This window comes from Bos indicus, chromosome 1 (genome assembly GCF_029378745.1).
Source record: "Bos indicus isolate NIAB-ARS_2022 breed Sahiwal x Tharparkar chromosome 1, NIAB-ARS_B.indTharparkar_mat_pri_1.0, whole genome shotgun sequence".
Taxonomy (NCBI): domain Eukaryota; kingdom Metazoa; phylum Chordata; class Mammalia; order Artiodactyla; family Bovidae; genus Bos; species Bos indicus.
Genome location: NC_091760.1, coordinates 71,826,870 through 72,063,459, shown reverse-complemented (window position 1 = coordinate 72,063,459; position 236,590 = coordinate 71,826,870). Strand labels below are relative to the sequence as shown.

At 39.4% G+C, this 236,590-nt stretch overlaps 7 protein-coding genes and 1 pseudogene across 24 annotated transcripts; 4 read left to right on the top strand and 4 right to left on the bottom strand.

Annotated features, from left to right (window-relative positions):
* Positions 1-577: 577 nt before the first annotated feature.
* Positions 578-25,889, top strand: PIGZ (phosphatidylinositol glycan anchor biosynthesis class Z). Of its 13 annotated transcripts, none has more exons than XM_070789299.1 (7): positions 578-1,147; positions 7,396-7,500; positions 12,470-12,626; positions 20,417-20,691; positions 20,768-20,851; positions 21,476-21,683; positions 24,015-25,889. In XM_070789299.1, the coding sequence occupies exons 6-7, from the start codon at positions 21,560-21,562 to the stop codon at positions 25,580-25,582; spliced, it is 1,692 nt and encodes a 563-aa protein (XP_070645400.1). In that variant the 5' UTR covers positions 578-1,147; positions 7,396-7,500; positions 12,470-12,626; positions 20,417-20,691; positions 20,768-20,851; positions 21,476-21,559; the 3' UTR covers positions 25,583-25,889. The 13 variants fall into 13 exon arrangements, with proteins under 13 accessions (XP_070645400.1, XP_070645394.1, XP_070645368.1 ...); XM_070789293.1 differs by having other exon boundaries at positions 12,345-12,626; XM_070789267.1 differs by having other exon boundaries at positions 12,342-12,626; positions 20,561-20,691.
* Positions 25,890-29,542: 3,653 nt separating this feature from the next.
* NCBP2AS2 (NCBP2 antisense 2 (head to head)) lies at positions 29,543-30,228 on the bottom strand. Its single transcript, XM_019957488.2, has one exon. The coding sequence runs from the start codon at positions 30,143-30,145 to the stop codon at positions 29,846-29,848; it is 300 nt and encodes a 99-aa protein (XP_019813047.2). The 5' UTR covers positions 30,146-30,228; the 3' UTR covers positions 29,543-29,845.
* A 67-nt stretch (positions 30,229-30,295) lies between these two features.
* NCBP2 (nuclear cap binding protein subunit 2) lies at positions 30,296-37,043 on the top strand. The gene is made up of 4 exons (XM_019957476.2): positions 30,296-30,453; positions 32,486-32,667; positions 34,875-35,013; positions 35,559-37,043. The coding sequence occupies exons 1-4, from the start codon at positions 30,376-30,378 to the stop codon at positions 35,628-35,630; spliced, it is 471 nt and encodes a 156-aa protein (XP_019813035.2). The 5' UTR covers positions 30,296-30,375; the 3' UTR covers positions 35,631-37,043.
* A 383-nt stretch (positions 37,044-37,426) lies between these two features.
* On the bottom strand, positions 37,427-85,111 carry SENP5 (SUMO specific peptidase 5). 2 transcript variants are annotated; one of them, XM_070789244.1, is made up of 10 exons: positions 84,891-85,111; positions 68,451-69,991; positions 61,453-61,558; positions 61,164-61,302; positions 60,862-60,909; positions 53,154-53,231; positions 46,090-46,227; positions 43,125-43,208; positions 41,686-41,736; positions 37,427-40,802 (listed from the first exon to the last, which is right to left on the bottom strand). In XM_070789244.1, the coding sequence occupies exons 2-10, from the start codon at positions 69,958-69,960 to the stop codon at positions 40,692-40,694; spliced, it is 2,265 nt and encodes a 754-aa protein (XP_070645345.1). In that variant the 5' UTR covers positions 69,961-69,991; positions 84,891-85,111; the 3' UTR covers positions 37,427-40,691. The 2 variants fall into 2 exon arrangements, with proteins under 2 accessions (XP_070645345.1, XP_070645352.1); XM_070789251.1 differs by lacking the exon at positions 43,125-43,208.
* A 9,459-nt stretch (positions 85,112-94,570) lies between these two features.
* On the bottom strand, positions 94,571-183,312 carry PAK2 (p21 (RAC1) activated kinase 2). Its single transcript, XM_070789330.1, has 15 exons — positions 183,027-183,312; positions 138,734-138,941; positions 124,305-124,405; positions 123,829-123,976; positions 122,267-122,298; positions 121,223-121,330; positions 118,444-118,576; positions 116,997-117,060; positions 115,272-115,320; positions 114,675-114,787; positions 113,107-113,224; positions 110,944-111,043; positions 108,505-108,701; positions 99,120-99,257; positions 94,571-98,665 (listed from the first exon to the last, which is right to left on the bottom strand). Exons 2-15 carry the CDS (start codon positions 138,918-138,920, stop codon positions 98,579-98,581), a joined length of 1,575 nt encoding a protein of 524 aa, XP_070645431.1. The 5' UTR covers positions 138,921-138,941; positions 183,027-183,312; the 3' UTR covers positions 94,571-98,578.
* On the top strand, positions 149,346-150,215 carry LOC139183125 (ferritin light chain pseudogene; annotated as a pseudogene).
* Positions 183,313-187,784: 4,472 nt separating the features above from the next.
* On the bottom strand, positions 187,785-212,242 carry PIGX (phosphatidylinositol glycan anchor biosynthesis class X). Its single transcript, XM_070775478.1, has 7 exons — positions 212,006-212,242; positions 211,756-211,948; positions 208,477-208,540; positions 202,151-202,292; positions 191,838-192,051; positions 189,869-189,969; positions 187,785-188,788 (listed from the first exon to the last, which is right to left on the bottom strand). Exons 1-7 carry the CDS (start codon positions 212,240-212,242, stop codon positions 188,645-188,647), a joined length of 1,095 nt encoding a protein of 364 aa, XP_070631579.1. The 3' UTR covers positions 187,785-188,644.
* On the top strand, positions 211,946-217,834 carry CEP19 (centrosomal protein 19). Of its 5 annotated transcripts, none has more exons than XM_019957424.2 (3): positions 211,946-212,256; positions 215,584-215,780; positions 216,486-217,834. In XM_019957424.2, exons 2-3 carry the CDS (start codon positions 215,651-215,653, stop codon positions 216,845-216,847), a joined length of 492 nt encoding a protein of 163 aa, XP_019812983.1. In that variant the 5' UTR covers positions 211,946-212,256; positions 215,584-215,650; the 3' UTR covers positions 216,848-217,834. The 5 variants fall into 5 exon arrangements, with proteins under 5 accessions (XP_019812983.1, XP_019812964.1, XP_019812973.1 ...); XM_019957405.2 differs by having other exon boundaries at positions 215,581-215,780; XM_019957414.2 differs by having other exon boundaries at positions 211,946-212,367.
* Positions 217,835-236,590: the final 18,756 nt, after the last annotated feature.

Sequence of the window (236,590 nt, the reverse complement as noted above, 5' to 3'; positions counted from 1 at the left end):
AAAGTAGGTAGGGTTTGTTGTTGTTGTTGTTGTTGTTGTTTTTAATGTGATGGCTGCTTCGAAGCATGAAAGGGAATACAGGTGAAAGGATTCTGCTCAAGACCTTCCAAAAAACCTTTGACTGGGCACAGAGGGTGGGCGTCTCTCCTCCAAGCCATAACAGCCTCTCAAGAGGCTTCATGCAACACTCTCCCGCTAGGGGGCAGTAGTTACCAGCGACCGCGCTCCGTCCACAGCCCCGGGCGTGGGCAGGGACGCAGAGGGACCCCGGAGGTGACAAGGTGCCCAGTGGCTCACTGAGCTCAGTCCTGGAGCCCATAAGTTGGGGTCGCTCACCCCGCGGAGGGACCGAGAGCGGCAGGCCCGGCGGGTCTCACCTTGGGGGAAGGGAGCCTGAGCTCCAGGGCACACAGTGACCTCCTCCGGCCCTGGCTGTCGGGCAGCCCTGGGCCAGTGACCTGTCCCCCACCTGCGGAATGTAGAGGGCGGAAGCGGCACCCGCCCCTGGCCTGTTTTCAGGGTGCAGGACGCCGCGGCAGTGGCTGCCAAGAAGCTGCGTCTGGGTGAAATTCACCCTGCGTCTCCTGCGCCGCTGCCCAACCCGGCTGGCGGAGCCTCGCCGCTGCGCCAGTCTTTCCCCGACCTGCTCTGCTGGTGGAGCGGGTCGTCTGAGCAGTAGCAAGCCCCACCCACAGAGAACTCAGAGATCGCCCTTTGGAATGACAAAGAAGCATGGCCTAAAACTGTTCTGCTTAATTGTCCCTGTTGCTAAATAGGCGGATCTCCAGGCGTCGCCAAGGAGGGGACTGCTAAGGGGATGAGCTGAAAAGCGGGGAGGGGGAGACCAGCCACTGCCCAAGTGCCGTGACCCAAGGGCCACCGGGGACCCTCCCCCAGCCCTGGGGCTACTCCGCCCTGGGTGTGCGGGTCTCCAGCCCCCTCCACCACACCTCCGCCCCGCCTGGCGCACTGCCTGGTTTGCCTAGTTCCCCGGACCAGACCAAGAGGCCGCTTCGCTGAGGACACACCGCCGGCTCCAGCCCTTTAGTCCGGGCGGCTCCCGACCCACCCCCTACCCGTGGGGCTCTCGCGGGCCGGGCCGGAGGCCGCCAGCTGGGCAGGTGCAGCCGGGAGCAGCGCGCGCTCGGTGAGTCGCCCGAGCGGCTCTGGAAGAGTTGATGGGGATCAAAGAAGAAGGAGGGAAGGTCAGGGAGGAAGGTGATTGTTTCCATTTCTATCTTTGCTAGCTGCCTCGAGACCAGCAGAAGCTAGGGGACTCGGGAGGCCGGCTAAGGAGCTACGGCCTCCACGGTTTTAGGGGCAAATTTCTTCAAACTGGGATCCACTGGCTCTGAGCACTGACCTGCCCCAGCCTCTAGGCCATGAGGTTTTCTCAGGAAGGGGAAGGGAGCCGGGGGATATCCTCCACTATGGAGCACTAGCTCTGAACCCAGATAGAGGCCTAGACTTAAATCCTTTCCTACTACTCTGCTGCTGGGGGGTTCTGTAACTTTACTGAGCCTCACTTTCCCCATCTATAAAATGGGGATATAATGCTACCTCCCAGGGTCCCTGTGAAGATGAAATCAAAAGGCAGTGTAAAATGCTACACAGATAGGTCTTCATTTGCCAGAGAAGAATAACTATTTCTGGTCTCATGGGGTGCACTTTGGGCCAGGCCTATCCTTTCCAAGGGTGAGGGGATGGCCTCCCTGACCAGGAGTCACATGGGAACACAGACAAGAGCCCTGCTGCAGGAGATCCTGCGGCACTCTGGTGAGTGGCTGTCAGGCCTCTGCGTGGGCCGCACAATAGACAAGGACAGTTTTCCTTAAGGAGGACATCCCTCACCAGACCTTCTTCCCAGACACCTTCCCCTAAGAAAACTGAGAACCCCTGTTGAATGAACACCTGAAAACTCCCTGCTACAGAGCCAAGTTCTCATTTTGCAGGTGGGAACTGCAAGGTCAGGGATGGTTACATGATGTTATAAGTTGGTAGAACTACCTTCCTCTCATCTACTCTCTCTTATGTGTGTTTAATCCTGCGTGCTGCCTTCTCTGTTAAACAAAGGCTAAATGTGGGGCCATGTGGGCAGCCAGAGAAGAAGGCACCAGGGTCAGACTGGCATGCTCCCAGGAAAGAGCGCTCTGCAGGGGTTACTGGGGCTCTCTGGGTCCAGGTGAGGATGAAATGCAGCACCAAACAGGAAAATGGACTCAGGAAAGCCACCCTCACTCTCTGAACCTGGGATGGACACTGGAGTTTGGAACAAGACCTTGCCCTATTTTGAGCCAGAGAAGACTCTTATTTGTCTGTTGAGCAGGGGCCCCCTTCTCCAACATTTCCTTCCACACAGTCTTTAAAACCTGCTCCTAATACGGGATCCGGATACGGATCCGGATCCGGAGAGGGCTGAACCTTCAGCTTGCTGCCCTTTCCTGTAAGCAACAATCTGGCAGTTTTGTCAGGAAGAAGTTTAAGTTGGAAGATAACATGCGATGGCTGCCATTCTGGGCCATGCTCCTTCACAGCTGCGTCCCCAGAGCAAGATTCTGCGCATACTGAAAGGTAGGGCACCGAGATCCAGCCCCAGGCCTCTGGTCTCAGCGAGAAAGACGAGTCTCTCTGCCCAACCGTCCTGTGCTCTAGCCTCCCTGTGGTGCTCTCTTCCCCAGCCACCTTCCCACTCACCCCTACCCACCCCGCGCCCGGCGCAGTGGTTTCTGCTTCTTTGTACCCCTGCCACTAAAATGGTCTCTCCCTGCACTCAGACATCCCCCCGCCTCCCCCCGCCCCCCCACCCCGTGCACACGCGCGCTGGCTACCCCTGACTATGGATATCAGGACCCGCTCCCTGCTCTGCAGTCGAATCTCTGCGGCCCTGGCCTTTATTCCAAACCCTCTTGTTCCCTGTCCTCGCAGAGACACGGGCGGGCTGTGGGATTTGCAGGATTTGGAACCCCGCTGGGCAGCTCAGGGTGCTTACTAGCATAAACAGGCTTGCATACTGATGGGGTTTAGGTGGGTAGTTGCCACGCCCCATGCTGTTGGCTCCGCCCCCTGGTGCTGTTGCCCTCCTCCAGCGTGGTCTCAGCCCCGGGAGCCAGCCGCTGGACGAGCAGCGATTGTCTCCTAAAGAACTCCCACACTTGTTAAGTTCAATGCCCTGCGATGTTGCCATCCGCTCCAGGGGAGATCTATCCTTGACCCTGTATCCTTGACCCTAGCCGTGCAGTGGTCCCATCCAGGTGGACTCAAGGGGCTGAGATGAATCCGAATGGATCCCAGATCGGGGGGACCTCAGACAGGACAGAGAAGCAATGAGACAGCACAGTGCAAGGCCTGCCCCAGGATGTTGCAGAAATGGGCTAGGGAGAGCTTCTCAGGGGGTCCAGACAGTTTGTTTAATCCATCTTCACGACAGCTCTGAGGTAGGGTTATACTCATTTTACAGATAAATAATACATTGGAGTTGAGAGACTAAGTGCTCTTTCACCATGACAGAGCAAGAATTTGAAACTAGGTCGGTTCAGTGCCAAAGCTTGTCTTAACTCCATATTTTAAGGGTATCCTGCAAAGGGAGCAATGTGAGCAAAGAATAGAGGAGGAGACTACAGAAAAAGGTCATGTTTCTGGAGCACCGAGCTCTGTACACAAAGAGGTGAGAGTGGAGGCTGGAGAGATTGCTGAGGACCTTGGAGAGCCTTGGAAGTCATAATCAGCAATGTGGGCTTGGTCCTGAGGGTGGTGAGGGGCTGACCCCCCACCCCCCTTCAGAGGTTTTATACAGGAGAGTCACGCACGCTCTCTGGGTGCAGTTAGGAGTGTGGGTTCAGGTGGGAGAGGAAAAGCAGAGAAATTAGTGTGGTCTACTTTAGACCATCTTGCTTCTCAATATTTTATTATGCACACATAGAAAATGATTTGTTTTTAAGATGGAAGATGACCCTTGGGTCTCTGGACTCAATACCTGGATAAACTAGTTTCCTCTCTGCTGCAGGGAACACGGGGGTGGGGCGGGGGGGGGGGGGGGGGCGGTAGGGCAAGTCATTGGGAAATGATATGTTCTTTTTGGCTGCCCTGTGTTTGAGGGAAGTGCAGAAGCCTAACAGGAAGTGGATTAGATTTCTGGAGTCAGACTGGGTCCAATTCCTACTTGCATCAGTCTACTCAGTTGGTTGCTTTGAGTAAAAAAACTTAATCTCTCTAAACCTATTCTTTCATCTGTAAGATAGGGATAAGAATAGAATTTTAGGGTTGTGATGAGAGTAAAATGAGATAACGTACTGTGCCCGGAGCATGAAATTTGCTCAGTCTGACTCTTTGTCAGTTTTACAGTATGAAAATCCATGCCAGAATTACATGGAATAGTCCATAGTCCATGTAATTCTCCAGGTCAGAATACTGGAGTGGGTAGCCGTTCCCTTCTCCAGAGGATCTTCCCAACTGAGAGATCAAACCCAGGTTTCCCACATTGCAGGTGGATTCTTTAACAGCTGAACCACCAGGGAAGCCCCAGAATACTGGAGTGGGTAGCCTATTCCTTCTCCAGTGGATCTTCCAAACCCAGGAATCGAACCAGGCTCTCCTGCATTGCAGATTCTTTACCAGCTGAGCTACCAGGGAAGCCCCTGCCTGGAGCATAAGTATCTTAAAATGGCAATTCTATTATTTTTTTAATTTATTATTAGTAAATCTGAATCTCAGGAAAAACAATTTCTGAAGTCATCAAAAGGAAATGGAAATCATGAAAATAAATGAGATGCCCCAAAGAGTGTGGATGATGAGGAGGAAGTACTTCGTGGACAGTAGTGGACAGAGGAAGAGGCGCCTAAGAAGAAATGGTCAGAGGAAAAGAAGGAAAGCCATCAATCAGAGCCTGGTGTCATAGAAGCCACACACATGACGTAGCTACACGGCCAATCCTCTGTCTCACTTCCTCCTTCTAATAGAACCTGATGTTGTTAGGGAAAGCCCTCTTCTCTGGATGTCTGTGTGCCTTAAAGGTGGCAGCCAAGTGCCCCAACTTCAAACCAGGAAATGGGTCCTCAATGGAAATCCCATTTCCCTTGCCACTGATTGGTTTAGGAAGGTGTATCTGATACCCTTCTGGCCAATGGGACTTAGTGAAAAGTCAGGTGGGGGACATCTAGAAATGATTCCTTTGATTTAAAGAGATGTACATGCAAATCAAAACCATAATAAATACCAGTTCACATCCACTAGGATGACTAGAATTTAAAAAGCCAGATAGCAACAAATGTTGGTCATGATTTGGGAAATTCAGAGTCCATACTGATGATGGGAAGCACTTGGAAAAGAACCTGGCTGTCTGTCAAATGACTAAACACAAAGTTAACATGTGACCCAGCAGTTCCACTCCTAGACATATGCCACGGGAAATGAAACTGTGTTTCCACACAGAACCTTCTAGGCAAGTGCTTATAGCAGCAGCATTCACGATATCTAGAAGTTCAACTCAAATAGTCATCAACAGATGAATGGATACACAAATGTGGCATAGCCATAGAATAGAATAGCACTTGGCTATTTGGGGAAGGAAATGGCAACCCACTCCAGTGTTCTTGCCTGGAGAGTCCCAGGGACGGGGGAGCCTAGTGGGCTGCCGTCTATGGGGTCGCACAGAGTTGGACACGACTGAAGCAACTTAGCAGCAGCAGCAGCATAAAAAAGGAAATCAGTACTGATACCTGCTACAACATGGATGAACCTTGGAAACATTCTAAGTGAGAGAAGCCAGCCACCAAAGACCACATACTATATGACTCCATTCATATGAAAGTCCAGAACAGGAAACCTATAGAGACAGAAAATAGATTAGTCGGGGCTTAGGGCTGGGGTGGTAAGCAGGGGAATGGGATATGAGGTTTCTTCTTGGAGGTAAATATTCTGAAGATGATGATAATGATTACACATATCTGTAAATATACTAAAATCACAGAACTATATACATTAAATGAATTGTATGCATGTTTTATGTCAATAAAACTATTTCAAAAGAAGCAACAACAAAAAAAGACATGCATAAAAAACACAGACTCTTCTCCACATTGTCTTGTTTAGCTGGGATGGCTGGAAGGGCACCAGCCGTCTTGCTGCCCGCGTGAGGGTGATGTCTACATAACAAGACAGGCAGAATCACAAAGATCACCGAGAAGCCCAAAGGAACCTTGGCAGCAGCAAACTCTGCTCGTCTTGTTATGTGACGTGATAAATTGTTTACACCGTTTTGAGTCAGAGTTTTTGTTGATGTTCTCCAACAATCATGTACTTTTTAATCCCCAAGGAGTTTCATATAGGAAAACAGTTGCTTATGAAAACTTCAGAGGTGCTGGATGGGCAGGCTCAAGCTGACCCTCCAGGAACGTCTCCTAGAAGCTGCAAAACTGACCCATTGTTGGAGCTACTACCTTTGTCCCCCTGTCAGGAGGGTGGGACACAGGAAGCCACTCCTGCAATGATTAAGTTCAAGGACACAGAGCAAACACAACATTGTAAATCAACTATACTCCAATAAATCATTTTTTTTAAAAGAAACACAACGTATTACTTGTGACCTCGGAATCAGCAATGGGGTTGTGACCTCATAACCCAAAGATCTTTGCTCCCTGTCAGCACCCTAACGAAGCTGGTAAGTGAAACTGGAGTGCTGATTGAGAAAACTTACCCGCCTCCTTGACCTTACCACCAGAAGAAAGCAGTGCAGCAGGAGGATGGCCTCCACTCGACTCCACCTTCTGGATGTCTCCTATCTAAGGCCCAACTCCTACTTCCATCTCAGATCTCTCCTCTGAAGTCATTTTTCCTTCTGCCGGATATATATTTGTGTATACTTCTACATGTGTGTATATATGTATGCTGCTGCTGCTGCTGCTAAGTCGCTTCAGTTGTGTCCGACTTTGTGCGACCCCATAGACGGCAGCCCACTAGTCTCCTCTGTCCCTGGGATTCTCCAGGCAAGAACACTGGAGTGGGTTGCCATTTCCTTCTCCAATGCATGAAAGTGAAAAGTGAAAGTGAAGTCGCTCAGTCGTGTCCGACTCTAGCGACCCCATGGACTGCAGCCTACCTGGCTCCTCCATCCATGGGATTTTCCAGGCAAGAGTACTGGAGTGGGGTGCCATTGCCTTCTCTGTGTATATATATATCTCCTTTCAAATGTCCTAGGATCTTCTTGTGAAGGTCTTTCAGTTTTGGTTTACCTGAAAATACCTTTGTTTTGTCCTCATTCTTGATTTTTTTTTTTCCTAGACAAAGAAGATAGACTGGTAGTTATTTTCTCTTCTTTTTTCTTTTATCTATTTGCTTTAGTTCTTGGGGGAAGGAAGGCAGCATACATCTGGACAATTTGACTGTTCTCTTTCCCCACAGTGTGGACCAGATTGCAAGGTGGAGCCTAGGGACCAGAGCTCTTCCAACACAGACACAGCAGATGAAAGCACAGTGATGGGACACGTGGTCAAGGGGGAAAAGCAGGTGAGTGTGGGATGGAGTTTCCCTGGTGTGGCAGAGCTGGTCATTGGCCAAGAAGCTCTGGGTGGTCTCGGGATAAGCACAAGGGGAAGGTGTACTTCTCAGAGCCACAGCCCAGGAGAATACGTCCCTGGCCCCAGGAAGGCACAAGCAGCGCCCACACAGCCCCTGCCTAACCGACCTGTAACTGTTTTCTTTCAGCGTATAAATATTCTCTTTCATGAAGGCCTGCTGCCTACAGCCACTTTTGATACCAAGTGGCCAGAGTTCAGTTTGGGGAATTCTCTGGTGATCCAGTGGCTAAGACTCTGTGCTCCCAATGCAGAGGGCCCAAGTTCAATCCCTGGTCATGGAACTAGATCCCACATACCATAACTAAAGATCCCACATGCCGCAACTAAGATCCAGTGCACCCAAATAAATAAATATTATAAAATAATAAAAATAAAATCTTAATCAAAAACACAAATGCTTCAACCATAAACCATTAGTTGAAGAAGAAATTACAATGGAATTAGAAAATATTTAGAATCAAAAGCTGATGAAAATATTATATAACAAAACATGTGGGATGCAGTTAATATAGTATTCAGAGAAAATGTATAACCATAAATATTTCTCATAAGAAAATAAGCTCAAAAATGAATGAGCTCAAAAGTCTCAAAATTAATGAGCTAAGTGTCCATATCAAAATAATACCCCAAAAAGTAAAAGGGAGATAAAACTAAATATAAGAAAAAATTAATTTTAAAAAGATGAACAAGCCAGAAGCTGATTTTTCAAAAGTATTCATAACATTGACAAAATTCTGGTGAAAATGATTAAGAGATAAAAAACGAAGGCACAGATAATCAATATTAGGCATAGCACAACCAGAAAAGGATACTTGTCATGCAATAAATATAAAAAATATATAAAGAATTCCTATACATGGTAAGAAGAAGACAGCCAATGGTTCAAAAGGAATTCCATAGAAGGAACACCCTTTCACAAACATTTGAAAAGGTGTTGAGGACTTCCCTCGTGGCCCGGTGATGAGGACTCTGCTTTCCCACTGCAGTGGGCACATGCTCAATCCCTGGTCAGGGAAATAAGATCCTGTGTAGCCAAAAAAGAAAAGGTTAGTAATCAGGGAAATACATGCTAATACCTACAAGATTCACAAAATCAAATATCAGACAATACAAAATATAAACGAGCATATGAAACAGGGGCTCTCCACTATCTGCTTTGGGAAACAGCCTTGTTTGATGAAGCTAAAAGTGTGCATACCCATATATATCTTTTGCCTAAAACATTATATTTTTTCTTAATCTTACTGAAAATATTATTTCTTTTCTGAATTCTTTCTTCCTTTAACTACAACATCTTCATTTTAATATAAAATTTATCCTCCTTATTTTCTCATAATAATGAAATTTGACTTTTTCTTTTAAAGTGGAGATTTAGCCCCTCATCTAGTTGATCTTAAACATTTTAGTATCATGATTGTATTAAAATATACTGAGGACCCCCAAAGAGCTTTTTATGTGAGGTGTAGCTATTGCTATTTACCATATTAGAAATTAAAACTGAGAAATATTTTTAAAGATAAAGTATGCATACCCTATGACTCAGAGATTCCAATTCTAGGTATGTACTTCAGAGAACTCTTGAATAAGAATCTTACAGGAGTGTTATTAAGAATAAAAAAGAAAAAGCTTGTAAACCCCTGGCAATAACCTAGCTGGTAAATAACAGTAGAAGGGTAAGTAAGCTTTAGTATATTCACCAGTAGAATACATATAACAATGAAAGGAACTGCAGCTTCAGAGAACAACCTGGTGAATACTGTTATCAAATGTTGAATAAAAAAAGCAAGTTATCAATGAGTTACATAAAGAATTACCCCATTAATCTAAAATTCAAACACAGTTATAAACACTGAATTATTTACAGTGTGATGGTCAGTTTTTTTGTGTCCACTTGGCTAGGCTAGAGTTCCCAGTTATTCAATCAAATACTAAGTGTTGCTGTGAAGGTATTTTGTAGATGCATAAAAGCCCATAATCAGTTGATTTTAAGTAAGGGGGAAAGTGAAGTGAAAGTGAAAGTGAAGTCGCTCAGCCGTGTCAGACTCTTTGCGACCCCATGAATTGTAGCCTATCAGACTCCTCCATCCATGGGATTTTTCAGGCAAGAGTGCTGGAGTGGATTGACATTTCCTTCTCCAGGGGATCTTCCCAACCCAGGAATCGAACCCCGGTCTCCCGCATTGCAGGCAAACGCTTTACCGTCTGAGTCACTAGGGAAGCCCAAGTAAGGGGGATTATTCCAATAATAATCTGTATAGACCTGATGCAATCATTTGAAAGGCTTTCAGAGCAGAACCAAGGTTTTCCTGAGTAAGAAGAAACTCTCCACAGTGGACTGCAGCTTCAACTTCTGCCCAGAAGTTGCAGCCTGCCTTTCCTAATGGCCTGCCCTACAGATTTCAGACTTGCCTAGCCAGCCCCACAAACGCATAAGCCAATTCATTGCAATCAATCTTAAAACTGGTCTCCTACTGATTCTCTTTCTCTGGTTGACCCTTGACTTTTGGATTTTGGTACTGAAGGTGGTTCTGGAGGAGTAGAATTTTTTTTTAATTTATTTATTTGGCTACATTGGGTCTTAGTTGTGGCAGAGGGGATCTTTTCAGTTTAGTTCAGTCATTCAGTCATGTCCAACTCTTTGTGACCCCCATGGACTGCAGCATACCAGGCTTCCTTGTCCATCACCAACTCCCAGAGTTGCTCAAACTCATGTCCAATGAGTCAGTGATGCCATCCAACCATCTCATCCTCTGTTGTCCCCTTCTCCTCCTGCCTTCAATCTTTCCCCAGCATCAGGGTCTTTTCAAATGAGTCAGTTCTTTACATCAGGTGGCCAAAGTATTGGAGCTTCACCTTCAGCATCAGACCTTCCAATGAATATTCAGGACTGATTTCCTTTAGGATTGACTGGTTTGATCTCCTTGCAGTCCAAGGGACTCACAAGAGTCTTCTCCGACACCACAGTTCAAAGCATCAATTCTTTGGTGCTCAGCCTTCTTTATGGTCCAACTCTCACATCCATACATGACTACTGGAAAAAAGCCATAGCTTTGACTATGCAGAGCTTTGTCAGTAAAGTAATGTCTCTGCTTTTTAATATGCTGTCTAAGTTTGTTGTAGCCTTTCTTTCAAACAGCAAGCATCTTTTAATTTCATGGCTGCAGTCACCATCCACAGTGATGTTGGGGCCCAAGACAATAAAGTCTGTCACTGTTTCCATTGTTTCCCCATCTATTTGCAATGAAGTGATGGGACTGGATACTGGGATGTGAACTCTGAATTGCAGCATGTGGGATTTAGTTTCCAACAGGAAATTTACCCTAGAGGAACAGAATCTTAAGGATGAATTCTCTGAACACATCCTGGATTTTCTGGAACTGGATCTGTAGTCTGATTAGAGTTCAAGGCACTAATGACTCTTTCACATGGTAAAGAGGGTACTGGTAGTCCATGGAGGGATGATACTAGAAACATGAAAAATATTGCTGTTGGATACTCCAGGCAAGGTTTTGAGTGATGTTCAAACATTTTAGTTAAACTAAATAGTATAATGAGAGTGCCTGGTAGTTCCTAACTGCTGGACAAAATGGGAAAAGAAAAGGATGAGCTCATGACTTCAAATTCCCAGCTCAAGATCCTCATAAAATGACCCCCAAACTTGCTGAAAAACAAACCCAGTATCTCACCCAGTGAGTGGCTGAGTTACAAGGCAAATTAAATTCCCAGTCTCAATGGTATCTACTGTTAAAAGGAGGGCATTGACTGGGAAGAGATGGGATACTGTTGGAATGAGAACAAATTGGAAGACCCTGACAGAGATGGGGATGTTGAGTCCCTGAATTCTGATGAGACTATTTGACCAGTACTAATGCATCTGAGGGGATTAACTCTGCATTGAAAACTGTAATGGCCTCCCTGAAGCAGCTGCTTTGCAAGACAGTGCTGTTCCTCCTCAGGACCCTCCCCCACCACTCCCTTTGCTTCTAGATCTATCATTAGACTCAGGCAAGTCCCAGCACGACCCTAAAGGTCGTGTACCAAATGTAACCCACAGGGAGGTGTGCTCTACACCAAAGGCTGCACGATTTTCCCAGTTGAGCAGACAGACAGCCAGTGAATATATAATTTAATGTCAGAGTGGAATCACTGTGCAAGACCTGCTCCCCAGCCCCAGGAGGGGCAGAGGACACACTTTTCACCAGCAAAGGAATGACATCCCTCCCACCCCTGCAGCCTCACCCCACCAAGCCAGGCAGAGATGAGAAGGGCCATGACTCATCTTTACCAGTACTTTTCCGAGTCCCTCTGATCAGACCAGTGTGTCATGTGCTCCACCCTGAACCAATCAATGTGGGCAGTGGGATGGCAAATGTTATTTGACTTAAACCTTTCAGGATCTATGCCTGGGTCTGGGGATGGAATTAAATCCCAAGCCACATAGCTGAAAATAGGTGATAGAGGGTGAGGAGTGCAAGTTCTGAATGTGAATTCTAAGTGCTATTATCCAGAAGGGGGAATAGATGGTGAGCATCAAACAGGATGAATTTCCTGTCGCTGCAGAAGGAAAACAGAACAGACTCGGGACCCAGGCTTGTTCTGTAACTACTCACAGCAGAGCAGGGCAGGCTGGTTTCTGTGCTCCCAGTCAGCGTAATGGATTTGGTATTTTAATCTAATCATGCGGTAAAAGTTCTTTACTTAGAGAAAAGCTCCAAACCCATGCAAAATGTATCTTGACAATTGGACTAAAGCAAATCCTGTTTATTTTAGTAGTCAGTAGAAGTGCTGGAGGAGACCGAGGAGAGCACGTGACCCATGAGCTGGACTCTGGCCACTGGAGGCCCCTAACCCCCTCCCCATCCTTGGAATGTGTGTTCTGCTTGCCTTCCTCACGCCAGAAACTGCCCAAGAACAGAACTCTGATAGTCCTGTGGTGCTGAGACCGTCTGGACAGTGTATATAACGGAGCCCAGTTCAGTCCTCTGTGTAAACTTTAGGATTCTGGCAGGCGGTGTGTGGAGGTCTGTTATCCTGCAGCCACTCAAGACAAGCCTGGTAAGTAGGTTCTCTTTGCTTCTTAAACCTGCCACCTACCAATCTGCAGTGGTCTACCTCTTTCTTCAGGGCTTCCCTGGTGGCTCAGCTGGTAAAGAATCCTCCTGCAATGTGAGAGACCAGGGTTCGATCCCTGGGTTGGGAAGATCCCGTGGAGAAGGGAATGGCAATGCACTCCAGTATTTTGGCCTGGAGAATTCCATGGACCGTATAGTCCATGGGGTTGCAAAGAGTGGGAAATGACTGAGCAACTTTCACTTCACTTCACTTTACCTCTTTCTTCAGGCTTTCCAGGCCCCTTCACCTTCAGAAGCTCCTAAGGAGACTGTGAACTAACACCTAGGTGTCTGGAGCAGCTTTATTATTTGTGCCTCAACTGAAAATAGTACTAGCAGTCTCCCATCGGTCGCTTACACACGTGGAGTCTGCATGCTAAGTACCCACCATGCGTGCGTGTGTGCATGCATGCTCAGCTGTGTCTGACTCTTTGCGGCCCTACGGACTGTAGCCTGCCAGGCTCCTCTGTCCATAGAATTTTCCAGGCAAGAATACTGGAGTGGGTTGCCATTTCCTACTCCAAGGAAATCTTCCCAACCCAGGGATTGAACTGGCATCTCTTGCATATCCTGCATTGGCAGGTGGATTCTGTACCACTGACCACCATGCATCAGCTCTCAAATCTCCCTCAACTCTATGAGCTTAATATTATCATCTGACTTTGTCAATGAGGAGTCTGAGGTTAGGGATATAGGCAGCTTGTCCAAGGCAACAAGCTACCTAAGGGCAGAGTTGGGATCTTAGCCAGGCCTGCAGGCTTGCAAAGTTTGTCCTCTGTGATGGACATTGTGCTTCTTCCCTACCCCTGTCTCCACCGCAAGTCCCTGCACTGTCCTGCAGTATCATACTGGCTGTTAATGAAAAATATATATATATATATATTGATTAAACCTTTACATCCCAGTACTAAGTTTGACCTCATCTTCTATCTGAAAGATATCTGACTTCCCTGGTGGCTCAGATGGTAAAGCATCTGCCTGAAATGTGGGAGACCCGTGTTCGATCCCTGGGTCAGGAAGATCCACTGGAGAAGGCAATGGCACCCCAGTCCAGTACTCTTGCCTGGAAAATCCCATGGACAGAGGAGCCTGGTAGGCTACAGTCCACGGGGTCACAAAGAGTCGGACATGACTGAGCGACTAAACTTTATTTTCTTTCTTTTCTATCTGAAAACTCTAAAAGTCAGGATATTCACTGGCTCTGGAAAAATAGTCTGTACCATTCAGTTGTAAAGTTCAAGCTGAGGCCCCAAAACTTATATTTTAAGCTCTGTGAGGTTTCAGTATCAGGAGGCTCCTGGTCGGCATCTGCCAGATTCCTGTTCTGTTGCTTCACTTTGTCTCGTCTCCTCTGTTGTGACTTGATATCACACCTGTGAACAATAGCTGTTTAAGTTCAAGCTTTAAAATATCGAAGCCAGGGAGCAGTTACCATATGTTTTTCTGGAGGAGTAACAAACAGACCTGTTTTTCGTCAGACCTGTTTTTCTGTTCACCCGTGATGGTACACTCTGCCTCTGGCAGAGGCGTGGGTTGGCCGTGGCCTGCTGCAGGGTTGGGGCGTTGAGTGCTGCAGCGCATGCAAGGGACCTTTTGAAGGAGGTCACCATCATCTTCATTACCCCCACCATGTTTGGTTTCAGGTCAAACAATAAGAGGGGAACAGAGCCCTGCCCATCAACAGGAAATTGGGTTAAAGATTTACTGAGCATGGCCCCGCCCATCAGAATAAAACCCAGTTTCCCCCAGTCAGTATCACCCATCAGGAAGCTTCCATAAGCCTCTTATCCTTATCTTTCAGGGGGCAGACAGAATGAAAACCACAATAACAGAAAACTAATCAAACTGATCACATGGACCACAGCCTTGTCTAGCTCAGTGAAACTATGAGCCATGCCGTGTAGGGCCACACAAGACAGACCAGTCCTGGTGGAGAGTTCTGCACAAATGCGGTCCACTGGAGAATGGAATGGCAAACCACTTCAGTATTCGTACCTTGAGAACCCCATGAACAGTATGAAAAGGCAAAAAGATAGGACGCTGAAAGATGAACTCCCCAGGTTGGTAGGTGTCAGTATGGTACTGGAGAAGATAATTTCTCCAAACTGGAGAAATAATTCCAGAAAGAATGAAGAGATGAAGCCAAAGAGAAAACAATGCCCAGTTATGGATGTGACTGGTGATGGAAGTAAAGACTGATGCTATAAAGAACAATATTGCATCAGATCAGATCAGATCAGATCAGTCGCTCAGTCATGTCTGACTCTTTGCCACCCCATGAATTGCAGCACGCCAGGCCTCCCTGTCCATCACCAACTCCCGGAATTCACTGAGACTCACGTCCATCGAGTCAGTGATGCCATCCAGCCATCTCATCCTCTGTCGTCCCCTTCTCCTCCTGCCCCCAATCCCTCCCAGCATCAGAGTCTTTTCCAATGAGTCAACTCTTCGAATGAGGTGGCCAAAGTACTGGAGGTTCAGCTTTAGCATCATTCCTTCCAAAGAAATCCCAGGGCTGATCTCCTTCAGAATGGACTGGTTGGATCTCTGTGCAGTCCAAGGGACTCTCAAGAGTCTTCTCCAACACCACAGTTCAAAAGCATCAATTCTTTGGCGCTCAGCCTTCTTCACAGTCCAACTCTCACATCCATACATGACCACAGGAAAAACCATAGCCTTAACTAGACGAACCTTTGTTGGCAAAGTAATGTCTCTGCTTTTCAATATGCTATCTAGGTTGGTCATAACTTTCCTTCCAGGGAATAAGCGTCTTTTAATTTCATGGCTGCAGTCACCATCTGTAGTGATTTTGGAGCCCAAAAAATAAAGTCTGACAGTGTTTCCACTGTTTCCCCATCTATTTCCCATGAAGTGATGGGACCAGATGCCATGATCTTCGTTTTCTGAATGTTGAGCTTTAAGCCAACTTTTTCACTCTCCACTTTCATTTTCATCAAGAGGCTTTTGAGTTCCTCTTCACTTTCTGCCATAAGGGTGGTGTCATCTGCATATCTGAGGTTATTGATATTTCTCCTGGCAATCTTGATTCCAGCTTGTGTTTCTTCCAGTCCAGCGTTTCTCATGATGTACTCTGCATATAAGTTAAATAAACAGGGTGACAATATACAGCCTTGACGAACTCCTTTTCCTATTTGGAACCAGTCTGTTGTTCCATGTCCAGTTCTAACTGTTGCTTCCTGACCTGCATACAAATTTCTCAAGAGGCAGATCAGGTGGTCTGGTATTCCCATCTCTTTCAGAATTTTCCACAGTTTATTGTGATCCACACAGTCAAAGGCTTTGGCATAGTCAATAAAGCATAAATAGATGTTTTTCTGGAACTCTCTTGCTTTTTCAATGAGCCAGAGGATGTTGGCAATTTGATCTCTGGTTCCTCTGCCTTTTCTAAAACCAGCTTGAACATCAGAAAGTTCACGGTTCACATATTGCTGAAGCCTGGCTTGGAGAATTTTGAGCATTACTTTACTAGCGTGTGAGATGAGTGCAATTGTGCGGTAGTTTGAGCATTCTTTGGTATTGCCTTTCTTTGGGATTAGAATGAAAACTGATGTTTTCCAGTCCTGTGGCCACTGCTGAGTTTTCCAAATTGGCTGGCATACTGAGTGCAGCACTTTCACAGCATCATCTTTCAGGATTTGGAATAGCTCAACTGGAATTCCATCACCTCCACTAGCTGTGTTCGTAGTGATGCTTTCTAAGGCCCACTTGACTTCACATTCCAGGATGTCTGGCTCTAGGTGAGTGATCACACCATCATGATTATCTGGGTCGTGAAGATCTTTTTTGTACAGTTCTTCTGTGTATTTTTGCCATCTCTTCTTAATATCTTCTGCTTCTGTTACCATTTCTGTCCTTTATTGAGCTTCTGTTACCATTTCTGTCCTTTATTGAGCTCATTTTTGCATGAAATGTTCCTTTGGTATCTCTGATTTTCTTGAAGAGATCCCTAGTCTTTCCCATTCTGTTGTTTTCCTCTATTTCTTTGCATTGATCGCTGAGGAAGGCTTTCTTATCTCTTCTTATCTCTTTCTTATCTTATCTTTCTTTCTTATCTCTTGCTATTCTTTGGAACTCTGCATTCAGATGTTTATATCTTTCCTTTTCTCCTTTGCTTTTCGCTTCTCTTCTTTTCACAGCTATTTGTAAGGCCTCCCCAAACAGCCATTTCGCTTTTTTGCATTTCTTTTCTATGGGAATGGTCTTGATCCCTGTCTCCTGTACAGTGTCACGAACCTCATTCCATAGTTCTTCAGGCATTCTTATCTATCAGATCTCGTCCCTTAAATCTATTTCTCACTTCCACTGTATAATCATAAGGGATTTGATTTAGGTATACCTGAATGGTCTAGTGGTTTTCCCTACTTTCTTCAATTGAAGTCTGAATTTGGCAATAAGGAGTTCATGGTCAGAGCCACAGTCAGCTCCTGGTCTTGTTTTTGCTGACTGTATAGAGCTTCTCCATCTTTGGCTGCAAAGAATATGAAAAGGCAAAATGATAGGATACTGAAAGAGAAACTCCCCAGGTCAGTAGGTGCCCAATATGCTACTGGAGATCAGTGGAGAAATAACTCCAGAAAGAATGAAGGGATGGAGCCAAAGCAAAAACAATAGCCAGCTGTGGATGTGACTGGTGATAGAAGCAAGGTCCAATGCTGTAAAGAGCAATATTGCATAGGAACCTGGAATGTCAGGTCCATGAATCAAGGCAAATTGGAAGTGGTCAAATAAGAAATGACAAGAGTGAATGTCAACATTCTAGGAATCAGCAAACTGAAATGGACTGGAATGGGTGAATTTAACTCAAATGACCATTATATCTACTACTGTGGGCAGGAATCCCTCAAAAGAAATAGAGTGGCCATCATGGTCAACAAAGGAGTCCGAAATGCAGTACTTGGATGCAATCTCAAAAATGACAGAATGATCTCTGTTCGTTTCCAAGGCAAACCATTCAATATCACAGTAATCCAAGTCTATGCCCCAACCAGTAACGCTGAAGAAGCTGAAGTTGAATGGTTCTATGAAAACCTACAAGACCTTTTAGAACTAACACCCAAAAAAGATGTCCTTTTCATTATAGGGGACTGGAATGCAAAAGTAGGAAGTCAAGAAACACCTGGAGAAACAGGCAAATTTGGCCTTGGAACACGGAATGAAGCAGGGCAAAGACTAATAGAGTTTTGACAAGAAAATGCACTGGTCATAACAAACACCCTCTTCCAACAACACAAGAGAAAAGTCTATACATGGACATCACCAGATGGTCAACACCGAAATCAGATGGATTATATTCTTTGCAGCCAAAGATGGAGAAGCTCTATACAGTCAGCAAAAACAAGACCAGGAGCTGACTGTGGCTCACACCATGAACTCCTTATTGCCAAATTCAGACTTAAATTGAAGAAAGTAGGGAAAACCACTAGAGCATTCAGGTATGACCTAAATCAAATCCCTTATGATTATACAGTGGAAGTGACAAATAGATTCAAGGAATTAGATCTGATAGACAGAGTGTCTGAAGAACTATGGACAGAGGTTCATGACATTGTACAGGAGGCAGTGATCAAGACCATCCCCAAGAAAAAGAAATGCAAAAGGGCAAAATGGTTGTCTGAGGAGGCCTTAAATAGCTGAGAAAAGAAGAGAAGCTAAAGGCAAAGGAGAAAAGGAAAGATACACCCATTTGAATGCAGAGTTCCAAAGAATAGCAAGGAGAGGTAAGGAAGCCTTCTTCAGAGATCAATGCAAAGAAATAGTTAAAAACAATAGAAAGGGAAAAACTAGCGGTCTCTTCAAGAAAATTAGAGATACCAAGGGAACATTTCATGCAAAGATGGGCACAATAAAGGACAGAAATGGTATGGACCTAACAGAAGCAGAAGATATTAAGAAGAGGTGGCAAGAATACACAGAAGAACAATACAAAAAAGATCTTCCTGACCCAGATAACCACCACGATGGTGTGATCACTCAACTAGAGCTAGACATCCTGGAATGCAAAGTGAAGTGGGCCTTAGGAAGCATCACTACAACAAAGCTAGTGGAGGTGACGGAATTCCAGTGGAGCTATTTCAAATCCTGAAAGATGATGCTGTGACAGTGCTGCACTCAATATGCCAGCAAATTTGGAAAACTCAGAAGTGGCCACAGGACTGGAAAAGGTCAGTTTTCATTCCAATTCCAAAGAAAGGCAATGCCAAAGAATGTTCAAACTACCGCACAATTGCACTCATCTCACATGCTAGCAAAGAAATGCTCAAAATTCTCTAAGCCAGGCTTCAATAGTACATGAACCAAGAACTTCCAGACATTCAAGCTGGATTTAGAAAAAGCAGAGGAACCAGAGATCAAATTGCCAATGTCCATTGAATCATTGAAAAAGCAAGAGAATTCCAGAAAAACATCTACTTCTTGTTTATTGACTACGTCAAACCCTTTGACTATGTGGATCACAACAAACTGTGGAAAATTCTTAAAGAGATGGTAAATTCTTAAACAGACCACCTTACCTGCCTCCTGAGAAATCTGTATCCAGGTCAAGAAGCAACAGTTAGAACTGGACATAGAACAACAGACTGGTTCCAAATTGGGAAAGGAGTATGCCAAGGTGGTATATTGTCACCCCGCTTATTTAAATGCAAAGTACATCATGCGAAATGCCGGGCTGGATGAAACAGCTGGAATCAAGATTGATGGGAGAAATATCAATAACCTCAGATATGCAGATGACACCACCCTTATGGCAGAAAGTGAAGAAGAACTAAGGAGCCTCTTGATGAAAGTGAAAGAGGAGAGTGAAAAAGCTGGCTTAAAACTCAACATTCAAAAAAGGAAGATCATGGCATCCAGTCCCATCACTTCATGGCAAATAGATGGGAAAACAATGGAAACAGTGAGAGACTTCATTTTTTTGGGCTCCAAAATCACTGCAGATGGTAACTGCAGCCATAAAATTAAAAGATGCTTGCTCCTTGGAAGAAAAGCTACGGCCAAACTAGATAGCATATTAAAAAGCAGAGACATTACTTTGCCGACAAAGGTCCATCTAGTTAAAGGTCTGGTTTTTCCAGTAGTCATGTATGGATGTGAGAGGTGAACCATAAAGAAAGCTGAGTGCCGAAGAATTGATGCTTTTTGAACTATGGTGTTGGAGAAGACTCTTTAGAGTCTTTGCACTGCAAGGAGATAAAACCAGTCAATCCTGCAGGAAATCAGTCCTGAATATTCATTGAAAGGACTGATGCTGAAGCTGAAACTCCAATACTTTGGCCACCTGATGCAAAGAACAGACTCCTTGGAAAAGACCCTGATGCTGGGAAAGATTGAAGGCAGGAGGAGAAAGGGATGACAGAAGATGAGATGGTTGGATGGCATCACCGATTCATTGGACGTAAGTGTGAGCAAGCTCTAGGAGTTGGTGATGGACAGGGAAGCCTGGCATGCTGCATTCCATGGGGGCCTCAGAGAGCGACTGAACTGAATGAACAAACACATTGTCAGACTTTTTTTTCTGTTCACCTGTGATGATACACTGGTGTTGATGAAAAGGTCCATCGTGCAGTCAACTCAGATTCCCACTGATCTTTGAGTCAAGGGAGTGAGAATCCCCATCAGAAAGAGTCCATTTGGGTTGGTTTAACAAGATACCACAGACTTATAAACAACATAACCTACACTTACGGCTTATTAACAACATAACCTTATTTCTCACAGTTCTGGAGGCTGGAAGTCTGAGATTACAGTTCTGGCATAATGAGGGCCTTCTTCCCGGTTCACAGTCAGCAACTTCTCACTATATCCTCACTATGTGGTGGAAGGAGTGAGAGAGCTCTTTTATAAATGCCTGGTGTCTCATAGGACCACTAATCTTCATGAGGGCTCCATCCTAATGACCTAAGCAGCTTCTGAAGGCCCCACTTCCTGACATCATTACATCAGAATTTCAACATATAAATTTGGGAAGCACTGTTTCCTTCACCTTCCAAAAGGTGGGTTCCAAGGTGTATGAAATTTGGAGGGAGTAAACTGGAGTCAATGAAGTCAAATGTAGTTCATTTTTTGCAGAGAAATGGGTGGAATCCATTGAAGTTCCTAAGTTTTCAGAACTCTAAGAACCAGGCTGCCATGCTTGCTTGTAAATAGGAGCTGGAGAGTAGAATGGGGCTGGAGACCCAGATTTGGAAGGTACTTTAATCCTACTTGCAAATATTGTATTTAGACACTTAACAAATATGGTTAGCAAGTAACCAGATTACTCAACAGAGGCCTCAGTTTCCCCATATGTAAAATGCAATAATAAGACTCACTATCTCACTATTGGAGAAGGCACTGGCACCCCACTCCAGCACTCTTGCCTGGAAAATCCCATGGACGGAGGAGCCTGGTAGGCTGAGTCCATGGGTCAGGAAGAGTTGGACACGGCTGAGCAACTTCTTTCACTTTTCACTTTAATGCATTGGAGAAGGAAATGGCCACCCACTCCAGTGTTCTTGCCTGGAGAATCCCAGGGACAGGGGAGCCTGGTGGGCTGCCGTCTGTGGGGTCGCGCAGAGTCGGACACGACTGAAGTGACTTAGCAGCAGCAGCAGCCTCTCAGACTGTGGAAAGGATTAAATGAGATATGCATGTAAAGTTCCTGGATTTAGCAGGCACTTAGTAAACAGCAGCTATTATTATTAAGATTTTTATTGTGTGTAGACCCATTTTGAGTTTGTTCAGACAACTGAACGTGTGATTTACATTACAATAACTAACAAATGTTATCCTTGGCAGATGTAGAGCTGTGGAACCAGAATAGCATCTGCAGCAGCTGAAGTCATTCTAGACTCTGGCCCAGTGTCCCTGCAGCAATTTGATATGGAGATGGAAGCCAGGGTGCTGTGGGGCAGCCTTGGCCTGCTCCGCCTGGTGTGGTGTCTCCTTCCACAGACAGGCTACGTGCACCCAGATGAGTTCTTCCAGTCTCCAGAGGTCATGGCAGGTAAAGCTTCCCATGTGTGGTTAAGATAAGTTTGTGCAGCAAAGTCTGGTCGAGGAGCTGGTTGGTTATTTAGAGCATGCGTGAATGTTCAATTGTATCTGACTTTGCAACCCCCACCAGGCTCCTCCGTCCATGGAATTTCCCAGGTAAGAGTGCTAGAGTGGGTGGCCATTTCCTTCTTGAGGGAATCTTCCCAACCCAGGCATCAAACCTGTGTCTCCTGCATTTGCAAGCGAATTCTTTACCAACTGTGCCACCTGGGAAGCCCCTGGATATTTAGTTCAGAGGGAGAAAAATGTCTGTGCAAATGAGCAGTAAATCCACAAGCCTCTCTGGCATAAGAATTTGAGAGTAGGAACTTCACATCTCCTTCCTGAGGGGCGACACTGACCTTCTAAATATTACCAATGAAATGCCAGCCTCTTTGATGTTTTCCTGCTTATACCAACAGTACAGGTTTTCAGAACAAAAGCTGTTTGCGGCTTCTCAGTGGAAGGATTTCAAAGTTGGGCTTCCCCAGTGGTTGGGGAAGCCTATACAGGGCTGTGACATAATAATGAAACTTTGTTTCTGTAGGTTCATGTGATGTCTGAGGGAGCTCAGACCTAGACTGCTCACTTGTTAGAACTTGGCTTCTAGGTGGAATAGGACACATCATTAAGACAGTTGCCAGAAATCTTGAGGCTTTTCAGATGCTGTGGTCACAAGCTTTCTTCCTCATGGCTCAAGATGTCTACTTGAGCTCTAGCCATCAGGTTAAACACCAGGTCTTTCCCACCACCAGAAAAGAGATAGGCATTCCTACTGTCTTTAAGGGCATATTTTGAAAGTCACATACTTTTTGCTCATTTTCATTTTATTGGTCAGAATATGTCATGTGACCACACCTAGCTACAAAGGGATGCTAAAAAATATAGTCTGTATATCTGACCACATGCCCAGCTAAAGAGACTAAGGATGAAGGAAGAAATGGATATTAAGGAGGTATCAGTCCTTTCTGCCACAGACCTCAACAGGTGGATTTGTTTTTAAAGTTGAAAAGTCCAGTCTTATTAGTTTTTTAACCATATTTATTTTTTCTTGCTGGGTCTTCACTGCTTCACGGGCATTTTTCTCTAGTTGTGGTGAGCGGGGATATTCTTAGTTATGGTGCGAGGGCTTCTCATTGAGGTGGCTTCTCTTGTTGCAAAACACAGACTCTTTGGTGTGAGGGCTTCAGTAGTTGTGACACATGGACTCAATAGTTGTGGCCCGCAGGCTTAGTTGCTCCACAGCATGTGGGATCTTCCTGGATTGGGGATTGAACCCATGTCTCCTGCACTGACAGGCAGATTCTTTACCACTGAGCCACCAAGGAAGCCCAGGTCCAGTCTTCTTTTCCACCCCATTTTAACCTGAGCCAGCAAAAAGCAGCCAGATGATCTGACCCGAGACTTTATTTTTTCTCTTTCACCTTCTGACATAGAACTGCCAAAAGGCTGGACGAATAGGAGGAGAAGCAAAGAGCCTTAAACAACCCGTAGTGTTATCAAGTGGGAGATGTTGTGAGACCTGGAGCTAAGATGCAGAAATTAAGGTTTTTCCCTCATCCCCACTCCAAGCTCTGTGACAGTGGGGTACAGAGTCACAGACTAGCCCCACACAGGAAGTAATTTTAATTACAGGTGTATTCGTTTTAAAAACTAGGAATCCTAGATAAAACTAGTAACCTTAGACCATAAGCACAGTTGCTCACTCCCTTCCGCACTCTCACACTGCCTGTCCTGGAGGACGATCATGATCACAGAGATGCGTTTTTGACTCTGGAGACCTTAGAGCGCCAAGAAGAGGAATGGAGCCTCCCCCTGCTCCTCCTCACACACGCTGTCCAGAGTGCAGTGTTACCTTGCTTCCTAGGCGCGGGGCTGCACAGCAGACCATCACAGGCCTAGCAGCTTAACCCTGGAGTTCCATCCCAGCAGCCCCTGCCGTATGACGGTCTTCCCACTGCTGACCTGGAAGCTCACAGTTCTGTAAGTCAGAAGTCCCACCCAGGCTCCCTGCTCAGGGTATCACACGGTGTGGGCTGGGCTAGTTCTTGTCTCTTCAGCACCAGCTGAAGATGACTCTGGTCTTAAGGGTTCCTGTGGCTTTTGTCACACCCATCCGGGTGCTCTCCCTGCCTTGGGGCCAGCGGTCCCCTACGACATCACCTACTCTCAGGAGTGGACTCTGTCAGCTTCACAGCCCCAGGGTTGTGTGGGGCACCGACAGTCCTGGGGGCCGTGCTGGGGTTTGGTCTACCATGTTCTTGAGCTGAGATCTGGCTTACCCCTCCTCCTCTTTCTGCAGGGGACGTCCTAGGCGTTGAGGCCGCCCGGCCCTGGGAGTTTCACCCCAGCAGCCCCTGCCGCACGGCGGTCTTCCCACTGCTGACCTCTGGCTCTGCCTTCTGGCTCCTCAGGCTCTGGGAAGAGTGGGGGCCATGGCCGGGCGCGGTGAGTGGCTACTTGCTGCTGGTGGGGCCCCGACTCCTCCTCACCGCCCTCTCCTTTGCCCTGGACCTGGCCGTGTACCACCTGGCTCCAGGCTGGGGGGCGGAGCGCTGGAATGCCCTGCTCCTGCTGTCCGGGTCCTACGTCACCCTGGTCTTCTACACAAGGACCTTCTCCAACGCCATCGAGGGACTGCTCTTCGCCTGGCTGCTGGTACTGGTGTCCCCCAGGGCGGCCAGGAGCTGCACACCTAGGAAGCCCGCTCCAGGCCCGCGGTGGCATGGCTGGCTTCTTGGGGGCCTTGTGGTGGCTGGCTTCTTCAACCGGCCCACCTTTCTGGCCTTTGCTCTGGTCCCCCTCTTCCTCTGGGGCACTTGCGGAGCCACAGATCCCAGCTTCAAGTCGCTGACCCAGCAAGCCCTGACTCTGCTCCCGGGGGCAAGCCTCACTGCAGTGGCGTTTGTGGCTGTGGACAGCTGGTACTTCTCTGGTCCATCTAGACCCAGCACCCTTGTCCTTACACCTGCCAACTTCTTGCGCTACAACCTGGATCCGGTGAACCTGGCAAGGCATGGCACACATGCGAGGCTCACTCACCTGGCTGTCAACGGCTTCCTGCTCTTTGGGATGCTGCACGCCCATAGCCTGCAGGCTGCATGGCAGCAGCTGCGGGCTGGCCTGCAGGCCTTTGCCCAGATGGGCTTCCCAAGGACACTGGAAGCCTGGAGCCCACGGCCCAGCCCCAGGTCTCTCCTCCTGCTCTTCTACTTTGTGCCCCTTGCCCTGTTATCTGCCTTTAGCCACCAGGAAGCTCGGTTCCTGATTCCCCTCCTGGTGCCCCTTGTCCTGCTCTGTAGTCTGCAGACCCAGCCAGCCCCCTGCAGGGGCACTCTGGCCCTCTTCAACGTCCTGGGTGCCCTCTTCTTCGGGTGTCTGCACCAGGGGGGCCTTGTGCCTGGCCTGGGGCACCTGGAGCGGGTGGTTCATGCCCCTGAGCCCCTGCGCGTACCCACCCACTTCACACTCGTCTTCACCCACACCTACATGCCCCCCCGGCACCTCCTGCACCTCCCAGGCTTGGGCTTGCCAGTGGACGTGGTGGACATGGGTGGGGCTGAGGACTGGGTCCTGTGCCAAGCCCTGAACAACTTCACCAGACACGCAGCCTGCCAAGCGGCTGGGGGACCGTGGCTCTGCCGTCTGTTTGTGGTGACCCCTGGTACCACCAGGCCAGCCGTGAGGAAGTGCCGCTTCCCACTCAAGAGTGAGACACTCATCTTTCCCCACCTGACCCTGGAAGACCCACCAGCCCTGTCCTCCCTGCTGAGCAGTGCTTGGAGAGACCATCTCAGCCTTCATATCCTGGAGCTGGGGGAGAAGCCTGACAATATGACACAGAAGCCACTGCCCAAGACTCAGCCCTAGCTGAGGGCCCCTTTCCACCTCTAAGTGTTGGCTGGACTGGGACAGAGCCTGATTCTTTTCCTTTCCTTTCCCTTCCAGAATCCCCACCACTGCCTCTCCTGTGCACAGCCTTTGACTGTTCCACCTCCTGGGTAAACTGACATCCACTTCCCCTCAAAAACCAAAGATCTGATCAGTCATGGTCCTGATGCCAAGGTCCCCAAAGAACCTAATGTAATCAGTGACGCCAAATGCCTATTCCTGCCCTATTCCTTCCAGTCACTGTGATGTTTTAAACAAATAAATCGCACCTGATTGTGAAAGGAGACAGCAATCTCCTAATGACATTCCTGAATGACTTCTCCGAAAGCTTCCAGGATGCCTTACCTCTTGCTGTCATGACAACCCTTTGGCCTCCTAGATACCTGGAAGGAGGCAGTGTATTGATATTCAAAAGAAGGTAGCTCAGATTCAGGAAGCCTAGTTCGAGTCCCCAGTCTTCTACACATTGGCTACATGCTCTAAGAAAGCCCCTTCCCCTAACCCAGCCTGTTTTCCAGCCTGCACAATGGTCTCTGAGGTGTCTGCAAGCTAACACTGTGTTGTTCCTGGGTCTACAGTACAAGTTCCTTCCCAAAACTCTGTAAGCATAGAAGTGGGTGTGGTGTATTTAATGGCACTTTGGTATCTGTCTCAATGCTTGGTTATTACCAAAACAAGTAGTTCTGCAATTTTTCTTTTATCCACTCTCCTACTCCTGTCCCTGAGAGAGGTGGAAAATTTCTGCATCTCACTAATATTTATTTGACTGTGCTGGGTTTTAGCTGTGGCATGCAGGATCTTTGTCACGTCATGTGGGAACTTCGTGGCAGTGCACGGACTCTAGTTGTGGCTCACGGGCTCCAGAGCATGGGCTTGGTAGTTGCGGTATGTGGGCTTAGTTGTTTTGAGGCATATGGGATCTTAGTTCCATGACCAAGGATTGAACCTGTGTCCCCTACACTGCAAAGCAGATTCTTAAACACTGCACCACTAGGGAAGTCCCTGCATCTCACTCGTCAGGGGTCAGACAGCCCAGATGTTTTCCCAGATGTTCAGCCCCAGGGGAATGGAGACACAAGGCTGGATTCTGGTGGCACTTGGGCACAAAACCTTAAATGTGGTCTGATCACTCTCCATGTTCAAAGCCTCTGTCTGAAGCCCCTTCACAGGCTCAAGAGCAAACCCCATGCCAAACCCATACCTGCTGTGTTGGTGGAAGCCATCACACCTGGGCATGCTGCTCCCTGCAACACAGGGCACCACTGCCCAGTCCACTGGGATTGTGAGGAGCTGTGGCGCTCAGCCTGTCCTCATTCTCCCTCTTCACAACCCTGCCATCTCTGGAGAACCAGAGGTACCCAGGCCTCTGTGAGCAGTGGGCTGGAGAGCACCTTCCACCAGCGAGAGCCCTGGGTCATCTTGAAGCTCCACTTCCCACAAGCTGCTGCTGGGGTCCCCATGCCACATTTGCCTCAGGACTCCAGCCCCGACAGAGAGGAATCAGTGGCATGCTGGTAAATGTTTAGCAACCCATTCTCTAGGGGCAAAATAGCCCTTATTTCTGGTGTTTGACAACTTGTGTGTTGTTTATACTCTCACCATGGCTGATTTCAAACTACTAAAATGATGTTACTGAACTTGGGAGATGCCAAGGATGCCTCTCCTGAGCCAGCCTAAGCTAACTGTAGCACACTACCCAATAGTTCCCTCTTTAAAATTATAGGACCTGTTCATGATAGTTTCATGTTCTTGTGGTTTGTTACTAACTTTGGTTTGTTTTTTTTTTTTCCTACCTGTAGTGCTTAGCATCATCTTGGGCACCTGTAAGCACTTACTTACTTTGCAGCCAGAGAGTTTTTTTTGCCTAACAGATAAAAACCAAGTGCTGCCTGGAGATAACTCAGATTCTAAGGTCCCAGATTCCTCTGGGATTCTTGGGACTTGTTTCTCTCCTTCGCCAGGTAGGTTCACAAACTCAGAATTCCCTAGAGGAGCTGTTGGTGTAGCAGTCCATGTAGATTGTAGTGGCCTGAGTGCTAACGATTTGTTTGTAAAGTGTTGGTATCTAGATTTGTGTGGCATTAAGGGGTGATTTGAAATTGCCCTGCAGGATAGTGGAGTGAGTTGCTTCCTGGCTTCACATTCTGTTTAGCAGCGCTTGAAAGGCATGTTGGGAGATTGTTGCCACTGGGGGTGGTAGGATGAATTTGGTCTGTTTCTTTAGCAGTAGGGTAAGTGGCGGGATGACAAGCCAGGTTACACTGGAGGCTTCCAAAGCCAGGAGGCATCCGAGTCACCTCTAGCTGGAGAAGAAAGGACCATTTTCTTGCTCTGCTCTCAGACTCCTTCTACAAATGGAGGGAATTTAGTTCCCACACACTACCACAAAATATAAAACATCTGCCTTCGTTCTTTTGCTTTCCTTCCTTAACAAATGGCCAGCTTGCTAAAAGCTTCACTGCTTCCTGCAGTTTCCCTTTTTGTTTCTGCCAGTCTAGAAAAAGACCCAACTGTGAGTGTGCTTGAAGGCTGCTTATGTTGAAGGTAAGCGGTTGGGTTGGGGACTGCTAACATTGTGCTGCTCTGATATCCAGATCCAGAGACAAACGAGTGGGACTGAGACCAATGAGGCAGCGATCAAGGCAGAATGAACAAGCTCCTTGGGCTCCTTACTGTTAAACTCAAAGGAGAATTCAGTGAGTTGCCTCTGGTCTGGGAGATGGAGGACAGGAGGGCAGGGTGCCAAACTAAAACTTTATCCTTAGGAGAGTGGGACACTGGCCTCAGAGAGGATTGACCAGAAGCACCTCTGATGGGAAGGCTAGAGGGTAGAATGTCAAGTCAGATCTTTGACCACCAGCAAAGTGGAGGACAAGCTGCTCTTGCTGCCGCATCTCCAGGGTAGGTCTCCAGGCTATCCAGCTCCCTCTGTGACTCCCACAGTCAGAATATAAATTGTTTCTCCTGCTTTGAGCTTTCTAGATTGCATGATTAACTCTGTAGCCTGATTAGAGACGATCAGTGCATACATGGATTGCCTAATTGTGGGTCTGTTAGCTGCAGCATAGTCTTTACAGTGTATCCCAGACCCTCTAAAATAGGGACAAGGAATTCAGGTGGCTTGTTCCATGGTAGACAGTTGTCTTGATACCCAGTGGTGATGGTGGTGGCGGCAGCAGAAAATGAAAGTTAAGAAATAGCGTTACACTTCCTCATGTGAAAGTGGTTGTAAGGAGTGAGATAACAGTGTATTAAGGAAGTGCCCGGAACAGAGGGAATATTCAGTATGTGTTAACTAGTATTATACTGTATAATAATATTCATTATTATTATACTGTAGGACTGTATAATTCCTACAGTCCCAGGAATCTTAATCCACCTTCCCAGATAAGCCCCAGGTTCATACTGAAGGCATGGGTGGATCCATCTCATCTGCCTTCACTAGTCAAGGTCATCTTATGACTCCCTCAGTCTGGAAGCAGCACCAAGCCTAGTTATGTTTGATGGTGAGTTGTTTTCCAGGTTCTTGGAGTCAGCTGTGTCTAGTTCAAGGTGAGTTGGTTAAGACTGGATAGGACCACCAACCGTCCAACTGGGCATGCTCCTGACCTTTTGACATCAGAGAGCAGAAAACTCCACCCTCAGATGGTGCTAAGAACCTCCATTTTTCAAGCTGCAGATGCATGTGGCATAGTTACACGTCTGCAGAACTACAATTACCACACCTTTCTCCAAGCATTTTCCCCCACACCTCCCGCCGCCTTGCTGATGCTTTATCCCATAAATACCCCAACCGCTTTGCCTTGAAGACCAGATCTGAGACTAGTTCTCCACCCCTGGCTGCCTTGCCAGTAAATCCTCTTCGCTGGAAACCTTTGCATCTCCGCATTTGGCTTGCTGCGCACGGGGCAAAAGAACCTTGTCCTGTAACAATAACCATTACTCAGCTCACACATTTAATCAGAGGACTTTTGGCAGTTGCAGGATTGTCTTTCCATCCAGGATCTCCCCTGGAAGTAGCGACCTGCTACATCAATGCAGCGGCAGCAGCATCGATCATTAGTTTTAGTCCCATTTGCTGAGGTTAAACCTCTCTCCGGTTGTACTCAGGTCCATGGCTCTCTGCCCGCGGTGAATCAGGGCCGAGCCTATCTTTTTCTGTCAGGCTTCGGGGAGTTTCTTCCTTGGCTGTGTCCTGTCCGATCACGGCTTCCCTGGGGGTGTCCCTGGCCCAGCCTGGGTTTAGGGGTTTGGTCCCGGGCCTTTCTGGCTACCTGGTGGTGGCCGCGGGCGTTCCCGGAGGCCCCGGCGTAGCTCCTGAGTGAAGGTGTCTCTGAAACGAGCAGCGCGGCGGCCCAGGGAGCCAGCGGGCCCAGCCGCGATGGCTCGCAGGCGCCGGGCCGCGTCCTGGCCGCGTAGCTGGGCCTGCAGCAGCGCAAAGGCGGTGAGCTGTGCCGCACGCCGGATGGGCCGAGACTCTGAGAGACGCTCCACCAGCTGCGAGCTGTGCAGGAGGGTGGCCAGCAGCCGCCGCAGAACCATCCTCGGAGTGACCCGGAACCCAAAGCACGCCGCTCTCGCTTCTGATCGGCGACACCTGACTACGGGCCGTGTCTGCGCCGGCGCCGCCCGGTGACGACACTGCCGCCCTGGGATTGGAGCACGGGATTTCGACTTTCCGCAGCCGTATCTGCGCGTTTCCGGTTCCGCCACTGCTGGGGCTACCTCGTTACACTGTTGAGTGGCGGTGTCCTCTGCCACCTCTCTGCACTATGTCGGGTGGCCTCCTGAAGGCGCTGCGCAGCGACTCCTACGTCGAGCTGAGCCAGTACCGGGACCAGCACTTCCGGGTGAGGGAAGCCGGGTCGCGAGAAAGGGGAGCCTCGGGCTAGAACGCTGAGCCTCGGTTTGCTCTTGTCTCATTGTGTTGTCGCTCATTCTCTGGTATCCCGAAATGCGAAGGGAAGCCTCGGTGCCTGTTGGGGAATGGATGCTGAAAGGGCGTTTGGGTATCATCAAATCCCCTTCTCTCGTAGGAAGGGAATTTGAGGCCGGCTTTCGCATTCCCTAGCAGCTGCTCTCTGTTTCCTAGCCATTGCAGATGGGCGGCAGTAGTAGTGGTGGCTTGGGTTTTCACGAACGGTGTCGCGGGAAAGTGACTTTGTGATTTGGCTGCAATTATCAAAAAAGGGTGTCTTTTTGATACGTGCAGTATGGGGAAGCGCCATCCTGATCCAGATACCGGGACTTTTGTTTTTAAATTACATCTACCAAACTGCGTTTGGCATTTCCCTTTTTCATAGGCTAGTACAACGGCCCTACAAAAGATTTGTACCTTGTGGCAGACAAAGTTGAGCCCTGCCTCCACCTTTAGGGAGCCCTTGATGTGAGGAGGGGAACCTAACATGTTAAGGGTCTGGATGTCAAAATCGGAGAACTGCTGGGTTTCCAAAGAGGGAAATTTTCTTTTGGCCCATGTCATAGCAGATTGTATGAAATGGCCGAGGCTGCAGATATTCAAGGTGGGTTCTTCAATATCAGCAAAGACAGGGATGGAGTGAAGGTGACACTCGTTAACCATTGGTTATTTAGTAAATTTGTATTGAGTGCTGTTGTGGAAGCATCTGCTAAACCGTAGAGAGGGAAGACAGTTTTCCACATCCTAAGAGTTCGTAATCCTCTAGAGATTATGGGGTTGTAAAGGGAGGAACTGTAAATGCAGGGATTTACAATCAGATCAGATCTTAATCCAGCACAAGAAAGGGAGGGGCTGTTGAAGATTCAGAAGATTGAGAAAGGAGGGATCAGGTATAGAAGAGGGTAGGTGTGGAGAAAGTCTAAAATGCGTTTGTAGGGTAGGAAAACAAATTTGAGGCAAAATTGAGAAAGATCTTAGGTTTATTCAACATTTAGTTTTTTAAATGTTTACTATATACCAGACATGATTATGGGCTTCTCTGGTAGCTCAGCTGGTAAAGAATCTCTCTGCAACACAGGAGACCAGGGTTTAATCCCTGGGTTGGGAAGATATGCTGGAGGAGGGTATGGCAGCCCACTCCAGTATTCTCCTCTGGAAAATCCCATGGACAGAGGAGCCTGGTTAGCTGCAGTCCATGGAGTTGAAAAGAGTTGGACATGATTGAATGAATAAAAACATGCACAGACATTATTTTACACGTCTATTGCTCATTACTTCAGAAAGTTCCACATCGTAGCCATGTTGAATTTCAAGCATCCTGCAAGATTACAACAGTGAAAGGATTAAACTTTTACTGTCTATCTGCAGCTTTATTTAGACTACTGTAAGATACTGTCTTATAGAATTTCTGCAGTATTTCCTGAATGGTATCTACATTATGTCATACCTTAAATAAGTTCTAACACTAGTTGTCTTAAACTGTAAGCTATTTGTTGGGACATGACTTAAACATGTAAGAAAAAAAGGAAAATGCTTCTTGACCATAATTTTAACAAGTCAGTAACAAGTCTGCAGTAATAAACTTTAGTGTCTCATTCCAAAGTCCTGAAAAACCTATTTTTATTGTAGAATGACTCTTGTCTTGTGAACTTTTTAAGGAAATAGTGGATTAGGGATAAGACTGGGCTTGGGTACCAACTGGAACTACTGATTAGTTGTGTGATCTTTGACAAGTTACTTAACTATCTTCCCTCAGGTAGATTGATGATGATAAATTAAATGAGACCATACATAGAAACCTGACTTGCAGTCCCTTGATTCTCCCTAGAGGTAGACATATTACCTGTTGCTTCTGTATGGTATCCATGTTAAATTCACTAAAAAATATAACTTGGAGCATACCCTTCATATTGTTTTGTGCCTTTTTTTTCCCTCCACTTTGCTCCCCATCTCGGAAATTCTAGGGTGACAATGAAGAACAGGAAAAATTACTGAAGAAAAGCTGTACATTGTATGTTGGAAATCTTTCCTTTTATACAACAGAAGAACAAATCTATGAGCTCTTCAGCAAAAGTGGTGACATAAAGAAAATCATCATGGGCCTGGATAAAATGAAGAAGACAGCATGTGGGTTCTGCTTTGTGGAGTATCCTTCCTGTGTGTCTCGTGTAGCTGTTGCCCGAAGGTGGGGCCGAGAGCGGCTGATAGCCTGTTTTGAAAGATGAGTGAGGACACTTGTTGATTAGCATCCCTGCACTTAGGTGTTCCTCATCTTCCTTCATCTTCTCCTGCTTTCTGTCCAATATGTCTATACTGTTTACACTGGGACAGCTAGTAACATATACATTCTGTTCCGAAATCCATTCTTTTTTCATAGTTGGTTAAGTGAATCTTTGAAAATGTATATGCGTATGGTATTTCAGAAAGTCCAAAGAGTGTACTGAAAAATAAAAGCCCCATTATCATTCTAAGTTCAGAGACGTTAGTTATCAATCTCATTGGTGTCTTTCCAGAAGTAATTCCATGTATGTGTGGTAGCATATTGTGTGCACTTTTTTTCACGTATTTTAGAGATTGTTCCATGTTAGCACGTGTAGGTTACCTCTTTTTGTAACAGCTACATAGTATCATGTAGATGCATATAGCTTGACGCGGTACGTCGTAACCGAACTTACTTGTGACCATTCTCTCCCTGGAAGCGCTCCATAAATTTGACCACCTGGATTTACCCTTTCATATTTTGTTTTTTAAGTGCTATTTTCTTTTTTTGGTCATTTTGAGAAATTTTCCAGACCTAGTCCACCATGTCATTTGAATTTTCTGTACCTTGAATTGTTTCTTTCCGTTGTATTTATCCTGTAAAATTTCCTTAAATTTCTGATGATCCCTTGGTGTCTTGGGGAAAAGGCTGACTGTGGATCTAGGCAGAGCTTCTTAAGTTGCTGCCTTGCCTTTGGGACGTGTGGGTTTCTTAAATGCTAGAATGAAGAAAGATTTTAGCTTGCTGATGTTAAAGACAATGCCATAGTTCCTTCAGTTAGTTAGTTCACAACCCTATCTTTTTTATTTGCCTGGAATTAAATGTGTTCTTGCTAATAGGTCTTCTTCCCACATAGAGACCTTTAATTAAACCCTATTTGCAGCCTTACTACTTAATCAACTTGGAATTAAGAAGTTCCTGGGTTTACTGTCTCCTTTAAGCCCTTCAGGAGTATTTCCTACTGTGACTTTGTTTCACCCATTATTAATCTTTAGCTTTTGCATCTCTAATCTGCTGATGGCCTCTTCTCCTCCTTGGGTATATGTTTCTTTCCTGTTGTCTAATGGAGGCCCTGAGAAGGAAAGAAGACAAAATGTACTCCCTATCAGGTTGAATCAGAAGCCCCACGTTTGAACCTATTCCCCACTTCTGACTCTGGTGTCTGATTTCGGGCTCTGCAAGCTTCTTTTACTCCTTCAGACACAGGGGACGAGCGCCCAGGTTTTGCTTTCACCTCTGGTGCCAGGAGTGTAAAATAATTCACAGGGGACAAAAAAGACAAAGGAACTATTAGATACTAATCAGTGTTTAAGAATTGGAGTGTTTTTGCATTTGCCTTGAAAGTCAAAGATCAATAATCAAGATGACAAATACCCAAAAGAAAGGATACCTTTCATTGTCGGTATCCCCCCGCCCGACCCTGTTTGCCCTTTAGCATTCATTTCATTCAACAAAGAATTACTCAATCCCCATGTGTGCTAGGCATTGTGTAGACACTGGAATTTCAGCAAGTGTTTCCCTACCCGTGTAATTAAAGACAAGGGGAAAGGTCCAGATAAGTATTTCCTAGACCCAGTTATAATCATATACTTACATGTATTTTTTAATAGCATCCCAAAGATAGATTTAGTAGATCTGGTTTAGAACTACCGACCTGAGTGGTACTTTTTGAGTGTTCCCTTCTAATGAAATGTGATGGCAGGTCTTATGCAGTGACCTCTTTTTAAGGTTGTTCTTGAATGTACAGCCTCATATTCAGGGAACCGAATGATGCTGTCATTTCCTTGGATAACAGTTTGTGGTTTAAACCTGCACAGAACATATCTGTATTTTGCAAACCAAAATATGGAGACAGTGGAATTGCGTATTTAACAGGATTATCCAAAAAACCATCAGTGTAGCTGAGGATAAGATACCATTTTTGACTGCTTCTGGACCAACCTCAACAGGCCTATACAAGCCAAATTATGTCTTTGATCTCCATCTGGTTGGATTAGTTTTTGTACTCTTTAACTCAGCTTCATTTAGATATTTCTTCCTCTATTTACAAAAATGTCTGGAGAAATGCTAATTCCTTAATAATCATAATTAAGATACTATTCAAGAGCAGATGCAGAAAACGCCATGCGGTATATAAATGGAACTCGTCTGGATGACCGGATCATTCGTACAGACTGGGATGCAGGCTTCAAGGAGGGCAGGCAGTATGGCCGTGGGCGTTCTGGGGGCCAGGTACGCAGGAAGGTTTTCTGTGCTCAGCCTCGGCCTGGGATGCCAGTCCTAAATGATAAGTGTTTTGTCAATTTGTATTTGCTCTTTTCAAAATAACTGTGCCTCTAACCTTGGCTTGAAGTGAATCCACCCATTGGGGTTGATAAATTATTAATATTTTTAAATACCATTAAATAGTATGTCTTCACAAGCAACCATTACTGGACTTCTGCAAGGGGCTGAATATTCTACAGGAATGTTGAGCAAAGCAGAATGTACTAAAACAACTTTTCCATTTTTATTTCAATATAGTTTAAATATTCTTTGGAATGTGCTATCTTTGAATGCTGAGTGTAAGCCTGATGTTTGGTTTTTAAAAAAAAAGCAGTATTAAAATAATTTTGCAGGGCAGTTGAACTTTATCATCAATTGCTCAAAATCATGTTACACTTATAATGTTTACATTATGACATCTGAAAAGGCTTAGTTATTTGTCTGACATATTTTGGAAGGCATGTTTGTTACACTCATCTTCTCTGTACTGTAACATGTTCTTTTCAATTAAGGTACGAGATGAATACCGTCAGGACTATGATGCTGGAAGAGGTGGCTATGGAAAACTGGCCCAAAACCAGTGAGTGGTTGAGAGCCCCATCGTGAAAGTCTGCTCCTTTGGCCTGTTGAATTTGACAGGTGTTACCCAAGGTCTGCAAACCTGCCTTTAGTTTTTTTTTTTTAAACCAAGCTTTAATCAATGTCTCTACTGAGCTGGAAGCCTTGTCATGGTTTTCCTCTTAAAAATTATTAAAGAACAGAATCCAAAAGAATGCCTTTAATTCTGTAGAATTAAGTCTTAGAATCTTGGTTTTGTGTCAGATTACCAAAATGATTTCTATTACTAGGTCAAAAATTGTTTCCTTAGCAACAGACTTGATGTATAATGTTGACCTGTCAGCCAAAAACACACTTCTTTTAGAAGACAGGAAAAAATTTTTAAGTGTTTACCATGTTTGCATCTAAGTAGGTTCATGGTCTACCTTGGGACCTGGAATTACTATTTTTAAAATTTTAAGTTTTCACAAGATAAAGTTTAATAAGTGGACTTTTGCTATGTTATGTAGCTTTGCTCTAAATTAGGGGAACAGATGCTTGATAACTGAATTTTTTTTCTGTGTTGATTTTTAATCTGTAAAGGCACAACTTAATGGAAATTCCTAAAGAGTTGGTATAAAAGCAAGCTTTGGACAGTCCCAGGGAACACCACCTGCTTTACATGCTTTGTATATCAGGAAATAAGGGACAGGTATTGAAGAGTATTTATTTACTAAACACATTTTTCAAAATGTGAGGTGTGAGTGCCTTCAGATCTGTTTTTTTTCATTTTCAGACTGATCTTGGGAATGGAGTGTTTTGTGGTGGTTGAGAGAATGGCTTAACAAAATCAGAAATGCTTCCCTCAGGAAATGTTTTGGCCAGTTCTAATATTGAAGTCTGTCTTGTTTTTCTCTAATTGTGCTGTTTCAGAGGCTGGACAGTCAGCTGATGGTCTCTACAACTTCCAGAAGGGAGTCTAGAGGATTTATTTTGCATTTGTAAGGCAAGAGATGATTTCTCTAATGTTACAAGAATTCTTGCTCATTTTAAACTGCTAGTCTAGTACAATTCTCCCTGACCTAAGTGAGATTTTTTTTCATCTAGCAACAAAGTATCTCCTAATTTCCAGGAGTTTGTGAAGTTGGGGCTGGAGTATCTCAATGTGAACAGCTTTCATGTTACAGCAATGTGAACAGCTTTCATGTTACAGCAAGTGTGTTTTCTCAAATTTAAGTTGGCTATTTGGATACCTCTAAATTAGTTGTAAGTACTTAGGAAAACATGTGCAAGTAATTTAATGAGGACATACACTTTTTTACAGTAGTTTGAATGAATGTATTTTGTATTATTTTGCAGTAAAACATGATTCAGATTTCTATAGGCCTTAAAACCACAGACAGTATTTCATATTTGAATTGTCTTCTGTAACAGATTTCAATAAAATTGGACCAACTTACTGTGTTTTTCCTCACCAAGAGACACTGAAACACTCTTACCCTGGAATATTAATACATTTTGGGGAAGAATCTGAATAGTGTGCAGAATTTGCCTGTCCATTTAGATTTGAGAGTTACTAATATGGTAGTGTCTCGCTACATGCAGCTAATTAAAACTGTTCCTCAGTCACATTACCATTTCAGATGCTCAATACCTACCTGTGGTAATGGCTGTCTTGTGGTGGATGCAAATACAGAATATTCCCATTACTGTAGAAAGTGCTGCTACTGGACAGTGAGCCGCTTAGAGCCTATGCAGATAAGCCTTGTCATGACTGGAATGCCACTGGGAAAAATTACTACTCACCAAACAGTACATGTTATCCAACACAAGAGAACACACATTTATAAAGGCATTTAGTTTATTTTTCAAAAAATATGTTTGCTAGAAGGTTTGAGTAATTTTACATGATCACAATCTTTAAATAAATTTTTTCTGACCAAAAGGTACCATTTAAGTGGACAGCTTGTCTAGATCTGCTTTTGTTAACACCCAAATACAATTAGCATGTCTGATGGTATTCCCTAGGTCTTCTTAAATTATCTACAGGCCAGGAGGCAGAGCCTAGCACATAACAAAGTATGTGCTTTATAACTGCTTATTAGTTCAGTTTCATAACAATTAAGCAGAGCAGGTAGTCAGTATATCTAATTCACACTATTAACACACTGGTTCTTGCCTGAAGGGTCTGATCCATGCAGAGCTCGCAGTTATTCCTTCTAACCCAGGAAGTAGTAAACCACAACTGCAGAGAAAGGGGGCAGCTCTACTTAGGCTACTGCTGGCGATGTCTCAGGTCTGTTCCTTTGTTCCAACTCTGAATTCAAGGTGACCAGTGTTAATTATATTCAATGATATGTAGAAAATAAAATGCAAAGCCCCAAAAAAGATTTGGGGACTGCTGGCAGCAAGCAGCTGCTGCTTCTCCCTTTCTTAAGAGAAGATTGGTTCTCTATGATTGAGAGAACTAAAAGTGAAAGTGAAGACGCTCAGTCGTGTCCGACTCTGCGACCCCATGGACAGTAGCCGACCAGGCTTCTCCGGCCATGGGATTTTCCGGGCAAGAGTACTGGAGTGGGCTGACGTTTCCTTCTCCAGGGGATCTTCCTAACCCAGGGATCAAACCCGGGTCTCCTGCATTGCAGACAGACGCTTTACCGTCTGAGCCATTTAGTTTGAGAGAACTAAAAGTTGAACTAAATCTACATTCATTGCTATAGATTTTACAAAAGGATAAAAGCAACTACAGACTGGTAAGTTTGCTGATGGAGAGGACTGAGCAGCTTGTTGAAGGCACATCATAAGCAGCTTTTAGTTTGTGTAAGGCCTGCCCTCAACCCCCAAAGCATAAGGTCTGCCCACCTTGTGGGCACCTAGACAATTCAGTGCCAAGCTAATGAGAGTAAAACAAAACAATGCCTGTCTCTTCTACCAACAGCCCAGACTATATTTCAGAAACTTCTGTTGCAAGGAAACCATTACTGCAAACATCAGGGAAAAAGGCCATCCTAATGGAGGACTTGGGCTAAATAGAAGTTTATACCTAATCACAAGACGGGTAGGAAAGGCAGGAGGGAAGCAACTGTGTGTACTGAAACAAGCTTCTTATGAATAACAGAAACATTTAACCAGACTTAAAATATCTGACATTTAAGCTAAAGCATGCTGGACAGTGTAGCTCAAGGTGCTCTATTAAGCTGGACATGAAACAGACCCGTGACTTGGGACACTTCACTGTAGGTTCTCTCTGCCTCACTGCTAAGAGAATGACCATTTCTAGACTGAAAGAAATGACAACTCAAGCTTGGGGCATGAAGATTTTTTGCCAGAACACAACTCTCTTGCATGCCTGGTTCTGTCAATGAAATATGAACTATGGCGCTCTAAAGTGTAAGACATTTTTAACAGCCTACTTACTAATTACCAAAAAAAAAAAAAGGCAAACGTCTGGGATACAGATTGGAAAAATCTCGTTTGCATAATTATGCCTGAAAACCTCAAGAAAACACCCAACCCATTTTGTCACCTTTCCAATGTGGATGCAGCCCTACCTGTAGCAGCACAACGTGCCTCTAATCTCAGTCTTCCTAATGATGTGAAGCACAAGGAGAAATACTGACCTGGTTTTATACTAAGGAGTTTTGAGTCTGAGGGAGTAGGAAAGTGCTGGCCTGTTGATAATGTAAACACTGGTGTTGGTGCTTGGAATGTCTGGGGTAGGGACCCTGCACGTAAACATGTTCTGACTCCACCTCAACTGCTGGCAGTCAGCCCTACCCGCACACCTAACGAGGCATTAACCCAAGTACCTTTGCCATTTGCTTGTTCCTCCTTTCCTTTCCAGTTATCACAAAACTCTGTTAAAGATGCAAGATCCACTGCTTTAATCCTAATGCAGCAAAGGCTAAGGACAGGGCCACTTCTGCTTTCCCCCAGAAGAGGAGGTTCATGGAAGCAAAAAAAAAAAAGGACTCCTGTGCTGGAGTCTCAGGGATGGTCAAGCAGAGGCAGATAAGCCCTGCATGTTGCTGAGATCATTAGAGAAATGAGGGGAAACACTCATAACTTTTGCTGTAACCCCCTCAGTATCAAGTCTCCCTTATTACCTTTTCTGTTCTCTCTTCCCCACCCACGTCCAAAAGACCTAAAATTAGTCTTTGGTTTTGAATGTTTAGATTTTAAATACCCTTGAAATAGGTATTTGGCAGATCTTAATTTCTTCCAAGTGGGAAACAATACAGGGGAAGTGACAACTTGTAAATTACTCTTGGGCTGGATTCTCATTTGTTTGACCACTAGTTTGACAGATACTGATTTTTTAATGGGTCAAAACCAGAAGAATCCAAGGAGTTCAATGTTCCAGCAAAAGCTTTTTATAAGATTAAAGCATTTATTATAAATCTTAAAGCCAAGGCTGAAATCTCATTTGTGAAGATAATTGGACCCTCAAGGTCACTTTCGTTGTCTCATATCTTAACTCTTCACAAGGCAGGCACTGTGCTTACAAGTGTGCCACCATAAACAGAACATACCAGTCAGTTTATGGCCACTTCCTTTTCATCCTTTAAAAGGAATGGGACTCACTGAAGAGAGAAGTCAGTGAAAGGTGCTGCTGGTAAAAATAGAGGACTGACTGTCAAAACCCCTCCTAGCTACCCTTTATGCCCCAGGGAACATCTACTACTCTCAGAGTTATGTTCTATCAAAAACATCCTGCATTTTTAGGTTCTGGAATTAAAATTTAAACCTGTATTCAGTTCACGTCTAACTAAGTTTCAAAAGCTGCACCAAATCTACTAGGCTTTTTTTTTTTTTTTAATACTCTGCACTGCATGCTCTGTCTATATGCATGCGTTTGGATAATAAATATTAAATATGGGGGGGGACACACACAGAATCCATAAAATTAAAAATGAAACCAAACTGAACATTAAAAAAATAGTACATGGTCACTAGAGAAATGAGTTAAGGGCAGAAAATAAACTTGAGGTAACAATAGTGGCCCAACACCACTGATCGGAAATACCTGTAAAAATTCAAATAAGTGGAGATTCAAGTAACAAACCACCTGCTCCAACTTGGTCAGACTTCCCAGAGTCCCTGCTGATTCAGTCCATGAGCCGGCACTCACACAGCTCCTTGTAAATCCTCTTCCGCACTCGGGGCATGTCTTCTTGGGAAAACTGGAAAGGCTGCTCTAAGGCGAGGCACTTGCAGTACTGGAAAGGTCCCAAAAACACTTAAGTGGCATGTGGAGTTAAGTACTAGCCCAACACATCATTTTACCAGATGCAGACTTAACAGAATAGGGTCTAAGGCAAATGTTAAAGTTGGTTTAGACTTGTAAAACATACTGTTTTAAAACATTTACCTCCAAAAAAAAAAGTTACCTCCAAATTACAGTCAGATTTTCAGGTAAGTATATGGCTTGGAATACTCCCTCCCTCCCCACTCAATACTGTGAAAAGCAAAACTGCCAAAGGGGCTCTATTCTCAAGGTGAGAATGCTGAGAATGCAGTCAAACCTAATATGGCCTTTAAGTGAGAACCTGAGTTCTCAGACATTCATGAGTCATATGAGTGAGCCCATCTTCCAAGATCTTTGGAAATCTGTAAATCATGGATTATAAACTATGATTTCCTTCATAAATATAATAACTTTTTCAATAGCTCTTTGAAACCTAAGGGAACCTGCAGCATGAGAAAGCACAGTGTCTGAATGTGGCCCTTATTTAAAATCTAGTTCGTTTTTACTCTGTGGTAAAAGACTACTTGCCAGTGGTTAAAAAAATATAGTTAATTCTACAAATGCCAAGAGTGTATGACAGGACCAATTCAGGTCAGTCTCCAATGTGGCTTGCCAATAACCTCTGATAATACACGGGTGATACCATTTATCCTCAGCCTTAGAAGGTGGTTCTTCCTAATGATAATATATGAAAATGCAAGAACTACTGCTTTTCAGTGACATAGGTTTGGGAGGAGTGTTCTGTTACCTGTATGTAGTACCATGCACACATCAGAGGGATCCCCCTTCTCTTCTCTAAACCCAACAAGTTTATAAATTGTAAATACAAAAAAAAAAAAAAAAAAATTCTTTACCTGGAGCACAAATACTCCACAGTCACTATCGTTTTTCTGTTGTGGAATACACTAAGGGGAAAAACAAAACAATTATTAAAACAAAATCAAGTGTTCTCTGTCAGATAAGAAAAGCTGCAGGAAACTTGTGTCCAAGACAGCTGGTATATACCTCTGCTTTACAAAGTGTTTTGAGTTTATGGAGGCACCTGGTCGCATGAAAAGAGCTATCAGTAACTTAAACATGAGAAACATGTTTGCCTAAACATGAGAAATGGGAAGTCAAAAATCCTATTTTAAAACTTCCATGGATAATCATTTTTGCTATCAGTTCACTGACTATGGAATCAAAATGGAATCATGACTCAAGAGAACGCAGACCTGGACCCTGAATACTTAGTACTAAACGCTGTTTGGCAGTCTTCACTCTTCATCTCGTATTTCACAACTCTGTCCTATTCTTTTAAAGACCCCTAAAGGTAAACAGAATGTTTTCCAAAGAACTGGTTACTATATTCTGCCTGGAAGTGTTGAAAGATCCTGATTAAATTTAGGGGAACACCTGGATATACTGTTGGGTAAGTTCAGAATATTCACAAGAGCAATTCTGCTTTCAACTAATAAACTAGGGTATTTAAAACACAAAACGTAAGTTTAAAAGTTAGCATTTAGTTCAAGGATAAATGCATAAACCTTGTCCCTTTGGTTTGAGTTAAAGGTTTATTTCAAGACTCTGCTTCTTTCACATTGTGTCATTGATCCAAATAGACCTGAGTTCAAGGACCTAATGGTCAATGGTTTTGATGAACTTTGGGGAAGGTCAGAGATGCTTCTTACTCCTAAGTGACTTGCCTACCTCAGATTATAAGGATCAAATGAGATCATACATATAAAAACACCGGGAAAACAAAGCAGTGCCCCATAAAATGCAAGACCCTGGTATCTGTGACAGAGTTAAGAGGGTAGGCCTGCTTACTCTGCCCCATACACAGCTTTACTGTCTACGGCTAAACATAGTGCTGCTTCTAGACTGTTCAGAACTGAAGCTCTCAAGCCACTTGTCTTCCCCAAATGCCTGGAAAGCAGCCCAGTGCACTTGCTCCCTTGGTGAATCCAAAATAGTCATGTCAGTATTTCTCTGGGTCTATATGAATCATCTGGAAATAAGAGCCATGAGGCAAGAAGCAGATGTCTTTTTTTTCAACAGAGCAACTATATCATCAGAAGCTGCCCCAGGGATGAAATGACTGAATTTACTTGCTCCAGCAAGCAGCGGGAAACTGGGCAGCCAGATGATGAATACTGAACTGAGGTTTATTCTGAGCTGCCTCCCTGCAGCCTCCAGACTCTCCTTTGGTTATCTTCATGATCAGTCTTCATATGCATTTAAAAACACCCACCCCTTAGATAATTTCAGCCCCTTGACATGCCTGGGTTTTCATTTTTTATCACTTACTTACCTTTGTAACAGCAGTCTGCCAACCCTGAAGAAATTCAGGTCTATTTTTTTCTCTGGCTTCAGTCAGCAAATACTTTCTTATATTCTGGTTAAAAAGAAACCACAACACAGATGCTGTGTTCCATCAGTTGGTGAAAAATGGAACCTGCCCACAGCAGATAGAAGCAAAAGAGGAGGCTGTGGCCCCACCACTGGGCAGAGATTGCATTAGAGTTTAGAGCTGGAACTTGACTTCAGACCTTTTTCACTTTATAGACTGAAGGACTCAGACCTTTTATACTATATGCACTTAAGACTGTGGACACTGGTATATGTTTTAATTAGACCTTTTTAATAAGATGGTCAGCCTTTTCCAGGAATAAGTCAGCTTGGTGAATTTGAAACTTAAATACTGGCAAAACAAAAAGAATGTCTTAATTACTGCCAATGCTTAACAGAGAGAAGGAATCCATGGCAGAAATCATTAATAACTGAAACTAAATTTAAACATTCTAGCCTTAGATATATTCCATATTTATGAGGGCTGCAGGTAAAAGTATCACTCAGTTTCTAGAAAGTTATATTATTTAAACTCATCCTGGATACTAAATACAGTCAAGTCCAATGCTGAAATCTCTCCCAAGACAAAGCCTATTGGAGTTTATACTTTTCCCCTACCCCCTCCACCTCTTTGTGCATATCTTTCTCTGCCTATCTTCTTGTAAGAGTGGAGTCAGAGGTTACATGAATTAAATTAACCCTCTGAAGGTGGAGGAGAAATGTGTATGTACATGTGTATGTACACAAGTGTATGTCTGTATTCGTATTTTTTCCCCATATATTGTATCATTCTGCAACTTGCCTTTTCAAACTCAGTAGGTCTTGTAAATCTTTCCCTGTTAAGACGCAAAGATCTGTTGGGTTGGCCAAAAAGTTAGGTATTTCTGTAAGATGGTATGGAAAAATCCAAGTGAACTTTTTGGCCAACCCATTACTATATTCTGTAACTGCTATGGTCTGTTTAATATTGTGAATATATAACAGTGTATCTATTTAGCTATTCTGTAGGTAGAGCTAAGTTTAGTTCATTTTGATTTTTCACTATTATCAATAATGCTGCAATGAACACCCTGGTGTGTGCCCCATTCTTGGTGCATACACAAGCACTTTTATGGAGTATATACCAAGAAACAGAACTAGTTTGTAATAGGATATGCATCTTTTTTACTTGAAAGGCACTTAGAAGCAACTAGAACTGCAGTTATTCCCCAAACGGCTGTATTAATTTATACACTCCACCAGAAAATATGAGAATGCCTATTTCCTTACACCCATTTTAGTACCATCAAACTTTTCCTAACACAATAGGCAAAAAAATGGAACCCTGAGGCAATTTTAATTTGTTGTTGTACATTCACTAGGTCGTGACTGACTCTTTGCAACCCCACTGACTGCAATACATTTCCCATTTTCTGGTGAGCATCTCTCCATGGGTTTAACAGCTACTGGCATTTTCCCTAAAAATTACTTATTTTATCCTTTGTCCATTTCTTAGATCTTTTTTTACTCATTTGTAGTTCTTTTAATATTCTAGAAAGTGACTTATATATGTCAGTAACATTTTCTCCAAGTTAATCCCTTTTAACTGTGACATGTAAGTTTCAAATTATGATATAGTCTTGCTTTTTTGGTTCTGGATAAGAAGGCTTTTCATATTCTGAGAACATAACATCTATATTTTAGTCTAACTTCCATAGTTTTATGTTTTATATTTAGATCATTATTCCATCTGGAATTTGTTTTTCTTATATATGAATAGTATGAAACAGAATTTGTATTTTACTTTTCCAAATAGCTAACTTTCCCAAGGCGTACATCAAATAGCTTGTCCTTCCTCAACTTTATCATATACTAAGTTCCCACATATACATGAGTTATTCCTAGATTCTCCATGTTGTTCCACCAATCTACTTGTCTACTCCTAACCAATATAATTAAAGTTTTAATTATTAAAACTTTGTGATATGGTTTGACAACTAGTAGACCAAGTATTCCTTCTTTCAGTTTTTTTCTACTTCAAAACTACTTTAGCTGTCATGACATGAATTCTGCAATATAAATTCTAGGATGAGTTTATCAGGTTTCATTCAAAATCCTTCTGAGAAACTGATTAGGACAAAAATTGGTTTTTATTAGTTCAGGGAGAATTAATCTCCTAATATTGAGTGTGCCTATCTTTCCATCTATTGAGATTTCCTTTATATACGTTAGAGTTTTCATCTCAAAGAATGTCCCCTTTTTTGTTAGGGTATATTCCTGGGTAATTCACCTCTTTTTTCTTTTAAAAATGAAATCTGTTTACATTTTCTAACTAGCTCTTGCTAGTGCAGGAAAATCAGGAAACACACTGATTTTTCTTGCTTTGTATCCTGCCATCTTGTTGAACTCTTATTAGTTGAACTCTAATATTTTGCCAGCTGATTCTCTTGGCTATGATTCATTCTACAGAAGTTATTTTGAAGATACAAACCAATTTTAGCTCTAGGAGAAACCAAGAAAATGATTTCCGTTTTGTTTTTTCTTTTTGGCTGCACCTCACAGCATGCAGGATCTTAGTTCCCTAAGGGATCAAACCTGTGCCCCTTGCAGTGGAAGCATGCAGTCTTAACTGCCGGACCACAGGGAAGTCCCAGAAAATGATTTCTATCCATATTCAAAATGTAGTTTAAAGGGAATGACTGAAAAAAAATCTGATGAAATCCAAATAGGGCAGGTATCTCAGAGAGGGATCCAGATCCTGGACTGCTACCTCTTCCCATCTGGAGGTTCCTCTTATAGTCCATTTCTCTGCCAACATGTTGACATGACATGACAGGAACTGATCACCTGTGGTACTGAATTCTGCTGTTCTATCCTAGAGCTGAGATACCATTTGGTCAATGACAAAATGAATAGGAAAAAAGGAGTGGGGGAGTATATTAACTTACCTCTACACAAAACTTAAAATGAATGCCTTGGGAATCATAAAATGAAATAATTCGATTAGAGAGTGTCACAGTAATGAGAGACCAGTGGACTTCCAGGTGAATAGGGATCAACAGAAGACTCTTTTTAAATAAATCCACCTGATCAAGAAAAAATAAAAGAAATGTAGCCATCACCATGGGCTTTCCAAACCAACAAGAAACAGCAGTTTCCATTTACTAACCCTTCACCTGCCCAAGGTCATAAATCTAGGAAGTGAAGCCAGAATTTGAAGCCAGATCTTAATCTAAAGCCCATGTTTATAACTAGTAAGCTAAAATACACAACAATAAGGAAACTGAAGGTACAGAAAGCACTGTTTTCCACTTAACCTGCTAATCTGTGCTTATTAACTACCTAACATGATTTAACTTATTTTTAAGCTTAAATAATTTTCTTTTATACATATTTGACCTAGAATCAATTCCTATCTAGGAAGGAATTGTGGTATTAGAAAACAGCATAACCTTCTTTTAGCCTTCTTTTAGAGATTCAGTATAGTAAGTCTGGTCAAGTTCAAATTGTAGCTCTGTGGTTAGAAGACTTTGGTAATTTGCATCGATTCTTTGTTCCTTAATTTCCTCAATTATAAACTACAGATAACAATAGTATCCACTTTATGAATTTGTTGAGAGTGACAATACATGTAAAGTGCACTAAGTATGCTTAACCATTATATGTAGCCAATAAATCTTAGCTGTTATCATTATCACTACCTTGGATCTCTCAGTTGTCGAAATTGAGAAAAATATCCTTGATAATTATTTATATGTCCTTTATATCCCAATTCACGCTTCATATCCTAATACATGTGCTTTAAAATCTAGAAGCATTCACTATACCACTTAAAATCCTAGTTGTGGACTGGATGATAAAGAAGTAGGTATTCATTAGACATTTTATAGAAGGATGAATGGATTTTTTTTCAGGTGTTTTTAAAAGTGTTTTAGTGATTCCTTGCTGCTGCTAAGTCACTTCAGTCGTGTCTGACTCTGTGCGACCCCATAGACGGCAGCCCACCAGGCTCCCCCGTCCCCGAGATTCTCCAGGCAAGAACACTGGAGTGGGTTGCCATTTCCTTCTCCAATGCATGAAAGTGAAAAGTGAAAGTGAAGTCACTCAGTCGTGTCCGACCCTTTGCGACCCCATGGACTGCATGCAGCCTACCACGCTCCTCCGTTGGTGGGGTTTTCCAGGCAAGAGTACTGGAGTGATTCCTTGAATTAAAACAATTATAAGACTATTTTAAACTAGATTCTTAGCAACTATTTCTCAAGCCTTCTTTGCTTTCTGATATTCAGATAATGTCCTGCTCTAGAAGAATCTTCCACTAGTTTACATGACCTTGGAACAAAGCACTTCTGCAAAGTTTCTGTATCCATAAATCTGGGAAGTAAGGTGGACAGGAAATATTAAACAGGACAGACAACTGGTCCTTTCTGGCTCAAAAATTCTGAGTATCTAAAACAAGGAATCATATTTAAAATACAGTATTAAATGAGACCAAATTTACATTTTTCTTAAAAAGAAACTTAATTATAAAGCAATTTTAAAATAAAAATTACAAAGTACAGATAAAAAGATACACTTCAGTTTACATCTTTCCAGATCTTTTTCTTCTTTAATGTATTAATTTTCACACACACACACACACAACCTTATTACATATAATTAAGAATGATATGTGTGGATATATTATTGATATCAATTATTTGCTGTCCTCCCTATAAGAGGGAGGCTCAAACGGTAAAGAATCTGCCTACAGTGCAGGAGATCCAGATTCGATCCCTGGTTCAGGAAGATACCCTAGAGAAGGGAATGGCAACCCACTCCAGTATTCTTGCCAGAGAATCCCGTGGACAGAGGAGCCTGGAAGGCTACAGTCCATGGGGTTGCAGAGTCAGACACAGACATGGTTGAGCAACTAACACTTTCAGTTCCCTGTAAGAGGATTATACAGAAGAACTACCTACTGCCATGTGGCTTCGCTGCCCCTCCCAGGGGGAGAAAGGTAGTCACATGCTTTGCTTTAACCTATGCATGGTAAAGAGAAGTGAATTTATGTCATGACCAAGCTGAAGCTTCAAGAACCATCATGTGGCTCTAAGATGGACATGTCTCAAGATTAGGTGCTGCTCCTTTAGTCTGAATCCCATTAATGGGATAAAGATGAAAAAACATAGCACCATCTCTTAGATACAGGGAAAGCATTTGATAAAACTTAACATCTATGATTAAAAGCTGTCAGCAAACCACAAATAGGAGGTCTCTTCCTTAACTTGATGCTGCTGCTAAATCACTTCAGTCATGTCCGACTCTGTGAGACCCCATAGACGGCAGCCCACCAGGCTCCCCCGTCTCTGGGATTCTCCAGGCAAGAACACTGGAGTGGGCTGCCATTTCCTTCTCCAATGCATGAAAGCGAAAAGTGAAAGTGAAGTCGCTCAGTCATATCCGACTCTTAGCAACCCCATGGAATGCAGCCAACCAGGCTCCCCTGTCCATGGGATTTTCCAGGCAGGAGTACTGGAGTGGGGTGCCATTGCCTTCTCCGCCTTAACTTGATAAAGAGTATCTATAAAAAACCTACAAATGACATCATAAATAGCAGTGAAAAACTGAATTCTTTCTTTCCAAGGCAAAGGTGTCTTCCCTCATTACTTTTATTCAACAATGTACTGGAAGTCCTAGCCAGTGCAATCAAGCAAGAAAAAGATGGCATACAGTTTGGAAAGGAAGAAATAAAACAGTCACTACCTGTTGACATAATCATTTATGAAAATCTCATGAATCTACAAAAATCTAGAATCAGTAAGTGAGTTTGACAAGTCACAGGATACAAGGTCAATACAGAGAAATCAACTGTATTTCTCTATACTAACTGCAAATAATTGAAAAATAACATTTTTAAAATTCTGTTTATAGCAGTTTCAGAAATATGAAATACCTATGATACATTTAGGTGCAAGATCTGTACACTAAGATTTAAAAAATATTGCTGAAAAAAATTAAAGATCCAAATAAATGGAAAATATACCATGTTTATAGACTGAAAGACAATACTGTTAAGGCCTCCATTGTCTCCAAATGAACGTACAGATTAAACACAATCCCAATCATAACCCAGCAAGTTTTTTAAAAGTAGAGATTGACAAACTGATTCTGAAATTTTGATGAGAATGTGAAAGGACCTAGAATTGCCAAAGCTATCTGAAAAAGAAGGCTAAACATGGCCATTTACACTGATTTTAAGACAAACTGTAAAGACAGTGATCAAGACAGTGTGGTATTGGCTAAGAACAAAGAGGTCAGTGCAAAAGAACATAAAGTCCAGAAATAGGCCCACACATATACGGTCAATCAACTTTCTACAAAGATGCCAAAGCAATTAAAATGGGAAAGACAAGTCTTTTCAGGAAACGCCACTGAAACAACTGGATATGCATCAGTTCAGTTCAGCCACGTCCGCAGCACGCCAGGCCTCCCTGTCCATCACCAACTCCCACAGTCCACCCAAACCCATGTCCATTGAGTCGGTGATGCCATCCAACCATATGGAGGGGGAAGAAAAATCTTGATCCCTACCTTATGATTACACAAAAACTGAGATGCACCAGAGATGTAAATGTAAAACCTAAAACTATAAAGCTGTTAGAAGAAAATATATGAGGCAGATATTTCTTAGACCAGATATAGAAAGCAAGACTATAAAAGAAAAGAGTATGGTAAATTAGATTTCATAAAAATAAAAGTCTCTATTCATCAAAATGCATATTAAAGAAATAAGGAGAAAAGTTAGAGACTGAGACAAAACAATAAAAAGTATAGATTTGACAGAAGACATATCCAGAACTCAAGGACTTGTTTACAATACTTTTCATTCATATCATTCACTCGTTTTTCTATTGAGTTGGTGAGGTTGTTTTCTAACTGATGTGTAGAAGCACTTATATATTTAAAAAATAGTTCTTTGATATTTGATATAAATATACAGTTGATATCAAATATTTGACATAAATATCAAATGTTTTTCCCAGTTTACTGTTTATCTTTTTATACAGTTGAATTAATTCATTTTTCTTTTATATCATCAGAGTTTTAAGTTGTACACACAGAATGGACTCTGGTGCTTTGAGATAAATTTTTTAAAATTCTGCTGTGAATTTTCTTTGTACTTTCATTGTTTCACTATTTGTTGCATTCCAAATTCTTGGTTGCTCCATAATTTTTCTTAAAGTAATCAAACTCAGTAAGTACTTAATTCTTCTATTTTTCCTTTTTTCTTGAATAATAATGGCATTTATGACTATTATTTTTTTTCTCAAAACAGATTTCATTTTATTCCATAGTGGCTGCTAAGATTGTGTTCCCTTTTCTGTCCTTTACTGTATAATCTATTTTCTTTTAGACCCAAGGGTTATATCAAGTAATGTGTATATGTGTGAAAATTTTAAAGATTTTTTTTAGACCTTTTATTATTTATTTTTAATTTGATTGAACTGTGGTTAAGGAATAGTATATGTAATAATTTTGGCCAAGTACATAATCAATTTTTACAAATGTTTCTTGGATATAAGAATAATTTTTTGAGGGTATAAAGATCTAGTATAAATCTATTAAACCAAAAACACTGGTTGTATTTTTTATATATGATCTTATTTTTTATCTGCTAGATTTGTCCAACCATGAAAGAGGTCTCTCAATATCACTGTTTACCAACGTCTCCTTGCTTTTGTAATCATGTTATATCTCCTGTGTACTAAAATTTTATCACAGTGTACTTTTTACCCTAAATTCTACCTCATTTGCTGTTAATACTGCTGTTCCTTCTTTTTGCTTGCCACTGCCACTTCTTTCTTTTTTGGTTTGCATTTGCTTAGTACCTGTCACTTTACTTTCAAGTTTTTTCATATTATTTTATGTTTGTTTCTTATACATACATATAGTTGGATTTTCTGATTTAATCCAATCTGAGAGTCCAAGGGATGGAACAATTTAATTTATTCTATTTAATGAAATGACACTGAATTATACTTGGCTTTATTCCTTCAATTTCATGTCATTTATTATTCAGAAAATTTTCCATGCTATTTACAAAACATACCTTGTTTTACTGTACTGTGCAGATATTGCATATTTTATAAATTAAAGATTTATGGCAACCCTGCATAGATAAAGCCTATTGGCACCATTTTTCCAACATTTGTTTACTTCATGTCTCTTTGCCACATTCTGGTAATTCTTGCAATATTTCAAATTTTTTCATTGTTATTATATTCATTATAGTTATTCATGATCAGTGATCTTTGATATTACTGCTCTAACTCACTCAGGCTCAGGGGATGGTTAGCATTTTTTTTTTTTTTTTTTTAGCAAAAAGGTACTTTTAATTAAGGTATGCACATTATTTTTTTTATGCATAATACTGTTGCAAACATAAGGGACTATTGTGTAAACAACTTTTATATGCACTGGGAAAACAAAAAAATCTGGTGACTCCCTTTTTTGCAATATTCACTTTATTGCCGTGGCTGGAACCAAACCAACAATACCTTCAAGATATACCTGTCTAACCTTTCTCTACTCCATACTACACATGATCATCTTTCCTCAGCTACGTAACTTCTCCTGGTTAAGTAGCATCCTATTATATGGATGTATATACATATCTTTATTTATATATATTTTATATTTACTTTTATTTATTTATTTGGCTGCACCAGGTCTTAATTGTGGCACTTGCGATCTCTGTTGGAGCATGTGGGATGGATCTAGTTCCCTGACAGGGATCAAACCCAGGACCCTGCATTGGGAGCCCAGAGTCTTAGCCACTGGATCACCAAGGAAATCTCGGACATATATTTTTCAGTTGACCAATCCCCTACTAATTAGCTGTCCTCAATTTTGCTAATATAAACACCACCACAGCCCATCTAGTGGCACAAGTTACATGCTCGGAAGTCATCTTTCACAATTCCTCTTCTTCATCCCTCATAACCTACTCATCACCAAGTCCTGTTAATTTATTACTATTTTTTTTATTTTATTTTTAAACTTTACAATATTGTATTGGTTTTGCCAAATATCGAAATGAATCCACCACAGGTATACATGTGTTCCCCATGCTGAACCCTCCTCCCTCCCCATACCATCCCTCTGGGTCGTCCCAGTGCACCAGCCCTCCTGTTAATTTACTTCCTAGGTCACACTCGTATTTGTGTACAACTCCCATCTCTTCTACTACTGTAATTTAAAGTACACTTAATATGCAGTGGTCTCCTACTCACATCAACTTTGCTCCCACATTCATCCATCTTCAGTGCCACTTAGAGCAAAATACAAATTGGACCTCATCACCTAAAACCCTTCAATAGATTCTTACACATTTAGGATAAAATTTAAAATGTAGGCCACAAGGCCCTGCATCTCTGAATCAGATTCACTTCATGACACTCTCTTCTTTAGTCTCTGCGTTCCGGCTATTCTTTCTTCTCCCATGCTTCTACCAGCATAATAGCACTACTGATGATGCCTTGTACAAAAAACTACCTAGCAATGTTCAATCAGCTGTTTGTACTTTGCAAAAATAGTTTACACCCATAATTACTGAAGACTTAATATCAAAAATAGAACATAAATAGGCTTTTAAAATAATGTTTCTGACACAGTCAATGAATAAAGAGAGATATTAAGGTTGGAAAGAACCTTAGGGATTGCTTTATCATTTTGTTTTTATAAATAAGCAATCTGAAGCCCAAATTAACCTTATCTAAGTTGGACAGCCAGCTAATAACAGTGTCAGAACCTTTAACTTCCAATCCAGTGCTCTATGTTCTAGCAGATTCCAATCAACTGGATAGATTCAGAAATTTTACTAGTGTCTTGTCCTTCAAACAAAAAGATTTAAAAGATATAATAAAAAGCAACTTTAAGTTAATGGGCCTGTTTCTACTATATATCATACTGGCAGTAAAGACAGCTTCATCTGCACTTCAAATTTAGAATAAAAAAGAAATAAAGCAAATACCTTTTTAGTCCATCTTTTTACTCCATTATATCCTTTGGTAACCAGCTGTCTATGAAAAAAGCTGTTGAAGAAGTGAACCTAGAAAGACATCAAATACAAGCACTCAAGATTATATAGGCTGTGTCAGGACTTAAAAGGGAAATTTAAAAATTCCTGAATGTAAGACAGACCGAAAAATGAGGAAAACTTTTTTCTTAAAAATAATGACAAAAACATACATTACAGCAGTTTACAGAAGACTATTTCAAATTTTCATTAGAATGACCTTACAGATGTGGTCTCTTATCAGAACTGGACTGGGGCAATAAACAGATGACCTGAATCCAATCAAGTAAAGAAACAATCTGATAAATCTTGTCAAATCAGGTGATAAAGTTGAAAGAATAAGGTAACAGTTACCTTGAACTCAAGGGATGGGAAGTACAAAACTAATCCCATTTGAGGAATGTGGATTTGGAGACTTCTATAGTCATCTCTTCAAGAAAATCAGAGATACCAAAGGAACATTTCATGCAAAGATGGGCTCGATAAAGGATAGAAATGGTATGGACCTAACAGAAGCAGAAGATATTAAGAAGAGATGGCAAGAATACACAGAAGAACTGTACAAAAAAGATCTTCACGACCCAGATAATCACAATGGTGTGATCACTCACCTAGAGCCAGACATCCTGGAATGTGAAGTCAAGTGGGCCTTAGAAAGCATCACTATGAACAAAGCCAGTGGAGGTGATGGAATTCCAGTTGAGCTATTTCAAATCTTGAAAGATGATGCTGTGAAAGTGCTGCACTCAATATGCCAGCAAATTTGGAAAACTCAGCATTGGTCACAGGACTGGAAAACATCAGTTTTCATTCCAATCCCAAAGAAAGGCAATGCCAAAGAATGCTCAAACTACTGCACAATTGCACTCATCTCACACGCTAGTAAAGTAATGCTCAAAATTCTCCAAGCCAGGCTTCAGCAATACATGAACCGTGACCTTCCAAGTTCAAACCAGTTCAAGCTGGTTTTAGAAAAGGCAGAAGAACCAGAGATCAAATTGCCAACATCTGCTGGATCATAGAAAAAGGAAGAGAGTTCCAGAAAAACATCTATTTCTGCTTTATTGATAATGCCAAAGCCTTTGACTGTATGGATCACAATAAACTGTGGAAAATTCTGAAAGAGATGGGAATACCAGACCACCTGACCGGCCTCTTCAGAAACCTATATGCAGGTCAGGAAGCAACAGTTGGAACTGGACATGGAACAACAGACTGGTTCCAAATAGGAAAAGGAGTACATCAAGGCTGTATATTGTCACCCTGTTTATTTAACTTCTATGCAGAGTACATCATGAGAAAGGCTGGGCTGAAAGAAGCACAAGCTGGAATCAAGATTGCCAGGAGAAATATCAACAACCTCAGATATGCAGATGACACCACCCTTATGGCAGAAAGTGAAGAGGAACTAAAGAGCCTCTTGATGAAGGTGAGAGAGGAGAGTGAAAAAGTTGGCTTAAAACTCAACATTCAGAAAACGAAGATCATGGCATCTGGTCCCATCACTTCATGGGAAATAGATGGGGAAACAGTGGAAACAGTGGCAGACTTTATTTTTTTGGGCTCCAAAATCACTGCAGATGGTGACTGCAGCCATGAAATTAAAAGACGCTTACTCCTTGGAAGGAAAGTTATGAACCTAGATAGCATACTGCAAAGCAGAGACATTACTTTGCCAACAAAGGTCCATCTAGTCAAGGCTATGGTTTTTCCAATGGTCATGTATGGATGTGAGAGTTGGACTGTGAAGAAAGCTGAGTGCTAAAGAATTGATGCTTTGAACTGTGGTGTTGGAGAAGACTCTTGAGAGTCCCTTGGACTGCACAGAGATCCAACCAGTCCATTCTAAAGGAGATCAGTCCTGGGTGTTCTTTGGAAGGACTGATGCTAAAGCTGAAACTCCAATACTTTGGCCACCTCGTGCGAAGAGTTGACTCCTTGGAAAAGACCCTGATGCTGGGAGGGATTGGGGGCAGGAGGAGAAGGGGATGACAGAGGATGAGATGGCTGGATGGCATCACCAACTCGATGGACATGAGTTTGGATGAACTCCGGGAGTTGGTGATGGACAGGGAGGCCTGGCGTGCTGCAATTCATGGGGTCACAAAGAGTCAGACACGACTGAGCGACTGAACTGATAGTCATGAAAGTGTCTTAGTCGTGTCGGACTCTTTGGGACCCCATGGACTTTCCATGGAATTCTCTAGGCCAGAAGTCTGGAGTGGGTAGCCTGCCCTTCTCCAGGGGATCTTCCCGACCCAGGAATTGAAGCAGGGTCTCCTGCATTGCAGGTGGATTCTTTACCAACTGAGCTATCAGGGAAGCCCAGTAGTAACTATAAAAAGGTCACTGCTAACACTGAAAAAACTAGTCATATGGCGCATCATGTTCTGCATCCTTGGCCTTTTCAAAATTCTGGCTTATAAATGACTGTCAGCTCACCAGAGAGAGTAAACATACTATGGTCTTCTAGCGTTTACTCAGTAACTTTGACTCACTTGAGATAAAACTGCTCGTTAGTGCTGAGGTTCTCAGGATGTGGCCATCAGACCAGCAGTGTAAGTATCACCTGGGAACTTGTTAAAATACAAATTCTCAGGCCCCACTCAAGGCTTAATAAAGCAGAAACTATGAGAGTGGGCTCAGCAATCTGGTATCTGAGGATTCTGATGCACATCTGTCTTGAGAACCCTGGAGCCTTCAGTTCAGTTCAGTCGCTCAGTCGTGTCCGACTCTTTGCGACCCCATGAATCACAGCACGCCAGGCCTCCCTGTCCATCACCAACTCGTGGAGTTCACTCAGACTCACGTCCATCAAGTCAGTGATGCCATCCAGCCATCTCATCCTCTGTCGTCCCCTTCTCCTCTTGCCCCCAATCCCTCCCAGCATCAGAATCTTTTCCAATGAGTCAACTCTTCCCATGAGGTGGCCAAAGTACTGGAGGTTCAGCTTTAGTATCATTTCTTCCAAAGAAATCCCAGGGCTGATCTCCTTCAGAATGGACTGGTTGGATCTCTGTGCAGTCCAAGGGACTCTCAAGAGTCTTCTCCAACATCACAGTTCAAAAGCATCAATTCTTCGGCACTCAGCTTTCTTCACAGTCCAACTCTCACATCCATACATGACCATTGGAAAAACCATAGCCTTGACTAGATGGACCTTTGTTGGCAAAGTAATGTCTCTGCTTTGCAGTATGCTATCTAGGTTGGTCATAACTTTTCTTCCAAGGAGTAAGCGTCTTTTAATTTCATGGCTGCAATCACCATCTGCAGTGATTTTGGAGCCCAAAAAAATAAAGTCTGACACTGTTTCCACTGTTTCCCCATCTATTTCCCATGAAGTGATGGGACCAGATGCCATGATCTTCGTTTTCTGAATGTTGAGTTTTAAGCCAACTTTTTCACTCTCCTCTTTCACCTTCATCAAGAGGCTTTTGAGTTCCTCTTCACTTTCTGCCATAAGGGTGGTGTCATCTGCATATCTGTGGTTATTGATATTTCTCCCGGCAATCTTGATTCCAGCTTGTGCTTCTTTCAGCCCAGCGTTTCTCATGATGTACTCTGCATAGAAGTTAAATAAGCAGGGTTACAATATACAGCCTTGATGTACTCCTTTTCCTATTTGGAACCAGTCTGTTGTTCCATGTCCAGTTCCAACTGTTGCTTCCTGACCTGCATATAGGTTTCTGAAGAGGCCGGTCAGGTGGTCTGGTATTCCCATCTCTTTCAGAATTTTCCACAGTTTATTGTGATCCATACAGTCAAAGGCTTTGGCATTATCAATAAAGCAGAAATAGATGTTTTTCTGGAACTCTCTTGCTTTTTCAATGATCCAGCGGATGTTGGCAATTTGATCTCTGGTTCCTCTGCCTTTTCTAAAACCAGCTTGAACATCTGGAAGTTCATGGTTCACGTATTGCCGAAGCCTGGCTTGGAGAATTTTGAGCATTACTTTACTAGCGTGTGAGATGAGTGCAATTGTGCAGTAGTTTGAGCATTCTTTGGCATTGCCTTTCTTTGGGATTGGAATGAAAACTGACCTTTTCCAGTCCTGTGGACACTGCTGAGTTTTCCAAATTTGCTGGCCTATTGAGTGCAGCACTTTCACAGCATCATCTTCCAGGATTTGAAATAGCTCAACTGGAATTCCATCACCTCCACTGGCTTTGTTTGTAGTGGTGCCTTCTAAGGCCCACTTGACTTCACATTCCAGGATGTCTGGCTCTAGGTGAGTGATCACACCATCGTGATTATCTGGATGGTATCCATAAAAATGCTTATAGCCTTAGCCTTAGGTATCCATAAAAATGCTTATAGTAGCCATCTCTAGGCATTGATTCTGAAACTTTTGAGTGCATCAGAATCTGAAGGGCTTATTAAAACAGATTGCTAGGACCTGCTCTCCAGTTTCAGACTTACCAGAAATTTTGGATGGATCCAAAAATTTGTGCTTCTAGTAAATTCTCACATGATGCTGATGCTGCTGGTTTGGGGACCATACTTTGAGAACCACTTTCAATTAGTTCAGTCACTCTGTCATGTCCAACTCTTTGCGACCCCAGGGACTGCAGCATGCCAGGCTTCCCTGTCCATCACCAGCTCCCGGAGCTTGCTCAAACTCATGTCCATCGAGTCAGTGATGCCATCCAACATCTCATCCTCTGTCGTCCCTTTCTCCTCCTGCCTTCAATCTTTCCCAGCATCAGGACCTTTTCCAATGAGTCAGTTCTTCACATCAGGTGGTCAAAGTATTGCAGTTTCAGCTTCAGCATCAGTCCTTCCAATGAGTATTCAGCACTGATTTCCTTTATGATGGACTGGTTTGATCTCCTTGAAATCCAAGGGACTCTCAATAATCTTCTCCAACACCACAGTTCAAAGCATCAATTCTTCAGCACTCAGTTTTCATTATGGTCCGACTCTCACATCCATATATGACTGTGGAAAAACCATTAGCTTTGACTAGATGGACTTTTGTTGGCAAAGTAATGTCTCTGCTTTTTAATATGCTGTATAGGTTAGTCATAGCTTTTCTTCCAAGGAGCAAGTTTCTTTTAATTTTATGGCTGCAGTCACCATCTGCAGTGATTTTGGAGCCCCCACAAAATAAAGTCTGTCGCTGTTTCCATTGTTTCCCCATCTATTTGCCGTGAAGTGATGGGCCTGGATGCCATGATCTTCCTTTTTTGAATGGTGAGTTTTAAGTCAACTTTTTCACTATCCTCTTTCACTTTCATCAAGAGACTCTTTAGTTCTTCTTCACTTTCTGCCGTAAGGGTGGTGTCATCTGCATATCTGAGGTTATTGATGTTCTTCCGGCAATCTTCATTCTAGCTTGTGTTTCATCCAGCCCGGCCTTTTGCATGATGTACTCTGCTCTCTAATGTAAATAAGCAGGGTGACAATATACAGCCTTGAGGTACTCCTTTCCTGATTTGGAACCAGTCTGTTGTTCCATGTCTGGTTCTAACTGATGCTTCTTGACCTGCATACAGATTTCTTAGGAGGCAAGTAAGGTGGTCTGGTATTCCCATCCCTTTAAGAATTTTCCATAGTTTGTTATGATCCACACAGTCAAAGGCTTTGGCATAGTCAATAAAGCAGAGGTAGATGTTTTTCTGGGATTCTCTTGCTTTTTGATCGTCCAGAGGATGTTTGCAATTTGATCTCTGGTTCTTCTGCCTTTTCTAAATCCAGATTGAATATCTGAACTTCACATACTGTTGAAGCCTGGCTTGGAGAATTTGGGGCATTACTTTGCTAGCATGTGAGATGAATGCAATTGTGCAGTAGTTTGAACATTCTTTGGCATTGCCCTTTTGTGGGACTGGAATGAAAACTGACCTTTTCTAGTCCTGTGGCCACTGATGAGTTTTCCAAATTTGCTTCCATATTGAGTGCAGCACTTTCACAGCGTCATCTTTTAGGATTTGAAATTGAAGTTCAGCCGGAATTCCATCACCTCCACTAGCTTTGTTGTAGTGATGCTTCCTAAGACCCACTTGACTTCCCACTTGAAGTGACTTCCCACTTGAAGGCCCACTTGAGCCAGGATGTCTGGCTCTAGGTGAGTGATCACATCATCGTGGTGGTTATCTGGGTCTTGAAGAACTTTTTTGTATCGTTCTGTGTATTCTTGCCACCTCTTCTTAATATCTTCTGCTTCTGTTAGGTCCATACCATTTCTGTCCTTTATTGTGTCCATTTTTGCATGAAATGTTCCCTTGGTATCTCTAATTTTCTTCAAGAGATCTCTAGTTTTTCCCATTCTATTTTTTTCCACTATTTCTTTGCACTGATCTCTGAGGAAGGCTTTCTTATCTCTCCTTGGAAGAGAGATAAGAACTCTCTTTGGAGAGAGAGTTGTAACTCTGCATTCAGGTCTTTGGAACTCTGCATTCAAATGGGTATATCTTTCTTCTTCTCCTTTGCCTTTAGCTTCTCTTCTTTTTGCAGCTATTTGTAAGTCCTCCTCAGACAGCCAATTTGCCTTTTTGCATTTCTTTTTTTTGGGGATGGTCTTGAACACTGCCTCCTGTACAATGTCACAAACCTCTGTCCATAGTTCTTCAGGCACACTATCAGATCTAATCCTTTGAATCTATTTGTTACTTCCACTGTATAATTGTTAAGGGATTTGATTTAGGTCATACCTGAACGGTCTAGTGGTTTTCCCTACTTTTTTCAAAAATCTGCATTTCTAGTAAATTCCCACGTGATGCTGATGCTGCTGGTTTGGCGACCATACTTTGAGAACCACTTTCAGTTGTGTCTTTTTTTATACCGTGAAGGTTTAGAATTAAATGCAGTGGTGATAAAGGGAAATTGTAGTTTTGAAATGAATACTTTTATGTTAAAAATCATCTGTATGTTTAGATTTACACTTTGATTAAGAGAATTTGACAAAATAGAGAATCTGACAGATTAGCTTCATGATTCCAATTTAAAATGTTTAATCAATGTTTTATTTTAAGTGGAAAGTTATGACATTTTGTCTCTATTAATAAAGTGTTGGAATCTGAGATTCCTTATATTTACCTGTTTAAATTATTAGACTTATGAAAGTTCATGAAGTACTTAAAAAGGTTTTGCTTTACTGGAAAGGTTTTGCTTGTTGAAATTAATGGCTACCAATCAGGCAATCAGTATTCAGAAACAAAATATATTAAATAAAAAAAAATAGCTTTTTGATATGTAACTAAGCTCTTGAGGGAATTTTAGAGTTTACTGGGGGTTAGTTTGTATTTAAACTGAGTATCAAAGATTAATCCAAGAAAAAGTGAAGATGAACACACTTTACTACATTTTTTAAGAGAATAAGACATTAAGTTAAAAAAATTCTTTAAGTTAAATTTAAATGCTTAAAGTGAACAGTCCTTTTTGTGCATGTTAAAAAAAAAAAGCCTCCCCAAGATATCAAAAATACACCCACTCTGAAATAAATAAGCAGGAAAACACTGGCATGACTTTATGCTCACATGATTTTATAGAACTTATGCCCAATTCTAGCACATGATCAAGACAAACATCTTTTTAAAAAATCTAAGAAATATCAAATAATTACAATTTTTTAAAAAAGAAAAGCTTCTTTCTTTAAAAGAAAAAGCTTTCTTTCTTCTTTTTACATAGGACCCTCTCTCCTGTAGAAAAAGTTTTCACTTACTTTGTCTGGGACTGCATCCATTATCAGCTCACCATACATATTTATGACCTATAAAAAGTCAATATAAAACCCATTAACCCCACATACAATTCAGAACATCCACTCAGAAGGAATAACATAGCTACTGCTAATAGTAATCAAACCTTTCTAATACTGGGTGAGTGAGCAGTCACTTCAGTAAGGAATGAGGAATACTTGATTCCAAAAGATAATTGTGAGGTCAACCCAGATGTTGCATTTTACACTTCATTGTCCAACATCCTCTGCAGCTTTTCTATGGTGAGAATATACAATACACTCACCTGGTCATTCAGCCAATTCTGACCATCCAGGGTTGCTAGATCATCCATATCCAGCATGTGCTTATTGTAGAAGATGCGGAAGTTGCATTTTTGATGTCTGGCCCGATAGTTTGTTATTTCCCTATTGATAAATGGTTTTCTGAAACAGAAATATTTTGAAAGTAAAACAACAAAAGTTTAACTCAGTTTATTGTTAAGTATCAGGTTTTTTTTTTTTTTAATCAAGAGAAAAGTCCTATAAGCCAATAATTTTCTTTTCAAGGACTTAACTTAAGCATCATCGACAAACCTATTAGAAAAGTCTTCATTAAAGACATCTTTTAATCTTCCAAGGACATCTTTTTCACTGAGTGGGACCAAACTGCCATACTTCTTCATAACCTCATCTAGGAATCCTTAAATAAAGGAAGAAAGAAAAGATAAGATGGAAAGAGCCGTTTTCAGCAAAGTCATTGTCCCAATACTTAACCTATACCCAACATATAACATATGTTTAAATTACATTACTAAATGTATTATGCTAAAAATAAATCTTTTAAAAGATAAGGTATCATTTCACATTGGATTGCTAGAAAGAGAATAGCTAGCTGAAATTACAAAGATTGACATTTTTCAGTACCTTAACCTTGGAGAAGAATCCAATTTCCTAAAGGTAAAATCTAAAAGGTTTAATCACCTGGTTAAATGTGTCTATCACGTTTGGTAACTGAAGAAATTATCTTCTTAAAATTCACAATTAGAGGGAATTGTTGAGATCACTGTCAATTGTATTTACTATTTGATAAAGGTATGAAATTTCACATCTCAAAAGAGGACAAATTCTAAGGCATTTTTAATATCATACAATTTGATAGTTATTATACAAGCTGGAATCAAGATTGCCAGGAGAAATATCAATAACCTCAGATATGCAGATGACACCAACCTTATGGCAGAAAGTGAAGAGGAACTAAAGACCCTCTTGATGAAAGTGAAAGAGGAGAGTGAAAAAGTTGGTGTAAAGCTCAACATTCAGAAAACGATCATGGCATCTGGTCCCATCATTTCATGGGAAATAGATGAGGAAACAGTGGAAACAGTGTCAGACTTTATTTTTTTGGGCTCCAAAATCACTGCAGATGGTGACTGCAGCCATGAAATTAAAAGACACTTACTCCTTGGAAGGAAAGTTATGACCAACCTAGATAGCATATTCAAAAGCAGAGACATTACTTTGCCAACAAAGGTCCATCTAGTCAAGGCTATGGTTTTTCCAGTGGTCATGTATGGATGTGAGAGTTGGACTGTGAAGAAAGCTGAGTGCTAAAGAATTGATGCTTTGAACTGTGGTGTTGGAGAAGACTCTTCAGAGTCCCTTGGACTGCAAGGAGATCCAACCAGTCCATTCTAAAGGAGATCAGTCCTGGGTGTTTTTTGGAAGGACTGATGCTAAAGCTGAACCTCCAATACTTTGGCCACCTCATGCGAAGAGTTGACTCCTTGGAAAAGACCCTGATGCTGGGAGGGATTGGGGGCAGGAGGAGAAGGGGATGACAGAGGATGAGATGGCTGGATGGCATCACTGACTCGATGGATATGAGTTTGGATGAACTCCGGGAGTTGGTGGTGGACAGGGAGGCCTGGCATGCTGCGATTCATGGGGTCGCAAAGAGTTGGACACAACTGAGTGAACTGAACTGAACTGAATACTTATGATACTGCATAACTCTATGAGATGAGCTTAACTGGATAATAGCTGGTGAGGAACATTTTAAAAGAGGAAACAGAATTAAAGGATGACTTCTTAGCCAGATATAGGCTAGTCTTTACACCAATTTAAGTAACATGTATATGCATTTTAATGGCTTCCAAGAGGATCCACTGAAGAAATATACCTAAAAATATCCTAGGAAGTAAAACCAGGATATTATTTCTAAGTAACTTCAAAGAAGCTGAGAGAAGGCTTAGAGGCTCACGAAAAGCAGATATGACTTAGGCTGTTCATTGATGCTGTTAGTGGGGAAGAGCAACAGTCTGCTGATCATCAGTCTGACACTTAGGTCCACTGTGTTTAGATAGAAAAAGTGAGGACTGTTAGTCACTTATTTTACCCAGTCCTCTTTCTGACTTTAAGAAGGGCCTCTGTTAAGCATCAATATAAAATGGACAGGAATGATTACCAAAGTCTGTTCTAGGCAGGGAGTGTTTTGTATGGGGCAGGAGCAGACAAAGGTGTGGAAAACTTACTTTCCTCCTTTTACTCTCCCACCAGAGGCTCCCAATTTGAAAGGCTTAAGATAAGACTATAGTAAGAAGAGTTGCTTGCCTATGTCTGGTTCTGGTCTAGGATTCAGCCACACAGAAGAGAAAGGGAGTTCCGTGTTCCAGTTTAGTCAGAGCAGGAAATGAAAATTTGGGGCTTCTAAACTAGGAATTCATTCAGCCTTAAGTTTGCCAATAAGATCTAGTAGGCACCATTCATATAAGCTGTGTGCTGTGCTCAGTCGTGTCCAACTGTCTGCAACTCCATGGACTGCAGCCTGCCCAGCTTCTCTGTCCATGGGGATTCTCTAGGCAAAAATACTGGAATGGGTTGCCATCCCCTCCTCCAGGGGATCTTCCCGACCCAGGGATTAAATGGGATCAAACCCAGGTCTCCCGCTTTACAGGTGGATTCTTTACCAACTGAGCTACCAGAGAAGCCTGGTAAGTTTGCCTATTAGTTCAGTTCAGTTCAGTTCAGTCGCTCAGTTGTGTCCAACTCTTAGAGTGTTTACTATATCTTATAGTTGTCTAAGCACAATCTTGTCTCTACATGGGATAATGGACACAAACAAAAGATAAAAATTCCCAATATTTGAGAAACTGCATTTAAGGAACGAATTTTATACAAAAATATTGCCCCTAGTAACAAAAAATTAAACTTTAGGCCCAACAACCTTAACTGAGACTCTTCAAGTAAGAAAGCAATCTCCTCTACCAAGCAAATATGGACCCAATCCCAAACTTGTAACAAGAGGTGTCCTCATTAACAATGTCATTTCTGGATGACAGTGTTTAGGGGATTTTAAGTTATGTTTTCTTTTATTCATATATTTTTTTTCACTTTCAGATGATAAACATGGATTTGTAATGCCCTAGGAAGACCCTTGGAGAAGACTCTTGAGAGTCCCTTGGACTGCACAGAGATCCAACCAGTCCATTCTAAAGGAGATCAGTCCTGGGTGTTCTTTGGAAGGACTGATGCTAAAGCTGAAACTCCAGTACTTTGGCCACCTCATGCAAAGAGTTGACTCATTGGAAAAGACCCTGATGCTGTGAGGAATGGGGGCAGGAGGAGAAGGGGATGACAGAGGATGAGATGCCTGGATGACATCACCGACTCGATGGATATAAGTTTGAGTAAACTCGGGGAGTTGGTGATGGACAGGGAGGCCTGGCGTGCTGCGATTCATGGGGTCGCAAAGAGTTGGACACGACTGAGCAACTGAACTGAAGATATATATCTTAAAAATATAAGTAGCAAACTATATTCATTCTTCTTGAAGCTGCTTTTTTACATTCAACACATGAATTTTTTTCCTAAGTCAATTCAAAACAATCGAGTAGTCCATTAAATTGATTTGCCATATTTTAACCAATTCTCTACTGACAACCATTTAAGTTCTTACTTTTTAGCTGTCTAAATAATGTTACAATTAAAGCCCTCAATATATCCTCATTCTAGTGTTTTCTTAGAACACAGTTGCTAAAATTAAAATTTCTGGGTCAAAGGACACGTGTACCTAAACTTTTCAAATTTTCACTTACGAATTTTCCTATCTATACTTATGAGATTTTAATGTTTATGGAAAAAAAAACAGTATATATTTTTTAATTGCTTCTGAGTTTTCAATCATGCTTTAAAACGTCTTATTGTTAGATTGGGCTTCCTTGGTGTCTCAGTGGTAAAGAGACACCTGCCAATGCAGGAGATGCAGATTTGATCTGGTTGTGAAGATCCTCTGGAGAAGGAAATGACAACCCACTCCGGTATTCTTGCCTAGGCAATCCCGTGGACAGAGGAGTCTATTGGGCTACAGTCTATGGGGCAAACAGCTGGACACAACGACTAAACAACAGGCTTTCAGTACTTGCTGAGATGCCACGATTTTTCTCTTTTAACTTGTTAAAATAATTATAGGTCACTAAATGTGTAAAAACTATAAAACTGTAAAAACTCCCATATCCTCACGTTATGCTACAGTTTAAGTCTAGGATACATTCAGTTTATCAACTTTTTTTTCGAAGTGCTCCATCTATATTTGTAAGTTAATTGATTGTTGTTCAGTCACTCAGTCACGTCCAATTCTTTGCAACCCCATGGACTGCAGTACGCCAGGCTTCCTTGCCCTTCAACCAACTCCTGGAGCTTGCTCAACCTCATGTCCATCAAGTTGGTAATGCCATCCAACCATCTCCTCCTGCCTTCAATCTTTCCCAGCATCAGGCTCTTTACAAATGAGTCAGTGCTTCGCATCAGGGGGCCAAAGTATTGGAGTTTCAGCTTTGGCATCAGTCCTTCTAATGAATATTCAGGACTGATTTCCTTTAGGATTTGACTAGTTAGATCTTGAAGTCCAATGGAGTCTCAGGAGTCTTCTCCAGCACCACAATTCAAAAGCATCGGTTCTTTGGTGCTCAGCCTTCTTTATGGTCCAACTCTCACATCGATACATGACTACTGGAAAAACCATAGCTTTGACTAGATGGACCATTTTTGGCAAAGTAATGTCTGTTTTTTAATACACGATTTAGGTCTGTCATAGCTTTTCTTCCAAGGATAAGGCTTCTTTTAATTTTATGGCTGCATTCACCATCTGCAGTGATTTTGGAGCCAAAAAAATAAAGTCTGTCACTGTTTCCATTGTTTCCCCATCTATTTGCCATGAAGTGATGGGACCAGATGCCATGATCTTTGTCTTTTGAATACTGAGTTTTAAGTCAACTTTTTCACTCTCCTCTTTCATCTTAATCAAGAGGCTCTTTAGTTCCTCTTAGCTTTCTGCCATAAGGGTGATGTCATCTGCATATCTGAGGTTATTGATATTTCTCCTGGCAATCTTGATTCAGGCTTGTGCTTCATCCAGCCCAGCATTTTGCATGATGTACTCTGCTATCTAATTTAAATAAGCAGGGTGACAGTACAGCCTTGACGCAGTCCTTTCCCAATATGGAACCAGTCCATTGTTCCATGTCCAGTTCTTACTGTTACTTTTTGACCTGCATACAGGTTTCTCAGGAGGCAGGTAGGATGGTCTGGTATTCCTATCTCTTTAAGAATTTTCCGCAGTTTGTTGTGATCCGACATAGTAAAAGTCTTTATCATAGTCAATGAAGCAAAAGTATATGTTTTTCTGGAATTCTCTTGCTTTTTCTATGACCCAACAGATGTTGGCAATTTGATCTCTGGTTCCTCTGCCTTTTCTAAATCCAGCTTGAACATCTGGAAGTTCTTGATACAAGTTAATTAGTATTTGTAGGTAAATGCTAACCTGTTCAGATTTAGAAATCATGGTTCTACTAACCTTACAGCAGGAAAATTAGTCTTCATTCTACTACAGCATAAACAACAGGAAAAAATTTTTAAAATATTTTTCTAGGACTGTCATTTTGTGGGAAAACATTTTTTATACATACTGGACTTCCCAGGTGGCACTAGTGATAAAGAATCTGCCTGGAGTTCAAGAGATGCAAGAGATGCGGGTTCAATCCCTGGGTCAGGAATATCCCTTGGGGGAGGAAATGGCAACCCACTCCATTATTCCTGAGTGAAAAATTCAGTGGATGAAGAGCCTGGCAGGCTACAGTCCATGGAGTTGCAAACAGTCAGACACGAGCGAGCATGCACATATAACTGGTGGAAAAAAAAGTGTTCAGAATCGTTTAAACCACCAAGAAGTAACCCTCCTAATTCCCCAAAAAAGCCACTTATAACAATTAAATATATGTGTCATGTCTTATTGGAGAAGGAAATGGCAACCCACTCCAGTATTCTTGCCTGAAGAATTCCATGACAGAGGAGCCCAGCGGGCTACAGTCCATGGAGGTGTAAGAGTCAGACAAGACTTGGCGACTAAATCAACCAATCAATCACGTCCTATACAAATGCTTATGCGTACATATATACATGCATTCATATGTGCATATGTATCTTTTAACAAAGTGGCCTCCTGTTCTGCTACTTGCTTTTTTCATTTTATATAAACAATGGTCAGTATCAAAATACAGATCGAATTTATTCTTTAACATCTTCACGGTATACTGCCTGGACATGCCGTAAATTATAAGTCCAGAGCAACAATTGTTTTAGTTATCTTCAGTGTTGTACTACTAAGACAATACTATAAGTAATGTCCCTCTACAAATATATTTGTACTCTTCCATATCTTAGCTAAATGGCAAAAAGGGGAATGGGTCGAAGACTGATACTGCCATGCTGTCTGCCAAAAGTGTTTATAGCAAACAACTTCATGGGGTAGATTTTGACAGGAAGACATTAAGGCATGATGTGAAAACTTGAGCCATAAAGGAAAGACAGATACATTTTACCATGTAAGAGTTGAAATTTTCTGTTAGACAAAAATATTATACACAAAGTCAGGGTACTGAGGGCTTTTACAAACATTTAATTTAAAAACTTTAAAATTATAATGATACTAAAGACTATGAGCGTAAGAATCAGCGTATCCAGTTTGTTGCTACATTCTTAGAGCCAGCACTGGTACACAGGAGCTTCTCATACACTAAACAAAATATAAATAATCCAATAGGAAAATAGGCAGAATAAAATTATATACAAACAAAAAATGGCAAGTGACTATAGAAAAATACGTTCAAACTTTAAACTTAAAAAGGCAAATTAAGACAATTCTCATGTGATCTATGAGACTGACAAAACTTCACAAGTGCAAACTGGTTTAACTGTGAATGGATAATTTAACAATTCTCTTAAAGTTTTAAGTGTAAGTATTCTTTCACCATTATTTCTACTACTAGGAATTTAAGTTACAGAAACAATCATGTAAGTATAAAGAAGTAATTTCATTGTACCACTGTTTATAGAAGGGAACAACTAGAAGCAACACGAGTGTCATCGATCAAAAACCAAATCAAAACTATGGAACATCTATGTAATAATATAAAAGGAAAACGTCTAATTGCTTAAAGGGAAACTTGTGGAAGGAAAAAAGAAAGGCCTGTCCTAGAAAGGATAACATACAGCAGGTGTGGGCTGGAGATGGGGGGGAGATAAAGAAGAGTGCATACCAGAAAGGCAGACTGACAGCTGTTCATCATCCACTGGAGAGGTTTTCTGACTGTTCTTCCCACCTCCCACTTGATTTTCTAGTTTGAGTCCACTGCACATCAGAGGAGCCTCCAGTGGACTTTTACAGTAAGGGTGGTCCAGCAACTTGGAACTAAGAATATTCTGCTTGAAAGAGCCATCCTCATCCATCTGGCACGAGCTCTCATTCTGAACAGTCTCTTCGGACACAGGCCCATCTACACTCCTCACAGACTGATCCGCCCCAGACACTGACAGTTTTACTTGGTCATCACTGACAGTACTTGTCCGATTTTCCTGACCCAGAGCCGTAACTTCTCTCTCAGTTTCCAAGATGAACATGTTACTAGAATGATGTTCTGGTAAGGGGATGTCGTGAATCAGCTCTGTATACTCCCATTTAGGAGAGGAACAGGGTGACTGGTCCCAGGTGTACGTGGCACTGCCATTCTGTTGGTCAGGGAATGCTCCATCCAAACTAAGCTCCTTGTCCAAGAGAGGGCTTCCTTTAGTGTGGCCCTCAGGCACATGAGAGTTCTTTCCCTTCACCACAGCATCGCTGTCCATATCTGGAAAGTGTGGTGGATGCTGACAGGAAGGGTCTTTAGGCTCCGGGGAAGGGAATGGGCTGCAACTGCCACCCTCGCCGTTCTCCCCAAGGGTCTCTTGATGGTCCCCGGTGACCTGCACCCAGCTTTGCCGGGCTTTTTTTAGCTTGCAAACTTTGCTTTTTGTTCTGAAGTGCTGGGATCTGAGAATCCTGTACCGAAATCTAATCATGGGTAATTTCTCATACATCATATGAGGAGATACTTTTATTCTTCTGTGTTGGTTAAGTTGAAATTTTTTTGGAATCAAGGGTCCCCCGTTCCTGTGGTGCTCCAGCCCTGGGTAGCAGCCATAACAAAAGCGCTTTCTCTTATGGTTGCTTAAGGTGACCACGATTCTGTCACTCTCACCTGGATTCTGGCTCTCCCCATTGAACTTCATAGGAAAATCAGAAGCTTGTGGCTCCGTCCTAGGTCTGTGACCATTGGCCTGACCTAAAACACTATTCACTGGTAAGTCAGCAGCTGCCTTCAAGAGACTTTTCTCTCCAGAATATTCATGATCAGAGTTCTTTGCTGATGACAGCAACTTCTCTGCCTGGAGTTTCAGGAAGGTCCTTGAGGAGGAAATGAAGTGCTTGGTGTCCTTTCTTTTCACTTTAGAGGCGGAAGTACAAAGATTCTGGATAGCCACATTGCCTTTTGTCTTAGCAAAAAGTGGTTCATCTTGGATCCACGTTTTCTGGATTTGAAGGCCCTTCTTTCTGCACTGGAATTGCCTCAAATGTCTGCTCCAAGTAACTGGCCTTCCCAGCTTGGCTTTCAGAATGCACAAGTGTTGGTGAAAGTAGAACTTCTTAAAGCCGCCAAACCCAGTATTCCATTTCTCAGAAAAGGCTAAGTGGATTCCTTTCCTCCATAGAATTTTCCTCTGTTTTTTCATTTTTCTGATGCATAATGAGATCTGTATGCAGCTGTAAAGAAGAGAAAGAAAATTTATACTTCTACCCTAAAAATAAGGTCATTATGATATATTCACAGCAAACTTTACAAAATTGAAAAAAGCATATGACGCTCATTATAAGATATAATAAAATCCTACCTGATCAAGGCTTTTCCCACAATGAAAATGAGGGATAAGGGAAGACATGACTGACTGCTCCAACATAACCCCATTTAACGTATCTGCCTCTGATAGAAACAAGTTTCAATAATCATTTCCCAACATGCAGCCAGTTTCTGATGAAGCAGAAAGGGCAGGGAGTCAGGAGAGAATTTGTAAGTTTTAGCTTTGTTTCTCATTAGCTTTAAGCAAGTCACCTGAATTCTGTATTCTCATTTGTAAAATGAAGGATGGAGAAGGGAGATGCAACCAGACACCATTTAAAACTAAGTCTACATCAAAACAACTTGCTCCATACAACAAATTTTATATGGAAGGAAATACAAAGGAAAGGCAAGGCAGGGACTTTTACTCTATAAACAGTAATCCACAGGCAGATAGTCAATAAATGCATGCAGTCAATGCTTTGTCAGCCAAAGACCCTCTGAATGCCTATGACAAGACAGGGCCCTGTCATGTGTTCTCCTCCAGTCACGGTTCTCACAGTCAAGTGAACATAAGAAAAAAGAACCAACACAAGTACGTGTATCTGTGTATGAACTTTAGAAACACACTTATAGGAAAAGGTAGATGAAAATGATGGTCAAAATCAAACATAATTTCCCCTCAGATTTAATAAGATCTACCACCACTGAAGGTTCTTTAACCTAGAAAGAAAGGCACCAGCCACTGCAGGTCTAACAGAAGAAGTAAAAAACCAACATCCTAATTTCAGCTACTATTAATAGCAACTTACTAGGAAAAGCTGTATTACCTTTCTGTGCATTAGTTTTCTCTGGAGGAAATGAAAAAAGGAGGACTGAATACATGTTTACCTCAGTTCTCTCTACAAGTCTCATTAAGATGACAGAAATGGAGTTTTAAAAAAGGCCAAAACTCTCAATGACAACAAAAAAGGAGGCAAGAGCAATAAAACTGTTGAAAGAAAAAAGCAGATGAATGACTGATAATAGAGCAGGTCAAAAGAGCTGAAATCTAAGCCAGAAGTACAGGAAGCCAAGTAGCAAGTTACAGTACCTCAGAAAGGCTTAGGAAGCAGAACAACAATACCCATGAACGTCAGGGAATGAGGAGAGCAGAAAAAGGAAGGACTGGCTGAAAGTCTGAATAAGCAGCAATTAGACTCCAAGATCCCTTCCACTACCATGGCAGATGATCAAAGTTTCACTTTCTCAGAGGAATGAACCAGAACATTCAGGCACATCGTATACAACTGAGAGCAAGGGTACAAACAAGAGGATAACTTAGTTGTTTGTTTTGGTTTTTTGCTCATGACTTTTTATTTAACACCAAAACACTTTGTATTGGGGGACACGACTGAGTGACTAATGCCCACACACACAGCCAATTAACAAGCTGTGATAGTTTGAGGTGAACAGCGAGGGGACTCAGCCATACATATACATGTATCCATTCTCTCCCAAAAGTCCCTCCCATCAAGGCTGGCACGTAACATTGAGCAGAGTTCCATGTGCTATACAACAGGTCTTTATTGGTTTTCCATTTTCAATATAGAAGTGTGTACACAACCTTCCCAAAGTTCCCAACTATCCCTCCACCCCCCACCGGGCAACCATAAGTTCCTTTTCTAAGTCTATGAGTAGCTTTCTGTTTTGTGAGTTCATTTGTATCACTTCTTTTTAGATTCCACATATAAGGGATGTCATACGATATTTCCTCTTCTCTGTCTGACTTACTTCACTCAGTATGACACTCTCTAGGTCCATCCATGTTGCTGCACATGGCCTTATTTCATTCTTTTTAATGGCTGTAATATTCCATTTAATATGTACCACATCTTTGTTATCGATGAGGATAGTTTTACATAGTGAATTCCGCTGAATCTCTTTCCCCATTGAGTTCCCAGAAAGGTGTATACCCTCAAAGCGGAGATCAGTTCTGGGAGCAAGCGAGGGGTGAGGCAGCGATAGATCATTCAAAGAGAAAAGACCAAAGGTATACTGGTATTAGGTATGCCACAAGGACACAGGCCCAAATAATAACCCCCAAGTTTAAGAAACAATGAGACCCCAAATCCCTCCCCTACCCAAGACTAGAAGTTTCTCCTTCAGAAAGGAAGTTCTGCAGACAAGGGGATCCCAGGAACAGCAGGAAAATGGAATTACAGGAATTATATATTGATCATAAGCCCCTCAATACTTACCCACTCATCTCCCCAAACCCTGGCATGCTATCTTATCCATCCAAGCAGGAGATTGGAAGATTCTTCTTTGGAGAATTTGATTAATACGCAAGAGAATACATAAATACAAATATCCTCCCACAAAATGGCCCAACATGGCTCACAGTGCACCCTATAGCTGACAAGTCTCACCACAAGCTCAGAATTTCCAGGCAACTTCTTAGTGGTTCAATGACAGCATAACTAAGAATCACCAGACTTCTAGGGATAAAAAGTAGACCAAAACAAACAGATAAAACTGAAAGCATATTTAGAAAAGCTAACTTAAAAAAACCAAGGAGAACTTACTTCCCTGGTGGTACAGCAGATAGGAATCTGCCTGCCAATGCAGCAGATAGGGGTTCAATCCTGGTCCGGAAAGATTCCTTATGCCCTGGAGCAACCAAGCACCTGTGCCACAACACCTGAGCCCGCGCCCTAGAGCCCACGGGCCATAACTACTGAGGCCCAAGGGTCTACCAGCCATGCTCCCCAACAAAAGCAGCCAGCACACCACAACCAAGAGTAGCTCCTGCTTACCGCAACTAGAGAAAGCCCGCGCACAGCAATGAAGAACCAGTGCAACCAAATAAGCAAATGTTATTTTTTTAAAAATGAGGAGGGGAGAGAAGGGAAGTTATTGTTTCATGGAAAGAATTTCAGTTTAGGAAAACAAAGATGGGTCTGAGGACGGATGGTGGTGATGGCTGCACAACAACGTGAACATATTTAATGCCACTGAACTGTATATCTAAAAATGATTAAAATGGTAAATTTTATGCTATGTATACTTTACCACATTATTTTTTTTTTTAAACAAGAGGAAAAAAAAAAAGCCTAGTACTATCCTCAAGGAAGAAAATATCGCAGCCACTGGGGAAAAATGAATATCCTAGATTTTTTAAAGGAATGATGAAAAACAACAGAAGGCTGAGGCTTAGCTTAAAATAGGGCTAATATTACTTATATTTAAAATTGAACAATAAAGGCTGATGGAAAAATGGAAAAAAGACATAAGGAAACAATTCAAAAATAAGGATTTTTAAATGTCCTTTGAACATAACACGTTCAACTTCACGCATTAAAAAACTGTCAAAGGGGGCTTGGGAGACAGGCAAAATGGGTGAAGGGGGTTAAATGTACGAACTTCCTTAAATAAATATATAAACAAGTCATTCATGATGATGTATAGCACGGTGACTGCTGCTGCTGCTGCTGCTGCTAAGTCGCTTCAGTCGTGTCCAACTCTGTGTGACCCCCATAGACAGCAGCCCACCAGGCTCCTCTGTCCCTGGGATTCTCCAGGCAAGAACACTGGAGTGGGTTGCCATTTCCTTCTCCAGTGATGAAAGTGAAAAGTGAAAGTGAAGTCGCTCAGTCGTGTCCGACTCTTAGCGACCTCATGGACTGCAGCCTACCAGGCTCCTCCGTCCATGGGATTTTCCAGGCAAGAGTACTAGAGTGGGGTGCCATTGCCTTCTCTGAGCATGGTGACTATAGTTAGTAATACTGTACTGCGTATTTGAAAGTTGCTAAGAGTAAATTTCCAAAACCTTCATCACAAGGAAAAAATTGGGGAGGTGGGGAGCTATGTATGGTGATGGATTTAGCTAGATTTATTGTATTCATTTTGCAAAGCATACAAATATTAAATCATTATGTTGTACATCTGAAACTAGTATGTCAATCATACTTCAAAAATTTTGGCAAAAGTTACTACAACATATACTGTTGGTGGGAGAAAAAAAAACTTGTATACTTCCCTGTGGGAATACAAATTGATAAAGTCATTTTGGAGAGGAATTTGGTAATATCTAACAAAACCATACAAGTACTTACCTTTTAATCCAACAACTCTGCTTTTAGGAATTCACCTTGAAGATACTAATGAAAACACATAGTACAAGGTCATTCACTGCAATGTTTGTAATCGAAAAATATTGGAAACAACCTAAATGCCCATACATAGGACAGTGGTTGCATAAACTATGCACACAATGAATGAAGCTATAATAGAATAAGGATAAGGTCTATGAACATGGAGTACTCTCCAGGTTAAATGATAAAAGCAAAGTTCAAATGAGTGTCAGTGATATGCCACTGCAATAGTTTAGCCAAGTGTGCAGTTAGAGAAAACAATCCACCCAAGATCACTTCCACTTCTGGCAACAACTCAAAGTTCGGGGACTCACAGAACTCACTGAAAACTGTTAAATTAATAGCTATGGCTTATTACAGTTGAAGAATGTGGATTAAAATCACCCAAGTGAAGAAGTACATACTGAAGAATCCAGGAGAAGTAACAAATGCGTAGCTTCCAGTTGTCCTCTCCCCACAGAGTAGAGACAGCATTACTCTCCCAGCATCAATGTATGACTAAGTGTGACAAGAACTGCAATCCAGTGAGGCTCATCAAAGTCTTGACGTCCAGAATTTTTATTGGGGTTCATAGGCATAACTGATTGCTCACATGACAGAGCTCAATCTTTACCCCCCCTGGAGATCCACTGATGTCAAAGTCATTAGCCTAAATCACACTGCTGGTTTTTTCCCGTGGGGCCAATCCCATTCTAAATCATATTGTTAGTACCAGTGACCCAAGCCCCCAGGCAAATCAGACATTGCATTCTGAGGATTTAGAGATTACCTCTTAAAAGCCAAGGATAAAGGCTTTCATTCTGCACAAGTTTAAATTCTTTACTATACGATATACAGTCACCTTTCATAAAAGAAAAAATAGTATACATGTATCTGCCCTTTTGTGCCCCCCAAATCAATTAACAGGAAGACAAACCAAAAACTAATGAGAATAGTTACCTACAGGGCATGGCAGATGGGAATAGGGTGAAAAGAATGAGGAAGAGGAAAATATAGAAGGGATGAGAGGGGAGTGGTGCTTCTTAAATACACCTTTTTTGTAAAGTTCTGACTTTCAGGACTATGCTAATGTTTCATATAATTTAAAAATATACATATAATTAAAATGGAACACAAATAATAACCAATGAGCCTAACTGTATCACAAATAACCACCCTGAAAGAATGTAGCAGAAAAGAATTACCCAAAGTAACTTAGGAAAACATTCTGACTGTATACATCCAGATAGCTCAATTGGTAAAGAATCTGCCTGCAATGCAGGAGACCCCAGTTCGATTCGTGGGTCAGGAAGATCCGCTGGAGAAGGGATAGGCTACCCATTCCAGTATTCTTGGGCTTCCCTTGCGGCTCAGCTGGTAGAGACTCTCCCTGCAATGCGGGAGACCTGGGTTTGATCCCTAGGTTGGGAAGATACCCTGGAGAAGGGAAAGGCTACCCACTCCAGTATTCTGGCCTGGAGAATTCCATGGATTCTACAGTCCATGGGGTCACAAAGAGTCAGACACGACTGAGTGACTTTCACTTTTTCACTTTCACACCCCAGAATCAAAAGGATTGTATACAAATACTGTTCTTTAATTAACAAATTTGCTTTTCACAGAGGAGTGAGTTAATTCTTAACTTATATTCTCAGTATTCAAAAATTGAGCAAGTAAGTAAGTATGTTGTAGATAATCAGAGCTAGGTTTCAGAATGTTGGTGAAAGAAGCTACATTTTGTGGTATCCACATGAACTCATGGTGTTTTATACACACTTACACACAGGTACAGATCTAGAGATACACATACTCCTATTTATTTCCTAGCTCGATCTGCTTAAAGAGACTAGAAGCAATTACATCCCAGTAACAAAAGAAATGGCTGACTCCAGAGCCGGGGCAGAAGTAGAAGATGAGCCTGGAATATCACTGTAGTGTCAGAAAGTAAACAAGTGCTCAAAAAAATAATGACATGTCAAAAGAACACAGGAGTCAATTTGAAGGGACCCATAAAGGCCAAAATACCTGAGCAACTGTGTATGTAATGATAGAAATGGCTGATAACTCAAGAATGAAACAAATATCCTGAGTCTATAAATAAATGAGGATAAGAGAGAATCCTTACAGAGATTTTTCAAATTAATAAATATAGAAGAAATAACAGAATAGAAAAGTTACAATTTGCACTCCTCTCAGAAATAACTGACTCAGGCAAGAATCTAAAACTAGAGGGTGAAAATACAAAGTACCTTCCACAAGATACTTCAAATTACAAAAGGTAAAATTATGCCTTTCAATAGAAAAATTCAGCAAACATCTCCTTCATCCCCAGTAAAGAGACATATGGACAGCATATGCCTCCTGATGTGGCACAAGATCATATGTGTGGTATTCTTGTCAAAAAAAACACCTGAATTTAATCATAAGGAAATAATAGACAAATATACATTGAGGAACACTCTGTAAGAAAACTGGCCATGGACTTCCTTGGCAGTCTAGCAGGTAAGACTGCTTCCACTGTATGGGGTGTGGGTTCTACCCCTGGTCAGGAAACTAAGATCCCACATGTCCTGTGATGCAGCCAAAAAGTAAAAAACAAACAAAAAACTGGCCAATATTCTTCAAAAGTGTCCATCAAGAAAGAAAAAATGGACTGAGCAACTGTCCCAGATTAAAGAGCTAAGACTAAGAAGACAAAACAACTAATGTAATGTGTAATCCTGGATTGAGTCCTAATCTAGAAAAAGGAAATTGGTGGGAAAACCAAAATAAGATATATAGGTCAGTTAATTCCTGGTTTTGACCAACATAATATAAACTGAGGGAAAGCTGGGTGAAGCGTAAATATTTTTGGAAATCTGAAGTTACTTAAAAGTGTGAAAAGTTTAAATTTTTCTTAAACATTTAAAAATTTGAGGACATTCCTGGGTGGCTCAGTGGTTAAAAAATCCGCTTGCCAATGCAGGAGACACGGGTTCAATCCCTGGGGGGGAAGATCCCCAGGAGGAGGAAATGGCAACCCACTCTAGTTTTCTTGCCTGGGAAATCCCATGGACACAGGAGCCTGGTAGGCAACAGTCTCTTGTTGCAGAGCACTAGCTCATGGGCTTCAGTAGTTGTGGCTCCCCGGCTCTAGGGCACAGGTTCAACAGTTGTGTCCCAAGGGTTTAGCTGCTCCCGGGCACATGGGATCTTCCTGGATCAGGGATCAAACCTGTGTCTCCTGCATTGGCAGGCAAATTCTTTACCACGAGCCACCAGGAAAGCTCAGATATTTATTCTATGAAGAACATCACATAAAAGTACACACAAAGCTCCTTAAGTCCATAAAAAATTTCAATTGAAGTAGGAAAAAGCATATAATTAAGTTCTTAAAAAGTCTTCCCCCAATTAGAGAAAGCTACCTGGACTGTGCCTTTAAATTAGACAATTCCTGGGCGGTCCAGTGGTTAGGACTCCATTCTATCACTGCTGAGCGCCTGGGTTCAAGCCCTGGTTGGGGAACTAAAATCCCACAAGCCACACAGTGTGGCCAAAAAGAAAAGAAAAAAAGGTAAATTAACACTTCTGATGGAGATTTTAACAATCACCATCAGAATGGCTGATTATAATGGCTGAAATTATAAAAATATACAAGTAACTATTAAACTTAAATTCAATAAATATTTGAGCTTCTACAAATAGAACAGCGCTGTGCTTTCAAAAAATATATAGTCTAGTGGGAGAGTCATCTGAACAAGTATAAACAAATGTGATGCATATAAGAAAGGTAAAATTCAGAGCCATGGGAATATCTGGCAAGAGGGTCAAGGAAGACCTCTCTGAAAGAATTGTTTTTAAGCTCAAAGGATGATAAAGAGTTACTAGTTAAAGTGAACAGATAAATAGAAGTCCAGGAGAGGGCATGTAGCACTTAAAAGGGGCTGGAGAGGTAGGCAAGAAATAGAAAAACTAAATTAACGATGCTGCTGTTTAACATAAAGGTAGTGTGAAGCCACTGAAAGACAAAGACAGGTCTAAGACCCAATTTGCATGCTTAAAAAGATCATTCTATCTGCAGTGTGCAGAATGCCTGGGAGAAGACCACAGGAAAGGAAACCTGTTAGGAGCCTGTTATAGGTAAATGTAGGCATGGTGAATGGATGAAAGGAAAACTGGGAGAAGTAGCAAAGTGAATTGATCTTGAGATTTTTCAGGTCAGAAACGTCAAGACTGTGGGAAAGCCAGTATGCAGGGGTAAGAACTTTGGTATGAGTTACTGGGGAGATTGTGGTATAATTTATATGGAACAAATAAAGACTGGAGGAAGATTATACTGGCTATCTCTTCAGTTTTAGACATGTTAGATTTGAGGTGAATGTAAGAAATCTAAGTGGATCATAATGGTGGATACACAAATCAGGAACTCTAAAAAGAGAACAACACAGAAATTCCACTTTAAGTCATCATCTGATAGTAACCAAAGCTACAGAAAATGCTAAACTCACCAAGGAAAATTTGTAAAACACAGAAGAGAATGCACAGTAGGGTAGTGTCCTGAGGAACTGTAGGACGTAAGAGTTGAGGAAAAGGAAGAAGCTACTTTGCAAAGGAAAGTAAGAAGGAATGATTAGGGAAATAAAGTGGAAAATCAGGTAAGTGTGGTGCCCAGAAAGCTAGGGAAAGTTTCTAGAAAGAGGGAAATGGTCAGTCAAAGGCTATTGAGAGGTCAAGCAAGATAAGGATTAAAAAGTGTCCAGCTGATTCTCATGACATTCACAAGAGGAATTTTAGTAGAATGGAGAGGACAAAAGTCAAGATGGAGTAAAGAAAACAATACATAAAACTGCTCAAGAACCATAAGCAAATATGAGGGCAGATTTTTAAAAAATGGAGACAGCTGTATGTGTTTAAATACTGATGGAGTACCTTACTTACGGATACAGATGGCAGACTAAAGATGTATTTTACTTTTATTCCCTCCTAAAACCCCATTAAGATGAGAATAAAGAATTTTTTAACTTATCTTTTAAAACTAAAATTGACACACAGTGAAATGCAGATTTTAAGGTTTTTTTTTTTTTTTTTAAAGCACATGGAAGAGAGGAAGTTGGAATGCAGATTGACTTAAAGACCTAAGAAAGTTAAATGTCAAGCTTGCAATGAAAAAAGCAATTCAATTTACATAACAGTGCCTCAAAACAGGTCAGGAATCATCAGCAGCAGGTTCTATAAAAGGGATGTGAACACCATGCTAAAAACAAGGGTATGGATCAATTGTTTAAATACCCTCCTACTCTCCACAAAACCCAGCCAACTGCCCCTCCCCCCAACCTTGCCTTCTAGACTGTAACAGCGCTGACCAACAGAAGTTCTGCAATGATAGAAATATGCTGTATTGGCCCTGTCCCATATGGAAGTCTCTGGAAACATGTGGTTATTGACCACCTGAAACGTGTCTACTGTAACTGAGGAACTAAATATTTAAGGTTACTTAATTTTAATTATTTAAATTTTAATTGCTACATGTGGCTAGTGGCTACCACATTGGATAAGGCAGCTCTGAAAGGAAAACAAAGGGTTCCTGGACTGGACAGCATCTGGTCCAGTTGAGAATGAGGGTATCATACTGAAAATAGTTGAGTTCAATGAGCATAAGTGAATGTTTACACACCGAATGCTAAAACCTCTACGATGTTCCCCAGGTTAGCTACAAGACTGCTGACAGCCCAGTTTATAAGCTCCAAGCCAGAGATTTGAAGATTCTTCTTTGGGAAATCTAAGGAGCCTAAGGAAAAAAAGACAAGGATAACACTGTTGAAGGCTATCCAGTAAGAGTCCAACCAGTGTACCCTAAAATCAATAAATCCCAAGCATGAACTCAGAGTACATGTAGTTAAAATTAAAAGCAACCTCCACAGAGAGTCCCTTAACATTTTTGCTCCTATATTCTCGGCCATGCTGTTGTGTGTTCACCAAATACCAACATTTCTTCTAAGATAAACCAGGAGAATTCCCTGATGGTCAAGTGGTTAGTACTCTGAGTTTTCATTGGTGAGGGCTGGGGTTTAATCCCTGGTCGGGGAACTAAGATCCCACAAGCCATAAGACAAGGCCAAAAAAATAATAAAATAAACAGCACAGCAAATATGGACAGTATATATTAAAAGAGATAAAACACAAACACACAAGGGAAACAAGTGAGCTTTCAACTCTTATTAGATACTCACTGACCCTAGGACAGCCTAAAGTCTGAACAATCCTTAAGAGGCCCAATATTTATTTGTGTTTGCAGTGGAATCACTGTATAGGTTAACTCAACCATCACTAGGAAAAAGTTCTTTCTCCTGTAGTTAGGTGCTTTCCAAGTGGCTCAGTGGTAAAGAGTCCGCCTGCCAATGCAGGAGGCATGGGTGTGATCCCTGGGTTGGGAAGATCCCCTGGAGAAGGAAATGGCAACCCACCCCAGCACTGCCTGGAAATCCCATGGACAGAGGAGCCTGGTGGCTGGCTCCTGGCTACAGTCCATGGGGTCACAAAGAGTTGGATATGACTGATCGACAAAACAAGACAATAATGAGAACAGTTGTGTAGTAAATGAACACGGGGGAGGTTACCTGCTCTTCAAAAATGAGAATGAATGGTGTTGTGGGTTTTTTTTTTCCCTTAAGATTTTTTGATGTGGACCATTCTTTTTAAAGTCTTTCTTGAATTTGTTACAATATTGCTTCTGTATTACACTTTGGTTTTTTGGCCCGGAGACAAGTGGGATCTTAGCTCCGCAACCAGGGATCGTGTTCCCTGTATTGGAAGGTGGAGCATTATCCACCGGACCACCAGGGAAGTCCCAGAATGAATGGCTTATAGTAGGAAATAAGATTAAAAACAAAGCAAAAATAAAAAAATACTTCCCACTGGCATCACAGGACATGAATGAATCATAAAAAGATCAAGACTGAAAACTGAAGATTTGTACATTTCTGATAGGCAATTCAGTCACCACATATAAAGTGGATTAATTCACATATCCAATTCTGGTCTCAAGTCCTTACAGACAGAGAAGACTGCCTCAAGGACCAACAAGTGACTGCCGAACTCCACTTCTCAGAGGGTCTTCAAGCTGCCACTGTCCCATTCCTGCCTTTGCTTCTATGTTAAATCTGTAACACTAGTTTATATTAAAACTGTGAACCCTGGGTTCGCATTTATCCTTTCTAAATACCTCTACTTGGAAAGTGTACTCCGTTAGAATCTGAAATTCAACAATTTTTAGGCTTCAGAATTAAGGAACTTCAGACACAAAATTTTAAAATGTAAAGACTTAGCAACTCAGTTTTTCATCTTAGACACATAGCATACGTCTCTCTAAATTCTGAATGTATAAATTACCTGTTAACATGACTTTTTAAATCAGTGAATTCAGAATGCCCCATGTCATCTAGTTGTAGGAAGTTAACATGCTATAAATAGGGTCATTTTTAGAAAGAAAATAATTCAGCATCTTCCTTTAGATTTGTGACATAGGATCCATTTCTGAATCTACTATTAATATAGCTTTTTCATTGCTTCAGTGATTCTTATTTTATCAAAGAATAATTTGATAATGAATATATCTCCCCAAAAGAGAATGTTCAAATCTAATAATAATAATTATGTCTAATAATCTATTTCTTAAGAATCCTGAAAATATCACTCCCCCACCCCCAGCAAAAGTCACATTTTCACTATAATGAGTAAGAAAAATACATATAAAGCATTGTTACTTCCCCATCAGTTGATCCTTTCTAGACATTTATCAAATTCTTTGAATCAGTGGTACAGTACAATTAATCAAAAAAGAAAAAGGGACTAAAATTCAAGGACCACCTTAAGGCAATCCTGAGAACCTCTAGTTAAATCGGGTGCTTATAAGGCAATTAGAGACGTTACAGGGCTTCTCTAACAGTTCTCAAATTGAATTCCATAGGAAGCTGGCTAGTGATACAAAGAGGTCATGTATACCAGGATGAAGGAGAGGGTGGGAGGACACATGTGGATAGTACAGTGGGTTCATGACAAGCCAGAACAAAAGCAAAATTTTTCTAAATTGGAATTTTTCCACGGTTTATGAAGGCCTGGCATAAAAGTCTAAAAAACTGATTTATAAAGTGACATGACCTTTATATAACTCTCAGAGGTTAAAAGCGTCTGCCCACAGTGTGGGAGACGGGGGTTCGATCCCTGGGTTGGGAAGATCCCCCGGAGAAGGAAATGGCGACCCACTCCAGTATTCTTGCCTGGAGAATCCCATGGATGGAGCCTGGTGGGCTACAGTCCACGGGGTCGCAGAGTCGGACACGACTGAACGACTTCACTTTCACTTTTTTCACCAAAAACAAAAACCCTAAGCAATACTTAGTAAAAAAGTTTTAGTGTAAAATCTATTATTTTCATTAAAGAGCATTAAGGAGTTTAACTGCACAGGGAACTATGAAAACAGGACTACACAGTGAAGTCGCTCAGTCGTGTCCCACTCTTTGCGACCCCGTGGACTGTAGCCCACCAGGCTCCTCCGTCCATGGGATTCTCCAGGCAAGGATACTGGAGTGGGGTGTCATTTCCTTCTCCAGGGGATCTTCCCGACCCAGGGATCAAATCTGGGTCTCCCGCATAGCAGCCATATTCTTTACCATCTGAGCCACCAGGGAAGCCCAAGAAAACCAGAGTAGGTAGCTTATCCCTTCTCTAGGGGATCTTCCCAAGCCAGGGATCAAAGCCAGGTCTCCCGCATTGCAGGCAGACGCTCTACCCTCTGAGCCACCAGGGAAGCCCCAAACTACTAACAAATGACATTTTTTTCCACTTCTGTGCTCTCAGCACTAGAAAACCTGAAACAGTACTATTGATTCAAATAAGGTTATCTGTTAAGGAATAGAAGAGAAACATTAAAAAATTAAAGAGGCATAGGCAACAAACTAACTGAGCACAGCACTTCACCTCTCTAAGCCTGTTTATAAACTGTGATCTACATCTGTATTTTCAAACTATGAATATCACCTGAAAGGCTTGTGAAAAATCACAAATACCGGGCTCCCATTTCAGATCTATTAAGGGAGTGACTGGGCATCAGGGGTTTTAATTCCCCAACTGATATTGATGTCCTGCAGATTTTGGACCACTGGATTAGATGACCCTCAAGGTTCCTTCCGTATCCATGACTCAAAATCCCAAACTGACAATCCTGTGTTCAAAGGAAGGGAAGATTACACTTCATCATGCTCCACTGAGCATATCATGCTCCAATGAGGAAAGGCAAGTATCCTTAATTTGTGAGACAAAGCAATTGTAAGAACAGGTGCTGCTCATTCAAGTCACTAATTCCATCTCCCTTCTCTCCACCCCAAACACTTCTCTAACTTAGGCGCTACTAAACTTCAGAGCCAGGAAACTTCTTCTCTTACCAATATAGAGAAAAGTCTCTCCTCATGTTAACTTGGAACTGTAATGTCCGGCCACTCAAAGGATTCAAGTTCCTGTATTTATTCTCTGAACATTTTTAATTAACATGAAATGTTTCAGAGGCAGAGGGAGAAGTCCTTGGAAACGTGCAAAGAATTCCTTCTAGTGTGGGCCAAGGTGTGAATGAAGCCCTTCCCAGCTTTTTTCCTAGAAAGGACCCACTAACTATCCTAAGAAAGGAGCAAAACTGATTTAGGTCATACCTCATATACTAATAATGTGTAATCAATAAGCATGAGAAGTCTGGGTGACTAGGAGAAATTGATTTCTTTCTAATGCTGCCCAACCCAAAGCAAAGACTATAGTCAGGTTTTAACACACAAGATCCTAGTATCTTCTCTGACACCCTTCCCCACATGAAGCGTAGTTATTCCGGGTAAAAGACATAGCTAAGAACCTACCATTACGTGTTCTGGCTATTCTTAAGCCAAGTTTTTAACCTGATTCCCCAAATATTTTATGATTAACATTCTGCTTTCTTCTCTAAACTAATTTATATAGATAAAAGAAAGTTCCATTTTACATGGGTTAAAATGTTGCATGTTAAATGGGTTAAAAACGTCTACACCAGATTAACGCCAATACCAAATGGCAGACCAGAATTTCAACTCAGTTCTTCTGACTCCAAGTCCAAATCCCATACCTCTGACACCCTCGCTGCATCCCTCCTCCGCAAAAGAGTGGTCACTCTTGTATGACCAAGAGAGGCCATACAGTGGAGCGGAGGTTGATATTACCTAGCATAAACAGGATGGGAAAACAGGCTTCCGACCATCCAAATACTCAGTTGTGCCATACCCGTTTACTAGAATCGGGTCCCAGGAATGTGAAGGATGGAACCAAAGGTATGACGGAAGCAGAGCTGTCCGAACAAAACCCAGGACCGCAGGAGCTGGAGGACTTCTGCTAGCAGCAATTCCTCTCAAAGCTTCCCCCGGCTTCAGGAGGAGTGGCCGGGGGCGCTAGCCCTCTCCGCTTCTGCCTCTTACAGCTCGAACTGGTGAGAAGGAGGGGAGGACACTGGTCCCTCGGGACGAGCTCCTTCCCCGTCCCTAGAAAGGCACAGAAGCGCGGGGGAGAAATCCACTGCCTCTGGTTCGGTGGTAGGGGAAGAGCAGTGCACCAGGCCTCCAGGCCGGGGTGCTGAGCTGGCGCGCACTGACGCGGGAATGGCCAGCCAGCCAGCTCGGTCCGCCAGTCATTCGCCGGATTTGACACCCAGGTTCCCGCTTACCTACGTCCCTTGCTGCCGGCACCTGCCCCGTCGTGGGTCCAGATACTGCGGCAGCTCGGACTGCGGCCCCGCCTTCGCCAGCTTTAGAGGAAGCCTCGTCAGCCAGCAGGAATTCGGCCTGCTTACAGCAGCCACCGCCGCCGAGCTTCCTCCGGATCCGCTGCCGCGACTCCGGCGCTCACTTACACCGTCACCTCCTTCAGTCCTCTTCCGCCTCGGCCCCGCCCGAGCCGTGTGTGGAGGGCGGGGAGCGAGCGAGGGCGGCGCACGCTCCCCGGCCCTCCCGGTAGGCATTTGGTCGCGCCCCGGCACCTCCTTCCTAGCGCAGGAGGGTTGTAGAAACCAGGATCTGAACGTCAGACCGGGTCTGAGGCTTCTTTACATGCTGCTCTCAAGTTTGAAAGGGCTTGGCGGACCACAGCCGCCAAGGGGCTAAGGCAGACCACAGCTACTATACGACCTCTCTCTTCATTAGTCTCTCTTTGGCCAAAAGCGAAAGACACGTTGCTGCTCTGGATGCACTGTGAAGCCTGGCCTAGGTTTTTCATCCCTGGTTTTTCGATGGTGATCTTTCCTCTTGGCATCGCTATGTGCCTCTGTAATCCCTGCTTTGCCTCTCTTCGGCTGAGAACACTCCGCCAGGAGGGAAGAGCCTGGGCTTATTCACCACTATAGCCCGTGCTGCTGCTGCTGCTGCTAAGTCGCTTCAGTCGTGTCCGACTCTGTGAGACCCCATAGACGGCAGCCCACCAGGCTCCCCCGTCCCTGGGATTCTCCAGGCAAGAACACTGGAGTGGGTTGCCATTTCCTCCTCCAATGCATGAAAGTGAAAAGTGAAAGTGAAGTCGCTCAGTCGTGTCCGACTCTTAGCGACCCCATGGACTGCAGCCCACCAGGCCCCTCCGTCCATGGGATTTTCCAGGCAAGAGTACTGGAGTGGGGTGCCATTGCCTTCTCCGACTACAGCCCCAGCCAGCACCAAATAGTGACTGACTTACAGGTGTTTAGTAAGTCTGTGCAATAAACCTAACCGTACGTAACTCGATTGGAATGTACTACCTTTTTCATACATCGCTAGATTCGGTTTTTCATGAATGAGACTGCTTTGTAAATTTCACATATTGTTTTCGTATCACGTTTTATGCTATCCTCGAAACAGAATTTGAGGGGTGTTTTCTACATCCTGAAATAGTTTGTGCAGGACTGGAATAATTTTTCCTTGAATATTCTAAGAACTTGCTGGTAAAACTGCCTGAGACTTTGTTCTAAATTTCATCCAGGGAAAAGGGAAGAACTAGCCCCATGAAATGGATTGGAGAAGAAGGAACAAAAATAAATGTTCTTTGCACCCTTCAAGAACTGCTTGGTCTACATAACTGTATCTAGATGTAATGCATAGAGAGGTGACAAGAATACAAAGAACTGTACGAAGAAGTCCTGAAGACCCAGATAACCACGATGGTGTGGTCACTCACTAGAGCCAGACATCCTGGAGTGTGAAGTCAAGTGGCTTAGGAAGCATGACCACCAATAAAACTAGTGGAGGTGATGGAATTCCAGCTGAGCTATTTAAAATCCTAAAAGATGATGGTGTTATAAAGTGCTGCTCTAGCTATGTCAGCAAATTTGGAAAACCCAGCAGTGGCCACAGGACTCCCCAACTCCAAAGAAGGGCAGTGCCAAAGAAGTTCAAACTACCACAGAGTTGTGCTCACTTCCCATGCTAGTAAGGTTATGCTCAAAATCCTTCAAGCTACACTTCAGCAGTACTTGAATTGAGACTTTCCAGATGTATAAGCTGGATTTAAAAAAGACAGAGGAACCAGAGATCAAATTGCCAACATTCACTGGATCACAGAGAAAGCAAGGGAATTCCAGAAAAACACCTATTTCTGTTTCATTGATTATGCAAAAGTCTTTGACTATGTGGTTCACAACAAACTGGAAAATTCTTAGAGATGGGCATACCAGACCATCTTACCTGTCTCCTGAGAAACCTGTATGCAGGTCAAGAAGCATCAATTAGAACCTTACATGGAATGAATGGTTCAAAATTGGGAAAGGAATACAACACTGTGTATCTCTCACCCTACTTGTATGCAGAGTACTTCATGCGAAATGCTGGGCTGGATGAGCTACAAGCTGGAATCAAGATTGCAGGGAGAAATATCAACAACTTCAGATATGCTGATGACACCACTCTAATGGCAGAAAGTGAAGAGGAACTAAGAGCCTCTTGATGAGGGTGAAGGAGAGTAGAAAAGCTGGCTTAAAACATTAAAAAATGTGAAGTGATGCAATGGCATTCTCTCCCCATGAGAATGTGACTTTGCAGATACTGAGTTTGACTCAAGAACCAAAAGAGTCCGTGCTTCTGAACAGTCAGATTGTTATATATAATTCTTACAGAATAGTGTAAACCTGAGTGCTCAGTCACTCTGTCATGTCTAACTCTTTCTCTTGGCGGACTATAGTCCACCAGGCTCTTCTATGGGATTCTCCAGGCAAGAATACTAGAATGGGTTGCCATTTCCTCCTCCAATGCATGAAAGTGAAGTCGTGTCCGACTCTTAGCGACCCCATGGACTGCAGCCCACCAGGCCCCTCCAACCCTAAGTATCACACGGCAGTGGCAAGAAATCAGTTTTTTGATGCTCAGCATCATCTATCTTCGAGACCAACAGTGGCAGCAATGCCCTTTAGAGCAAACTCAAGGGCAAAGCAAAACCATGGAAGCCATTTAGTTTGGGCAAGTGGGTCATTTCTGCTCCTGCTCTGGATGGCTGCCTTGCCTCAGCTAAGCTAAACCAGTCACTCCATAAAGAAGTCATAGCAGCTACTTGTGGTCTTTTCTGACTGATGTATAACTAAATATGTAACAATGCATCTATATTTCAATTGCATTTAAGTTTTCCAAGGTGCAGTGATAAAAGAATTTGTCTGCCAATGCAAGAGACACTGGTTCAATCCCTGGGTTGGGAGAATCTCCTGGAGTAGGCAATGACAACCAGGTAAAGAATCCACCTACAATGTAAACAATTACACGTTCCTTCAAAATCAGCTATCCAGGAGCTTCCCAGGTGGTGCTAGTGGTAAAGAACCAGCCTTCCAATGCAGGAAACATAATGAGATTCGGGTTTGATCCTCGAGTCTGGAAGATTGATCCCCTGGAGGAGGACCTGACAACCCACTCCAGCATTCTTGCATGGAGAATCCCGTGGATGGAGGAGCCTGGTGGGCTATAGTCCATGGGGTAACAGAGTTGGACACGGCTAAAGCAACTTAGCATGTATGCAAGGACTTCTCCAGTGGTTCAGTGACTAGGAATCTGCCTTGCAATGCAGGGGACACAGGTTTTACCCCTGGTTGGAGAACTAAGATCCCTCATGCCACAACTACTGAGCTCATGCACCACAGCTAGAGAAACTGGGCACTGCAATGAAAGATCCCACATGACCCAACAAAGACCTGACACAGCCAAATAAATTTTTTAGAAAATCAGCTATCTATACAACTGAAGTAAGGCCTACTGAGCTGAAAGTTGTTTCAAGTTAACTCCCTAGGAGTTGATGGGAAAGGCTGAAATTCCAGCTGGGTAATTACTGAGCAAAATAGCCTCTCTGACCCTTTCTCTTCTGAAAATGAGTTTTTTAGTATCAATGGAGACAAAGATGTGAAAGGGGATGCCATACACTGAATGTTTTTGTCTCCCCTAAAATTCATAGGTTGAGACAACTCCCAATATGACTGTATGAAGAGGTGGGGCCTTTGGGAGATGATTAGGTCATGAGGGTGCCCTTGTAAGAGAGACCCCAAGGAGTACCTTTGCCTCGTCCACCATATGAGGACAGAGTGAGAAGCAAAGCTATACATTAGGAAGAGGGACCCCACCAGATACCAAATCTCTGGCACCTTGATCTTGGACTTCCAGCCTGCAGAACTGTGAGAAATAAGCTTGTTTATAAGCCACTCAGTATATGATACTCCATTATAGCAGCACAAACAGACTAAGAAGAGTTATAAAAAACTGAAATTGTGCATTTTCACATGCAAGCTATGGTGGCTACTGCTGTGTACACCCATTTCCCCTTTATTATCAAGTCTGCTTTTGTGTGGGAAGCAACAGCTTCTTAAAACACTCTTCCCCAGAATCTCTTGCAGCTAGGAGATGCCAAATAAGAGTTATGGCCAATGAGACAGAAGCTAAGGGTTTCTGGGAACATGTACTTTACTGACATAGACACTACTCCTTCCTGCTTTCCCCTTGCCTTCTGCCCATGTTTCTTCTTCCTGCCTGACGTGAAACTGGAGGTGGAGCAGCCATCTTGCATCTGAGCAGCCAGGCATAAGGATACAGGCCTACATGCAGAGAATGGTAGAGTCAAAATAAGGACAGAGTCCAAGTAGCTGATGGCACTGCTGAACTCCATGAAACACAAACCACCAGTGGACTTTCTTTGTGTGACTTACTTGTTCATTCACTCTTGGGTACCTGTTACTTATAGTAAGATTTACCATAATAGATATATATAAACCAATTCCCAAAGTATGTTTTTTCTTTAAAAAACCCCTTTCAGAAAAATGATTATACAACCTATAAAAGAGTGTATCATATTGCAAGTTGGGCAATACTACAAAATAAGATATGCAATTTCATAGTATCCAAACAGTGACGTACTGGGGCTGTCTTCACATAATACTTGCAATGTAATTTCCTTAAGATGTATTATGCATACATTTTTCAAAAGACGAAGTACAGGGAAAGGGCAGATGGCTCTGTGCAGCATTCTCAGTTCATTAGCCCCCTACCTGCTACTGCATTATCATAAAGGACTGTCCAAAGAGTATGGTTTTAAAAAGTAATAGATCACACTTATTGAATGCTTAATATCTGCTAAGCACATTCCAAGCATTTTACGTGAAACTAACTCATTTGACCCTAAAAATAAAAATCCCTATGATGTAATAAGCACTTTTTATCACCCAAAACAAATAAAAAGAAAACTATCACTTCACCGTAGCATTTTTAGTACAGTCTACTAATACGGTTACTAATTAAAAGCATAACTGATTCTACCACTGGCAGTAAAATTTAAAATTATACACTCCAATTTTATTTTTATTTAGAAGAAACTCCAAACAAATAACTGTATGATGAAACCAAGTTTAAAAAAAGCTTTAATAAAGCTCTGTTTTACAGTGCTTAGTGATGGATGAAGAAATGTGCAGCAAGAAATACTCAAGTACTTAGATTTGTGTCAAGACCAGCGTCACCTGTGCTTTGTCGTTAAAATAAATATTGAAACAGGACACACAGTGGGGAATATCAGTAGTAAAATAAGCATATACGAAAGGAAGTGGAGAAGTATTAATATTTGATTGGCTGACAACACAAGTTATATGAAATTGGCTGATCCATGTAGCACCCAACAGCCCATGGCCTAAGTTTATTTTTCAATGATGTCTTGGTTTTCAAACATACCCCAAAAGATCTACACATGAACAAAAGAAAAGGTAAAATATTTACATACTTTTCATATAATCAAGAAGAGTGTAATGAAAATTGTAGCAACGTCTATAGTAAAAAGTCAAATGGTTAAAGTTTTTTTTTTTAGAGTTTATTGAAAAACAAAGCTCTTCAACAAAGTTACTAGCAGCAAAATTTATAGTATCCTAAAGAATAAGGAATACTGAATGTGATCAAGATGTCTTCTAGCTTCAACCACAAAACTCCTTAAAGATTTTAAAGACAATATATTAATCAGAATCAGATTGTACTGTTAGATAGTCTTTAATCTTATGGCCCAGATCAAATAGTTTTTGAAAATGGTGCACTTCTGTTTTTAAATATAGGAGAAGTCAGGGTAAAGTAGTTAAAAAATTGAGAGAAACATTTTTTTGGGCAATGCATTCATAGCAACACTATGTATCTACAGATCGAAAAATGAAAGACAAGAATGTATTTGGTACTGTTACTCCATTTTGACTGTTAAAAAAGGGGGGATGGGCAGCACAAGGGTAAATTTTTTCACCTGTTACAGAACATACACTGGGATCTGTGGATAAAAAATAATGAGATCTTTTTTAAACAAGTATACCAGAAATTATACATCCACATGAGTGTTTTTCCTTTCAAAATAATCAACTTGGGTTACAAATTTATACAAAGGCTATCAATATATACTGAACATATTCTGTTTTCTGTAGACAATCTTTTTAGTCTTTTCCTCTAACCAAAAACTAAGATGCATAGGTTAAAATGTTATAATCACTGTGACAGGCTATATAAATCTCTTTAAAAAAAAGAGGTACTCATCAACTCTTAATTTCTGACTAAGAATTAATGCCATTTTTAAGGCCGAGCTGGCTCTCCTCTATCACTCTGCACATTCCTAGCTAAGTCTTTCTCCTCTAGGTGCCCATGTTAATATGCTCAAGAACAGAAACACATTTCAGAGCTAAAAATTATTAGCAGGGCAAATCTATTACTCAAATGTACACTGCAAATTAAGTTCTGAAGAAATTTTTAAGAATTTGCTCTTTTTATCCTTATCACTCTTCCTTCACAAATACTAAGTTTACCAAGAGCTGTTTGCATCTTTTATATTCAGTGTTGAAAACATAATCCTACTGATTAAAAGCTTACCAAAGCTACACCTACATCACATTCTGAACCTTAGCCTCAAGTAAGTATCTAGTCACAACATTTTTAAAAATCGATGAATGAAAGTCCTCTACTTTGTACAAAGGAAGACTGATAATGAGTGGAATCATGGAAATCCTCAAATACACCAGTAAGCACATTAGTTACCTGTCGAGGAAAGTCATCTTTTTGATGTTTTGAGAATATTTCAAATTCAGTGATTCTGAGACACTGGTAAGGGTAGTTTCAAAGACATGCTGATGGTAGCTACAACATGATAATGAAGAGAAACAACAAGTCTGGTCTCCTCTTTCCAGCATGCCTTTTTTTGCTGAGGGTTAGACAGAACAGAAGGACAAGTAAAAGGCACAGCAGAGTTAGGATCAAAGTGGCTTGGAGACCTAGGAGGTGGCAGAATACTGACAACGGGTCCCTGGTGAGGCTGGTCGCCAAGAGGAAAAACATCTTTCACTGAGACCAAAAGGAAGACAAAGACAAAACCCCCCAGAATTTTGGCTGTAAGGGAGAAGTTAAGTGTTGAGATGGTGAGATAAAAGGGTTGGGAGTCAGGTGATAGACAGTTTGGAGAAAAAAAGAGAAAGGGAAAAAAAAAAAAAAGACCTAGGAGTGAAATGAATGAGCAGTGGGCAGCACCAAGAGTCCCACTGAGAATTAAGAAAAATCAATGTGAAATGTTTAGTGCAGTTCCAGACAGTGTTATATTTAAGAGTAAACAATTCCAGAGATAATTAAAAAAAAAAAAAACCTCTAAAAAAAAAGACCTATTTTGGCTTGAATATTTGTGTCTGCCCCTGAATTCATATACTGAAGCCCTAGCCCATACTGTATTGAAATTTGGAGATGGAGGTCTTTGGGGAGGTCACTCAAGTTAGATGAGGTCATGAGGGTGAGATCTTATGATGAGATTAGTGTTCTTATAAGAAGAGAGAGACTTGTCTTTCCAAGTGTATATACACAGAATGGGGTTCAGGGAGCACACAGCAAAATGATGGCCACCTACAGGGCAAAAAGCCTCACAATGAAACTTACTTTGCCAGCATCTTGATCTTCAACTTTCAAGTCTCTGGGACTGTGAGAAATAAATTTCTGCTGTTGAAGCCACTCAGTATATGATATTTTGTTATGGCAATCTGAGGTAAGGAAAAACTCTTTAATACACCGGGGGAGGATACTGGATTTATGAAACAAGACCAGAAACCTATAAAAAGATCAGAAAGGAAGAATGACCTTTTAGAAATTAAAAACAGGAGGGAGCTCCCTGGCCCTCTAGTGGTTAGAACTTGGTGCTTTTATTGCCATGGCGAGGATCAGCCCTCTTTGGAGAACTAAAAAAAATCTCACAAGCAGCACAGTGTGGGTGGAAAAAAAATTAAAACAAGAAGCAACAGGTGATATATGTTCAAAAAAGGGTCAGAGATAAAATCAAGGAAATTCTCCCAGAAAGTTAAAAACAGAAGGCAAAGGGAAAGAAAGCAGGAGAGAAAGATAAGAAAAACAGGAGATTAATGCTGGAATGCCAGAAGGAAATAACACAGAGAAAATGTGGCAATTATTAAAGAAATAATATAAGAATTCACCAGAACTGAAGGAAATTAGTCTTTATCAACAAGGCCCGCCAAAAGCTAAACATACAGACCCTCTCCGAGGTTTCAAGGTAAATTTTCAGAACAAAAACTCCAGAGAGGCAGAAAAATGAGTTACATAAAAAGATGTTATCAGAAATGGCAGGTTTTACAGATAAAGTAGGGACTTCAAAATTCTCTAGGAAGATGATTTCCAACCTGAAATCCTGTATTATCGATTAAATCTGAGACATTTTCAGACTTGCATGCAAGGTCTTAAAAATCTTAACCAATATGCACCCTTCCTCAGGACACTAATGAAAGATGTACTTCTCCAAAATGAAGAACAAACCAAGCAAGAGGAAAACAAAAATTCTAAATTCAGTCGAAAAGTGAAACAGTCTCAGATGCCAGAGGGCAGAAGGCCTGGAAAGCAAGAGACCAAACTGAAGCCCTAATCAGAAAAAGGAACAGTCCTTATCCGAGACATTTAATTGCATAGAAAACAGCCTTCAGAGGGCTTTTGCGATGAGTCTGGAAAAACTTAGTGATGGGAACATAGAAGCTTTCAAAGGAAATGAAAGACAAGATTGACAATAAGAAAAGCAAAAAGTTGAACAAGAAATGACATATGGTGATGATAAATTACTCAAATGATCAACACTCCCACATAGTATTAAGTTAAAAACTGACCACTAATCAAATTTTGCCACCCTTCTTAATTGGGAGAGTATAGGGAGTAAAAATGGGAAAATGGCATGGTAATCAAATTCCCAACTGTAATAGTAGGAAGCTTCTAGAAGAAATATCAAAAAATACCAGTGTAAGTATATAATTTAGAAATCTGAAAATTAATGCATGCTAAAACCAGTTCAAAGTTAAAAGCAGATGCCTCTGTGGAGCAGGACTCTGCAGTGAGGAAGCTAACAGCTGAGGACTGGCACTGTTTATTACGACTCCTTAAAGATTATCTATGCATATTATTTTGCTAAAAACCTAAAAAAAAAAGAGGCTTAAAAAAGACCTTTCCCTTCATTGTTCTACTCCTCGTCCTCCTCGTCAAAAGATAAAGCTTGTTTAAAAATGATTTGCATAAAAAATAATTCTCTAATTTTAAAAAGTCGCAAATTTCAAAATAGTAGTAAAGCATGTATCAAGCTCCTACAAATAGTGCTTTTCAATCAAATCAATCACCCAGGCATTTTTAAACTTTTCCTAGACAAACGTTTTGAGCATTTGCCATAGTTAAAGAAATACAGATGTCAGAATAGCACTAAGAAGTTTTATAGTGTAACAAATATATTTTAAGCAGTCATTGCCTACATCCTCATACTTTTTTACATACAATTTTGTTTTTTCATCCTGAACTCTATAATGCATCTGTTCTCCATGTTAGGATATCCAACATTCAAATTAAATGTGTATAACGAAATGATGCCTTTGAACACTGCATGTTTCATTTTGAATAAATTTATTCTGAACCTGATTTAGAAGAGGGAAGGCTCATGCTTATTACTCAATGATTTCTGAAAATCTTTCTAATTTGGAGCTCTGTAATACATTCATAGTGCTGTGACACGTTTAAAAAATAGTCATCCTTAAAAATACTAGGATGTTCTTTGAAAACCTATTACATATATTCTTTTAAGCTACTCTGATCTTAAGAAAGAATTAAAGTTTAGGAAAAGGGAAAATGAACATTAAAAAGTTTATTTCTAGCCCTGAAAGAACAAAATTATTGAACAAGGTCATCAAATACAGCAGTTAATGTCAATGTAACAATTAAATAATTGAATGGGATTAAATTAAAAATAAGTCAATATAAAATTTGAAGACAAAACAGAAAACAAGTTACTTTCACTTAATTCCATTTCTAGCTACAAAAAAAAAAAAAAACCCCCACAAGACATTCCTACCAAAGATGTTCAAAGTTAATTCTCTGCTTAACACAGAATGAAAGTATGCTTGACAAAATTATCATACATTTTTTCTCTCCATTTGGCAACATTCTAGAATTGTGAGTGAGAAAGACTTCAGTTCTCTCAAGGCCAGGCCGGTGCTCAGTTCTCCTTTGTAATCCTCACAATATTTACCATGGCGTCTTTGTCAGTGTGGTCAATAAATGTGTTAGTGAGAAATAAAATCCGTGTGTGTATTTTCTTTTTCCCTTTCTTACACATACTCATACACCTGTGGGGAAAAACTGATTTTAACTGTTCCTCTATTGTGGGAGCAGTTGAGACAAGGAAGACAATCTGCTTTTTATATTACCATGAATTTCAGTATAAAAAACCTCAAAGAAGTTGAGGACTTCAGCTATATTCTATAATGATTTTAGACATTTCACTTGATATGAATCTCAGTATGTTTTTAAATTTTTAGACTAAAAAACTAATGCAAAAATTTTAAGCACCCATCTTGTTCTAATTAGAGCCACTGTCTGATCGGATCTAGAATTACTCCAAACTAGAATACAGTATATATAAACAAATATGCATTTATGTGAGCCCTACAAAGAAATACTCATAGGTAGTTTTAAATTGCTCATTAAAGGCACAGGGTCATTTAGGACTGTGGTAACATCTAGATACATCTTAAGCAGCTTAATATTTATATATTGAGGGAAAGAGAATTTATATTACGTGCCAGGCACTCAACACATAAAGACAGTTGTGTTAGCCTTAGTTTCTGATGCTAGCACAATCAGTCTACTTGTTTTTTACTATTCTAGGTAGAATAAAATATTCAATATTTTCATGGTTTCCCAGATTTAACTGTCCCTAAAAGCAGCAAAAGGAACAGGAAGAAAAGGAAACTTTTAGACTGCCAGAGAGTCTGAAATATAATAAATACTATAGTAATATTGTCTTAACAACAAAAGAAGACTACTAAGGTAATTTTTAGATTTAAACGAGAATTTTCATTCTAAAGTAATGACAAAAAGGGTAAATACAAAAGGCAGTTATTAAGAAAAAACCGTGAATCTTGATTCAGATGTAATTTTTCTTGCAACAAGATGTGAACATTTTAATTTAAAATTAATAAATCACAATTCTGTATTGCTTTTAGGATTATTCAAAAATGACACAGTTCAGAATTAACCAAAGTATATTTCTATTACAAGTTAGTTTATCCAAGTAAGTAAAGAATAAACCACAGTGTAGCTCCCTTAGCCTAGGAGTCAGGTTTTAATGACAAAGTCCGTTGCCAGCAATGGACATGCAGGTAACCATTAGAGAAGTTGTAAATACAAACCCAAACTGCTTTTATAAACTGAAAAGATCTTTGTTGAGTCACAGGCAAAAAAACGGGGCACTGGCACTGCATCCAATTAATATGGTCTTTATGATTTATGTATACAAGTGCCTTCTAGAGTGGTCATGAGGATCACAGTCTTGTGTCATTTAGTTGGTTTTCTATTTCACTGGTAGCATCTTCTTTATTATAATCCATCCAGACAGCTATTTACAAAGAATGTCCAAATCTGGAACTCAAGAGACACTGTAGCTTTCCACCAGATAAACCAGCTTTTTCTGTAATTTAGTAATAGCTGTAGAAGGCCAATAAAATCCAGAGAAAAATAAAATCAACAATCAAACTGAAAACAGAGACCATTAAGTGCTTTAGATACAAATTCCATGAATTATTTTACTTGTTTTTGTATAACCTTCCAACATTGCATTACCAATTAAAAAAAAAAAAAAAAAAAACAACCACCAGCCATTTCTATCCTTACACCTATATCTTAACACAAATATGGTGGGAATGACAGGAAATAAAACTCTATCAGTTCTCCTAATGCACTTCAAAACATCAAAATTATTTTTATTCACAATTCATACTATTGCAGGATGGCAAGTAGGTGTGAAGTCAATTATGAGAGAATGGTGGGAATAAAAAGCCAGAACCAAACCACAGATTTTTCTCTTTTACATGGCTCTTGCCATGTCAGAAGGGAAATACTGCCTTCAGAAGTCAAACAATTGAAATGACCAGCAAAGAAGAGGACAGGAGAGGAAGGGAGAAGAGTGGGCACTCTAATAATTAATGCTACAGGTCACAGACCTTTTTTAAATCTTTAAAATAAAAACAGTATTGTTATTAACAAGCACATTTCATTATTCCTTCTTTCTCCAGTTTTTTACATGAATATTATTTACTTATTTGAAAAAAATCAAAAGTAACTCAACATCTCACATGACCCATGAATTTACTAAGAAGTACTTTGTCACTTAAGTTCTCACAGACAGTAGAATGCTGATAATGGGTTGGGAACAATGTTTATCACAAATCTCTACAGTTTACTGGTCAGAAGCTGCATCTCTAAGTAACTAATATTTCTCTTCCATGAATATAATCTTATCTAATTATTTTAGAGCTCACCAAGGTTCAAGTCTCTCACTTTGTCTCTGTTAACTCCAAATATTTTTCACCTTTAAATGGAAAAAAATAGTTAAGTTTTAAATTTTAAAATTCAATGGTTATTATATTATTTGCCATGGGAAGGGAGAGGGAGGAGTAGGGTGAGAGAGGGTTAATTAAAAAACAAACAAACTAGCTAAACTTACAACATATACAGAAACTTATTTCCAAAATGAAGGGGGGAAAAAAGAGGGAAGAGGAAAGCAGTGGCACAAAGTCCTAAAGCAGAGTCTGAGGACACAGGAAAGAAAAAAAAAACCCTCTAAGAAAGTATAGTCAATGGGATTCTTTTTTTTGTTTCAATGATTTAGTTATAAATATAGATTATTAGTCTTCTCTCTATACATGTAACAAATGCCAAACAACTCACTACCATGAAATTTCTAAAATTGACTCTTTCACATTTGCTAAAAAAAGGTAAAAATCACATACTTTTCTTCCCTTCAGCTCAAATTCTAAACTGAAATATTACATGTAACGATAGCTAGTTCTAACTTCCATACAAAGTTAAACCATACTGAGTTCCTTTGCCAATATAAGGAGCTACATAATTTCCATCACACTTGCCTCCAATTTAGGCATAAGAAACACTTCTCAAAGCAATTCAAAAGGAGAAAGTCAAGGAAAAAGAAAGCTATGAAGAAGAGAGAAAAGAAGACTAGCAGATAAAACAAATACTCTGAAAAACTCAAATCTGCCATTCAAGTATTGAAAACACCCCAAAAGGGAAAATGAATGGGATCTATTATAATGATATCAGAAAAATAAAATGCAAATCTCAAGCATGATAAATGGCCCTGACGGGCTTTCTGCACAAAGACGTAAGGCTAGTGATTCAGTCCACAGTTCCTTTTGGACCCTAAAGTTGTCATTCTGTTTTGCAATTTTTTCTTGGTTGTCTTCAGGAAGTAGTAGTTTATTTTTTTTTTCTCCAGGTTATGCAGACCATTTCTTTAAACCCCAAAAGAATAATAATTTTCATATATTAAAAGACTTCTTTTAGAAAATGGAAAAAAGAATATGAGGCCGCGGCAATGATGTTAACGGTTACTCTTCATTGCTTCTTTAGCTGCCATAATCAGTGGTGTCAAGCTGGATAATGGCTTGGCCAGTTTCAGGAAGGGATGCTGCCAGAAAGAGCAGAACAAAATGAATGTGTAAATGTCACAAGTTTAGAAGCTAAATATTTTTTTTCAAGTAAGCCCTGAAGACTATTTTATAGATCATAATTTATTTAACAAATATTTCAACACCTATATAAAAATCAACATAATACATCACTTTTATGGTTGAAAGTGAATTCTTTTTAGTTCTTCCAGTACTACAAAAACTCAGTTAAATGATTCAGATACCCATGACTGCAATGAACTGGTGTGAAAACTGGTAATATGTAAAAACTCATATTTCTATTCCAGTGTTATGGATATTTTATTCCCAGCAGATAAAATCCGAAAATGCAGCAGCTGCCATGCTGCTGGTGATGAAAGCACAGTGAAATATACTTATTAACCCTATGAAAACTTTCTGGGACTATTCAAAAAAGACAACTTTTCCCCCAAATAGTATTATTTCCAAACTCACCTGTAACAATTCTCTGGCTGAACCCCTTTTCTCCACATCCATCTCCAAACATCGATTTAAGAAATCCCGAAATATTGGGGAAAGCTTCTCTGGATTCTGAAGTTCTGGGGTTCCATTAGTTGCTATCAGGTACAAGGCCTAAAAACACAAGAATAATTTTGACATACTTGAGACAGTTCAACGAAGTGAGAGAGTACTTTAAAAGTTACTTAAAGACAACTGCCATACACACTAATGTTCTTATTTCTACCCATTTTGGTTAAATATTTTTAACTTTATATTTAGACGTTATATTTCCCTGACTTCTTTTTCAAAATTATCTTCATCCTTTTCTTGTTTTTTGGATTACAAATGCACATTGGCAAAGAAAAACCTACTATAATACATAAGGGTATAAAGAAAAATGACTACAATTTTACAATTAACAAATAGTATCTCATTTATCTTTCTTAAGATTTTTTCCCCAAGTTATACAACAGTTTAAAACAATGAAATTTGTTGAAATCTTTTCTAAAAAATTTTAAACTAGCTACATCTATATAACTATAGATAAACAGATGGAACACAGGATTTTTAAAGCAGTGAAAATACTCTTTAAGATACTTTAATAAAGGACACATTATTCAGTATACATTTGTTCAAATCCATAGGATATATGACATCAAGAGCAAACCCTAATATAAATTATGGAATCTGTAAGATAATGATGTGTGAATTTTAGGCCATTCTGTCAGGTCTGTAGTGCTATCTCATTTTTGTTTTAATTCATTGAAAGTCAAAGTGAAGTTGCTCAGTCGTGTCCGACTCTTTGCGACCCCATGGACTGTAGCCTACCACACTTCTCTGTCCATGGGATTTTCTAGCCAAGAGTACTGGAGTGGGTTGCCATTTCCTTCCCCAGAGGATCTTCCCAACCAAGGAATGGAACCTGGGTCACTCGCATTGTAGGCAGACGCTTTACCATCTGGGCCACCAGGGAAGTCACATTTAATTCATTAGCAACTCACTAATAGATATACGCAGGTCAGGAAGCAACAGTTGTAACCGGACATGGAACAACAGACTGGTTCCAAATAGGAAAAGGAGTACATCAAGGCTGTATATTGTCACCCTGCTTATTTAACTTATATGCAGAGTACATCATGAGCAACAATGGGCTGGAAGAAGCACAAGCTGGAATCAAGATTGCCGGGAGAAATATCCATAACCTTAGATATGCAGATGACACCACCCTTATGGCAGAGAGTGAAGAGGAATTAAAAAGCCTCCTGATGAAAGTGAAAGAGGAGAGTGAAAAAGTTGGCTTAAAGCTCAACATTCAGAAAACTAAGATCATGGCATCTGGTTCCATCACTTCATGGGAAATAGATGGGGAAACAGTGTCACACTGTATCTTTTTGGGCTCCAAAATCACTGCAGATGGTGATTGCAGCCATGAAATTAAAAGATGCTTACTCCTTGGAAGAAAAGTTATGACCAACCTAGATAGCATACTGAAAACCAGAGACATCACTTTGCCAACAAAGGTCCATCTAGTCAAGGCTATGGTTTTTCCAGTGGTCATGTATGGATGTGAGAGTTGGACTGTGAAGAAAGCTGAGTGCCGAAGAATTGATGCTTTTGAACTGTGGTGTTGGAGAAGACTCTTGAGAGTCCCTTGTACTGCAAGGAGATCCAACCAGTCCATCCTAAAGGAGATCAGCCCTGGGATTTCTTTGGAAGGAATGATGCTAAAGCTGAAACTCCAGTACTTTGGCCACCTCATGCAAAGAGTTAACTCATTGGAAAAGACTCTGATGCTGGGAGGGATTGGGGGCAGGAGGAGAAGGGGACGACAGAGGATGAGATGGCTGGATGGCATTACTGACTCGATGGACGTGAGTCCGAGTGAACTCCAGGAGCTGGTGATGGACAGGGAGGCCTGGCGTGCTGCGATTCGTGGGGTCACAAAGAGTCGGACACGACTGAGCAACTGAACTGAACTGAACCGAGTGATATGACGTTGAACATCTTTTTACCTGCCTTGTTTGCACACGTGGATATTCTTTGATGAGTTGTATGTTCAAATCTTTCATTATTTTTACATTAGGATGTTTTCCTTGTTGAATTCTAAGAGTTGTTTGTACATTTTGGATAACACTCTTTTTAACAGATATGCATTTTAGAAATATTTGGATATATTTTCAATATTTGTGACTGGTCATTTCATTCTCTTAATAATGTCTTTCTCAGAGAAGATTATTCCAATTTTAATGAAGCAGAATTTATTATTTCACGGATCATACTTTGGATAAGTATCAACCCAAGGTCACCTAGACATTCAACTGAATTATTTAAAGATTCTGTTGTATTACCAAAATGCCATCAAAAAAAGGATATCAGCTGGCACAATCGGCATATGAGAGCGTCCATTTCCTTGTTACCTAAGTTCATTTCTCTTTACATGACATTTCCTTCCAAATTTTCATTTAAAAATTTCATTCTAAGAAATAATCTCTGAGGTAGCAGTTATTTTCAAGTTAAGATCGTGACACTGTTATGAGCTTCTACACCCTCATCAAAAAGGATTAAGAGGGAAGCCCATACCTATGGTTGATTCATGTTGCTATCTGACAGAAAACAATGAAATTCTGAAAAGCAATTATCCTTCAATTAAAAAAATAAATAAATTGGAAAGAAAAAAAAAAGCAGTTGCATTAGGTACTTCTCGTCCCCAAATACTTAGTAACCTTTTCTCCATTTTAGGATAAATCTTATTATACTCCTTATCTTCATTCATATTAGTGATTATAAGCAGCCCAGGTCTCCCAGTCATTCTTCAATTTCCCCATTCTAATACCTATTTGGTTCAGCATATTCCCCTTTCTGGGTCACATTTTTTCATACAGTTCTCCTTGCCCCTCTGCCCCAACTCCAAATACTTTTCTTATTGAGGCCTGGCTCTTCCAGGAGGACTGGGCCTCACCCACAGTGCTCTCCACACCTCTGTACTTACACATCTGAGCCTGGAGACCAGTGTTCCTTTGGCTACTCACTGCCTCTTTGAGCTCTCTCCCTCCTACTCTGTAATTTCTGGGCTTTCAAACTCATATCTACTTTTCCTTGTTTTAAACATCTCCCAAACACTGTTACACTGTTATTATCTCTAACATGACTCACATTCATGGCAATGTCAGTATACAAAGATGCTTGTTACGGTTCCCTGACGTCTTCTTTGATGTCCTTGTCCGTTCACCTGCCTCAGCCACACACATCCCATGGTCACAGGCTATAATATCAGTACCAGTAACTGCAACTATTGAATCTCAATTGTACTCCACCTCCTACCTTTTTCACTCCTAGTTCCCCAATGCCAGCAATTCTTTGACTCCAATGGACTTAAATTCCCATTGATTTTCCAGTGTCTATCATCCCTTTCACATGATCACTTCTTTGACCGTCTCACACTTCATAGACCTTCTCACACTTCATAGTATTCACTTGGCTAAACATGGTTAAACTTCTGCCTACATCTTGCCTATAATCTATGCAGCTAAGTATGGGGGAGGAAAAAGATATATCCCTGCTACTGGCATCAGTAACCTCACAGGGGCCCTTAGGGCTTCCAGCATTCACACTAGACATCCCTGTTTCACTCACTGTCCCCCTCTCCTGTCTCTGTTTCAAGACACCATACATTACATTCAGCTGTCATGTGTTCCAAGGCTCCTCTTGGCTACAGCAATTCCTCAGACTTTTTGACAACTTTGATAGTTTGGAGGAGTACTGGTCAGGTTTTATATTGTATGATGCCTCTCTACTGGAATTTTTCTCTACCTTTTTCTCTCATGATTAGACTGAGATTATGGCCTTTGGGGAAGAAGATCAGAGTTAAAGAGTGCCAGGGCTTCCCTGGTGGCTCAGTGGTAAAGAATCCACCTGCCAATGCAGGAAACAGGTTCAATCCCTGTGTCTGGGACAGTCCGGGAATATCCCTGGAGAGTCCACTGCAATGAGAAGCCCACTCACCACAACTAGAGAGCAGGCCCTGTTCACTGCAACTAGAGAAAAGCCTGGGCAGCAGCGAAGACCCAGCACAGAAAAAAATAAAGCAATCAGTAAACTAAGTTCAAAAGAGTACCATTTTCATGACATCATATCAAAGGTATATACTATCAGCATGATTTACCACTGATGATACTGAGTTGATCTAAGCCTGGTTTAGGTAATGTTTGTCAGCTTTCTCCACTGGAACGTTTTTCCTTTCTCCCTGTTTTCAAACTGTGCTCCTTGGAAGGAAATTCTCTGTTTGCAGCCTACACTTAAGGAAAGGGGAGTTGGGCTCCATCTCCTTTGAGGTGGAATATCTTCATACTTTATTTGGAATTCTTCTGAATGTGAGGTTTGTCTCTTCTGCCATATTTAGTTAATCACTTTTGCCATTTTACATACACATAGGCTCTTTCCTTCTGTCACTGTTTTATTTTTTTAAGATACTTAGATAAGAAAAATATTGTACATATATACCAACACAGTTACTACTTCTCGTGCTCTTCATTTCTTTGTGTAGAACCACATTATCTTTTTCTTTCTGCTTAAAAGACTTCCTTTAATATATCCACTGGTGATAAATTCTTTCAATTTCTGTATGTCTGAGAAAACCTTTATTTTACCTTAGTTTTTACAAGATTATTGGCTGTAGATTTCTTGGTTGACTGGTTTTTTGTTTTAAAACTTTGTAACTTATATAGAACACATATGAGAACACCTAAAGCTGTCTCACAGCTCACTGATACTATTTCATTTTTTAAAAAATTCATTTCAGTCCTTATTTTTCATATTAAGTTTATTACATCTATGATCATTAAATCACGAATCTACATTATATTATCTGCCATTAATACAATCTCAAACTCTCTAGTTACTACCTACAAGTTAGATTTGAATTAAAAAAAAAAAAAAAAAAACTTTCAAATGTCTCTACTTAACTCTTTTAACATCTGGAATGCAACTATTAAAATTATTTTACCGGAGAAGGCAATGGCACCCCACTCCAGTACTCCTGCCTAGAAAATCCCATGGATGGAGGAGCCTAGAAGGCTGCAGTCCATGGGGTCGCTGAGGGTCGGACACGACTGAGAGACTTCATTTTCACTTTTCACTTTCATGCACTGGAGAAGGAAATGGCAACCCACTCCAGTATTCTTGCCTGGAGAATCCCAGGGACGGGGGAGCCTGGTGGGCCGCCATCTATGGGGTCGCACAGAGTCGGACACGACTGAAGTGACTTAGCAGCAGCAGCAGCAGAGGAAGGTACAGGTTCTCATTTCCCAAAATATTGTTTTAACCCATTTGACACCAACACCTGACCTGAACCTACACTGATTGATGCAAAGCTGTTTATAATCATCATGTTTTCTTACTGTGAATATTTCTTGCAGAAAAATAAATAAATAAATAATTTTAATGACCTTGTACATGAATTCTTTTATCTGTGTCAGTTCTGGGGTGGTTTCAATAGATTGATTTCCCCCCTCATGGGTTGTATTTTTCTGCTTTTTTAAACTGCCTGGTATACTCTGACTTGATTATTTCGGTGCTTACTGCTTTTGAACTGTGCTGCTGGAGAAGACTCTTGAGAGTACCTTGGACAGCAAGGAGATCAAACCAGTCAATCCTAAAGGAAATCAACCCTGAATATTCACTGGAAGGCCTGATGCTGAAGCTGAAACTCCAATACTTTGGCTACCTGATGTGAAGCAACAACTCATTAAAAAAGACCCTGATGCTGGGAAAGATTGAGGGCAGGAGAAGGGGATGACAGAGGACGAGATGTTTGGATGGTATCACTGACTCAATGGACATGAATTTGAGCAAACTCCAGGAGATGGTGAAGTACAGAGAAGTCTGATATGCTGCAGTCCATGGGGCTGCAAAGAATTGGACATGACTGAGTGATTGAATAACAACCAATTAACTTATAAATACAGATGTAGCACTTCCAAAAAAAGTTGATAAGATGGCTGGATGGCATCACCAACTTGATGGACGTGAGTCTGAGTGAACTTTGGGAGTTGGTGATGGACAGGGAGCCTGGCGTGCTGCAATTCATGGGGTCACAAAGAGTTGGACATGACTGAGTGACTGAACTGAACTGAAGTGGAATATATCCTAAAAAACTAGGATCAAAATGCTTAACTATGCAGCACCTCAGGATGCAAGCCATATCTATTCTATTGTCTGTCTATGCTCATTAGACCTGGTGACCTGATCTCAGAGCTTTAAAAAATTCTATAGCTAACAATTTTATATTTCTATCCTGGATCCCAGACTTCCACATTCAACAGCCTATTCAATATATCCACATGGACACTTGGATATCTTAATAGGCACCTCAAACCTAACATGTCCAAAACAAGTTAAAAATGTTACTTCCTGATCTGGTACCTGCTACCTCCACTTCTCTTCTCTACTTGCAGTCTTCCCCATTTCAGCCAAGGAGAACCTCAGTTTCATCACTCCAACTGCTTAGGCCAAACTCCTAGGGGCATCTCTCCCTCTCTGTCATGTAGGGTCTCCTTTCAAAGTACATTCAGAATCCAACTACTTTTTCCAGCCTCCCCCAACACCATTCAGGTCTCAGCTATCATCATTTCTTGCCTGGATCACTGCATCAGCCTCCTAACTGATCTTCCTGCTTCTGCCTTTGCCTCTCTTGAGAATCTCTTCTCAACAAAGTAATCCCATCAAAATCTAAGAGTGATCCTGTTAAAACAGAAGGAAGATCACTTTCACTTCTCTATTCAATACTCTCCAACAGTCTCCTCGTCTTACTTGTGCAGAAGCCAAAATTCTTCAAAGGCCTATGGTACCACAGTTGGCTTCATGTCTTAATTGATCCACCTTTTTTCTCCTGCCATGTACTCAACTGTAGGCTAGCTATGCTAGAATCCTTAAGGATCTTTGAATATATAAGAAATGCTCCTGCTTAGGGCCTTTACACATGATGGAAATGTTCTTCCCTTAAGTAAGTGAGTACCACTCTCTTATTTCCTATGTTCAAATGCTACCTCAGTGAAGCCTCCCCAACCACTCTTTGGAAATTGGACACTTGACTCTCTGCCTACCAGCCCCAGTACTTCAGGGTCCATCATTTAACATATTACATATTATTTCTATTTTAAAAATTGTCTTTCTCCTCCTTCTATAGTGGCAGAAATTTTTGTTGGTTCTTTAAGACTGTACCTTGCATAGCACCTTATTGATCTGAGTGTCTTGAGCAAGTACTCAAATCAGTGTTTGCCAAACATATGAATGAACCAGTTTGGGGGTTTTAAAAACTGTTCTCCAGTGTTTTAAAATTAATCACTTCTATATAAATACTTTAATTGCTCAGTTGAACTGGAATCTCTGCAAGAGGATGAAAAGTACTAGGAAAATGAGCATTAAAAGCCAACACAATCCCAACAGAGCACCTTCTACATATACCCATTACACTGGCCTCTGTAGCTCATTTTACAGCATGTCCAACTTATTTTGAAAAAAATTTTTTTTAATTTCTGGCAATAAGTCTGTAGTCATGTATGGTAATTTAAAACTTTAAAATAATTACTTCATTGAGATGTAATTCACATCACCCTTTTAAAATGTACAATTTAAGGTCTTTAGTATATTTATAAGACTATACAGCTATCACTAATGTCTAATTGCAGTATATTTTTATCCTTCCAAAAAAGAACACTCACATGTATTACATTTCCTCCTCTCTTCAGTCGCTGTAAACCACTAATCTCTTGTCTCTATGGATGTGCCTGTTCCAGAGACTTCATAGTCGGTTGATCCTCATTATTTGAGGATTCCATATAGGTGAATTTACCTATTCACTACAATTAATCTGTAACCTCCAAATCAATACGCTCAGTGCTTCTGTGGTCATCTATAAACATCTGCAGAGGTTAAAAGCAGCGTACTGTTCAGCATTCCTAAGGGCAAGAAGGCTATAATGTGCCTTATGGAGAAAATGTACTGGTTTGATAAGCCAAATTCAAGCATGGGTTACAGTGGCTGTTAAGTCTAACATGACTGAATCATCAATATATATTAAATAAAGTGTATTTAAACAGAAATAGACATAAAGCAAGGTGAGGTACTGATCAGTTGACAAAAATGTGACTTCCTCTAGAAGCAATGGTTCAGTATTTGTTAATTCAGTGTTTGCTGTTTTATAGAACCTAACTACCCTACCACAAATGAGGAATCAAAACTGTAAAGGGAATCCGACAATATGTAATCTTTTATGTCTGACTTCTTTCACTTATCATAATGCCTTCAAGGTTCAATGCTGCATGTATCTGTACATCTTTCCCTTTATTAAGGCTAAATAACATTCCACTGTATGGATATACTACTTTTCTTTATTCACTCATTAGGTGACAGACATTTCCACCTTTTGGCTATTATGAATAATGCTGCTATGAACATTTGTGGACAAGTTCTTGGGTGAATATATACTTTTAATTCTCTTGGTTATTTACCTAGCAGATTAACTGCCAAGTTACATGGTAACTCAATGTCAATTTTTAAAGAAACTGCCAAACTGTTTTCCAAAGTGCTATGCCATTTTACATTCCCACTAGCAATGCATGAGGGTTCCAGTTTCTCCAGATTCTCACCAATACTTATCATTTTCTGCCTTTTTTATTACAGTCATTCTAGTAGGCATGAAGTGATTTTATTGAGGTTCTGATTTGCATTTTTTAAACTGATATGGAGTTATATATGGTAATGTAAAAGAAGGAAGGAAAGAGGGGAGGGAGGGTGGAAGGAGGAGAAGGGAGAAAAGGAGGAAGGGAGCAAAGAAAGGAAGGGAAAAAGAGAGAAAGAAGCAAAGTTGGAACTCTACCTCAGCTGCTGGAACATGAAACCGTTTAAAGTCTACTGACTTCATCTGTTTCTGGGGACCCTCACTCTTTTGTCTGAATGTGGCTTTAACACTGCCATCTACCCAGCCTCCTCACAGATGGGATCCTGCTTTCCTCTTTGTAGCTTGGGGTACAGAGGCCAAAGTTCAAAGTCAATAACCTGAAGGTTATATCTACAGTCTCTTAATTCTACAGAAAACTGAGCAAATTCTTATTTATGTGCAAATTTAAGAAATAATATAGCTTGTCAAAAAATTACGAACTCTTTAACCTAACACATTCAACTCAATAACTCAGAAGCAAATACTTTCTAGATATAGAGTGAGAGAAGAGACTGGGCTTTTTTTTGGGGGGGGCGAGTTTGTTGTTTTTAATCAATTTTGTATCCTAAATCCTTGGCCAGTGCCTAGAATATGCAAGTTCTAAATTAATGATTCAAAGAAAATTATTTTCTAAAAGTAAGTTTAGTGTTTAACTGGTCTTACCCTCAAAGGATTTTCATTGAGGTATGGAGGCTCTCCTTCTACCATTTCAATAGCCATGATACCCAGAGACCAGATGTCTACTTTGGGGCCATAAGCTTTCCGTGTAACCACCTCTGGTGCCATCCAGTATGGCGTTCCAACCATGGTACTCCGCTTACTCTGCTCAGGGGTGATCTGGGCACAGAAACCAAAGTCAGCTACAAAACAAAAAAAAAGATACAAAACATCTTGAGTTAATGGTGTCCATGGGTTGTTTTAGGAGTTTACTTTATATGACAACGAATTATATTTGAGTATTCATGAGTATTCAGTCTCTTAGTTTTCAAGAATGTATTAATAAAGTAAACCAGAATGGGCTTACAGATATTTTGATATTATATACATTCACTTTTTAACTTTTACTTCCCAAAAGAAGAAGGTAATTTATTAGGAAGGTTTTTATTCTAAACAATTAATTTTATCCTAAAACTTTTAATAAAGTTGAAAAAGATCTAAAAGAAAAAGTAACCAAAGGTGGACACCAAAACTGTCTCCACTGTCAATCAGGCAAAGGTCAGGAAGTGGACACTACTTTTGAGGGAAAAAAACAGAAGCTAGAATTAATAAGAAGCATATGAGTCAGCAAGAGAGCCCAGAAAAAGAACACATTTAACTGCAACTGTACCCACAAGGTCTTCACCAGCATTACTCTATTCCAACCACCTCATTTTATAACTGAGGAGCAGGATACCTAATTTAGAACCCAGCGTTAATTCAGTAGGAAAGTCAAGATAAGAATCTAGAACCGTTTCCTTCCTTCTACTGTTAAACTCATTCTATTCCATGTGTAAATACTGTTAACATTTAGGACTGTAAGTTCTGGACTTCTGTTATGCATTTCCAAATATACAAAAAATATCTACAAACTGGTTTATTTTACTTAAATATTTTACTTAGGATATTTTGTAAACTGCTTTTTACAACTATTTTTAGAGATCTTTCTGTATTACTATACTAACCTACCTTATTATTCTAACTACACAACTTTACAGAACATAAAAATACCTTAATGTTTTTAACCATTTCTGTACTACTAGATTATTTCAGATATTGTTGGTTTTCCTTTACAAGGTTGCAGAGAACATTTTTGTACTTATTGCTGTGCATACGTTCAGCAGTTTTATAGCAGACAGTCTTAAAAAGCAATTGTTAGGTCAAATCATAACATTTATAGCTAAAATGAGTGCTTATAAAACTGTTTCAAGTACCTCATAAGAAAAAACATACCACATTATAACTTTATAATAGGTACATTTATTATTATGACTTCCATTTTACAAATGGGGAAACTGAGGAACACCAAGATCATTCATCTAGTGAGTGGCAGAGCCAGGGTAAAATATTATCCAAAAAGGTCAAATTTAGTTTACCTGTATATTACCTGTATAATGTATGAGAATATCAATTTCTAGCTTTCCCACGAAAATTACAATTATTAACTATATATTTGACCACCAAATAGAAACTAAATCCTCATTCTTACAGTTGAATAACCTCTGAAGGATTTTTTTTTTTTTTTCCCACTTTTTGGCTGGACTACAGAGCTTATGGGATCTTAGTTCCCCAACCAGGCATTGAACTCACACCCCCTACATTGAAAGTGCAGAGTCTTAACCACTGGACCATCAGGGAAGGCCCTGAAGAATCTATTTTTAAAGAGATGTTAAAAAAGGAGCCAAATTCTCTAGGCAAACAGAAGAAATAGTTTTTGGTCTCCTGATCCAAGAAATGTCTTGCATTTTGCATAGTTGGAGAAACTTCAGTAGAAGTTCTTGAATCCTCCAGAAGGCATGGTTGGAACTGAGATTATAGCCAGCAGAGGAAGAGAGGTTTTTTTTTTCCCCATGACTCTATCCTGTCTGGTACAGAAGACAATTAGGGAAAGGGGTTTACAGACGATTTTCTCCCTAAAAATGTCATCTCTGATGTCTGGGTCACACAGGCCTCTCCTAATTACACCACCATTTACCAAATTCAAAGAAAGACGAACAGCATAATGAGAAAAATCTACCCCAACAGGTAGCAGAGACAAATCCAAGTTTATGTTTGGGAGACAGCAACAACATTACAATAGTACCCGGCACTGCTCCTCAGTGTTTTACATTTTTGGTACTCAGAAGAATTCTCTTGAGATAGGTACTATTATTTTCCTTATTATACAAATGAGGAAACAAACATAAACAGATTACATAATTCCACCCCAAATTATTCAGCAAGTAGCAGTAGATCCACTATTTAAACTCAAGCTGTCCAGCTGATGGTCCATATCTTTTTACTACTATTCTCCCCCACTCCATGTATTGTCATAAAAACGTTAATAGCAGGAAAGAGTTTTTACTTAAACAAAATGCAGAAAATTATAAGTAACATATAAATGTTATCTATTCACGTATTACTCACTAAGTTTAACAGATCCTTCCATGCCCAAAAGCACATTGTCACTTTTGATGTCTCTGTGGATCACTTGATTAGCATGTAAAAACTCCAATGCCTGTAAACACTGAACAGAAGAAAAACACGTATCAATGAAATAGTCCCTGAAAAGTCTAAGGGAAATTCACATACACTATTTACCTGAGTACCACCTCTAGTATCTAGTAGAAGACACTCTAATAATACATTTACAGAGAAAAAAAATTCTGTCACATGCAAAGTTACAAAAATAAGACACCTTAAATAATTAGATCCTGCTCTTCCTACTCTGGTCTTATCCAGAAACAACTATTAAATAATGTCTTATCTAGTCTTATTTCTGCCACAGGTTATTTAATACCATAAGAATATCACTTAGTCTTCAATGTTCTCATTTTGAAATGAATGGGCGGGTCAATATGATTTCTAGGCCTGTTCAGGTTTAAATTTAAACGTCTAAAGGTACACAGCACTTGGTAAACATGCACAAGCCTTTTTACATATCATTTCAACAGTAATGGGGACTTCCCAGGTGGTTCAGTGGTAAAGAATGCCTGCCAAAGCAGGAGCCACAGGAGATGCAGGTTCGATCCCTGGGTCAGGAAGATCCCCTAGAGGAGGAAATGGCAACCCATTCCCGTATTCTTGCCTAGAGAATTTTAAGGACAGAGAAGCCTGGCAGGCCACAATCCATGGGGTTGCAAAGAATCGGACGTGACTGAGTGACTAACACTTTTCACTTTCAACAGTAAAGGATAAACTTGTAATCATTCCTATCTGAATCTGAGATACTCAGAAGTCTAATCAATATAAGACACTGGGTAGTCTGGTTCTTTCCAGTTCTTCAGTATGATGTAAAATGTTTTCTTCCTTTCTTCTATGGTAGGTTTCATATAAAGCTATATCCATATCCTAGATACTATGCCATATTTCAGAAAGCACTGAGTCAAAAGAGCAGAAAAAGTACTCTCACTTCCTTAAAAACAGAATGAGGTTAAATTTTTTAAATCTGCTTGCTAAGATTTTTTAATGTAAACCGCATATAAATTGTAACTTGGAAAAAGCTATGTTTTTATTTCTTACCCACATTAAAGTAGAACAACAAATGAAGTCTGTACATCTTTACAACTAAAAATCTCATTCAAAACACTGCACTACTCAAAGAAAAAAACTAGTACTGCGTCACATTTACCAAGCATTTAAGCAGATTTCTGAAAAGAATAAATCCCCAGAAAAATACTTGTAGGAATAAACAGAAGAACTCTTAAAATAACCTTATACCAATTAGGAATAAATAGAGGAACTCTTAAAATAACTTTACACCAATTATGACAAAAATTATTAGAAAAACAAATTAAGTATAAATAAATTCTTGTTCTTATCAACTTTTAAGTGACCAAACATTCTTCATTTTTTCAAACATTCATTGTTAAGGGATATATTATTAAACTATCATATTTAAAACTATTAAAAAGTTCTTATTTCCATCCTTCCTGAAACAATCAGGAGGAATATCCATTAAATGAAGCATAACCACACCAGAATTAAAATCTTCGAAGAATATTTTTTTAAAAAAAAATGCCAAATAAAAGACGAAAAAAGAAAAACATCACATATATTGTTCTTACATGAACAAAGGTTATAATTTACTTATAATTCACTGTAAAAATGAGGGAAGCCTAATCACAGGAAACATAACAGTTGTAAGAACTGTCACAATTTCGTCCTTTGTGATAATGATTCCTAGGATTCCAAGTAGTGTCTCAGTTTTAATGACAATCTCATTAACCTAAGTTTCATCCACAGGAAAAAGATTACATGGAAGTCAGAAAGGCTCATTTTTGGCTTAGATGTAGGCAATGTGACAGAATTCTACTGGCCTAAACAAACAGTGTGTCTCAAAATTCATTAATGAATATCATTTCATTGGTCGCCTTTAAGGAAATCAATAAATCCACAAGCAGACATTAATTAATACCTAGGGAGAAGATGTGTGCCACTTTGTCCGTGCTTCCACTGTTGAGTGGTATATTTTTAATGGCACCCCCTCTTACCCTCAAAAGTATCCTACTTGAATAAATAAATATTTCCCTTTTTTCAACTCGGTTAACCACATGTTACTGTAACTTATCAAAAAGGGAGCAAACTCACCTCTCTGCACACAGCAGCTATCTGGGCTTCATCCATGCATGTCTCTGTGACAACATCAGTAAGGGATCCTCCGGCCAGGTACTCCATGACCACAAACAATTCATCTCCCACCAGGTAACTAAAAGAGAACAGACAAAATACATCCACACTTTCACTTCTTCTAAATACATGGTGCTCTATATTGAAGATTTCAATTATTAGACACCCTGATAAAAAAAAAACAGCCCAGAAAGCTGGTAGCTTTGATAGCTAGGAAGAACACTGAAAAGGTGCTTTGTAACAGCACAGAAAAGCAACAGAAGGTCATTATGATTTTCCTAAATCACTTTAAAATTTACCCACAATTCTAACTTGAGTGTGTACATAGATTATTCCAGTTAATATAACCCTGTATGGTATGAACTTCCAGATGATGGAGGCTTCCAGGAGATGGAGACCTGGAAAGGTTAGGTAACTCATACAAGGTCACATAGCCAGTAGGTGACAGAACCAGAATCTGAAACTAAACACAACTGGTTCCAAAGCTTATGGCTTACCTTAACCACCCATGCTTTACTGACTTGTTAAAAAGCAGAGAAATGTACCTGGAAAGTTTATTTCTATGAACATGGTCTCCAGAGGTAGGCCTAAAGTCTAAAAGTATGTTTTCTCTTAATCCATTCAAAACAAATTTAAATACGGAAATTTAAAAAAATCACCTATAGTTCCCTATCTCCAACACAATCATTATTGTAATTCTCACTTATTTTTCTACTATTCTTCTTTCATTCACATAGACATCCTGCTTTAAAAACAAATCTGTTGTAAGGGAATTTCCTTTTGGCCCAGTGATCAGGACTTCGTACTCTCACTGCCAACCCATGGGCAGGGAACTAAAATCCCATATGCTGCATAGTGTGGCCAAAAAAACAAAGGCTGTAAAATACATAATTTTCTCTTCTACTTTTTGTTCTGTTATTTGACATCAATTCCTAAATTATATGAGGTTTTGATAAACATGTTATTTTCCCAAGACAAAATCTGAAATAAAATTGACCTGAAAGTTTAAAAATTGAGCGGTCAATCACCTCTGTATCAAGACATGAATCACAGCCAATCTTTCCTTAGTGTTTCTGCTCCTGATCATTTGGACTTGTTATGAGCACTAGTAGCAGTGTCCTCCATTTAACTGCCTTCTCTTGATTGCCAACTGATACCTAAGTAGAAAAGGGACCTTCTAAACTGTAACATGGGCTTCCCTGGTGGCTCAGTTGGTAAAGAATGTGCCAGTAATGTGGGAGACCTGGGTTCAGTGCCTGGGTTGGGAAGATTCCCTGGAGGAGGGCATGGCAACCCACTCCAGTATTCTTGCCTGGAGAATCCCCAAGGACAGAGGAGCCTGGCGGGCTACCGTCTATGGGGTCGCAAAGAGTCAGACATGACTCACTGACTAAGATCACAAACTGTAACATGCTATTTTCACCTCTCTCCCTACTTTGAGTTTACTTTTCAGTGTTGACACTCAACCCTAGTCTGGCTAATCTCCAAAACCATTTTTCTCCCAATGTTTAAGAAATATTTCTATTTACCTGTCCAAGAAATTAACTATGTTGGGATTCTTTAATTCTTTCATCACCAGAATCTCATTAATGATCAATTCCTTCTTTGGCTGTTTCTGTAAATTAATCTGCTTAATAGCAACCTATGGTGGAAACAGGAAAAAAAATCAGAACAAGCTTCCTAATTCTCTTAGAAAATCATAAACACTAATAAGTTAATCATCTAATTTATTACATACATCCTATTCAGTGAGATTACAATTTACTCATAGGCAGTGCTTTAACTTCCACACTGCCTATGCACAATTCTTTGTAATACAGAAGCCCTAGTATTTTCGGATTTCTCTAGAAATCTAAACCCAAGGTCAGTCCAGTGCCAGAAATTAATCCTCTTTTCATCCAAACTAGGAAAATAGTTTTTAAAATATTTATTTGTGAAACTAAACACATAATTAATTACTTCTTTTTTCCCCCTCAGTAAGGAAGATACTATAAAATTCTCTAGAGCAATCCTTCAACATATTCAACTGAAAAAGAAATTCCTCATTGATTATTCACAGGCAGATCTAGGTTCTGCCTATAGTAAAAGCTAATGGTAACACCCAGAAGTAGGAAAAAATTGCTTACCTCTTGTCCCAATGCCACATCTGTAGCAGTGAAAACTGTGCCAGAAGCCCTAGGGAAAAAAAAGACACAAGCAGATTTAAGATTTCTAAATCATTCTCATTAACATCCAAAGACTTTATTCTCAAAACAACTGGAAGGGGGTTAAAGAACACTGAAGACAGAACATCTTTAAAAAAGGTAAAAGCAAAAACAAAGAGGGGAAGAGTAAGAAAGAGGTAATCCTTGTGGCTAAAACTTATATTAGAAATTTGTCATAAATTTCAGACCTACAAAAACATAGTAAAAAGATCAGACAAAAAGAAATCAGTAACATATACTCATGGATTTATTTCCCTTCTTAAGAAACAAAGAACTACAAACAAATTTAAAGGTTCTTATGTGGCCTTTCCAAAGGCATCCGCCCTCTTCCCCAAAGTAACCTGTGCTGGACATTCACTCTGTATTCAATGTGCATAATTGCCACATGTTTCTCTATACTTTACTAAGGACACAGATGTGTACCACTACAGAAGATATTTAATGTATTTTTAAAACTTCATATAAATTATTTCATTTTACGTATTTTCCTATAATTTGCTTTTCTGATTCAACACTGAGTTGAGAACTATAGTCTAAGGGGTTGGAGAGTCAGACATGACTAAGCAACCATCACTTTCACTTTTTCATACTGCTGCTGCTGCTAAGTCGCTTCAGTTATGTCCGACTGTGTGACCCCAGAGACGGCAGCCCACCAGGCTCCTCTGTCCATGGGATTCTCCAGGCAAGAACATTGGAGTGGGTTGCCATTTCCTTCTCCAATGCATGAATGTGAAAAGTGCAAGTGAAGTCGCTCAGTCGTGTCCAACTCTTAGCGACCCCATGGACTGCAGCCTACCAGGCTCCTCCATCCATGGGATTTTCCAGGCAAGAGTACTGGAGTGGGGTGCCATTGCCTTCTCCACTTTTTCATACTACTATTTATTTATCCATTATCAGGCTCAAGGATACAAACATGATTTTCAATTTTTTTGTTATTAAAACCAGAAGTGCAATTAAATTTTACTTTTAAAAGGAAATTCGTTAAGTTTTCAAAAAGACTTAAGCTCACTGTCAAAACTTACAGAATACTTTCCAGAAGTAACATTAAGAATTCAAGATGTTCATTTGCTCTCAAGCAATAGAGAAGAAAAAATTTCAGTTAGCATAGTTTTAAAATACAAATTATTGGGAATTCCCTGAGAGGCCAGTGGTTAGGACTCTGAGCTTCCACAGTGGGAGACCTGGATTTGATCCCTGGTCAGGAACTAACATCCCATAAGTCACATGGCATGGCCATAAATAAAGAAACAAATAATAATTATTAAAAATACAAACTATTGAACAACATCAGAAGGGCAGTAGAATTAAGGATTCATACTCATGATGTGACTAAAATGCATTTAAACAAAGAAAACACTATAAACTTGTAGTAAATTTTCTTACTGTCCTTTAAATATTTGCTGGACAATTTCCCCACCCATCTAATCTCTTACCACCAATGTGAAATCACACTTAAGAAGCAGCAATGTACTGCTAGGTAGTACAGTATTTCAATATCATCTAGAAATAAGTTCATTACTTTTACACAAATCCAAGAATACTATTCAGAGAACACCGTAAGTGTGCAATGTCAGTAAGCAAAAGAGCTATCAAGATGGACATCTAGAAAACAATGAATATTCTGTTAATACAGTCACAAATACTTACCCTTGCCCAATTTTTTCATATCTTGTGTATTTTTTCTTAGGGTCACCTATGCTTACAATAGTTCCTATTTTAAACAAAAACAACAAAAATTTGGAAACTCAGTCAAGTATTTTAAAATTGTAAACTAATTCTGATAACATTATTTCTTTTAATAAACCCCACTGATTTTAGAACATACATAACACTAAGTTTCAAAAATAACCTATGCTTCAAACACAAAAGAAATAATAATTAAAAAGTAACAGAAGCAAGAAGATACATTATTTCCACAAGGTTAGACCTCCTAACTAATGTCTTGATTATCCTAACACTTTCTAAAAAATGATGACATTACAGAATGACCAACTATACCAGTTTTCCTGAGACTCAGGGGGTTCTTAGGATGTGGCATGTTAAGTTTTAAAACTTAACCGGTCAAATCCTGGTGAGAGGACAAGTTGGTCATCCTACTTTTCATACTCCACTGAAATGTATCAATATTAAGGTAACAGTAAGTTACAAAACTACTTACTATGAGAAAAAAAAATATATAAAATATCCAAATGAAAAACCCTAATAGCTCTTCTCCTATATCTATCTTTTAATATATTTAGTAAATCACTTATTACTATAAAGATTACTCTAATATAAACTAATCATACATCTGCTTAAGAAAAGTTCACAAAGCACAACTAAGAAACAGGTCTTAAAATTAGGATTTTGTTTTAAAAAAAAAAAAAAAAAGGTATGATTTTGTACATAAAATCCTAACATAGTCTTATTATAACTAAGTCCAAGCATGAGAAAATCACACTAAATTTTCACTTAAACTTTCACAAGGTAAAAGGAGAGAGGGGCATATCCCAGAAATTCACAAAAATAAACCAATTTTATATAGGTACTCAGCCTCAAGCCTATATCCAATCTGTAATATTTTTCCTTGATGCCTCCAGATCAGTGTCCTAATACAACTCTAGTGGCTATAGACTTATAATGAGATACTACTGCTACCCTCTCTCTGGCCTGTGTGTATTATTTCCAGGGCTTGATTCAGGCCAATGATAGTTGATGGATGAAAATGGAGGAAAAAAATACATTTTATGCTTACACATATTATCTAGATAAGACATTTGGTTTAGTTATTTAGGGACATTTTGTATTCTACAGGTGTGCATAAATATATACAAACTTCCTTTGATAAAGTTTCCAATTAGGACCCTTAGATTTGGCCCTCTGAAATATTGCTCCCCAAAATACTGACTATTGCAAAGACTGCTCACAAGTCGGCACATAATAATAAGCAGGCAAAGAAGAGTATTATTTTGGCTTTACTACATTAACTGAATCTGTTGTTCCTAGGAGAAAACAATTTAAGCCAAAATATAAGGTATAAATTAAGACCCATCCAGGCCAAATGTTTCAGGGGCTGTTAATAATTTAAGAATAATGTAAAATGTAGGCAACATACTTAATTTCTCCATAATCTCTTCATCTGTCATTTTGGCCTTCTTTTTCTGTTTGTCTGAAGTCTTGGCACCACCATCAACATTAGAATCACCAACTGGTGCAGGAATAGGATCAATTACAGATCGTGTATAAATCTGCAGAGAAACAGTTAATTACTAAGACTTGAAGAAAAATATTTTTAGGTATTCTTAACTGGCACACTATTCAGTTCTTTGATTTTTGACAAAAACTAAGTTGTTTCCAGTGTTCTAAAGAATGAGAGTAATACTTTCAGACTTGTTTTACTAAAGATTGGTAACTAAGAGGCAATGTAAAACATTTTTCTTAGGAACATCATATACATATGTTAAAAGTTTGTATAGCAAAACAGAAGATTTGTAAATGAAATTTAAGTGCAGTCAGATAAAAAATAATGTGCCAGAAATGAAGCAGAAAGAAATACAACTTTAAAAATCATATTTTTCTAAAAGAGAGAAATAAAGAGCAAAATAATGGAAATCCTGATGTTGCAATGTGAGTGTCAGTCACTCAGTCATGTCTGACTCTTTGCAACCCCATGTACTATAGCCCCCCAGGCTCTTCTGTCCATGGAGTTCTCCAGGCAAGAATACTGCAGTGGGTCGCCATTTCCTTCTCCAGGGGATATTCCCGATACAGGGATTGAACCCAGTGTCCTGCACTGTAGTCAGATTCTCTTCTATCTGAGCCACTAGGGAAGCCTAACTATTATTAATTCCCACAACAATTTTTACACAAATATAATTTCTATCATTTCATTTCAAAGAGTCAAGTCTAAATGTAAAGAAAATAGAGCCCTGTACCGATGAGGATACAATGGCAGTCAGTTTTATACCTGTTTACTGTGCCAACACCTCACCACAACCCTCTGTTAGTATAGGGAGTAGGACAGGACTCCTGCTGCCTCTGTCAAATGTTGTTATTGTTAAAATTCTCCCATATCTGTTAGAAATTTCACTCCTGGCAGCCTCTTGAATGATACTAATGTTTTAACAGAAATGTTAAATGGGAGATAAAATACATGCTTTGGATAAGAGGTAAGATCCAAGTTCAAGTTCTAGACTTAGTACTTTTCTACACTGAGATAAACAGAGAAAGGCAGAGAGACAGATGAGGTCTCTGGAAGAGATGGGGTAATGCAGAAAGAAAACACAATATGCATTTTAACTTTTAAAGACCCATTCAACTTTAATTTTCAAAAAAACTAGTTTTTTGATGAATGGTATTTAGGTAAAGATCTCCTAGTTAAATCCCCCATATTAAAATATTTTCAGCAGGAGGACTTTTTTAAAAATCGTGCATGGAACCAGAGATCAAATTGCCAACATCCGTTGGATCATAGAAAAAGCAAGAACGTTCCAGAAAAACATCTATTTCTGCTTTATTGACTATGCCAAAGCCTTTGACTGTGTGGATCACAATAAACTGTGGAAAATTCTGAAAGAGATGGGGATACCAGACCACCTGATCTGCCTCTTGAGAAATCTGTATGCAGGTCAGGAAGCAACCGTTAGAACTGGACATGGAACAACAGACTGGTTCCAAATAGGAAAAGGAGTACGTCAAGGCTGTATATTGTCACCCTGTTTATTTAACTTCTATGCAGAGTACATCATGAGAAACGCTGGACTGGAAGAAACACAAGCTGGAATCAAGATTGCCGGGAGAAATATCAGTAACCTCAGATATGCAGATGACACCATCCTTATGGCAGAAGGTGAAGAGGAATTCAAAAGCCTCTTGATGAAAGTGAAAGTGGAGAGTGAAAAAGTTGGCTTAAAGCTCAACATTCAGAAAACGAAGATCATGGCATCCGGTCCCACCACTTCATGGGAAATAGATGGGGAAACAGTGGAAACAGTGTCAGACTTTATTTTTCTGGGCTCCAAAATCACTACAGATGGTGACTGCAGCCATGAAATTAAAAGACGCTTACTCCTTGGAAGTAAAGTTATGACCAACCTAGATAGCATGTTCAAAAGCAGAGACATTACTTTGCCAACAAAGGTCTGTCTAGTCAAGGCTATGGTTTTTCCAGTGGTCATGTATGGATGTGAGAGTTGGACTGTGAAGAAGGCTGAGCGCCGAAGAATTGATGCTTTTGAACTGTGGTGTTGGAGAAGACTCTTGTGAGTCCCTTGGACTGCAAGGAGATCCAACCAGTCCATTCTGAAGGAGATCAGCCCTGGGATTTCTTTGGAAGGAATGATGCTTAAGCTGAAACTCCAGTACTTTGGCCACCTCATGCGAAGAGTTGACTCATTGGAAAAGACCTGGATGCTGGGAGGGATTGGGGGCAGGAGGAGAAGGGGACGACAGAGGATGAGATGGCTGGATGGCATCACTGACTCGATGAACATGAGTCTGAGTGAACTCTGGGAGTTGGTGATGGACAGGGAGGCCTGGTGTGCTGCGATTCATGGGGTCGCAAAGAGTCAGACACGACTGAGCGACTGATCTGATCTGATCTGATGCATGTATGCTCAGTCACGTCCAACTATTTGTGACCCTGTGGACTGTAGCCCACCAGGCTTCTCTGTCTGTGATATTTCCCAGGCAAGCATACTGGAGTGGGTTGCCATTTACTTCTCCAGGGAATCTTCCCGACCCAGAGATCATCTCCTGCATTGGCAGGTGGATTCTTTACCACTGAGGCCAACTGGGAAACCCTTTTAAAAACCACTGGAAATCAAATACAGACTGCTGTTTTTTAAAACTCATATGCACAGACACACAACCCAGTTCATTAATCAGAAACTCACTGATTTTGTATGATCTGGTCGTGGAGCAATAACAGGAGGAAGAGCCTCTTCATCATCGTCATCTTCCTCTGTTACTACTGCTGATGTTTCCGATCCCTTGGTATTCAGCTGCATTTATCATATAAGCAAAGTAAGAGAGACAAGTCAAACATAACAATAGATGAAAATACAACTATCTGTTTTTTGAACATACTTGAAAATATATTTACTAGCTCACTTCAAAGCAATAAAACCTTACTGGTTCTAATCTAATCATTTTTAAAGGTAATAAAAGTTTATGAAACAAATGTATACAGTAAATACCAAGTATTCTTAAGAGAGAATACTATATAGAGAATTTTATATCCTTTAAGCAAGCCCAAAAAGTAAACAATCACTTCATTTGTTAAGACCAAAAACAAAAATCCACTGGGCTTTGTATAAGTCAGAGTTTTTCAGTTATTTAAAACAGCCTGATTCACCAGAAAAAGTGTTGGCTAACAAAGCAAAAGAGCAAGGCATTATCCTTTATACAGAGTGTATTATTTGCAAGGTGGGTGCTAGATATGGATTTTACATGTTATTACATATAGTGTTCAAATAACTCCAGGAGATGGTTTCCTCCAAACTGAGGAACTGAAAATAAAACAGCTATTATTTGCAGGAGGTGTTTGTGCTTACATGGTAACTTAGATGAAGTCTCAGACAACTCGGAAGATTCTGACAGGCTTCTTATTCTTCAGTATATTTCCATAGTCTAGATTCGGTAAGACGGTGCCAGAGGAAAACGCTGGCAAGTTCTTTGTATTCATGGTTATACATGAAAACATTATCAAAAGTAACTAAATTGCTCTAACAATCATAAGTTTTAGTTACTATAAGCATCATTGGAGGAAATTCTATTTGCTTAACAAAGATTCCTCAACTAATCAAGTACCTATCTAAAAGTACATATCAAGTAGTTATTTCTGAAGGCTGTAATTTATTTTGGCAAGTAAAATAAAAACTAAGATTTGTTTTGGGTAACTTAAAAGAAGAACTATAAGAAATAACATATTAACTTACTGCTGGTGTTCCAGAAGGGAAGCCATCTTTCTCTGAATACAAAAGAGAAAATAATGCTAAGTGAACAATTCAAAAAATAAAATGACTTTTACACAATAAAGGAAGAATAGACAAAAGCAAAGTAAGTGACATGTTCTTACACTGGTATCATTTTGAGTTGAATTAAAACTTAAGAAAAATAATATCAGTTTTTAAATAAGAATTTACACAAGACCATAAACCTCAAATTTAATGGAACTCTGTAAATTTGCTAAAAGTCACTGAATTGCAAACATCAAGTGGGTGAATTTTAGAGCATAAAATTATACCTTAATAAAAAATTTTATTGGAAACTAAACAGAAGTTTATTCATAATGATATTTTTCTCCAGCAAACTGCCTATCAAGGAACTTAGAGAAACCAACAGTAATTGTATAAAGGAAAATTATTGACATAAATTTTGATCAATATGAAAGCAAATCCCTGAAGGCAAAACCACAGTTCATGAAGTCTAAATACCACAATATTCATTCTGGAGTTAGAACAGCAAATTTTGTATTATCCTTTAAAATGCCCAGATACACAAACACACAAACATACCATTTTCTGTTCAGACACTGATTTAAAAAAATTATTCATTTATACATTATTCATTTAACTGCATTTACTAATTGCAGTTGGGAATAAATGTGACCTTTTGCTAAGGATGTACTACTAGACTACGTAAAAAAGGTCTAAATACACCAAGTGGACCTTATTGGTTCTAAAAGGATATAACCAAATAAGTACAATCAATTAAAACTAAATGTATAATCTTAGCTCAATCATATTATTTCTTAAAACTACATGTATGACTTAAGAGGGGAAAGAAACATTAAATGATAACCCATGATGTAATTAGCAAAATCCACACTGAGGGAAAACAGGACAAATGATTCTTTAACAAATAAACTGTAAGGAAAAGACAGCATGAGTGCTAATGTAATGGCAGGAAGCCTACATAACAGAGATTCGAGACACAATAATTGATTGTAATGTATGGATTTTTTTTCTAGTCCTTATTTGAACAAATGAACTTAAAAAAAAAAAAAAATCCACTATTCTCCAGTTCCTACCTGATGATATTCCAAATCTGAGGAATAAATTCTTTGAGTTCCAAAGCTTATATTTATACATGTGATGGCTTTCAATTTTTGAGTGGAAAACATTTTTTATTTCAAAGTCTGTGCATTTATATACAGTAAAATAACCTGTCCCACTAGCAATAAATATATTTCTAGTTTGAACATGTCTGCAAATCAGCCTCTTTCCCATCTGTTGCTGGAACTCATTCAAAAGCAGGGAAGAGAAAAAACCAATAAACAAAAGGCCAAAATATCCACTTTTGGCAAAACTAAGAGATTAATATAATCTCCAGACTCCATATTGTACACAAGAGCTGCCCTCTATTGGTTTACAAAGGGCAGATCTATGCAGGGGAAAAAATAAAGACAACCACCATAGCTTAGCTCTTATTCTTCCAGAAGAATCTTTACTCTCCAATCCCAGTTAAGTGAGCCTGTTACCATGGTCTGATGTCTTACCAGGAGGAGTAAAGCTCAGATATTTCTGCTTCACTGTATTAGAGTCATAGAACTTCAAGACGTCCAGCACTGCCTGAGGATTCTTCTTTTGCTCTAGTTTGGTGATATTGGAGGTCTGCAGTAATCGAGCCCACTGTTCTGGCATGCCCTAATGAAAAGATATTCAGAAATTAGTTGTTTTGAATTGCTCTAGTAAGACCAATTTCCAGAGCAAAGTGACAAAATATATAAAACAAATCAACCTACACAATTGCAGGTTTGACTAAATTTTAAAAGGTCTAGTTTTCTAAATCTATATATGTTGCAAATTATAATCAAGAGCCTCAGCTCCCTAGGAAAAGGACACATCCAACCACAAACACTTCTGTACAAAGAGAAAAGCACTAAGAATTCAGTTTACATGTGGACAGAAAAGAATACCTGAAGGAAAAGCTTGAGCTCTGCTTTATAAATGCATTCCACCTAGGTAAACTTACAGTGAATTCTCCAGTAACAGCATCAAAGCCAACATGGATGGTATGCTCAAAATCAGACGGAGGAGAAATTTCTGGCCTTTCCTTCTCTTTCTTCTTACTTCCTAGAAGGCATTAAAAAAAAGCCTTTTAAAAGGTACTCGTAATCATGTTTATAGTCTTCCCCAAACAGATTAGGAACAAAATTATTCTAAAAAAGAGATTTTCCCTAAAAACACTGGCTGATAGGAAGCTGATAAATCAAGCATAGAAATCTCATGGCTGTAGGGTGGGTATTGTCAACCAGTGTCCTGATTAAAGAAACACAGACTGACCCAACAACAGGCCTAAATAAAAGTGCTCAGGACAGAAGAGACGGTCCCTTAGAGTATTGCTTCTCTCATTAATAAAGAAGTACACTTCACATACTGAACAATTTGGAAAACAGTCTATCGAGCCCTGTTTCTGTATTTACCTAGCAAGAGCAATTTACATTACTATGATTATGGATAACATACACCATGTGAACAGGCAGTTTACAAGGACCATGTCATTTTTTTGTGTGTAACTCTTCCTTTTTATTGATGTTAATAACTGTTACATTTTAAGATTTCCCAGTTTTTCTGTGGTTCTACCAATTATTTTTACATTTCTGCCACACACCTATCTCTGTAAATTCAAACACATCAGTTCCATATTTTTCCTCCACCTAACCACCTTGCTCTCAGATTCTCTTATTTACTCTGCAGCAATTTATGTCAAGACTTCTGGCAGAGATATTAGTCCCAGGTCATCCCTTCACTTTTATGCTGCGCTAGAACTGACTTTTTGTATTCTATGTTCTCTTCTTCTTGGTCTACACCCTTAGCTGATAGCTCTCAACTAATTGTATATGTATTTAGATCCAAAATACCACCCTCCTCTGAATTTCTTCTAATTCTCAGTGTTGCTATTTAGAAGGTCAATGCCACTTTCTCATTTTGAACTACTGTTGAAAATCAACTGATTATATATATACACAAGTCTATTTCTGGATGTTCAACTCTGTTGCAATAATCTCTTTATGTCAATCAGACTAGATTATTGTAGTTTTATAATAAGCATTGAAACTATTAATATATAGTATAAGCCTTTTCTTTTTTAAAAAATTGTTTGGCTCCATTCTAGGTCTTTTGCATTTCCATGTGAATTTTAGAATAAGTTTGATAATTTCTTTAAAAAGTCTGCTGGGATTTTGATTAAGACTGCAATGAATCTATAGATCATTCTAGGAAGAACTGATTTAATAACAATATTGTATCTTCTAATCCATGAAAGTAGTGACTCTCTCCATTTATTTAGGTTTTTTTTCATTCCTCTCAGCAATGTTTTATAGTTTTATCAATGTACAGATCTGTTACTGCTTTTGTCTGATTTCTGGCACAGTATTTCAAAAAGTCTGATGCTATTGCAAATGGTACAGTTCTTTAAATTTTTATTTTCAATTGTTCATTGATGGTACAGAAAAACATAATTCATTCTTAAATATTGATCTTGTATCCTGAAACCTTACTATGAAGCCTTACTTTTTGTTCTAATAGCATTTTTGTAGCTCATTACAGGATTAGCTAAAAAAATTCAATTATGCTGCTGATGAATAAAGACAGGTTTACTTCTTCCTTCCCACTCTGGATTCCCTTTAATTTCTTTTTCTTGCACTGGCTAGAACACTGCTGAATAAAAGTGGTGAAAGGTGAAATCAGGAAATTTTTCCTGATCTTAGGAAAAGCCATTAATTTTACCATCTAATTTGATGCCAGGCTAGGTTTGTCAAAAATGTTAAAGGCATTTCTTTCTATTTCAAATTGGCTGAATGCTTTGATCAGAAATGAATATTGGATTTTGTCAAATGTTTTATCAATTTTTATTGGTATTCTCAATAAATTAACTTTTTATTTCATTGATTTTTCTGCATTTTTTATTTCACTAATTTTACACACTGACTTTTATTATTTCTTAATAATCTACTTACTTAGGATCTCACCTGCTCTTCCTTTCTAGCTTATTAAAATGTCTTAACTGAAACCACTGATTTGAAATTTTCCTTTTCTAAAATGGATGTTTAATACTATGCTATGCTAAGTCACTTCAGTTGTCTCCAACTCTGTTCGACCCCATAGACAGCAGCCCACCAGGCTCCCCCATCCCTGGGATTCTTTAGGCAAGAACACTGGAGTGGGTTGCCATTTCCTTCTCCAATGCATGAAAGTGAAAAGTGAAAGCGGAGTCGCTCAGTCGTGTCCGACCCTCAGCGACCCCATGGACTGCAGCCTTCCAGGCTCCTCTGTCCATGGGATTTTCCAGGCAAGAGTGCTGGAGTGGGGTGCCATTGCCTTCTCCGGTTTAATACTATAAACGTCCTTAAGTACTGCTTTAGCAGTATCATACAGATACTGGTGTCTTAAACTTTCATTTTCATTCAGCTTAACATATTTTCTAAATATGTTAATTTCTAAATATGTTTAATTTCTTTGGAAGTGTTTTTATTTACTTTCCAAATATTTCCAGAGATCTTTTCTGTTGAGAACTAATTTCTAACTTAATTGCATGGTGGTCATAGGATTTACTGTGTGATTTGAATCTTCCTAAGTTTATTGAAACTTTAAAAATGGCCACAGAATGTGATATCCTGGCTAATGTTCCACACTCACTTAAAAAGAATGGAATGTTCTATAAACTGGTCAAGTTGGTTGATAGTTTCAGCAATTTTCTACTTGTTCTATCAATTATAGTGAGCAGTGTATTAGAATCTGCAACTGTAATGTATTTGTCTATTTCTTCTTGAAATTCTTTATTCACTTCATGTAATTTGAAACTCTGCTATTAAGTGCATAAATGTTTAGTTCTGTTAAACCATTTTGATGAATATATCCTATTATCATTATAAAATAACTTATTCCTCAGTCTTTAACTATTTAGAGAAATATTTCTTGGTCTCAAGTCTACTTCGTCTGACATTAACATAGCCAGTCCAGTTTTCTTTTCACTGTTAGCATACTTTAAGCAATTATTTTAACCTATTTTGTGACTTTATATTTTTAAAGTGGATTTCTTATAGGTTGCGTATATACTTAGGTCTGCTTTAGCAATCTGTTATTCTTTGCCTTTTAAACGAGGTGTCTAGATCAGTTACATTTAATATGACTGCTATAGCTGGGTTTAAACCCATCATCCTTTTGTTTTCTAATGGTCTCTATTCTGTTTTCACTTCCTTCTTCTTTTGAATTAACTATATATTTTTTATAATTACCTTTTGTCTGTTTTGTTTTTTTAAGCTATAATTTTCTATATACCATAAAGTTTTCCTACTTAAGTTATACAATTTACTGGGTTTTAGTAGATTTACAGAATTGTGCAATCATCACCACAACATAGCTTTGGAACATCTTCATCATCCCCAAGAAATACCTGTACACGTTAGTCATCACTTCCAGTTGCTCCCTTCGCCTCTGTCCCAGTTCTGAACAGCCACTAATCTACTCCTTACCTCCGAAGATTTGCCTATTCTGGCTGTTTCTTATACAATATGTGGTCTTTTGCAAATGACTCTTTTCACTTTACCTTTTGAGGTTCATTCATGTGAAAGCATGTATCAGTGCTTCATTTCTTAAAAATTCAATTATCATTTAAAAAAATTTAGATAAGAAAAAACATTTACCATTTCCAATGATTTTCATTTCTTTATGCAGATGCACATTTCCATCTGGCATCGTTTTCCTTCTGCCTGAAGGATTAGGTTTAACATTTCTTACAGTGTAGGTATGCTAACTTCTTTCAACTTTTATACATTTAAAAGTTTTCTTTCCCCTTCTGTTTTAGAAGGTATTTCCACAGGATACACAATTCTAAGCTGTCAATTTTTTTTTTCTTTCAGTACTTTATAGATGTTGCTCCTTATCTTCTGGCTGCATTGTTGCTTACATAAAGTCTATTGTAGTTTTTTCCTCTATGTGTCTTTTCTTTCTGACAGTTTTTGTTGTTGTTGTTGTTTATAACAACAAGCATTTTTTAAAAACTCCTACTTTTCTAGAGCAGTTTCAGTTTCACAGACAATTGAGCCTAAGGTCTGGACATTTTTAAGATTTTCTACCACTGATTTTAAACAATGATCATGTGCCTCTATGTAGTTTTCATCATTTTTCCTGTGTTCGTTCAGAATTCACTGAACTTCTTCAATCTGTGGGTTTATAGTTTCCATTAAATTTGGGGGATACGGAATCCGCCATTTTTTAAAGTTTTTTTAAAAATAACTTTTCCTGGAGGATAGCTGGTCTACAATGCTGTGTCAGTTTCAGGTGTACACCAAAGTGCATCTCCACTCCTTTTTTAGATTCTTTTTCCATACAGGTCATTGCAGGGTGCTTAGTAGAGTTCCCTGTACTATACAATAGATCTTTAAGTTCTTGCTTTGTTGTTTTTTAACGTCTCCCCTTTCCCTCCTTTGGAGACTTCAGTTATTAGTCTGCCTGAAACTGTCCCATGGATATTTACTTTTGTTTCAGTCTTTTTTCTCTAAATTTTACTTTGGATGGTTTCTGTTGCTATGGTTTTCAAATACACTAATCTTATTCTGTGATACTTAGTCTATTGTTAGTTTTGTCCAGTATATTTTCCAAGTCTAAAATTTTGATTTGTTCTTTTTTCTCTCTCCCTTTGCTTCTTAATATGCTGAATCTTTCATTTGGGTTCTTCAACATATGGATATAATTATTTAACACTTTAATGTCCACGTCTACTAATTCTATCATCTGTGTCATTTTAGGATTGATTTCAATTGATGGATTGTACTAATTATGGGTTTTTGCATGCCTGAAAAATGTCAACGAGGTACCAAACACTGACTTTTTTCCTTGATAGGTGTAGGTATTTTTGTATTCCTATAAATAAATATTTGTGCACTTTGTTCTGGGACATAGATAGGTGATTCTTAGCTATCTACACATATAGGAGAGAGTTTAGAAACACTTGATCCTTTTAGGTATGAATCAGTGAGCTGATTATTATAGTTAGATCAGGGCATTTTGGTCTAATCTTGTAAGTGTTATCTTTTCTCTCCTATTTTCCATCTTTGAACTTTTAACCGGGAAATTTTTCTTGACTATCTTCTAATCCTTTGACTATTGCTCTTTTGTTTACGCTGGTAATCCTAACTGCTGATATTCTAAGAATTACTTCTCATTGTTCTCTGACCATTTTTTATCTGAGAACACTTTTCCCATTTTGCGGACGCACTTTTTCTCTTTGAAGATCATATCGTTTGTGTGTGTATAGGCTGGGTTCTTTCCCTGGCTGTTTCTTCTACATTCCTGTTTTATCCCCTGTTGTTTTGAACTCTTATATTAAGGGTTTTTTATAGCTTTAAAAACTGTCCTCTTCTAAGCAAAACACAGGAGCAGAAGGAACGTCCTGAGGCCTAAGGAAAAGGAGATAAAGATACGGGCGCATCATGACTCATTAGATGTCAGAGAGAACTGGGTTAAGATAGCTACTGATCCTTTGCACAAAAAGTATTTAAAAAGTTAACTTGGAGATAAGTAAGCGTTTTCATTAAAGATGTGTGCGGAGTATCCAAATTATTTTCCCCAGGACATTCTGTTTATCCAGAGAAAAATCTTTCAGTCTCTGTCTGAGGGCTTTGACTCAAAGTACAAGTGCTCTAAAAGCAGGGCAGAAGAAGAGTTCAGTATGTCACCTTTCTTGAATCTGCTTTTTTCATTCTATACCTCTTTCTGACTCCTCTGACAATAAGGAGCCTCTCAGATTTAATTCTCCTCAAATAAATGTATATATCATTTTGTTTTCTGTTCTTCCAAAGGATGGAGTTCATGACTGTGGAATAAAGAAGGGGCCCTGAGGGCCTTCAAAACATCCTATATGTTGGTTGGTCAAAATGTTCCTTTGGTTTTTTTTAAGTAAAAATAAAAGACACGTTTTTCACTTCCACCAAGAACTTTATTGAACAGTGTATTCAAAAAATTCACCATTTAGTTCTACTACTTTCTGCTATTTTTCTGGTAACTTCATCATTTCATCTTCCCAAAACTTTTTATCTTTTTCAGCAAAGAACTGATCCAGGTACCTTTATAATATTCCAGGGAATTGAAAATCTTTTCAATTAAGAGAATTTTGCAAAGACTGAAAGAAATGGGACATCGGAAGGTGCAATGAGTGGTGAACACAGACGATGAAACAGAACTTCCCAGCCAAGCTTCAACAGTTTTTGTATGCTCATCAAAGAAACATGGGATTTTGTCACCCAGATGGAAGATTATGCATTTTCTGTTGACTAACTCTGGACACTTTTCATCGAGTGCTTCTTTCAGTTGGTCTAATTGGGAGCAATATTTGTTGGATTTAGTAATTTGGTTTTCCAGAAGGAGCTCATAATAGAGGACTCCCTTCTAATCCCACCATATACACAATATCACCTTCTTTGAATGAAGACCAACCTCTGGTGTGGCTGGTGGTAGTTCATTTTGTTTGTCCCACAATCTTCCATTTCACACTCTCGTACAATATCCACTTTCACAACTTGTTTTAAAAATGAAATGCTTTTATTATGTTTAAGTAGAGAATTGCATGCAGAAATACGGTCAAGAAGGTTCGTTTCACTTAACTTACACAGAACCCAAACATCAAAGCAAGTAACATAGCCAAGCTGGTGCAAATGATTTTCAACACTTGATTTGGATATTTTGAATATGTTGGCTATCTCCCACAAGATGCAATGTTGACTGTTCTCAATTAATATCTCAATTTGATCACTAAAAACTTCAACTGGTCTATAGGACTACGGATGATTGTCCAGGGAAAAAATCTCCAGGATGAAGCTTCGCAAACCACTTTTGACATGTTTGATGAGTCATAGCACCTTCTCCATATACTATACAAATCTAATTTTTGCATTTCAGTTGCATTTTTACCTTTCTTTATATAATAAAGCATAATATGCCAGAAATGTTGCTTTTTTCTTTCCATTTTCAATATTAAAATGGCTACATAAAAATTCACCAATTTTGATAAGGTTTTTAAAAAATTTTTTAAATAATTTACTTATTTATTTTTTAATAATTTACTTATTTACTGAACTGGGTCTTTGTTGCTGTGTGCAGGCTTCTCGCTGTGCTGGCTTCTCTTGTGGGGGAGCACAGGCTCTAGGTGTGCAGACTTCAGCAGTTGTGGCTCGCAGGCTCTAGAGCACTGGCTCAGTAGTTGTGGCACACGGGCTTAGTTGCCGAGGCATGTGAGATCTTCCTGAACCAGGGATGGAATCTGTGTTCCCTGCATTGGCAGGGAAACTCTTAACCACTGGACTACCAGCTAAGCCCTTGAAAAGTTTTTTTAAATGCATGCTGATATGACAGCTGTCACAATACAATCCAACAAAACTGTTACAAATGAAGTTAGAGGTCACTAAGCACCAGTAAAGCCACTGTACAGAAAAAAACCAAACTAACCCCATAGATATCAGCCAACCCAATAGATAATCAACTTATTCTCCATTTTCACCCTATGTATTACACAAACCCCCACTCCCCTACACACACCACTGTGTACCTCTAAATCCTGAGCTTCTGAGATTTTTACAAAGGGAACTGGTTCACTTCTTATAAACATTCCCTTCTACAAATGTTTAGGATTAATGTCTTCCTCTGTTCTGCTTAGTTAGTGCTTCTCCACTTTACTCTTCCAAATATGTATTAAATCTCTTGTATACTACCATCTCCTCTCTCATTCTCTTTGCCCTTGTGATAGAAAAAATAATTCTTTTTTTTACTCTCATTTTAGTCATGTCTGGGGAGGGACAGTAAATAGGTGCATGTGGTCAATCTGCCATGTTTTACCAGAAGATTCTCCTAATAGGCTATGGTAGGAGGACAGGGCATATTGGCTGTGCAAAGGACCAGAGGGAAATGCAACTGTTAAGTCTAATATAAATTATACTACCTTTACTGAAACGCACAGTTATATTGCTCATTTCTACTAGGCAGTGGATAATCTCAGGTCATGCTCTCTACTTTTTGATTTATGTCCTTCGACTTCTAACCTGGCATCCTGCATATAGGAGGAAATTATTTTTTAATCAACTATAAACTAAGAGTTGACTTTTAAAATTATTATTATTTATTTTGGCTGCGCTGGGTCTCTGCTGCAGCACACAGACTTATTTATGGTATGAGGGATCTTAGTTCTCTGACCAGGGATTGAACCCAGCCTCCTGTATCAGGAGTGTGGAGTCTTATCTACTGGACCACCAAGGAAGTCCCAACAGTTGACTTTTTATATGGCTGTGAATTGTGGACAGAAAAACACACAATTTTTTTGCACTTTATAAAAATATTTGTTTCTTCTTTTTAAAAAATCTGCTCAGCATTCCACTTCTGATGTGTATGTAGTTGAGAAAAATGCTATTTTCTCATATGATCATGATTACAGATGACTGGTCGAAGGTAGGCATTTATTCAAGCCACATCAGCCCTAGTATCCCACACACTTCCAGCCAATTATATTGGTTCAGGGGTGAATTCCTAAACTGAGTCAGACTTAGTACCTTTAAAGTATTTTTCAACTTGGGAATGCTGAAAAATTTAGAGATAATTAATATAAAGTTTCTTATATATTAATATTAGGAGTACAGACTAATGAATTTCAGGAAAGGAGTGAAAATGATTAAGCAGAACTTAAAAGCACAATACCTTAAACATCTGTTTAATTGGTTTTAATATAACACATACACACAAACACTCCCTGTATGTTAGTAGTTCTAATAGGAGAAAAAAAGAATATTAAAAAGTTATCTAAAAGAAAAAGATACTGAAGCATGTTTCAAATCAAACAATATGCTGGAAGGTTATTTCTATGTAAACAGAATCACTGTTTTATAACTCTGGAATCCAAGATCTACAGGACCAACAACAAGAAAACCCACAATCATCTATCTGCAGGACATCCACCCAGCAACTGGGTCACTTGATGGGAAGTAATGGACCAGGGAAAGAAACTTCTTTTAATGAAAGTGCACATCTTACTGGAGTGTACTGGAGAAAAAAAGATTCTTGGAGCTATTTTTCAACTTCATGAGACAGTAAAACAAGCAGGCAGGCAGCATCCTTCAGCTAAGAGGTGGGAACCCCAAGTGATGTACTGCACAGAAGATCCTAAGTATGCTACTACCACATCCTAAGAGGCAACACCTTATAGGCTACATTTGGGCTAGAGTCTAAAACTAAAAAATCCTCCATTTCTTTAAAAGGAAGACTTTTCTATTTAACAGAATCAGTGATTACCCCTTTGTTCTTTTGATCCAGAACAACTTCAAATTGGTGACCTAACTTGTACCATCAAGTAGAAGAGTATTCTCTACGCAATAGGCAGAGGCGTATGGACTACTATTACTAATCTCAGAATTACATCTTTAGACCAGAAAGAATATTTACAGTTCTAAGCCTCTCATCTTCAAAATCAACTAGAGATGAAAGTGCATATAGGTTGAATAATTAGACATGAAAATTGCTTTAGTTTATAAACACACATACCACTCAACACTAGCTAAATGAATAGAGTTTTTAAAGATAAGCAAAGACGATGGCTCGTTGCCATTTTCATTATCAAAACTACTCGACTTGTTAAGCCTATTTCTCACCTGGACTACTGCAAAATCCTCCTAACTAGTCTCCAACTTCAGTGTTAGACCTCCAACAAAATCTATTTTCTAGACACTACTAGTCTTGCCTATGTAAGACAGAAATGTGACCAGGTCTTTCTCCTGTTTAAACTTCTGTAATGGTTCCCCAGGAAACAGGGTAAAATGTGAGCTCTGTAGCATGGATTACAAGGCCCTTTATGACCTGCTCCCTGCTTACCTCTTTAGCCTCTTCTGCTATCTGAGTTTCCAGCATACACCATGCTATTATTTTCTCTTCTTCTCTGCTTTCAAATCACATTTGACTGTATTCAGCTCCACAAATGTGCTGGGCCACTGAAACGCTTTTCTAAGCATAGGACACAGTTTTTAATTACCCAAATTCTCCTATTTTCACTTACTCATCCTTTAGTCATCAGCTGTAACATCACTTCTTTAGGAAGCCTTTCCAGAAATGACATTTTATTCTATCCTGATTATCACTTTCCAGTTTGTAATTGTATGTTGTAGTTTTTTATGAGTACCATCATGGCAGGGGTACCATCATGGCAGGGACACCATCTGCCTTGCTTATCAAGGAGTCTCTGATAACTCACAAAGTGAGTTATGAAAATTAGCAGGGATATGAAAAAAAGATTTCTTCAGTCAAGTTGTTATACAAAATGTATAATTTCTAATTTTCTTAATTTTTGCAGTGACATTGATTAAAACCAATAATGAATAACTGAAGATACCTTAAAGTCTTTTTTAAATAAAAATATTAGCTGTCTGTTTAGTAAGGACAACAATAAGGGATGTAAGTTTGAGTAAAATAAAATTAATATCTCTAGATCAGGCTTTATATTAGAGCTGGCAAAGATCTTAAGGTCACTGTAATTTTTAAAAATAAAAACAGTTTTTTCCCTTGTATCCTTCTGTTTCAATATGATAGACCAAGCATATATTGTAGCTCTCCCCTCCTACACCATGTTCATCATGGAACAAAATCTGCAAGGAATGCCCAAAGATGAAAAGCAATTAGCATAAAACTAGAGAGAGGCTGCAGGCAGGAGAATACAACTGCAGATAGATTTCTGTATTCACACAAGCATGAAAGTGCATACACATCCACATTTCTAACCCTCATTCCAATCCCTCAAGGCCCTGCCAGAGGTGTTAGCTTCCTGGGAGGCTGAGTTGGAAAGGGAGAAGAGCCCCAAGAGTAGGAGGAATCAAAGCGCACCCTACCCTTCCAACATTTCCTCTTTTTTTCTCTCAGTCTAACTGAAAATTACACACTCCTAAATATCTCCCTGTAAATGGGCTACACCAGCGACTCTAGATGTTCTACTCTCAACTACAAAGTTGAAAGCAACTCTCACCAACTTGCTTTATAAATTCAAGGCAATTCTAATCCAAGCATCAACAGGTTTTGTTTTTATTTTTTAAAGTACATGATAAGCAAAGTGTAAAATTTATACAGAAGAGTCAAAAGATCCTGAAGAACCACCTGGTACCAGATTTGCTCTATAAGGTATTAAGAACTATAAACTGTAATGATTATATAGTATTAGTGTAGGTACAGACAAATGAGTCAATTCAATAAACAGAAGAAAACACAGAAACAGATACTGGCATGGAAAGCTGACAGATAATGGCTAATACTACAGGTCAGTGCGGAAAGGATAAAAATTTCAATAAATGATCTGGGACACTGGGTTAAAAAAAAAAAGTGAAAACAGATCTCCCTTTACAGGGACAGAAAAATCAAATCCAGATAGTTAAAAGTTTAACTTGTAAAACTTTTTTTAAAAACCTATTAAAATATCACCTCTAGTATGGCAAAAATTTCTTAAAACACAAAGTTAAAAAATGAATTGATCGATTTAACTACACCAAAATTAATAATCTATATTCATAAGATACCACTGAAAGGGTGAAAAGGCAGTTTGCAACCTGGAAAACTATATTTAATAACACACAGTTGATGAAAGGTTAGTATATAGACTATAATGAATGTTTAAGAGAAACAACAGAAATCTGGACTAAAAGGTACGTCATAGAAAACACAAATGAGTAGTAAATTAACATAGGAAAGACAATTTCCCAAATCATCAGGGAAATCCAGATTAAAACCACAATGAGATACCACTGCACACCTCCCAAATTGGCAAAAATCAAATCCCATAATACAAGAATCTGCAAAGATGTTCAACAATGGAACATATGTGTTCTGTGAGAAAGAACATTTAAAAAAAAAAACCAAAACTTTAGAAAGTAATTTGTTAAACATAATTAAGTCAAACACAGGAACACATACCCTTTAACCCAGCAATTTTACTGCAAAATCTTTAAATCTTTGGCCAGGACCCACACCAATCAATACATTTTACATCCTGACTCAATGAACACACAACTGAAAAGTTTTGTGCAACTTTTGCAATAACTCCATTTATACTCCATTTCACTTAGTGTCATTCACTATATATATTTCATAACCCACTACTGCAGTGGTTTTTAACATTAGATGCACATCAGAATTATCTGAGGTATTAAAAAAGTTAAAAGCAAAACCAAAACTGATGTCCAGGTGAGCTCGTGAAGACTGCTTCAACTGGTTTTTGATGAAATGCTCTGTTGCATTTATGTAAATGCATGTTCAGTTTGCTCACAAGCCCTACCACGCTACCATTTACCCAAAATGCTGGACTGTCCACACTTTCTCTTTCATTCTGTACTCTTCTTTTCCCCTTTCCAAGGCTGTCCCCAAGTACCTTCTAACCTATTGTGAGCATTCTACCCCAATTTTGTATTCTGCTCTCCACAGGCAAGTAATTTCCACCCTTTGAGCAATTTCTTCTGGTACTAACCTCCATACATTTTTTTTCTAACCTCTTTAATTATAAATACTGTGTTTCCAGTGCCATTTTTAGATTTTTCTTACTGACGTACTACCATGGAAGATTTAGTGCTCTCCAATACATCCACTCTTTCTGCCTATTCTCATGCTTTCTTTTTGGTTCACTTCCCAATTTCCCCCTTTAACTTGCACTTCACTCAGTCTAAGTATGTACATATTTTATTCTCAAACATGCCAAATCCACATGCTACCACTTCTGCTAAATTAATTTTAAAAGCATACCTCCAAGAGTCTTTTCAGTTACAAACACCCATGAAATCTTAAAAATAAGAGGAAATTTAGAGATATACATTAAAATGAAGTTTTCCAACTGTTCAACAATTATATCCTGCCTGCGCATCTAAATTCTCTAAGACTTGATTCCATATTAACTATATCATCTCATTCCAATTTTCACTGCTTATGTATTTTCAACTCAAATTAAATGTATTTATTATTATACACAAAGCACTGTTTTACCTCTCCATGTAAACTTACACATACAAATGGAAAAATATACTTATATCCACTTTATTAGCTGTCAGTGTCATACTGCCATGCTTAGTACAATAAAGTAATCTCTAACCTTGATTCTACAATCCATTACCAGTTCATAATCCCTGCATGCATGCTAAGTCGCTTCAGTCATATCTAACTCTCTGTGACCCCATGGACTGCAGCCTCCCAAGCTCCTCTGTCCATGGGATTCTCCAGGCAAGAATACTAGAGTAGGTTGCTGTGCCCTCGTCCAGGGTATCTTCATGACCCATGTCTCTTATGTCTCCTGCATTGGCAGGTGGGTTCTTTACCACCTGGAAGGCTACCCTTTACCACCTACCGTCACCTGAGAATCCCCCCTCTCCAAATTCTAAAATCCATAAAGCTCTGAAAACCAAAAGTTATTTCCTTAGTTTGACACCAAAACAAAAATAGTGAATTCAACTTATGTAGACAATTTACACCCTTTATCCCATTTTGCGTGACTAGACCAGTGGTTCTCAACTGGAGGCCCTTTGCCCCACTGGGGAATCTAGCAATGTCTGGAGAAATTTTCAGTTTTTACTACTGGGTAGGAGGTGCTACTTCTAACATCTAACACATAAAAGCTAGGAATAGTGCTTAACATTCTACAGTGCGCCAGGCACACCCCTGCAACAAAGCATTATTTTGTTCCCAAATGTCAACCTTACTGAGGAAGAGAAACATTGGACTAAACTCTTGTTTATGGAAGATTTATTAGTATGTTGATTACTGAGTGGTGCCCAGAAGAATCTGAGGGTGTTATAGAATACATGATAAAGACATTATCAGTACTACTCAAAAGTCAGAAAAACTCCTAATTCCAAACCAAAGCTACCTCCTGAGATTGGAGACAGGAGACTGTAGACTCTATACTTCCATTCTTCTATTAAGTCTTTCTCAAATATCATGATTTGCATTAAAGCTGGGAAGCCATGAACTATGGTCCAAGTCTTAGAAAACAAAGGAGAGAACAGAAATTCACTGGACCTAACAAAGAGTCGGACACGACTGAGCGACTGAACTGAACTGAACTGAACAAGCAGGATGAGCAACAACTTTCGTTTTATTCTTTTCTATTACAGTTTAAAATAAACTAGCCTCTCTTTCTTTTTTTGAGTGCACAGCGTGGCTTGCAGAATCTCAGTTCCCCAGCCAGGTGAACTTGGCCTTCAGCAGTGAAAGTGCATAGTCCTAACCACTGGACCTCCAGGGAAGTCCCAAACTAGCCTTCCTAATAGTGCCCATTTACTACCATCAATTGTATGTTTATCATTTGCACCATAAAAGATATCAGCTGATTATATTTAATTAAAAAAACATCAAAACCAAAACACAGTAACTGAGACTCTTGAAACCACAGTAGCTACTTACCTTTCTCTGTGCTTGAAAATATAGAGATGATTTTATTCCTGGGCTTTTTTTCCTCTGGAACGGAAGGCAAAGGTTTCAAACTGTGATTGGCTGATAAAGGGTCTTTGCCTCCAGTGCTAAAAATAGTACTGCTCATTCGCACTGGGGGCGCCGGAGGCTTGTCTTCCAGTTCTCCGTTATCAGACATGATTCGGAATTATGATATGGCCTGAAACAGACAGGCAAAAAATACAGTTAACAGCAAGGTAAAAAATAGTATGGACAAACACAAGACAGTAAGAATCCCCTCCTCAATTTTAAATTAAAAAAAGTTATCCATTTAAAGTTATAAAACAAGGATGAAATTGGCTGCAATCAGGCAATCTCCCCTAACAAAGTTGGTAAACGGGGAGCTAAGAGATCTTTGAAAAGTCATATCCTGTTAAAAAGAGGACTAAGATAATTTTTGGAAAGCATGATGACACTGACATATCAGAGAATATCAACTGGATAGTAAGTTAAGTATTCCAATGAACAGACAGATAACATGGAGTCTTAAAAAAAAATTCCAAGAAGACTATGTCCTGACCAGGCAATAATAGGATATATGTCTCTGACAGGTTCACTTCCAGAGCAGACAGAACGCTTGCTATTAATTAATAAATACCAACAAATAGCCTCCAAATCTGATTCATGTTCACTAGCCTTGTGATTACAATTTAACCCCCATACAAACTTTGGTAAAGTACCAGAACATGCCACTGGAACAGTATGTGGTTTCTCTGAAAATTTGAACATCTAACTACATACGTTAGGCCTCTGCAAGTCAGGAAACACTGATAAAAGTAAATCCAGAGTTTGGCCAAACCCCAAGGTTCTGTCAGCCTATGATGCCCTGTCCAGGCCGTCCAGCTACTCTCCTTATCCACATGGCTAATAAAGTGGAAATGTCAACTTTGTTCACATATACTTATACACATCTATTTTACGTCTTTTAAGAAAAGTAGATTACACACATTTAAAATCCGCAGTAAAAGAGAAGAGATGCCTAACTTATGAGTTCTGATACCAAACTGTACCACTAGGAAATAACACAATATCCTCCTAAATAAGACTTTGATTGGCAGTTAGATACTAATTTGAAAATAACACAACTTGATACATGTAAGCCAACAAAACTTTGTATGTGCACAATGAAAAGAATGCAACTGGTTTTAGATAAAATTAAAAATAATTTAAAAAAATTTTAGTCTAAAATGCTAGTATGTGAAGAAAAGTAGATACCATTAGAGAAGAACTGAGGGATGAAGAATTATACCTAATTCCACTCCAAATTTTATAGCTTTTGTTTTCCTTGACAGGAGTAGGTCAAAGCACTACTGTATAATTTATATGTCACATAACAGTTATTTTTCAGCCTACAAAAGAGAAAGAAGGTAAAGGGGAAAATAAACATTTATGGAGGTAACCAGGTGGAGAAAAGAGAAAGACTGTCTGAAGTGAAATTCAACTCCTGGTGATCAAAGAAATGAGGGTGATCGCTATCTAAGAAGGCAGTGTAGATAACATACAGTCAGATGATTCTTCCAAACCAAACGAGTCACATCCTGTGGATTACTTGATGAATTGATAAACCAAGACAGATGTTCAGCTTTGATGTGACCAAACATTAAGACAAAACAGATTAATCCTTTTTTTTGCCTTTTTATACAAAAAAGGCAGAGTATTGAAGAATTGATGTTTTCGAACTATGGTGCTGGAAAAGACTCTTAAGAATCCCTTGGACAGCAAGGAGATCAAACTAGCCAATCTTTTTTTTTCCTTTTTAATTAATTTATTTATTAATTGGAGGCTAATTACAATATTGTATTGGCTTTTGCCATACATTGACATGAATCAGCCATAGGCACACATGTGTTCCCCATCCAGAACCCCCCTCCCAGCTCCCCATCCCATGCCCCAGGGTCATCCCAGTGCACCATCCCTGAGCACCCTGTCTCATGCATCAAACCTCGACCAGCGATCCACTTCACATATGATAATATACACATTTCAATGCTACCCTCTCAAATCACCCCACCCTCGCCTTCTCCCACAGAGTCCAAAAGACTGTTCTTAACATCCGTGTCTCTTTTGCTGTCTCGCATATAGGGGCATCATTATCACCTTTCTAAATTCCATATATATGCATTAGTATACTGTATTGGTCAAACCAGCCAATCTTAAAGGAAATCAACCCCAAATATTCATTGGAAGGACTGATGCTGAAGCTGAAGTTCTAATACTTTGGCCACCAGATGCAAACAGGTGACTCATTGGGAAAGACCCTGAATGTTGGGAAAGATTGAGGACAGGAAAAGGGGACTATAGAGGATGAGATGGCTGGATGGCATCACCAACTCAATGCACATGAACTTGGGCAAACTCCGGGAGATGGTGAGGGACAGGGAAGCCTGGTGTGCTGTGGTCCATGGGGTCATGAAAAATCGGACATAACTTGGCGACTGAACAACAAGCTTGCTTTTATCTTAATCACTAGTTACAATATGGAAACTACACACTGAGATTTTGATTACACTGTGAATTGCTCCTACTTACAAAAGTTAAATTTAAAACCCAGGATAATATAACAAAACTCCAAAATCCAGTTGCATGCATTTATAGAAGAAAATGCACCAAAACATTAACAGTGGCCATCTGTGATTAAGAAGTAGTTTTCAAACTTGATTATAATCATCATAGCTGTGGTTAAAAAATATATTTTTTATATTTATAAAAAATATAAAACTGAGCACAATAATTACTAACTGTAAACTGACTACAACTTCTATCCTTAAGACTGGCTCATAAATGGAACATGACTGAAAACTGACAGTGTGCCTTCCGCTGCGTGCTCTCTGGGAGTATGGTTATGAGCCTAAGTGTGGAATCAGACTGCTTTGGTTGGAATCCTAGTTCTACCGTTTACTTAAGTGTGTGACCTTAGGTCTAAGCTGTGCTTCAGAGTTTCTTGGAGAAATGGCTGGTTCTAGACCTAGACAGGGAAAACATTATACAAGATGAGTCTACTGTATCTTATACTGTCAAAAGATAATGAAGTATTTATAAAGGATGAGGGCATATGTCAAAAGGGCATAAGAAAGAGTTCCCAGAATACTAGAATACTGGAATGTTTGGTGTAATAAAACCAATCAACTAATATCAGATTATAATCCAAAGTATAAAATCAATATACATCATTCATATAGACACAAAAACCTGAATACATAAATAAAATGGGGGAGGGGCAAATCTTCCTTACAAAAGAATTCCAGGTAACACATATAGAGATACATTCCCTTCTAGGAGTTAGAACTTAACCTCCTGCTCCACCTGAGTGTAGGCTAGACTTAGTGACTCATTTCCAAAGAATAGAGTGTGGAAAGGAGAAAATAACACAGTGGAAAAATCTGACATTAACCATGGGATCAAGGTTAAGATCACCAGTGATAAGTCACAAGGATATCACTCATCTCCTGAGCTAATGTGATGGGGAGCACAATTCACATCTGGTATTCTTCCCCAAACCCGTAATTTCAGTCTAATCATGGGGGAAAAAAATCAGATAAACCCAAATTAAGGGATATACTACAAAATTCCTAATCAATACTTCTCAAAACTGTCAAGGACATGAAAAACAGACAGAGAAACCGTCCTAGAACAGAGGAATCTAAGGAGACACGACACTGTGATATCCTGGAATTAAAAAAAAAAAAGACATTAGTGAAAAAACTGGTGAAGTTCAAGTAAAATCTAGAATTTACTTAGTAATGTATCAGTGTTGGCATCTTTGCTTTGAAATACATTTTATGTCTATGCAACATTAATATCAAAGGAAGATGAGTGATAGTTATACAGGAAATTTACTATCTTTGTAATCTCTCTGTAAATCTAAAATTATTCCAGAATAAGAACCCTATTAAAAAAGGAATAAATAAGTTCCTCAAAAAGTCAAATATAGACTAACCTACCATATGACCTAGCAATTCCACTTCCAGTATATGCCTGAGAGAACTGAAAACATATGTCTGCACAAAAATGCACATGTGAATGTTCACAGCAGCATTAATTGTAAAAGCCAAAAGAGGAAAGAAAAATATTAATAGATGAACAGAAAGACAAAATATATCTTACCTATATTACAAACAAAGGAATACTGTTTGGTCACAAAAAGGAATCAAGTACTGACACATGCTGTGTGTGTGTGTGTGTGTGCTTAGTCACTCAGTCGTATCCAACTCCTTGCGATCCCATGGACTGTAGCCCACCAGGCTCCTCTGTCGATGGGGATCCTCCAGGCAAGAATACTGGAGTGGGTTGCCATGCCCTCTTCCAAGGGATCTTCCCAAACCAGGGATCAAAACTAGGTCTCCCACATTGCAGGTGGATTCTTTACCATCTGAGCCACCAGGGAAGCCCAAGAATACCGGAGTGGGTGGCCTATCCCTTCTCCAAGGGATCTTCCTGATCCAGGAATCAAACCAGGGTCTCCTGCATTGCAGGTGGATTCTTTACCAACTGAGCTACCAGGGAAACCGATATATGCTACAACATGAAATAAACCTTGAAAACATAAATGAAAAAAGCCAGACACAAAAGATCATAAATTATATGATTCCATTTATATGTAATGTTCAGAACAAGGAAATCCACAGAGGTAGAGAGTATATTAGTGGATGCTAGGGTGTGAGGGGAATGGGATGTGACTTTGTGGGGAATGAAAATATTCTGGGATCAGACATTAGTAATGGTCAAACAACTTTATGAATATGTTAAAACCACTGAATTGCACACTTTAAAGTGGTACATTTCAGATATGTGAATTATATCTCAATTTTAAAAAGGAATTATCTACCTGATAAGGATTATGCAGAGTTCCAAAGAATTGCAAGGAGAGATAAGAAAGCCTTGTTAAGTGATCAATGCAAAGAAACATGGAAAAACAACAGAATGGCAAAGATGAGATCTCTTCAAGGAAATCAGAGATACCAAAGGAACAGTTCATGCAAAGACTGGCACACTAAAGGACAGAAACGGCAAGGACCTAACAGAATTAGCAGAAATTAAGACGTGCCAAGAATACACAGAAAAACTGTACAAAAAAGGACTTAATGACCCAGATAACCACAATGGTGTGATCACTAACCTAGAGCCAGACATCATAGAGTGTGAAGTCAAGTGGGCCTTAGGAAGCATCTCTATGAACAGAGCTAGTGGAAGTGATGGAATTCCAGCTGAGCTATTTCAAACCTTAGAAGATAATGCTGTCAAAGTGCTGCATTCAACATGTTAGCAAATTTGCCAAACTCAGCAGTGGCCACAGGACTGGAAAAGGTCAGTTTTCATTCCAATCCCAAAGAAGGGTAATGCCAAAGAATATTAAAACTACTGCATAACTGTGTTCATTTTACATGCTAGCAAAGTAATGCTAAAAATCCTTCCAGCTAGGCTTCAACAGTATGTGAATGAAGAACTTCCAGATGTACAAGCTGGATTTAGAAAAGGCTGAGGAATCAGAGATCAAATTGCCAATATCCACTAGATCACAGAAAAAGCAAGAGAATTTCAGAAAAACATCTACTTCTACTTCACTGACTACACTAAAGCCTTTGACTGTGTGGATCACAACAAACTGTGGAAAATTCTTAAAAAGATGGGAATACCAGATCACCTTACCTCCCTCATGAGAACCTGTATGCAGACTAAGAAGCAACAGTCAGAACCAGACATGGAACAATGGACTGGTTCAAAATTGGGAAAGGAGTATGCCAAGGTGGTATACTGTCACACTGCTTATTTAACTTCTATGCAGAGTACATCATGTGAAATGCTGGGCTGGATGAATCACAAGCTGGAATCAAGATGCCAGGAGAAATAACAATAACCTCAGCTAGTGAGGCAGATGACAGCACCATGTCATCTGCAGGGTGAAAGCGAAGAGGAATTAAAAGAATCTCTTGATGAAGGTGAAAGAGGAGAGTAAATAAGTTGGCTTAAAACTCAGCATTCAAAAAACAAAGATCATGGTTCCAGTCCCATCACTTCATGGCAAATAGATGGGGAAAAAATGGAAATAGCAGCAGACTTTATTTTCTTGGGCTCCAAAATCACTGCAGATGGTGACTACAGCCATGAAATTGAAAGACGGCTGCTCCTTGGAAGAAAAGTTATGACAAATCTAGACACCGTATTATAAAGCAGACATCACTCTGCCTTTCTGTATAGTCAAAGCTATGGTTTTTGCAGTTGTCATGTACGGACATGAGCTGGACCATCAAGAAGGCTGTACAAAAGGTACAAAGTTAAGTCGCTCAGTCGTTGCGATCCCATGGACTATAGCCTACCAAGCTCCTCCATCCATGGAATTTTCCAGGCAAGAGTACTGGAGTGGGTTGCCATTTCCTTCTCCAGGGATGTTCCCAACCCAGGTAATGAACCTGGGTCTCCCACATTGCAGGCAGATGCTTTTACCATCTGAGAAGGCTGAGCACCAAAGAATTGATGCTTTCAAACTGTGGTACTGAAGAAGACTCTCAAGAGTCCCTTGGACTGCAAGGAGATCAAACTACTACTGCTACTGCTAAGTCACTTCAATCGTGTCCGACTCTGTGCGACCCCATAGACGGCAGCCCACCAGGCTCCACCGTCCCTGGGATTCTCCAGGCAAGAATAGTGGAGTGGGTTGCCATCTCCCTCTCCAATGCAGGAAAGTGAAAAGTGAAAGTGAAGTCGCTCAGTCGTGTCCGACTCTTAGCGACCCCATGGACTGCAGCCCACCAGGCTCCTCCATCCATGGAATTTTCCAGGCAAGAGTACTGGAGTGGGGTGCCATTGCCTTCTCTGGAGATCAAACTAGTCAATCCTAAAGGAAATCAATCCTGAACAGTCACTGGAAGGAGTGATGCTGAAGTTCCAATACAGGCTACCTGATACAATGAGCCAGCTTCTTGGAAAAAAGCCTGATGCTGGGCCAGACTGAGGACAGGAGGAGAAGGAGCAACAGGGGATAAGTTGGTTGGATGGCATCATCAACTCAATGAACATGAGTCTGAGCAAATACCAGGAAATAGTGAAGGACAGGGAAGCCTGGCGTGCTGCAGTCTATGGGGTCGCAAAGAGTCAGACACGACTGAAAGACTGACGAACATAAGTATTAATGCTATTCCTATTGTGATATTATTTATAGGCGTCTACGCAAGAAGTTGGAGAAAAGAAAAGAGGACTTAAATTCTTCTCCAAGAGTTCATAATCTACTGGGAATGAGCAGCACATACATATTTAAGTTAGGTTACATCTTTTACCGACATCTGTTTTCAACACATGAATATTAAAAGCCACTCTGTTTCTTCAACGTAGCAGTTCTCAAATATTTTGGTCTCAAGATCCCTTCAGTTCAGTTCAGTTCAGTCGCTCAGTCGTGTCCGACTCTTTGAGACCCCATGAATCACAGCACGCCAGGCCTCCCTGTCCATCACCAACTCCTGGAGTTCACTCAAACTCACGTCCATCAAGTCAGTGATGCCATCCAGCCATCTCATCCTCTGTCGTCCCCTTCTCCTCCTGCCCCCAATCCCTCCGAGGATCAGAGTCTTTTCCAATGAGTCAACTCTTCACACGAGGTGGCCAGAGTACTGGAGTTTCAGCTTCAGCATCATTCCTTCCAAAGAACACCCAGGGCTGATCTCCTTTAGAATGGACTGGTTGGATCTCCTTGCAGTCCAAAGGACTCTCAAGAGTCTTCTCCAACACCACAGCTCAAAAGCATCAATTCTTTGGTGCTCAGCCTTCTTCATAGTCCAATTCTCGCATCCATACATGACTACTGGAAAAACCACAGCCTTAACTAAACAAACCTTTGTTGGCAGATCCCTTCACAAACTTAAAAATTACTGCAAATCTCAATTTTTGTTTATGTGAGCTAGAGCTGTCTATATTCAAATGAGAAAATAAAATAAGTTATTTAAATACTTATTTCATTTAAATAACATTTTCATGAAAAATAACATTTTCCAAAAGAAAATATATAGAGAAAGTGGCATTAGCTACCATTTCTGCAAATCTTTCAAATGTGTGGCTTAGTAGAGACACTGGATTCTCATATTTCCTTCTGCATTCAATTTGTTGTGTTGTGTTTCAGTTGGAATATATAAAGAAAATCTGGTATTACACAGATATGCAACTGGAAAGGGAGCATTTTAATAGTTTTCAGATAACTGTAAACATTCTTGATACTACACCAAACTCGACCTTCTTAAGGTTGGCTATGGACTCTGAAATCACAGGAATAAATTTTTTGTACCCTGTTTACATTAAACCCATTGGTTTTTCTTTGAACGGATCTTTTTTTTCTTTTCTAATATTCATTTATTTGGCTGCAGCGGGTCTCAGTTGTGGCGTACAGGATCTTTAGTTGCTGCATGTAGGATCTAGTTCCCTGACCAAGGATCAAATCCAGACCCTCTGCATTGGGAGCATGAAGTTTTAGACACTGGACCACCAGAGAAGTCCCGGAATGGATCTTTTATCCGTTTTGTAATGTCATGAATTGATTATTTGGAAAATACTGGCTCAATTATTAAGATATTCCAATGTTAACACATTTGATTATATAATAAAAATAAAATCACATTCATTAATATCACCACTGATCTCATCAGAAAAGTCTAGGTGTTGGGAAATTCTCAAACTCAAGAAAGCAAATACAAGCTTTCTAAAATTCTAACTTTCATTTGAAAATTTAAGTTTTATCAGTTCAGTTCAGTTGCTCAGTCATGTCCAATTCTTTGTGACCCCATGGACTACAACATGCCAGGCTTCCCTGTCCATCACCAACTCCCGGAGCTTGTTCAAATTCATGTCCATCAAGTTGGTGATGCCATCCAACCATCTGATGCTCTGTCGTCCCCTTCTCCTCCTGCCTTCAATCTTTCCCAGCATCAGGGTCTTTTCCAATGAGTCAGTTCTTTGCATCAGATGGCCAAAGTACTGAAACTTCAGCTTCAGCACCAGTCTTCCAATGAATATTTAGCACTCATTTCCTTTATGTTTGGTTAGATCTCCTTGCAGTCCAAAGGACTCTCAAAGAGTCTTCTCCAACACCACAGTTCAAAAGCATCCATTCTTTGATGCTCAGCTTTCTTTATAGTCCAACTTTCACATCCATACATGACTCCTGGAAAAACCATAGCTTTGACTACATGGACCTTTGTCAGCAAAGTAATGTCTCTGCTTTTTAATATGCTATCTAGGTTTGTCATAGCTTTTCTTCCAAAGAGCAAGCGTCTTTCAATTTCACGGCTGCAGTCACCATCTGCAGTGATTGTGGAGTACAAGAAAAGAAAGTCTCTCACTGTTTCCATTGTTTTCCCATCTGTTTGCCATAAAGTGATGGGACTGGATGCCATATCTTCGTTTTTTGAATGCTGAACTTTAAGCCAGCTCTTTTACTCTCCTCTTTCACGTCCATCATGAGGCTTTTTAGTTCCTCTTCACTTTCTGCCATAAGGGTGGTGTCATCTGCATATCTGAGGTTATTGATATTTCTCCCGGCAATCTTGATTCCAGCTTGTGCTTCCTCCAGCCCAGCGTTTCTCATAATGTACTCTCCATAGACGTTAAATAAACAGGGTGACAACATACAGCCTTGACATACTCCTTTCCTGATTTGGAACCAGTCTGCTGTTCCATGTCCAGTTCTAACTGTTGCTTCTTGACTTGCATACAGACTTCTCAGGAGGCAGATAAGGTGGACTGGTATTCCTATCTCTTATTTAAGAATTTTCCATAGTTTGTCGTGATCCCCACAGTCAAAGGCTTTGGTATAGTCAATAAAGCAGAAGTAGATGTTTTTCTGGAACTCTCTTGCTTTATATTCTGTCACATTATTCATTTTCAAGAAAATTTCTGCCAAATATCTAAGTCTGAACAACCAGAGTTGTTCAGTGGGTCTGTCATTCTTCCAAATAAAAATGGTGGTCCAGGAAAAAGGGCTCAGCAACATAAGGGGTAAGACAACCATTTCACACTTCATAAGAACCTTATGCATACTTCCCATTTTGCTAAACAAGATACTTTAAATGAATGAACTGTGTTTTACCCACCACTGCTTTTACATCATCAACACAAATGTCAACACTGTATAAAAAGGCAAAGAATACTTTAGTATTATTATGAAAAAAAGTTTTGACTCACAGAGCCCAAGGGTACCACAGACCACTCTTTGAGAACTGCTGCTTCAGTGTGTATCCCTGTTCCATACTTTACCCTCAGATTCCCCATTTTTTTCTAATGTGCTATTGAGGCAGCAGAAGACCCATATTTATTTCCTCTTGTATTCTACAGAATAAATTTTCGACATCAATAAGGTAATCAATGGCTAGACTTGCAAGCTGGGGCACAAAAGCCTAATCAAATATTGAATACAGTTAAAAACCTATACATATGCAGAGGTAATTACTATACTGTTTTTTGGTAACAAAACTCAGAAAGACATTGACTGACAAAACCCAGAAAGCCTAATTGTCATTTATACGAAAACCACCACCACCAAACTCTAAAGCTAACAATATAGAAAGTTAAAGTCGGGAAGTGCGCTCGGCAGCCCCGCGGATCTGTCTCTTGCTTCAACAGTGCTTGGAAGGAACAGACCCAGGGGCGCCCCTTGCTCCAGCCTCCGACCACCCTCCAACCTTTTTTCCAGTCGCAACCTCTGGAGTCAGCTACTCAGCTGTCCGTGATCACCAGGACCAGCCACCATTTTTTAACTCCTTATTATTACCGAGCAATCATGAGCTCCCAGATTCGTCAGAATTATTCTGCCGAGGTGGAGGCCACAGTCAACCGCCTGGTTAACATGCAACTGCGGGCCTCCTACACCTACCTCTCTCTGGGCTTCTATTTCGACCGCGACAGTGTGGCCCTGGAGGGTGTGGGTCACTTTTTTCGCAAATTGGCCAAGAAGAAGCGCAAGGGCGCAGAGCATCTCTTGAAACTGCAAAACCAGCGTGGCGGCCGCGCCCTCTTCCTGGACATGCAGAAGCCATCTCAATATGAGTGGGGTAAAACCCAGGACGCTATGGAAGCCACCCTTCTAGTAAAGAACCTGAATCAAGCCCTGTTGGATCTGCATGGCCTGGCTTCTGCCCGCGGAGACCCCCCACATCTGTGACTTCCTGGAGAACCGTTTCCTAGATGAGGAAGTGAAACTAATCAAGAAGATGGGTGACCACCTGACCAACCTCCACAGGCTGGCTGGTCCCCAGGCTGGGTTGGGCGAGTATCTCTTCGAAAGGCTCACCCTCAAGCATGACTAGGAGCTTCTGGAGACCAGTGGCCTTTGAAGAACCCACCTAACATCAGGGCTGCCTGAAGCCCCTCTCTGCAGCCACTAGGCAGCTTTTTAACACCCTGGAGCCCTCTCTCAAGCCTTGGACCAAATGGAAACAATAAAGCTTTTTGCAGCAAAAAAAAAAAAGAAAGTTAAAGTCACTCAGTCGTGTCAGACTGTTTGTGACCCTATGGACTATAATTCTCGAGGTCAGAATACTGGAGTGGATAGCAGTTCCCTTTTCCAGGGGATCTTCCCAACCCAGGGATCAAACCCAGGTCTCCCACATTGCAGGCAGATGCTTTACCAGCTGAGCTGCCAAGAGAAGCCCTAAAGCCAACAATGTTAACAAGGCACATTTCAGAACACAGCCCTTATACTTTGGTTATTAAAAAAAAAAAAAAAAAAACTTTATTTACTGCTCTATTTTTAATATTTCATGAGTAATTTTTAACATTTTCTGTACAAATTTGATTCAATAAAACTAAAGAGAAAAAAAAAAAAAAAACTAAAGAGGAGCTGTTGTCTGTTTCAGAACTTTCTTCTTTATTTACATTAGAAAGTTAAAAGAGCTATGTTGCAAGGAAACCCCAATTAACATGATGCACCCTGTTAGGCAACACATGCTTAAACAAAATCTAAATTTTGAGTCACATAAGTCCCTAATAAAATTATTCAAGATGACAAATCCAATGTTGATAATTCTAAGTAGTATGCCTCATAAGTGATTAGATAGTAGTAAACAAAAGCATAACTCTTGATAAAACACTGATGACTCACTCTGCCACTAGCCTGGCTGAGGACTTGATCACGTCATCTCAGGATCTCTCTAAAGAATCTCTTGTCTTCAGCTGCTGTTCAGAGGAAGCAGTTAGAAGAAGCCCTAACTAGCTTCCCAGAGTTCCTTTACATTCAGTTTTTGTTTAGAGAAAGAAGTTAGTGCTGGGAGCGAGCTCCGCCCGTGGCAAAGGTTATGAGGAAGGAGGCATTCGCAAAGGCGGGATCGAGCCTCAGGAGTTCCCCTGGAAATTCTCGAGCATTTACCCCCAAAACCAGAGTCTGCCTACTTTCTGCTTTGTGCTTTCACCTACACCTCTGACTTTATGGGGGGCTGTCCCCCACTACCTCTCTCTGAAAAAAGAGTTAGCTTACAGCTCCAGTTAATAATTCCTGGGTTTGACAGTGTTTCAACCTACAAACTCCTTTGGAAATCCTCTAGCCTGCCTGAATAGGTTTCTCCGGCCACATGTGATTGTTCAGAGCTTCCCAACTGTGAGAGGCAGGAGATGTTCTAAACTGTCTAAACACAGATTCCTTTGAGTAGTTAAAAGATTGATTAGAAATTGTATTGGTGAAGGGTTTTTTACTTATTGGGCCAATGTTTGCTGCTAAGTCTCCATATCCCTTATCTGCTGTGTCCCTGGCAGTGTATTGATTAATATAATTGGTGTAAGTAGTACCTTTAATTCTTTTTCTTGTTGTAGCCCACCACACCTTTGCCCTATAGGAATGCAACTTTAATGCTTTTGGAGGGTGGCGCCTGACTAATCACCTTTAGAGAAAAATAAGTTTTCTGAAGAAAGGGTCTTAAAATGTTAACAGGCCTCCTGGCCAGAAGATGATGTAAATCACCTAAACTTTTGCATGTGATAAGTCTGAAAGCCTGGCTTTGATTAGGATCAGGAACTGCTGTCCTTGCATGACTCTACCCCTTCCCCCATTATCCTCTATGCATAACTTAAGGTATAAAAACTACTTTGGAAAATAAAGTGCGGGCCTTGTTCACCAAAACTTGGTCTCCCCACGTCGTTCTTTCTTTCACCTTCTGGCTGAATTTTTCCTCTGAGGCGGGGAAGCTCGTCAAGCCTACTAATTTTGCCTGGGCTTCTAAGATCTGACCGGGGAGGCCTTAGTGTCTCCTCTCCTTCGGGAGAACGGGAGGACGCCTGCGGCCTTCGTAGGTGACGTAAATTCCCTGCTTTGGAATTTTATTCAGCCTCTTTTCTTCACTGAATTTTCCTACTGAGCTATCCTTATTCTATTACTCTTTATATCCTTAATTAACGTTTAATTAAGCAGTTGTTTCCTGATCCTCGCCGACTCCGTCTCTCCTTCAAATACCCTGGATCAGCCAGGGCTAGACCCCAGCAAGTTAGAATTGGTTGACTAAAAATAACATATGATAACACTCTTCCTGACTTTATCTTCTTCAGCAGTTACTAAACTCTGCCATGTAAGGCCATTTACTACCCAATCAATCTGATCTCATATGAATGCACATAAATCCTATGCTTCATGTTTCCCAAATATATCAAGGCTTTCTTGCCCTAAATCATCTTTGAGTATACATTTCTCTATTCTTAAGTCTTCTTTATCCTTTTCTCTTACCCATCCAAATGCTCAGTAAAAATTATTTCCCATGTAAGGTCATGCTTGTTTGTCCCTGTTCAGAAAGATCCCTCACATCCTCTTAAAACAAGTTACACAGGAAAATAAATCCAGAGAGTATTAAAGTTGGACGGGAATTCATTTGATCCATTTCCTTATTTTGTGAAGAATCTGACTCACCAAAATGTAAGCAGTTTACCTAAAGTCACACAAATTTAATTATTATCAGAACTAAGACCAGAATTCAAGCTTACTAACAACTCTTTATCTCATGTTTTTTTCTTAATTACATTAATATATTGGAACATTCTTTGGCAATGAATTACAACTGTGCATCATTAATTATTATTTTAAATGTGTTCCTACCCAAGACTTCAAGCAATTCAAAAGCAAAAGATTATACAGTCTCCTCCATCAGTGGTGCTGGGGAAACTGAACAGCTACATGTGAAACAATGAAATCAGAACAGTCTCTAACACCCAATATAAAAATGCATTAAAGAGCTAAATGTAAGACCAGATACTACAAGACTCTTAGAGGAAAAAATAGGCAGAACACTCTTTGACATAAACTGAGACAATATCTTTTTGGATCCCACCTTCCAGAGTAATGAGAATAAAAGCAAAAATAAACAAATAGGGTTCTAATTAAATTTAAAAGCTTTTGCATAGCAAAAGAAACCATAAACAAAATGAAAAGACAACCTACAGATGGTAAAAAACATTTGCAAAAATGATGCAACTGACAAGGGATTAATCTCCAAAATTTACAAACAGCCCATGAGCTCAATATCAAAAAACAAACAACCCAATCAAAAAATGGACAGGGGGCCTTCCCTAGTGGCTCAATGGTAAAGAATCTACCTGCCAATGCAGGAGACACGGGTTTGATTTCTAATTCAGGAAGAGCCCACATGCCAAAGAGGCAACTAAGTCTGTATGCCACAACTGCTGAGCTCTAGAGTCTGGGAGCTGCAAATACTGAGCCCAAGTGCCACAACTACTGAGGCCCTCATACCCTGGAGCCCATGCTCTGCAAGAGGATAAGCCACCTCAGGGAGACGCTTGTGCACTGCAACTAGAGAGTAGCCCCCACTCGTCGCAACTACGGAAAACCCCAGGCAGCAATGAAGACCCAGCATGGCCAAAAATAAATCAATAAAAAATATTTTTAAAAAATGAATAGGAGAATTTCCTGACGGTACAACGGTTAGGACTCTCTGCTTCCACTGCAGAGGGCTCAGATTCAATTCTTGGTAGGGGAACTAAGATCCTGCAAGCTGTGTGGCCAAAAAAGAAATAGGAGAGCAGAAGATCTAGTCAATAAATACATATTTCTCCAAAGAAGATAAACAGATTGTCAAGAGGCACAGGAAAAGATGCTCAACACTGCTAATTATTAGAGAAATGCAAATCAAAACTACAATGAGATATCTCTTCACACCACTCAAAATGGCCATCATCAATAAATGCTGGAAAGCATGTGGAGAAAGGGGAACCCTCCTATACTGTTGGTGGGAATATAAATTGGTACAGCCACTATGGGAAACAGTGTGAAGGTTCCTTAAAAAACTAAAAATAAAACTACCATATGATCCAGTAATCCCACTCCTGGGCATAGAGAAAACCTAGGTTTGAAAGGATACGTGCAACCCCAGTGTTCACTGCAGAGCTGTTTACAATAGTCAAGACATGGAAGCAACCTAACTGTCCATCGACAGATAAACAGATAAAGAAGATGTAAAATAATGCCACTTGCAGCAACAGAGATGGACCTAGAGATTATTATACTAAGTGAAGTAAAACAAAGACAAATATCATTATCACTTGTATATGGAATCTAAAGATGATACAAATGTACTTATTTATGAAACAGTAACAGACTTAACACACACAGAAAACAAACTTGTGGTTACCAATGCGGAAAGGTGGGGAAGAAGGATATATTAGGAGTTTGGGATTAACATATACACACTACTATATAAAAATACATAATCAACAGAAAACTCTACTCAGTATTCTGTAATAACCTATATGGGAAAAGAACCTGAAAAAGAGTGGATATGCTATGCTATGCTAAGTCACTTCAGTCATGTCCGACGCTGTGTGATCCCATAGACGGCAGCCACCAGGCTCCCCCGTCCCTGGGATTTTCCAGGCAAGAACACCGGAGTGGGTTGCCATTTCCTTCTCCAATGCATGAAAGTGAAAAGTGAAAGCAAAGTCGCTCAGTCGTGTCTGACTCTTAGCGACCCCATGGACTGCAGCCTACCAGGCTCTTCCGTCCATGGGATTTTCCAGGCAAGAGTACTGGAGTGGGGTGCCATTGCCTTCTCCGAAAGAGTGGATATATATATACATGTATAACTGAAACACTTTGTTACACACCTGAAATTAATACACTGTAAATCAACTATATTCTAATATAAAATAAAAATTAAATTGAAAAAGGAAGGGATTATACTACTACTATTGCTGCTGCCGCTACTGCTATTACTACTATTCTATTTCCTTTAATACAGATCCTCCCATGTATCATATAATAATGTTTACTGATTTGTATTACTACACTGTCCCCAGATGAAATATTGTTTTTCCCGAACTTACTAGTTCTTGTATGAAACAGCACTACACTAGATGATATATCAACTATCCTATATTAACAAAAATATCTTTGGAAAGATGTATACTTTTCCCCTAACAACCAATTCATGGCTTTAGTCTTTAGTCCTTTTCCATAAAGCAGTGTATTTTTTTGTTTATTTCTTCTACTAACAGAGTCAAATGCCTAAAAAGCATCAAATGATGATGTGATAAGGTTCTTTATGTATTATATTTTAGGAGAATCAACAAAATAAAAACATTTCATTATAAAATAATGATTTACCTATGTTTTACTCCACCATTACTCAGAAATATGTATTTTTTAAAAAGGGCAAAAAGATAAATAATGCCTCTCTCCAAATCCTTTCACTTTCTGCTACTTTTCAGTGAAAAACAAGTAGGCGAAACAAAAAACATGCCCAAAACACACTGTACTCTTCTAACAGGATCATTGTTTAATTGTGACACAACTCAAAGATAAACAATTCCTCAATTGTCTACTGAAGAAGATGAGGGGAAGCCTAATACACAACAGAAACGAAAAAAGGAGTGGTGTCTGGAACCAGTCAGTCCAACTAGTAGAAATTACCAAATTTATTATAATTTACTCAGATCATCTATGGTACTCCAACTGCAAAATATACACTACTGGAAAACATGACTTTCAAAGCACAATTGTGCTTTATATTTTTACTTACATTTTCTATAAATACCAAACAAACCTTAATTTTTTAGTGCCTTGTGAATGTAGTAATACAACACTACTTGATAAGATTTCTAACAACCTCTCAATAAGCTCTGAGAGTCCCAACATCACTGGCCTTTCTACCCTGTTCCCCTTCAAAAAAGCCTCAAATATCTTTAAGAGCAAAAGCATTAATGAAAATATCCCAAATCACCTTAAGAGGACAACAACACAGGCCATGAGAGAAGAGTTCATAAATCAGAAAGGAGTGTTTTCATTTGGTGGCAATGGTCACAACATCAGGCCCATGCGTGGCAAAGCCAAAAAGGAAAAAGAGACGAGAGAGGAAGGGCTGTAGAGAGTAACTGGGGCACTGATACAGAATAAAGGAAAAATAAAAAGAAACTTTGCCTCGAACTCTAATAAATACAGGGTTAGATAACATAACAAATCTTTAAATATGCATGGATAAGCTAGTTAAGATGAAAGGGATATTCCCATACAGTGCAAAGCGCGGTGAAACCAGGAACAAGAGAGTAAGCCATTTATCAAACCTGTTATCTGTTATTCTCCGTGGAATTCTGACTAAAGTTCTACTTTGATGGCTGTCACAGGAACAGGTGATAAAACCCAGAGCTTGCCAAAACTGGAGTCCCTTCCACATAAGGCTAGGACCTAAAAGCTGTCATCTATATGAAATTAAATCAATATGTAGTAAATCCCTCTGCACAGAAGGGAACAAGGAAATCTCAGGTATCCAGAGCACAGTGATAACAACAAGAGTGCAGGGCAATGGGGAATCCCTAAAGAAATCCTAACAACAAAATGCACGTTTGTGGTCTGAAATCCACGAGCCCTATGGCAGTGCTGGTTTAGTCGCCAAGTCGTATCCAACTCTTGAAACCCCGTGGATTGAAGCCTGCCAGGCTCCTCTGTCCATGGGATTTTCCAGGCAAGAATACTGGATTGGATTGCCATTTCCTTCTTCAAGGGATCTTCCCGACCCAGAAATCGAACCCACGTCTCCTGCGTCGCAGGCAGATGAGACCTATGAGGTCCCCCCAAATTCCAAACAGGTTTAATTGAATGTGGCCATGTTGGCAGCACTCCCTGGTGAATGACAGAATCACATATAAATACAAAGCCTCTTTGGGAGGAAACAAGTTCAACACAGGTCTCAAAAAATACCCAAAAACCAAATTATAAGGAAAAGGAGCAGCTCATAGGAAAATTCAGAACACAAACAACACACCATGACTGAGAACTAACCAAAACACACTGGTGAAACAGATGTGAAATAATCTGACACAGAATATGTGTAAGAAACTCAAATATAAAAGCAGGGGGGAAAAAAGCAAATATGAAAAACAACCATACAGAACTTTCAGTAAAAATTAAAACTTACCATTTGAAGTAAAGAGCAGGGTGGACTCAGCAGAAGAGAGTTAGTGAAGTGGAAGATACATGTGAAGTTCCTAGACTGCAGTACAGAGAGACAAAGAGAGAGAAAATGTACAAGTAAAAGGAGTAGGCTAGATAACCTAAGATACATCTACTTCAAGTTCCAGAAGATGACAGAATGAATGAGGAACTCACTCACCAGATAAATTAGAGCTGAGAACTTTCTAGAGCAGATGAAGGACACAAATCTGTAAGTTTAAGAAACCTAATGAATCAAAAGCAGGATAAAATGTAATCTATGCACATCAAAGTTAAGACATCATAGTGAAATTAAGATCAAAAAGTTCTTAATATTGGTCAGAGGAGAAAAAAGGATAAACCTCACAGAAGTGGCAGTTGGACTTTCAGCTTACTTTTTGATACTAACAACGAAAGCAAGAGGACATTGGGATATCTTCAATATTCTCAATATATTGAGAGGAAAAGATGCCAACAAAACAAAACTATCTTTCAAGAATAAGGTTAAAATAAATACATTATGAGAGAGAGAAAATCTTCAAAAGATTGGAATCACTACATACTCTTAACCAAAATCAATTAAGTTTGAAATGAATAACAAAAAGATAACTAGAAGAAAACTTCATGAGTTTGAAAATTCAAAACACCTCTTAAAGACTTAGGGTTAAAAATAGATACAATGGCAATCAGAAAATACTAAGAATTGAATGAGAATGAAAATTTGCAGGACTAGGATAAACAAAAGGTGGTGCAGGGAGAGTATTATTTAGCTTCAAAAAGAGGTGAAATTTGATACATGCTCTAACAAGGATGACCATGAACATATTAAGTAAAATAAGCCAGACAAAAGGACAACTACTGTAAAATTTCACTTATATGAGATATCTATTTGGTCAAACTCAACAGAGACAGAAAGTAGAATAGAGTTCACCAAGGTCTGGGGTGGGGGATTGTGAAACAGGGAGATATTGTTTAGTAAGGTAGTTTGCATTTGGGATAATGAAAAAGTGTTGGAAATGGACAGTGGTAACAGTCGCTTAAGGCTCCAAATGTACTTAATGCCAATGAAGTATATACCTAAAAAACCGGAAATTTTATATTAGGTATATTTTACTCCCCCCTCCCCATACATACATATATACCTTGCAGGATGTGATTAAAGCATTTAATGACACAGTTTTGAATTTTTACTTTAAAAAAGAACCAAAATTTAATGAGTTAAGCATCCAACCTAAGAAGCAAAACAAAACCACAAACAAAAATAGCAAAAGAAACCCTAAGCAGGAAGAAAATAATAATTAAGATAAAAGCAGAAATTGCTGAATAGAAGATTATTATACAATAGAGAAGATCAATAAAGCTAAAAAGCTGTCTTAGACAAAACTAGTAAAACACCTCTGGCAAAATTAACCAAGGAACAAAGAGAGCACAAGTAAGGCTGTTACTGTTGTATTATCTATAACAGCAAAAGACTGGAAGCATCTCAAACAGCCAGAAACAGGGGACTGGTTGAATCTACTGTGGTATATCACACACTCAAGTATTATGAAGCTGTAAAACTGAAGGAGGAGATCACTGTATACATTGCCATGGAATAATCTCAGGATATACAACTGATGAAAATGCAAGATAAGGGAAAAATGTATGTATGGTATGCTACCACTTACCTAAGGTGGTGGGGGGAGGTGTAACAATACACAAGCACACACACATGGCTACTGTTATTATTTGTGTGTGTGTGTGTGTTTTGTTATTATTTTTAATGGAAGAATAACCACAACTTTTTTAAAGGTTATTTTGCTGCTGCTACTGCTGCTAAGTCGCTTCAGTCGTGTTCGACTCTGTGCGATCCCATAGACGGCAACCCACCAGGCCCCGCTGTCCCTGGGATTCTCCAGGCAAGAACACTGGAGTGGGTTGCCATTTCCTCCTCCAATGCGTGAAAGTGAAGTCGCTCAGTCGTGTTCGACTCTTAGCGACCCCATGGACTGCAGCCTACCAGGCTCCTCCATCCATGGGATTTTCCAGGCAAGAGTACTGGAGTGGGGTGCCATTGCCTTCTCCCAAGAATAAAATGGAAGGGACTGAGTTAGAAGTTAGACTTCTCTGAATATATCATTTTGTATTACTGCTTATTCTTTTTTCTCCAATGCTCTGCTATGCTAGAAGAAACAAATGAGAAGACTCTACAAACTGCAAATAAAATTACGATGAATTAGGATAAACACAAATTTAGCAAATTTTCAGGATAAAGAGGAATACACAAAATTCAACTGCATTTGTGCACACTAAAAGCAGAAAATGAAATGAGAGGGGGAAAAGATACCATGTATAATATCATTACAAAGTCTGAAGTTCCTGGAACAGAAATTTCCAAACATGGTGCCCCTGCTATTCTCAGTATTCATTTCACAGCACCTCTAGGCCAAAAGACATTCCTAACAGTTTCACTGATTTAGTAGTTTAGTCCAAACAACTTCATTGGTATTCATCATTCACTCATCCTAATAACTTAGTAACCTGAATACACATGAATTGAAAAGAAAAAAGAAAAAAAAAAAAACTTTTATTTCTTTCTCAATCAGGTACATAGGGAAACATGCACAACCTCTGAAACCTCAGACCCCACTCACACTCATTTCCTGTTCCACACTGATTTACATTATTTCTGATCTCAGCAACCATTTCATAAGGACAGACTTTACCAAATGTATCACAACCTAATGTTGAAAACTGTGGGACTTCCTAGAACTGGATGTTCACATTGTGTCCAACAGACATCCATCACTGTTTCCCTCTAAAATTTAAAATATCCCACAGTGCCTTTAAGCTCAGTATGGTATTCCAGGATGCCTTGCACAGGTTGGGAACTGTGGGCCTAGAATCTTTACATAGAGGAAAAATGTACTAAAGACATGAAGACCTAAATACATTGTGAGATACTAATGGACATAAATTTAAAGAGTCAATAATGAACAAATGCCACATTTCTTCAAATTGATCTACAGATTCAAAGCAATCCTAATCAAAGTCCCAGAAGAGTTATGTGGAAAACTGGGCAGTTAATCCTAAAATCTACATCGAAGAGCAATAGCATAGCAAAGACATTCCTGAAGAATAACGATGTGGAAAGACTCTCCTCGAAATGAAAGGTCTCGATTAAAAAAAAAAAAAAAAAGGTGGGGGATCTTCTACCAGATACCATACCACTTATGCATCTTTTTAAATCTTTTTCTTTAGCCTTACAAGGTGTCTTATCCCAACAACCAGTTCTATACTAGGTGCGGCCAACTTTTTCATGCAGGTGCAACATAACAACACCCCTCTTCATTCTGAGCTGCGCAATGCCATGGGATAGCACAGCACCCTCATATGTGCAACCTGCTAATGCAAGGGAGTCAGCTGTGGAGTGAACCCATGACCAATGGTGGTGGCAACAGAGAGATCCCATCGACTTAGATCCTGTTCCTCATCCTGTTGGATGATCCTGTGAATGATTTTTATATAACTTCCTCAGGGACAATACAATGGAATTGAGTAGCCAGTTACACTGTCATTCTGGCTGCCACTCCCTGTGTGCTTCACTCCCCTTTTCCCACGTTTCCTAATATAAAGAAAATGTAAACAAGTAGAGGAAAACAATAGAATGCGAAAGACTAGAGATCTCTGGAAGAAAACTGAAAAATACCAAGGGAACATTTCATGCAAACACAGGCAAAAAAAAGGACAGAAATGACAAGGACCTAACAAAAGCAGAAGAGATTAAGAAGAGATGGCAAGAATACACAGAATTACACAAAAAAGGTCTTAATGACCTGGATAACCATGATGGTGTGGTCACTTACCTAGTCTGACATCCTGGAGTGTGAAGTCAAGAGGGACTTAGGAAGCATTATTAGAGCAAAGCTAGTGCAGGTGATGGAATTCCAGCCGAGCTATTTCGAATCTTAGAAGATGATGCTGTTAAAGTGCTGCACTCAATAAACTCAGCAGTGGTCACAGGACTGGAAAAGGTCAGTTTTCATTCTAATCCCAAAGAAGGGCAATGTCAAAAAATGTTCAAACTATTGGAAAACTGCACTCATTTCACATGCTAGCCAGGTAATGCTCAAAATCCTTCTAGGTAGGCTTCAACAGTACGTGAACTGAAAACTTCAGATGTACAAGCTAGATTTAGAAAAGGCAGAGTAACCAGAGATCAAATTGCTAACATCTGCTGGATCAAAGAAAAAGCAAGGGAATTTCAGAAAAACATCTACTTCTGCTTCACTGACTATGCTAAAGCCTTTGTTGTGGATCACAACAAACTGTGGAAGATTTTTAAAGGGATGGGAATACCAGACCACCTTACCTGCCTCCTGAGAAACCTGTATGCAGGCCAAGAAGCAACAGTTAAAACTGGACATGGAACAATGGACTGGTTCCAAATTGGGATAGCTGTACATTGTCACTCCCGCTTATTTAACTTCTATGCAGAGCACATCATGCGAAATGCCAGGCTGGATGAATTACAAGCTGGAATCAAGACTGCTGGGAGAAATATCAATAACCTCAGACATGCCTAAGATACCATCCTAATGGCAGAAAGCAAAGAGGAAACTAGAGAGCTTTTTGATGAAGGTGAAAGAGCAGAGTGAAAAAGCTGGCTGAAAATTCAACATTCCAAAAATGAAGATCATGGCATCTGGTCCCATCACTTCATGGCAAATAGATGGGGAAACAATGGGAACAGTGACAGACTATTTTCTTGGGCTCCAAAATCACTGTGGACATTGACTCTAGCCATGAAATTAAAAGATGCTTGCTCCTTGGAAGAAAAGCTATCACAAACTTATAGACAGCATTGTCATAACTGCAAAAGACTGAAAACAACCCTTTATTAGGCTGGGCTAGCCTATGCACTGGTAACAAACATTTCCCAAATCTCAATGGTTTAACACAACAAAAATTTACTTCTAGTAGACACCAAGCTTGAGGAAGTTCATCCTTCTCCTTAAGGTGATTTATAAATCTAGGCTGCTACCATCTTTAAGTTCCACTATCTTAGCAAGCAACCATCAAAATAAGACAGATTGAGGGTGCATATGGGCTCATAACAGTCTAAAGTCTACAAGTGACATGCCTTATTTCCCCACTCTGGTTCAATAAATTAAAGGATAATCCTCAGACTGAGGTCAGCATCCTGCCCAAAACTATGCTTTGCTAGGGTCTGCTAAGTCCTGCTTCTCCTTGCTTTCACCTGAATAGGAATTTGCTTTTAAAGTCATCTTCAAATTATTTATCTTTAGAACTTTTTTCCTTATCAACACACTGGGCTGTAAGCTTTGCTATCCAATATGGGTGGGCCATACTAGCCATATATGGCTATTTAAATATAAATGAATTTAAATGAAATAAAAATAAAATTGTCTCTTAGTCACACTAGCCATACTAGGCAGCACAGAAAGAACATTTTCATCACTACAACAAGTTCAAATTAGACAGTTCTAAACTGTTCATACACAGTCAGAGGATGAGTGGTCAGAAATTTCTTAAGTCAGAAATTTCTAAGTCAAATGTTTTATCTAAAAGGTATTAAAAACTAAACTTACACTAAACTTACACTAATATTTTAATTTTATCAAAAACAGGAACACAAACAATTTACTTTTGTATCAAGTCAGTTAAAAGACTAACAAGTCAATAGGCACTAGTCCGAATTTAGCAGTATAGCACAGTCCTCTGAAAACATGCCTAACATTATATATTCTAAGCATTCATGAGCCAGTTGTTGGTTAACACAGAAGAACTTTGTTTTCACTCTCTAGAATTACTAACTTTTAAAGTATAAATGCCAATAAATACTGATATGGTATTATAAAATCTTTACCTTTCCGAATGTATATATGTAACTGAGTCATTCTGCTGTACACCTGAAACTAACACAACACTGTAAAACAACTATACCCCAATATAAAATAAAAGTTAAATTAAAAAGAAATAAAGTCCTTCTCTTTCGTGAGAATTCTGCAGTCTTTAGTATCTGGGGCAATTAACCCTCAAAGGTCAACAAAGGCAAGATTTGGTTTTCAATGTGTTTTCTCAGATTAAGTCTGCTAGAACTCTATTCCTAAGAGCAACATTCATATGAAAACCTTTGCTCAAAGAGGAGAAAAGCACAATGGACTTCTAAGATACATTTCATCAGTGTGATTACAACAGAAAATCTCTTCCTCATGGTCACTCAAAGAGCACAAATGTGATGTCCAGTAATTGTCTATTTGACAAACTTCTTAAAGAAGTTCCATAAATAAATCTTATATAAACACCAAAGATAGAAAGTTACTCAAAATGCTAGTTTATACAATTTTGCATTATTATAATCTTAAAGCCAACTTTTCTGTAAACAAAGATACAAAAGCAGCTGTAAGCACCATCACAGAAAGTTTTTCCTTCCTATTATATCCACCACCTAGCCATATTCTGTCAAAGAAAAAACACGCTGTGCTTTTCCCTCCTTTATTTATAGACTATAGGCAAAACTACTTGCCCATATTCTAATTTTTATAAAATGAACATGTACTGTTTTTCTAATGAGGAAAAACAGTAAGTCACTTTCAATTACAAAAAAACCCCCAAACCATACTCATGTTTTAAGAGCTCTTTCAAATAGTTGTTCTTCCTTAACTGTCAAAGTGTCCTTTGGTGGCTCAGAGGTTAAAGCGTCTGCTTGGAATGCAGGAGACCCGGGTTCGATCCCTGGGTCAGGAAGATCCGCTGGAGAAGGAAACGGCAACCCACTCCAGTACTCTTGCCTGGAGAATTCCATGGAGGGAGGAGCCTGGTGGGCTACACCAAGGGGTCGCAAAGAGTCGGACACGACTGAGCGACTTTCACTAACTGTCAAAACTTGATACAACCTCTACTCCTTCTCTGAGCTCCTACTGCACTATTACCATTCCCATGCTGATTACTGCCATAGTGTCTTTCAGTTCCAAACTCATCCTTTTCACCTACTCCGAAAACAGGTCTGGGATCTTTAAATGTTTTTCCTTGACCGGTTGGCATGATGCTAAGCTTAAACAGCAGAGGGCGCAGGAGAGACACTACAGGAGAAAAGTTTTGTTTTGCTTCCCGGTTCTGGTGCCCTTGCTTCACAAGCTCCTCCAGCACCAGGCTTCTACATGGCAAGGTGGCCAGCAGTATAGCAGCCAGAAGCTTCCTCACACTTTCTTCTTGGGAGGTTTTGGAGTGGAGTTAGCACCTCCAACAAACAACTTGCCCTAGCGTCCTAGGGAGCCAATGTCCAGCACATCCACCAGTACAGCACGTCATCACCTTCTCTGTCATCCAAATGATCCACAAGCCATGCTCTCCCCAACAAGGCCTGCACCTCCCCCTTCTGGGGGAAGGAGGACTCTTCCCTAGGTTCTGAGATATCAGCCCTTGGGGTAGCAACTGCTCCTTACTTCTGTTATTCCTGAGTTCTCTGGAGTTCTATTTACTTCTTACTAGCTAACCCCTCTGAAGCAACACAGCAGCAGCAGCAGCTAACCCCTCACTACTCCACTCTCCTGCCAGTTACTATTCTTTCCATATTCAAATTACTGTCTCTCATCTCTCCCCTGATTGGACCCAGAGTGACAGATACAGTCCTATTCATTAATTTGATATTTACATACTTCCTTGACTGTCAGTTAAGTGACTTCTAACTCCTCTTCTTTCTACAAGATGATGAACTCCTGGCTACCAAGGAACACTTTTCACATTTCTCTGTATCAGACATTGTGCAACATAATGCTCTTTAATACAGAGGCAACAAGTAATGTTTAAAACTACACTTTGATTCATAAATGCTCTACACACCTTCACTAGCTCAAGGCCATTATAAACATTTTCTAGTAACTCGCTTTTTTTCATAATTTCCACCACTGAAAGTATAAATAATCTGGATAGTATAACCAGTGTTCCTAGACTGTAGGGTTTCAAAGTCAGGACCAGCGCATGGACTTAGACCTTCTAGACCTTGTTTAAGACAGGAGATAAAGAACTGCTCATGCTCACAGACTGTTCATGTCTACAGGATCATAAAGGGGCTGAGCATGAATAATATTTATTTTTGTATAAATGTGAGCAAGGAGGTAAAAAATTATGCTCAGAATAAGGATTACAGTTACGGCCAGGTGACTATTTACAAACAAATAAAATAAGTATGTTAAATAAGTATGTTGGGATTTCAGAGTCACACAGTTGGACACGTATGAGATTTTAGGGTAAGCTTCTCTGTGCTTCTGAACACCTAGCAGAAACCCCTTCATCAAGAACAATATCATCAACATTGATGGGACCTCCCATGAGAAAGACTGAGAGAGGAACAGAAGGCTACCTTGGCCCCAAACACAATTTGCCTTGTTATCTTTGGCTAAAACTGTACTCTCTGGGTTATCTCGATAAAATAACTAGCTTGTATAGAATCTGTATATAGTGTTTATCTTCATCAAGCCTCAAAACCAGCACTCTGCGGGATTAATTCAACAGCAAATTAGAATTGATAACAATATCTGGAAGTGAGAAAATACAAGAATCAAGCAATTGCCTTGAATTCAAACACGAAAAAAATTGAACAACTTTTCAAATATCTTTTAGTAGGTTAAAGCAGTACCTCTGGAAGAGTATTAGGTGGACTGGCTGTTTATTACCACTACTCAATGAAATACAAAAATTGAGAGCAAGTGTTTAGAAACTTGTAGAGCAATTTGGCAGAGTAATCTGCTCCTGACTCTAACAACAACAACAAACGGGGCTTGCATTTTGTCTGTTTTTCTTTCATTTTATGGTATATTACAAAAGTTATTAATCCATTACGGAAAGTTTCTAAGAACCACAGACCTAAAATACTCAATTCTAAACACAGAATGCTTTCTCAAAGGATCTGAAGATATACTAATGGCCAATAAGCACATGAAAAAATACTCAACATCATTAGTGATCAGAGAAATGCAAATTAAAACCACAATGAGATACCGTCTCACACATTAGGATGGCTAGAATCAAAAGACAAGGAAAAAGCAAGTTAGTGAGGATGGAGAGAAAATGGAATCCTCCAACACTGCTGGCAGGATTGCAAAATGGTGCAGCTGCTTTGTAAAACAATCTGATAGCTCCTCAAAAGGTTAAACATGGAGTTACTATATGACTCAGCAATTCCACTCCTACGTATACTCAAAAGAACTGAATTGGGAGTAATATTCAGCCACAAAAAGGAATGATGTACACATACATGCTGTAATAGGGATGAACCTTGAAAACTCAGTGCATAAAATGAAACTAGTCACAAAAGACCACACATTATGTGATTCTTCTATATATCCAGAATAGACAAACTTATAGACAGAAAATAGATTTGTGGTTGCCTGGGGTGAGAGAGTGTAGATTGGGGTAAAATCAGTGACTGTTATTGGGTGTAAGATTTCTCCTTGCAGTAATGCAAATTAGAGAGTGGCGATGGTTGTATAACCTTGTGAATATCACTAAAAAAATAAAAGCAATAAAAACCCATGGAGTCATACACCTTTTAAAGAGTGGATTTTATCATATACAAATTACATCTCATTTTTTAAAATTTAAGGGAAAAGAAACCACAGAGGGGCAAATGCAGATGGAGAAAGCAAGAAGGACAGAAGAATGGGCACAGGCAAAGATGGAAGGTTTGCCTCTGTTGAAGAAGATATTTTAAAGACTATGTGGTTGTCTCCAGGAGTATTTTGAGGGTACGAGTTCTAAAATATGATCTGAAGGGCTGACACATCACTGGAAAAAATTACACAGCCTTTCAACGGGGCTTCCCTGACAGCTCAGTTGGTAAAAAATCGCCTCCAATGCAGGAGAGACCCCAGTTTGGGTCCTAGGTCAGGAAGATCCCCTTGAGAAGAGACAGGTTACCCACTCCAGTATTCTTGGGCTTCCCTTGTAGCTTAGCTGGTAAAGAATCTGCCTGCAATGCAGGAGACCTGGGTTTGATCCCTGGGTTGGAAAGATCCCCTGGAGAAGGGAAAGGCTACCCACTCCAATATTCTGGCCTGGAGAATTCCATGAACTGTATAGTCCATGGGGTCACAAACAGTCAAACACACACACACACAAAAAAGAGTCAAACACAACTGAGCGACTTTCACCTTCAACAGGACTACTTTGAAGTTATACTTTTTGCTGTAATCAGGAAAATAATCACTTCTAAAACTTCACAGCCATGTGTCCTACATTCTATGCTGCTGTTCTTCATATCTGGAAAAAAAGATGGTTGGCAGTTTTAAAAACTTAATTGCTTCGATTTATTCTGTTAGTAAAATTTTTATCCCGTGAGACAGAAAAATATGGGAGTAAAACATGTCTGGTTTACCATTTTTAAGAAATCAGCACTCTTGGAGGAAAACAATCTTTGAAAATCATTTGCTTTAGGATTTCATAACACTACTGAAACAACCTAATTCTCAAAACTATCTGTGCTTCCCAAAACAGCTTTAACACCAAGTCACTGCAGCTATAACCTAACCATTATTTACTGTCCCAAATCCACTCTCAGTCTCTCCCAGTCTGTTCGCTGCACAGAGAGCCACTTCAAAATACATAAACTTTGTAACTTCAGTCCTCTACTTTAAAGCCTTTCAGTAGGATACTTAAAAGGAAGCCTGCTAGTACATGCATGATCAAGCCTCTAATTTTCCAGACTCTGGAAACTTTAGACTTTAGGCTCTGTAGACTTTCCCTCTACAGGCTTTAAGTTTTGCCTGTTCTTTCTGTTTCTCTGACAGCCATCTCAGCCACATGGCCTTTCTGGGAAATTTTATGTTCAGTCATCCAGTTTCCCTAGAACTGATGAGTTATCCTGGGACGCAAGATTTTCAGTGCTAAACCCAGGAAAGCCCTGGGCAAACTGAGATTGAGTCCGTCACCCTTCTTTCTATTCATCACCTCCACCTGTCCAACACTTGCTTTAAGTATTGGCCTAAAGGTCACTTTCCCAGGAAACCTTCTCTGATATCTCCGCACTCCCACGCCAGGCACATTAGTTCACTGCCTTAACATTCATCATAATGGATTTGTTATAAAACTGCCTACCTTAACTAGGTTATAAACTCCACAAGCATGGATCCAGTCAGTATTTTATTGACCATGACATCACTAATACCTAGCACTGTGTGCAGTTCATGTGTCTCAGAGATGAGTACTTGTTGAAGGAAAAAAAATCAAACAATGAAAGGTATATCTGAGGCTTTCTTGGTGACTCAGTGGTAAAGAATCTGCCTGCCAATGCAGGAGACATGGGTTCGATCCCTGGTCCAGGAAGATCCCACATGCCAAGGAGCAACTAACCCCATGTGCCACAACTACTAAGCCTGTGCTCTAGAACCCAGGAACTACATACGACTACTGAGCCCAGGCACCACAACTACTGAAGCCCAGGCACCCTAGAGATCGTGAACCACAGCAAGAAAAGCCACCATAATGAGAAGCCCATGCACCTCAATTAGAGAGTAGCTCCACTTGAGAAAAGCCCACACAGTAATGAAGATCTAGCACAACCAAAAAAAAAGAAAAAAAGAATGGTTTTTTTGAGATGGCATCACAGCAAAGTAATCTTTGCAACCCCATGGACTGTAGCACACCAGGCCCCTCAGTCCAAGAAATTCTTGAGGCAAGAATACTCAAGTGGGTAGCCATTTCCTTCTCCAGGGGATCTTCCCAACCCAGGGATCAAACCCAGGTCTCCCGCACTGCAGGCAGATTCTTTACCATCTGAGCCACCAGGGAAGCCCAATCTAGAAAGCTAAGATAATTAAATGCTCCATTTATCTTGATATTCACAACTGATAAAATTCATCCAAGCTCACTTTATTCACCTCACCTTAACCACTATATATTCAAAATAAGACAGCAGGACACTAGTCTAAATTGTCATTACTCAATCTCTATTACAAGTTATTTCTCAGTTTACTACTAATCATATTCTTACCCAGAAGATGGAATTCTAGGCAACAGGAACAATAAGAATAATTTAGTTCATGAGACAGAAGGGCAGCAGCCAGTAGGGAGAAATAGGCCTGCTGAGTGGGGCCAGAAAGTCGCAGATGCTGGGCAATGGGGAACACTTGGAAATTCAGGAGGCTTGGTTTTAAGTGTTTTTTATTCTCATAACAAAAGTAGTACAAGGTCATTACAAAGAACCCAAACCAGAATAAAATTTAAAGAAAAACAGAATATCCATAATCACACTTCCCAGAAAGACCTATTACTTTTTTTACACTTCACACTAGAAACAGGAAAATGACATGGTTTCAAGTCTAAGTCACTGAAATACTTATTTTGTGAATTACAATGTGCCAGATGTCAGAAATAAAGATAACTAAGATCTAGTCTCAGTTTTGAACTCACCATCAGTGGGAAAGAATAACAAAGGACTACTCTGCAGTGAGATAAGAGCTGATGGGGTAAGTGGAATGTGATGGAAAAGACGACTCAAAGCTCCTGTTTGTATGATTAGGTAAAGTAATTAGTAATTAGGCAAAGAAATCAAAACTGGCTTTTGAAGGATGAGAAGAATTTACCAACCAAAAAAAGAGAGGAAGATCTCTGTAAAGAGAGGAAGCAGTGTGTTAAGGAAACTTTGTAATCTAAATGTGATCCTCTTTTCTTCTTCTTCCCCTGGGCCTTCACCCAATCACAAAACTAGAAAAGTGAAACTATGACCAAGCATGAAAGAAGTAAAAGAGTGAGACAAAAAGTGTTTCAAAACTGCCTATGAGGTAGTGAATGGGAAAGCAAGGAACAACAAATAAACATTGTTTAAAGCGTGTTCAACAGTGAGAAGTCTAGCTTTCCTCAAGTTTGGTCACAAGCCTCAATAACAATTCAAAATGAAAAAGGAGGGGAGGGACAATAAACACAGATCATCCTTGACTTAAGATATGTATGTTAAAAATATCATTAAGTTGAAAATGCATTTAATATAACTAAATCTATCAAAGAACATCATAGCCTAAGCCTACCTTAAACATGCTCAAAACACATCAGTTGACAGCTGGGCAAATTCACCTAACATAAAGCCTATTTTATAACAATGTTGAATGTTTTCTGTAGTTCACTGAATATTTTTCTTAAAAGTGAAAAAGAGAATGGTTTTAAGGGTACAGAATAGTTGTGAAGTGTATGGTTATACCCCTGTGACTGCTTGGCTGACTGGGAGCTGCAGCTCACTCACTGCCTCTGCCCAGCACCACCAGAGTACTGAACCCTGTATTACTAGCCCCAAATTCAAAGTATGGTTTCTACTAAATGCATACCACTTTTACACCTAGTAAAGTCAAAAAAATCATAAGTAGGACAACTGGATGTGTATGAAAAGTGTTCAACTAGATATCAAAAAAATGCAAACTGGAACAAGATGCTATTTTCCTATAATCAGACCAAAAACTTATCAATCAAAGACTTTATACTGAAAAATAAAGGTCAACTGCAGGCTGATTATTTGATTCCTTACATGGTTGTCTAAGTTAAACAAAAACTGAAACCAGCTTCGTATAGTAAAAAGTAGTATCAAATCAGATAGCAGTAATCTATCCCAAATTTCCACGAAAACAATTTTATTTAGTCTTAAAAGGCTTTCCATTAGCTTTAAGGTCACACAATCTTAACTAAGATCCACGACCCATCCATGATACTTGTTTCATAAGAGAAAGTTAAGATATAAAGATAGCTTGCTCCTCTCTGCTCAGTTTAGTTCAGTTCAGTCGCTCAGTCGTGTCCGACTCTTTGCAACCCCATGAATTGCAGCACGCCAGGCCTCCCTGTCCATCACCAACTCCCGGAGTTTACTCAAACTCATGTCCATCGAGTGGGTGATGCCATCCAACCATCTCATCCTCTGTCGTCCCCTTCTCCTCCTGTCCCCAATCCCTCCCAGCATCAGAGTCTTTTCCAATGAGTATTCGCATCAGGTGGCCAAAGTACTGGAGTTTCAGCCTCAGCATCAGTCCTTCCAATGAACACCCAGGACTGATCTCCTTTAGAATGGACTGGTTAGATCTCCTTGCAGTCCAAGGGACTCTCAAGAGTCTTCTCCAACATCACAGTTCAAAAGCATCAATTCTTTGGCACTCAGCTTTCTTCACAGTCCAACTCTCACATCCATACATGACCACTGGAAAAACCACAGCCTTGACCAGATGTACCTTTGTTGGCAAAGTAATGTCTCTGCTTTTTAATATGCTATCTAGGTTGGTCATAACTTTCCTTTCAAGGAGTAAGCGTCTTTTAATTCCTCTCTGCTAGCCATCCTTTAATTTGGAGACCCAAAGTTTGCCTCAAAGAAACAAGTTAGTCACTCTTGTTAACTCATTTCTTGCTAAGGAGAGGTGAGTTCTGTGGCAGCTAGAGTTCCTTATCATTTCTTCTAATCTTTCTATATACATTTAGGAGACTGCCATGCAAGTTCCTGAAAACGAGTAACTTTCTATGTGTCTCTATGGATATAAAGTTCAGGTGGAACTGTAAAATGGCAAAAAAACCCTGGATTCCTACACGGTTTCCTGAGAGGTGTATTTACACAAGCGAAGTGTTGTGTTGTGGGTACAAGATTAGAATCAGTAAGAGCATTAAAAGAAGCACAGGCTAGAAATCAAGGTAGGGTAAGACCGTACCATCCTAGCCCAGAACTACCCTATTAGATGAATGCCAATTAATCACTGGGGACTCAGGCTAGGAGCTGTGTGTATTTATCCTTCAGCAACACACCTAAGAAGAGGTTTCAACCAGAACCCTAGCCAACTGTAGAGGCAAGGACAATCAATCCCACAAACGTTTCCAATAAATGAGTATCAGGTAATAGATAGCAGTTACCTTTATTCAAAGATGAATAAGCAGGGGACTTCCCTGGTAGTCCAGTGGCTAAGGCTCCACACTGCTTCCAGGCACAGGGGTTTAATCCCCTGGTCTGGGAACTAGATCCCAGATGCATAAACTAAGACCCAGCAGAGCCAAATAAATAAGCTGTTTATTGTTTACTTGCTCAGTTGTGTCTGACTCTTCTTGTGACCCCATGGACTGGAGCCGGCCACACTCCTCTGTCCATGCAATTTCCCAGGCAAGAATACTAGAATGGGTTGCCATTTCCTTCTCCATGGGATCTTCCTGACCAAGGGATCGAACCTGCATATCCTACAATGGCAGGTGGATTCTTTACCACTGAGCCACCTGGGAAACCTAATATATAAGTAAATAAAAATAAATATTTAAAAAAGAAAAAGGATGAATAAGCAGGAAAAAAAATCCAACACTGATCCCAACAATAATGCAGCACAAGAAACGGAAAAAATTACTTTTCATAAAAGTAGAATCTAACTTAGGTGAATTAATTCAGGACACAGAATTAAGTTCTAAACACTGTTTGGCAAACTCCATGAAACAGGCATATATAAAGAGAAAAGACCAAGATGAAATGAGGGTAATTTAAGCAAAAAAAAAGGAATGGGGTAAATTTTTAAAAGATGCAATGAAACTATATTTTAATAGCGGAAATAAAGCCGACACTGGAGGTGATAAAGGAAAATCAAATGAGTGATAAAGACAAACATTTGAGAAGCTCACACAAAAGACAGAAATGATAAGATAACCTAATGACTACAAGTGTTTCCAAGGAAGAAAACAGAACTAAAAGTAACCAAAAATATTTCTGGAAATGAAGAAATAAAGAATGAAGCTTCAGGTATGTTCTGTGCTTAGTCATTCAGTCCTGTCCAACTCTTTGTGACCCCATGGACTGTAGCCTGCCAGGCTATTCTGTCCATGGGGACTCTCCAGGCAAGAACACTGGAGTGGGTTGCCATGCCCTCCTCCAGGGAATGTTCCCAACCCAGGGATCGAACCCAGGTCTCCTGCATTGCAGGTGGATTCTTTACCATCTGAGCCACCAGGGAAGCCGAAGAATACTGGAACGGTTAGCCTATCCCTTCTCCAGGGGATGTTCCCAACCCAGGAATTGAACCAGGGTCTCCTGAATTGCAGGCGGATTCTTTACCAGCTGAGCTACCAAGGAAGCCCCATAAACACTATAAGAAGGATGAACCTTGAAAATATGCTACATGAAATAAGCAGACACAAAAGGACAAATACTGTATGATTCTACTTATATGAATCATCTGGAAATGGCAAAATCATAGGAGAAAGTAGATTAGACATAGTCACGAGGGGTTGTGGATATAGAGGAATAGAGGGTCAGCATTTAATGAGCACAAAAATTCAGTTAGCAAAGATGAAAAATTCTGGAGATGGATGGCAATGATGGTTGTACAATGTAAGTGTACTTAATGCCAAAGAACTGCATATGGTTAACTCTGAACAGTTTGGGGTTGAGGGCACAACCCTCCACACAGTAAAAAATCTGAGTATAACCCACAGTCCAGCTCTCCATAATATGGTTTCTCCAAATCCAAAGTTCCTCTGTATCTGTGGTTCTGCATCCTAGGATTCAACCAACCTTGAATAGTGCTGTACTATAGTATTTACTATTGAGAAAAACAAACAAACAAACCAGGCATAAGTGGACCTGGGCAATTCAAACTCATGTTGTTTAATAGATAACTTCACCTAAAATTGGTTAAGATAACTTTACATTATGTATATTTCACAAAAATGTAGAAGCAGTAGCAATGAGCCATTAAAAAATAGAAAGCATTAAAAAATAACAGAAACACACTCAACAAAATTGTAACAATACACATATATGTTTTCAGTATTCATTTTAGATTAAAACAAAACTAAACTATTTTAGTAGTTCAGTAGTTACAATTTAAAAGAGCTACAATTAAAAGTGGCATGGAAAGAAAAAGTTGGCTAATAATTTACTAAACAAAGAACAGGACTGATATGAATTTAAGTAAAATAAAAGACTCAGATTAAATATGACAAATTTTTATTGATTAGGTGGAATGCAGACCTTAAGCAGTACAGAACCCAAACATCCATCAATAATATTATACCAAAAACATAAAAATCATCAGGGTTGCGATAACAAGACAAGCCAGAGTAGGGGAAAATATTTGCAAAAGAAGCATCTGAAATAAAGACGCTCAGCCTCATACTTCATTAGGGAATTGCAAACTGCAACAATAAGATAGCACTACACATCTATTTAAATGGTTAAAATCAAAAACACGAATAACATTAAATGCTGAAGAGGATTTGAGCAGCAGGAACTCTCATTCACTGCTGCTGGGAAAGCAAAATGGTTCAGTCACTTTGAAAGACAGTTTTAGCAGATTCTTAGGAAACTAAATACATTCTTACCGTACAATACAGTGATCGTTTTCCTTGCTATTTACTCTAATCAGCTGAAAACTTATACCCATGCAAAACCCAAACATGGATGTTTATATAGCAGCTTTACTCATGGCTGCCAAAGGTGGAAGCAACCAAGATGTCCTTCAGTAGGTAAGTGGATAGACAAACTGTGGTATATTCCAACAATGGAGTATTATTCAGCACAAAAAAGCAATGAGCTATTAAGCCATAAAAAAATAATGAATGACACTCAAATGCATATTGCTAAGTGAAAGAAGCTGAAAAGGTTACATATTGTATAATCCAACTATATGACATTCTGGAAAAGGCAAGACCGTGGAGACAGTTAAAGCATCAGTAGTTGACAAGGATTAGCGAAAAGAGAGGGACAAATAAGAGGAGCACAGGGAATTTTAGGAGCTGAGAAACTATTCTGGATGATACTGTAATGGTGGATACGTGGCATTTATCCACCACTTGTCAATACCCAATACTCATTATATTAATCATCAAAAGTGAATCCTAATATAAATTATGAGCTTTGATTGATAGTGATGTACAGTGGTTCATCAATTGTAACAAACATACCACATAATGTATAATGATAGTTGGGGAAGCTAAGGGAGAAGGTAGATCAGGGTATATGAGAGCTCTCTGTACTTTTTTGCTCAATTTTTTTTGTGAATCTAAAATGGTATAAAATGAAGTCTATTAATTTTTTAAAAATAAAAATCATTAAAAAACTGAGCACCCTCTACTCAACACATTCTTACTGCATACATACTTGTTCTAAGTTCTGAACAGGATAATAGCAAAGAAATAAACAAGTAAATGAAAAAATACATTCAGGTGGAAGTGCTATAAAGAAAAACACAAAGGGACAAAAAGTTAGATACTGAGCAGGGGCAGGGGAGGCTGTATTAGATGGCTGATCAGGTAAGGCTCCTTTAAAGCAGTGACATATGAAAGGAAGACAATATTCAGGCAGAAAAAACAAACATAAAGGCCTCAATATAAGTAAGCATAAGCTTTTCAGAAACAATGACAGATTAAGATGAAAAAATAAAGGCTAAGTCTTATAGTTATAAAAACTATTAATAAGGAGTAAGACAATTTGAATAAAGATTGACAGATACATGTGTGTATATAAACTGTATGTGCAAATAGAAAATGTTCTTTTTAAGTTTTCAAAGATCATTTAGAAAATTGGATTATGCTTTAAGTCACAAAGAAACCCTCAATAAACTCAAAAATATTTTAAAAAACCATAGTCACTGACAATGAAAGAATGTAAGAGTGAACAGAACTGTACCAAGTACCTCCTGAGTCAAAGAGGTAATCAAATTAGAACTACCAACTATTTGGAAAGCAATGAAATCAAGAAAATCATTCAGAGGCATTTTAGAATGCAAAGTTGTACTCAGAGGCAAATTAAGAGCATTAAATGTTCTCATTAAATAAAAAAGAGAGAGAACTAAGAATTTACTAAGTTAGAAAGAGTATAACAACAAAAAAAAGCAGGAACAAAATAAAAAGCAGAAGTTAGAAAATCAGGACACAGAAAATTAACAGAATGAATCTCAAAGTTTCTTATTAAAAAATTACTAAGAAAACATTTGGCAAATCAAATTAAGAAAAATAACAAAATCACTAATAAATGATGGAAATGAACACCAGATTTTAATTATAAAAATTTACATGTACCCATATAATAAATTTGAATATCTTAAAAAATATTAGATACAAATTTATCAAAGCTGATGCATGAGAGTAAGGATTTCTCCATAGACCACAAAAGTTACCATATGGACTGTGTATTCTTATTAAATTAAAAATTCCTATGAGATTCTTTCTACTCTTTCAATAAATTCTGTACACTTGACTAACAAGTTTGGTTCCTCATAATATAGGTCTTTGAGTATCTTGGCAATGTTATTAGCAAATTTACTTACATACTTTTGTAAGTAGTAAAAGAAAAACCTTACCATCACCTAAGTGTTATAAAAACATTTGATAAAATTCAGAAGATAATTCTTTTTTATAAAGAAGTAAATAAATAATAAGGAATTTTAATCTAAAACCAACAGCTGTAGTCATCCTTAACTGTAAAAATACCAGAGACATTCCAAGACAATTATCACCTCTCTTATTTAACTGTGTCTTGGAGATTCTCATCAATGTAATAAAGAGCTAAAATAAAAATAAATATTATAACTACTGGAAATAAAGTGAAAGTTACTATTATTTTTAGGTAAGACAAGGAACCTGGAAAACAAAAGTAAAATTTTACTGAAATTCAGAAAGATAAGAAAAATTATCGTGAACCCAAAAATCTAGTTATTTCTACAGGTACCAACTACTGGGTGTAAGATAGGCTCAAGGATGTTTCATGCAACACACAGAATGTAGCGAATGTTTTATAAGAACTGAATGGAAACCAACTTTTAAAATAGTGTAAAAAAATTTTTAAAGAGAACTTACTAAAAAAAGAAAATCTAGTTACCTCTGTATATTTATCAGAAATAATAAACTAAACCAAATCCACAAAAACTATAAGTTAAACAAGAAATGCATATTAAACTAATTTATGTGCCTAGCAATAAACAAATTTAAGCAAATTTAATAATTTCATTAAGAATGATGGTTGTTTCAAGGACAACAGCAACAAAATGAGATTCACAAAGCTAGTGATAATACACATCAAACATTTCTGAAGCGTAACTTAATACTTTTAAATGTTTATATGCTTTTATTCAGTAATTCCATTTCTAAGAAAATATTCTAAATAATCAGGGAAAAATAAAAAGACATTCACTACAGAATTATTTGTATAAAATACTGGAAAAAAATCACACATTGGCCAATAGGAAAATAGTGAAACTAAGGCACAGCTGTACAATAGAACGTTAGGCAACATTAAAAAATCGTTTTTAAAAAGAATTTTTAAGGAGAACAGAAGGAAACTGTCAAGATTTAATGTTAAGTTTAAAAAAAGTCAAGATATCAAATTCCACAAAATATGACTCCAAAATTTCAGAAAAGTAAATTATGTACACATACAAAATATAAAGAAATATCAAAATACTGTATTAACAGCAGTCATTCATAGGCAATGTTCGTTTTAAAAAAAAAAAAAACAAAACTTTATTCTTTTCAAATATTCAATAGGGAAGGTGAAAAAGTTCAGAAAGAATTTGCAACAGATACTCTATCAAACACCTGACTATATTTTTACTATTATATCTGCCAATGTAACTTTTTATTCTTTAATAACCTGATCTTTAGAGAAACTGAAATTGTGTCTATAAGTTTTACTCCAACTCTTGTTGTTCATGTGGTTATTATGTAACATTTTTGCTTTATAAACCAAATCTCAAAATTAAAAAGCATAGGAATTAATTTTTTTTTAAATTTTTGGGCACACCATGTGGCTTTTGAGATCTTAGTTCCCCAACCAGGGGAAACACAAAGGAAACACAGAGTCCTGATCACTGGATTGCAAGGGAATCTGAGAATAGGAATTAATTTTTTAAAAGCTGAGATTATACCTTAAAATGCACCTATGAAATAAGGATTAAAATAAAACCTCTATTTTCCCAGAACTTATTAAATATTCACATGAAAAAATACTATCTACAAGATAATGGTGTGATCAGAAACATGTTAGGAAGAACTCAGTAACGTAGGTTAAAAGAGCCCTGAACGTATATGTACATATGTGCTGTGCTAAGTCGCTTCAGTTGTCTCTGACTCTGCACAGCCCTATATGGACTACAGCCCGCCAGGCTCCTCTGTCCATGGGATTCTCCAGGCAAGAATACTGGAGTGGGTTTCTGCATGACCCAATATGGACTGCAGCCCGCCAGGCTCCTTTGTCCATTGGATTCTCCAGGGAAGAATACGGGAGTAGGTTGTCATGCCCTCCTCCTGGGGATGTTCCCAACCCAGGGATCCACCAGAGTCTGTTACCTCTAACCTGCACTGGAGGCGGGTTCTTTACCATTACGACACATGGGAAGCCCGTATGTATATATGTGTTTCAATTTTAACCAAAACTAGAGTTCTTTGCACCTCCTTTTTGATTAGTTTCAATTGACAAAAATTGAGATATAATTCTCATTTCCAAATGAATAACTCATCCTTTCAGCACACTCCAAAGAAAGATTATGGATCAATGTGTTAAGAAAACATATAAAACCAATAAGAATATCTAAATCATACCGAAAATCAGGGAAGACTCCCAGAGAAAGCTAAAGCTGAAATTTGAAAGCTGAGGATGAATTAGGTAGATGCCAAGAACCAGGAGCCAAAAGAGGGCATTTCCCCCTCGTTTTCAAATGTGATGCTTACAATAAAACTATTAAAATATTCCTCTCTGAATCCCTATCAATGTGACAAATTTTTACACCAACCTCAAAGTCCTGAAATATTTTCATACCTATATTTTATTTCAGTAGCCAAACTCTTACCCCACTTTGCACCAAAAAAATAATCCTGAAGTACTAAGATTTAAATATAATTATTAAAGTACCAGAAGAAAATATAGAAGATTGTTTTTTGATAAAGGTAAAATGGAAAAGATACTCTTAAACAAAGGATTAGTGTGTACTATGTGTAAAGAGCTTCTGCAATTCAGTAAAGAAGTATAGATCAGTATAACCTTTTAGGAAGGCAATTTGGCATCTATTAAAACTTAAAATGCACACTTAATAATCCTTTTTATGGAAATACTTCTATACATATGTATGTGCACAAAGATATAAGTAAGTTCACTAAAGCTCCACTTTTAGTTGCCCGAAAGTAGAAGTAACAAATAACCATAAATAATTAAGTAAAGTACAAGAAAAGAATAGAATATTGCATGACTATTAAAAACATGAGGTATAACAAGTACTGAGATGGAAAAAGAATTTATAATAATTAGATTTTTTATTAAAAAAATCAAGGTAAGATTACACACACACTGTGTTTATTTCTAATTGCATAAAGAAAACAAAATTGCTAACAGTGGGTACCTGTAAGAAATGCGACTAGGAAGTAAGGGAAGTAATTTTCACTTTTTACTCTAAATAACTGACTTGCTTGAATCTTTTGTGATAAGCATGAACTGACTACCTTTGAAATTTAATTTTAAAATAAGGGGGAAAAAACTCACTATTCTAATCTGTTATAACTATGGTTATCTCTGAGGGCTAAGTGATTTTTGTATAGTAATTTTTGTCCTGTTTCTTAATAGTTTACACTACTTTCTAAATTTTCTATGAGAAATATGACTATTTTAAAATCTGAGAAATATGTATTTAAAAAACCTATATTTGATTTCATTGATGAAACTTTTTTTTTCCCCTGAAAAGTAACTTTTAACAGTTATGGTCTCAAAAACGTGGTCCTCAGATTCCAACCACTTTCAGAAAGCAGTCTTAAATCTAAGTTTCTAGGTATAACATTTGTTGCAGAAGCAACTAAATATAAAACCTATTTTAGAATAGAATATTAATTAACATTTATTAATCATGTAAGCACAGCATTTGCTAAGTAATTTTCCCTGTATTATCTCATTTGCTCCAAATAGCCTTATGAAATTTGTATTATACTGTTATTATTATTAATCCTCATCTTACAGATTGAAAAAATCAAGTCTGAAAAGAATATGTATCTTGTCCAGAGTCAAGTGCAAGAGCTAGGATTCAAACCCAGGTCTCCAGCTCCTAACCACTTCTGATACCTGGAATGACAAGTACTAATGTATCTTAGAGACAATAGGCTAGACCTCTGAAATGTGGCCTGAATATTCAGACTTAACTATTCTTACTCAGGTTAGTGATCCTAAAATGAAGAAGTGGTGACACTCAATTCTTATCACAGAAGAAAATAGTATTTTTCAAGGCAACAGGGGCTATTTTTTTTTCTTCTTCTTTTTTTTTTTTTTTTTTTGCATCTCTTTCTGCTTCTACCAAGGTACAAGAAGGATACAAAGGACAACTCAGATTTGCCAGTAACTTAACATCCTCCTTGATTAGTTTGGAATTAGCCCTGTAACTAACTGCAAGAGCTTTTAAAAACAAATTGATCAGAATCCCAAAGCCTTAAAGACTTGAAAACAAGGTACAGTTTCACATTTTAATCAAAAGTAGAAAATTCAGAAAGCCAAAAGAAATGTTATATTCAAATACTAGAATAATCAATATAGACAGATTAAACATAGGAAGAATTTAACAATATATACCTATTTTATCCCAAGCTATTTGAACAAGGTCTCTCTCTTTTTAAAAAAGAATAGAGAACCTCGCTGGTGGTCCAAGGGTAAAGAATCCACCTGCCAAGGCAGGGGACACAGGTTCCATCCCTGGTCCAGGAAGATTCCACGTGCCTCAGGGTAACTAAGCACGCAAGCCACAACTACTGAAGCTCCCACGCTCAACAAGAGAAGCCATCTCAATGAGAGGCGTGCGTACCTCAACTACAGAGTAGCCCCCATTCACTGAACTAGAGAAAGCCCAACTGCAGTAATGAAGACCCGGCATAGCCAAAAAAAAATTAAAAAAAAAAAAAAAAAAGAATAACTGAATGTTTATCCCAGCTACCTGAACAAGTTCCAAGTTTTTTCTTAAAAAAAATTATAATTGAAAAGATACATACACCACTGCTAACCATGTCTGCTTGGAAATCTGCCCATCAAAAAGACTAGAGAATCATAGGAACCCCTATTCATTTGTTCAGTAGATAGACTACAATTACAGACTTTATGAATTTGGGTTTGCAAGGTTAACATTTAATGTCAAAAGTCCAGAAGAATAATTCTGAATAATTGTAAACTGGAATCAGGGCCCTAAGAGAAGCAGAATACCCAGAACTCTTCCTCAGTAAAAGTATCAGATTATAGAAATCACTGGCAGAGAAGCTGACATCAACACATCTACTTGCACACTCCAACATTTCTAGACCTTAACCCCTTAGGCCAAGAAGACCTCTCAATGAATTAAGGACAACTGACGCTACCAAAATGACAGTCCTGAAAATACACTGAATTTAGGTCAACCTCTTCCACCAAAACCTGAAAGTGGGTTTAAGATCTACATATGTTACAGGTCAGAAACATTTTAAGGTTCATTTTTCATAATGTAAGTCTGTGTTTCTGGCTAGTTAAAACAACAAAGATTTAAAAACTAAGGATTTAAGAGTTGCCTTAATACCCTTAAGAGGAGAACATGAACAAACGTTTCACTTAGATATATATTTTTTCATAGATACAAAATATATAGAAGGGATTATGAGTGTGATTTACAAAAGCCACAGAGCTCTTGGAAAAGTTGACAAGTTCTAACCTGCTTTTAAAATTACCATTCGCTGTCTTCATCCCAATCTAACTTTACTTAATGTTATTCTTTTAATAACCGTACAACAACAAAACCCCCAGAGCAAATTCTTCTACATTTCAATATCCTGCCTACTTGCAAGAGCGGAAGAGTCAAACAGAGCAGGGGAAAAAACGTGACGTGAACAACCTTGATCCAAAACACAGCTCGTGGGAGTCTAATTTTAGGCCTAACCATTTTGATTGTCTTTTCACAGAGGTTGAAAAAGAAAACAAAAAAACACAGATTACTTGTAAAATAAATGAGATAACTAAACCAATAGGAGTTGGCATTATTTATCAAGGAGGAAAGAAATCACGTTCGCACTGCCCAGAGTATTCCCATTAAAGATAAGATACGGGGCCGGTAGTACAACCCTACAACAACTGACGACAACGGCAATTGCTTTCCACTCTTCAGCTCTTGGATGACTCTATCTTTAAAGAATGAGTCAAAAGGTTGAGCGCACTGAGGAATATTCGACAACGTTTTGTGTGTATGTGTTGTTTTAAAGAAAGCTAAACATGGTGAAAGCCAACCTTCAGCTAAGTTACCTAAAGAAGCAAATATTCACCTCCTGGCGGAGGATCAAAAGGAATCACGAAAAGACCCGAAAGTTCTGTTTTTAAACGGAGGCTCTCAAACCCTCGGAAAACTATTCGTTTTCTACTGATGCGGAATATGGAAGAGATCACAGATTGCAGTTTAAAAAGAATGAAGCGGCTCTAGACAATGTGCCTCGGCAAAGAAACTGGGATGACCAGAGAGATAAGGAGGAGCTGGGACTCGGTAAGAAACGAAAAAATCAAGGAATAAAACCCGAAACGTTTCGTCGAACACTAAAGTAAATGAAGAAAAGGCGGCTGAAACGCGAGGGAAGGGAGATCTACAGAGGGCAGAGACGGTGGCGCGACAGGGTTCAGGGCAGGGCCGGGTCCAGGAAGAGTTAGATCTCACCAGCCCAGCAAGCTTCCCATTTCAGGCTAGAGCCGGAGAAGAAAACAGCCCGAGGGCGCAGACAATGAGCCACCGCCCCAAGAGTTGCGGCTCCAGGCACGCAGGTGGCGGCTTCCCGGGCCCGCGTAGGGTAGGTCAGCTGCCCCGGGCCGCTCACGCCGGCCAGGCCGCGTAGAAGCGAGGAGAAATGAGAACGACGGCCCGCGTCCCGGCCTGTCTGCAGACTTACCCTAGGCGAGGAAAGGTCCCCGCCCCAGCGAGGAGCCTCCGGCCGAGCTCCCGGCGGGCTCCGGAGCCGCCCAGAGCAAGCGCGCGACGCGGGGCGGGGAGGGGAGGGAAGGGGAAGCGGGGCGGGAAGAGGAGCCGCGCTGGAGCGCAGCCGCTGCTACTGCTAGGCCAGGCGGCAGCCGAGCCCCGCGGGCGCCGGGAGGGGAGGGCAGGGAGCCTTCGGCAATGGCGACGGCCCAGGCCAGAGGGGAAGCGGAACAACCACCGCCGCTGCGCGTGGCCACAACCCTGGGGGAGGGCGACGGCGGGGAGCGGAGAGGGGCGGGACCGAAGCCCGAGCTCCACTGGGCGGAGACCGGCACCACCTCCCAGTGGGAGAGTTCACGCGGGGCCTGTCGGGAGTTGTAGTTTGGAGATGTGTTCCACTTCTCTCTCCCACTTTCTTTTTTTGGGGGGTAGTCTCTATATTAAGAGAGACCGCCAGTCCCTCATGTAGTTCAGCATTGTCTCCAGTCAGGTCTGTGCCAACCAAAGACACTGAAAGACGATTCTTGTTACATGAACCTGCTCCAGGACATCTGTTTCTGAGAATTCATCCACTATCCATTTTCTTTTTGCCTGTAGTTCAATGTATTTTGGTGCTAATTAAGGCCCACCTCCTTGCAAATTAAGGCCTCTATGTTTTATTCACAGAGGAGTTCCTCAATGTATTCATTCTGTTCAGTCGCTCAGTGATGTCTGACACTTTGCAACCCCATGCACACCAGGCCTCCCTGTCCATCACCAACTCCTGGAGTCCACCCAGACCCATGTCCATTGAGTCAGTGATACCATCCAACCATCTTATCCTCTGTCATCCCCTTCTCCTCCTGCCTTCAATCTTTCCCAGCCTCAGGGTCTTTTCCAATGAGTCAGCTCTTTGCATCAGGTGGCCAAAGTATTGGAGTTTCAGCTTCAACATCAGTCCTTCCAATGAACACCCAGGACTGATCTCCTTTAGGATGGACTGGTTGGATCTCCTTGCAGTCCAAGGGACTCTCAAGAGTCTTCTCCAACACCACAGTTCAAAAGCATCAATTCTTTGGTTCTCAGAATTCTTTATAGTCCTACTCTCACATCCATACATGACCACTGGAAAAACCATAGCCTTGACTAGATGGACCTTTGTTGGCCAAGTAACGTCTCTGCTTTTTAATATGGTCTAGGTTGGTCATAACTTTCCTTCCAAGGAGTAAGCATCTTTTAATTTCATGGCTGCAATCACCATCTGCAGTGATTTTGGAGCCCAGAAAAATAAAGTCAGCCACTGTTTCCACTGTTTCCCCATCTATTTACCATGAAGTGATGGGACCAGATGCCACGATCTTTGTTTTCTGAATGTTGAGCTTTAAGCCAACTTTTTCACTCTCCTCTTTCACTTTCAAGAGGCCCTTTAGTTCTTCTTCACTTTCTGCCATAAGGGCAGTGTCATCTGCATACCTGAGGTTATTGATATTTCTCCCGGAAATCTTGATTCCAGCTTGTGCTTCCTCCAGCCCAGCATTTCTCATGATGTACTCTGCATATAAGTGAAATAAGCAGGGTGACAATATGCAGGCTTGATGTACTCTGTTTCCTATTTGGAACCAGTCTGTTGTTCCATGTCCAGTTCCAACTATTGCTTCCTGATCTGCATACAGGTTTCTCAAGAGGCAGGTCAGATGGTCTGGTATTCCCATCTCTTTCAGATTCTTCCATAGTTTATTGTGATCCACACAGTCAAAGGCTTTGGCATAGTCAATAAAGCAGAAATAGATGTTTTTCTGGAACTCTCTTGCGTTTTCAATGATCTCGCGGATGTTGGCAATTTGATCTCTGTGCTCTGTGACAACCTAGAGGGGTGGCATGGCGTGGGAAATGGGAGCAGGGTTCAGCAGGGAGGGGACATGTATATACCTGTGGCTGATTCATGTTTACATATGGCAGAAGTCAACACAATATTATAAAGCAATCATCTTCCAATTAAAACAAAGAGAAAGGAATACCTCTGATGGGCTTCCAAACTTCCAAACCTCTGATGGGATTCAACCCAAAGGAGGATCAAGAAACCAAAGTAGTAACCACGTCAATGAAGTCTGTTGTTTTGTGTTTTGTTGAAAGAACCTACTTACCTCAAATCTCTATGGTTTTCCTGGACGCCCAGGAGACAAGAGACCAAAGACAAGGCTATAAGTCTGTACAAAGAGTTGGGACTATAATCCTGCACAAGGCTGGAAAATTCAGAGGACTATACCCGCTGAAAATAGACTAGGAGAAAAAAATCCCCTGTACCAACCCAGGCCAATATGTGGATATATTGTAGCCTGGATTTTGGCATCAAGAGGAAAAAAACTTCCCCTTTAGAATTCATAACCACAAGTTTTCCCTCACATAGGTCTGAAAGTTCAAATTTATAGTACCTACACTGTCCAGGAAACCTCAAGTCAAGTAAGTCTCCCAGGCTGGTAACACTTGGAGGTCTAGAAGAAACAAATATATATCCTTATTGCACAGGGTCACTCTCAACAGAGGACTGAAAGGATTTCCACAGATAAACAGGCTATCAAAAGGTACACATGAGCACCCAAAATAAAACTACAATATGTCTGAGAAAATAAGCCAGGAATGAATCAACAGAAACCACAAAGAGAATAATGAAGCTCATGAAGTTTAGATTTTGGAATTATTTATTACAGAATATAACATAAGTTTATTAAAATGATTAAGCAAAGTAAGAGAGGAGCAAGAAACAAGATACTATTTTAAAAAAATTCACCAAGCAACTTTGAAAAGGAGTCAAGTAAAACTTCTAGAAATAAAAAATATAACTGAAACCAAAGCCAATGTTTGGATTAAATAGCACATTACACACAGTTAAAGACAGAATTGATAAACTGGAAGACAGATATAAAGAAATTACTGATAGCAACCCAAAGAGAAAGGAAATATGAAAGGAAAGTTGAGAGACATGGGGACAGATTGTGCGGGTATACTGTATACTGTATGCATAATGAAAAAAAGAGAAAAAACAAAAGAAGCAGTATATGATAAGACAATGGCTTAGAATTTTCCAGAATTGATCAAAGACAAGACCCTTCAGATTCAGGAAGCAAAGTGAATCCCAAACAGGATAAGTAAAGGAAATCTCAAACACATCAAAGTAAAACTGCAGAACACCAAAGATAAAGAACCCAGAAAGAAAAGACATCCCCTGCAGAGAAACAACTATTAAATTTAGCATAGATTTCACAACTGCAACAATGTGTGCAATCTGACAATGGAAAACTATTTTCAAACTACCTAAAGAAAGTAACTGAACTTAGAAGCACATACCCCATTAAACTCTTAGTAACAAAAGTGAGGGTGAAATAAATATATCATCAAGCAAAAACAGAGATATCACAAGCCACAGAGATGTTACAAACCGGAGACTTACTAAAGGAACATCTTAAAAAGATATACTTCAGGAGAAAGGTAATCCCAGAAGTAAGGTACAAGAAATCAGATAGATAGTTAAACCTACCAACACAGCATGGACTAGGACAATCCTCTATATTATTTCACTCTCTCACAGCCTACCAAATCTTACATTCAACTACCTACTGGTAGTATATAAATTTGATGGATAATACAGATAGGTTTGGGGCTTCCCTTGTGACACAGTGGTAAAGAATCTGCCTGCCAAGGCAGGAGATGCAGGAAATTTGGGTTCAATCCCTGGGTCAGGAAGATCCCCTGGAGAAGAAAATGACAACTCACTCCAGTATTCTTGCCTGGGAAATCCCATGGACAGTGGAGCCTGGCAGGTTCCATGGGGTCGCAATGAGTGGGACACCGAGCATGCATGCACACATAGGTGTTAGTCACTTCACCTTACATTCTTTATCTTCACATCATATCAATTAGCATCAGTCATAAATATAGATGAGTAACATGAGATGAATAGACTATTTGACTAGAGTAATCCTTAAACTCATTACATTCTGAAATCATTACAGCAGAAATAAATCTTCTCAGTTCCCAAGTCATGAAATCTACTATCCTCCATTAGATCTAACTAAATAATCTAAGTTCCTACTAGAATGGCTGAAAGGCACACACACACACACAAAACAATCTCTACCCCACCACCACACTTAGTTGAGGTAATCTTTGTTATTTTCACCCAGAAAACATTACATGATACTTTAAGAAAATACAGCATACAAGTGGAACAATACTGGAACACAATGACCAGGAGAATAGTACCTGTTTTCTCTGAGAAACTGATTTAAAAAGTAAAGTAATTTTCATTTTTTAAGTAATCCAAAGAAGACAGTATAAAGATTTCAAAATCTGATGCTCTGTTGCATCAAAGTGATATCATCTGCCAGCATTTATCAGGCAAAAAAACTCATATTAAAGTATCTTCACTCACATTCACACTTTTGTTACACTTCTGAATACCCATATAAATGAAAAAATAGCTGAATCATATCCCAAGCCACCATTTCAAATATTAACTGAAATGAAAACATTTAAATACTGAGGAACTTGGCTTTGATGTGCAAAAGAAAATGACTATTACATACATGCACATACAAAGAAACACACTTAAGAGGTTAAACAGTACCGGGTTCCCCCACCTGACTAACCGTATTCCAAAATGGTATTAATGGTACTGAATTTTAACTAGTATATAATTCTATTTAAATGCCACTATATTAATCCCACTGAGTAAAAAAAAAATCTGGAAAACATGTTAACATGGCAAATTAGAAATATTTATTCCCATTAAAAAATACCAGAATGGGTTTTAGAAAATTAACCAGTGATAGCATATATAAAGTATATCATATCCCATTATGCTATACAAAACATATCCTAGTTTATTGGCTTCTGTTTTAGAAGATGCTTGCCCTTTTATTTCTTAATTAGCTTATGCATTTGCTTTATTTTCTAATTTTTCCAAAGAAAAACAATAAACCAACACCTTTTGTTCTTAAAAAAAATCATCTGAAGACTCAAAAACTTTTGTAACTATACAACTTAGTAAAATATACTTTTTAATATTAGTATTTAACTCCATCAATCCTTTGCCAATTCATATATTCAAAAGCAGTATTATAAAAAGAGAATGAAAAAGCTTCAAGGAATAATCAATTTTGATATTAATTTCTTAGAAGTCCTACTTTAATGATTTTCTTTGAAACTGCACAAATTAATATTCTTATAAAACTAACATTTAAATAAACTCTGATTCATCCAAATTAGTCTTATTCATAACAATTTTCTCAATTTTTAGCAATAATTTGTCTCTAATAAAGTACTTATTTATAACCCAAATGAAGATTAAGTCACTTCTCATAAATAATATTAATTTAACAGAATTAAGTTTCCTGTATTGGCCCCTGATGCTTGAGGATTATTAGAGGTCTACACAATAGAGCACTGAACTTTGAAATTAGTTGAGAATGATCCAGAATTTCCTCTAGTAAACATAATATCAGCCATAAATGAAGACAAAAGGCAAAAGTAATGACATAATTCTAGAAGAACACTTCTAGTCACAAATAGTTCAGTCTTATTTAGGTTTATGGAAAGTATTTAACTGCATAAAATTCATAGGGAAAAATGGCCATATTTGAAAACAGCCACAAGGATCAAAGTAGAACACAGGATGGAAATGAGCAGAGTCACAGAACACACTAAGGAGGTATGTATGGTCAGCCCCACTGGAACTTGTAGAGTCAAATTCTTGTATACCTTGGGAGAGAGACAGAGAAGTTAGATACATTCAAGATCAACATCCTAAGATGAAACCACTACTTCTTTGATTTTTAACTTAACTTTCTCTTTTTTCTTTTAAATACTTTTCGCATTGCTATACTACATGTAACACTACCTGAAGGATTCTTTGAGATTCAACATTTCAGTTAATGTAACAGAATCAGACTCATTAAGTTCCCTGTGCTATGCAAGAGGCCCTCATTAGTTATCTGTTTTATACATAGTAGTGTATATATGTCAATCCCAATCTCCCAAGTCATCCCACCCTCTCTAATACCCACTCCTGGTATCCACACACCCATTCTCTACATCTGTGTCTCGACTTCTGACCAAGTCAGTGTTAATGAGCTACTAATACTTACTCAGTTTAATAACTGAAAATAAGTTGGGAGGTTAAAACTCTAAAAATGGCCTGCATCCACCTAGATTTAGATTTATAATAACAATATTACTGTCTAGAAACTTAATCACAGTTGAAATGATACAACTTTACAGTTTTACTTTCCTTTGTTCACTTGTCCTATGTAATATAATGAAGTTAACTAATTCATTTTGTTACTTAAAAATTAATAAAAAGTTCTAAATATAGTGAAGTTTTACTGATTAAATAAAATCAGATGGACACACCACTATTTTTTTTTTTTTGCCATTTCACACTTTTAAAAAGCACATCAACTACACTTAGCCCTGGATCAATGAGGCATGGGACTAACTCTCAGTCTCCATGCCTGCAAATTATATGATTCTATGACTACTGCCAACAGTAACAAAGAAACAACATTAAAAACAAATACAAAACAGCTTCCTATGGTAGAATATAAAATTATCATCCCTTAAATGCGGCAGAAACACTATAGAAGGAGTTTTATATGAGGACGCATGACCTAAAACAACATAAAATATTAACTTTGTTGTTGTGGTTGTTTAGTCGCTCAGTTGTGTCCAACACTTTGCGACCCCACAGACTGTACCCCACCAGCCTCCTCTGTCCATGGGATTCTCCAGGCAAGAATACTGGAGTGGTTTGCCATTTCTTTCTCCAAAATATTAACTTACTGATTTATATTTCATATTGTTCCATTGGCAGATATCCTTACTGTTCAAAGTACAAGGAGCTGTCACCTCTGACTGAGCCCAGCATTTCAAGACTGGAAACTCTGAGAAAAAGTGGTAGAAAATCATATCAGAAAACCTGTATCTGGACTAGAAGCCAAGTCAGTCTTTCATGTTGGGATATGATTATTCAAACATTTTAATACACAATGTACATGATTTGGACTCAGCTATCATGTGCTGTTTTATTTTAACAGACTGTTCTAAGTGGATGCCTTGAAAATTATAAAATTACAAAGACTGTGAAGAAGTTGAGCATGACTTCTTAACAAATCCCACTACACCAGGGGCCATTTTTTTTAACTTAAACTTTTCTTGAAATATAACATAACTCAGAAATGAACAGATCATAAACCTACAACCAGATAAATTTCCATAGATAAAACACAGCCATGGAAAGAACTCTCAGACCAAAAACATGAACAATTCCAGAACCCCAAATGCTCTCTTGAGAGGGGGTACTTTTCCAAACTTTATTTAGGGTAGGTAAAAGGTGACCATTAAAACAAACAGTAAACTAGGTTGGATGAACAAAGTTAACACAGTTGAATACTTTTTAACTTTTCTCATCATGAAACAGATGATGACAGCAAGTATGTGATTAAAAACTTCTTGTCAGTCTTTAGTAACAGTGCTACTGAATTCTGTAAACATTTTAATCAGCCCAAATTTGGAGATACAAAGAACCAAAATCTGAAAGGGACTTCCTAAAGTTTTGTTTCTAGGAAGACTGAAAATGATGAGAGCAGTTTTTTACTTTGCTGAAATCCACACATAAAAGGAGAACAATTCTACACAAAACCAATAACTCGTAGACAACTTTTACAACAAACCTAGGTGATAAAGTATCCCTAAAATACATGCAAGTGGACACAAAGCACGAACAGCTACAATATCAGTATGCAATCCTGCAATATCAGTACGAAGAAACAGAAATCAGCAGAGGCATCAATGGCTGAAAAAAGAAACACACCACGAATTATATGCCCACTCATAAAAGAGCTCATTGCTGCTGCTGCTGCTAAGTCGCTTCAGCTGTGTCCGACTCTGTGCGACCCCAGAGACGGCAGCCCAACAGGCTCCCCCGTCCCTGGGATTCTCCAGGAAAGAACATTGGAGTGGGTTGCCATTTCCTTTTCCAATGCATGAAAGTGAAAAGTGAAAATGAAGTCGCTCAGTCGTGTCTGACTCTTATCGACCCCATGGACTGCAGCCTACCAGGCTCCTCCATCCATGGGATTTTCCAGGCAAGAGTACTGGAGTGGGGTGCCATTGCCTTCTCTGATAAAAGAGCACAGCACCACCTATAGTCTTACCAAAAGAATCAAACCTGAATCTGATCACACCTCTCAAGCTAGCTACCAATTTCCAAGCAATGAAGAAGTCAGAGGAATTAATGAGTATAGTCATCCAAACCTCAACAATGACAGGGTCTCAAATGACCCTGGTTCTTCAACAGATAAAATTTTCTTTAAAGAATGAAATAGAGGGGAAATCTGTAATTAATAGACTTAACGGAAATAACATTTTCTTAATGGGCAGAACTAAGCCATTGTGTCTAAGAATGCCCACTTGAGTAATAAAAGTATAAAAGAAACATAAGGAAGTGATTAAAAGTCAGGAGAGTGGGTTACTCTTACAGGAAAGGCGATTGGGACAGGACCTGTGGGGCTGCTGCTACGCTGACTGGCAAAGTTGTTTCTTGACCTGGGTGGTAGTTACATGGCTAGTTCCCCTCTAATAATTCACTAAACTATATATTTGTGAAGTTTTTCCTTATCAGTGCTTTATTTTACAATCAAAAAGTTTAACAGAAAGAAAAAAGAAACATGACTTTGTTATCATTGTTCTTGACTTACCACCATAGCTTCATTCTTATTTTCAACTCTCCAAAAAGATTTGTAACCCTTACCTTGGTCACAATACATCAATAAATCAGGGTTATGGACCACAATAAAAGTTTCTCCATCTTTAACATGTGGCCGATGATAGCGATAGTGCACAGGCAAAAAAGCTTGGAAACAATCAATGCACTGTGAATCTTGTCTAGCATAAATGAGAACTTCAGATTCCTTGGACAAATAGTTGGGAGCCTCTATATTAAAATTTTCCAAAACCATCACTGCCTGTCAAAAAAGAATACAAATATCAGTCCAGAAGAAATGAATGAGGAAGATGTAAAAAACAAAACCAGAAGACTGCTATATAGATGAACAAAAATGTCAAACACACCACCCCTTATAAACAATTTTCATTCCTTGTCCATCCTCAGTTTTAAGTAGAAAACACAAGATGTGATCTGTGTTTAATAGAAGCTTACTAAAAGTAAACTGAAGAAATTATACTCTGAGGTGTGAAATTTCCTCATAATAAGAATTTCTATGTAATTTCCTTATCAACCTTTGCTTTGGTAACAAAACAGGTACCGAGAAAAGAAACTTCAGGAATACATACAGCATAATTCAATAAGCTTGAAAACTATGATAAAAAGTTAACCCAGTATTGGGTTAAAATGATAGGTATCACTCTGGTAATTTCCTGTTCTTCAAAGAAGCAAGTAAGATGGTAGTGAGTAAGATAGAGCATTGCGGGCAGGAAGTCAAAGCAAAGGTCAGCACTCTTTTTTGGATACAAAGAGTTAATGGAAAAAATGGTAACGATTCTTTTAAAAACTAACATGGTAAAAAAACATTTTAAAATAAGTGTTTTATGCCAAAAGTAAAAATGCACACGTGGCAGAAATTAGTCTTACATTATAAATGTATCCATATATACATATTTATTTATAAAACCACACATATACACACACACATACACATACATATGAACATTATATACATGTGTGCATGTGTTTGCATACACACATGCAAGTTTTCTTCAGATTCACTTACACAAAGAGAAAAAACCAGCATTAATTTCTACCCACCAGAGCTAGCATCCTAATTCTTTTATTTGACAGTGACACCAAGTGCTGTATTTTCACATGTTGTTTCTTCCCTGTTCATCACAGGAGTAACAGAACTAACTAGCAAAGGTCAAAGATTTATAATCTTATGACTCACAAGGAACTTGAGAAGTGATCAATTTAAACCACTGTTCCAATGAGAGTATTTTTCAAATATCCAGCCACTGTTTTAATGCTTTCAATGATTGGAAGGCAGTTCATTATTTTAAGTCATCTCATTTAATGTACTGTTAAATATATTTCCTTTTTATTAGTAGAAACTTGATTCTCTGACCCCAAACAATTCACCAATTGTCCATGCTTACAATATTTGCAAAAAATATGTTATTTGTTTTACTAAGGGTCCCTCATAACTTAGAAGGCAACCACCCTCCTCCATATGTTTTCTCCTTCCCAAAGAAATATGCACAGTTTTCTTGGTTTCTCAAGACATGGTTTTCCAAACCATTCATCGTATCAGTTGCCTTTTGAAATACTCAGAGAAAATAGCAGCAATACTATCTTCTTTACCAAAAATTACATTATTTTTTTTCCAGTTTCTAGGTTTAAAAATTTCATTAACTTTTTAGCAGCCTCATTTCAGTGTGATATATATATATATATATTATTTTTTTTAACTAATAGACTTCATTTTTTAGAGCAATTTTAGGTATAGAAAAATTAAGCAGAAAATATAGCATTCCCACATACTCCCCATCCCTCCCAAACACACTCACAGTTTTCTCTATTATTAAAATCAGTCTGGTACATTTGTTACAATTCATTAAGTCAATACTGATACATTATTATTAACTACAGTCTATAGTTTAAGTTAGGGTTCACTCTTTGTGTTGTAGAGCCTATGGATTTTGACAAATATAAAATGACATGTATCATACTGAATAGTTTCAATGACCCAGTGCTCTGCCTATTCATCCTCATATTTTTCATTTGAACTTTTTGCAGAAAACTTTTAAGTAACTCCCATCCAATTTTTTCAAGTAATTGACTTTTCACTAATTAAATCCAGGGACTTATATTTATCTCTATTAAATTTTATCTTTCTGGCTATTGTCTATTTTTTTCTAGGCTGTTGAGATTTAACTGAAATCCCAATCTGTCAACCATTTATGTAACATTTATGAACTTGATAACAATATCTTCTGTATTTTTATCTAAGTATAAAAATGTTGACTAAGAAGATTACAACAGCAAATCCCTAAGAAATTTCACTAGAGACCTTCTGCTACAAGTTTATCAATGCACTCTCTTTGCATACAACTAGATATAAATCAAAATAACACATATTTTCTATCTTGTCAACAAAGATGTATAGAATGACCCAGTAATAATAAAGGTAACTTTCTTTGAGTACCAATTAAGCTCAGTAGTTTATATACATTCTTTTCTTTAATTTTCACAAGATCCCTATCAGGTAGGACCTCTTAGGCCTGTTATATAAATGTGTAAACAAAGTATCAGGTAGATAAACAATATAGTAGCTAGTAAGGAGAGGAGACAAGATTCAAAGCCAGGTCAAAGAGATTCCCCTATTCAGTTAGGTTAAATAAGATAGCCAATATTTATCTAGTTGAAAATTAAGTATAATAAGTAGAACTAACACAAAGTATATTCCTGACAGTGCTATTTAGAATTTATGATGGCATTATGATCTTCAGCTTCTCTAATTAATGAGTTTTGTTTACTGTTTATTTTCCATAGACATAAAAATATGGAAACTTCCCAAAAACTGAGAATATTTTTAACATGAATTTAAACTGCTGCTGCTGCTGCTGCTAAGTCGCTTCAGTCGTGTCCGACTCTGTGAGACCCCATAGACGGCAGCCCACCAGGCTCCTCCGTCCATGGGATTTTCCAGGCAAGAGTACTGGAGTGGGGTGCCATTGCCTTCTCCGGAATTTAAACTAGAATTTAAACTAAAATATAATGAAAATGAGGCAAACTGGTCTAAATGGCATTTTGGCCTTCAGAGAGGGCTCTATTAGTCAAAGGGTTATTTGGTGATGGTTCAAAAACTTTTATTCTGGGTATCTGAATCTCAAAAATCAGCCTTAGGGCCTTCCCTGGTGGTCCAGTGGCTAAGACTCTGTGCTCTGAATGCAGGGGGTCAGGTTCGATCCCTGGTCAAGGAACTGGATCCCACATGCTGCAACTAAGAGTTCTCATGCTGCAACTAAGACCCACTGGCTAACAGCCATGGACCTACACTTTTTCATGACAACACTAAACTACACATATCAAAAACCACCTTAGCAAAGTTAAATGAATTAAGCAATAAAATTTTTGAACTGTAACACTCAACAGATCTTTCTCCCCTAGACTAGAGCTCTATCTGGAGAAGGCAATGGCACCCCACTCCAGTAGTCTTGCCTGGAAAATCCCACGGACAGAGGAGCCTGGTAGGCTGCAGTCCATGGGGTCGCTGGGAGTCGGACACGACTGAGCAACTTCACTTTCACTTTTCACTTTCATGCATTGGAGAAGGAAATGGCAACCCACTCCAGTGTTCTTGCCTGGAGAATCCCAGGGACAGGAGAGCCTGGTGGGCTGCAGTCTATGGGGTCGCACAGAGTCGGACACGACTGAAGCGACTTAGCAGCAGCAGCAGCAGAGCTCTATCAAAAAAGCTCAAAACCAGAACAAAAAAAATCTAAAACATTTCCCAAGTAAGACACAGCAATCAGTATCTTTGAATAACTTATACAATCTAAAATTGTAAAACTAAAGAAATGAAATGTATAACAATAAATACTTTTCTGACACTGGGATGTTAATTCTTGTTAATTACTTATTTATGTATTTTTATTTGGTCACGCTGTCTTCATTGCTGTGTGCTAGTTTTCTCTTGTTGGGGAGAGCGGTGGCTACTCTTTGTTGCAGTAAGTGGGCTTATCCTTGTGGAGGCTTCTTGTTGCGGCTTGGGGGCTCCAGAGCTCGAGCTTCAGTAGCTGTGATGCACGGGGTTAGCTGCTCTGAGGCATGTGGGATCTTCCTGGACTAGGGATTGAATCCGTGTCCTCTGCATTGACAGGTAGATTCTTAACCACAGTACCATCAGGGAAGCCCCGGGATGTTAATTCTAACAGTACCTATTTTTTTCTAATCAGTCTGGCTAAAGAGTTTATCAATTTTATCCATCTTAAACTACAAGTTTTTGGTTTCACCAGCTTTCCCTACTGTGTGTGTCTGTTTTCTAGTTCATGAATTTCTGCTGTGACCTTCATTATTTCCATCCTTCTACTGTGGTTTCACGTGCTCATCATAGATTAAGGAGGCTTAGCTGAAAACGTTAATTGAGATCTTCTTTCAAAATAGATAGGCATCTTAGTGCTACAAATTTCCCTCTAAACACAGCTTTAGCAGTATCCCATTAGTTCTGGTATGTTATGTTTTCATTTTCATTCAGTTCAAAATACTTTATTTCCCTTCTGCTTTCTTCTTTTGACCCATGGATTACTTAGAAGTGTGTTAATTAGTTTCCAAATATTTGAAGATTTTCTAAAGATCTTTCTATTCTTTATTTCTAATTTAGTTCATTTGCAGTCAAGAATATTCTTTGTAAGACTTGAATTCTAAATTTATTGAGGCTTGTTTTATAGCCTAGAATGATCTATCTTGATAAATACTGCATGTATACTTATAAAGAACATGTATTCCACTGTTGTTGGATGGACCGGTCCATAAATGCCAATTAGATCAGGGAGTTGGTTCACAGTTTTGTTCAAATCTTTCATATCCTTACCAACTTTCTGTCTACTTATCACATCAATTATTGAGAGAAGGGTACTGAAATCTCCAACTGTAAGTGTGGATTCATCTATTCCACCTTACAGTTCAACCAATTTTTCTTTGCATTTTGAATCTGTTATTAGTGACATAAATGTTTAGAATTATTATTTCCTGCTGATTAATTGATCCCTTTATCAAAATGGTGATAGTCTTTAGCACTTGTGACAATCTTTGCTCTTGAATCCCTTTGCCTAATATTAATATAACCACATCAGCTTTCCTTTGATTAGTGTGAGCATGTCTTATCTTTTGATTTAAAAGTTCATTTCTTATATGCAATATACAGTTAGGTATTGATTTCTTATCCAATCTGAAAATCTCAGCGTTTTAATGGAGATATTTAGACACTTACATTTAACATGATTATTAATATTGTTAAGTTTAATTCATCTTGTTCTCTGTATCTTTATTTTTTGTTCCCTTTATCTTCTTTCTCTGCCTTCTCTCCAATAGACTGAATTTTTTTATAGTTCCATTTAATCTGCTGTGCTGGCATATTAACTACGACTGTTATTTTTGCAGTTACTTCAGTTTATAGTAAACATCTTTACTGTATCAGTCTACTTTCAAGTGACATTAAACTACCTTACATTTAGTGTAACAACCTTACTAAAGTGTATTTCATTTTTCACGTTCAACCTTGTGATAGTGCGATCATACATTTTATTCTTAGACATGGTATGGATGCTACACTACATTGTTGTTATTTTTTGTCAATTATCTTGGAAAAATTCACATAATATGGAAAAAAACCTTATTTTTACTCATGTAGTTATCATTTCAAGTCTTCTTCTTTCCTCGGTGTAGATACAGATTTCATCTGGTATCATTTTCCTTCTGCCTGAAGGATCTCTTCTAACATTTCTGGTATTGGATGTCTGATGGTGAAGAATTCTTTCAACCTTTATGCCTGAAAAAGTCTTTATTTCACCTTCACCTTGAAAGGCATTTTCACTGTATAAAGAAACAGATTTTTTTTTCTTTCTATATTTTAAAGATGCTGCTGCTCCAAATTCTTGTTTGCATTATTTTCGACAAGAAATCTGCTGTTATTCTTACCTTTGGTCCTCTGTATTTTATGTGTTTGTTTTTTTTTTTCATCTTGATGCTTTTAAGGTTTTCTTATTATCATTGTTTTAAACAATTTTATCTTGTACCTTGATATAGTTTCTTTCATATTTCTTGCACTGAGCTTCGTAGATATGTGGGTTCGTAGTTTCCATCAAATCTGAAATTTTCTCAGCCATTATTTCTTCAAATATTTTTTTCCATCTCCATCTCTTTCATCTCTCCTTGGGGATTTCCGTTACACCTCCCCTGCTCAGTTTTATTGAGATATGAAATATAACATTGTGTAGGCTTAAGGTATATAACATGAAGATCTGATATATGTATATTTTGAAAAATAATTACCATAATAACATTAGTTAAAATGTCCATCACCTCACACAGTTACCTTTCAGTGTGTGTGCATGGTGAGAACATTTAAGGTATACTCTCTCAGCAACACAGTTTGTTAACTACAGTCACCATGCTATACATTAGATTTTCAGAACTTAACTCTTCTTATAACTAGGAGTTTGTACTTTCTGACTACCTTCACCCATTTCTCCTGCATTCTCACAGTCACCATGCTATACATTAGATTTTCAGAACTTAACTCTTCTTATAACTAGGAGTTTGTACTTTCTGACTACCTTCACCCATTTCTCCTGCATTCTCACCCCTGGCAATGACCAATCTACTCTCTGTTTCTGAGTTCAGTTTTTCTTATATTCCCCATCTAAGTGAGATCATACAGCATTTGTCTTTCTTTGACTTATTTTACCTAGCACAACACTTTCAAAGTTCATGCGTTTTGTTGCAAATGGCAGAATTTCTTCTTTTTTTTTTAATGTTTGCATAACATTCCATTGTGTGTGTCTCTGTCTATGGGTATCCATATACATGTGTATATACACATATATACACAAATGCACACAAATACATACACATTTATACACATCTCAGTTTCAGAAATATATATCTCACATTTTCTTTGTCCATTCACCTATTGATGGATGCTTAGGTTACTTCCATAACCTGGCTATTGTAAATAATGCTGTAATGAACGTTGAGGATGCAGGTATCTCTTAGAAATAACCCAATTAGACTTATGGTAGGTCACATGAAGTTGTTCCACAACTCACTAATGTTCTACTCGCTTTTTACATTTCTTTTCTTTATGTTTTATATTTTTGGTAGTTTCTATTGCTATGATTTCAAGTTCATTAATCTTTTCTTCTGCATTAATCTGCCATTAATTCCATCCAGAATATTTTCCATCTCATACTTTGTAGTCTTAATTTTTAAAAGGTCAACTGTCCTTTCAAGTATCTTCCATTTTTCTATTTACCTTTCTGAACATAAGGAATACAGCTATGATCAGCATTAACTGAATCATTTACCTCCTCATTACAGGTCATATTTTCCCACATCCTTGCAAAACTTTTATTAGAGTCAAGACATTTTGATCCTGTTGGGTACTAGATATATCTGCATTCCTATAAATATTCTTAAGCTTTGTTTGTAATGCTGTAAGGTTACTTGCAACTGTCTGATTTTTGCAAGGTCTTGGTTTTGAAATTTGTTAGGTAGGACTGAAATAATGTTCACTCTAGGGCTTAGTATTCCCCACTACTGAGTACTTCCGTTTACTCTATCCAAAGCCTAGTGAATTACAAGGATTATCCCAGTCTGGTTGGTGGGAACAGGTACCACAGCTAGACCTGTGTGAGACACTATTACCTCTAATTTTTTCATATAGTTCTTTTCCCAGCATCAAGCAGTTTCCTCACATGCATGCATTAATTAATACTCAACTATGCATTCAGGGGAACCTCTGTGGATCTCTGGAATTTGTCTCTATGCAGTTCTCTCTTCTCTGATACACTGTTAGTGAATTCTAGTGACTCTGTGTGCATGCATGCTAAGTCACTTCAGTCGTGTCTGATGGGATTCTCCAGATAAGAATACTGGAGAGGGTTGCCATGCCATACCCTCCTCCAGGGAATCTTCCCAACCCAGGGGTCAAACCTGCATCTCTTATGTCTCCTGCATTGGCAGGCGGGTTCTTTACCACTAGTGTCACCTGGAAAGCACTTTTAGTGACTTTGGTCTTTCCCAAATCCTACCTTTATCTCCTTAACTCAAGAAGTCCACTAGGCTCTGCTTAGGTTCACCCTCCCTGTACCACAGTCTGAACTCTCATGTAATAAACTAGGACAACTGAAGGGCTAACGTTATTTATTTCTCATCTCTAAGATTTCACTGCTTGATTTTCAATTATTTTTTCCATTCTTTCTTATATTTTGTCTATTTCTTGGTTGTTTCAAGTGGAAAGCAAATGTGTTCCTGTTCTTTACCTTGGCCAAGGCAGAAGTCCTAACACATTTTGACTGAGTGAAACTTGCAATTTCAAAAACATTTCCATTTTGACCTATAAAATATCAATTTCTTATGTTTCAATCTAATATTATGCTGTTTCCAAAGAATGTGAGAGATTTTGATTAAAAATCTACAATGAAACTAGTTAAGACTTGTTTTATTTTCAAATTGCTCAGAAGCTATCATAAACTCATATCATCCATACAGTCAAAAATTTTGTCTTATCTAATAGAATCAAGATATATAAGCATCAATCATTCCCTATGTATAAATTCTCTTCTATCTAGTTAAAGTCACCAAATAATACCACATCTCATGACAAAGTTTCTCTGCACAAAGAATTGGGGCCACAGTCTCAACTCAGCTAGGCAGAAGGAAATAGCATCTAATATATCAGGAAATCAACTTCTAATCATACAAACGAGACATCTATTTTTCTAGACGCTTCCAAAATGAAAAAGTAAATTCACGTAAAAGATTTGTAATTAGATATTAGAGAATTAGGAAGCAGAAAATCAAGATAAAGAGAAACCTGTCAAGCAATCTATAATGGGACCCTTTACCCACCTTATTTTCTCATTATAGGCAACCTGCACACACCCCTATCTCATCCCAACCACAGGTATGGGTATGTGGGTATGTGACCTCTTTTTGGGTATCTATGCATAAAAAAATTCCACTTTCTTAAAACATGGTAGATCATTTTATTAAGTAAATTTAAATATGATTCCAATCCATGTCAGTACAAGCCAAGAACTGTATTTAAATTTGAAATGTACTTTTTTTTTTTGGCTGTACCATTCAGCTTGCAGGATCTTAATTCCCAGACCAGGGACTGAACCTGGGCAGTGAAAGTGTGGAGTCCTAACCACTGTACTGCCAGGGAATTCCCAAAACATATTGTGTAAAAATTAAAAAGCCTCATTCAGAATTCATGCTCAGTGAAAAAAAGAAACAAACAAACAAAAAAAAAGGATCTTCCCACATATGTATCTAAACTGCCATATATGTGAACATGTGTACCTAAACTGCCATACAGACACAAAAATAGAAATAGGAAGAAATGGTAACGAGAGGTTAAAATAGGGGAAAGCTTAGCATTGTATACTTTTTATACTCCCTGAATTATAAACCATGAGGATATAATTACCTACTCAAAAACAAATGTAAATAAAACAGGTGAAGAAATTAGACTAAATCACAATTAGAAATAAACCACCATCCTAAATGTCTCCAAGTATATCCAAGTGTATTTTGCCTTTTTAAAATTCATATACAGAATGAACTAAAACAGTTTCCCCAAATTTCTTAATAGGAATCACTTCAGTCATTAAGAGATTTGGGGATCCAATTTGATTTGCTGAATTAAGCTTTCTCAGAAAGACAATAATCTGCACCAAAAATACCCCCTGGTGATTCTTATCAAAGTTAGGCAAACTCTTAACTAAGGAGTAAGATTTATTTCCCAAAAGAACACCAACTTTGCAATTAGACAATCCTGGATTCATTTCCTGGCTTTTCCATTTACCTATGTGATCCGGGATAAGTTATTTGGACCCTTTGTGCCTGTTTCCTTATCTAGAAAATGGAATCTTTCCAAGGATGCTGTAAAGATTAATCTATGAAAAGGATGTGGGACATAATCTTTCTTATAATGCTTAATTTTATCTTGCTTCCTTCAAAAAAAATACCTGTTATATAGATATCCAATAAATATTTGTTTCCTTTCCTCCCATACCCATATTATACAGATGTTGGGGTATATGTCAAATTTTAACAAAGTAGTTGTTGTTGAAGCAGTATTTATTAACCACTAATCTTTTCAAAGACAAGCTTTAATATAATCGCCATTTTAGCTGACTTATTACAGACAAGTATGACAAGTTTCACTCACTTTTTAAAGAATACTCCTATCCTATCTTTTACATACACTTAACAAAATGAATTAAAAAATACTACAATGTCATCTTGTCTATTTTGCCTTAATCCAATTACAATATTCCTACAATAATTTCCCTCTCAAAAAATCCCTCTAACAGTTGTACCTCTGTTATGTTTCTCTCTCGTAATGAAGCCAACTCATACGGATCCACAAAAAGTCCTGTTGGGATGTACTGTTTAATTAAGAGTCGGCAGGTCTGTAAGTCCTCAATGCTTTCTCCAAATTTCACTTTTGTTAACAGGTCTCTGTAAGACAAGTATGTTTTAAGTAAATATCTTCATTCAATTTTTTTTCTTAAGAATTCATTCAATTTTTAAACAAGCTAATATAACAAGCTTATATTTAAATTAACACAAATATTATATTTCAAATTAGTTTTTCAAAAGAAGATCAAAAAATTAATGAAATATTTACATCACATCAGAACCACTAATTAGATCTTTCAGAAATTCATGTCATAGTCACAGTATCCTTTTAGGGTATCCTATTAGACAAACATCAATGGGAAAGGATGGAGTCCAGAAACAGACACACACTTTTTAAAAATAAAGGTGCCAATATAATTTGATGGGGAAAAGATTATCTTTTCAACAAACAATGCTGAAACAACTGTGTACCTATATAGAAAAAACTGAACTGTGACCTCTACCTCATACCATACCACAAGTATTAATCTAAAATAAACCTATTTTAATAAACTTAAATGTACAATTGTCTCAGCTTTCTCTCTGGAGGCTTATTTTGGACCAAGTGCAGAGAAGGAGGTCCAAAGCACGGTGATTTTGCTTAAGTGAGAAAACAGGGATAGAAGATAAGGGAGGATTAAGCAGCTAGAAGTCACAGCACTACGTTCCAGAGAGGAAGTATCTTTGTACAATGAGTTCTAGAAGTCTGAATTGGAGTCCCCTTGAATTTTTATTGAGTACTAAAATAAACATGAGTAATACGTAACTCCACAGGACTGGACAAAGAATTACCAAGGAACTGAAAGATAAGAAATTCTGAAATTTCACAAAGACACTGCATTCCACCAACCAAAGGATAGAAACCAAAGAGTTCAGCAGAGATCCCACTGAGATAGAAAGTAGAATGGCGGTTGCCAGGCCAGGTGGTTGGGGGATGGGGATGAGGAGTTACTGTTAAGAGGTACAGATTTCAGTTTTGTAAGATGAAGAGTGGTCTGTGGATAGTTAGTAATAATGGGAACACAACAATGGGAATGTCCTTAATGCCACTAAAGTGTATAATTTAAAATGGTTAGGACAGCATATTTTATGTTACAGGTATTTTACCACAATTAAAATAAATAATAGTGTAAAAAATATATGACTGATCAGAGCAAAAGTAACAACAATTTTGGCAGGTTTACAACATAAGCAAAAAAGCATAAAGTTAATTAACGTATGGCAAGAATAGCATAAAGGGGAGAAGAAAGAAATGAACTATTCTGCTATAAGATTCATGCATTATTCATGGTATAAACAGTATTATCTGAAGGTAGTCTCTGATAAGTTAAAATTGTAAACCCTAAAGCAACTAATTTTTTAAAAAGAGAGAGGTATAGTTAATAAGCCAAAAATGGAGATAAAATGGAATGATCTAAAAATATTCCATTTATCCAAAATAAGGCAAGAAAAAAGAAAAAAGATTAGATGGTACAAATAGAAAAAAATATAGAAAAGAAGTAGCAAGATGAGTAAATTTAAACCAAACCAACCAAATCTATATTAACATTAAAAGTATATGGTCTAATCACTCCAGTTAAAATATAGAGATTGACAGATTGGATGAAATAGCAACACTTAACTATATGCTGTCTACAAGAAATGGCAAATATAAACACAGATAAAAGTAGAAGGATGGAAAAATGTATGCAAATATTAATAACAATACTATAGAGTGGCTCTGATGCTGGGAGGGATTGGGGGCAGGAGGAGACGGGGATGACAGAGGATGAGATGGCTGGATGGCATCACTGACTCGATGGACGTGAGTCTGAGTGAACTCCGAGAGTTGGTGATGGACAGGGAGGCCTGGCCTGCTGCGATTCATGGGGTCGCAAAGAGTCGGACACGATTGAGCGACTGAACTGAACTGAGAGTGGCTATAATAATACTGAAAAAGAAGACTTTAGGACAAGGAATATTGCCATGGATAAAGAAGAATACCACACAAAAATAAAAGGGTCAATCATCAAGAAAATATAACAAGAAAATAAAATATAACAATAATTTATATATAAAATATAACTGTCTGTAGCCAATAACAGAGCTTCAAAGATTCCTGTATTTTACATCATAGTAAAAACGGGTAGCACTATAAGGATAAACAGACAAATTCACAATTACAGCAAAAGATTTTGATACCCTTCTTTCAGTAATGGATAGAACAAGTAGAGAGAAAATCAGTAAAGACACAGAAAACATGAACAACCTTCAATTTAGTTGATCTAACTGACAATTATAGTAATAGAACATTCTAAGTGCATAAGAAAAACTATATGCTGAGCATTAAAAGAAGTCTCTAAAAGTTTTAAAGAACTGAAATCAAGCAGAATATGGTCTCTTAACAACTTGGCATTAAATTGGGACTCAATAGGAGAAGGAGCTACGGCCTCCTCCAAGCCACAGCCTCAGCCTCTCTTGTCCTTCAGACTATGCCTGGGATCTGCTGCCAGGTAGCCTTGGTCCCACAGACCTGCTTGTATGGTCTCAGGTTTCTTTACCTCCAGAAATAAAAACTGACACCCTGCAACTTGGAAATTGATGTAAGAGACTGAAATTAGGGACTTCTTTCAAATATGAACATGGTTAATCAAAACCCAAAGGATCAATACTGGAAATAAAATATGCCAGTTCAAACTAGTATTTCTGGGAGAGCCTGCTGTTGGCAAATCAAGCCTGGTGCTTCATTTTGTGAAGGGCCAACTTCATGACTTTCAAGAGAGTACCACTAAGGCTGTTTTTCTAAGCTGCATGAAATGTGGGACATGGGATACAATTGGTCAAGAATGATTATCACAGCCTAGCAACAATTACTACAGAGGAGTACCGGCAGCCATTAGTTGCATAAAAAGTAAAGTAAAGTGAAGTCGCTCAGTTGTGTCCGACTCTTTGCGACACCATGGACTGTAGCCCACCAGGCTCCTCCATCCATGGAATTTTCTAGGCAAGAGTACTGGAGTGGGTTGTCATTTCCTTCTCCAGGGGATCTTCCCGACCCAGGGATGGAACCAGGGTCTCCCTCATTTCGGGTAGACACTTTACCGTCTGAGCCACCAGGGAATCAACTTATATTTCTTCAAGCCCCTTTTTTGGGGCAGGGGAGGCAAGAATACTGGAGTGGGTTGCCATTCCCTTCTCCAGGGGATCTTCCCGACCCAGGGATTGAACCCAGGTCTCCCGCATTGTAGGCAGACGCTTTACCGTCTGAGCCACCAGGGATTGCAAATGAGGAGTCCTTTGTAAGAACAAAAAACTAGGTTAAATTACTTCAGAGAGAAGTGAGTCCTAACACTGTCATAACTTTACCAGGAAAGTAGGTCGATCTAGAAAAAATGGGCTGAGATTTCCAGGAAGCACAGTCCTGTGCAAATGACAAGGTATTCACGAAGACATCATCTCAAACAACAATGAATGTAAATAAAATATTCACAGTAATAGCTAAAAAGTTGCCAAGGAATGAACTACAGAATCCAGGACCAAATTCTGCCAGAGCAAGAGCAGCAGACCTTACTGAACCCATTACAGTCAACCACGGGTCAGTGGTTAGGTAGAATATTCTTCTGCTTTCTAAATGTTAGCAGGGGAATTGGAGCATTAAACAAGTTTAGTATGACTTATAATAGAGTCAAGTTTCTAATACAGAATTATTTTAAGTGTCTTGAACTTCATTTTTAATAACATGTATGTGTCCCTTACTAATATTTCAGAAACAGACAGAGAGAATGAGAGCTGTGTGTTCACCTATTTCACTGGCACATTAAGGGGAATCATTTCTCATCACCAGAAACATAGACAAGTGACTGGACCCAAAGTGAATCAGAATCTACAGTTCTATGAAAAAGATCTGGAACACTCCAGAAACATTCTTTATTTAGAAGGAGAGTCTAAAGATACTTATACTTAGCCACAGTATTCATGCTAACAGTAACTTTTCCTAGTATCTATATTTAAAGTCTATGTTCCACATTTTAACAAATTATTCAAAAGAAAGGGAAAAAATGAACATCAATAGCGTCTAAACTATATAGCCAGACCTATTATTTTTCAAATGAAAAATCAAATGTAAACCTGTCTTGTTTTAGGAATATGAAAAATGATAAGTGCATTTAATGAATCATGTCCCCCCAGACATGTGAGCTTATCAACAAAACTGAAATAAATCAGGTGTCTGTGATTCTGTTTAATCACTGCTAGCTATTACATAGGTTTTGTTGTTTAGTGGCAGAGAAGGAGCTTTTGCCCCCACTGGACATAATAGTCAATACACTGACAATTACGAACATTCAAACTTATTTTAAAGTCCATCTTCAGCTGTGCTATAAGTAGGGTAATATATTGTAGTTTCCATGTTGTTCAGTTGCTAAGCTGTGTCCGACTCTTTGCAACCCCATGAACTACAGCATTCCAGGCTTCCCTGTTGTTCACTATCTTCTGGAGTTTGCTCAAACTCATGTCCATTGAATTAGTGATGTCATCCAACCATGTTTATTACTCATTTGTAATACTTAAAGAGCTGCTTAAAAGTATGCAAATGTATAGTTACTAAAACAGTTAAAATTTTTCCTTTTCTCCCCCTTTGAAAGGAAAGGGCTGTTTCAATATTTTACTGGGAAAGATTGAGGGCAGGAGGAGAGGGGGGCGGCAGAGAATGAGATAGTTGGATGGTATCACCAACTCAATGGACACGCGTTTGAGCAAACTCAGGAGATAGTTACGGCAGGGAAGCCTGGCATGCTGCAGTCCATGGGGTCGCAAAGAGCTGGACACAACTTAGCGACAGAACAACAGTGAATGTGCAACATCTTATCATCAGAAAAAACATATTTTAAAAGACAGAGATCTTCAAGACCTCCCTCCAAGATGACATTCAATCAATCAACCAACCAAAACATGTTGGATGTATTAGTTAATCTTTACAAAGTTATTCACCTGTATTACCTTCCAGTTCACATTCTTCATTTTGCTCACAAATAGAACACATAAATTTCACCAAAAGACTTGTAGAAAATCAAATACACTACAACTATAGTATCCTCTGATCCACTTATCCAGTAACTCTATAAAAGAAATAGAAAGTGAAAGTCGCTCAGTCATGTCCGACTCTTTGCGACCCCATGGACTATAAGTACACATAATTCTCCCCGCCAGAATACAGTTCCCAGAGACCAGCAGTTTCTATCCTGTCCTGTAGTGCTATGTGACAAGCACTACATTAAGGAACTTGCCACATATTCTCTGATCTAATCCTAACAACCCTAATAAGGAAATACTTTCATTATCTAATTTCATCAGTAAGGTAACAAAGACTTAAGTAACTTGACTAAGGGTACACATATACTAAATAATAGAGCTACACTGTTAGTCCAAATTTATTTGAATTAAAAACAAGCAAACAAACAGAAAAACCAAGTTCTTTCTACTATACCTCCTAGCCATTCACATGCAGCCTAAAATTGAAGAGTGAGGAGAGTGAGGTATTTTAGTTTAAGGTGATGTATAAAATGACTTAAAAATCATTTTAAATCATAAAATAATTTAAAAAATCATAAATGATTTTAAAAATAAATGTATCAGAATTTATAAATCAAATATCTGACAATAACTTCAAAGTAACCACTTTGAGAGGCTTTAAAGTTTGGGAATCGCTTATGGAACAGCTTCCACAACTTTAACCAGTCTTTTAAATATCTTCAATATTGGCAATATTCATTTTTGAGAATAGTTTCTATTTTGGAAATAGTTTGGGCTTTGGAACCAAGTTTTGTAAATCAGAAATAGTGATTTAGGGTGGTATCTTTGTACATGAGACTGTGGCTTTGAAGTATGATAGTCCTAAATTTCCATCAGAGATCTACCACTCTAAACTCTACTTAAAGTCCCTGAGCCCTAGTTCCCTCATCTGAAATACAAGAAAGGTATCATCTACCTTACAACCATTGTGAAGATTAAATGGAATATGTATATATAGCTCTTGTCTATATAAATAAATAATAGATATGTACAGTAAATAATAAATGTTTGTTTTCTCCTTTTCTTCTCCACTGTTATTTTATCATTGTTTCAAACTATGAACTGCTTATCTGTCAGTTATAACTCTAAGAATGCAAGTGATTTTTTTTTAGTTTATCCATTTAGTTTCAGCTATCAATTTTTGGTTTTAAATTACATGAAATTGTATTTTGATATAAGTCAATGGGCAACATACCTGTGGAAACCATCTTTCAAAACTTCTTGTCTCAAAATAATTTCAGAACAAGTGGCCCTTATGCCTGTAAGAATGAAAAGGCTTTTTTTTAATAAAATAAACACTCAATGAAAGAATATTTAAATAATTAGAAAATAATTATTTGAATAGACTTTAATTGATTGGAAAATCTAACCAACCTAAAACAAAACAAACACCCTTAAAACTTAAGCAATTTGTGCTATATATAAATCTATTTCTAGTGTAGCATAGGGGTTAAAAGCCTTGACTTTGGTGTTAGATTGGCTAATTTCAAACAACAGTCTGTCACTTAATAGCTGTGTGACGTTGAAGAAGACAGTTTCTCTCATTGCTAGTTGTCATGAGAATTTAATATATGTAGAAGCACTTGGAACAGGGTCAACCACAGAGCACCCACTCTGTGTAAGTGTTTGTTATTTATATTACTTTATTCAGGTGATCACTGGACATCAAAAAGAACAGAACAGCGAAAGAGCCAGGAAAACTCAATTTTAATCCTAGCTCACTGAAACTGAGTATCAGATACAAATTGGCAACTTCTATATTCTATCATCCACAAGTAGAAAAAAGAAGGTACATTTATGCAGTGTGTAGACAATGAGAAGGTTTAAAGAAAAGACAAAAACTGGAGGCTTTTCAAAGGTTCAAAGGGTTCTTTTATAAACTTAGAATAACCCAAAATTTCACTAATCTCACTCCATGCAGAACTTACACATTAAAACTGTTACTCAGTGTCAGTTTCATAAAATTTAAAAATTTAGCTACTGCTGTTGCTAAGTCACTTCAGTCATGTCCGATGACGCTGTGCGACCCCAGAAACGGCAGCCCACCAGGCTCCCCCGTCCCTGGGGTTCTCCAGGTAAGAACACTGGAGTGGGTTGCCATTTCCTTCTCCAAAGTAGGAAAGTGAAAAGTGAAAGTGAATTCGATCAGTCGTGTCCGACTCCTAGGGACTCCATGGACTGCAGCCTTCCAGGCTCCTCCATCCATGGGATTTTCCAGGCAAGAGTACTGGAGTGGGGTGCCATTAGCTACTAATGATTACCAAATCAGCCCAGGCACCTTGCTATGGAATTTTACTCCATTTTGCAAAGCTGGAAATGTGTGAGAACATTAAAACAAACACAGAAAAACCATACACTATTGTATGTTGTGAATTCCATTAGATGTATTCCTGAGAAGACCCCCAAAATATGAAGTGGAAAGGAAACATTTGAAATATACCGGAGAGGGAAGGAAGGGGGAAACTATGAAAGATAACATTTATTAAATAATACTTATATGACAGATTCTCTACTTGGGGTTTTCAGGTGTATTTTAACTTTCATGATCTAGAGAAATAGGCCAGCAAAATTACTGCCATTTGTACACAGGAATAAAGTGAAGCCACTCAGTCATGTCCGACTCTCTGTGACCCCATGGACTGTAGCCCACCAGGCTCCTCTGTCCATGGGATTTTCCAGGCAAGAACACTGGAGTGGGCTGCCATTTCCCTCTCCATTACAGGAGTAAAGTGAAAGTGAAGTCGCTCAGTCGTGTCCGACTCTGCAACCCCATGGACTGTAGCCTACTAGGCTCCTCCGTTCATGGGATTTTCCAGGCAAGAATACTGGAGTGGGGTGCCATTTCCTTCTCCAACACAGGAGTAAACTCTGACATAAATACTAACTGTCTACGTCATACAACTAGGTAAGTCACTGATTAGAAGTAAGATTTGCCTGACTTTTAAAGCCTAAGGTATTTCAGTTCTTCTTGCTATTTAACAAAATCCTTAATTACTTTGGAGAAGTATCTCATCCTTTCCCAAGTAACTTATAGAATATCTCTTGTAAAAATTCAGACATTTCTTCAATATTTAATTTTAACAGAGGTGGGGGAAGGGTTTATATCTGCCTATAAATTAAATTAGAAAAAAGGTCAGATTAACAGGCTTAAATTCTATGGAGTGTAGACTAGAAAATGGTAAATTTCATTTATCTTGGGATGATAGAAAAGCTAATTTACAAACAGTATAGCAAATACTAGATTATTTATGATTTTTAAGGCAAAGAAAGGTACCATTTTCAAAATGAATTTGTTGCATCTGAATTCACTTTCAAGATTTTTACTCTTAAATTTTACTTTACTTGGTTTTTGTGGCCTGAATTGGCTCTGGAAATTGACCCCTTTTACAAATTGCTGTAAAGTCTTTAGTTATCAATAAGCCCAGTTGTTCGAAAATTATTTTGGGCCTAATAATTCCTTCTTCAAATAAATTTGAGAACCTAATACGTAAACACACAAAAGCAGAACTACACTGATTGACAGATACTAGTCTAATATGCTGGTTTTAAAGACAGCTTCCGTACTGGTTTTCCTTGTGTGTGTGTTCTGACTTTTCTTTCCCTATCAAACGTTATCACTTTATTGTAACTACTACTGCACTTACCCATCTCCCCTCCTACATTGCAAGCTCCACGAGGGCTGGATTCACAGCACCTAGCACAGCACTTCTGCCCACGAACTTGAGCACAAAGAAGTGAATCGACTCGCTCGCCCAGCCCAGAGTCATAAAGAAACCCTAGCACAATCCAGTTTATTATCAAACATGTTTGTAAAACAAAATTAGTCGTCCTCCCCTTTCCACGCTCCCCGGGTGTAGGTACTCTAGATTAGGGTTCTCACACCTCCCAGGGCACTTAGGCTCTGTTGGTCCCGCAGTGGTCAGAAGCTTCATGCATCCCAAGAGCACCCCAAAATGCTTCACGGCTGTACTTCACAACGTTTTAGTAATAGTGCTGCCCGTCCCTCAGAAGGACAAAGCCTGCCTCTCCAGAGAACCAGGACTGGTCACAAAGAATGAAGGCGAGGGCGGTGGGAGGTCCAGGAACTTGCAGCCTTCGTTTTTTACCTCCTGCTACTCACCCTACTTCCCTGTGGCTCAGACGGTAAAGCGTCTGCCTACAATGCGGGAAACCTGGGTTCTATCCCTGGGTCGGGAATTCCCGATCCCCTGGAGAAGGAAATGGCAACCCACTCCAGTATGCTTGCTTGGAAATCCCATGGATGGAGGAGCCTGGTGGAATATAATCCATGGGGTCGCAAAGACTCGGACACGACTGAGCAACTTCACTTCACTTTCACTCACCCTACAGTTCTAGGGTCGCGAGAAGCACGTTTGCAAAGGGACGAACTGAGAGGTCTCGGGAACCTCGAGTGCTCCCCACCCTCTCAGACCTTAACCCCGCCCCACTCCCGAGGCCCAGCTCCGCCCCTTACCGGAGACGAAGTGGGTGTTGTTGAACGTTGTGGCTGGCGAGCAGGTGAACCCAGCCACCTCCCAGAGAAGCAGCCAGGCCACTGCCCTGACGGCCACCGCTGGGGCAGCCAGGACGCCGGAGAACGCGCGCCCCAGAAGAGCACGCGGGGATAAAATGCGATCAGAGGAACGCGCACAAGGTTCACACTGCTCCTAGAGCGCACTGTCGCGGAGTTTGGGACCCGGAAGGAAGATTCGCTGCGCTCACGCCTGCGATCCTGCGGTTTCCCGGCTCCCCGCCCCTAAATGTTCCGGGATAGCGATAGGCCGTCGTCCAGCCCCTTCGTCGCCCCGCCCCTCGCCCTCACGGTTGGGGGCGGAGCAAGGAATGGCGCAAGCGCAGTAACGTGCACCGGGGCTGTTGCTCTGGGACAGCTCCGTGGACCCCGAGTCTGACACTGAACCCCGCACGCTGTCCTGGGAACCGCCTAGCCGAGCTCCCGGCATTCTCCTCCATCCAGGTATTTGCCGATGCAGGTATCTTCCTGCTGGAGAATTCACCCTACAGTCACGTCTGCGAAGCTGTGGCTGTCGTCTTTTTCTGCAGCGCCAGGCTTTGCCTGGCCTTAAAAGTTAAGTAAGTGCTCCTAGGTGCACTACGGTTGGTGGACAGGTTTTAGACGTTGACCTGCAGAAGATGCATTTTCTGTACTTCTCTATGGATAAGAAAGTCAGCCTTGCACTAGTGAGGGGCATGGATAGGGAGAGGATCGTCTACCTGATGGCAAAATCCGTACATTCTTAGATGCTGTGGGCGATGCTTGGCAAGATATGCCAGTCATTGATCCCTGGGGAGGAAAGTATTAATGTCTAGAAGAAAAACTTGGTAAATGTGTCGTCTGTCTTCATGAATTGAATATGTAAGCAGACCTGAAGAGTATCAGGTGCAGATTGGAGTAGAATGGAGGGCCCTAGGATGAATGTCTTAAAGACGAGAGATGTCAGAGCTCATTCGCTTCAGTCGTGTCCGACTCTGCGATCCCATGGACTGTAGCCCTTCAGGTTCCTCTGTCCATGGGATTCTCCAGGCAAGAATACTGGAGTGGGTTGCCATTTCCTTCTCCAGGGGATCTTCCTGACCCAGGGATCAAACCCGTGTCTCCTGTGTCTTTGGCATCGGCAGGCAGGTTCTTTACCACTACTGCCACCTGGATACTACCTAAACTTCAATATAGCAATATAAGCATGCTGTTAAATATAGAGATAGATTTTGGAAGAAACATTTAAAAGACTTGAAACTGATTACCTATGGAAAGGGGACCAGGAGAGGACAGCAGTTCTTTATTATGAGCCTCATAAAATTATGTTACATTTTAAACAGAATACAAACAATATTTTAGTAAAAATAAAAGTTTAATTTTAAAAAGAAAGAAAAGAGTGTAGTCATAAAACTTCATTATTGAGCATCACTTGCATGCATTATTTATTAATACAGTCACATGAGTGTGTGGAATTTATATTGTGCTCACTAGGATCTTCTAGAAAGTTTACTATCAAATTTTAGTGAGGCAAACTGGGGGAAGTATTTGTTTAAAAAAAAAAAGGAAGGAAAGGAAAGAGATGGAGAAGGAGGAGGAGAAGGAAAAGAAGAAAGAAGGGGTGGGATGGGATCACTGCATCAAATGAGAGACAGAATACAATAATTTGACAAAGCTGTTCTTTATATATGATCCATTTCCTAAGAATAAAAATTCTCAGTCCAACAGTAAGAGCTGAATAATATAGATTATGGTATATCCATAGAACAAAACATTTGCAGTCATAACATAAGTTTGCATTTTAGAATGACATTAAGTTTGCATTTAAAGACAAAATTACATGGGTTGTTAAATTTAAAAGACAGGACATAGAAAAGAATGAAATAATGCCATTTGAAGCAACATGGATGGACCTAGAGATTATCATACTAAGTGAAGTAAGAAAGAGAAAGACAAATACCATATAATACAGTGTATGTGAAATCTAAAGTACGACACAAATGAACTTATCTACAAAACAGAAACAGATCATGGACATAGAGAACGAATTTGCGGCTGCGAAGAGGGAGGGGGTTTGGGGGAGGGATGGTTGGGAGTTTGAGATTAGCAGATGCAAACTGTCATATATAGAATGGATAATAAGGTCCTACTGTATAGCACAAGGAACTATATTCAATATCCTGTGATAAACCATAATGGAAAAAAATATAAAAAAGAATGTATATATGTTTATAACTAGTCACTTTGCTTTATAGCAAAAATTAACACACCATTGTAAATCCACTCTGGTGGCTCAGAGGGTAAAGCATCTGCCTGCAGTGTGGAGACCTGGGTTCGATCCCTGGGTGGGGAAGATTCCCCTGGAGAAGGAAATGGCAACCCACTCCAGTATTCTTGCATGGAAAACCCTATGGATGGAGAAGCCTGTTGGGCTACAGTCCATGGAGTCGCAAAGAGTTGGACATGACTGAGCAACTTCACTTTCAGCAAAATAAGTTTTTAAAATATTTAAAAGGCAGGAAATAGTATGTATCAATATAAAAACATATTAAAACTATGCCTACAAAAAAGACTGGAAGCAGTCAGGGATGATTATTATTTTGTAAGTTTCTTCCTCACCCCTCCCAACTCTACAATAATCTATCAAGTAGTCCTGTTTCTATTGTGATTCTCTGGCAGAACTGAATTTATGAAGGTATCATCCCTTTGCTGTTTTACTTCTAGATTCTTTGACATTTGCAAATCTTCCTGATAATACCATAGTCACATCTAAAGCATTCCCTATAATTATTTTTGCATTGAGAGCAGAGAAGAGGGAATGAAAAATATTAACCTTTAAAATGACTTTTTCTTGTAACTGAAAAAACATCATGTAGTGAGACAAATAAAAGCCATATAAGCTTTGTTGCCTTGAAAATGTGAAGGCTGATTCTGCATTAGGTCTGACTTCTTGATCAGACTTCTAGACTGTCAACACTTAGAGAATGTACAGGATACACTGAATCAAACAATGGAATACCTAATCCAGATATTGTGTTGGGGATAGTGTGGTGAACTTTGGACATGTTTCCTGCCCTCAAGGAGCATACAGAATAGAAGGGGAAAAGATAGGTGATTAAATAAGTAGTTACCAAAAACTCAGTGAGGGAAAAAAAAGGCAAGAAACTCAATGAAGGACTTCCCTGCCAGTTCAGTGGTGAAGAATCTGCCTTCTAACGCAGGAGACACAAGTTTGCTCCCTGGTCAGGGAACTTAAGAGCCTACATACCTGTGCACTGTAGCTAAGAGAGGCCCAGACACTGCAGTGAAGACCCAGTGCAGTGAAAAACCAAACAAACAAAAAATACCTCAATGAGTAGAATGAGTACAGGAGGCGGAGGTCTGGTCTGGGGAACCTGTCAGGACATAATGTATTTAAAAGAGTTTAAAAATTCTTAGTACCTTGGCACTGAGGGTGCTTGTACATACTTGTTTAATTGGTAGACACAAAAAGATCCTGTAAGTTGATTCTTGGGCTGAGTCAGGGAGGGGTTCCTACAGTCTTTGGTTAAAAGTACAGTGCACTAAGAGATCCAAACTGAACTGCATTTTAGGCTCAGGTGTGAACCTGCCTACATCCCTCAATGAACCAGGGATTCTACAGATTAAGGATAACCCAGGGCCAAACTGAACTTTCAAGATAGCTCTTGAAATACTGAGCTTGAACTGACCATGTATCTCCAGAATTGGACTAGAGCCAGATTTACCCGGGAGGAAAAGCAGGGAGGGATGTGATTTACCCAACACTTAACATTTTTTCCCCTTTAGCAGGAAGTCATTATGTGACTAACACATTGTCATCAGATTTCCTCTGATTTACCGTGAAGTATATGTGAGAATGATGTGCACTGCCAAAAAATGTGGAATTAGGTTCCAGCCTCCGGCTATTATCTTAATCTACGAGAATGAAATTAAGGGGAAAAGTCGCCAGCGCATCATGCCAGTCCGAAACTTTTCCAAGTATTCAGGTATCTTATGTTTTATCTTGCCTCTTATCATAACTGTCATCTGAGTCAGTTTATAAGAACGATTTGGGTCTCATGTAATGGAGTGATATGGCCTTCAGTTAGACAGACCAAGGTTCAAGTCATGACTGTCAGAGAGGGTGTGTAAATTTGACTAAATTACTTAATCTTGGTGAGCATCCATTACCTAATCTGTTAAAGGAAATTGATAATCCTTTCAGGTCAGCTGCTGCTGCTGCTGCTAAGTCGCTTCAGTCATGGCCAACTCTGTGCAACCCCAAAGACGGCAGCCCACCAGGCTCCTCCGTCCCTGGGCAGTGTGGATTAAATGAGATAGCATTATACAATAATATTAATTCCCTTCTCCTCCTCCAAATGTGTTTTTTAATTTGTAGTCTTGATATTTCCTTAGTACCAAATCTAATATCTAAAGCTGTAATACTACTTTTTCTTCTCAGACATTTTCTTCAGTTGGAAATACTTAACATCTCCTCAAAGTGATTTTAAGTTACAGAAATAAAAAATATATCGATCCTTCCCCCATCACACTCAAAGCTGGATGTAAAGAAATAGGTCTGTAACTTAATTCATTCCCAAAAGCCACTTGGCTACTTGACTGTAATGATAGGTAATGCTTTCAGTAATCTGAGGGGCCTCAGTAGTCTGTGGTGTTGTGTGTGGTGTAATAGTTTTGTTTCTTGCTCCTAGATTGCAGTAGAGCTGCTGAACAATTAAAGAATAATCCACGACACAAGGGTTACCTGGAACAGGTATCCCTGAAGCAGCTAGAGAAGTTATTCAGCTTTTTACGAGGTAACTTGTGGGGGCAGAGTCTGGCAGAAACAATGGAACAGATTCAACGGGAAACAACCATTGATCCTGAGGAAGACCTGAACAAACTAGATGACAAGGAACTTGCCAAAAGGAAGAGCATCATGGATGAACTTTTTGAGAAAAATCAGAAGAAGAAGGATGATCCAAATTTTGTCTACGATATTGAAGTGGAGTTCCCACAGGATGAACAGCTACAGTCCTGTGGCTGGGACACAGAGTCAGCTGAAGAGTTCTGATAACCAAAAACTGGAAAAAAAAAATTATTGAGTAAATGCATATTTACACAAGACCATAGATTGATTGTAGAAAAATCTATAAAGAACACTGTACGTATTAGGTCACATTTGGATTGAGTGTTACTTTTCCAAACCAGGATATGTATAGCATCTACTATGTAGGTGCGTGTGGAATATAGGAAAACAAAATATAAGGATCTGCCTTTAAGGAGCTTACAGTCTAATTGGAAGATAAGTCAAAAGCTTGTGAAAAGCTAATTTAATGGTATTAGGCAGCAAAAAGATTAGTTCCAAATGCTTGATAAAGGCTCGAGAAGATCAGAACCTAGATTACTGTAGGGTAGAATAGGAAGGACTTTGTCCTTCAGTGGCAAAGTGGTATTTTGCTGGCCCTTGAGATGGTAGTATTTGGATAGAAGCTTAGGTAGGATTCCTGATTAGAGAAATTGGGAAGAAAAAAAGAGGGATGTTGTGGGGGATTGGGAAAGACATAGGAATTAGAACATTTTATTTGAGGAACAGTAAGCAAATTATAATGTGATAGTATTGGAGGACATGATGATTACTAGAGGATTATCCTGTATATATTATCTTTATATGTATTTAACTCTGTGAGGAGAACCCCTGTCGAATGCTCTGTAGCTGCAAATGGATATAATTTGATGGACAGCAGGGGAATTCTGGTCCCTCTCCCTGCCCTAGTATCAGGAAATATACACTCAAGACATTCTGAAACCTGAACCTCTTCTCATAAATAAGTTTTTTCATAAAATAGGAAATCTACCCATAATACCATAATAAATGTTCATAAGTACTGCCAGTTTAGGCCTATTCATGAGTTTGTATCTACAAAGAGAAGATATTTGTTGTACATGGTTATATATGTATAGATACATCTTTCTTCATATTAGAATATTATTTAATTGGTAGAAATCCTCTGTTTTCTGCAAGGAAATTAGTACTCATTAAATAAAGTTGTAAAAATTACTCTTTCTACCTGTCCATCTCTACTCTCTTGAGCATTATAAGTCTCATTAAAAAGATCATTCTTATAGTGGTATCACCAAGGATTTAAGATGGCCATGTCTCAAATGTTTATTTGCCAAAGGTAGCAAAAGAGAGGGTGGGAAGATTTGGGAGAATGGCATTGAAACATGTAAAATATCATGTATGAAACGAGATGCCAGTCCAGGTTCGATGCACGATACTGGATGCTTGGGGCTAGAGCACTGGGACGACCCAGAGGGATGGTATGGGGAGAGAGGAGGGAGGAGGGTTCAGGATGGGGAAAACATGTATACCTGTGGCGGACTCATTTTGATATTTGGCAAAACTAATACAATTATGTAAAGTTTATAAATAAAATTTAAAAAAAAAGAAAGAAAAAAACAAAAAACAACAAAGGTAGCAAAAGAACTTTCAGAGCTGGAGCTCCTACCATAATTGCATATTACTTCACTGTGTAGATATAGATGATCTACTTCAAAAGTTGGCCTTGGGTTGTTTTCCCCTTTCACTATTACTAACAGTACCACAGTAAATAACCTTGTACATTCCCCATCTTGCAGAACTGTAAATGATGCCTGGAGGGGAATTGCTGGGTTTGTGCATCCGGAATTTTAATAGATACTGCTAGATTGTCCGCCAAAGAGTCCCATTCATTCATTCAGTACTTAATGAGCACCTACAACATGCTGAGCCTCTACTGTTCAAGAGTCTGGGGGTGCAGCCTCTGATAAACTTTACAGTCTGCTTGGAGGGGAGAAACAATAAACATACATAGAATAATGTCATAAGATGACTGCTCACAGTTAAAACAGGGTAAAAAGAGAATGATGGTGTGGGTGCTGCTGTTTTTGACCGGGACTTCAGAGAAGGCCTCACTGAAGAGGTGACATTTGAGCAAAGGCTTGAAGGAGGTAAGGAAAAATTGATGTGCGTATCAGGGGTAGTGGAAAATGGGAAGTACATAAGTCCCCAAGGCTGGAATGTGCTTGATATATTTGAGGAAGTGTAAAGAGGCCAGTGTGGCTAAAACAGATTGAGCAAAAGAAAAATGATAGGAGATGAGGTAGAGTGTATTTTACCAATGCACAGTAAGTACATTTTTGTAGTAAGGTTGTAGCAATTTAAACTATCAGCAGTACATAAGAGTACCTATTTTCCCCACATGCTCATCGAAAGAGTTATCAAACTTGATCTTTGTCGATTTTATAATTTAAAAATGGTATCTCCATAGTTTTAATTTGCATTGCTTTTATTATGAGTGAGACTGAGTGACTTCATACACTGTGAGATAAGCCTTTTTTTAATGAAATAAAAAATGTTACATCTTTCATTCATGTTTCTGTTGGATTACTGGTCTTTTTCTTATGGATTGGTAAAAAGTTATTTATCAAGGAAAATAGTCCATGATCTACGTACGATGTGAGTTGCAGATATTTCCACCTTGTCATATGTTTTTTTTTCACTTTGTTTATGATATTTTTCCCAGAAAGAATTTTTTCAAGTCCAATTGATCAATATTTTTCTGTATGCTTCTGCATTTTGTGTCATATTTAAAAAGGAATTTTTCACTCTTAAGACTTTTTGTTTTAATCCCATTATTTTTTCTATACAGGAATTAATTTTGCTGTAAAATATGACATTACTTTTGTCCAGGTGCCTATCCAACTATACCAACACCCTTATCTAGTGAATTACTTATCTTTCCCTGCACTGACTTGAAATGCATCCTTTATCATATACTAGGGGCTTTCCAGGTGATGCAGTGGTAAAGAATCCGCCTGCTGAAATAGGAGACACAAGAGATGTGTGCTCGATCCCTGGGTCGGGAAGATCCCTTGGAGGAAAAAATGGTAATTCACTCCGGTATTCTTAACTGGAAAATCCTCTGGACAGAGGAACCTAGCAGGACTGGGGTCCACGGGGTCACCAAGAGTCAGACAGGACTGAGTGACTGAGCATACACATCATATGCTAAGTTTTCATATGTATCAAAATAATTATCTTTTGATTATGTTACTGTCTTCTGCCTCACATTTCCCAATCCATGTTTTGGGTTTTTTTATGCTTGTGGAGCACAGCTCCTATATTCATTAAATTAAGAGCATTCAGATCAGATCAGATCAGTTGCTCAGTCTTGTCCGACTCTTCGCGACCCCATGAATCGCAGCACGCCAGGCCTCCCTGTCCATCACCAACTCCCAGAGTCCACTGAGACTCACGTCCATCGAGTCAGCGATGCCATCCAGCCATCTCATCCTCTGTCGTCCCCTTCTCCTCCTGCCCCCAATCCCTCCCAGCATCAGAGTCTTTTCCAATGAGTCAACTCTTCGCATCAGGTGGCCAAAGTACTGGAGTTTCAGCTTTAGCATCAATCTTTCCAAAGAACACCCAGGGCTGATCTCCTTTAGAATGGACTGGTTGGATCTCCTTGCAGTCCAAGGGGCTCTCAAGAGTCTTCTCCAACACCACAGTTCAAAAGCATCAATTCTTTGGTGCTCAGCCTTCTTCACAGTCCAACTCTCACATCCATACATGACCACAGGAAAAACCATAGCCTTGACTAGACGAACCTTTGTTGGCAAAGTAATGTCTCTGCTTTTGAATATGCTATCTAGGTTGCATTAGAAAAGTACAAAATGAGCTACAACTTTTACTTTTGAGTTGTTAACATAGTTCAACCAAAGCAACAAAACTAACACATGTGCAACAGAGGACTGTAACTAGGGCAGAAGGGGGAGAGCATATGAGCTGAGTAGTTACAGGTTTTTTTCTCCATGTATCTTGTTCGAAGCTAATTCTTCTGCTGAGTTCTTTTAAGTGTTTTTCCATTATAAAGTTAATGCATATTCACTATCTTAAATTTTTAGAAAAATACCAGCGTGTAAAAGTGAGATGAGAATATTTTTCCCTCACTTTCTCTCAATTCCCACTCTGCAGAGAAATTAGCTTTCCTAGAGGGCTCTGGATTCCATCTTCTCTTATGAGCTGGCTTCATCAATTATTCTTTCTCTCTCTGCCCCTGTCTTTCTCATTTCCAGCTTCATTCTCTGCTGGCTTTCTCTGCAGTCTATAAACATACACAAGCCTCCAACATGTTAAAAGAAGACATATCACCTTGTCTCTCTTTATCTAATACAGTATGTAACCAAATTTTAGCTCATTTAGCTTGTTAAATAAATCTAACCCCCACCCCAGTCCCCTTCCCTGCTGATCTGGCTCCAATCTTACTGTAGACTGGTCCATTTTGACTGGTGTGATACTTCATTATAACTTTGATTTGCATTTCTCTAATAATTTGTGATGGTAAGCATCTTTTCAAGTGCTTTTTGACCATCTGTCTTCTCTGGAGAAATGTCTTTTTAGAGCTTCTGCTCATTTATTTTTATTGGATTTATTTTTTGATATGCATGAGAGGAAATTTCCCTTTCCTTTAAAGCTGCCCATTTCCAAATGTCTTGAGGAACTTCCACAGAGTAAATACTCAGAAAGTGTTCATTGCATGAATGGATTTATTCCATCCCTTCTCCAACCTTTTTCAATCTCCATCTCTATTTGGGTTTGATGAAATTTTGCACTTATCTTTGACCCTTCTTGTTCATTCTCAGAACACATGAACTGTAGATATTGATTCTGTTCCATTTCCTATTTTTTAAACAGCTTTACTGAGGTATAACTTATTTATTTCAATATACATACCATAGAATTCACTTGTTTTTTTGTTTGTGGGAAATAAGATCCCACTACACAGCATGTGGGATCTTATTTCCTTGACCAGGGATCAAACCCATGTCCCCTGCAGTGGAAGCATGGATTCTTAATTGTTGGACCACCAAGGAAGTCCCAAAATTTACCTATTTTTAAGTCCACAAAATCAGATATTTTGAAGACATGTCTATGAAAATCTTTTGCTCATTTAAAAACTGAATTGTCTCTCATTAATGAGTTGTAAGAGCTCTTTATATACACTGAATACAAGTTCTTTTTCAGATATAGGATGTGCAGATATTTTTCTGTGGATTTTTAAAAATGTTATCACTTGTCTTTGAAGCAAAAAATTTTAAAGTTTCAATGAAGTCAAATATATCAGTTTTTTTCTTTTATAGGTTTTATTTTTGGTGTCAATTCTAAGAACTCTTTGCCTAACCTAAGTGTTATGAACTGAATGTTGAATGAACTGAATGATTCTGCTTTTCCAAAATTAATGTGTTGAAACTTTACCCCTCAATATGATGGTATTAGGAGGTGGGACCTTTGAGGGAGGTGATAAGGATTAGATGAAGTCATAAGGGCGACGCTCTCATGAATGGATTAGTGATCTGAAAAGAGTCAGAAGAGAGCTTTCTTGCTCTGCTCTGTTCTCCACCATGTGAAGATATTACAAGAAGTTGACAGTCTGCAAACTGGAGGAGCGTTCTCGCCAGAAACTGAACATTCTGACACCCTGATCTTGGACAATGTATACAATGAAGTATCACACCAGTCAAAGTGGACCAGTCAAAAAACCTACAAACAGTAAATGCTGGAGAAGGCTTGGAGAAAAGGGAACTCTCTAGCACTGGTAGGAATGTAAATTGGCACAGCCACTATAGGGAGGTTCCTTAAAAAACTAAAAATAGAGCTACCATGTGATCCTGCAATCCCACTCCTGGGCATATATCTGAAGAAAACCCTAATCCGATAAGATATTTGCACCCCAATGTTCATTGCAGCACTATCTACAATAGTCAGGATATGGAAGCCACCTAAATGTCCATCAACAGAGGAATGGAAGATGTGGTACATATATACAATGGATTATTTCTCAGCCATAAAAAAGAATGAAATAATACCATTTGCAGCAACATGAATGGACCTAGAAACTTGTCATATTTAGTGAAGTAAGTCAGAGAAAGACAAATATCATATGGTATTGCTTATATGTGAAATCTAAAAAAAGAAGTACAAATGAATGTATTGAAAAACAGAAAGAGAGTCACAGATGTAGGGGAAAAACTTACAGTTACTTGGGGGAAAGCGGATGGGGGGAGGATAAATTGAGAGTTTCGGATTGACATATATACACTATTATATATAAAATAGATAACTAATTGTCAGGAAGCATTTAACAGGAGGCTTCCTGTGTGCCATTTTGGATCTGTTTTGGATCCTGAATATTCAAGGAATATTCAGGAATTAAGAGGAGAGACAAGCCTCTTCCGGGACTGAGGAATCCAGGCATTTCCTTTGTTAGTTTTTCTATGCAGTGATAAGTACCCTCTTCCTTTTTATGAACTGTATGGTAAAAGTGTTATTTACAACTCTCTCTTTCATATGGATGACCTCATGTTTTCTTGATAACTTGTAAGTTTTGCTTTTATCTCTGCTGAAAATAGCTATTCTGTAAGACAGTATAAATACCTACACAATGTTGAATAAAACACCTTTGCTCCATCAGAGCTCTGGTCCCCGTGTCTTTCTTTCTTTCTTTCTCTCTCTCTCTCTTTCCCTCTCTTTTTCAGGCTGATCCCCTGGAGCGCAGAGGCTCTCTGAGTTCACTTTCCTGCCCGGGCTTCTAAGACCCTCTCGAGAAGGTGCTCTGCACCTTCTCCCCATCGAGAGGGCGTCTGAGGCCTTCGTGAACAGAGCAAGGCCCGTGCAGGGGCTTTATTGGCTTTCTGTGTAAACCAAGTAATATCAGCCTCTTTCTCTCCTTTACTTTCTTATCGTCAACTCCGGACCACCAGGTTCCGGTCCATTAAAGGACCTCAGCAACTAATAAGGACCTACCATATAGCACAGGGAACTCTGCTCAATACTCTGTCATGACCTATATGGGAAAATTATTTTTAAAAGAGTGGATACATATATATTTAACTGGTTCACTTTGCTGTGCATCTGAAACTAACACAACATGGTAAATCAACTATAATCCAATAAAATTTTTTAAAAATAAAGGAAAGGGAAGGCTGAGAGAAAAGACTGGTGATAGGGCAGTTGTGAAACCAGGGGCAGGTTCATGATTTCAGTCTTCTTAATGAGCCAGGCAGAGCCATCAGATTATAGTGAGACTGAGGAGAAGCTGGGATAAGAGTGAGGAGTTATGGTGAATTAATCCATAATCCATCTAAGAAAGAAATGGAAATTTTATTTGAACCAAACTCAGGGTTATAACCCAGAAGACAGTCTCTCAAAGAGATCTGAGAACTGTTTGGAAGAGTAAGGGGGGGAAGTCAGGACACATTTAATTTTGGTGAAGGGGGTATCTTTTGTCCTGAATTCCATTCAAGGGGTACTGTAGGTCAGCGATTGCAGTGGTTAAGGACTTGATTCTTGAATTTGACAGGGGCAACATTCTTTATTTTTTTATCACTTCCCTTTCAGTCTTAATTTTTTAAATATATTTTATTTATTTTATTTGGTTGCGTTGAGTCTTAGTTACAGCATGTGAGATCTAATTCCCTGACCAGCGACTGAACCCAGGCCCCTCCAATTGGAGCACAGAATCTTAGCCACTGGACCACCTGGGAAATCCCTAGTCTTAATTTTAACCAAGATTTTGGAGGCATTTTGTGGCCAATTCATTCTAGGGCACTAGGAATGCTCATTCCCAGGTCGGGTGAGGATTTCATTGATAGGCTACTCAAAGTGCTGTTACTGGACTAGGCCCTGTTAACGAAATAGCCCAAAGCCTCTGGATTGCCTGTCTTTCTAGTCTATTATGGTCCACGGAATGGCTCTCTCTTGTTACTTCTTCCCATATCTAGAGCTACACTATTATAATCACTGGTCTTATAGGACTATATATTTGGTCAGTCATTTCAGGTCACTTGGGCATCATTTTTATCTGAGGCTCAGTCACACATTTGGTAATGCAAGAAATAATCTTGTAATATAGGCAGAATACAAATAATATAGCTAGTATCATTAATAAGGTCACAAGTAAGTAATTTAGCTAAGGACTTCCATGAGGTATGGCCCAGTAACTCCCTAGGTTGTCTGACCAGTCTGTTCTGCATCAATCACTATTTTTTTATTTTTAATATTTATTTGTTTGTTGAAGTATAGTTGATTTACAATGTTGTTTTAGTTTCAGGTGTATGACAAAGTACACGGATTTTTTTTTTTTCAGATTCTTTTCCCAAATAGCTTATTACAAAATATTGAGTATAGTTCCCTGACCAATCATTATTTTTAAGGGAAATAATATATTGGCATTGTACATAAAGTTCACTGAAGATGTCTCACATAGAAGGCAAGTGTGGAGCCAACATGACCCCTTACAGGACTGAGAAAGAAATGTTATCTTCTAAGGAGTTATATGGCTGGCAGCAGAAGGAAAAAAAATTATCTTTATGGTTATGCAGGTACTTCTGCCATGGGGGAGGTCTGGTTAACACTTAATGCAGATGCACAATTCATACTAGAGGGGAGGGAGGAGGCCCAACAGACAGGAAAAAAAAATGTTTAATTTTTTCTTGTCTTGCCTCAAAATGTGAATTCTTATTTTATTAGAAAGAAGGAGCTTTGTTCAGATGGAAGGGTCAGGTTGGATGTGGTCAACAGAGATGGAAAAAGTAGACTGTGGGGAGTTTCATGAAAACCTACAATCCAAGGGTCACAAACTGAAAAGGATCTCCCCTATCCTCACCTCCTCTCTCCTAGAAACAAAATAACAAAAGAACTTCTTGTCAAGTCTACAGGAGTGTTAATGGCTGAATGACCAATCAACATTCAAGTTCAAAATTTTTAGCCTTTATGGCTAAAAGTTCACCATTCTCCCAATGGTTCACCATTTCATACTGTAAAAGATAGTTACATAGCAGATTATCTACTCAACATCCTTTCACTTCTTTCATTTCCTGCAGAGGCTCAGTACTGTCTGCTCAGATATTATCCTTCCCACACAAGTCTCAGGTCTAGAGGCAAACCCTGTTCAGTTCAGTTCAGTTCAGTTTAGTCACTCAGTCGTGTCCGACTCTTCGCGACGCCATGAATCACAGCACGCCAGGCCTCCCTGTCCATCATCAACTCCTGGAGTTCACTCAGACTCATGTCCATCGAGTCAGTGATGCCATCCAGCCATCTCATCCTCTGTCGTCCCCTTCTCCTTCTGCCCCCAATCCCTCCCAGCATCAGAGTCTTTTCCAATGAGTCAACACGTTACATGAGGTGGCCAAAGTACTGGAGTTTCAGCTTTAGCATCATTCCTTCCAAAGAAATCCCAGGGCTGATCTCCTTCAGAATGGACTGGTTGGATCTCCTTGCAGTCCAAGGGACTCTCAAGAGTCTTCTCCAACACCACAGTTCAAAAGCATCAATTCTTCGGCGCTCAGCCTTCTTCAATTCCAGTGATTGCATTTCATTGTCAATGACTGGTTTAGAGAAGGGCATCTCACCCAGTTCTAGCCAATGAGAGGTGAAGGGGGGTCTACGAGGACCTGAGAGAAAGGCATTCGCTATTTTTTGGAGAAGTCTCTGTTTCTCTGGACATGGTTGTATCTGAAAATGACACCTGGACACTGCAGTCACTTTGTGGGCGGCCTGAGGGTGATGCTGATCGTAATGAGAACAGAACAAAGAGAAGCACAGAAAGATGGAGACAGAGCCCTGGTGTACTGCAAACAGAGCCTGCCCTATCTTTGGACATTTTGTTACATGAAATGACAAATTTCCCCATTTTTAAGCCGATGTAAGTGGAATTTCTCTTTTTTCCCCCCAGCCCTAAATTCCTGTTAACAACAGAACAAACCTCTTCCATTGGCCTCTTTCACTTCTGGACCCGGTAGGGACCATGTGTGTTTTAAGGATAGACCCAAAGATCTCTGGAAGAGATTGATACAGTGGACAGAGCAAAGTACAAGAGACTGAGGAAGGGTAGGCAACTGGCAAGGGCAGCACCAAGCCGTGGACTTTGGAACCTAAGGCTGGGTGGAGTCCTGCGGAGCCTGGGGGAGGCTGAGTCAAATAGGAGGGGCTGAGCAATGAAAAGTACTAGAAAGGGTGGCATCAGAAGGAAGGTCTGGCAAGTTGTGACAGGTATGCTCGGGAGAAAACAATAGAGCAGTTAGGTTAGAGAAAGGAAATGCTGAGTTAAAAGGTCTCGGAAGTTTAGTAAGTCCCAGTGATGATGAGATCCAGCATTTGAACTTTACAGACCAAGACTGATAGAGATGAAGTCCACAAAATCAAAAAAGCTATGAAGCCTTGTGAAACTAAGGAGTCTGGAGGAACAGCAGCTCAAATGTTGAAAGATCCTGAGAACACTGACTGATACGGGACAACAGGGAGAAGAAACTCAGCCAGATCCTAAAATCATTTGTGTAGGTATGAAATGCTTACTATGGTTTTGGCCAGTTGCATTAATAATTTGAAGAAGAAAATGTAAAAGGGTAGAATTAATATTATATGTTTAGAAAGAGGTAGAGAAAAGATACAGAGGACAAAAGTGATAAAAGATTAGAGCATTTGATTTTTTTAGGTCAGAAAAAAGCTCCTATATGTGTTTCACCAGAAGAAAATAAAACAAAAACAAAACAAACAAAAAATTGGCAGTGTGTGTTCAAGACAGGATTTTCTTTAAATTGGATGAATGATCCTTGTTCCTAACCTAGATACGTGTGATTATGGATCCAGGAATCTTTCAGTTTCTGGTAGGAACTCTTAGGTTGGCAAATTCCATTAGGGCTGCCATCTTGACCTTGTTAATAGTAGCATTACGTGGCTAGGACAGTGAAATTACCACGTGTCTCAATGCTGAAAAGGAAATCTTAACTAGAGCCAAGCATTTGTCATCACTGTTATTAAATATCTGTTGATTCCACTGTTCCTCTTTCCTGTTATTAGACACTGGGTACTACATAATTTTCATATTTGGGGTCTGATGGATTCTTCAATGAAAAGAAACTTAGAGGCATCCATTATTTCTGATAATGGACCATAATAAAATGGATAAAGTAAAATCCTAATGTAACCCTCAAATTCATTTTATCCAAAACCTTTAAACTCTCTTCTCATTTTACCTCTTTTTCCTCCATTCTATACCAAACACTTTCACCCTGAAATTAAAATTGTCAAATAGTAACAAAAGAAATCTTGTGAGATTTACTTTTTCTCTCTCTCACATCCACTGTTTAATATTTGAAAAATAAGCACACGCTCCAAAACAGGGAAAAGACTAACATGAGAAATACATATAAACCTCATATATATATATATGAAAAAACTTGTGTTATGAAAAATTATCCAAAACTTAAAATAATGCAAATGTTTTTGCAATATTATACTATAGTATTGTTTAAAATCTTTTCTAAAAATTGTTTAATTTTCTAGGACAATGTATTTGTGTTTGAGGTTTATTATTTGATTAGAACCCGGGCACTATTAACTTGAAAATTTCTGCCCAGTAGAGAAGATAACCTATAGGTTTATTTGCCTATAGGACATTAACCATTTTTGTATCTTCTAACTTAGCCATCTTATCTTAATATTTTCTGTGAAAACCTATAAACACTTAGTCCCTCAAAATATTTTTGGAACCAGCTCTACCATCTTAGCGGTGCCCTTCATCAAAGAGTTAATAAGTGTTAGCATATCTTCATTTTATATTGGTTATGAGAATTATGTTTTTTAAATTTTGAAAACTATACTTTGATATCTGATAGCCTATATGATAAAAGGATTAACATATTTTTAGAATATCTTTTGAGGCATGCTTTTAATATAAAGGGCTGACATTTTTTAAACTTTCAAATTTGACATTTCCACCCTGAGAGGAGTCAGAACAGGAGGCAGGAAAAAGTGGAAAGTTTGAGGCAAAAACAAAAGAGGCCAAGTTAAGAAGTTAGACAACTAAAAAAGCAATTGCCGTATGAAGGGTCACCCCTCTTTGGTCCAGCAGGCTCAGGCAAGCAAGTGATGTCACTATCTTTCTGCCCCCATCTCTGAGCAGACCCACCCTCGCACTGCCGAATTGACCAGTGGGACTCTAGAATCTGGTTGGAAAGGTAGGAGTAGGTAGGAGTACTAGCTAGGAGAATTGTCTTGAAGATGAATAACATATTTTGTATTGTATAGGCCTTTGGCTATATATATAGAGGCACCTTGGCTCTGCCATCCCCCAAAACCATAGTTTGACTCTAAGGGAACTAGGAGGTCAACTAGTGCTGCTAAAATTAAAACTAAACCCCACTACCATCAGAGGGCAGTATATATTTTTTAATTTATCCAAAGTAGCTTTGACTTGGCCCTGGAAGGATGTTAGCAGTATTTTCTTAAAATTTAAACAGTGTGCCTACATCTACATCCAGGGTGAGTGCGGGGTGAGCCTTACTCAGCCTTTTAATACATTGTTTTTAAATAATCTTTTTAAAATGCTAGGTTTTGTCTGTTATATTTAGATTCATTCATTTTAAACACTGGGTATGTGCCCAGCACTATTCTAGGTAATAGGGATACAGAGAAGAACAAGGCAGACAGGACCCTGCTTTTATGGAGCTTACATTTAAGTGGAGAGAAATAAGTAAATAAGAAAAGTATCATGTGATCATAAATGCTGTGCAGATCAATTAAAGTAGGGTGACATGGGGATAATCCTTCACTTAATCATCACTTCCTTCCACAGAATCTAAAAAGACAAGGGGAAAACTTCTATCAGCCTGAAAAAGCCACAAATGCAGATTTCAAGATCGTGTAACTAAAACACCCATATGACCAAGTCACATTCTATAGCATTATATGCTCAATAAATTTTATTTTTATAATTCATCATTTTTTTCCACCTGTTTTCAATTTTCATCCATTCTTATGTTTGACTTCATTTTCTTCAAAAGGCTAATGAGATGTCACTCTCTGAAGAAGGACCTCAGAGTTATTTTTTCTTCTCACCTTCCTTTAGTCCACAGCTTTTCAGCCATAGTTGAGCCCAAACCTTCCCCTAAGACCATAGAGTGGAGCTTCTGTAATTTGTGTGCTGCACAAAATAGAAGCAGCTGCAAGGCCAGTAGTCACTGAGACTGATAACTGAAGAAGATCTTCATTTTCCTCCCTTCCCCTTAGTTTCCTCCTTTGTAACATGCAATATTAATATCTCTGTCCACTGGGCCAGTATAAAGATGAAAGATTAAATAAGATAGTGTACTCAATAAATGGAAGTTTAAAAAAAAATGTCTCTCACCTTCACCTCTCACCTAAGCTTCAGATACATGTTAGTAGTCTTCCCGATGTACAAAATTAACTCTAAAATCCAAGGCAACTAAGGCTGGGAAGTAATAGCCATTGAGAAACAGAATCAAGATTTTATGTTTTTCATGACTGGACTAAAACCAACAGGATGAAATACTGAGGAACTAAAAGTAAAGTTCAGCACTTACATTAAGAAATGTCAGCTTGCAAGAGCACAGGATGGGAAAGAATTCACTTAATAGCAATTAATGTGAAACAGAGGGAGTTTCATAGACAGCAGATTCAGTATGAAGAGACTGGAGAGTGGCTGCCAAGGGAGCTAATGTAATCCCACACTGCAGTAAATGAGGCTTAATGTCCAGATCAAGGGAAGGACCGGCTCTCATGCACACTGCCCAGGCCAGATCCTGCCTGGAGCCATGGTCTCTTCCAGGAGTCTCATCTTAAAGGAGACATCGACAAATTGGAGCATGTCCCACAGGGAGTGACCATGTCACAAGAGAATCTATTGGAAGATATGATGAGGGTTTTGCCTGGAAAAGAGAGGATGCTCTCAATAAACATTTATTTAATGACCTTTCATGTGGAAGAACATAGCAAGACTTCCAGAGGAAAAAATAAGGCACAGTGGATGGAAGTTTAGGGAGCAGTTCTCACCTCAGTAAACGGAAGAATTTTCTGAGGATCAAAGCATTTAGCAATAGGAAGGATGGCTTTGTGACGTAGTGATCTGGCTGACCCTGAAAGCAATCTAACGAGGCTCTGGATGGGAGGTTAATCAGACCAGTGTTTTTTAAACTGCTCTCTATGGAGTGTCATCCTTGGCAGCTGGGGTTGGGGAGATGGGGGACAGGGAACGTTAATTGTTCCCAGGAGACTGAAAGGAAGGAGACCGAGGACTTAAACTGGACTCTCAGTCAAACCACAGCAGCTCAGTCCTTATGTTTTTAAGTTTAACCCATTTCCGAGTTCCTCTTGAGACATTTCTTAAAACACTTCTACTAAAACCAAAATTTGAAAACCACTGGAGATGATGGCTTTGTACATAAAAGAATGGGCTGGTTCCAAATTGGGAAAGGAGTACGTCAAGGCTGTATATTGTACCCTGCTACTTAACTTATATGCAGAGTACATCGTGCAAAATGCCAGACTGGATGAAGCACAAGCTGGAATCAAGATTGCTGGGAGAACTGTCAATAACTTCCGATATGCAGATGACACCACCCTTATGGCAGAAAGTGAAAAGGAACTAAAGAGCCTCTTGATGAAAGTGAAAGAGGAGAGTGAAAAAGCTGGCCTAAAATTCAACATTCAAAAAACAAAGATCATGACATCTGGTCCCATCTCTTCACGGCAAATAGATGGGGAAACAATGGAAACAGTGGCAGACTTTATTTTCTTGGGCTCCAAAATCACTGCAGATGGTGACTGCAGCCATTAAATTAAAAGACGCTTGCTTCTTGGAAGAAAAGCTATGACAAACCTAGGCAATATACTAAAAAGCAGAGACATTACTTTGCTGACAAATGTATGTACAGTCAAAGCTATGGTTTTTCCAGTAGTCATGTATGGATGTGAGAGTTGGACCATAAAGAAAACTGAGTGCCAAAGAATTTATGCTTTTGAACCGTGGTGTTGGAGAAGACTCTTGAGAGTCCCTTGGACTGCAAGGAGATCAAATCAGTCAATACCAAAGGAAATCCATCCTGAATATTCATTGGAAGGACTGATGCTGAAGCTGTAGCTCCAACAGTTTGGCCACCTGATGCAAAGAACTGACTCATTGGCAATGACTCTGATGCTGGGAAAGACTGAAGGCAGGAGGAGAAGGGGACAACAGAGTGTGAGATGGTTGGATGGCATCACCAACTGGATGGGCATGAGTTTGAGCAAGTTGGCGGTAGACAGGGAAGACTGGCGTGCTGCAGTCCATGGGGTTGCAAAGAGATGGACATAACTGAGCAACTGAACTGAACTGAACTAGGTGGTCACCCAACACTCTCTCTCTTAAAACCATAGCTATCAGAGAGCAGTCTAGAGCAGAGACTAGAAAAATGCTAGCTTAGTCTGAGCTGAGTCACTTCCATTGCTTTCTAAATGGTCTCTCCCACCTCACTTATTTATTTATTTTTAAAAGCACTCTCAATCTTTTGGTTAGTAAGCTTTGAGAAGGCCTGAAAACTGGCTGGATATATCAGTTCAGTTCAGTTCAGTCGCCCAGTCATGTCCAACTCTTTGTGACCCCATGGACTGCAGCATGCCAGGTTTCCCTGTCCATCACCAACTTCTGGAACTTGCTCAAACTCATGTCCATCCAGTCAATGATGCCATCCAACCATCTCGTCCTCTGTCATCCCCTTCTCCTCTTGCCCTCAATCTTTCCCAGCATCAGGGTCTTTTCCAATGAATCAGCTCTTTGTGTCAGGTGGCCAAAGTATTAGAGCTTCAGCTTCAACATCAGTCCTTCCAATGATCACCCAGGACTGATCTCCTTTAGGATGGACTGGTTGGATCTCCTTGTTGTCCAAGGGACTCTCAAGAGTCTTCTCCAACAGTTCAAAAGCATCAATTCTTTGGCACTCAGCTTTCTTTACAGTCCAACTCTCACATACAAGAGTACTGGAAAAACCATAGCTTTGACTGTATGGACCTTTGTCAGCAAAGTAATATTTCTGCTTTTTAATATGCTGCCTGCTGTCTAGGTGGGTCATAGCTTTTCTTCCAAGGAGCAAGCATCTTTTAATTTCATGGCTGCAGTCACCATCTGCAGTGATTTTGGAGCCCAAGTAAATAAAGTCTGTTTCCATTGTTTCCCCATCTACTTGCCATAAAGTGATGGGACCAGATGCCATGATCTTTGTTTTTTGAATGTTGTGTTTTAGGCCAGCTTTTTCACTCTCCTCTTTCACTTTCATCAAGAGGCTCTTTAGTTCCTTTTTGCTTTCTACCATAAGGGTGGTGTCATCTGCATATCTGAGGTTATTGATATTTCTCCCAGCAACCTTGATGCCAGCTTGTGCTTCATCCAGTCCAGCATTTCGCATGATGTATTCTGCATATAAGTAAATAAACAGGGTGACAATATAGCCTTGATGTACTCCTTTCCCAATTTGGAATCAGTCTGTTGTTCCATGTCCAGTGCTAACTGTTGCTTCTTGACCTGCATACAGATTTCTCAGGAGGCAGATCAGGTGGTCTGGTATTTCCATCTCTTTTAGAATTTCCCACAGTTTGTTACGATCCACACAGTCAAAGGCTTTAGCCTAGTCAATGAAGCAGAAATAGATGTTCTTCTGGATTCTCTTGCTTTTTCCATAATCCAATGAATGTTGGCAATTTGATCTGTGGTTCCTCTGCCTTTTATAACTCCAGCTTGAACATCTGGAAGTTCTTGGTTCACATACTGTTGAAGGCGAGCTTGGAGAATTTTGAGAATTACTTTGCTAGCATGTGAGATGAGTGCAATTGTGTGGTAGTTTGAACATTCTTTGGCATTGCCTTTCTTTGGGATTGGAATGAAAACTGACCTTTTCCAGTCCTGTGGCCACTGCTGAGTTTTCCAAATTTGCTGGCATATTGAGTGCAGCACTTTCACAGCATCATCTTTCAGGATTTGAAATTGAAGTTCAGCTGGAATTCCATCACCTCCACTAGCTTTGTTCGTAGTGATGTTTCCTAAGGCTTACTTGACTTTGCATTCCAAGATGTCTGGCTCTAGGTGAGTGATCACACCATCGTGTGATCTGGGTTATCTGGGTCATTAAGATCTTTTTTTGTATAGTTCTTCTGTGTATTCTTGCCACCTCTTCTTAATATCTTCTGCTTCTATTAGGTCCATACCATTTTTTCCCTTTATTGTGCCCATCTTTGCATGACATATTCTCTTGGTATTTCTAATTTTCTTGAAGAGATCTCTAGTCTTTCCCATTCTATTGTTTTCCTCTGTTGCTTTGCACTGATCACTGAGGAAGGCTTTCTTATCTCTCCTTGCTATTCTTTGGAATGCTGCGTTCAACTGGATTTATCTTTCTTTTTCTCCTTTGCCTTTAACTTCTTTTCTTTTCTCAGCTATTTGTAAGGCCTCTTCAGACAAACATTTTGCCTTTTTGCATTTCTTCTTGGGGATGGTCTTGATCACTGCCTCCTGTACAATGTCATGAACCTCTGTTCATAGCTCTTCAGGAACTTTATCAGATCTAATCCCTTGAATCTATTTGTTACTTCCACTGTATAATCATAAGGGATTTGATTTAGGTCATATCTGAATGGGCTGGTGGTCTTCCCTACTTCCTTCAATTTAAGTCTGAATTTGGCAATAAACAATTCATGATCTGAGCCACAGTCAGCTCCCGGTCTTGTTTTTGCTGACTGTACAGAGGTTCTCCATCTTCGGCTGCAAAGAATATAATCAATCTGATTTCCATGTTGACCATCTGGTGATGTCCATGTGTAGTCTTCTCTTGTATTGTTGGAAGAGGGTGTTTGTTATGCAAAAGTTCTAAGGCTGGATACTTAGCATTAACCTTTAAGCTTTCATCCTATGCCCCCTCCCGTTTTTGGCTTGTCTCTTCCTGAAGGTCTTCCTCCCATCTTGCCTCCTCCATCAGTCTCCATCTCTGTCAAGGAGAAGAGAGTTCCTGGGGGCAAGTTTCAGACAGAAATCTAGCCCCAGACATTGGTGCTTCTCCTCCACCAGCAGGCCCTCCAGGAGACACGGGACCAGCATGAGCCCTTAAAGGAGAGCACTCCCCTTCCTGCTAGCTGGGTTTCCCTGCCACCCCAGGCTTGAGTTCTTTCCTCCCTACTCAAACCTCCTTATTACCATTATTTATATCAAGGCTTCCCAAATAAGTCTTCTCTTAATAGTTATCATAAAAGGTTGAGCAGCTTTTAAAAGTATAGACTCAGTCACTCCTCAAATCTGAATCAGAATCTCTCAGGGTGACTCACTGGAAAAGACCTTGATGCTGGGAAAGATTGAGGGCAAGAGGAGAACAGGATGACAGGGTATGAGATAGTTGGATGACATCACCAACTTGACGGACGTGAGTTTGAGCAAACTCTGGGAGACGTGAAGGACAGAGAAGGTTGGCGTGCTGCAGTTCATGGGGTATCGAAGAGTCAGACACGACCTTAACACCTGAACAACAACAGGGTGGAGATCTAGGAATCCATATTTATAGCAGGTTTCCCCAGGCACCGCAGTTGCAAACCACTGGTCTCAACCTTCTCTTTGGCAGGGAGCCCACCTTACCTTGTATGATCACTGTCTAATTTATGCATCCCATCTGAAAGTGAAGGACCATGTGTCACTTGGATTTGTTCCTCCACTTCATACCATCAGGTCCTCATTGTAGCAACCAACAGTGGGTGAAGCCTGAGCAGACCTGGAGTCCCTTCTGGCTGGTTTACCTCTCCCGAGACTTCCAGTTGCAAAAGTCTCCTCTTTGCTATTGTGCATGCCTGCTCAGTTGTGTCTGACACTTTGAGGTGACCCCACTGGTTCTCAAACTTCTGAGTGAATTAGACTCATCTGGAGGGCTTGTTAATACAGACTGAAGGGCCACTGCCCTTAGAGTTTGTGACTCAGGCGGTCTGCAATGGGGGTCTAAGAATTTCATTTCCTGCCAGTTCCCCAGGCTGCATTTTGAGAAATACTGCACTAGACTCTTGCTTTCTTTTGTTCTTGGTATTCCTGCTTCTGACCTTCACTTCCCTTTCATTCATATGAATTCTAGTATATCCCATAGTGTCTCTCTGCTTATAGGCCTCTCCTCTGATAACCACATTATTTCTATGACATTCAGGTATACGATGGCCTTCTATTTCAAATCTACCCACACCTCCTGGTTCTGTGGCCCAGGGGTTCACCCCTGCAAGATGTTCTGCTCTTAGAAGGCATTCTTGCTGAAGAAATTCAGAGAAAGGAAGTACTAATATAGGCTGCAGCAATTGGGAAAGTTTCACAAAAGCGGTTAGATTTCAATTCATCTTCAAAGGGAGAAGAAAGAGCATTTGTGACAGGGGAGCCATATCACCAGTGACCCCCGAAAGCAGGAGCCTGTACTGGGATGACGCTGAGGAAACAGACTCACCCTGAAACACACATCTCTTCCATGAGGTGGTGGATGTCATGGGAAAGCTTCCTGTCGGTTTCCACATCTATTACAACTTATCAAGTGCCATCAACAACACTGGAGGCAAGGTGACACTGATTTTGTTATTTCAGGTTATTGACCTGTTCAGGAACCTGAAGGCAACAGAGCTGCATGGCCCAGGCAGAGTGGGCATCACTTCAAGGGAATGAGCATATGTGCTCCTAAGGCCCAGGAGAGTTAATTCCACTTCTTCTTTCTGTGGAAAAAGCCCCCCACCCCTGTAGAGTTTGGCAAGAGCTGACCTGAGGAGGAAGATTTGCTCAATAGGAAATGAGCTATGATGGTGAAATGAGGAAGCTTCAACTTGTTGGTTTTGAATTACAAAAAGAAAAGAATGAGTAAAAAGGGAACATAATAATGGAGAATTGAAAACAAACCAAATATCCATCAGGAAGTCATGGGTTAAGAGAACTGTGGA

What these genes read in the sequence shown, in the direction of transcription:
- PIGZ (XM_070789323.1), top strand. Translation starts at nt 21,560, where the DNA reads ATGGAGATGGAAGCCAGGGTGCTGTGGGGCAGCCTTGGCCTGCTCCGC. An exon ending in GTCTCCAGAGGTCATGGCAG is followed by an intron (nt 21,684 to 24,014) that starts GTAAAGCTTCCC and finishes CTCTTTCTGCAG; the next exon opens with GGGACGTCCTAGGCGTTGAG.
- NCBP2AS2 (XM_019957488.2), bottom strand. Translation starts at nt 30,145, where the DNA reads ATGGTTCTGCGGCGGCTGCTGGCCACCCTCCTGCACAGCTCGCAGCTG.
- NCBP2 (XM_019957476.2), top strand. Translation starts at nt 30,376, where the DNA reads ATGTCGGGTGGCCTCCTGAAGGCGCTGCGCAGCGACTCCTACGTCGAG. An exon ending in ACCGGGACCAGCACTTCCGG is followed by an intron (nt 30,454 to 32,485) that starts GTGAGGGAAGCC and finishes CGGAAATTCTAG; the next exon opens with GGTGACAATGAAGAACAGGA. An exon ending in TGTGGGTTCTGCTTTGTGGA is followed by an intron (nt 32,668 to 34,874) that starts GTATCCTTCCTG and finishes ATCATAATTAAG; the next exon opens with ATACTATTCAAGAGCAGATG.
- SENP5 (XM_070789244.1), bottom strand. Translation starts at nt 69,960, where the DNA reads ATGAAAAAACAGAGGAAAATTCTATGGAGGAAAGGAATCCACTTAGCC. An exon ending in GCTGTCAGTCTGCCTTTCTG is followed by an intron (nt 61,559 to 68,450) that starts GTATGCACTCTT and finishes CCTTTATTTAAG; the next exon opens with GATTCCTAGATGAGGTTATG. An exon ending in TAAAAAGATGGACTAAAAAG is followed by an intron (nt 46,228 to 53,153) that starts GTATTTGCTTTA and finishes TTTCTTGATCAG; the next exon opens with GTGGATTTATTTAAAAAGAG.
- PAK2 (XM_070789330.1), bottom strand. Translation starts at nt 138,920, where the DNA reads ATGTCTGATAACGGAGAACTGGAAGACAAGCCTCCGGCGCCCCCAGTG. An exon ending in AGAGATTATGGAGAAATTAA is followed by an intron (nt 117,061 to 118,443) that starts GTATGTTGCCTA and finishes TGTTTAAAATAG; the next exon opens with GAACTATTGTAAGCATAGGT. An exon ending in TCAATGAAAATCCTTTGAGG is followed by an intron (nt 99,258 to 108,504) that starts GTAAGACCAGTT and finishes TTGTGTTTTTAG; the next exon opens with GCCTTGTACCTGATAGCAAC.
- PIGX (XM_070775478.1), bottom strand. Translation starts at nt 212,242, where the DNA reads ATGCCGGGAGCTCGGCTAGGCGGTTCCCAGGACAGCGTGCGGGGTTCA. An exon ending in CAACACCCACTTCGTCTCCG is followed by an intron (nt 208,541 to 211,755) that starts GTAAGGGGCGGA and finishes TCATTCTTACAG; the next exon opens with GCATAAGGGCCACTTGTTCT. An exon ending in ATTGATGTATTGTGACCAAG is followed by an intron (nt 189,970 to 191,837) that starts GTAAGGGTTACA and finishes ACTTTTTCTCAG; the next exon opens with AGTTTCCAGTCTTGAAATGC.
- CEP19 (XM_019957424.2), top strand. Translation starts at nt 215,651, where the DNA reads ATGATGTGCACTGCCAAAAAATGTGGAATTAGGTTCCAGCCTCCGGCT. An exon ending in AAACTTTTCCAAGTATTCAG is followed by an intron (nt 215,781 to 216,485) that starts GTATCTTATGTT and finishes TCTTGCTCCTAG; the next exon opens with ATTGCAGTAGAGCTGCTGAA.